Source organism: Callithrix jacchus, chromosome 10, assembly GCF_049354715.1.
Source record: "Callithrix jacchus isolate 240 chromosome 10, calJac240_pri, whole genome shotgun sequence".
Taxonomy (NCBI): Eukaryota; Metazoa; Chordata; class Mammalia; order Primates; family Cebidae; genus Callithrix; species Callithrix jacchus.
The window spans coordinates 115,247,066-115,534,691 of NC_133511.1; the positions used below are offsets into that span (position 1 = coordinate 115,247,066).

Consider the following 287,626-nt stretch of genomic DNA (forward strand, 5'->3'; position numbering starts at 1 on the left):
CCAGCACTTTGGGAGGCCGAGGCGGGTGGATCGGAAGGTCAAGAGATCGAGACCATCCTGGTCAACAAGGTGAAACCCCGTCTCTACTAAAAATACAAAAATTAGCTAGGCATGGTGGCGCGTGCCTGTAGTCCCAGCTACTCGGGAGGCTGAGGCAGGAGAATTGCTTGAACCCAGGAGGCGGAGGTTGCGGTGAGCCGAGATCATGCCATTGCAGTCCAGTCTGGGTAACAACGGCGAAACTCCACCTCAAAAACAAAAACAGAAAACAAGAATAAACTAGAACTGATAATATACGCCATGTATAGGAAGGAACTAGACTAGACTCCAGAAAACTGGCGAATTTAGTTCTCCTTTACCTTGCTGTCTAATGCTAAAGTGCCAGAACCACAGTAATGCAAGCAACATTTGAGACCAAACCCGAGAACAAGGCCCAGGATTTTACAGGTGAAGGGCTTCGGCTTCAGGGAAGTGGCTCCTTAAACACCTTTTTGAGGGGCCTTTATGTAATAGCCAGTTACTTCCCAAAAAAGAAATGGCCTCGAGCTGAATGGGGAGAGAACACGTGGCATTGCTATTGCGTTCACAGCTGTCTTGGGCTAATTAGGGCAAAGTGTAGCACAGTGACCTAAGCATTGTTAGATCGCTGGGGACAGGAGCTATTCTAGAGAACTTTTTGCTTTTAACTTTGTATTCTCGGATTGGGTGAGGTGAGGGATGCGGGCGCCCATCCCAGTTGTGGGAGTGGGAAACTAATGGAATGAAGGGAATCCACTTCCCAGCTCGCACTCCGGAGGTGGAGGGGTCGCCACCGCCTCAAGTCGCGCGTTCCTAAGGCTTCCCTCTCACGGTTAGAGCTACGGCTCTTCTTCGTGTCCCTCCCCGGCACTTGGCACGAGTCTTGCCCCACACTGGCTCTTCAAGTCCAGGCGTCCCCTTCTGTACAGCCCAGACCATTCCATCACCCTGTATTCTGCCGGGACCAGCGACCTCACCGGACTGAACATTTCTCCAGCAAAATTGTTTCAAATAAAGTTTTCGCCATTAAAAAAAAAAAAAAGGGAGGTGGGAAAAGAAGCCTAGTCACCAAACGGTTGGCCAATCCGCGAAGGGGCTGAAGCAGGAAGCGGTGAGATTCGTCGGTAATTGGCTGCGCTGGAAGCCTGTCTGGACTGTACCACCTCATGGCGAGAGGGGTTGCTGAATTCGAGAGCGTACCTGCTTGCTTTTGAGTACTTCCAGTACACACACATAATTCTTTTCTTATTTCCGAGGGTTTTTGCTTGAATCAGAAGGAATACACCAGGACACAGGAGAAGGGAAGACTCGCCTGGCCATTTCCTCATTCCTGACTCCTGCGCAGTAGGCCAATCCTCTTCTCGTCGTCTCCGCAACCCCACGGCCTTACGTGCGCGCTCTGGCCTTCTCGCGTGCGTACCACGCTGTGTCGCTGCAGCCAATCAGACCGCGAGGTCGCCGCGGTCGCCAGGGTTCGCGCGCACGCCCCAGATCGGCATGGGGGTGGGGGCTATGGGTGAATGAGAGAGTGAGCGGGGGTGGGCGCGGCGGCGCGAGCCGCATGAATGAGAGAAACGTGCGCCGCGCGAGACGTCGCGCGAGCACGGACCTGGGAGCCAATGGGAACGCTGGAAGGGTTCGAGACCCGACACTGAGGGCAACGGCCGCGCGCCGGCTCCAAGACGAGCGTCGCCTGACGGGAGCGCGCGGCAGCGGAGCGGGCGTGGAGCGTGCGGGGGCCGCGCGCTGCTTCTCAGAGGCCGGACGGCACTGCCGGGAGGTGGCGGTGACAACGACGGCTGTGGTGACGGGCACCGAGCTCTGGGGTGAGTGCCGAGGACGCCGGTCCCTGTGGAACCGGAAGTGCTGGACCAGTGAGGTGGGAGGGGAGGGTGACCTCTAGGGAAGGGGGACCGACGACGGGGAGGGGGTTAAGGCCCCATTTCTCCTCCGGGCCGAGTCTTTCAACCGCGGCGGGACCCGTTGGCCCCGGAAACGGACGACGAGTAGAGGCCGAGTATCCACGACCGCCAGGGTTCGGAATGGGTTGGAGTGGGCCACTCAGCTCCAGACCAAGGTCCTCGGCGACTGGCGCCCAGCCGCCGCCCCTTCCGCCCCCGGTCCTGCGCCCCCGGGTTCTGCGGTCCCTGCAGCCCGCTCCCTCAACCTCGGTGGGCCTGGCCGCCGTGGATTCCTTCTCGGTTTCAGCGGTCGTCAGCCCTGCCCCAACGGGTGATCTCCTTGCCTCTGCCCGGTGGTAGGGACCGGTGCTGTTTCCCTTTTACCGCTCTGCGGTTCGAGTCCCTCGCTCCACTCTGCCTATACTTATTTTGGCTCAAGCTTCATCCTGTTACCTGTTCTCTCCCACCCGTCCGCTTCCTCCTCCTACCGCCACCAGCCGAGTGCTCCATGCTTTTAGCACTTTGTACTTTTTATAAGTGGAGCTCGAATGCGTTTGCCAGTATTTTACCTGTATAAATTTCTTTTTGGGGCAGGGAGGTGGAAAGTGTTTTGCCCACTTGGCCAAATGAAACACTGAAATAAAGAAGAAAGTTGCTAAAAGTTAATGCAGGCAGTTGTAGGATCACAAATGTGTTATACTCTAGACTATTTTTCTGCCTTGGATTCTTCACTTCCTGGTTAATGCCATCTTGACCAAGTTGATCTCACATTTGCCTATCATCTTTTTATTTCAGTATCCCTCTGTCCTGGATTCAGTATCTGCAGAATGCTCATTATCACCCATTCTATGAACTTAAATAATGTTTACTAAATTCTATTGCCATGTATTCTGCTACCTCGGTATATAATGATAACACCCACGTTAAACTTCTTGGCTCTTTCTCCCATACCTTGACATGTGGATTATTCCATTACTGTGTATTTAGATTTACTCTACTGTACTATTACACCACTTCCTTCAACAAAAAACAGTTGTGTTTTCCTTGGTACTGCTGGTGTCCACCTATTTAAGAAGATAGCTGTATTAAACCTTATTAATGTCTTCAAAAACACATATCCTGTATTGTTTGTTTTACATATACATATTTCCATTTCATGGTTTACTCTTTGCCTCACTATGGCATACATATTCTTTATTTTTATTTATTTTATTTTTATTTTTGAGAAAGAGTCTGGCTCTGTTGCCCAGACTGCAGCAATCTTGGTTCACTGCAACCTCTGCCTCCCGGGTTCAAGCGAGTCTCATGCCTCACCTCCTGAGTAGCTGGAATTATAGGCGAGTGCCACTGCGTCCTGCTCATTTGTTTGTATTTTTAGTAGAGACAGGGTTTTGCCTTGTTGGCCAGGCTGGTCTCAAACTCCTGACCTCAAATGATCCGCCTGCCTCGACCTCCCAAAGTTGGGGGATTACAGGCATGAACCACCACGCCTGGCTGGCATACATATTCTTGTATACTTTTGTGACACTAGTATAGATTCAGACTGTTGACTCTGATGAACCACACTTGTCCTTGTGGTTTCATCCTACTATATGTGGCATATCCTTCTGGTTAGAAATTCTTAGGTCTTATGTTGTCCCTCTGTTGTGTAGCCCCCAAGCATCTCAGATGCTGATCTCTTGTGTATTCTCAGTATTATACTCCCAAAATTGCATAGCCTTTCATGATTCTGCATTACTATGGCATATTAGTCCATGTGACATTTTTTTCTGTGGAAAATAGGATCTGAAATAATATATGGTATCTAAATGATATCTACTCTAGATAAAATTAAGTAGCATAATTTTCCATCTTCTATAGTCTTTGGGATTTTGAGGGAAAAGTTTGGTTTAATAGTACATCTTGGCTAGGAGCGGTGGCTCACACCCATAATCACAGCACTTTGGGAGGGCAAGGTGGGAAGATCACCAGGAAGTCAGGAGTTAGAGACTAGTCTGGTCAACATGGTGAAACCCCATCTCTACTAAAAATACAAAATTAGCTGGATGTGGTGGTGCACTCCTGTAATCTCAGCTGCTCGGGAGGCTGAGGCAGGAGAATTGCTTGAATCTGGGAGGTGTAGGTTGCAGTGAGCTGAGATCACACCATGCACTTTAGCCTGGGTGACAGAAGGAAACAATTTCCACACACAAAAAAGTACATATTGTCTACAAACCAAGAATTTGCTTTTTTTTTTTTTTTGAGACGGAGTTTTGCTCTTGTTGCCCATGCTGGAGTGCAGTGGCGCGATCTCAGCTCACCGCAACCTCCGCCTCCTGGGTTCAAGCAATTCTCCTTTCTCAGCCTCCCGAGTAGCTGGGACTACAGGCACGCGCCACCATGCCCAGCTAATTTTTGCATTTTTAGTAGAGACGGGGTTTCACCTTGTTGACCAGGATGGTCTCGATCTCTTGAGCTCGTGATTCACCCACCTCGGCCTCCCAAAGTGCTGGGATTATAGGTGTGAGCCACCTTGCCCGGCCTAAGAATTTGCTTTTGTTAACAAAGTTACTGAGGCCTAAATTCCAAATGTTAGGCTTTGATTCCTGTAGGAAACGGACACTTAAATAATCATTAAATCAAAGACTAGAGAGGATTTATGGTTTCAAAGACTGTAACAATTTCTTAGACTCTCTGGGCGATCACTTTATTCTAATACTGCTGTTTGGCGTTCTGAAACCCTAATTTTATTTATTTAGTTTTTGATTTTTCCTTTTTAGAGACAGAGTCTCACTTTGTTTCCCAGGCTGGAGTTCAATGATGTGATCTCAGCTCACCACAATCTCCCCGTCCCGGGTTCAAGTGATTCTTCTGACTTGGTCTCCTGAGTAGCTGGGCCTACAGGTGCGCACCATCATACCTGGCTAATTTTTGTATTTTTAGTAGAGACAGGGTTTCACTATGTTGACTAGGCCATTCTCAAACTCCTGACCTTGTGATCCTCCTGTCTCAGCCTCCCAAAGTGCTGGGATTACAGGCATGAGCCAACATGCCCGGTCTGAAACCCTAATTTTAAGAAGAGAAATGAATCATAATGGAAGGCATCTTTGCCTTCCATGCCACAGGTAAGAGAGAAAGTGGTAAATTTTAGGGCTTGTTTGTATTTTGTTATCTGAATTTTCTGATTTTTTTTCCCTCCCTCCTCTGCCATTCTGATTTTTTTTGAGACGGAGTCTTGCTCCTGTCGCCTAGGCTGGAGTGCAGTGGTGCAGTCTTGACTCACTGCAACCTCTACCTCCTGGGTTCAAGCGATTCTCCTGCCTCAGCCTCCCGAGTAGCAGAGACTACAGGTGCCCGCCACCATACCTGGCTAATTTTTGTATTTATAGTAGAGGAGGGAATAAAACTACTTTCTTTTAAAATTCTAACTTAAGTAGAATTTTTGGCTTGCAGATTCCAAGTTATCTTTGGGCAGGTAGTGGATGAAAAGGTAGAAAGGGTTCGGGTCAGCTGGGTGTGGTGGCTCACACCCGTAATCCCAGTACTTTGGGAGACTGAGGTGGGTGGATCACAAGGTCAGAAGATTGAGACCATCCTGGCTAACACAGTGAAACCCTGTCTCTACTAAGAATGCAGAAAATTGTCCTGGTGTGGTGACATCTTAAAAAAGAAAAAGGGTTTGTGTCACCAAAGGGTCATGTGAACTCTTGGGTTCTGAACCTCAAGTGATTCAGTAGAATGTCCTCGGGCTTTCTGTAGCCTTCAATTTTAAAGAGTGGGATAAGGGACTGTGTCACCAGATAATGTGAGTAAAGTGCTTTGAGATCACCAGATGAAAAGCATCCTATAAAACCTGAAGGTGTTGGTGTTAGTTTGCTGCTGTCATCAACAGAAATAATTGTTACTCTTAGTCATATTGGAGCAGGTGGGGCTCAGTTACCTTAGGCCAATATAGGAATAATAAACTGTTGAATTGGGAAGAAAGGACCAACCCCGTGCTAGACTCAGTTTCTCATAGAAGGCATCATGCGTTTCTGTGCAAGAACATTTCTTACCCAGTGTTCTAATGGGTGATTCCAGAAGACCAAAAATTCAGCTTCTGCCTCTTGTAACTAAAAAGCATAGAGGATCAAGAGAGAGAAACACACAGAGAAAGAAAATGAGACTTGCTGTCCTAATTTTGAGGTTAATTTTTTTCTTTTTTCATTGTAGCAATAAACATTCTCTTTGTCCAAAGAGTAATCTTTGTTCTAGGATTGCCCTTCACTGCTGTGCCCTTGTTTGTGATTTTGATATTCTTGGTATTTGTTACTAACATCTGTGTCAGGTGAGATGGGCCCCTTACAAGAGCTAGTCCTTTGATAACCTTAAGCTGGGTAAAGCCATGTTCTCCTTCCAAGCTGAACAGGGTGAAGGATTTTGAATCAGTTTTCCTCCCAATTCAGTCCTTTCCTGTCCACATACATGTAAGTGAAAGGGAAAACAGTCTTTCTTTCAGATAGTACTTTTTAACAGCAGCCTGTAGAATTTTAGCCTTGGTGTCTAAGAAGTACCCTGAAATAATTCTCTGATAAAGATACTTGTTTTTCTCCAGGTGAGGCACCATAACCCGGTTGAACTCTGCATCTGGAAAGCCGAAGATTGAAGAAAGATAAGAGACATTGACTAGTCTGGAAACAGGGACATCTTTGGAAACTTTGCGTCATCCACAGTAAAGTTTTAAAGTGTCATCAAGTGGAATTGATTTCTTCATCTTATTCTGCTTTATTGGGAAGAACATGGCTTCAAGGATTTTAAGTTTTCCTTTAGTTTTACATGAACTCTGTAGGAAACAGAACCCTTGAAGGGCTTGGGAATAACAAGAAGAGATTGAAGACAGACAAGCTTGCCCTCTTTTCTCTGTTTTCCTGCCCCTTCAAAGAAAAGGATTTACAACTCAAACTTACAACAGCTGTTGTCCAGCTTTAACCATCAAGAGAGAAATAAATTAAACCACCATTGCCAGACTACATTCCCTGGTGAAGTCAGGGTGTGGGAGTGGTGGCATTGAGAAGACTGCCGAACAGAGACAAAGACTGCAGTAAACACAGCTTCTCTTTAAAGTTGGAAGGGGCCTTAGTTTCCTTCTGGGATTAAATTAGAAACACAAGGCACACCTCTTTTAGGTGTAGCTCACATTTTGTGGAAGTGTAGTTGTGGAGATACTATAGTATCTCCTCAGAAGAATTTTTTTTGCCCAAAGTTTGCTGCCATACCCTGATAGTCTCCCCTTCTTTTGAAGACCTGCCTCCATCCATGAGCTGTATCTTGATCTGTATGACTGTCCATGTTTTCCGCCTGCAATCATTTGCATGCGTACAGCCTCCTGTTGGTCTCCAGTTTTTAAACTGTACAAGTTGTGTTTCTTAATCTCCCCTTCTGCCTTGTTCTGGGGAGGTGGTTATTCATCGTTTGGAGTCACCTTTCCCCCTCCCATGTGCTTTTCTTCATTTGAGATCTTTTGACCTTTGGCTTTGTTTTGGGAGGGGGAAGGGTGATAAGTTTTCTGTTTTCCTGGTTTCCTTCTGTACTTCTCTCTGTTGCTTCCCTCCTCCCATTTTCTTGTCTGTTCTGCCGCTGTGTGGGCCTAGGCTATGCGGCAGGGCAGATTTCCCATCAGAGCTGCAACATGCCCGCAGAGTCTGGAAAGAGATTCAAACCCAGCAAGTATGTCCCGGTCTCTGCAGCCGCCATCTTCCTAGTGGGAGCTACGACACTCTTCTTTGCCTTTACGTGAGTTTTCTCCTAGCTGGGGTGTTTGGATGGGTGGATACTCCATGGGAACTGAGGAGGTATGCTTTCTCTTGAGTTTTGCAAAGCCAAGTGACTGAGGGCTCGGTGTCTGGTATAGGTAAATCCAAATTCCAGAGATATTTAAGAAAAGTGAGAAAAAACCTATCCTTTCAGCCTTGTTGTGAATTTTACTTCACTGAATCTTCTACCTTCCCTTTCCTCTTTTATTTTGGAATCATAGGTGTCTTCATATTTTTCTACCCAGCTCCATTATTAGATGATCCTAAACTAGGAAGGAAGTGGGAGGAAACCACCAGAGAGGCTTGAAGCAGTTTAAGCAGTCAGTTCTATGAGAGAAAGAGAACTAGAGTAGACTAAAGGCATTTTTACTTTTATTTATTTATATTATTTTTTGAGATGGAGTCTCCCTGTCACTCAGGCTGGAATGCAATGGCACAGTCCCGGCTCACTGCAACCTCTGCCTCCCAAGTTCAAGCGATTCTCTTGCCTCGGCCTCCCAAGTAGCTGGGATTACAAGCGCCCACCACCATGCCTGGCTAAATTTTGTATTTTCAGTAGAGACGGGGTTTCACCATATTGGCTAGGTAGGTCTCAAACTCCTGACCTCAAGTGATTCCCCTGCCTCAGCCTTCCAAAGTGCTGGGATTACAGGCATAAGCCTCCGTGCCCACCAACTAAAGGCTTTTTAAATGCTAATGTCTTTTTCCCAGGATGTGTGAAGCTTAGGTTTGAGATTGTACAAAGTGAGAGTACTGGAAAATTTCTGATTTATAAGATACACCAATGAGACAGTTTGGGCTTATTGTTACCCAGATGGTTTTCTTTGTACTCTTAAGAGCAGAAGCCTGGAGAAATGAAGGCCACTGAGAAAGGAAAGGGTAAGTTGTATTTGGGAAGAGAGTCCAGAAAGGTCCTTTTATGATAGTTTCTGCTGAGGGAATGACAGTAATTCTCCCATTACTTGGTTCCGTTGAGAAAAGCAGTTGGTCTGAAAAAATTTCCCACTTAGAATCTAGGATAATCATTATTCTCACTTTGATCTTCAGACTTTGTTCATTTACTTGTTATTGAAGGAGACTGAGTGATTTACCCTTCCCTTTTTCCTCAGTTTTTTTTTTAAGCTCTTGACCATCTGAAAAGCATCCTTGCTGTTACCTGTTTATAAATTAACATGTACCAGGCTTCTGAGTCATTGATTTAGCACTCTAGTTGCAGCTCTTGGAATCATCAGAGCATGCTGGATCTTCTGGGAAGTTACTTTGTCATGGTTCAGGCTGAAACCTAATTGTGAAGTGCTATTCAGAACAACATGAGGTTGCTGGAAAGAGGAAGAAAGTGAATTGAAGTGGTTGAGAATAAAAGCACTTGGGCTCATTGAAGTAGAGATCGTTGGGGTTGAGGCAGTTACACACAGAAGTTAAATCTGAGGTAGGAGGGAAGGAAAAAACCCCATATTGAGGTTTAGAAGCCAAAAAAAATTCTGAAAAATGTGGGTCACATTGTCTAAAGAGTCAGCAAAGTAATACTGATGTATTTCTCTCTAGTTTTTAAACAAGGAGGTAAAGAATCAGTATCTCAGTCATGAACACCGTCTTACTTCTCACCTCCTTCTCTGAAGTGGAGAAGTCAGATTTTTTGGTTCCCAGCTCTGAGTCTGAGCATACCTGCTGGAGTCCCTCAAGGGTCTAGAGACAGTCCTGCTCTTCTCTGATTTAATCTTTTCTTCATAGTCTTTTTCTCTTGCTTAAACTCAACATGTTTGTTTTGCCCTTTATGCATTTACTACCAGAAAGGGGTGAGTTTTTGCTGTCAGAACTTGTTTTGGTTTTTGCTAATATGGCTGGTGAGTAGATTCAAAATTTTAACCAAGGGACATTTATGTCTTAGTATCCTTGTAGCAGTTTTGGTTCTGGGTCAAGAGGGGTATGTACAAGACCAGTTTGACACCCTTAGTTCTGCTCAATTAGGAAGGGTCTGTTTTCCTTTAAGAGGCAAAGCCTTTGGAGCAGGAAACGGGGGGCTAAGTGATTTCTGTCTTTCAGGCTACCTGTTCTTGAGATAGGAGAAGCAGAATCCTTGTTTTTAATTTGCTAATCTGGAACCATTGAAGTGTTTGGCTGGTTATACCAGTTTGCCTACAAAGAGTTGTCCTGACATAGGCATTTTCTCAACTGATAGTTGAAGCTGTTTAACCTACTTTGTCATTCCCTGGTGCAGGGAAAGTAGGATCCCTCCTTATTCCATGGTCTCTTAGTCCTAGGAGAAACAATTTTGGCAGACAATATTGACCCTATTTGGAATTATTGCCTCTCATCCAAAGTTAGAAGAGCTCTGAATCATAGCTGGAGTTCCTCCCCCCGGTATTAGTTTCCACAGGATCAATTTCTGGGCTCCCTCTTTTCCTCAGTGTCTCCCCTGTTCACCTTGTGGGGGCATAAACACCTTGTTTATCTTACTCTAGCACCTAACTCTGGTAATTCTGAAATTCTCATCTCCTCTTCTCCATTTGACTAGGGTATTTCCTCTGTAAGCATATAGCTGGGCTGAGGCACCAGTGTTCTTAAAAACTGCCCTCTCATGTATTCTGCCTCTTTTGAGGTTCAGTACCTTGGAGAATCCCCTGTTTAAAACATATACACCCTAAAAAAGAGTTTATGGTTTCAAATGGAGAGGCAAGAGGAAAGCTCTCTGAACTAGCACCTATGTGGGGCTGTAAATCTATAACTCCTCTGTCATCCTCCTATTCTGTTCACTAGACTACAACTAGGTACATTACTAGAAGCCCCAGGTGAGAATTACTTTGGGATCTAGAGGACTGTGAGTAGGAGGGAGAGTCCCTTTCAGGTAACAGACATAATTAGTGAAGGCATGTAGGCTTCAACTAATTAGGAACGATTTACGTTCCATGTTTCTTTGTTAAGTAGGGAAAGCTATGAGCAGAAATTACCAGTTGGGTTTGCATCAAAGAAATAGTGATGTTCTGCCCCAGAGAATCTTCAACAGAACAATTGAGGCCTTCCTCCCAGAACCCTAATCCCTCTCATTCCCTGAATTTGTTCAGCACCGAAACTAAGCAGAAATTATGGGGATCCTATCTTAATTCTTTTTCCTTTTCACTATTTGGGAGGGAGACTGCCTGTTGCTGTAATCCTCCACCTTCCAGTTAGGTACTAGACTTCATTTAGGATAACTGCCTGGATGCTTATCTATCTTAATCTCATTTTTTGACTGACAGAGGGGCAGTGCTAGGTAAGTGGGATAAGCACTGTTTTGGGGAGGTCAGGAGATTGATTTTGCTGAAGTCTCTTAACCTTTGTGGACCTAAGTTCTTCCTCGCTATAATTAGAAAGTTGACCCAGAGCAGTTTGCTTAAGCAACATGACCCTTTTTCAAATGAAATCTTACATACAAAAAAACATAAAAAGTAGGGCTGCTCTGGTTCAAATGAGGCTGGCATTTAGAGGCCCAGCCCCTTGGTATCGCCTCTTTACCTGTTAGGGTCCCCTGAGACCTAGTGCTCCTGGTAACACCATTTGGAATCACTTTGAATTGTATCTTGCTTAAAGTCTCATCAAACTGTGAATTAGTCTAGTTCAGGTCTTATTTTGTCCAGTTTCTAAAGCTGTGGGAAGGGGGCAGGGGCAAGATCTCTGCTTCACGTGACTTTTTTTTTTTTTTTGAGATGGAGTCTTACTCTGTTGCCCAGGCTGGAGTGCAGTGGCATGATCTCGGCTCACTGCAACCTCAGCCTCCCAAGTTCAAGTGATTCTCCTGCCCCAGCCTCCCAAGTAGCTGGAATTACAGGTGCCTGCCACTACACCCAGCTAGTTTTTTTGTTTTAAGTAGAGACAAGGTTTCACCATAATGACCAGGCTGGTCTCAAACTCCTGACATCAGGTGATCCGCCCACCTCAGCTTCCCAAAGTTCTGGGATTACAAGCGCGAGCCACTGCACCCAGCCACTTCACATAGTCTTCTAAGGGAAGAATGAAAGTCAGAGTTGCCAGGAAATCCTTGATGGTCTTTTCATTTCAGGCTCCCATCCATAATATAGCTTGCTGCTTTTTAGTTTCTGCCTCTATCCTCTCCCAGCGCTTTTATCCACAGGAAGTTGGGCAAACTCCATGGACTTCTCTATGGTCTTTTTCCCCCCATAACTGCAAAGGTACTAGCACCTGATTTGTGTGGGAACAGCCTGGTGATTTAGCACATTAATGTAGCAGTGGTTGTTCCTTTTCCTTCCCACATTGTTTTCTTATCCAGGAATAAGACCTGTTTTCTTACCCAGGTCCTACATCTAACATTCAGCTGGTTGAAAGTCTGGGTTACGGAGATACCACAAATCAGGTGTTTTCAGAGAAACTGGGTTACCTACCTGTAAAGAGAGAAATTGTTTTCTCATGGAGTCTTGAGGAAAGCATTTCTAAATGAGAATCCCCAGGGGCAGGAAGTGGAACATTCATTTCAGCCTCCTCTCATCAACAAGGAACACTAGTCATATGCTCACACAATATGCTAAGCATGGGTGGAATGCATAGATCTGTTCTTTAGGAGCTTAGTGTTTCTGTTGTAAATGTGTCCTTGAATCCCTAGTATTTCAGATAGGGGAAGGTAGAGCTGGAATAATTGATGAGATGATGATGGTGATAGTTAATAATGTTTCCTTTTGTCTTCTGTCCAGTGAATGCTAAGTATCAATTCAGCTAGTTTAAAAAGAATTCTAAGGCTGGGCACTGTGGCTTACGCCTATAATCCCAGCACTTTGGGAGGCTGAGGCAGGCGGATCACCTGAGGTAGGGAGTTTCAGACCAGCCTGACCAACATGGAGAAACCCCGTCTCTACTAAAAAATACAAAATTAGCTGGGTGTGGTGGTGCATGTCTGTAATTCCAGCTACTCAGGAGGCTGAGGCAGGCAATCGCTTGAACCCAGGAGGTGGAGGTTAAGGTGAGCTGAGATCGCGCCGTTGCACTCCAGCCTGGGCAACAAGAGCAAAACTCTGTCTCAAAAAAGAATTCTAGAGGCTAGGAGCAGTGGCTCACGCCTGTAATCCCAGTACTTTGGGAGGGTAAGGTGGGAGTATCGCTGAGCACAGGAGTTCAAGACCAGCCTGGCCAACATAGTGAGACGTGTCTCTACAAAAAATAAACAGAATTAGCTGGTCATGGTGGTGTGCACCTGTAGTCCCAGCTACTTAGGAGGCTGAGGCAGGAGGGTTACTTGAGTCTGGGAGGCGATTTCAGTGAGGCAAGGTCACACCATTGGACTCCAGTATGAGTAACAGAGGGAGATCCTATGTCAAAAAAAGAAAAATTCTAAGGTATTTTGAATGAGGATCTTTCTCCTTCATTCTCATATTTGTATTACGTAGCTGAAGTAACAAGGTTGGAGAGTTTCATGTGGATTACCTAAGGCCTTGCATAGCAAAGTATTTATTGAGGCAGGATTAAAATCCAAAGATTCTTTTTTTTTTGAGATGGAGTCTTGCTCTGTTGCCAAGGCTGAAGTGCAGTGGTGTGATCTTAGCTCACTGCAACTCCCACGTCCTGGGTTCATGTGATTCTCCTGCCTCAACCTCCCCAGTAGCTGATATTACAGGTGTGTGCCACTACACCCAGCTAATTTTTTTAGTAGAGATGGGGTTTCACGATGTTAGCCAGGATGATCTCGACGTCCTGACCTTGTGATCCACCCTCCTCAGCCTCCTGAAGTGCTGGAATTACAGGTGTGAGCCACCATGCCCAGCCTAATCCAAGGATCCTTTACGCCTACTTTGTGCTTCTTTCTGAGAACTTAACCATTTTTTGTAATAGGAAGAGTTAGGGAGTACTAGGAAACAGGGTTTCAGGAGTGTTGATATTGGAATCCATTCTCCCAATTTTATTTTATTTTTTATCTTATTTCTTTTTTTTTTTTTAAGATGGGGTTTCTCCATGATGGCCAGGCTGGTCTTGAACTCCTGACCTCAGGTGATCCACCCACTTCGGGCTCCCAAAGTGCTAGGATTACAGGTGTGAGCCACCACGCCCGGCTCATTTTTTTTTTTTTTTTTTTTTTTTCTGAGACGAAGTTTCATTCTTACCACCCAGGCTAGAGTGAGGTGGCTCAATCTAGGCTCACTGCAACCTCTGCCCCCTGGGTTCAAATTATTCTCCTGCCTCAGCCTCCCACGTAGCTGGATTACAGACTTCCACCACCTCGCTCTGCTAATTTTTGTATTTTTAGTAGCGATGGGGTTTTTCCATGTTGGCCAGGCTGGTCTTGAACTCCTGACCTCGGTCGATACACTCACCTTGGCCTCCCATAGTGCTAGGATTATAGGCTTGAGCCACTGCGCCTGGCCCCATTCTCCCAATTTTGTTTGGTCTTGAAAACAGGAGTGCTCAATGGGTGGGCAGAAGAACCTGTTCTACCTGGGATGGGTTAGGTCTGGTAGTCCCGTCAGTGAGTCAGCCAGCCATCTGGGCTGTGGCCACTCCGTAAGCTTCTGGAGCTTTATGATTATTGCCATAGTCTGAGGACGAGCCCTGACAACTCCTGTTCTAAGCTCTGGCCTCATCTGCAGTCAAAGGCAACAGATTCAGACAGGCCACTTGGGGTGGTCACCTAGGAATCTGGCAAAGCACCATAGCAACGGAAAGCCTCTCCTTAAATCAAGCAGAATTTGGGATATGGCAAGAACAGGCTCTGTTCACACATGCCTCTCCTTTCTGGGGTGTTCCCTTACAGTGCTAAGATTGGAAGCAATGGTTCTCTGAATCTAGGAGCAAATATTGCCCATAAAGTTGAGTTATTTGCATCATTTCTAGATTGTGGCACTGTGGGGGCAGACTTTATTTTGGCAACAAATACTGGAATTCCATTCCAGGATTACCCACCTTATCTGGAACAGGTTGATATCCAGAAGGTTATAGGGGTAAAGTTCATTATCCAGGGGTAGGTTGGCAGGATCCCCAAGAAACTGAGTTGAGTTGTGTTGCTTGAAAATGAAACTGACTGGGCATGGTGGCTCATGCCTGTAATCTCAGCATTTTGGGAGGCCAAGGTGGGCAAGTCGCTTTGAGCTCAGGAGTTGAGACCAGCCTGGGCAACATGGTGAAGCCCCATCTCTACAAAAAATTAGTTGCGCATGGTGGTGTGCGTTTGTAGTCCCAGCTACTCAGGAGGGTGGGGTGGGAGGATCACTTGAGCTCAGGAGTTCGAGGTTGCAGTGAGCTGTGATCTCACTACTGCACTCCAGCCTGGGCAAGAGAGCGAGACCCTGTCTCAAAAAACAAAACTGAAGAAAGAGTAGAGTCAGAAAGATTGACATGGGCCTGCAAGAGGTTTCATATCTTGTTCTTATTCTCATTATAATGTTTCCCTCAGGGATGGAAACTAAGGAATATTTCTTTCAGAAGCTCAAGAGGCCACAGTGGCCAATTGTAGGAATGAGACTTTTAAATCATGGATACCTCAGTGTTCTAAAGATTTAATTTCTTTTTCCCTTCTAATTATCTTCCCAGGCTGTAGGAGTCAAGTTGAGTCACCCTTTCTCTTCTTCCCCAGGCGGAAATTGAAGTGACAGCTTAGCACTAGGGAGCGGCTCTGACCTGGATGACTGGTTTTCGGTTTCTCTTCCTCCCTCTTAAGGAATATAGGAGGTCAGGTTTTGGGGTGAGGCGGTGCAGGAACTCTCCTTTTTGCTTATATTCCTCTCCAAACTCTGCCAAGGTATGGGGACATCTTTTCTGAACCAAAGAACTCAGAGGAAGAAGTTTCCATGGGGGCTTTCTTTGAGGATAGTACAGAACTGTGACTAAAGGTCTGTTTTGTCCCTAAAATTGATGCCCTCACTCCAACGTCATTATTTTATCTTCCAATTATGTACTGACCTATCAAAAGAAGCAAACAGCTAATTGATATTTACTATCTAAAAAGTTTGGCATATAATATTAAAAGCTTTTTTAAATGAATGGCTGAATGGAATTTGAATAAATACATGGTATTGGTAAAGATCTGTGAGATGCTGGCCGGGCAAGATGGCTCATGCCTGTAATCCTAGCACGTTGAGAGGCTGAGGCCAGTGGATCGCCTGAGGTCACGAGTTTGAGACCAGCCTGGCCAACATGGTGAAACCCTGTCTCTACCAAAAATACCAAAAATTGAAACCCCATCTCTACCAAATAAGAGAAACCCCAAAATACCAAAAAAGAGAAACCCTGTCTCTATCAAAAATTAGCTGGGCACTGTTGCACATGCCTGTAATCCCCACTGTTTGGGAGGCTGAGGCAGGAGAATCATATGAGGTGGAGGTTGCAGTTAGTGGAGATCACGCCATTTGACTCTAGCCTGGGCATCAAGAGTGAAACTGTCTCAAAAAAAATTATGAGATGCTTTGTGACTGTTTTGTCTCTTATCTTTGGTTTACTTATATCTAGTTAAGGAGCTCAGTTTCTCCAGACTGCTCTGAGTTATTTTCAGGGCTGTGCTTTTTGTTTTGGTGGGTGCAGGTATCTTTTCTTCAGAGAATCCAGGACTGCTGTGGATTAATTTTTCAGAATCATATGCTGTCTTGTTCTACTGTCCTCTTCTTCCTTTCCTCCAGTGAGTTCTTCCTTTCCTTTGACTGGTCCAGATAAAGGGGACAAGGACAGATGCTGTCCTCATTCTGGAGATTAAGTTTTCAGCCACAAAGTAGATTAGAGTATTTAGTCACTGTCTTGGTAGTGGGAAGTTCTCCCTGAGCTGCGATGAGAGAGTGTGTTTGATACTACTGACAAAGCAAGCAGCACATCGTGTTCTTCCAAAACTTCCAGCTCCCAGGAAATCAGCAGAGAAAGGAAGAGCTCTTGAAGCATTCCTACATAGATTCATATCCTGAAAGAAACTGAGTTTAATCCTGGACTAGATAATTGTTTTTTGTTCAAGAGATGTTACCTTAAAGCATGTTTCTTGAGTTGAATGCTGTGGAATACTGGGTATGTTTGGCTAGTTTCTTTTTCCTACAAAATCGAGGACTTCTTTGATCTGATATTCTCTTTCCTCCCCCATTCCTGCTTCTTTTTTAAACATCAAAGGGTTTAGTTCTGTGTCTTGATATCCATTCTCATCTGTGTGTTTGTAAAGAATTTCCAACTTGAGAACTGGCTTCTAGTTGTATAAACTCTCAGGTGTATCCAATGCAATGAGGAAACTTTAGGCACTTGAGTGGTTCAAAGTCAGCTGGCAAAGGGGAGGTGGGGCGAGAGAGGTAGGTGGTATCCCATGCTTTGGGCCAATGCGCAGGTCAGTGGGACATGGCTGGGATTCAGAAACCTCAGGCTGCTCCAGAGAAGGGAATGTAGCTGGTATCAGTTACATGGTACCTAGTTCTCATGTCTGGTTAGAACACAGACCTTAGTGCAAGGGGTTAAAATGGGAGAGATTCTGAGTCTTGTACTTTTATCTAAAGTGAGCAGTTCCCATAGGAAACTAGACATGTGGTGGAAAAGATAAAGCTAATTATTAAGGATGGCACAAGTAAACCACACAAGATATATCTGTAGGCAGGGGGGCTAAGTCTTCATAGATTTTTGTATGTATGGTTTATGTCCAAAATGTTAGAGGCAACCCCTCATTTTGTTTATTGTCTATTCAGGTGTCCAGGACTAAGCCTGTATGTGTCACCTGCAGTGCCCATCTACAATGCAATTATGTTTCTCTTTGTGTTGGCCAACTTTAGCATGGCCACCTTCATGGACCCAGGGATTTTCCCTCGAGGTAAGATCTGCTTCTCTCTTAGAAGCACCTTACACTGTCTTTGAAGAATAATGATTTGGGCATACGCAGTTGATCTTGGGCCTTAAAGAGTCCTGGGATTTTGGGATACTTCTATCATTTTCTGATGATGAAAATCAGGTCAGGGTCTTCAGGAATATATGTCATAACTTCTAGTCTTATGATTCACTTTGGGTCAAATCTTTGAGTTTTGGTTATTCATACAGCAGAAATTTATTTAAAGCATATGGGTTGGATGCTATTTCTAGGTACAGTAATACCCACAGTGAATTAAGACAGTTATAACAGTGTGATGCAGACTGTAATGGAGGCATGAGCAAGCAAGGTTCTGTGAGAATACAAAAAATTGAAAACAAATATGAGAACATATTTTGCCCAAATAAATTGGGGGAAGTGCTATAATAAATAGGTGGGAAGGACTTTACCAAGTAAAGTATAGGAGGGAAGGGCATTTTTAGGCAGAGGAAGCAGCACATGCAGAAGCTTGTAGCCATGAAATGGCAAACCTAGTGGGGCTACAGGATGTTATGCATGGTGTGACCAGAGGGATGGGAGGTAAACCCAGAGCCAAATTGTGAAGGACTTTGTATGCTAAGTTAAATAGATCAAACTTTTTCCTTTGGATAGGAAGAGGTCTTTAATTGGAGGACTCAACATCAGAATTCCTTTTAGAAAAATAATTCTTTTTTTTTTTTTTTGAGACGGAGTTTCGCTCTTGTTACCCAGGCTGGAGTGCAATGGCGCAATCTCGGCTCACCGCAACCTCCGCCTCCTGGGTTCAGGCAATTCTCCTGCCTCAGCCTCTTGAGTAGCTGGGATTACAGGCACGCGCCACCATGCCCAGCTAATTTTTTGTATTTTTAGTTGAGACGGGGTTTCACCATGTTGACCAGGATGGTCTTGATCTCTTGACCTCGTGATCCACCCGCTCGGCCTCCCAAAGTGCTGGGATTACAGGCTTGAGCCACCGCGCCCGACCCAGAAAAATAATTCTTATAAGAATTACAGCTACCTTTTGGGAGGCTGTGACAATAAAACAAACCAGATGAGAACTTGAATTCAAGGCTGGATTTACAGATTTTTTTAATAGTAGACTCAACAATTTTTTTTTTTTTTTTTGAGATGGAATCTTACTTTGTCACCAGGCTGGAGTGCAGTGGTACAATCTCAGTTCACTGCAACCTCTGACTCCCTGGTTCAAGTGATTATCCTGCCTCAGCCTCCCGAGTAGCTGGGAATACAGGCATGCACCACCATCCCCAGCTGAGTTTTATATTTTTAGTAGAGATGGGGTTTCATGATGTTGGCCAAGATGGTCTCGATCTCTTGACCTCGTGATCCATCTGCCTTGGTCTCCCAAAGTGCTGGAATTACAGGTGTGAGCCACTGCATTCAGCCGAGTCAACAATTTTTCATGATTTTATTTGGCGAGAGAGAGATTGGAGGAATTGTCTAGAGTAATTTCAAGGTTCATAACTGGGAGATAAGTTAGATACTGATTTTTATAAGCCAAAATATGAGATACAAGAATGTCAAACAGGTCTGGAGGGAAGACAGAGAATAAATACTCTTTAACACGTTAAACCCGATATACTCGAATTAGTCAGGTAGAATCACACTGTGGGCAATTGAATAGTCAGTATTGAATATCTTGCTTTAATAACCTTCATCCATGTGATATTTGAAGCAACAGGAGTAAGATTGTCCAGAGAAAATACTGTGAGATTATGAAAGAACCGAGGTTAGACCTGATCAGCACTGACATTTTTATAACGATCAGAGGAGAAAGAGCCATAAAAGAGAGATTGAGTAAGGTTAGTAGGAAGAGAAATGGGACAAAGTGGGAACTAAGGAAAGTTCATCAAGTAGCTGATGGTTAGAAATTAGAGAGCTCCGATAGTATGGAAACTCAAATTTCCCATTTTTTTTGGTAACTAAGAAATAATTGATTTTTTTTTTCTTTTAAGTCTCTCTCTGTTGCCTAAGCTGGAATGCAGTGGCGCAATCACGGCTCACTGCAGCCTTGACCCCCTGGGCTCAGGTGATCCTCCCACCTTTGCCTCTGGAATTGCTGTGACTACAGGTGCAAGCCACCAAACCAGGCTGATTTTTCGATACATATTTTTGGTAGAGATGGGGTTTCGCCATGTTGCGCAGGCTGGTCTCAAACTCCCAGCCTCAAACATCCATTCGAATCAGCCTCCCAAATGCTAGGATTACAGGCATGAGCAACCATGCCCGGCATGAAATAAATTATTATAACAAACATAGTTTTATGTGTATATGAGGAAGAGATACTGCTAAATAACTAAACTGTAAGGGTTTGGAAGGCAGGGAATGAGAAATGAGGAAACAGGCAATGAGTATCAAAATTACTCTTTTAAGAAGGAAGCCATGGGCCGGGTGCGGTGGCTCAGGCCTATAATCCCAGCACTTTGGGAGGCCGAGGCGGGTGGATCATGAGGTCAAGAGATCGAGACCATCCTGGTCAACAAGGTGAAACCCCGTCTCTACTGAAAATACAAAAATTAGCTGGGCATGGTGGTGCACGCCTGTAGTCCCAGCTACTCGGGAGGCTGAGGCAGGAGAATTGTTTGAACCCAGAAGGTGGAGGTTGTGGTGAGCCGAGATCGTGCCATTGCACTCCAGTCTGGGCACAACAGCGAAACTCCGTCTCAAAAAAATAAAATAAATTAAGAAAAAAAAAAAAAAGAAGTAAGCCATGAAGGCAGAAGTTGGAGTAGTATCTTATGGGAGAAGGAGAGAGTTTTTTAGAATTTAGCTTGTTGGTAGCATGAAGAGATGGAACCAGAGGGGAGAGAAGCTGAGGTTGAAGAAAGGTGATAATTGAAATTGGACTTTTAGAGGAAGGAGATGCTTTCCAGTGCCTATCTGAAGGTTATGCTTGTAGAAGTAGTAGGCTCTTTCTGGAATAGGAGGGGAGAGAACCATCATGAGTAGAATAAAAGGTGGAAAGAAGGTAAGTTGATGAAGTTTGTTACTGATGACATGTAGTTTTCCTCTCAGATGTGAAGTTATTTTGCAAGAGTCAGGCAGGTAGTTTCGGGCTAGCAACTCTGGTGAGATGAAGTTTTTCTGAAATTCACTGTAGGCCAGGTGCAGTGGCTCACGCCCGTAATCCCAGCACTTTGGGAGGGTAAGGCATGTGGATCACCTGAGGTCAGGATTTCCAGACCAGCCTGACCAACATGGTGAAACCTTGTCTACTAAAAAATACAAAAATTAGCTGGCCATGGTGGCGGGCACCTGTGATCCCAGCTACTCGAGAGGCTGAGGCAGGAGAATTGCTTGAATTTGGGAGGTGGAAGTTGCAGTAAGCCGAGATTACACCATTGCACTCCAGCCTGGGCGACAGAGGAAGACTCCATCTCAAAAAAAAAAAAAAAAAAAATTCATTGTGATCCCAGAGCCTACATCATTGTTCTTCATTTGTGACTTCTCTTACAAAGATTAAGTAAGGGAAAGGAACTTTGTGTCCCTAAAGCCAAAGAAGGCTATTTTAATGAGCCTTTAATGTTCATTCATCAAATATTTATTGCTGAAATATGGAAGGCACTACAATGGTTTTTTGGGGTGATGCTTTTATAAAGGTCATTGCTGGCTGGGTGTGGGGTTTATGCCTGTAATCCCAGCACTTTGGGAGGCCGGAGCAGATCACTCGAGGTCAGGAGTTCAAGACCAGCCTAGCCAACATGGTGAAACCCCCCCCCATCTCTACTAAAAATACAAAAATTAGCCAGGCATGGTGGTGCACGTGCCTGTAATCCCAGTTACTCGTGAGGCTGAGGCAGGAGAATTGCTTGAACCCAGGAGGTGGAGGTTGCAGTGAGCCAAGATCGTGCCTTTGCATTCCAGCCTGGGTGACAGGAGTGAAACTCCGTCTTAAAAAATAAATTAAAAGACCATTCCTTTCAAATAGCTCAGTCTAGAAAGGAAGGTAGGGAAGACATCTTTATAAATAAATACACTGTAATAAGTTGTAAAAGTAATCAAAGTGATTACTTCTGGTAGATATGATGATGTGGAAGGATCAGAAATTTCAAAATAAGGAACATTACAACTGGGCACACTGGCGCCCAGCTGCAATTCTAGCTACTTGGAAGGCTGAGGTTGGAGAATCAATTGAGCCCTGGAGTTTAAGGCTGCAGTGAGCGGTGGTTGCAGTACTGCACTCCAGCCTGGGTGATAGAGCAAGACCCTCTTAAAAAAAAAAAAACAGCATTTGAATTTTTTCTTCTTTTTAAAAGAAAAATATATTTTTGGAGATGGATTCTCACTCTGTTGCCTGGGCTGGAGTTTAAAAGGGTGTAGTGACAGGGTCTCACCATGTTGGCCAAGCTGTTCTGTAGCTCCTTAACCTCAAGTGATCCACCTGCCTCAGCCTCTCAAAGAGCTGGGATTACAGGCATGAGATCCTGCGTCCAGCCAAAAGAAAAAATCTTTCATTTAAAAATTTTAATAAGTAGGCCAGGCGCGGTGGCTCAAGCCTGTAATCCCAGCACTTTGGGAGGCCAAGGCGGGTGGATCACGAGGTCAAGAGATTGAGACCATCCTGGTCAACATGGTGAAACCTCGTCTCAACTAAAAATACAAAAAATTAGCTGGGCATGGTGGCGCGTGCTTGTAATCCCAGCTATTCAGGAGGCTGAGGCAGGAGAATTGCCTGAACCCAGGAGGCGGAGGTTGCGGTGAGCCGAGATTGCGCCATTGCACTCCAGCCTGGGTAACGAGCAAAACTCTGTCTCAAAAAAAAGAAAAAAAAATTTAAAAAGTAATGCACATTCATTATATACAAAATATAAAAAAGACAAAACATTACCTGTAATTTCACAGATGAGAGCTAACTACTGTTATATTGTGGTATATATCCTTGCAATACTTCGAAGACTTAAAAAAATGTATATATTTATGTATACCATGTATCTGCAGTATATATTTGTGTGTGTGTGTGATTTTGTTTGTTTTGTTTTTTGAAATGGGGTCTCACTCTGTCACCCAGGCTGGAGTGCAGTGGCATAAACCTCGGCTCACTGCAACCTCCGCCTCCTGGGTTCAAGCTGTTTTCCAGTTTCAGCCTCCCAAGTAGCTGGAATTACAGGCGTCTGCCACCACCCCTGGTTAATTTTTGTATTTTTTGTAGAGACAGGGTTTAGCCATTTTGGGCAGGCTGGTCTTGAACTCCTGGCCTCAAGTGATCCGTCCTTCTTGGTCTTCCAAAAGTGCTGGGATTACAGGCATGAGCCACTGCACCCAGCTGTATAGTTTTTTACCTAACATTTCTTTCAATGTAAATATGAAAAAATGCTAGGTAAAGAAATCAGTAAAATTTGAAAATTTAATTTTTATTATCATTATTTGAGATAGAGTTTTGCTCTCGTTGCCCAGGCTGGAGTGCAGTAATGTGATCTCGACTCACGCAACCTCCACCTCCCAGTTTCAAGCGATTCTCCTGCTTCCGCCTCCTGAGTAGCTGGGATTAGAGGTGCCTGCCACCTCGCCCAGCTAATTTTTTTTGTATTTTTAGTATTTTTAGTTTCACCACGTTGGCCAGACTGGTCTTGAACTCCTGACCTCAGGTGATCTACCCTCCTCGGCCTCCCAAAGTGCTGAGATTACAGGCATGAGCCATCGTGCCTGGCCTGAAAATTTTTAATCCCACACTATCATTTATTTTAATTTTTCCTTCCCACATGTATTTTTTTTTCTAGGTTAATAAAAAATAAAAATTGCACCAGGTGTGGTGGCTCATGCCTGTATTCCTAGCACTTTGAGGCCAAGGCAGGTGGATTGCCTGAGCTCAAGAGTTCAAGACCAGCCTGAGTAATATGGTAAAATCCCATGTCTACTAAAAATATAAAAAATCAGCCGGGTGTGGTGGTGCATGCCTGTAGTCCTGGCTATTCAGGAGGCTGAGACAGGAGAATTGCTTGAACCTGGGAGGCGGAGGTTTCAGGGAGCCAAGATTACGCCGTTGCACTCCGGCCTGGGCGACAGAGTGAGACTCCATCTCGAAAAAAAAAAAATTGCTAACTGTAGATGAGAAGGCAAATAATGTCTTTATCAGTGGGTTTCTGATAGCTGAAAGTTGAGAGAAAAGGCATTTATGCTTGTGTAACAAATAATACTAAAATTGATTTAAAAATCAAATAATACTAAAATATGTATATATATAGAAAACTGATTTTTCTATATATATACATATTTTAGTATTATTTGTTGCACAAGCATAAATGTCCTTTTATGCTTGTGTAGCAAGAGAAGACATTTTAGAGAAAAGATTTTTTTTTAATTTTTTAAGATGAAGTCTCACTCTGTTGCAGTGGCATGATTTCAGAGTGCAGTGGCGTGATCTCAGCTCACTGCAACCTCTGCCTCCTGGTTTCGTGCAATTCTCTTGCCTCAGCCTCCTGAGTAGCTGGGACTGTAGGCACGTGCCACCACGGCTGGCCAATTTTTGTATTTTTAGTAGAGATGAGGTTTTACCATGTTGTCGGCTGGTTTTGAGCTCCTGAGCTAAGGCAATCTGCCCTCCTTGGCCTCCCAAAGTGCTGGGATTATAGGCATGAGCCACCACGCCTGGCTGGGCAAAGGGTTTGTGCCTGGAAAAAAAGGTTGATGTTAGTTTCTCTCTTGGATTGCTATAGTTGACTCATATAAATGTAGATACTGAACTCTTAGGCAAACTCATTATGTATGTGCTTTGATATATAAACTATTTCTTTAAAATTTATTCATAATATTTAAACCAGATACACCAACACATGCATGAGGGCTACCTCCTGAGTCATTTTATCTTGAACCTCACTTCCCAATGCAGAATAAATTGCTTCCTCATCCGTGTTCCCATAGTGTTGTATAAAGACCTGACCTCACAGTCTTACAGTTCCTAGTTCCTAGTGTCTCACTCATTAGACTGTGAATTCCTCAAAGGCGGAAGCTATCTTTGAAACATCACTGCATCTCTAGCACTTACTACCGTTTTGGCTTGGTTGTTTTTAATTGACCTTTCCTCTCTACAGCTGAGGAGGATGAGGACAAGGAAGATGATTTCCGAGCTCCTCTTTACAAAACAGTGGAGATCAAGGGCATCCAGGTGCGCATGAAATGGTGTGCCACCTGCCGCTTCTACCGTCCCCCTCGATGTTCCCACTGCAGTGTCTGTGACAACTGTGTGGAGGTAAGCACCCTGGGTGGGATAAGACTTCATCTTTAACCTTTGTTGTCTTCATCCTAACTATATAATAGATTCTTAGCTTTGGATGTAGCATAATCTTATCTAACTATGTTGTCCACATGGTCCAGTTCTGTCAAATGGTGTTAGTAATGACATGAGAGGCAGAGCATAAGTATTATTGCAGGAGAGAAGCTTTAATTCCATGTGGGCATAGGCTTTCTTTTTTACTTATTTTTACTTTTTGTAGTGATGAGGTCTCACTGTGTTGCTTGGGGTGGTCTCAAACTCCTGGCTTACAGTCATCCTCATGCCCTGGCCTGCCAGAGTACTAGGATTACAGACATGAGCTATTGCACCGGCAGGGCATAGGCTCTCTTGACACCAAGATTTTTTATAGTTCTAGCCTTCTGTCCATTGGCTCATTTTTGGTTGTTTGTCCTGGCTTTGTGTTTTCTCTTCCACAAAATCATGGCATTGTGTCTGTTGTAATTCTCTTCCTGCCTGTCCTTCTGCATCCCTTGACCTTTTTCCATGCCATTTTTCACTTAGCCGTAAGCAGTTACCTGCCAAATCTTCCTTCCAGTGCTCTTTTCTCATCAATCTTGATGTTTTTGCAAACGCTCTGACATTTGTCACTTTTAGAATTCCTTGGTCACATAGGATATACTTTGAGAGCCGGCCTTGGCCTTTTCATTTTTTTTTTTTTTAAGAGACAGAGTTTCACCATGTTGGCCAGTCTGGTCTTGAACTCCTGACCTCGTGATCCGCCCACCTCGGTCTCCCAAAGTGCTAGGATTACAGGCGTGAACCACCACGCCTGGCTGACCTTTTCATTTTTTTAGAGATGGGTCTTGCTGTGTTGCCCAGTGCAGTGGCTATTAACAGGCACAGTCATCATAGTTCACTTGAGCCTTGAACTCCTGGGCTGAAGCCTCAGCCTCCCAAGTAGCTGGGACTACAAGTGTGTACCACTGTGCCTGGTTTGGCCTTGGCCTTGGCCTTTGACCAACCTCTGGAAGGTCTCCCTTGCAGATTTATAGAGCAAAATAAACTAGATTTAGTTTTTAACTAATTGTTGAGCATGATCATAAATTACTAAAAGCAAAACTTAGCTGCCCTTTGCTTTTCTTCTTGACCAAAGTAATCTAATGCTATAGTCCAGGGATGGCTCTCATCTGTCTCTTTTTGTCCCTAGGAATTTGATCATCACTGCCCGTGGGTGAACAACTGTATTGGTCGTCGGAACTACCGTTATTTCTTCCTCTTCCTCCTTTCCCTGACAGCCCACATTATGGGTGTGTTTGGCTTTGGCCTCCTTTATGTCCTCTACCACACAGAGGAACTCTCAGGGGTCCGCACGGCTGTCACGTATCCTTCAAGGCATTTTAAGTTGTGGGATTGGAAGGGGGAGGAATGAGGGCCAAAGGGAAAATGGCTTCAATAGGGGCTGGGGAAAGTGAGATCATGTCGCACTGTTCTCCTTGATTGTTTGGCATCAGAATGGCAGTAATGTGTGTGGCTGGCTTATTCTTCATCCCTGTAGCTGGCCTCACGGGATTTCACGTGGTGCTGGTGGCCAGGGGACGCACAACCAATGAACAGGTATGGGGAGAAGTGACGAGAGACCCCTGAAGAGCAGGGCATATCTCTTAAGCGTTTTGATTAGTGTACAGTGTAGTGCTTCCACAAATAGAAGCTTAATGAATACTTCTCATGATTATGTAGAGATTAATGGTAGGGAGTGAGGCAGCCTTAGTTGCTCATGTAAGCATTGAGGCTGTTTTTTAGTTAATAGGCATTTGCTGTATGCCCACTGTATACTGGAGAATTTAGGCTCTGAGTTTATAGAAACAACAGAAGACTCAGGCTAGCCCTCAAGAAACTTAAGAGTGCTGCTTACAGGAAAGCAGTGATTTCTGTGCGTGTAATAGTGGCTAACCTTAACTGCTTTTTTTTTTTCTTTTTTGAGACAGAGTATTGCTCTGTTACCCAGACTGAAGCACAGTGGCACAATCTCAGCTCACTGCAATCTCCACCTCCTGGCTTCAAGCAATTCTCTTGCCTTAGCCACCCAAGTAGCTGGGATCGCAGGTGCCTGCCAACCACACCCGGCTAATTTTTATGTATTTTTTTCCTAGTAGAGATGGGGTTTTGCCATGTTGGCCAGGTTGGTCTTGAACTCCTGACCTCAGGTGATCCACCTGCCTCAGCCTCCCAAAGAGCTAGGAGTACAGGTGTGAGCCACCACGCCTGGCCCTTAATTGCTTATTCTTAGGTATATTATCTTAGTTTTCAATATTTAGAAAGCTGTTCATTCCATTTTCCATGAGGAAACTGAGGTTTTGGGTCAGCAGCCATGAGGTAGACCTAGGATTTGAACTAAGGACCCTGCTCTTAATCACGACATATATAAGCTGCTTGTGTTTTACTAATTTCTGTATGCCTCCAGTAGTGAGTGCACAATAATTGGTAATAGATTTGTATTTTGGCCTTTGGAAGTCAAAGTCTTATCTTCTGACCTGGTATTTTCTTCCTCCCTCTAGGTTACGGGTAAATTCCGGGGAGGTGTGAACCCCTTCACCAATGGCTGCTGTAACAATGTCAGCCGTGTTCTCTGCAGTTCTCCAGCACCCAGGTACACCATCTCTTTGGTCTAGTGTTTACCATTGGTCAGAACTTTGATCTTCTTTGGGCTTGTTCTGGTAAAGGAGGGGCCTGGTGGGAGACAGCCTTTAGGAAGGGATCTCTATCTTAGAATGGTAAGTACCTTCAAGGGAGAAACATGCCCATTCTTTAGTGCAGTGGTCCCCAACCTTTTTGGCAGCAGGGACCAGTTTCATGGTAGACAGTTTTTCCACCGATGGAGGATGGGGTGGGTGGTTTCAGGATGAAACTTGTTGCATCTCAGATCATCAGCCATTACATCTTCATGGCTGGGTGCAGTGGCTCATGCCTGTAATCCCAGCTCTTTGGGAGGCCGAGGTAGGTGGATCACTTGAAGTCAGAAGTCCAGCCTGGCCAACATAGAGATGGTGAAACCCCATCACTACTAAAAATAGAAAAATTAGCCAGACATGTAATTACACTGTTTTGTAAAGGGGAGCTCGGAAATCATCTTCCTTATACTCATTCTCCTCAGCTGTAGAGAGGAAAAGTCAGTTAAAAACAACTATGCCAAAACAGTAGTAAGTGCTAGAGATGCAGTGATGTTTAAAAGATAGCTTCTGCCTTTGAGGAATTCACAGTCTAACGAGTGAGAGCCTAGGAACTAGGAACTGTAACACTGTGAGGTCAGGTCTTTATACAACACTATGGGAACACGGATGAGGAAGCAATTTATTCTACATTGGGAAGTGAGGTTCAAATTAACCTGTAATCCCAGCTATTTTGAAGGCTGAGGCAGGAGAATTGCCTGAACTCAGGAGGCAGAGGTTGCAGTGAGCTGAGTTTGCACATACAACCTAGATCTCTTGCATGTGTAGTTTACAACAGGGTTGTGGGTTTGCGCTTCTAAGAGAATCTAATGCCTCTGCTGATCGGACAGGAAGCGGAGCTTAGATGCCTCTGCTGATCTGACAGGAGGCGGAGTTTAAGTGGTAATGCTTGCTGGCCCGCTGCTCACCTCCTGCTGTGTGGCCCAGTTCCTAACTACCAGCTGCAACTGGTCTGCAGCCTGTGGATTGGGAATCCCTGGTTTAGTAGACACTGAAATCCATTGATATTCGTCAGGTATTAAGGTTAATCTCCTTTGAAAATTGAGGATGAATAAGATATACTCTAAAGTATGTTCCTTGAGCTAAGTACCTGCTCACAAAGGCCTGGTCTTGCTGCAGTCCTTCACAGACTCAAACCTATTTACTGCTAACCTTTACAGTGGCCAGGTAGGACTGTTTTCTTGTGTTTGTATTAGGTTGGTGCAGTTATCTTTGCACCAACCTAATAAAAATGTTTTACAGAAACAGTAGATACTTTGAATGAATGAAAGCTCTCTCTCTCGACACTTAGGTATTTGGGGAGACCAAAGAAAGAGAAGACAATTGTAATCAGACCTCCCTTCCTTCGACCAGAAGTTTCAGATGGGCAGATAACTGTGAAGATCATGGATAATGGCATCCAGGGAGAGCTGAGGAGAACAAAGGTGAGGAATTCAGGGAAATCAAGCTAGGTAACAGGAAGTCTCACCCAAGGTAAAGAAATGGAAGCTTTGGCGGGGCGCGGTGGCTCACGCCTATAATCCCAGCACTTTGGGAGGCCGGTGGATCATGAGGTCAAGAGATCGAGACCATCCTGGTGGTCAACGAGGTGAAACCCCATCTCTACTAAAAATATAAGAAATGGAAGCTTGCTTTCATTTACATGTTTCTTTTCTTTTCTTTTTTTTTTTTTTTTTTTGAGACAGAGTCTTGCTCTGTTGCCCAGGCTGGAGTGCAGTGGGGCAATCTTGGCTTACCAGAACTTTCGCCTCCTGGGTTCAAGCAATTCTCCTGCCTCAGCCTCCGGAGTAGCTGGGATTACAGGTGCCTGCCACCTTGCCTGGCTAATTTTTAGTAGAGATGGGGTTTTGCCATGTTGGCTTGGCTGATCTCAAACTCCTGACTGCAGGTGATCCTGCCCACCTTGGCATCCTGAAGTGCTGGGATTACAGGCATGAGCCACCATGCCTGGCCCATTTCTTATAGTGCTTATTGCTTGCTGCTTTGTGTTAAAACTACTTAAATACAAATTGTGTTTTCTACATTCTATTTTTTTTGAGATGGAGTCTTGCTTTGTTGCCCAGGCTGGATGGCTGTGGTGCAGTCTCAGCTCACTACATGCAATCTCTGCCTCCCAGGTTCAAGCAATTCTTGTGCTTCAGCCACCTGAGTAGCTGAGACTACAGGCATGTGCCACCACGTCCGGCTAATTTTTGTATTTTTAGTACAGGCAGGGTTTTCCCATGTTGGCTAGGCTGGTTTCAAACTCCTGACCTCACGTGATTCACCCTCCTCAGCCTTCCAGAGTGTTGGGATTACAGGCATGAGGCACTGCACCTGGCTCTACATTAGATTTTAAGTTTAGATATAATTAGATTTTAACAATACAAAATGAATCCATTCATTTCCATGTCTTCACAGGACTTAACATAGCAGCTTATAGATAGATGGGAGGAGCTCAACAAGTAGTTGTTGGTTGAAATGGGCAAATAAGTGACAGAATTAAAGCTTTTTAAAAATCTCCTGCCGGGTATGGTAGCTCATGGCTATAATCCCAGCACTTTGCAAGGCTGAGGTGGGAAGATTGCTTGAGTCCAGGAGTTCAAGACCAGCCTGGACAACACAGTGAGACTCCATCTCTAAAAAAGACTAAAATTTAAAAATAGAAAACTTTTTTGGCTGAGTGCAGTGGCTCACTCCTATCATCCCAGCACTTTGGGAGGCCAGGTGGGTGGATCACTTGAGGTCAGGAGTTTGAGACCAGCCTGGCCAACATGGTGTGAAACCCCATCTCTACTAAAAATACAAAAAAAAAATTAGCCAAACCCGGTGACACGCCCCTGTAATCTGAACTGCTTGGGAGGCTAAGGCACAGGAATCGCTTGAACCTGGGAGGCAGAGGTTGCAATGAGCCGAGATCATACCACTGTGCTGCAGCCTGGGTGTCAGAGCTAGACTCCATTTAAAAAAAAAAAAACAAAAACTTTTTTTTATCTAATGCTGTACCCAAACTGACTCTTGTGTCTTGTCTTCCAGTCTCATTTAGAAATATAGGCAGTGACTCATGTCTATAATCCCACACTTTGGATGGCCAAGGAGAGGGGATTGTTTGAGGCCAGCTTGGACAATATGGCAAGACCCCCCCTTCACTACAAAATAAAATAAATTAACTGGGTGTGGTGACATGTGCTTGTAATCCTAACTATTTCTGAGGTTGAGGTGGGAGGAGCACTTGAGCTTAGAAGTCACAGGCTGTAGTGAGCCATGATCGTGTGTGCCACTGTACTCCAGCCTGGGCAACAGCTTGAGACCTTGTCTCAAAAAAAAAAAAAAGAAAAATACCTGAGAATTGGCTCCCAAATACCTCTCTCTTATACCAGTTTAATACTTTGAGTTGTCATAATGCTAAATTTCCAAATCTGATTTTTCTTACCCTCATCAATCCAGTCTAAGGGAAGCCTGGAGATAACAGAGAGCCAGTCTGCAGATGCTGAACCTCCACCTCCTCCTAAGCCAGACCTGAGCCGTTACACGGGGCTGCGAACACATCTCGGCCTGGCCACTAATGAGGGTAAGGGTTGCCTTGATTTGCAAGATACTAGAACTAGAGGCAGGATTGAGGTTACTTTTTAGCTGTAGAGGACATGTCAGGGCTGGGAGATAACACTCGTGTTGTGGTTTTAAACACCCATCAGTTGGTACTTGTGCCACTCTGCAGCTGGAAAAGAAGAGATGCCACTTAGCTTTTGGCAGTGAATGGCACTTTTGCTGGGGAAATGGTTAGCCTCTAGGCAGAGCAGAGAACATCACAGGACTCTTTTGGTGCATTTATCCACCCCGAGTTCTGGGCTGGTGTGAGTCTTTAGTCTTGATTTCAGCAAAGGGTCTATCTGTGCCTTCCTTGTCTTCTCCCTGTACTTAAGGAACCCTAGGCAATAAAGTGAACAACTCATAGGCTAGATGCAGTGGCTCACACCTGTGATCTCAGCACTTTGGGAGGCCGATGCAGGAGGATCACTTGAGCCCAGGAGTTCAAGACCACCCCAGGCAACGTAGCAAGACCCTGTCTTTACAAAAAAAAAAAAAAAAAAAAAAAAAGCTGGGCATGGTGGCAGATGCCTGTAGTCCCAGCTACTTAGGAGGCTTAGGTAGGCTCCCAGGAGTTCAAGGCTCCATTGAGCTATAGTCATGCCACTGCACTCCAGCATTGGCAGTAGAGTGAGACCCTGTCTCTTAAACCAAAAAACCTCTTGTAAAGTAGTGCCCCCTTGTCCTTTTTTCTTCCAGATAGCAGCTTATTGGGCAAGGACAGCCCCCCGACACCTACCATGTACAAGTATCGGCCGGGTTACAGTAGCAGCAGTACATCAGCTGCCATGCCGCATTCCTCCAGCGCCAAGGTAATGAGTAGTCTTAAAGAGGTGGGTAATAACATGACAAGTGGCCGGCGCGATGGCTCATGCCTGTAATCCCAGTACTTTGGGAGGCTGAGGCGGGCGATTGAGGTCAAGAGATTGAGACCGTCCTGGCCAACAAGGTGAAACCCCATCTCTACTAAAAATATAAAAATTAGCTGGGCATGGTAGCGGGTACCTGTAGTCCCAGCTACTCAGGAAGCTGAGGCAGGAGAATTGCATGTACCTGGGAGGCAGAGGTTGCAGTGATCACGCCACTGCCTTCCAGCCTGACAACAGAGCAAGACTCCGTCTCAGAAAAAAAAAAACATATGCCAACTGTTCTGGGGAAAAACAAGATTGGGGGGAGGAAAAGGCAGAAGGGAAGAGAAGAAGACAAAGGACATTTGACTGATTGTTGGCATTCGTGGAACTGAATCGCCTTGATAGTGTGTCCTTTATCTGACTGGGGTATATAGCATAATAGAGTCGTGTTTGATCTGAGTTTACAACTCAGTTTGGCCCACGAGCAAGATATTCAGCCTTTCTAAGCCTTGTTCTCTGCATCTGAAAATGAGATGGTATTTATTTGAACTCAGTTTTATTTGGGGATTAACCTAGATAATGCATGTAATAGCTCTAAGCACATATTGGCACATAATAAATACCGTTTTTGACCAACTCCTTGGACTCTGGGGTCTAGCTTCTGTCACAAGAGGAGCACTAAGAGCCTACTTTACTTTCTTCCTCAGTTGAGTCGTGGGGACAGCTTGAAGGAGCCAACCTCAATTGCAGAGAGCAGCCGTCATCCCAGCTACCGCTCAGAGCCCAGCTTGGAACCAGAGAGCTTCCGTTCTCCTACCTTTGGCAAAAGTTTTCACTTCGATCCACTATCCAGTGGTTCACGCTCCTCCAGCCTCAAGTCAGCACAAGGCACAGGCTTTGAGCTGGGCCAGCTGCAATCCATTCGTTCAGAGGGCACCACCTCCACTTCCTATAAGAGCCTGGCCAACCAGACACGCAATGGAAGCTTATCTTATGACAGCTTGCTCACACCTTCAGACAGCCCTGATTTTGAGTCAGTGCAGGCAGGGCCTGAGCCAGACCCACCTTTAGGCTATACCTCTCCCTTCCTGTCAGCCAGGCTGGCCCAGCAACGGGAAGCCGAGAGGCACCCACGTTTGGTGCCTACTGGCCCAGTACACCGAGAGCCCTCACCAGTTCGTTACGACAATCTGTCGCGCCATATCGTGGCCTCCCTCCAGGAACGAGAGAAGTTGCTGCGCCAGTCACCCCCACTCCCAGGCCGTGAGGAAGAACCAGGCCTGGGGGACTCAGGCATTCAGTCAACACCAGGCTCAGGCCATGCCCCTCGTACAAGTTCCTCCTCAGATGATTCAAAGAGATCACCTTTGGGCAAGACTCCACTGGGACGCCCAGCTGCCCCCCGTTTTGGCAAGCCAGATGGGCTAAGGGGCCGGGGAGTAGGGTCCCCTGAACCAGGCCCAACGGCTCCATACCTGGGCCGATCGATGTCTTACAGCAGCCAAAAAGCCCATCCTGGTGTCTCTGAGACAGAAGAAGTGGCCTTGCAGCCATTACTGACACCCAAGTAAGTATTAGTATCCTCCTGACCCTTAGCCAATTTAGAATTAGCATAGTGCTCTGCAAAAGGTATCAGGGCTTCTGTTGTGCATCCTAATGTAGTGGGGACCTGCATTTTCACTTTGACTCCAACTGCCTTCATGGCCAACTCCTGTTAAGAGACTGAAGATTAATACTTTTTCCATAATTCTATCTTCCTAAAAGTATTTGCCTGGGAATAAGTATATGCAATAGCTGTTACTAGAGAGTAGTAGTAAATAGGAGAGTTTGGGAATCAGGTTTATTTGAAGCAGGGCAATAAAGGGGAACGTCTGGGTAAGAAAGTATGGATATAGAAAACATTTTCTCTGAACCCATCTCCCTTTGCTATGTTTTGTATCCCATTTCCTGACACCTGTCTTATCTCTTCTTTACAGAGATGAAGTACAGCTGAAGACAGCCTACAGCAAATCCAATGGGCAGCCCAAGAGCTTAGGCTCAGCCTCCCCTGGCCCAGGCCAGCCACCTCTCAGTAGCCCCACAAGGGGAGGAGTCAAGAAGGTGTCAGGGGTTGGTGGTACCACCTATGAGATTTCGGTGTGAGCCTTCGGCGCCTCCCCTCCCCATCGCCTCTGCGCCTACACCAAAGGGCCCCAGGTGGCCACCTTCCTTCCCTCAAGGGGCTCCCCTCCCCTGCATGGACATTTTTTAAACCACCGATTCCAAGAGGATGAGGAGTATTTTCTTAAATGCAGTGGGCTTGGGGAGTTGGAGAGTTGGGGCCCTGAGACTGGGGTAGCAACCCCCCTTTTATCTTTTAAGACCTTCCCTTCCTTGATCCCTGGACCAGACTCAGTGGACATTTGTGCAATTGCTCGCCCTGGAGGGAACCAGATCATTTTTAAACCAGAAATAATTTTTTTTATTATTGTTACGGATTCTATTTTTTTCCTCTTCTGCGTTACCAGGTGTGTGTGTACATATAATATATATATATATATATTATAAATATCAAAGAAATTATATATCTATCCTGGGATGGGAAAATGAGGGAGGGATACATATATGGAGGGGGATCATCATCTTCCCATTCCTCAGACCAGCAGGAAAAGAGGGGAGACATCAGTCTTTTACCTGTGGTTCCCTCTCATTTGTCCCAGTTACTAAGGAAATAGCATCCTCTGTTGGTGCTAAGTGTGATTAGGAAGAAGCCTGGGGAGAGGTGAGTCTGGGATTTTGGCCACAAGAGGGAAGGACTTGGAGAGGAGAGTTAGTTTTCTAGGCTCACTGGCATTTAGTTTCCCTACGAAAGGGGTCAAAACTTCAAGACACTGGTGGTGGTTGGGGAAGATCAGGAAAATAACTTGGCCTAGCTTAAACAATATTGGATAATCCCCTCCTTGAGAGAGGGATTAGAGTGGGCTCCTACTAGCCCCTTGGAGCCTCTCCTAGCTTACACAGTTAACTTGATTTTAAAATCCAAGGCCAGGAGAGAAGAATCCAAAAAGCAATATTTTTCATCACATGCCAAAAACAGGATAGAGAGGAGGAGTGGCACAGGCCTAGGCTTCTCCAATTGCCCCTTGGGGGTTACCCCTCAGCCCACCTCACTATGGTGCTGGGTAGAGGGGATATCTGGGTTCTAACCTCTAAATAGGGGAGATCCCAGCCTCCACAAAGAGGCCCTTTTAGTTTTTATTCTGATTAGCCATTTTAAACCAACAAGGAATAAAAAGAAATCCTGATCTAACCAGCGCCCCTGGAGTTGTGTTATTTTGTCTGGTTGAGACAGGGTGAACGATCTCTGGTAGAAAGTTAAAACAGTGACAACCTCATAAACTTCTCTGGTCCCAGCCCATCTCTGTGCAAGAGTATAATGAAAATAGCCACTTAAAACAACTAAAAAAATAAAAGCAAAAAGAGACCTGGTGTGGTGGCTCACACCTGGGACTACACCTGTGGTGGTCCCAGCACTGGGGGAGGCTGAGGCAGGAGAATCACTTTGCCCAGCAGTTCCAGACCAGCCTGGGCAACACAGAGACTCCATCTCTAAAAGCAAACAGGTCCTGTTTTTATTTGGGTGATTTAATTCAAAAATTCCTGAAAAAAGTCTCTTGAAACCACCAAAGCTGCTTGTTATTTGAAAGCTTAGAGAACTCTTAAAGTTGTTTCTTCTTTTTTTGTTAAGAGAGGGCCTCACTCTGGCTGCCCTGGCTGGAGGGCAGTGGCACAATCAGCTCACTATACCCTCAAACTCCTGAGCTCAAGGGATCGTCCCACCTTGGCCTTTTGAGAAGCTAGGGCTACAGCTGCATGCCACCATGCCTAGCTAAATTTTTTTTTGTAGAGATAGGCTCTCTACCAATTTTACCTAGGCTGGTCTTGAACTCCTGGCCTGGAGCAATTCTCCTGCCTTGGCCTCCCAAAGCATTGGGATTACAGGCATGAGCCACTGTACCCAGCAACAAATGTTTCGTTTTTTTTTTTTTTTTTAAAGGGTTTCACCATGTTGGTCAGGCTGGTCTCGAACTCCTGACCTCAGGTGATCCAACCGCCTTGGCCTCCAAAGTGCTTGGATTACAGGCGTGAGCCACCACGCCCGGCCTAACAATTGTTTCTTAATATAGAATTTAGTCTCTGGAAAGTAAAGCCAATTTTGGAATCAGCCAAAGGTGAGAGAGTAACAGGTGTGAAAGCCTGTTGATAGGTTAACTATGGATGTCAGTTCAGTTAGACATACTGCCTTCTATTGAACAAAAGCTGTGTTCTAATTTTAAATAGGTACCCTTAGACACTAAATTTCAAGCAGTTAACCAGAACTCTTTAATTACTCAAAATTTAATACATACTCTTATTTGGGTGCAGTGGCTCATGCCTGTAATCCCATTACCTTGGGAGGCTGGGTGGGCAGATCACCTGAGGACATGAGTTCGCCAGTGGCCAAATGGTGAAACCCCATCTGTACTAAAAATACAAAAGTTAGCTGGACATTTGTCATGGGTGCCTGTCATCCCAGCTATTTGTGAGGCTGAGGCAGGAGAATCACTTGAACCCAGGAGGCGGAGGTTGCAGTGAGCTGAGATTGGACTACTGCACTCCTGTGTGGGTGACAGAATGAGACACCATCTCCAAAATAAAGTTAGCTGGGTGTGGTGGCACAGACTTGTCCCAGCTACTTGGGAGGCTGAGGCACGAGAATCACTTGAACCCAGGAGACAGAGGTTGCAATGAGCCGAGATCACACCATTGCACTCCTGGGTGACAGTGAGATTCCATCTTAAAAAAACAAAAAACAAATTTACTCTGAAATCCTGTATTAGAACTAATGGAATGAGTGGTTTTCCACCCAGTGATTCAGGAACAACGTTGGCTTTCAAGGCAACAGATTTTAACCTGTGTTAAATTTAAAGTCAGATTATATTAATTCAGGTTTTCTCATGGATGCTTACAGTTACCTAACCAGCTGCAAAACCTAAAGTCTTTTTTGTTGTTGTTTTGTTTACATTTTGATAGTTTAGGCTACCTTTTGTTACTGTTTTAGAAATGTTTTCAAATCAGCTAAGTAACTTTAGTGTCTTTTTTTTCTCTCTCTCTTTGATCCTTAACTTCAGTGTCTTAACTAAGGAATGAAGCAGGTCAAAAGTTCTTGTAAAGAGAAGAGAAGCATTTACCTTTGCTTGCCAGAAGTTCATTTCAAAATATCACAGGCTTCTGATCTAGGAACCAATCTTGTTGAAATACACTGGTGACTGTCCATGTGTTTTTGGTTGGCTTTTCTGTTTCAACACAAAATTGACCTAGAACACACTGTTGAGCCCTACCTGGATCAGCTCTTCAGATAGAGCCTGTGATCACCTAGGTGCTTAGTTCTCAACATAACGGGCGGAGTGTTATGTGTCTGCTGTGGAGTATTAGTAAGCTTGGCTCACTTTTCATTTTGATTGTTTCCCTGCCTGTTAGTGAGATAATGTAATGACATGACCCAGATCCCCTCAAGACTTAGCAAAGCCTTTTCTTAAATCCTGACTCAGACAGCCACATACCTCTTAGGCAGTCACACTTCAGCCAGTTTGATAAATGTAATTTTTTTTTTTTAAGAAAAAACGCACAAGTCCTAAATCAGACAAATTGCACAAAAGAGAGAGAAGAAAATCGTAAGCTTCCTGGAAGAGGAAGAGATATCCATGAGAAAGCCAACAGGGATGAGCCTACAAAAGCATGTCCCTCTCTCTCTCATAATTACTTAATCTCAACTGAGCCCAACAGAGCTGGCCTCTGTCCCAGCTGCAGGATGCTCCCAAGGCAGTGTCCAAAGAGGCTGGAAGGCAGCTTTTGTCAGCGGGTTCAATATAGCAGGAAAGGCCATCCTGGCAAAGAGTCCAGTGGTCCTGTTAGCGTAGGCTGCTGCTGCTGCTGGCCTGGGAACTACCCATACCGGGGTGGTCTGGACTATGTCGGTTCTGGGGGAGAAAGGAGGAGAGGTAAGAACAACTAGGAACTAGCCTTGGCTTTGATCAGGCTGTACAGGAGAAACCTGCAACCTGCCCTGGGTTTTCAATCTTGGATCCATCTGGAGGCAAAGAACTCTATTTAGGACAGAGGTGAGATATGGGGAAACTCACTGAGTTGTGGCAATAGGCCTCTACTCTACCTTCTTTTTCTTCTTCTCTTTCTTCTTCCTTTTCCTTTCAGGATCCTCTTCTTTTTTCTTTTTCTTCTTCTTGTGATCCGAATCAGATGGTGTTTCTGTAGGAGACATTAGGTACCTATCACCTGTAGAGCTCAAAATCCTCTCCTGTTGGGAAGACTGCAGACAGGAAAATCCCAAGTCAGGGGCAAGTGCTTTTGTCCAAATGGTCAGAAAGGATACAGAAGTGCTGCTAGAGTCCCTGTGATAAGTCCCAAGAGACCCCAGTACACTGGTTTCTTCTTCAGGGGAATTTAGGAGTCCAGAGCTCCGTATGAACTTAACTGGGTTTACCTATGGAAGGTCAAACCAGATTCAGAAGGTCAGGGTTTTTTTTTTAGCTTTGAGTAGAACTGCTTCTTACCTGGGGGTACAGGATCCTGGGTACGGCTCTGTTTGTGCTTGTGCTTATTCTTCTTCTTGGGAGGCTGAATATGCATCAGACGACACTGCTCTGGCAACTGAAGGAACCAAAGGAAGGTCCAGGTGAGAAGAGGAAGGAAATCCCCTGTTCCCATCATCTGTTCTGCTCCATCATGAAGGAACAGACTGGGACAGAAAAACCATCTCCATGTTTAGGCCTCCCCATTCGCCTTCCTCCTTCCAAGGGGACTTACCGGGCCAGTGTGGAGGCGGAAGCCGGCCAGCATGGTCCCTGTGATAGGATTAAAAGAGCTGCTGAGAATAGGGGGCTTCTCAATGAGGGAGCGGAGGCTGCTGTTATCATGGGAACCAGGCAGATCAATCATCCCTGGCAGGTCAGGCAGGAAGTTACTAAGCTTCTCCTTCACCTTCTTCCCACAGAATTTATTATAGGCTTGTTCCAAGTTGTAATGTGTGATCAGATTCGTGCTGCCTGTGAGCTCTGTGCTACCTAGACAACACAGAATAAAAATAAAAAAAATCAGTCCCCAAAGTAGGCCCAGAGAGCGAAGGACTATATATTAACCTAAAGAATATTTTAGGTGAACATTTTAAAATTTAGAGAAACAGCAGAAGTAAATAAATCATAAATATGAAAAAATACAACACAGTGGTAGGGTCCAATGGAAAGGGGGAAAAATAGGCAAAAATCCAATAGGGCAGAGACAGAAACTGCTCACCCAATGAAGGAGACATTCCACTCTCCTTAGATTAGAGTTGACTTACATGATGCTTACTTCACGGTAAATGCTGTTCTGAGTGCTTCTCACAAAATGTACTAGTGACAAATTATATAGCATAGCCAGGAAAACACTACCTCACAGCTCAGCTACAACCATGCTAACGGGGCCAAATATGACCCAGTGACTTAAGGGTCTTGTCAAGAACCAGGAGATTTTTCTAGCTACCACTGCCTAATTTTTGTTACCAACATCTTTATTCTTCCTCATGATACTGAGTATGATACCTTGCCTAAAAGGAAGGAATTTTTTTTGTTATTGTGATAGAGTTTGCTCTGTCACCAGGCTGGAGTACAGAGGTGCGATCTTGGCTCACTGCAACCTCCGCCTCCCAGGTTTAAGCATTTCTCCCACCTCAGCCTTCCAAGTAGCTGGGATCACATGCATGCGCCAACATGCCTGGCTAATTTTTTTTTTAGTAGAAACAGGGTTTCACCATGTTGGCCAGGCTGGTCTCGAACTCCTGACCTCAAGTGGTCTGCCCGCCTCAGCTTCCCCAAGTGCTGGTATTATAGGCATGAACCACTGTGTGCAGCCAGGAAGAAATGTTTGATTAGAAGTCAGTCTTGGGAGGCCGAGGCAGGTGGATCATGAGGTGAAGAGATCAAGACCAGCTTGGCCAACAGGGTGAAACCCCGCCTCTACTAAAAATACAAAAATTAGCCAGGTGTGGTAGTGCATGCCTGTAATACCAGCTACTCAGGAGGATGAAGCAGGAGAATCACTCAAACCAAGGAGGCAGAGGTTGTAGTGAGCCAAGATCCTGCCACTGCACTCCAGCCTATGTGATAGAGCAAAGTTCCATATCAAAAAAAAAAAAGCAGTCAACTAATGGCTGGATGCAGTGGCTCACGCCTATACTAAAAATACAAAAATTAGCTGGACAGCAGTGGTACACACCTGTAATCCCAGCTACTCGGAAGGCTGAGGCAGGAGAATCCCTTGAGCCTGTGAGGCAGAGGTTGTAGTGAGCCGAGCTCAGGCTGCTGCACTCTAGTCTGGGTGAGAGTGTGAGACCCTATCTCAAAAAAAAAAAAAAAGGCAACTAGAATTATTCTGGCTGTCTTTCATGCCTCAGTTTCCTCTCATCTGTGGAATCGAAAAATAGCTATCTTACATACACATCATTTTTTCCCAAGGTTCAAATGAATATATACTGAAAAGTATAAAGTATCAGGCTTGGCACGTGGTTCATGCCTGTAATCCCAGCACTTTGGGAGGTCAAGGCAGGCAGATCACCTGAGGTCAGGAGTTGGAGACCAGCTTGGCCAACATGGTGAAACCCCATCTCTACTAAAAATACAAAAATTAGCCAGGTGTGGTGGCATGCGCCTGTAGTCCCAGCTACTCAGGAGTCAGAACTGCTTGAACCCGGGAGGTGGAAGTTCCAGTGAGCTGAGATTGCACCACTGTACTCCAGCCTGGGTGAGAAAGCAAGATTCCATCTAAAAAAAAAAAAGTATTATATATATGCAAGGCATTATCCATATAAATATTGCATGGCTATTTTTTCAAGGAATATACATTTATTAGTAACTTAAGGACCCAGTGGCAAAGGTAGAAATGGCTAACTATAACTTCATTTGTAATTATGATAGACACAGAGGGTACAAATGACAAAAATGGCTTGTTTATAATCAGTCACTTGGGAAAACTCAGGTACTGAACTGTAAGATCCTTGGAGGCACAGACAATGTCTTATTCATTCATGTATCGCTAGTGCCCAGCACAGTACACATAATAGGTTCTCAATAAATATTTATTAAATCAACAAGGTACTTTCCCGCTCTATCTCTAGGCCTTACTCCATCCTTTTCCTCCCTTTACTACCAAACAACTCAGAAGACTGAGCAACGGTAACAGCAGAAGATCCAATGTCACAGTATCTCTCCTCATAACTCTGGGCACTGCCTCTTGCCACTATAATAGAATTTCCTCCTCTCCTCCAGCTCTCCTTAAGGATAACCAACCTGTCCAGATGGTTATCCTTAAGGCTCAGGTGAGAAGGCAGTCTGTGCTTTTTCTAAACTCTAACTTGAGAGTTCAAATTCTTGTTTTGACTATTAGTTCTACAAAGATTATTTTTTATTTTTACTTATTTTTTGAGACAGTCTCGCTCTGTCACTCAGGCTGGAGTGCAACGGCACGATCTTGGCTCACTGCAATATCTGCATCCTGGGCTCAAACTATTTTCCTGCCTCAGCCTCCCAGGTAGGTGGGACTACCTGCATACACTGCCATGCCTGGCTAATTTTTGCATTTTTTGTAGAGACGGGTATGTTGCCCAGGCTAGCCTTGAACTCCTGGACTCCAGCCATCTGCCTGCCTCAGCCTCCCTACATGCTAGGATTGCAGGCATGAGCCACTGCACCCAGCAAGATTTAAAAAAACAAAACAAAACAGTTTTTTTGTTTTAAAATTCAAAGTCTTGGCTGGGCACGGTGGCTCAAGCCTGTAATCGCAGCACTTCCGTGAGGAAGAGGTGGGTGGATCACGAGGTCAGGAGTTTGAGACCAGCCTAGCCAATATGGTGAAACGCCGTCTCTACTAAAAATACAAAAAAACTAGTCAGGTGTGGCACACCAGGAGGCTGAAGCAGAAGAACTGCTTGAATCTAGGAGGCGGACATTGCAGTGAGCTGAGATTGCACCACTGCACTCCAGCCTGAGCAACAGAGGGAGACTCCATCTTAACAACAAAAAAAATTCCAAATCTTGCCCACATGACTCATGGCTTCTCTATTTCAATCTATGGCACCACATGTTCCAGATATTTTTGGAAAGCAGTACTCCTCAGGTCACAAATCTTAATGGTTTCCTTTCGTCCTCAGGAGAAAGCTCAAATTCCTCTGACTGGCACTCAAGGCTAATTACATCTACTCCAACTTAGCTTTGGGGGGCCTCATCAATCACTATTCCTCTATGCAAAATTTCTGATCCATCCAAATGGATCTCCCTATCTCTTCAAAATAACACCCTTCACATTATTTCCTTTTAGGAAAATTCTTCCTAATTTTTCTTCACCAACATGAATTATTCAAGGTCTAGGTCAAGTGACATCTTATTCTTGCTGTCATTTTGGATAACAATACACTGAAAAACATGAGGTAGTTCTTAATATGGATGGCTAAGATATTGTTAATTGCTGTTGTGAGGCATGAGCACAGAATAATGAGATGGAGTTGATAAGAAATATAGTCACTATCCTTAAACCACAAATCTTACATTCCGAACTAAACTTGAAAAGCAATGACCAGCATTACTAATCTCTTCCTCCTTCTCACCCTTCTCATACACCCAGCATTTGCCCAGAACAGATATTCAGTATCTGTTGACTGACTATAGCTATTATATAAATAGTTACAATCAGAATAGGGAAGGCAAAAGAAAGATTAAAAGAAACTGCTGGTGGCCATCAACCACTGACTAATCAAAGGGATGGCAACTTCTCTATTTGTTTTTCCAATTATAAAATATAGATAATAATGCCTACTTCAAAGGGGTATTCTAACTATTAAATACTACTACATATAAGGGTGTTGTGAACTTCAGAGTACCATACCAATATTTGTTATTATTTCCCTCAAGTCATGATGTGGAAATAAGACTTGAGATAATGAAAGGCATCTTGGAGACCTAACATGTCCAGAAAACTTGATTTCCACCTCTTCAAACTTGTTCCTTCCTCATCTTCCAAGTCTCCATACCCATACACCTAATTATTCAAGGTGAAAACTTAAGAAGACATCATTCCTTCACTTTACTCTCTCCTTCACTTCTTCCCCTATTATCCAGGCTGGAGTGCAGTGGTGCAGTCACGGCTCACTGCAGCCTCAACTTCCTGGGCTCAAGTAATTCTATCACCTCAGCCGCCTAAGTAGCTGAGACTACAGGCACACATCACTATGCCTAGCTAAATTATATTTATTTTTTGTAGAGATGTGTCTCATTATGTTTCCCAGGCTTGTCTCAAACTTTCGGGCTCAAGATATTCTCCCACCTCGGCCTCCCAAAGTGTTGGGATTACTGGCATGAGCCACAGCGCCTGGCCCTATATTCAACTTTTCATCCCCATCAGCTCTACCTCTAACATCCTGTATCCATTTACTTCTCTATGCCCTGCTATGCCCTGGTTTGAACCATCATCTTTCCTGGACTATGAGTGGTAACCTCTGACTTCCCCACTTTCTATTTGTCATGTGGCTGCTTGAATGATTATAAATAAGTAAATCTGACCAAGTTCCTGTGTTAAAATGGCTTTCCTTGGCTGGGCACAGTGGCTCACGTCTATAATCCCAGCACTTTGGAAGGGCAAGGCAGGAGGACTGCTGTTGGCCAGGAGTTCAAGACCAGCTTGGACAATACAGTAAGACCCTATCTCTACAGAAAAATTTTAAGTTAGCCAACCATGGTGGCACATGCCTGTCGCCCTAGCTACCTGGGAGGCTGAGCTGGGAGGACAGCATGAGCCCAGGAATTCGAGGTCACAGTGAGCTATGATTATGCCACTGCAGTCCAGCCTGGGTGACACAGTGAGACTTTGCCTCTATAAATTTTTTTTTAAACGGCTTCCTTTGGTATTTGCCATCTAAATGCCTTTATTACTTTATAAAGGCCTCTGCCTAACTCTCCCACCTTTCCTTTTGTCTCTCTCTCCTAAGACTCTTTCCTTTCGTTCACTTCACTGGAGTCCAACTGATTTTCTGTCCCTCAGATATTCTAAGCGTTTTCTCACATCAGGGTTTCTGACCTCATTACTTGTATCTAGTATTATCTCTCCCTCCTATCCATCCATAGCTGGCCCTTTGTCTATGCTTATATTTTAGTTCAAATGTTAGCTACATGGAAAGAGCATCTCTGGTCACTCTAACTAAAGTAGTTCTGCCCTCAACATTTTTTTCTTTTGAGAGATGGTCTCATCTGTTGCCCAGGCTGGAGTGCAGTGGCACTATCTTGGTTCACTGCAGCCGAAACCTCCTGAGTTCAAGAGAATCTCCTCCCTTAGCCTCCCCAATAGCTGGGGCTATAGGCACGGACTGCCGTGCCTGGCTATTCTTGTATGTTTTGTAGAGACTGGGTCTCGACATGTTGCCCAGGCTGGTCTCAAACTCCTGGACTCAAAGGATCCTCCTGCCTGGGCCTCCCAAAGCGCTGGGATTACAGGTGTGAGCAACACGCCTGGCCCCTTTCAATTCTTTATCATGTTTTCTCCTCCTAGAATTAATCACTCTCTGATATAATCTTGTTTACAATGCCTCCTCCACTGACATGTACATTCCAAAAAAAAGCAAGCATCTTGTCAGTCTTGTTCATAACTGTATCTCAAGCATTTACAAAAGTGCTTGGTACATAGGAACTCAACAAAATTAATTTTTGAATGAAAAGAGTTTGGTTTGATTCTTATCCCTTCTTAGAACAGACCAGGAAACGCCGGAACCTTAGAAGGAATAATGGCAACTTGCCCCAAACCAACAGCAAAATTAAAACTTTGGGTCCCCAAAGATATTAAATCAGGCCTCTCAAGTTCCTAACTGAAACCCTGGATCTCCTGGATCTTTTGTTTTTGAGAGGGAGTCTCGTTCTGTCGCCCAGGCTGGAGTGCAGTGGAGCAATCTAGGCTCACCGCAACCTCCGCCTCCCGGGTTCAAAGCGATTCTCCCGCCTGAGCCACCTGAGTAGCTGGGATTAAACGTATACGCAACCATGCCCGGCTAATTTTTGTATTTTTAGTAGAGAGGGGGGGTTTCATCATGTTGACTAGGCTGGTCTCGAACTCCTGACCTTAGGTGATTCGCCCGCCTCCGCCTCCCAGAGTGCTGGGATTACAGGCATCAGTCACCGCGCCCAGTCCTGGATCATTTTTTTAGGGAGACATAAACCAGTGTCACGGAGATTCACCGTCCCTCTCCCCCGCCGTTTGGTTGAATTCAAGTCATCCCTCTGCTTGTGAATCCTAACAGCGCTTCCGACTTATGGCTCCACAGTCCGAGTCTGTCTTTCTTAGGTTACCTGGCACCTCCGCTAGCCGGCTGAGAACCACGCCCATCACCTCCTCTCTAAGATTTGATTGGCTGGCTTTGGCAAGGCCGTGTACTCACCTGGCAGTTCCCTCATTAGGTAGAAAGGGCCACAGCCAGCTCCTGACTTGTCCGCGCCGGGAGGGGCCGTGGCTGCGGTGGGAGGCGGGGCCGTGCCGGGACCCCCGCCTGGAGGAGGTGGTGGCGGGGGTGGAGGCTTTCCTGGTCCGAAGCCGAGTGCGGTTGGGGGCGGTGGTGGGTCAGCCTGAGCCCCGAACAGTGCCGTGAAATTCTCCATCGTCCCCTCCGCCTCGGCGCTGCCTAGATGTCTGGCGTTGGTAATTTTCATTGGACAATGCTTTTAAGGGTACCGCCCTCTTTCTCAAGGAGCCTCTTGTCATTGGATGCCTCAGGCACCGCTTACCTTGTTTCAGCAACTACTTCCGTCGCCTTATGAGAACGTTTAGAAAGTGCTATTTAACCTTATTAGATTCTTCTGCTAGCTTCGTTTGCTACAGTCCAATAAAATGACTTAGGTGGATAAAGCGACAACTAGACTAACCAATAATATGTTAAATTCTTATTTGGGTTCTGACCTACCACAGCGTCCAGAGAGCTACATCCGGATTTAGAGGCGGTACATTTGAGATACGGCCCAATAGCAGTCTCTATGGTGAGGGAGGCGGGGCCAGACCTACAACGCCAATGAGCCCCGGCCCTAACGGCCAAAAAGATGGCGATCCTGGCACCTCTAATTGCTCTGGTGTATTCTGTGCCGCGACTTTCACGATGGCTGGCCCAACCTTACTACCTTCTGTCGGCCCTGCTCTCTGCTGCCTTCCTACTCGTGAGGAAACTGCCGCCGCTCTGCAACGGTCTGCCTACCCAACGCGAAGACGGCAACCCGTGTGACTTTGACTGGGTGAGCGTCCCGCGTCTTAGTACCCCGCGACCTTGACTGGGAACCCTGGGCTTTCCCTTTCTGAGGACACTTGAGGTTCCGAGCCTGTAGCGGACTTACAAACTATTAAGTACAGGGTCCGGACCATCATCAAGTCAGCGAGCGGCCCAACAGCTTCTGACTGCGGAGTCCAGGTTTCTTTCCATTTCACCATTCACACTAATCAACAGCCCTATGAAAACTCTACATAGACGTGTACAGCGTTTTACAGTGCCGCTCATTAAGTAAAGCCTCCTGAGGAGCCAGTAGGTAGACAAGGGAAGTAGTAATGTTCTTGTTTCATTGGTGAAGAAATGGATCTCGGTATATTTAGGCGACTTGCCCCAGATCACACAACTAATGAGTGCCTGGGACTTGAAACTGCTCTTCTGGCCACACTAGCTGCACACACTGTCAGCCGTTTCTTAATTCAGTAAACATTTCTAGAGTGTACACTCTAGGCACTCTGCTGGATCGTGAGGATGTGAAAGTGGATAAAATTTTGGGGCGATTGTAAAGGAATTGTAAAAAAAAAATACGTCGTAAAAAATCCGTCCCAAGCTCCTTGCTGTGTTTCCTCGGTAGGGGTGGAGGGACCGCTCAGAACATTAACTTAAAGCGCTTCGCCCTCTGCCATATAGCACGTGGGGGGCAAGGAGAAACTTCCCCTTGCTCTCTGAGGGTTTGTTCAAAAAATCAACCGACAAAGGGCACTTCAAAAGATATTTTATTTTAACGTGCATAGCATGAGGGAATTGTAGGAGAATGACCCAATGGGGTACAGATGGTTATATGCCCTTCTTCTTAGGAATATGGGAGATGGGGAAATGTGGGTGATTTTAAGGTGGATGGTAAATGATTTTTAGGGTGATTCAGTGGGCTGGGACAACTACTGTTGAGCCTGCAGAGCAGACGATGGTTTCTAACAAAAGTCTGTCCAGGTGTGTTAACAGGTTTCAATCTTTCTTCCGGTACTATGAGTTAAATTAATGAAAACGTAGAAGTAATTGTTGTCTTCTTTGACAGGTCTGGACTTTAGGCAGATAAGGTAGTTATCAGAGTAAAGCTGTTTCCAGTATCTGCTGGTATCCAAGGGCCTTTAATTTAAAATAATTAACATATAGGATGCTATATTTTAAGGTGTGAGTCCCTGGTCTTCTTTATTTGAAACTTCCTTAGAAGTTTCACTATAAGCTGAGTTGGTGTCTTTGGAGAGAGAAATCAGGCTAGTAATTGATTGGCAAGAGATCCCATTAAACCAGTCTCTCATTTGGCCAGTCCAGTTAAATTGTTGTGTCTCATTTCAGGAGATGGCATTGTAGATGAGTTCTCAAAGCTAGGCCTCTGTATATGATGTAGGCAAACAGATCTTTAATGAGACATTTTTATGGAACAAGATAAATGAAGCTTAATGTCTGGTGTACTCTATAAACTAGTTTCTTTAGAGGCTGGAGGGCAGTCAGTTGGCAAGATTAATAACAATCTATTTTCCTGGATTGTAGGTTGTGTGTAAAGTTTGTCCAAATATAGGTTGTTGTGGTGATTTTTTGTTTTTTTCAAAGCCAGGTTGACTAGCTTTAGCTGGTAAGGCCTTAGGAAAAAGGCAGGGTTTTTTGTTTGTGTTTTTGTGTTTTTTTGTTGAGACAAGGTCTTGCTCTGTCACCCAGGCTGGAGTGCAGTGGTGTGATCATGTCTCATTGTAGCCTTAACCTCCTGGGCAAAGCTATCCTGCCACCTCATCCTCCCAAGTAGCTGGGATCAAAGGCATGTACCACACACCTGGCTAATTTGTTTTGTTTTTTTTCTGAGATGGGGTCTCTTTATGTTGCTAAGGCTGGTCTTGAACCCCTGAGTTCAAGGAATCCTCCTGAGTTGACTTCCTAAGGAGCTGGGATTTACAGGCATGAGCCACTGTGCCAAGCCAAAAAAGGCCATTTTAATTTTTAGTGATTCCAAGTCAGAAGAGTGGGTGAAAAATGGAAAACATTAGTCTGGAGGTTAGTAATTTTATGAGACCAGTTTTATTTTCATTAGATGGAAATGTTTACCTAGTCCAATGATACAGTTTCAGAGTTATCAGAAACCTATATTTGTCAGAATTTTTCCCATCCTTTCCATGAGCCTCCTTGAAAATACAACACTTGGGCCGGGTGCGGTGGCTCATGCCTATAATCCCAGCACTTTGGGAGGCCGAGGTGGGTGGATCACGAGGTTGAGAGATCGAGACCATCCTGGTCAACAAGGTGAAACCCCGTCTCTACTAAAAATACAAAAATTAGCTGGGCATGGTGGTGCGCGCCTATAGTCCCAGCTACTCGGGAGGCTGAGGCAGGAGAATTGCTTGAACCCAGAAGGCGGAGGTTGCAGTGAGCCGAGATTGTGCCATTGTACTCCAGTCCGGGTAACAACAGCGAAACTCTGTCTCAAAAAAAAAAAAAGAAAATACAACACTTGGCTGGACATGGTGGCTCACATTTGTAATCTCAGCACTTTTGGAGGCCAAGGCGGGTGGATTTCTTGAGCTCAGGAGTTTGAGACCAGCCTGGCCAACATGATGTAACCCTGTCTCTATTAAAAATACAAAAAATTAGCTGGGCATGGTGGTGGGCACCGGTAATCCCAGCTACTCCAGAGGCTGAGGCGGGAGAATCACTTGAACCTGGGAGGTAGAGGTTGCAGTGAGCCAGCATCACGTCATTGCACTCCAGCTTGCAAAACTCTGTCTCAAAAAATATATATATATATTATATTTTATGTAATATAGATAATATATATTTTATGTAATATATAATATGCAATATGCTTTATTATACATTATGTAATAGTTCTCTATCTTATATATAACATATAATATATATTGTATTCTACATTCTACATTATAATGGATATAAAACTGGGGTTGACCATGGCTGATAGTACAGGGCTCCTGGCAACGGCAGCAGCATCTGCAAAGCCTCTTTCCCCAACTTTTTATATCCATTGTACATTATAATATACATTATATGTTAAATATTTTATAATATGTATTTTATATGTCATATATATAAATACGCTTTTAATACTAAAGCTTATTTTAATATACTTTGCAAACAAATCTGTCTAGTCTTGGTCAGCTATGACTACACAAGATAAACTGTCCATAAACCTTTTAAAACCTCTTAGAATTTGTTTCCATTCTTTCTTTTCCCAATTTTTTTTATTGTTGTTATTTAGTTTTTATTTCATAGTCATAAACTTAACTCTGCAATCCAGCTAGGCATGGAAGGGAACAAGGAAATCATGGAACCCAAAGGGAACTGCAGCGAGAGCACAAAGATGATAGGCCACGGCGAGCAAGTGGGGTGGAGGGCGCTCTCCTGAGCTACAGAAGGAATGGTTTGGTGGTTAAGATAAAACACAAGTCAAACTTACTAGAGTTGTCCACAGTCAGCAATGGTGACCTTCTTGCTGGTCTCGCCATTCTTGGACCCAAAGCGCTTCATGGTCTCCACAATACTCATGCCTCTTTCACCTTGCCAAAGACCACATGCTTGCCATCCAACCACTCAGTCTTGGCAATGCAGATGGAAACCTGGGAACCATTTGTATTGGGTCCAGCACTTGCCATGGACAAGATGCCAGGACCTGTATGCTTTAGCATGAAGTTCTCATTAAATTTCTCCCCGTGGATGGACTTGCCACCAGTGCCATTATGGCATGTGAAGTCACCACCCTGACACATAAACCCTGGAATAATTCTATGAAAGCAGGAACACTTATAACCAAATCCTTTCTCTCTAGTGCTCATAGCATGAAAGTTTTCTGCTGTCTTTGGAAACTTGTCTGCAAACCGTTCGAAGGAGATGCAGCCCAAGGGCTCGTCGAAGAACACAGTGGGGTTGGCCATGGCTGATAGTACAGGGCTTCTGGCAGTGGCAGCAGTGTCTGAAAAGCCTTTTTCCCCAACTTTTTATATCCATTTGGTTTGATCTGTATCATTGTATTTCTCCATTCAATTATTCTGAAACAACCCCCTTTTAAAAAAAAAACCACCAGGCATAGTGGTGAGCGCTGGTAATCCCAGCTACTTGGGAGGCTGAGGTCGGAGAATTGCTTGAACCGGGGAGGGAGAGGTTGCAGTGAGCTGAGATCTTGCCACCGCACTCCAGCATGGGCGACAGAGCGAGACTCCATCTCCATAAAAAATAAAATAAAAAAATAAAAATAAGTCTTGTAACTTTGCTTTTTGGTTTTATTGCCAGTTTTGTTTATTTTTTTAACTTAAAACAATAATTTTAAGAAGTAATGAATGCCTGTTCGAATCCATTCCTACATGGCCTAAAACAATTAATTGGCTGTAAGTCTTTTGACTCTTAAGGCCCTTAGCCATAGGGAGTACTGCCAAGGAAAAAATAACACTGTAGAATTATCTGACTTCTGTGACAAAACCTTTTCTCTCCCAAATATCAGTATATGGTGCAATACAAAAGTGTTAGGAAACATAGGTTTGTCTACTGTTATCAAGTCTGTAACAATTTAAACAGCAAGGACCAGGTGTTTCTCACACTTAATATATACCCTCCTCAGGATGCCATACCTATGGAGATAAATTGGCCGGAAGAGAGATTAAATGTATTACATTCTAATTTAATGTTGGTCCCACAATTTTCAAATAAGATTTATCACAGCGTTCAAATAACCCTTAATAAGGAGGGTAAACACATTGTAAGTTTAATCAAAGAATATGATGATGCACGTGGGGTTTTTCCTTGCTGATTGAGTTGTTTACTGCCCTCAGATTTTACCTATAACCTTGAACTCCCAAATATTCACTCTCTTTATGATATTACTATATTAACATTAGGCATTTCTTATAATGTTATGCCAGATAAAGCAAAGGGGAAAGGCACAATTAAAGACCTGTATCATAATAGCTCAGGAAATCTCTTAAAATCCACATTCTATAGAGAATACTCTCTCGCCTTTGTTCAGGATGGTTTTTAGACTTAGCCTGACTCCATTTCACCTCTAAAACAATTGGCTATTATATCAGGTCAGACCATGTCCTCCTCATTATCCAAATTGCTAATATATGAAACTATTACCATCAAATTAAAGGACTCTAGAAACAAGCGTTCTCAGCACTGTGGGACCCTGCCAGATGGCCAAATCAGACAACTCTAGGAATGAGGTTTTCTAGCATCTTGGGATCTGTTGGTGTTTGTTGACCTACATGTATATTCTGTGGAATGCTTTTTGTCCAAGATGGGGCACTGAGGACTAAGCTCTGATTTTTTTTTTTTTTTTTTATGTTGCTCAAATTTCTTTCTAAGGGGTCTGAGGAGTCATGCCCTACAAACCATAAATTCTCATCAGATGGGTTTTATTTGACCCTGTATATTGATTGTGATTTACTTTCCAATCTGACTCTGGCATAACAAGGACGAAAATAAAAATGTTTTACCCCAGAGTCTCTTTCCTTCCCATACCTTGAAATTGTCCTGCAAAGTCTCTTGTGGGAAAAAAAATCCACATTCTATAGAGAATACCCTCTCCCCTTTGTTCTCCTTCCTTCTTTCCTTCCAAAGCCAGGAGATAATCAACTAAGAGCTAGGCACCCTTTTAAGTCCAGTTAGAAACAATTTTCAACCTACTCTCTCTGAAATCTTCTGAGAGCTTCCTCTGCACAATAAAACTTGGTCTCCACAATCCTTTATCATAACCTGAACATTCCTTTCTATGAATCCCAGGTCTTTAGACAAACTCAACCAATTGTCTGCCAGAAAATGTTGAAATTTACCTATAGCCCAGAAGCCCTCTGTTCTGAGTTGTCACGCCTTTCTGAACGAATCCAGTTTATTTCTTAAATGTATTTGATTGCTGGCCCAGGCCTCCCTAAAATATAAAAAAACAAGCTGTATCCCAATCACCTTGGGCACATGTTCCCAGGACCTCCTGAGGGCTGTGTCAGAGGTCATGGCCACTCATATTTGGCTCAGAATAAATCTCTTAAAATATTTTACAGAGTTTGACTCTTTTTGGCAACAACAATATGGTGCCCAATGTGTGTCTCAGAGAAGACTCAGGACCCCTAAGGAGTTGTCTGAAACCAGAGCTAAGGTACAAGCAGGGGCCCACTGAAGCCCCACTGAGTTTGAGCTGCTCCTCTGGTGAAACTGGTAAGTTCTCCTGAGCCCCAGACCTCCCTTTGGTTGATGGTCCTTGATTTATTCTGAGCTGGTTTTCTCCTAGGAAGTTGTTGTTTAAATATCCTAATTGTAGTTGGAGATGCATTCTGAAGGGAATTCTCTATTGCTTTTTCTCTGAAAATTTATCTTGATTTGGTTTGTTTGTGTGCATTTGTGTAAGGAACTGAATTGTTGTTTTCATAGATATGAGAGACTGAGGTTTTCAGCTTTGAAGGGAATGGGCATTTGCTCCTCTCAGCCAAAATATGCCCCTGGGTGACTGAGGGCCTTGTGGGAGTGTCTAGGGAGTTGACCCTCCGAAATATACAGTGGCCCTACAGGGAAATCCTCAACAAAAATTAATTTCAAAAAATGGCTCATTCAGGAAGTGCATATAAGGGCTGATCACCCAGCGTTTTGAGCCCTCTCAGATATCATAGACTTCTGCAGAGAAAAACTAAGAAACATAAGAGGGCAGAAACGACTTAGTGGTGACACACTGTCGAGTTGTGCCCACAAGCAGCATGCATCGATCCACCACACAAGAACCCTAGGCTATAGCTCAGTTCCTCTTAAAAAAAAAAAAAAAAAAGCAGGAAACAAATCTAAGACTAAGGAGAAAATGAGGAGACTGTCTCCTTTTCAGGCAGTCTGTAGGTTTTATGGCACATCTACTTGCCAGAGTTGATATAAAATGGAAACCAGCCTGACCAACGTAGTAAAACCTTGTCTTTATCAAAAAAATACAAAAATTTGGCTGGGTGTGGTGGCTGAAGCCTGTAATCCCAGCACTTTGGGAGGCTGAGGCGGGTGGGTCACGAGATCAAGAGATTGAGATCATCCTGGCCAACATGGTGAAACCCTGTTTCTACTAAAAATACAAAAACTAGCTGGGCGTGGTGGCGTGCACCTGTAGTCCCAGCTACTTGGTGGGCTGAGGCAGGAGAATTGCCTGAACCTGGGAGGCAGCGGTTGCAGTGAGCCGAGATTGTGCCACTGCACTTCAGCCTGGTGCCTGGCGACACAGTGAGACGGTCTCAAAAATATATATATACAAAAATTAGCCAGGTGTGGTGGTGCATGCCTGTAATCCCAGCTACTTGGGAGGCTGAGGCAGGAGAATTGCTTGAACCTGGGAGGCAGAGGTTGTAGTGAGCCGAGATCGCACCATTGCACTATAGTCTGGGCAATAAGAGCAAAACTCTGTCTCAAAAAAAAAAAAAAAAAAAAAAGATTGTGGGCTGGGTGCAGTGGCTTATGCCTGTAATCCCAGCACTTTGGGAGGCTGAGGTAGGTGGATCACCTGGGGTCAAGAGATGGAGACCATCCTGGCTAACATGGTGAGACTCCGTCTCTACTAAAATACAAAAAATTAACCAGGTGTGGTGGTGTGTGCTTGTAGTCCCAGCTACTCAGGAGGTTGAGGCAGGGGAATCGCTTGAACCTGGGAGGCGGAGGTTGTGGTGAGCTGAGATTGCGCTACTGCACTGCAGTCTGGCAACAGAGCAAGACTCTGTCTCAAAAAATAAGAATAATTAAGTAAAATTCATCTTTCCACAACTTTTATTCCCAATTCTAACCCACCTAGTTTCAGTCATGAAAATCCTTCCTAATTTTTGCCTCAGGTATATTTACAAAAGTCTGTCATACTCCCTTCACCCCCATGTTACATGTTGTTTTTGAGATGGAGTTTTGCTCTTTTGTTGCCCAGGCTGGAGTGCGGTGGTGTGATCTCAGCTACTGCAACCTCCACCTCCCAGGTTCAAGCAGTTCTCCTGTCTCAGCCTCCTAAGTAGCTGGGATTATAGACATCTACCACCATGCCTGGCTAATTTTTATCTTTTTAGTAGAGACAGGGTTTTATCACAGTTGCTTTGTCTGACATGAATTGGCTCCCAGTATTGTAAACAGAAGAGTATGGAAGGCCTTGGACTGTCTAATCAGTAGTCTTCCCCCACCCTATGCTTTCTCTCAAATGGTCTGTGTGATTCTTCACTGCAGTCATTAGTTTTTGAAATTATCTTGTTTATGTTGTCAACTGAAGAATGGTAAAGCTCATACATTTGGAAAGGAGAGCTTTATTTTTCATAAAAGGTTGCAGCCTGCAGGGCATCCTGGTAGGCAGGGAAGCATAGCCTCCACTCAGAAGCCAGAAGGCAAAAAACAGACTCTTGGAGTGAGGGATAAAGGAAACAGGGACTTACGCTAAGCAGGGTGTCCAAATACACATATTTAATAAGCGATACACAGAGTCACGAATATTTATGAGAGCATGTTATGCTCAGTTGAGCTTCATGTCCATCCATAAGACCCGTGTTCAAAAGTGGTGCTGTTAGCGTGATCTGAGGGTAGAGTTTTCAGCCCTCTCCTGTCAAAAGGTGAAGCAGAGGACACAAAAACCCTCTCTGTATTCTCCTTAGCCTGGCTAGGTCTGCTGCATGGTCACTGGTCTCTTATCAGGAAGCAATGCTGGTTGGTTGGTTTGTCCTAACTGCAAAAGGGGAGGCAGTCTCAGGCCGTTGGTTGATGTCAGGTGGAGCAAGTCTTTTCAAAGGGCTAGTTTCTGTCTAGCCCTTCAGGAAGAAAGCCTGATGGTGGTAAGTGAAGGTGGGGGTATAAAGAGGTGTGTCTGACCTCGCACCCTGTCATGGCTGAGAACTCAGTTTTCAAGGGTTCTCTGGGGTCCCCTTGGCCAAGAGGGAGTCTGTTGGGTCACTTGAGTGCTTAGAATTTAATTACTTCTCAATGTCTTTGTCATGTTTATTGTGTCTCATTTCTTACTTGGTACTTACATTCTAGAGGAGTGGTGTCCAATCTTTTAAGATTGTCTTAGGGCACACATAAAATACACTAACCCCTAACAATAGCTGATAAGCTAAAAAAAGAAATCAAAAATATCTCATAATGTTTTAAGAAAGTTTATGAATTTGTGTTAGACCCCATTCAAAGCCATCCTGGGCTGCATGTGGGCCACAGGCTGGACAAGAAGGTTGTTCTAGAAGGTGAGAAAACTATAAGAGAAGAGTACTGAAAAGGGCTTTTGAGAGCTATGAAAGCCCCTTTCAGTTCTCAAATTATATCAAAAGTACATGGGATTATCATGATGAATATTGGGTAGGGAGGAATGATGAAGTAAAATTAAACACATTGGGCACTGTGGCTGACGCCTGTAATCCCAGCACTTTAGGAGGCTGAGGCGGGCGGATCATCTGAGCTCAGGAGTTCCATACCAGCCTGGTATGGAACACAGGGAGACCCCATCTCTACAAAAAATATAAAAATTAGCCAGGTGCAGTATGTAAGGTTTGAATGAGGCAACTGAGGCCAGTTATTGAAATAAAGAAATTTAATCTGCTCCTGGGCGAGGTTCTATGGTCCAAGGTAAGGGGGTGCCAGAGAAGTCTTGCTGACTTCCTGGGGCATGGAGTTCTTATGGCTATGAGGAATGAGCAACAGCTGGGTGCTCTGATTGGCTCCAGGGGAGCAGGATAGGGATGGGGTGGGCCACTGTTGGTTGGCGGGTTGTGGGGCGGGTTTTCTGGTGCAAGAGCTGGCCAAGGTTGCATCAGCCGGAGCCTTCCAGGGGAGGCATGCGGCAGAGCTAGGTGCCGAGGGCAGAGCATGGTGCTGGGTGCGGAGTCAGGTGCTGAGTGCAGAGGTGGGTGTGCCCGGCCTCCGGGCAAGGCAACCGGCCTTACACAATAGTGTGCACCTGTAGTCCCTGCTACTTGGGAGGCTGAGTCAGGAGAATTTGCTTGAGCCCAGGTGGTGGAGGTTGCAGTGAGCAGAGATCGCACCATGGCACTCTACCCTGGGTGACAGAGCAAGACCCTGTCTCAAAAATAAAAAATTAAACACATGGGATAGCCAGATATTATATTAATGGGCTATTAAGAAAACTTACTGGAAAAGTTTTATTCTACACTAAGTTGATTATAATAATCTTATGATTTTATACCATATCATGCCTTATTCAACTTTTTTTTTAAGACAGGGTTTCACCATGTTGGTCAGGCTGGTCTTGAACTCCCGACCTCAGGTGATCCGCCCACCTTGGCCTCCCAAGTGCTTGGATTACAGGAGTGAGCCACTATGCCCGGCCTAACTCTTTTTAATCTATTATTTAATCCTCACAGTAGCATTTTGAAATGGATACTGTTCACTTGAGGAAACCAAAGCTGAGGGATTAAGTGCTTTGTTGAAAACCACCAGCAGGCTAGGTGTGGTGGCTCATGCCTTTAATCTCAGCACGTTTGGAGGCCAAGGCGGGTGGATCACCTGAGGTTAGGCGTCCGAGACCAGCCTGGCCAAAATGGTGAAACCCCCTCTCTACTAAATATACAAAAAAATTAGCTAGGCATGGTAGCAGATGCCTGTAATCCCAGCTTCTCAGGAGGCTGAGGCAGGAGAATCACTTGAACCCGGGAGGCGGAGGTTGCAGTGAGCTGAGATTGCGCCACTGCACTCCAGCCTGGGCAACAAGAGCGAAACTCTGTTAAAAAAAAAAAAGCATCAGCAAGTCAGCAAGTTTGTGGCGGGGGTAGAACCTGAATCCAGGTCTTCTGACTGATGTTTATCCCAGTACAACTTACCTAACTACAGTTCTTTCTTTATTGTTACCATTCCCAGTTTGGATTGCCATTGGTTTTTTATTACATATTTAGTTCCTTTTCCCACCTAAATTCACTCTATTCACTGCATTCCTTTTATAACATTTGATTCTGTTCCAGAGAGAAGTGGAGATCCTGATGTTCCTCAGTGCCATTGTGATGATGAAGAACCGCAGATCCAGTAAGTTAAGCCCAATTCTCAGTCTCAAGGTTAGACCTAATGCCCTCCGGAGGTGCTTTCCTTCATGTTAAGAGAGTGGCAATCATTTGGTAAATGTGTCCTACATTTAATTCCAAGGCTGAATTTGAACTTTATCTCCTCCCTGTTTCCCATTTCAAAGTGCCCCAAGAAGAGGGACAAAAAATGGGATATAGGAGTGCACAGCCCAGCCTGACCTGTGGCATCTCTGTGTTTCAGTCACCGTGGAGCAACATATAGGCAACATTTTCATGTTTAGTAAAGTGGCCAACGCAATTCTTTTCTTCCGCTTGGATATTCGCATGGGCCTGCTTTACATCACACTTTGCATAGGTGAGGAGACTGCCTTTCTTTGGGTTTTTTGTAAGACTGTGTTGCTAGACTTGATTGTGGAAACCACAGTCCCAACAGTTGCAATCCCAAACATGTTTCTCCATACCCTCCTTCCATATCTTGTATCTAATTAATTATATATGTAGCTCAGATGATAGCAGTTTATAGACTGTATTTTTAGACGCAGAGGATGTGTTGGTGGTCTACATACGTCCACAAGTGTGTATTTGGGGGCTGAATTCCTTGAGTTGGTTTGGAAGTAAATTCCCTGTGTAAGGCCTTTTATGTTTCCTCTGACATCTTCTTTCTGTGTTTAGTGTTCCTGATGACATGCAAACCCCCTCTATATATGGGCCCTGAGAATATCAAGTACTTCAATGATAAAACCATTGATGTGAGTGCTCTTCCTCCTTTCTGTTTCTTGGGTCCCTTGTGGGTGATTTTGTAGTTGTGCTCCTCTCTACTCGGTAGGCGGAACAACAGTGCTTCAAAGTGGATGTCGGCCATGTGGTTCATTATGAGAGCCAGAGGAGAGGGAATGGCAGGATGAGGAATCAGATGCTAAGCTCTGAACCTTCCCAGGAGGCTATGTGATCCAGCTCACTTTTCTTCCCTGTATTTGGCAGGAGGAACTAGAACGGGACAAGAGGGTCACTTGGATTGTGGAGTTCTTTGCCAATTGGTCTAATGACTGCCAATCATTTGCTCCTATCTACGCTGACCTCTCCCTCAAGTGAGTAGTGCAAAGGGAGGGATGATGGAAATTGAGATGCTGTGTCTTCCCTCTCACTGTTTTTGGCTTTAATTTTTTTCTTTTTTTCCATTTGGCCTTGATTTTTACACATGGCAACCAACAGCATCTCCTCCTTACCTCCCAAATACCTATACTTCTATTTTCCTTGATCCGTTCTTTTTTTTTTTTTTTTTCAATATATTAAATAATATCTTCTTCTCAGGTACAACTGTACAGGGCTAAACTTTGGGAAGGTGGATGTTGGACGCTATGCTGATGTTAGTACACGGTATGAAAAGACCTGGGCAGAGGGTCTGGGCGGGGAATCACTTTGAATGATATATACAGGGGCATTTAAAGAACTTTCTGGGCCCTGCAGGTACAAAGTGAGCACATCACCCCTCACCAAACAACTCCCTACGCTGATCCTGTTCCAAGGTGGCAAGGAGGTAATGCGGCGCCCACAGATTGACAAGAAAGGACGAGCTGTCTCATGGACCTTCTCAGAGGTACCTGAAAAGAAGGGCAGGTGCATGAAGGGTACAGAGTAGTAGATAGGCTTTCGAGCCCTACTCGGGTTTGATTCACAGCTCTGCCACTTACCCATTAGCTTTGAGGGTGTGGACTAGTTACTAGACCTCACGTATTAATTCACTTAGCAAATATATATTATGTGCCAGACCTGATAGTACTGAGGAACAATTCTTAGGTAAGATTCGGTCTCGAAGGCCCCTGCACATATTATCTGTAGGTGTTAGGTTCCCTGTCAGTTAATTGGAGATAATAACCCCTGGCTTACAGATTGTTTTGCAGATTACATTAAATAATTTAGGTATAATTCTTGTTACAGTGATTGGCATATAAGGGGTACTTAACTGTTAGTTTACTTTTCTGGATACCTGAAAAAGAGGAAGGTTAGGGCAGATTTTTGTCCTTTGCTTACTCCTTTCTTTCCCAGACTATGTGTAAAATACCTTTAACTTCCCAGCTCTTTACTCTCCCTAACCCCAGATCCTGATGTCGTGCATCTCTTCTGTGCAGGAGAATGTGATCCGAGAATTTAATTTAAATGAGCTATACCAGCGGGCCAAGAAGCTATCAAAGGCTGGAGACAATATCCCTGAGGAGCAGCCTGTGGCCCCAAGCCCCACCAGTGTGTCAGATGCGGAAAGCAAGAAGGACAAATAAGATCCTCACCTTGGCAGTGCTTCCTGTCAATTCCAGGCTCCTTCCGTAACCACAAGCCTGAGGCTACAGCCTTTTATTTATGTTTTCCGTTTGGCTGTGACTGGGTGGGGCAGGGTACTGCTTCTGATTTTTAAAGAGGCATCTAGGGAATTGTCAGGCACCCAGAAGAAAGCCTGCCATGCTGTGGGCCAACTGTATCACTGGAGGAAGAAAGAGATCTCATATGGTGGAGGAGGAAATGGTTTCCCTCCAAGCTTGGGCCAGTGTGTTAACTGCTTATCAACAATTCAGACATCTCCATGGTTTCTCCATGAAACTGGTTTCATTATTCCATCTTAGCCGACCTGCACAGCTTAATTAGACCTAGATTTAACCCTAAGGTAAGATGCTGGGGTATAGAACACTAAGAATTTTCCCTGGCTTGTTTATGGCCTTCATTAAAAGTATAAGCCTAACTTTGTCAGTAGTCCTAAGGAGAAACCTTTAACCACAAGTTTTTAATCATTGAAGACAATATTGAACAACCCCCTATTTTGTGGGGATTGAGAAAGGGTGAATAGAGGCTTGAGACGTTCCTTTGTGGGGTAGGACTTGGAGGAGAAATCCACTGGACTTTAACCACTTTGACCAACTCCCCACACCCAGTTGATGGTTTTCCATAATAAAAAGATTGGGATTTCCTTTTGATTGTGCCTTTGTGTGTTTCTGTATTAGAAAAGCCTGGCAACTTCTGAGGAAGTCCGCCCATAAAAGGCCATCCTATTTGGTTTCACCAAATGCGCATCACTGATCCCCAGGATTGGCAAGACTTGGAGATCGCTGGTTTCCATAAGCCTTGAATAGGGGCCACACGTTGTTAGGTGGGGGTTTAGTTTGGGATTGGTCCACGGATGCCAGGGAGGAGAGTTTGGCCGTGGATCATGGCACACACCATTTAGCAGAACGCAAAGGTAGAGAAAAGATTGCGTGAAGCAAGGCTTGCAGTCGGACCTACCTTGTCTCCGACCTTTCCTGCTGTGTTCACCATTCCAGCATCCCTTGTCCCCTCGACCCGAAGTGATGGGTGGTTCCGTCGGGCGCTTCCAGTACCTCCCCGTTCCCTGGGTGTAAAGTGGTTGTGCCCTAAGGTCCACCTCCAGGCCACGTGGGCGCTGCGGGCCACGCTTTCCGCTCCTAGGGGAGTTTCCGCTGTAGGAGCGGAGCTTCCGGGCTGCGCCGCAGAGCGGGGTTCTTCACTGCCTGGTTCCCGCTCAGTGGTCGCGTCTCCGCCCCCTATCCACCAGGTCCGCTGCGTTCTCAGCCGGGCCCTAGGCGCCATGGCTCCCCGCGGGAGGAAGCGGAAGGCTGAGGCCGCGATGGTCGCCACGACCGAGAAGCGAGAGAAGCTGGCGAACGGCGGGGAGGGAGTGGAGGAGGCGACCATTGTTATTGAGCATTGGTGAGGGGCCTGGAGAGTAACGGGGGAGAGGGGACGGTAGCGCCGCGGGCCAGGGGCGGTTTCTAACCTCCCAGTCTCTCCCTAGCACTAGCTGACGCGTCTATGGGCGCAACGCCGCGGCCCTGAGCCAGGCGCTGCGCCTGGAGGCCCCAGAACTTCCAGTAAAGGTGAACCCAGCCAAGCCCCGGAGGGGCAGCTTCGAGGTGACGCTGCTGCGCCCGGACGGCAGCAGTGAGTGGGGACCCGGGTGTGGGGGGAGAGGGGCGTGGGTTCCGAAGAGAGGAAGCGCTGTTCTCTGAAACCGCGGCAATCTCTTGACTTCAGAGACGTGCGCGTGGGTTCGGTAGTAGTAGGATTTCGCTTCATGCTTTCCTTTCGCAGGTGCGGAGCTCTGGACTGGGATTAAGAAGGGGCCCCCGCGCAAACTCAAATTCCCTGAGCCTCAAGAGGTGGTGGAAGAGTTGAAGAAGTACCTGTCATAGTGAGATTTGGGTAGAAGTCCTCACGCTGAGGTTTGAAATGGGAAGCGGGGGGCGGGGCGGCCGTTGTTGAGGAAGAGAAGGGATTGATCTTGGTGTGGCTACAAGTACTCACCTGGCGTGGGTAGCTCTCCCCTGCAATCCCAGCACTCTGGGAGGTCGATGTGGAAGTGGATGACCAACATAGGGAGACCCTGTCTATTTGAAAAAATATATATATATATATATATATATTTTTTTTGAGATGGAGTAGTCTCATTCTGTCGCCCACGCTGGAGTGCAGTGGTGTGATCTTGGCTCACCACAAAGTCTGCCTCCCGTGTTCAAGCGATTCTCCTGCCTCGGCCTCCTGAGTAGCTGAGGAGATTACAGGCGCTCATCACCACACCTGGCGAAGTTTTGTACTATAGTAGAGATGGGGTCACGTTGGTCAGGCTGGTCTCGAACTCCTGACCTCGTGATCTGTCCACCTCGGTCCCCCAAAGTGCTGGGATTACAGGCGCGAGCCACTGTGACCGGCACATACTGTTTTATAGCTAGTGTGCCCTAAGTGCAATGTTATGTCCTTTGGAAGATGTAGTTGACTGTTGCCCAGGGGGGTATGGACAAGTTTTCCATTTGGAATTTTATTCATGTTACTTCATTTATGCTTATCCCTCCACTCTGTTTCCTGCTAGGGTGTTCTGTTACTGCCCCATGTGTTAACACTGCACTACAATTCCATCACACTAGGTTACAAATATTTTGACCTTGTCTTTGTTCTAGCGCTTCATAACAGTGCTTTGGCATGTTGTTCTGCACTTGTTGAGTGAGATTGGGAGGAAGGATGCAGTCCTTGAGCTCCAGGTTTGTGAGTTCAAGGGTTAGGGAACATAAGATTCCCTGGATCCTTTCTCTAACCTTATTTCCCTTCTTGTTTCTGCAGCTTTGTGTCCCTGGTGATATTGGAACATTAATGATGGAACATGGCCAAACTTCAGTCATGTGCCTGAAGCCATGGTTTCTTCCCTGCCAGAAATGAAGGTTCAGTTGTGAGACAACCCTCTAGTAAGGCATTGCTAAAGTCACTGGATTTGGTTTAATAAAAGTTGAAATAAAGTATTTGAGTAATAGCGTAAAATTTAATCTTATGGTAAGGGATGGACAAAGCCAGCCTTGTGGCGTTGGTAGTCCTCGTGTTTTTCACAGCCCAGAATAGCCATGTGGCTGGGAACTTTAAAAAAAAAAAAATTCTTTAACAGCCAGAGTCTCACTTTGGCACCCAGGCTGGAGGGTAATGGTGCACTCTTGGCTCACTGTAACCTCTGCCTCCCACATTTAAGCCATACTCCTGCCTCAGTCTTCTGAGTAGCTGGGATTATAGGTGCATACCACCACACCTGGCTAATATTTTTTTGTATTTTTAGTAGAGGTGGAGTTTCACCATGTTGGCCAGACTGGTCTAAACTGACCTCAAGTGATACACTTGCCTTGACCTCCCAAAGTGCTGGGGTTACAGGCATGAGCCACTGCACCTGGCCTGACCTGGAACTTTTAGGGTCTCTAGTAAAACATGAGAAATACTTGTAAAAATTATGGAAGCAATTTATTTTTTTAAAAAGCAACTATATTTTTTTCAACTTACTTTTTGGAAGTAATGATGAAGTACATCTTCTTGGCCCCTGCAGAGGTTTTAGCTAGACTTCTCAATACTGGCAGTGAATAAACCCCATGTTAGGTGCTGGACAGTATCCATCACTTCCACCCACTTAGTATTCCACCCAACACTGCTTCACACCTTCCTCTGGAACATTTTCTTACACAGTACCCCACCACAGAGGGTGTTCTTTCTCAGCTTTTCCTAAATTGACTAGATGCCTTATGACCTGAGAGACCTGGCCTTGGCTCTTACCTATGACCTACTGGAATTGGGGAGCATGCAGTTTCAGTTGTCACTAACTGGAAAACAGATTACAAAGAAGAAGGTTCAAATTCATAGTTTTCTATCTACTGTACCCTTGGCTTCTCCCTGGCTCACCAGGCTTAGGGAGGGGAGGAAGGGACCTACAAAGAGCCAGGGGTACATCTGCCTCTTATGCCAAGAGGACAAGGTATGTGCCAGCTTCTCTGCCAGTAAGTGTTTTGCTAGCTAACCCTTCCCACCCTCCCAGTGCCCCTAACCTGCCCCCTCCCCCCTCCACTATGTTAGTATATCTACCTCTGTTTCTGACTCTGAGGAAGGGTCAGGCCATACAGAGGGAACACTAGTGGGTACCAGCTTCCCCTCTGCTGTCCAGTCCACCACATCAATCTCTTCCTCTTCAGAGCTGGCAGGAAGTGAGCCTAGTAGTTTATAGTGACTGGATACCTCTTTGCCTGCCTTGGGAGAAGGGTACAATAACTCATCTGTAGTCAGGGAGACTTCCAGTCCAGTCTCCACCCAGTTTGAGCAGGGAGGTGAGAGGTCCCCATTAGACCTCTGGGGAGGGTCAAGGGAGCTGACATGGTTAAGTTTGTCTTCCTGACCATCCAGTGGTGGGGAGCTAGTAATTTCAAGGTCTGGTGTCCAAGGGCTTCCTACCGAAAGCACCTCTCCACTCACCTCAGAGGGCATGACAAGGGAGCTAAGGAGCTCTGTTGGCTCTTTGTTCTCACCAGTAGGTTCCTTTTCCAATTCTGTGAGCTCCCTGGACCAGAGATCCATGTCTGGTAAACACCATTCTTCCCCTTCAATCCAGTTCTTTCCTGTTTCTGTCAGATGGTAGGTAGGGGTTCTGCAGCCCTCAGCCCTGGGACTCTCCAGAGACCCTCCAGGTGGTTCAATGTTTGAGCCACAGAGCATGAAGTCCAGGATGTCCTCCAGCTCACTGGTGGCAGCAGCACTTGTGATTCGGTACTCCTCAGCCTCACAGGGCTGCTCCAGCAGGCCTGTGTCAAATGCATAGGGCTCTCTGCAGTCAATAGCCAACATAGGGTCCTTCTTTACCAGTTCTGGACTGGACCCAAACTCTGACTTCACCACTGGATGGTCTGGGGACTCACTAGCAGAGACCAGAATGTCTTGTATCTTAGAGCATACGGGGGAGTCCTGACACAGTTCTGTTCTAGTAGATGACATTTCCTGCTCATTACCAGAGGATTGCTGAGTTCCTGAAGGCTCTTTGAAGACTCCTCCGGGATCTGGGATCTGGGGACTATCTTGAGAGTTTTTGAGGGGAGGCTCTTGCACCACTTCCCAGCAAGTCCCATTGACAATCTTCCTAAGTTTAACTCTCCCAACCTGCCCTTCCTCTGCAGACTCTGAATTAGGTGCCCTGACATCAGGGCTACGCTTCTTGCTCCCACCTGTCTTTCCAAGACTGGATGGGCTTGGGATGCTCTTTAGAGGACTAGCTCTCCCTGCTTTTGGCTTGTTCTCTGGTGCTTCTTTACTTACACTCCTCTGCCGCCAAAGACGCCGGCCAGGGGTTGCAGGCACTGCGCTAGATCCACTTAAAATGCTGGAAGGCTTTGATGTACAGATATCAGGCAATGGCTTTGAGCGACTTAGCCTGATCTTTCTGGGCAACAGGTGTCTGTCCACAGAGGGGTACAAGCTGGGTGGGGAGAGCACTGTAGGATTAAGGGCAGTGTCATTTTTGCTCTCTCTAGGCCCTTGACTGTGGCTTGATGGCGAAGAGCTTGCTTCTTGCGGAGCTGGGCAGGCTTTGGCCTTCCTCTTGAAAATAGTGCCAGACAAATTGTCTGAATTCTGTCGGTTGTTCTCCTGGGGCTCCTCTTCTTTCCCCAAAGACTTCAATCTTACTGCCCCAAGAGGACAAAGAGTCTGAGTAGCAGGCAGTGCCGTCTGAGAATGGTGGCTGGGTGTCACCACTCTAGCTGAGATTGGTGCAACACTTGTTGGTTGTAAGCACTCTCGGTTGAGTCTTCGGCCCTGTGGGGCCTTAACTAACTTTCCACCCTCTAGCTGAAGGGATTCCAGCTCAGACACACGGAGCTGACGGGCAGCAGATAGCACATCCTGGGCTTCTTCTTGAGATACTTCCATTTTTGAGGTATACAGGAAGTCCACCAGCTTCCTAAGTGTCCTGATCTTCAGGCCACCCAGCTCCAGCACCACCTTCTGATTCTGAGTGGGCCTCTCCCGCTTCAGGCGCTCTGTGAAGAAGGGGCTACAAGCCGACAGGATGCAGCAGTGAGCTGGAACTGCCTCACCTGAAGGGAAACCCAAATACTTTTGTTATCTAATGTAGACTGGCATGTTCATGGGCTAAGCATAGACATTACTAAAATGTACTGTCCCTTCTCTTATTTTCCTTCCATGGGACTTCAAGCAAAATAAAAAATTTTTTCTTCTGCCTGTCTGGAACCTTCTGCCATTACCTTTTGCCTAGCTAACTTGTTTCCTTTGGAAAGCCTTCCCCTGGGGCTGAGTGCAGTGCCATGTGCTTGTAATCCCAGCTACTAGGGAGGCTGAGGCAGGAGGATTGCTTGAGTCCAGTACTTTATGTGAGACTAGCCTGGGTAACACAGTGAGACCCCGTCTCAAAAAAAAAAAGGCCTTCCTCCACCCCACCACAAGTCTGAGTTAGGCACTCCTGGGCAGAGGTACTCTGTAGCTATCATGGCTCTTACCTATCTGTATTGGAATTATCCCTCTCCTTCACTAGGCTGTAACTGTGAGGACAGCGGCCATGTCTGTCTTTCTCACTGAGATATATTCAGTGCCTGACACAGTATCATAAGCGCTTTGGAGGTAGACAATCAGGGTTCAATTCTCTGCTGAGCTGGTAAGCAGTGGTCTGGGTTCTGAGCTAGAACTTCTACCAGGGTTAAGAGCCAGTGCCCATTAAATACCTCATTTTATGGGCACTTCCCAGGCGATCTCAATTCATTTCTCCCATGCCTTTAATTACACAAGGCTTGCTGATGATTCCCAGATCCATACCTCTGCCTAGATCTCTTTCTTGAGGGAGTAAATATACCACAGCTGGCATGTCTACATATATGCCTCCCAAGCACCTTCAATGGAACTTTTCCAGAAAATGAACTTATCATTTCCCCACCCCAAAAAACCTCTCCCATTTTCTACTTCAAAGTAAGGCATCATATTCACCCAGTTTTCACCATAAGTCATTTTTAATTTTCCATCCCTTAACCATCACATCTAATTAAATATCAGGGTTTTTTTTTTTTTTTGAAAGGGTATCACTGTCAGTCAGGCTGGAGCATAGTGACAAAATCACAGCTCACTACAATCTCAGCCTCCTAGGTGATTATCCTACCTCAGCCTCCTGAGTAGCTGCAACTACAGGCATATACCACCACAGGTGGCTGTTTATATTTTCAGTAGAGACAGGGTTTTGCCATATCGCCCAGGCTGGTCTCAAACTCCTAAGCTAAAAACAATCTACCTGCCTTGGCCCTCCGCCAAAGTGCTGGGATTGCAACTGCACCTGGGTATTTTTATTTTTTAGAGACAAGGTCTCACTACATTGCCTAGGCTGGTCTTCAACTTGCCTTAAGTGATCCCCCTGCCTTGGTTTCCCAAAGTGCTGAGATTATATGCATGAGCAACTGTGCCCAGCTTCCAATTAAATATCAGGTATTTTTTTAAAGCTAATATTTGTTGAGTCCTTATTATGTGTCATCAGGCATCGTTCTAATTGTTTTACCAATATTTATTTAATCTTCACTGTAACCCTGTAAAGTAGCTACTGTTGTTATAATTGAGTCAACTGCAGCACAGTTAAGAAACATGCCTACAATTTCAAAGCAGCAGGGACAAAATTTGAATTCAAGGCCGGGTGCAATGGCTCATACCCGTAATCCTAGCACTTTGGGAGGCTGAGGCAGGAGGATCACTTGAGCGCAGGAGTTCAAGACTAACATGGGAAACGTACTGAGACCTTGTCTCTTAAAAAGAAAAAACAAAAGAATTTGAGCCAGAGAGTCTGGCTACAGAGTCTATGCCCTTAACCACTTCACCAACTTTTGTAAATTCTCTTTGATAGCTCATATTTTTCTCTTCTCAGTGCCTCAGTTCAGGCCACCATCCCCTCTCCTGGATTATGAAATACTTGCCTACCTAGGTGCAGGAAACAATAATGGCTGAATGTTGTTTCTAAAGGAGGTATCAGATCATAACCTCCTGCAGAAAACTGTTCAATACGTTTCCCAGTGTCCTGAAAAAAATACCTACTTCCTTTGCATGACACATCAGACCTAACGTGTTTGCTAATTTCTCTATTCTTCTCTGTTCAACACACCTCTTATAGTCTGTGCTCTAGTAATAATGAACAAACCGGTGGTCACATCTCTGAACCTGTGTACATGCTGCTCTCTGCCAGGAAAAATATTTCCCTGCTTCCTCCCACTTGTTTGTCCTTCAGATCTCACCTAAGGGTTATTCCAAGAAAACTTCCCTAACCCTTGTCCTCCAGTCTTCTCAAGTCTGTGAAGGATGTTCCTCTTTTTGACTCCTAAGTCTGCCTATACTTACCCAATTATATATTTTTTATTTATTTTTTGACTCCCGCGCAATTATATTTTAAATATATCACACAGTTACTTGAATGCAATGGATATTTGAATGTGTGTCTCCCCCTTATAAGATTTCCTTAAGAAGAGGAACTTTCATATGACCACCCTAGCACAGTGTTTAGCATACAACAGGCATTTGATACTTTTTAAAATTTATTTGGAATTAAATAGTCAATCTCAGCTCTGCACTTAATAAGAGAAGCAACAGGCAAGTCACTTAACTAGTCCTCAACTCACTTATCTGTAGAACTGGAACCATATAGCTATGACTTTTCTTTTCTTTTTTGCCCACCTGCAACTATCTTGATTGAGTTAATAGCTATGACTTTTCTTACAAGGCTGTTAGAATCAAATGAGACACTATATTGTATGTATTCCACAAGCTGTAGAGTGCTATACAATACTGGTGATCACAATCCTTTTTTATAAATGAAGAAATTGAGCCCCAGAGAGAGGAAGTTACCTGCCCATTTGACAGTTACTAACTGTCTCTGAGTCTTGGGCCTTGTACATTATATATCAGGATCTACTTAGTAAACTGTGACTCCTAATCTAGGGCCTTGAACATTATATATTAGGGTCTACTTCATGCTGAATTAACATTTCCAGTGTGAAGTAAAGGGGTGGAAATAAGCTATACATTTTTGGTTCCAGGATCAAACAATAAAAATCATCAGTCTGAAGATTTAAAAAATTAATACCTTGACAAGAAAATGGGAAAATGAGGCCAGATGTGGTAGCTCACGCTTGTAATCCCAGCACTTTGGGAAGCTGAAATGGGTGGATCACTTGAGGCCAGGAGTTTGAGACCAGCCTGACCATCATGGTAAAACCTCATCTCTACTAAAAATACAAAAATTAGCTGGGCATAGTGGTGCACGCCTGTAATCTAGCTACTCAGAAGGCTGAGGCATGAGAATCACTTGAACCTGGGAGACAGAGGTTGCAGGAAACTGTGATTGTGTCCCGCACTCCTGCCTGGGCAAGACAGTAAGACTCTCAGAAAAAAAAGGAAAAAAGAAAACAGAATAGTATCATCTAACACATATTGTGGTAAGTGTATTAAAACTTACCACAATATGTAAGTTATGTATTAAAAGTAGTGTTCTAAGTACTTAACATGTTAATCTTCACAACCATCCCATTAGAATATGCTCCATGTTATATAGATCTTATCTGCTTATAAAACTTTACAATTAGATTCATTATTTAAGAGAAGTACAGTCACAATTTCACGCTTGAAAACCGTAGTAATTGTCCTAGAAACAAACAGCCCTTTACCAAATAGTTTACAGTGGTCAAAGGCAGTAACGTTTTGCTGATTCTGTCCTTTACCCTCTGGCCCTGAACTCATTTTATCTTAGTCTATGGTGAGTTTTCAGATGAATTCCCACCAGTCTCTTACCTTCTGCCTGCAGAAGGACATCACAGAACACACCACTCTGCTGCTGGTTATGAAGCTGCAGAAAAGCTAACCTGAGGAACCGAGGGTTCCTGTATAGGATTTTGGGACTGGCAGGAGAGTACATGTTGGCAGACTCTTAACCTTCTAGGTTTTCACAAGTCAGACTCCTGTAGGTGAGATAAGACATTTCAGAGGCACGGTTATATGTAATTTGTTTTTTGTCTTTTAAATGGCAGGGGAAATTTGAAAGTAAGAGAAAATGGTATCTATTATAATATAGTTGAGGAAACCAGCCCAGAAATTGTGCCAAGGATATCTCAAGAAAGAACATTATCAGAGTGGTTACATGTGGGAGCTCAGAGATAAACCTAGGCTTGGGTCTTGGCTCTATTTATTAGCCTGGCTGTATAATCTCACACAGGTGACCTAATTTCTCTTGAGTCTCACTTTCCTATCCATGAAATGGGAATAATAGTACTTACCTTGTAGGGTTGTTAAACAATAAATGAGTCAATGAAGGTAAAATTGCTTAGCACAGTAAGTGCCTGGCACAAAATAACTACCATGTCCTAAATGGTACAGCTATTATTATCCTTCAGGCTTCCTCATTTCCATTACCACTGAGACTCAACTGCTACAATGCTGACTACTCGTATTCTTCCTGAGCACCACATCCCAGCTCCATGGGTATCATCTTCAATTTAACACTTTTAAGGAAACAATAGTGGGTATAAAATCATGTCTAATAAGTTGTATGCACCTTCTTCTTTTCTCTGAGCTCACTCTATCACACCAGCAGAGGGTGCACAATAAAGAAGGGAAGCCTCTGACTCTGCCAGAAGGTCTCTCACAGAACCACGGCTGGGTGTACTTGACCAAAGCGAGCCTGACTGACCCTCGCAGTAGGCAAAGAATTTGGCCTTTAGGTTTGTATAGTTAATTACCAGGCTACCAATGGAGCAAGGAGAGTTAAGCATTTTCCCCCTTCCAAAACAAACTGAGTATTCTGACTTAAGGCTTATGTCCAGCTTTTTTTTTGAGACGGAGTTTCGCTCCTTACCCAGGCTGGAGTGCAATGGTGCAATCTCAGCTCACCGCAACCTCCACCTCCTGGGTTCAGGCAATTCTCCTGCCTCAGCCTCCTGAGTAGCTGGGATTACAGGCACGCGCCACCATGCCCAGCTAATTTTTTGTATTCTTAGTAGAAACGGTTTCACCATGTTGACCAGGATGGTCTCGATCTCTTGACGTCATGATCCACCCGCCTCGGCCTCCCAAAGTGCTGAGATTACAGGCTTGAGCCACCGCGCCCGGCCCATGTCCAGCTTTTTAGCACCGAAACCCCCACACTCACTGCACAGCTGTGTTCCTTTCCTGGAATGCCGTTTTCTATCAGGTGGCACTGAGGGTCCGAACAATTCACGTCAAAACTATCAGGAAAGAAGAGTGAAAAGGTAAATTAAGACAAGACAGCCTCCGGCTTGGCGCGGTGGCTCATGCCTGTAATCCCAGCACTTTGAGAGGCCGAGGCGGACGGATAACCTGAGGTTAGGAGTTTGAGACCAGCCTGGCCAACGTGGTGAAACCCCATCTCTACAAAAACGCAAAAATCAGCCCGACATGGTGGCACGCGCCTGTAATCGCAGCTATTCAGGCGGCTGAGGCAGGAGAATCGCTTGAACCTGGAAGGCGGAGGTTGCAGTGAGCCGAGATAGAACCATTGCACTCCAGCCTGAGACTCTCACTCTCACACACACTCCCTCTCGCTCGCTCTTTCACACACACACACACACACACACACACACACACACACACACTGTATACAGGCTCAATTCCAGAAGACAGATGTGGATGAAAAAGAGAAGGCAGGCTCAATCAATCCCCATCCCAGTAAGAGAGATGGGGATGGAGGATGGCAGCTCTTGCAAGGGCCCTGGGGAAGCTTCCCATCCACGAGCGCCCGGCCTTGCCCCGAGACCCAACCTGGAATAGCTTTGCAGTCCTTTGCTCCTGTTGTCCGCCCTGTGCTTGTCCTCTGTCCAGTCTGCTTTGCTTCCTCAGTGTCCAAGCTTGAGTCCAAAGGCTGAGCAAAGAAGCACAGGTGGGCCAGTAGCTGAGTGCTTCACCTCCCTGTCCAGAAGCAAGGGAATCGGTGTTGGCGGAGAAAACAGGACTTCAGGCAGAGCCCTGCACAGCGGGGTGCCCCGCACGCTTGGACGCCCTGGCCCAACTCCTTTGAAGAAAGACTTCTAGGCGCGAGGGATTCTGGGAATGCAGTGTGGGGATCCCGGAGGCCCAAATTCAGGACTTCCCGTTACGGCCACCTCCGACAGCACCGGCTTTGCAGGCGGCCCTTGGCGCTCTTGTATCTCTGCGGGCTCCGCACCCACATGCACCGAGTGGTGGTGATAGCGAGGGTTGTGGGGCCAAGCGGCCAGCGGCACACACCTCGTGCCACCACCCTCGCTCCCGGCGCGTCGCTGAGCCCGACGCCCCTCCTCCTCCCGAGCCCTCGGGCCTACGTCCCCCGGAATACGTCATCCCCATTGGCCGAAGGCTTCGGGGAGAACCAATCAGAGCAGAAGGAGCGCTTTGGGCGGGAGTCTAACTCTCGAGGGACTTGAGGGCTGAGGGAAGATGGCTGGGCTGCAAGAGGCGGGGGGAAAGGCCCGCCGGGGAGGAATTCTTGTGGAAGCCGTCGTCTCCCTCAGCACTCGATGAAGACACACCGAAAAAGAGGGTAGGGATGCTGTAGCAAAGCAGGCACCAATGCGGTTACAGGGCATGTCTGTCTTCCCCTTGAAGAGGCAGCAGATGGCCTTGGCCCTGCTGGGAACCCTCCAGGCTTCGTGGAGGAAGTCTCTGGATGGCTTTGCTAACACCGGATCTCCCACTTCGCTAACCTAGCTATCTCCTATAACTGGAGATGTTCTGGAATAAGGTCCTTGGGCAGTATCTGAATTCAGTTTCTTCACCCCCAAATCTTGGAGAACTAGTGACCCAGGGGTTTTGCAGAAATTCCCCCCGGAATGATCTGCATTATCCTTACAGAGACGATTTTTTAAAAAATAATCTCCATTATCATTACAGAGACGATTAAAAAAATGCATTAGGCTGGCGTGGTGGCTGACGCCTGTAATCCCAACATTTTGAGAGGCGGAGGCGGGTGGATCGCCAGGTCAGGAGTTAAAGACCAGCCTGGCCAACATAGTGAAACCCCATCTCTACTAAAAATACAAAAAATTAGCCAGGCCTGGTGGCTTGCGCCTGTAAGCCAAGCTACTTGGGAGGCTGAGGCAGGAGAATCGTTTGAACCTGGGAGGCGGAGGTTGCAGTGAGCTGAGATCGCACCACTGCACTCCAGCCTGGGCAACAGAGCGAGACTCAGTCTCAGGAAAAAACAACAACAACAGTTAATTAATATTGCCCAGGCTGTGGTGCGATCTCAGCTCACTGCAGCCTCGACCTCTGGAGCTCCAGCAATCCTTCCATCTCAGCCTTCTGAATAGCTGGGACTACAAGTGAGTGCCACCACGTCTGGCTGATTTTCTTTCTTTCTTTATTCTTTCCTTTTAATTTTTTGATGGAGTTTGGCTCTTGTCACCCAGGCTGGAGTGTAGTGGTACCATCTCTGCTCGCTGCAACTTCCACCTCCGTGTTCGAGTGATCCTCCTGCTTCAGCCTCTCAAGTAACTGGTATTACAGGCGCCTGCCACCATACCCAGCTAATTTTTGTATTTTTAGTAGAGATGGGGTTTCACCATGTTGGCCAGGCTGGTCACAAACTCCTGACCTCAGGTGATCAACCCACCTTGGCCTCCCAAAGTGCTGGGATTAGAGGCGTGAGCCACCGTGCTCAGACTGATATTCTTTTTATTCTTCTTTTTTCCTCCCCTCCCTCCTTCCCTTCTCCTTCCTTCCTTCCTTCTTCCCTTCCTCACCCCCTCCTTTCTCTTATTCTCTTTTTTCTTTCCTTCCTTCCCTCCTTCCTTCCTTCCTCTTTTTCTTCTTTCTCTCTGCCTCTTTTCTTTCCTTTTTTCTTCTTTCCTTTTTCTTTCTCTCCTTTCTCTCTCTCTTTTTCTTTCTCTCCCCTTCTTTCTCTTTCTCTCTTTCTTTCTCATTCTCTCTTTCTGTTTCTTCTTTTCTTTTTTAAAATAGAGATAGGGTATCCCTATGTTGCCCAGGCTGGCCTCAAACTCCTGGGCTCAATTGATCCTCCCACCTCATTCTCCCAAAGTACTGGGATTACAGGCATGAGCTACTGAGCCTGGCCCAATTTATTTAGCCCAGTTTCTGACTGGAGTTAGCTGTTTTCAGGGATATTAAAAATTAAATTAGCTCAAGTTTTTTTTTTTTTTTTTTTTTTTTTTGAGACAGAGCCTTGCTCTGTTGCCCAGGCTGGTGTGCAGTGGCATGACCTTGACTCACTGTAACCTCTGGCTCCTGGGTTTAAGCAATTCTCAAGCCTCAGCCTCCCAAGAAGCTGGGATTACAGGCACTTGCCACCACGCCTGGCTAATTTTTGTATATATTTTTTAATTTTTATATTTTTAGTAGAGACACGGTTTCACCATGTTGGTCAGGCTGGTCTCAAACTCCTGACCTCAGGTGATCTGCCTGCCTCAGCTTCCCAAAGTGCTGGGATTACAGATGTGAGCCACTATGCCTGGCCTAATTATCTCAAGATTAAATGTTTACAGAGAATGCCAACCCATGGTATAATTATGGACAGCAGTTTTTTCTTTCCCCTGTGTGTGTTAGGACCTGGGCCCTGGCTTCAGTTATTGCCCTCATTAGATGCTCTGTGATGTCCAGTTCTGGACAAGAATAGCTGAATCTAAAGCCACTGGTGACAAAGTACAGTGAATTGAAATGGACCAGCTCCTGCCGAGGCCAACTGGAGGTAGAAAGGAAGAAAGATGCTAAGAGAAGGGCAATGTGCAAAGGGACAAAACGTTGAGGTCACACCAAATGTCCTTATTGATATCTAACACCCTTTCAAAAAGGATTTGAGGTTGTTGACTGAAATTGTGGTGTGGGGAATGCATTTCCAAGTCAGGTACTATTTCCCCTAGACTGAGGCTGCTGGTGTTGAGGTGGAGAAAGAAACAAGGAACAGAAAACATTTTTGGTTGATGTTGTCTGACTTTGAAGAAGAAGCAGTTTGTGAAAGGACATAAAAATTAGCAGAAGGAGGAAAGATTTTAGATGTTGGCAGCAGCAGCAACAATAGCACAACAAACACACACAAGTAAACAAGCAAAGAAAACAAAAGAGAAGGCAGAACAACCCTTGTTTATGGCATCTGTTACCATAGAATCAGGACTTGATTGGGCAGGTAGAGTAGCAGTATAGATGATTCTGTGGAGATGTAAGGTAATTATAAATGTATATATTCTCATTAATATATTGCCATCAGGATTAAATTAATTTTCAAGAAGTGGAGAGGACTTCTTATTTTTTCAATCTAACATCATTTTAGTTAAATCTTGTGTTGGTAGAATTTTTTAAGATTGGACAGGTCATGGTGGCTCATGCCTATAATCCCAGCCCTTAGGGAGGCTCAGGCAGGCAGATCACTTGAGCCCAGGAGCTCTAGACCAGCCTGGCCAACATGGCAAAACCCCGTCTCTACTAACAATAAAAAAATTAGCCAGGCATGGTGGTGAATGCCTATAATCTCAGCTACCTGGGAGAATGAGGCAGGAGAATTGCGTGAGCTCAGTAGGCAGAGGTTGCAGTGAGCTGACATCATAACACTACACTCCAGTCTGAGTGACAGAGCAAGACTCTGTCTCAAAAAAAAAAAAGAAAAAAAAAGAACTTCTAAAGGGATTGGTAAATGGCTATCATATACAGGGCTTCAAAAATGACAAACTTCGGATTGTAATATGTAACCACCAGAGGGTAGAAAGGAGTAAAAATATTTTGTTTTTCTTTTTATGGATAAGCAGTGGGTTTTTTTTCTTTTTCTTTTTATGTAACATTTGGATAGCAAGCAGAAGGGTTTTTGAAGTTGAATTTTTAAAATTTCTTCTCCTTGGCATTTATAGTTTTAGTCTATTTTATTTTACTTTATTATTTATTTATTTGTTTGTTTATTTATTTATTTTTGAGACAGAGTCTCATTCTGCCGCCCAGGCTGGAGTGCAGGCTTGATCTTGGCTTACTGCAACCTCCGCCTCCTGGGTTCAAGGAATTCTCCTATCTTATCTTCCCGAGTAGCTGGGACTACAGGTGCATGCCACCAAACCTGGCTAATTTTTGTATTTTTAGTAGAGACAGGGTTTCACCATATTGGTCAGGCTGGTATGGAACTCCTGACCTCAGTTGATCCACCTGCCTTAGCCTCCCAAAGTGCTGGGATTATAGGCATGAGCCACCTCCCCCAGGCTTATTTTATTTTTGAGACAAGATGTCACTTTGTCACCTAGGCTGGAGTGCAGTGGCACAAACACAGCTAACTGCAGCCTTGAACTCCTGGGCTTAAGCAATCCTCCTACCTCAGCCCCCCAAATTAGCTGGGACCACAGGTATGCACCACCATTCCCAGCTAATTTTTTTTTTAAGTTTTTTTTGTAGAGATGAGGGTCTTGCAGTGTTTCTTGAACTTGGCTTGTCTTGAACTCCTGGCTTTAAATGATCCTCCTGCCTTGGCCTCCAAAATGCTGGGATTACAGGCATCAGTCACTGTACCTGGCTGTTTTAGTTTATTTTAGAACTAGAATAATCATGGCACAGAACTCTGCCCTATATAATAATTTTAATATTTTAAACACACTTTTTTTCCCTGCCTTTCTTGGCTTTTTCCTAATCTTTCACCATTTTATGGTATTGTTTTTCTTTGTTTGTATGTGGTAATGTAGATGGGGACGTTAAACTTTGAGGGCTGTAAATCTGAGCATGGAGTGTAATATTCCATGTATCAAAACAAAACAAAAAAAAGAAAAAGAAAAAATACATAAAACAATCCTGTATGTGTAAAACGTATCTTCTTATCTACTGATAGAAGTCCATCTATTGATGGGTTCATGCCTGTAATTGCAGCACTTTGCGAGGCCAAGGCAATCGGATCACTTGAGGTCAGGAGTTTGAGACTAGCCTAGCCAACATGGCGAAACCCAGTCTCTCTCTACTGAATATACAAAAATTAGCCAGGTGTGGTGGTGCATGCCTGTAATTCCAGCTACTGGGGAGACACTTAAGCCCAGGAAGAGGAGGTTACAATCAACTGAGATGGTAAAAAAATAAACTGGCTGGGCGAGTTGGCTCATGCCTGTAATCCTAGCACTTCGGGAGGCTGAGGTAGGCAGATCACAAGATCAGGAGTTTAAAACCAACATGGCCAATGTAGTGAAACCCCATCTTTACTAAAAATACAAAAATTAGCTGGGCATGGTGGCATGCACCTGTAGTCCCAGCTACTTGGGAGGCTGACTGAGGCAGGAGAATTGCCTGAACCCAGGAGGTGGAGGTTGTGGTGAGCTGAGATCGCACCACTGCACTCCAGCCTGCGCAACAAAGCGAGACTCTGTCTCAAAAAAAAAAAATTAATTAACTAACTAAATAAATAAATAAACTTGTTTTGCTTTCACTCTTACCCCTCTTTAATCTATTTTTGCATAAATCTCAGACCATTTCTTTCTCTTTTTTATTTGAGATATGGTTGTGCTCTGTTATCATGGCTGCAGCCTGGAACTCCTGGGCTCAAGTAATCCTCCCGCCTTAGCCTTCTGAGTAGCTAGAACCACAGGCTCATGCCACCACACCCAGCTAATTATTTTTATTTTATTTTATAGAGATGAGGTCTTGTTGTGTTGTCCAGGCTAGGTCTTAAACTCCTGAGCTCAAGCCATCCTCCTGCCTCAGCCTCACAAGGTACTTGGATTATTGGCATAAGCTACTGCACCCAGCCAGATCTTTTAAAAATGTGATTATGTCATTCTGTTTAAAAGCCCCATAGGGCTTCTTCTACCTAAGAATAAAAATACAAACTTCATTCTCTGACCTATAGAAACCTTCATAGTCTGATTCTCACCTATTCCTCCATCCTCCTCATTTCCAGTGCTCTCTGCTGGGTCTAGTATGTTTCAGCTCCATACCTCAGGGCTTAATATATTCTTACTTACTTGGTTGCTCCTTATCATTTAGATTTCAACATTTTATTTCTTTTTTCCTTTTTCTTTTTTTCTTTCTGGAAACAAGGTCTCCCTCTGTTGCCCAGGCTGGAGTGCAGTGGTGCAATCATGGCTCACTGCAGCCTTAACTTCCCAAGGTCAATTGATCCTTCCACTTCAGCCTCCTGAGTAGCTAGGACTACAGGCACATGCCACTACATGTGTCTAAAGATTTCAATTTAAATGTCACCTCTCCAGAGAGTTTGCACCTGACATGCAGTCTGGAGCAAGCCACAAGTCATTCCCATCAATCTGTTTCAAATCTATGTAGTGGTCCATCTGACTTTTATTAATCCTCTGATTCTTTCCTATTCTCTGTGAGAACAGGAAACTTGTCTAACCTTGTTACCCTTGACATCTGGTGGAGTACCTGGCTAACAGTAGGTGCTCAAAATAATCCAAGTGGAACTAGTCTTTTTATTTTCCATTAATTGAGTGTGAACAGTTTTTCCCTGAGTCAGTGTGTATTAATGCTTGTTATACTTTATTTGGAAATAGCCATTTTAGTTTATTGATTTGTTGAGGAGACAGGGTCTTGCTGTGTCACCCAGGCTGGAATGCAATGGCATGATCACAGCCCACCACAGCCTCAATCTCTCAGGCTCAAGTGATCCTCCCACCTCAGCCTCCCAAGTAGCTGGAACCACACAGGCTTGCGCCACCACACCTGGCTAATTTTTAATTTTTTGCAGAGGTGAGTTTCCTGTTTCAGATAAATTTAAATTTTAACATCTTTTCACCAGTAAGTTATCTTTTTGATTTGTATATAATTCTTTCTTTTCTTTTCTTTTTTTTTTTTGAGATGGAGTCTCGCTCTGTTGCTCTGGCTGGAGTGCAATGGTGCAATCTCAGCTCACTGCAACCTCTGCCTCCCGGATTCAAGCGATTCTTCTGCCTCAGCCTTCTAAGTAGCTGGGATTACAGGCACGTGCCACCATGTCCAGCTAATTTTTGTATTTTTAGTAGAGACAGGGTTTCACCATGCTGGTTAGGCTGGTCTTTAACTCCTGACCTTGTGAGCTACCCACCTCAGCCTCCCAAAGTGCTGGGATTACAGGTCTGAGCCACTGTGCCCAGCCTGATTTCTATGTAATTCTATTCTATTTTATTTTATTTTATTTTTTGAGATGGAGTCTTGCTCTGTTGCCCAGATGGGAGTGAGTGGCACAATCTTGACTCACTGTAACCTCTGCCTCCTGGGTTCAAGTGATTCTCCTGCCTCAGCCTCCCAAGTAGCTGGGATTACAGGTATGTGCCACCATGCTTAACTAATTTTTTATTTTTTTGAGATGGAGTTTTGCTCTTGTTGCCTAGGCTGGAGTGCAATGGTGCAATCTCAGCTCACTGCAACCTCTGCCTCCCGGATTCAAGCGATTCTTCTGCCTCAGCCTTCTAAGTAGCTGGGATTACAGGCATGCACCACCATGCCTTGCTAATTTTGTATTTTTAGTAGAGATGGTGTTTCTCCATATTAGTCAGGCTGGTCTCAAATGCCTGACCTCAGTTGATCCTCCCCCTTGGCCTCCCAAAGTGCTAGGATTACAGGCATGAGCCGCTGTGCCCAGCACCTTCATTTTTGTATTTGTCATAGAGGTGGGGTTTCACCATGGTGGCCAGGCTGGTCTGGAACTCCTGGCCTCAAGTGATCCACCTGCCTCTGCCTCCCAAAATGCTGGGATTACAGGCGTGAGCCACCACACCTGGCTTATTTTAAATGTTCACTGATTTTAAATAGCTTGACCAGGATTATACAACTAGTAAGCCAAGAGACTTCATTCACTGATTTAGCTGTTGCTAAATATGAGATACGAGGTTGAGTTCTGGGGATAGATCATGAACAAGAAAGACACTATTCATGGAGCTTATTATTATTATTACTTTTTTGAGATAGCCTCTTGTTCTGTCACCCAGGCTGGAGTGCAATGGCGTGATCTGGGCTCACTGCAATCTCTGCTGCCTGGGTTCAAGCGATTCTCTTGCCTCAGTCTCCCGAGTAGGTGGGAACACAGGCACAGGCCACCACGTCTGGCTAATTTTTTGTATCTTTAGTAGAGAGGGAGTTTCAACATGTTGGCCAGGCTGGTTTCTAACTCCTGACCTTGTGATTTGCCCGCCTTGGCCTTCCACAGTGCTGGAATTACAGGTGGGAGCTACCGCTCCCAGCCCTTGGAGCTTATCTTCTGATGGGGGAGATAGAAATACATATACACAACTGGGGGCAGTGGCTCAGGCCTGTAATCCCAGCACTTTGGGAGGCCGAGACGAGCAGATCACATGAGGTCAGGAGTTTGAGACCAGCTGGGCCAACCTGTGGAAACTCCATCTCTACTAAAAATACAAAAAATAGCTGGGTGTGGTGGCGCATGCCTGTAATCCCAGCTACTTGGGAGGCTGAGGCAGGAGAATTGCTTGAACCTGCAGAGCAGGGGGGTGGAGACGGGGCGAAGGCTGCAGTGAGCTGAGATCATGCCACTTCACTCCAGCCTTGGAGACAGAGCAAAGACTCTGTCTCAAAAACAAAAAACAAAAAAGCCAGGCACGGTGGCTCACACCTGTAATCCCAGCACTTTGGGAGGCCGAGGTGGGTGGATCACGAGGTCAAGAGATCGAGACCATCCTGGTCAACATGGTGAAACCCAGTCTCTACTGAAATTACAAAAAATTAGCTGGGCACAGTGGCGCGTGCCTGTAATCCCAGCTACTCAGGAGGCTAAGGCAGGAGAATTGCCTGAACCCAGGAGGTGGAGGTTGGAGGTTGCGGTGAGCCGAGATCACGCCATTGCAGTCCAGCCTAGGTAACAAGAGTGAAACTCTGTATCAAAAAAAAAGAAAGAAAGAAATACATACACAAAACAAAAGAAAAAGGAAGACAAAATATTTTCAAGTTGTGAGCAGTGATGTGAAGGAAACAAGACCAATCTGTCTGTAGAAAATCATATAACATTCTATTATGTGGCTCTGATATAGGAACCAATGAATCAACAAACATTTTTATGCTGGTTGTTTTCCTTTGGAAATTATCTTTGGCTTTGAACTTGCTATGGATAACTAAAAATTATTGGAGAATAGAGGTAGAAGATGTGGTAAAATAAAAGCAGAAGATTCTTGGGTAATGGGGCTTAAAGGCTGTTCATATCTTTGTTATAATGTATTTATTTCCAGCTGTAGTTTGTTTAAAGCCCATCAAAAAAGTGCTGTAATGCCTTTTTGGTTTTCCAACCCATCTGAGGAAGTACTTTTTGGCCACTATAGACCAAATATGAGGGTGTATGAGACGAGAGACCTTATATAAAGGAGTGGATAATGACTACATCAGCACGATTAAAAAGAGCACAGTCATGCTGAGGAGTTGAATTCCAGTTTAGATAAATAAAGAAAGGTCAAATTATGGTTAATAATGTGTTACTTTAACATACTGAATGAGTAAGTGTGGTGCCTTGAAAGCAGATGAGGAGTTTGACCTCTATCTTGACCACAGTGTAAGGTAATAGAAAGAGCATGGGCTGTGAAGTCAGATTGGTGAGGGGTTAGCCTAGCCAGATGAGATCAGGCAAATTTCTTCACTTTGCTGGTCCTTGATTTCCTCATCTGTAGAATGGTAGTGGTACTATTTCTGTGGTAATGTTTTAGAAGTTTGAGGTAGTGAGCTCAAACTGCCTCTCGCATGGTAGACACTTCAGCATTGGTTGCTATTGGGGCAGGGTAGTTACTGAATAATGAAAATTATGACAATGCATTCTTAGTGAGTTTATACTATATGCCATACATTAATAACTTTTTTTTTGTTTTGAGCTGGAGTCTCGCTCTGTTGCCCAGGCTGTAGTGCAGTGACATGAGCTCAGCTCTCTGCAGCCTCTGCCTCCTGGGTTCAAGTGATTTTCCCACCTCAGCCACTTGAGTAGTTGGGACTACAGGTACGTGCCATGACGCCTGGCTAATTTTGTATTTTTAGTAGAGACGGGATTTTGCCCTGTTGGCTACGCTGGTCTGGAACTCCTGAGCTCACGTGATATGCTCACCTCAGCCTCCCAAAATGCTGGGATTACAGGGGTGAGCTATGGCGCCTGGCCCAAAGAACTTTATGTGTATTTTAATTCTTACAACAGTCTTGTGTGAGAGAGAGATGGTTATCACCATTTTACAGTTAAGAAAACTGAGACTCAGATTATTTAATTTGGGTAAGGTCACATAATAGTACCTATATTTGAGTAAGTGTGCTTACTTACATAGGTAGAGTTTGAAGCTAGGCAGTTTGTGAAAATCTATGCTCTTAAGGTTTCATATTTCTTTTTCTTTTTTTTTTCCTCCAACAGTCCTCTAAGTCTTAATTCATCATATTTCTTTTTCTTTTTTTTGAGATGGAGTCTCGCTCTGTTGCCCAGGCTGGAGTGCAATGGGGCAATCTCAGCTCACTGCAATGTCTGCCTCCTGGGTTCAAGCAATTCTTGTGCCTCAGCCTCCCAAGTAGTTGGAATTAGAGGCCCCCACCACCATGCCCAGCTAATTTTTGTATTTTTAGTAGAGATGGGGTTTTGCCATGTTGGTCAGGCTGTTTTCAAACTCCTGACCTCAGGTGATCTCTGCTTTCATAAGTGCTGGGATCACAGGCATGAGCCATGGTGTCCGGCCAAAGTTTCATATTTCTATTCTAGATTATGAAAACTTTATGAAGGCTCATTTGGCAGCAGTCTATAGGATAAATTTTAGATTTTTTTTTTTTTTGAGACAGAGTCTTGCTCTGTCACCTAGGCTGGAGTTCAGTGGCGTGATATGGGCTCACTGCAACTTCTGCCTCCTGGGTTCAAGCGATTCTCCTGCCTCAGCCTCCCGAATAGCTGGGACTACAGGCACCCACCACCACAGCCAGCTAATTTTTGTATTTTTAGTAGAGATGGGGTTTCACCATATTGGCCAGGCTGGTATCAAACTCCTGACCTTGTGATCCATCCGCCTCGGCCTCCCAAAGTGCTGGGATTACAGGCATGAGCCACTGCGCCCGGCCAAGTTTTAGATTTTTAGTAAGGAAGAACGAAATTTTTTTTTTTTAATTAAAAAAAGACAAGGTTTCACCATGTTGGTCAGGCTGGTCTTGAACTCCTGACCTCAGGTGATCTGCCCGCCTTGTGCTTGGATTACAGGCATGAGCCACCACGCCTGGCAGAAGGAAATTTTTGATTCATCATTGTCTTTTAGTAATCAGGGAATAAGCATAAATTGCTAAACTTTGTCAAGCATGTAAAAAAAAAATCTAGCCTCTGTCCATCATGGTCTTAGAGTTTAAGGACATATCAAAAATATGTCCTAATGGCCAAGTGCAGTTCACACCTGTAATCTTAGCACTTTGGGAAGCAGAGGTGGGTGGATCACCTGAGATCAGGAGTTTGAGACCAGCCTGATCAACATGGAGAAACCCCATCTCTACTAAAAATACAAAACAATTAGCTGGGCATGGTGGTGTGTGCCTGTAATCCCAGCTACTTGGGAGACTGAGGCAGGAGAATCACTTGAAGCTGGGAGGCAGAGATTGTGGTGAGCCGAGATCGAGCCATTGCACTCCAGCCTGGGTGACAAGAGCGAAACTCCATCCCCCCCCCCCAAAAAAAAAGTCTTAACTCAGAAAAATAATACCTCAATAATTCTTTATTTAGGTCAAATGTAAAAAGAGAATGTATGAACTAGATCATCTTAAGCTTGAAGTTTACAAACAAATAAAATGTTCTTGACAGGAGATTTACTTTCTTTACCTATGCTGTTATTCCCTCTAAATATATTGCTTGTTTATTGGATTTTATTTCCTCTTCCCAACAAACCCACATAATTTTGATTTGGGGACAAATTAGGAAGACAGTTACCTTCTTTAACAGCCCAGTGGATTCTGCTTCCTTCTAATTCAGAGTGTAGAGTCTAAAAACTGTTAACAAGTTTAGGCATTAAAAAAAAAATTAGCTCTAATTCATTGAATCCAAAACACTGAAACTGTGTTTACCTCAGATATCCCCTACCATCCCAGTCAACATAGAGTAGTCCTGTTTCTAGTATTTCTCTCTCCTTCCTTTCCCGTCTTCCTTTAGGGAAATGCTTTGGGGTAGAAAGCAACAAACCAAACAGCAGCAGTCAAGTAAAAGCAGCTCTTTTCTGTTTCCCCACCGGGACAGTACGGAAGAGGGAGCAAGAACCCACGATCAAAGAGAACTGAGACTTAGGCGTGCCATTCTAAAAAGCCCTTGTTCCTTGCCTCCCTTGCTTCCCCCGCCCCCCTCAGCTCTACAGTAATTCCTCAGAGATTGTACAGGCTCTCCACTTTAAATATAAATATATAAATATAAATATATGTATAAACTTCCCCGTGTCTTTCTCTCCTCCTCTTTTTTTTTTTTTTAATTTTCTATAATAAAGTTTCCTATTGGATAAGGTCAACTCCCTGATTTATGCATGGCTCCTATTGGAAGCTCACAGGGGCTGACATCACTTAGGAAAGCGAAGGGGGTAGGGTTGCCAGATCAGTTTGTCACCACCCAGGCTCCTTTGCCTTTGGCTGGGTGCAACTTCCATTTTAGGTGTTGGATCTGAGGGAGAAAAAAAAAAAGAGAGAGAGAGAGGGACAGAGAGAGAAAGAAGAGCAGGAAAGATCCTGAAAGGAGGAAGAGGTGGCGAAAAAGCAACTGCCTTGCTGGATTTGTCTTTCTCAGCACATTGGCGAAGCCTTGGGTTTCTTTCTTAAAGGACTGGTTTTTAGAACTCCACATTTGAGGTGTGTGGCTTTTAAAGAAAATGTATGTACTGATGGGAAAAGGAAGATAAGCAAGTCGAATTTTTGTCTTACGGTAACCAGAGGGAATTAAAAAACGGGAAAGAGTCTGTTATGCTGATGAGTAACTTTTAAGCAATTACTATTTTTCTTTCTACTTTCAATACTTTGGGGGGATATTTTGGTATTATATTAATTTTTTTTATTATATACAAGACCTAGAAACAAACTTGTCTAATACAGGAAGCTGAATAGATCCAGATGGGTAAGAGCACGTTTGAAAATTTTTATTTTGGTGTGTTCTTTGATTTTATGGTTTTTTTTTTTGTTTGTTTGTTTTTTCTGGATTATGCTAACGTATTTCTGTTTTCAGAGCCCAAATTAAAAGTTGTTTTTTTGGCATGTTGCATGTGGGTTGGGAAAGGAATTTGTCCGTGTCAGAACCTAGTTATACAGATGATTCTTAACATGTTTCAAACTTTTTTTTTCTTTTATCATTGTATTTGTGGAAGTGGAAAGTTGCAGGGAGGTTTGCAGCATAAATGGTATTGTTTTTCCCCCATAGAGTTTGAACGGCCCATATCGGTTTCAGCCCTTCTGTTCCTGGGTGGATCCCTCTTACTTTTCCAGGTGCGGTGGGTGGGAGCCTCATTCTCCAGTTAGATGTAGTCTCCCTGCTTTGCCTTATAAAAGAAAACAAATGGAGCAATGTTAACTGAATTGCCATCTCTTTCTTCCTCCTAAAACTACCTTTGAAAGCAAAGATTTGTGGAGGTGTTTTTGTTAAATCTGCAAATACAATAATGTTGGATTTATTTGCTTAAAGCAATAAGGAAATTCTAATCGTGCTTTTTATTTCACCTGAGTAAAGTGGCAACACACCTGAAAATATTTACAGCTTTTTGCACCCTGAAAGGGCCATGGGTGGAATAAGATTTGGTTTAGAAAAACCATTTATACAAACTTTAGTGTTTAAAATACATTTCAGAAAACAAAAGGGAAGTTTTTATTTTTAAATCAACCTGAAAGTTGTTTTTTGGAGTTGAGTTTATTGTTTAGTTAATTTACCATGAAATCTGAAATCTCTTAGAGCTGAAGGCCCATGACTGTGCTTTCATATCTTATATTTAATCTTAAGATTTGGTTTGTTTTTGCAAATATATTCTTGCAAAAGTACTGATTCTAGTTAATTATATAGCCAACTCATCAGTAGCTGAAAACTAGGGTATTCTCTTTTTGAAAATGTGAATCAGCCTGAAAATTATATTATAGCTAGAGTAGATTACTGTCCTAATTGTAACAAGATGGGCTTTAATGTGTAAGCTGCTCATTAGCTTTAAATTGGTATGTCTTTAATAATCCTATTTTGCACGCCCCCCCCACCCCCTGCCCCGCCAATTTTTTTTTAAGACTAGAATTTCTTTTCTAGAATGAGAGTATTTCTTGAAAGATGATTTCATCTTTGTGAAGTTGTGGCTTCAGGAGGAAACCGAACTTTGTTCCTCCTTTAAATATAATCTAGGCAAAGTCTGCAGGAAATTTTTGATGTCTGGATCTCTTAATTATAACAAGTACAGTTAAAAAGAAGGAAAAAAAATACAATGTGTATACTCTGTTGGGCTGTAGTTCTTGTTTAATATTTTTCAAATTTTCTTTCAAATGTTCTCTCTGCTTTGATTTCAGCCTGGGGAGGTTTCTTAGATCTTGAGAGTGTTGGTCATGTTGCTGCCAGAGTGTCTGTTTCCCACTCAACCTTTAGGGGGAGGGATGAGGGAATCTAAAGGAGGAGTACAAAGGCAGTTTGAAAATAGGTTCTGGATGACTGACTGGTGGTGATTTGGGTCCAGCTTTAAATAGTGGGCTTTGTGTAGCTGAAGTGAGCATCATAGTTAACCTAGTGTCCAGGACGATTTCCACAACTAAGGTGTTGTTTTGACGGGTGTGTAGTACAGAGCCTTTGGGGTGGTAAGATGGAAGATTTGTCTTTTACCTCACCTCCACTGGTTCTTTCAGGAATTATAATAAGGAATACAGATAAGTAAATGTTTTATTTTTAATTTTTTTTTGTTTTGCTCTTCGTTTTGGGGTAAAAAATAATGGCAGGTAAGTTTGAGCTGTTCAGATTCTTCTTTCCTTGTTTGCCTCCTATATATGGTTGGTTTCTTTGTTATGTGAGTAAGGTAGTGGTCTGTGTTCCAGATTGGGGGGTGGGGGGACGGTTCTCTTCTAGGTGGTTGGAGTACTAGTGTTCTAGTATGGACAGTCAGAGAAGCTCCAACATGTTGTCTCAGCTAGGGTAAAATTGAGACTATTGGAGGTATTAACAAAAAGAAAAGCACCAAGTAATTACAGTCCAGCCTTAGGTTATGAAGTAGTTGCTCTTCTGGGATGGATGAGATAGGATGGATGCAAATAAATTAAGCATAGATCGCTATCAGTTGGAATAACAAAATGATTACCTTTGTATTATTTATCGCCTTCTATTTTGGTACCTCTTGGTACCCTGTGAGTAACTGACAAGGCCCTCATTGCCCGCTACCTCTCTCGCATCTTGTTTTTTTTTAATTTTAGTGTATACTGAGCATTTTGCATAAGCTAATTAATTTCCCAGACCGTTTTTTTGTTTTGTTTTGTTTTGGTTTGGTTTGGTTTTTAAGGAATTTGAGCCTCAGAGAAGCTGAGGTTTGCTGAAAATCTCACTGCCTATAAATGGTTGAGGCCAGAATTAACCCTGGTCTGACAAACTACAAAGTCCATGGACTTAACCACTAATATACTGCCATTCTCCACAGAGAATGGAAACAACAGCTCGAACTAAAATGAACCCTTGCTGGAGGCAGGAGTGGTGCTTCATCTTGGCACGGGGGCAGTACTCACTTAAATTTCTAACCCCCTCCAGCTCCCCACCACCCCTGTAGGGATAATGTATATAAAAGATCTATTTTCCTTAGAGCCCATGGGGAGGTGGATGTGCTAGAATGGATATTATTTTAATCTTTAGAACGGGAATCTTTCTGTATGCCCACCAGTGCTGTCCTAATTTATTAAACTTCCTGGAATTGTGTCACACATTGTTTGATTATCAGCAAGATTTCTTCTTCCAGAGAATTTTTAGATAATGTGGTTTGGAATGATATCAACTTGCAGGGACAGGCTTGTAGGAGGTAGTTCAGATATTCTTGTTTTTCCCTCTAGACTATGAGCAGCAGCTTGAGTATAGGTACTGTCTTATCTCTATCTTTTTAGCACCTGTCTTAGTGTCTGGTACATACAGAGGTGTCAGTAGCCTTGGTTAAGTAAGGTACTTGATGAGAATCAGTAAGGGACTGATTTGTGGGGAAGGCTTGAAAGGAAGCAAAACAACATAGATTAATCAAATTGCAGCGTACTATTGCAACTTTTACTGTAGTCTATAGTTCCAACCTTTTACACATCTCCTCCCTTAAATTATTTTTCTTTTTTGAGACAGGGTCTTGCTTTGTCACCCAGGCTAGAATGCAGTGGTGAAATCATGGCTCACTTGCAGCCTCAAACTTCTGGGCTCAAGTGATGCTCCCATCTCAGTCTTTGAGTAGCTAGGACTACCGGTGTCCACCACTATGTCTGGCTAAATTTTGTATATTTTTGTGGCAGTGGGGTCTCTCTATATAGACTAGGCTGGTCTCAAGCTCCTGGGCTCAAGCCATCCTCCTACCTTGGCCTCCCAAAATGCTGGGATTATAGGTGTGCCCACCATGCCTGGCCCTCCTTCACATTTTTCAGCAAAGTTTCTGGAGATAATGGAGGATTTAAAATTTTAGCTTTTATTTAATCCTGTTCCTTTCTTGGCAAGCTGTACAAAGAATAGTATAAAAAGTAAGGATCTTGGCCGGGCGCGGTGGCTCAAGCTTGTAATCCCAGCACTTTGGGAGGCCGAGACGGGTGGATCACGAGGTCAAGAGATGGAGACCATCCTGGTCAACATGAGGAAACCCCTTCTCTACTAAAAATACAAAAAATTATCTGGCATGCTGGTGCGTGCCTATAATCCCAGCTACTCAGGAGGCTGAGGCAGGAGAATTGCCTGAACCCAGGAGGCGGAAGTTGCGGTGAGCCGAGATCGCGCCATTGCACTCCAGCGTGGGTAACAAGAGCGAAACTCCTTCTCAAAAAAAAAAAAAAAAAAGGTAAGGATCGGGCCTGGTGCGGTGGCTCATGCCTGTAATCCCAGTGTTTTGGGAGGTCCAGGTGGGCAGATCACTGGGCAACATGGTGAAGCCTCGTCTTACAAAAAAGTACAAAAATTAGCCAGGCGTAGTGGCTTGTGCCTGTAGTCCCAGCTACTGGGGAGGCTGAGATGGGAGGACAGCTTGAGCCTGGGAGACAGAGGTTACAGCTAGCGGAGATCACGCCGCGGCCTGACAGACTGGGCTGCAGAGCCAGATCCTGTCCCTTTTTTTTTTTGAGTTGGGTTTCTCCAGGTTGGTCAGGCTCCTCTTGAATTCCTGACCTCAGGTGATCAGCCTTCCAAAGTGCTGGGATTACAGGTGTGAGCCACCGCACCTGGCCTGATCCTGTCTCAAAAAAAAAAAAAAAAAAAATCATACGCATTCTAGTCAATTCATTTCATTATGAATTTCAACCACTGAACACCTAAAATGTAGCCATTTTTTAGGGGACACAGTGTATTAAGCCATCAGCAGGAAAGTACTGCTTTCAGCCCTAGTTGGAGGTGAGTGGTTTCTATGCTTGTTAATAAAAGTTGGGTTGGGCATGGTGGCTCACACCTGTAATCCCAGCACTTTGGGAGGCCGAGACAGGTGGATCACAAGGTCAGGAGCCCGAGACCAGCCTGGCCAACATAGTGAAACCCCATCTTTACGAAAAATATAAAAATTGTCCAGGCATGGTGGTGGCCGCCTGTAGTCCCAGCTACTCTGGAGACTGAGGCAAGAGAATCGTGTGAACCCGGGAGGCAGAGGTTGTGGTGAGCCAAGATCGCGTCATTGTACTCCAGCCTGGGCAACAAGAGGGAAACTCTGTCTCAAAATAAAAATAAAAATGAAAACATTAAGAGCTTGGGATGATAATTTTGAATATCAGTGTTTCAAAGAAAGTATGTTTGGAATCAGTGTTTTGAAGTCACTGCTTCAGCCACAGAACTTTAGATTTTGTTCATGTATTGGGAAGCTTATGAGTTCAAGAACAGAAATCCGTTTTCTTGGGGAATTCGTTTTTTGAGATACAGTTTTGCTCTCATTGCCCAGGCTGAAGTACAATGCCGTGATCTTGGCTCACCGCAACCTCTGCCTCCTGGGTTCAAGCAATTCTCCTGCCTCAGCCTCCCGAGTAGCCAGGATTACAGGCATGTGCCATTATGCCTGGCTAATTTTGTATTTTTAGTAGAGATGGGGTTCTTCATGTTGGTAAGGCTGGTCTCAAACTCTCGACCTCAGGTGATTTGCTGGCCTCAAACTCTCGAGGCCAGGTGATTTCTGGCCTGGGCCTCCGGAAGTGTTGAGATTATAGGTGTGAGCCACTGCACCCAGGCTTCTTGGGCAATTTAAAAGATATTAACAAGGTACTTGCCTGAAGGAGTGAACTATAGGTAATAAGGATGAATAGGGATTGTTCTGCCTAAACTATGCAGCTGCCTCCAAGGTTTCCAGTAGAGCATTGATGTAGCCTGACAGGGAGGTTGTAAGAAGGTGAGAAAAAACTGTTCTCATTAGAACTAATAAGGGGAAATTGAGGTATGGATTGACTTGTATTTAATTGTTTAATGTATTTTTCGGAAGAAATTTTTTTCCCTAATTCTACTTGGAATTGCATGTTATTGATTATTAAATATTAAGCACTGAGAATGGGGCCTGAATTTATCATTCTATTCAGGGATAGTGTTCCCTGTTTTTAGGGTCACTTTGTCTCCAGCGGGCCCTTCGGTTTGATTGGTGTAACAAACTTAGATCAGGCATATATTGGGGGCATTATAAGGAGTCAGAGAATTTTCTTCTTTGCTGGTCAGCAATAGGTAATTTGGTCATGACTTTCAGAAAACCTGTCCCATGATGTGACGGCAAAAGCACTTTTCAACTTTTTATTTCGAACTTGCGGGAAAGTTGCTATAGCACTCCAGTATCCCTTCATTTGCCTAGATATCATTTGTTAACATGTTGCCACAAATGCTTTAGTCTATGTTTTTTGGTCAATATACTAACTAAAAAGGGATTTCCAATCTGAGACTTCCACAGTATGGTGACGGGGCAAGGCAGCATAACATAATGATTAAGAGCATGGATGGTGGAGCCAGACTGCCACGCAGGAACCACGTAACCTAGGACAAATTGCTTAATCTCTCTCTGTCTTGGCCTCCTTGTCTGTAAAATGGGGATAATATTAACCATCTTTATAGGATTGTCGTGATGCTTGAAGTTATTTAATATAGAGTAATGCACACCTCATAGTAATACCTTGTGTTTGCTATTAGGATGGATGCTTTAAAGAATTCAGATTTTATTTGTCTGTTGAACTAAATGCCCTTGAAGGTCTCTCTCTCTTTTTTTTTTTTTTTTTTTTTTTTTTTTGGAGACTGTCTCGCTCTGTTGCCAGGCTGGAGTGCAGTGGCATGATCTCGGCTCACTGCAACCTCCACCTCCTAAGTTCAAGTGATTCTCCTGTCTCAGTCTCTTGAGTAGCTGGGACTACACGTGCATGCCACCATGCACAGCTAATTTTTGTATTTTTAGTAGAGACAGGGTTTCACCATGCCTGGCCAGGATGGTCTTGATCTCTTGACCTAATGATTTGCCTTGGTACTGGGATTACAGGTATAAGCCACTGTGCTGGCCTTTGAGGGTCTATTAAAACCTGAGAATCTGTGGTAGATGTAGATGCTTGCATTACAGAATATATGAGCTTCCTGAGTGGGTATGGGTAAAACTAACTTAAAAAAAATTTTTTTTTCTCGAGATGGAGTCTTGCTCTTGTCGCCTAGGCTGGAGTGCAATGGCATGATCTTGGCTCACTGCAACCTCCACCCTCTGGGTTCAAGCAATTCTTCTGCCTCAGCCTTCTGAGTAGCTGGGATTACAAGCATGAGCCACCGAGCCTGGCCAAATTTTTTAAATGGGGGAAAAATTATTTTTAGTCGACAATATTGGAGAGTTGTGTGAGTGGAGTTCAAAACAACAGTAGTATGAGAATGGATAACTTTAGTAAAGTGAAGTGTTAGTAGGAGGAAGATAAATAGAATGATTTGTGGACATCATTCTGTATTTGCAACCCTATTTATGGACATTTGCAAAACTGTGATGTGAGTTCATGAATGTTTCCTGTGAGAAGTATGCTTCTAAGAAAGGAGTCAGCATTTTTTTTTTTTTTTAGGCAGAGTTTTACTCTGTCACCCAGGCTGGGGTGCAATGGTGTGATCTCGGCTCACTACAACCTCCACCTCCCGGCTTAAAGTGATTTTCCTGCCTCAGCCTCCAAGTAGCTGGGATTACAGGCGCTTGCCACCACACCCGGCTAATTTTTGTATTTTTAGTAGACACGGGGTTTCACCATGTTGGTCAGGCTGGTCTCGAACTCCTGACCTTATGATCTGCCCACCTCAGCCTCCCAAAATGTTGGGATTACAGGCGCGAGCCACCGCGCCTGGCCCCCAGGAGTCAGCTTTTTTTTTTCAATTGAGCCTGGTATGCCGTGAGCTGAGACTATGCCCCAGGAGTCAGCTTTTATATGTGGAAAAGCCAAGCTGTGGTCTGTGAGAAATACATATGTGTTAGATGTAACCTTGTCTAGAAAGTTACAGGTTTCTTCCAGCCTAGGATTTTTCCTTCTTTTTTTTCTCCCTTTTCTTCATACTGAAGAACCCATGAAACTAGTGTTCTAAATCGTACTTAAGCCAATTTATTTCAATAATTTTTTTTTTTACATTTTTCTTTTAAAAATGAGACAGGGTCTTGGTATGTTGCCCTGTCTCCAACTCCTGGGCTGAGGTGATCCTCCCACCTCAGCTCTGGAGTAGCTGGAACTATAGGCACACACCACCTTGCCTAACTATTGAAGCTAATTTCTGTTAGGACTCTGTAGCCTCCTACCATAAATACCTCACTCAGTTCACCACATTTTTTTTTACCTGCAATTTCCACCAATTCTCCTGCATTTTCTCCTTTTGTTTTGCTTTCTTGTTCTCTGTGGAGTCTTCCGTTGCCTCTCTCTGCCTCCTCTTGCCTCTCCTATCTTTTTTTTTTTTTCTTTTAGACTGGGTTTCCCTTTTTTCCCCTTAGGTTTTCCCTTAGGTCCTCATGGGCATTGCTTTGCCTCACAGTTAATATAAAGAAGTGTTTCTGGTTCTTACTCTAGAGTAAATTACCCATGTGCTAAAGGTACAACTATTAGGATACCACTTCCTGTTTATTTTAGTTAGATCTAGTTTAGGAATACAATTGTAATCCAAGAAAACTGACCTCTTGTAGTGATTCAGATTGTTTTTGTTTTTGTTTTTGTTTTTTTGAGACGGAGTTTTGCTCTTGTTGCCCAGGCTGGAGTACAGTGGCACAATCTCGCTCACCACAACCTTCACCTCAGGGGTTCAAGCGATTCTCCTGCCTCAGCCTGCCGGGCACCATGCCCAGCTAACTTTGTAGTTTTAGTAGAGACTGGGTTTCTCCATGTGGTCCGGCTGGTCTTGAACTCCTGACCTCAAGTGATCCTCCTGCCTCGGCATCCCAAAGTGCTGGGACTACAGGCGTGTGCCACCACGCCCAGTTATTTTTGTATTTTTAGAAGAGATGGGGTTTCACTGTGTTGGCCAGGATGGTCTCAATCTGTTGACCTCATGATCCACCCACCTTAGCCTCCCAAAGTGCTGGGATTACAGGCATGAGCCACCACGCCCAGCCTCAGATTTTTTTTTTTTTTTTGATTTTCAGATTTCATCCACATTTCTTAATTACTCATTTTGGTTCAGTTGACAGTAGAGCAAAAGAAATGTACTTTCTTCAGAGTAAATTATTAGTTTTATATCTGCTTTCCATGTTGTTCTATTTTGCAGTGCAGTAGCACATTAGGAGGTATCTTTTGTGGAGTGAAAATATTTTGTTTTAGGAAGTTCATATTTTAAGAAACTAAAATATATTCTAATGGTTGAGGACATAAGACATTGTTATAGAAACTAGGTCAACTTCTCAATACCTTTATCAAAGCACCTGCAGTTCCCATTTCATTGCAAGTGAAGTAAATCTCATTGAAATAAAGTAGCTGGTATATATTCAGTACACTTTTAAAATAGTCTGTTTTAAAAGAAAAATTGGTGCCAATCTGATTTCTTTCCTGCTTCTTTGTTGGAGTGGGGGAAGTTCTATAACCTCTTTGCTGCTCTGCTGTCCATTGACTACTTTGTTAACTGGGGCACAGTTGGTCTTTTGGATGTCTACCGTGCTGAAGGTCAGCCAAATAGTCAGGTAAGGCTACCTAGGCCTCTTTGTTAGGCCTAAGATCACAGTTGGAAAAAAAATATATAGAAAAGGAAAACAAAGTTGATTTATTTTTTTCTAAAATTTAACTTTTTGTATTCATTGAAGAATGAAGTAAAATACCTCCATTTAAAAGAAATTTGAGAGTCTGCTGTATGCCATACACTGAAGTACAACAATAAACAAAATAGATCTACTGTTTTTTTTTTTTGTTTGTTTGTTTTTAATTTTTTATTTTTAGAGATGGGTTTTCACCGTGTTGGTCAGGCTGGTCTTGAACTCCTGACCTCAGGTGATCCACCTGACTCAGCCTCCCAAAGTGCTGGGATTACAGGCGTGAGCTACTGCGCCCGGCCAACTGTTCTCAAAGAGCTTACATTCTAGTTGTGACAGACAAATGATAAGCAAGTAAATATGTAGTGTGTCAGAATGTGATAATGTTATTGAGAAAATAAATAAAGCAGGATAAGTAGTATGGAGGATAAGAAGTCCCAGCGTGAGATTATTTTATATAGAGTGGTCAGGGAGGGTCTCATGTGTAAGGTATGTTTGACAGAGACCAAAAGAAATGAAGGATGTAGTCATGTAGATATTAGGAGCAGGAAGTGGAAAGGCCCTGAGGCTGATTATTGCCAGTGAACAAGAGAGATTGAGGGGAGGGAAGGAAAAGTAAGAGACCTGTCCAGAGAGGTCCAATAGGAATGTGTTTTGTAATGTAGGGTCTTGTTGTGTACTACATTTTACAAAGAAAAATTGTCTCCTTTTCACTTCAAGCCCCAGAGACAACAGCTATTACCAGATTTTTGTGTCTTCCTTGTAACTTGAGGTAGCACCTGACCCAGACTCCATATTTCTCCCATTATAGAATCTCCATGAAAGTATAGTTAGCAGATAATTTGCACAGTAGCAGATTTTGCATAGGTTGATTACCCTAGTCTTAGAGAATGTTAATAAGGCAGCTACTTAGAATAAGCTTATGTGTTTTTGGGACGTGAGATCAAAATTTTTTTTTCCCTTTTTTTTTTTTTTTGATACAAGGTCTGTCTCTATGCAGTGTGACAATCTCAGCTCAGTGCAGCCTCTGCCTCCCTCCCATGCTCAAGCCATCCTCCCACCTCAGCCTCCCAAGTAGCTAGGACTACAGGCATGCGCAACCAAACCCAGCTAATTTTTATATTTTTCTGTAGAGACACGGTTTCAAACTTGTGAGCTCAAGCAGTCTGCCTGCTTCAGCCTCCCAAAATGCTGGGATTGCAGACATGAGCCATCACGCCCGGCCCCCGGATTTTTCTTTTCCAGAGAAATACTGTATATTTCTCCATTTTCTTACCTACCTAGTCAGTTTTCTATGAGCAGAAGTGACAGCCTAGACCTGTATAGTTTCCTTTTGAGGACAACATTTATTGGTTTGGTTTATGTGCTTTTGACTAAATAGGCTTGCTCCGCATGTCTGCTGCTTCTCCTTTTGCTCATTTAACCAAAAAGATCCTGCTTCCCCAAGTCCTGATTGTTGATTTCATGGCTTTGAGGACCCCTTATAGGTCACCATATCCATGCTTTCTGTCTTGAACATTGAGAGAGATGATTACCCTGTTAATAACTGATGTCTCCATTTTCCCTTTCCATGTTTGTTTAGGCATTAGAGGTTATTAAAGCACATTCTGAGCCACTTTACATAGTTGGCTTTGATGGAGTTGAGGAAGAAGCACCAACTATTTAGTGATTTGATGTTCTGTGGCAACCCCATATAGGAAAGTAAAAGGATATTTGATTGAGTACCTGTGTCTTGAATCACCCACTCTTACTTTCCCTTTTAAGATTTCTGGTTTAGGTGGTCTGCCCCTCAGTGAAAGTCAGCCTTTGTCTGTCTCTGTCTGTCTCTCTCTCCCTCCCCCACCTCCCCTTCTCTCCTCTCTCCCCTCCCGCCTCTTTCTCTCCCCGTAGTCTTCTCTCTGGAGTTTTTAGCCCTGGCTCTTGACCTGGTTACCATTTGTTGTTCCCTTTAATTATGCTTACCTCGTTGTCATCCTGTTACTTAATATCCTTAGGAGATGACCTCAACCAAGAAACTTTTTCTTCCCATCTCCTACTCCTTTGGTCAGGTAACTGTATCATCTTGCATGGGAAATAATCCAGGCAATCAAGAGATTACCCAAAATTTTGAAATTGTTTAAACAACTGGTTGATATGTATTACTTCATCATATGTAGATGGCGTGAGATGTTTGTGATTGTCTTGAGAGTTTTTTGAGGTAGAGCCTTGCTTTGTCATCCAGGCTGGAGTGCAGTGGCATGATCATGGCTTACTATAGCCTCGACCTTCCAGGCCTAAGTGATCCTCCCACCTCAGCCTCCTGAGTCGCTGGGACCACAGGCATGGCCCACCACACCTGGCTAATTTTTGTATTTTTTGTAGAGACATGGTCTCTATATGTTGCTCAGGCTGGTCTTGAACTCCTGGGCTCAAGTGATACTCTTTCCTTGGCCTCCCAAAATGCTGTAATTACAGGTGTGAGTCACTGTGGCCAACGTGAGAGTATGTTTTTTTTTTTTTTTTTAGTTAAAAAATTTTTTTGGCTGGGTGCAGTGGCTCACACCTGTAATCCCAGCACTTTGGGATGCCAAGGTGGGCAGATCACTTGGGATCAGGAGTTAGAGACCAGCCTGGCCAACATAGCAAAACCTCATCTCTACTAAAAGATTTATAAAAATTAGCTGAGTGTGGTGGTGGGTACCTGTAGTTCCATCTACTTGGGAGGCTGAGGCAGGAGAATGGCTTGAACCTGGGAGGCGGAGGTTGGATTGAAATTGCATCACTGCACTCCAGCCTGGGTGACAGCGCAATTCTGTCTCAAAAAAGAAAAAAAAAAGGTTACGTTTTTGTTTTAAATGTACCTTTATTGTTTGACTCCGGGATCTGGGAGACATTATGTTTTTTTTGTTTTGTTTTGTTTTTTTGAGATGGAGTTTCGCTCTTGTTAGCCAGGCTGGAGTGCAATACCGCAACCTCCGCCTCCTGGGTTCAAGCAATTCTCCAGCCTCAGCCTCCTGAGTAGCTGGGATTACAGGCACGCACCACCATGCCCAGCTAATTTTTTGTATTTTTAGTAGAGACGGGTTTCACCATGTTGACCACGATGGTCTCGATCTCTTGACCTCGTGATCCCACCCGCCTTGGCCTCCCAAAGTGCTGGGATTACAGGCTTGAGCCACCGCCCCATTCTTCTTTCCTAAGTCTTCAGTGACACATGTTTACTTGTGGGAATGTTTTACTTTTTAGTTCTTTTAAAGGCCTTTTGCTACTTGCTTGTTCTTACTCAAACCAGAAGTTAAAGTGGCTTACATTAGTGTCAGAGGTAACCACTTGAATCCAGAGTTTCTGGTTCTTTCTCTTTTGCCAAGTGGTTTAGAATTATCTAAGGTCTTAAATAGTAGATTTAAGACTTCGGACTTCTTTTGGGATAGAATATGGAAGCAGTCTTTGAAAATTTGGTGTAGCTCTTTGTTTCTTGAAGAAAAAATTAAGATGTTTTGTGTATTTTTTAAAAGTGATATTCAAACAAAGAAATGTTTATTTGATGCTGATACAGTATTTTTTAATTTGAAATGAGACAAATCCTTTTGTGCCTTTTGAAGTTTCCTTTTAAGCCACATGTTTATACTATCTATTTAAAGAATAACTTTTTAAAAATAAAAAGAATAATTTGAGAACTGTACACATAGGGACAAGCCATGTGTATACCAACTGGATCCTAGATCGTCTTTCCCCAAGGGCAGCCCGTTCTTGGTTCTTAAAACTAAGATGTTTCAAACATAATTGAGTTGTTGGATATGCAGTGTGCAGAAGGATATCTTACAGTGTAGCAACTCAGGATTCCAGAGAAGATGGTGCTGGCAAGTGAGATAGTTCTTCCTTCTAGGTTCTGAGTCTGGAGTACAGGAGTTAGGACTGTGCCATTCCAGCCATCCTTATGTTTAGATTCATGCTTTCAATGAGCCTCTAGACTGATTAATGATCTGAGTTTCTTGTGAGCCCAAATAATGTATTTGATAATTAGTGCCCTTTTAGCAAGAAGATCAATGGGTTGTTAGGGATAGGCCAGTACAGTGGGTCACAACAGGCCATAAGAGTCTATGAGGGTTTTTTTTGTTTTGTTTTGAGATGGGAGTCTCACTCGGTTGCCCAGGCTGGAGTCCAGTGGTGCAATCTTGGCTCACTGCAAACTCCTCCTCCCAGGTTCAAGTGATTCTTGTGTCTCAGCCTCCTGAGTAGCTAGAATTACAGGCATGTGCCACCATACCTGGCTAATATTTGTATTTTTAGTAGAGACAGGGTTGGCCAGGCTGGTCTCAAACTCCTGACCTCAGATTATCTGCCTCCCTCAGCCTCCCAATGTGTTGGGATTACAGGTGTGAGCCACTGCACCCAGCCTATGAGGGTTTTTTTTTTTTAAACATGAAAGTTTAAAAAAAGAAAAAAAAAAAAGTCTGCACCCAGACTTCCCTGTAGAAACTGATGCAGAGGGGGAATTTAATTTTTTCAAAAAGCTCCTCAAGAGATTCTCTGATCATTCATGTTTAAGGATCACAAAACCTGAATATTTGAATTCAGCTACATGTATATGTTATTTCTTAGGTGGGATCTGGGAGACATTGTGTTTTTTTTTTTTTTTTGAGACGGTGGATGTTTATTTAATTAGGATAAGTAGAGTCAGGGATGGTGGCCTGTGCCTTTGGTCCCAGCTACTTAGGATGCTAAGGAGGGAGGATCACTTGAGCCCAGCAGTTTCACACCAGCCTGGGCAATATAGGCAGACTCCATCTCAAAAAATAAAAATAAGAGAGAGAATTAAAGAAGTTGAGTTTTGCCCGGCGCGGTGGCTGAAGCCTGTAATCCCAGCACTTTGGGAGGCCGAGGCGGGTGGATCACGAACAGATCGAGACCATCCTGGTCAACATGGTGAAACCCCGTCTCTACTAAAAAATACAAAAAATTAGCTGGGAATGGTGGCGCGTGCCTGTAATCCCAGCTACTCAGGAGGCTGAGGCAGGAGAATTGCCTGAACCCAGGAGGCGGAGGTTGCGGTGAGCGGAGATCGCGCCATTGCACTCCAGCCTGGGTAACAAGAGCGAAACTTCGTCTCAAAAAAAAAAAAAAAAAAAAGGAAGTTGAGTTTACTGTAGTAGACATGATGAGAAGGCCTTTAATTTGAGGTGAAGTTATTTACCTTTGTGCCCTGTATTCTTTTGGAATTACAGATGTTACCTCCCGATTTGGGGGTTAGGCTAACACTTAGCATGGTATGGAGGACTCGCCTGTTGGGAGGGAGGGAAATCTTTAGATTATATCTGCAGTTTTAAATTGTGGAACAAATTCAGGAGAGGATGTTAGTATTGAAACTGAACTGGACAATTTGTTTAAAACTGGACAGGAAGGGCCAATGTTACTTCCTGTCTGAAAAGGAAGTGCTGGCTTCCTTCCCTTCCTCCTTGGTTAACTCTGGCCAACTTGGAATATGGGTGGGGGAGGGGCTGGTCATGTTAGTACTCTTAACTGGCTACCCATGTTTTAGGAAATCGTATTACCACCAATGTTTGTGTATAGCTGCTTAAGGTTCACTCTTTTCCTTACTTGAAGCACGCGGATGGGTGCTTTGTGTGCTCCTGTCTCTTTGCTCTTATATGGGAGCCCTGTACTAGGTTTGTATGTTGCAGTCTGGGAAGCCTAATCTCTCAGATATTCCTTTCACATTCAACCTATGTACGCCTCCCCTGTATATTCCGACATTTGAAAATAGAACAAGAAGTTGGAGGGAAGAAACTGAAACTCATTTGACATGGAGGAGTAAGTTGTGGAAAGGAGAACATAATTGGGCAGAGGGGAGTAGATGACAGAGGTTTCTTATTTTTGAATTGAGCCAAGAAAGCATTCCAAATGGGGCCAGTTGGCACTCTTCCTGCTATTTTAGTCCAGGCTTCTCCTTCCTACTGACCAGTCAATTGTATTAAGTGTTTGATGTGAGTTTTAACTGAGGTCTCGGGAGGGGAGGGAGGGAGGGAGGGAGGGAGGGTGGTGGTGGTGGAAACAGCTGGTGCCTTCATCAAGCTATCTCAATTACTCTTCTTTTCAGAGTGTTTGAGGGTGGGGGTTGGTGGCACAGGAATTGGATGTGTGTTAGCAGAGACTCAGCAACTCTTATGTAGTGGGTTTGAATTCTCAGGCACTCTTAATGCTATGTGGGATGTTGGCTAGTTGGAATGTAGCTAAACCTTTCCCAGTCACATTCTTTCTTCTGCTTCCCCTCCCTATAATTCTTTCAGCTTTGGGCCTGCTTTGGAGAGAGAGGGGGTGGGAAGTTAGACAGCAAAACAGATTCGTCCTTCCTACCCATTGAGGTTTCAGCTTAAGTCTTGGGCCCTCCAGAGGCTTTCTTCATATCCATTCATTATTCCCTTAGTTGGGCTTTCTAAATATGTCTGCAAAGAGCGTGAGATACAATTAGAACTGGGACCTCTAGTGAAGTTAAGTTGAATTGTGATCAGTTGGCTATATTTGTCTTCTTCCTTCCCTCACACCCCAGGATTACTATATTTCTGAGTCAGCACTCCCTTTCTGTCTTACCTGCTCAATTTGATGCAGAGAACTTGCCAAGCATCCTTTTGGATTTAACAGCATTGATGTGGGTGTGTTCAGTTCTCCGCCTGGGGTGTGTCTTTAACAACTTTTTTTTTTTTTGGTATCTCAGAAAACTCTCCCCTACTAGAAGCTACTATTTTTATCTGCTTTAGTATATCTACCTCACCTTGTGGTACTTAATCTCTGATTTATTTGGCCTGGGCTATGCATGAAGAATTGGATAAGAATACGGTATTTTTTTTTTTTTTTTTTTTGAGATTACTCTTGCTCTGTCACCCAGGCTGGGGTGCAGTGGTGAGATCTTGACTCACTGCAAACTCCGCCTGCTGGGTTCAAGCGATTGTCCTGCCTCAGCCTCCCAAATAGCTGGGACTACAGGCACTTGCCACCATGCCCAACTAATTTTTTGTATTTTTCGTAGAGACTAGGTTTCACCATGTTAGCCAGGATGGTCTCTATCTCCTGACCTTGTGATCTGCCCGCCTCAGCCTCCCAAAGTGCTGGGATTACAGGCATGAGCCACCTTGCCCAAGTATTTTTGAGAGATAGAGAGTTAGTCTGATTCCATGCCAGATAAGAGATTGTTAACTTTTTTGCAGATGCTTCAGTGATAGTTTGCAATGGCTGGGCTCTGCTGCTGAAGTTCTATAGTGTTGCTAAATATTCTTTTCTGTTCAGTGCTAGAATGGCTATTGTGTATATTATTGCCCTATCCTTTCCACCTGGTTGTACCAGATCCAGATAAAGACTAAATCCGTCTTCTTTTTTTTTTGTTATCCAGGCTGGAGTGTAGTGGTGTGATCTCAGCTCACTGCAACCTCTGCCTCCCAGGTTCAAGTGATTTTCCTGCCTTAGCCTCCTGGAGTAGCTTAGAGGTGTGTACCACCATGCCTGGCTAATTTTTGTATTTTTAGTAGAGATGGGGTTTCACCATGTTGGCCAGGCTGGTCTCGAACTCCTGACTTCCAGTGGTTTGCCTGCCTCAATGTCCCAAAGTGCTAGGATTACAGGCATGAGCCACCACACCTGGCCAAGGACTAAGTACTTTTAAGTTGTCTGTTTTAGATTTAGTTCCTTTTGTCTCATGTGCTACTTTAGACCAGGGTTCAACAGATCTAAGAAGATGAAAGGAATCTAGGAACATAAAGGGAGAAAAAAGATGAGCAGTGATAGCATATTACTAGTTAGTTGTTGGTATGCCCCTCTGGTTAGAGGACTCTGCTGAGCATCATGCTATGTTTTATGCAAAGGGATTGAGCCCTTGGGCAAAGGATGTTGCTGCTTTAGATTTCAAGAATCTCTAGTTAATAGAGCTTAACCTCTATCTGCCTCTTTGCTTCTGGGATTTAGGGCTACTTTCCAATGGGTTGTATAAGATAATAGAAAAATGTATCATTTATCTCATTATCTTTTGTGACTAGGTTACAAATTTACAGCCCCTTACCCACTTCAGGGGGTTGTGAGCAGGAAAAGCTGAAGTTGCTATCTTGACCTCTGCTGTGCATTTGGCTTCTGTGCAATTCCTAGTGGTTGTCTTCTCTTACTCTAGGGAACTTTGCTCCCAGCACCTGATTAAACTGCCTCTTTGTAGGGTGGAGTCTGTTGCCTTTGTTTGTTCTCTGTGGATCCTGTCTTAGTAATCAACTCTATGCTTGTAGGGAAAACGTTTGAAAGACTGGAAACAGAGGTGGATGATAGGGAAGGTGAAGTTCCTAAAGTAGTTCTCCAAATGGTAATGTTCCATTGGCTGAATCCAGGTTCGGAATCAAATGGCCATAATGAAGCTTTTTTGGGGATGTGTCACATGTAGCTGATCTGAATGTAACAGCAGCAGTAGCTTTAAAATCCCTAATGCAGTGCCTCCAAAGAGAAGAAACTTGCCAAGTAGGAATCTTAAAAATTCCCTCAACCCCTCCAAACTTAGATCCACACACAATATCTTTCTGCTGATTCTTAAAGGCCTGAGCTTTGTCCTACCTAGTGTTGGCTTGGGGGCAGAGAGGAGGGTTGTTTTCCCTGAACATGATAAGGAGCTGAGCAGGGCAAAGTGGGGGCTCTGGCCCGTGATTGGTAGACAGGATGCCCTGGAATGCGGTTGGCCTGCCGCCCAGAATCCAGCACTTTGTATTTGTTTGTTTCTGGGAGACTGTGGTCTGGTGCTACTGTGACAGGAAGTGAGAAAGCTGGGAGTGGGGGAACAGAGAGGGGCGATGTCTTTGTGGTTCTCCTGTGAAATCTCTTTGTCCCTGGAGAGCAGCTCTGCTGCAGAGCTTTCCTGAGAAGAGAGCAGCCTTTGTGTGTCTAATGGGTCTCGGAGCATCTAGCTACTCTGAAGGATTAGGGAGTGTGAATTCTGACTGTGGCCTTTTGCGTTTAGCACTTGAGTTATATAAATGGCCCTGATCTCTTTAGCATTGGGAAGCTTACTGAGTTTTGTGTGTGCTGTATTATTTATGGATCTCTAGGATTTAATTAAGAAAGGAATTCCAGAAGTAACTAGATGTTAAAAAATGTTAGTTTGCTGTATATATTGCAGGTACCTTGTTGGGTTTAAAAGGGACAGGAAGAAACAGGTAATGCTGCGGTCCTTTACATTTTAGGTCTCATCCTTCCAATTGGTACCTTACTACATACAGATCAGGAGAAACTTACCCACTTAGTATGAAGAGTTACTGGTAGTTCTCTAATATTTGAACATAACTAGGGAATGCTTGGTAGTTTACTGGGATTTTTCTTCCCTAGCTCTAGACTGAAATAGCACCTGCAATACCCTCTCTCTTCCTTCCCTCTTTTCTCTCTTGTTTTGTGTTTTCTCTGCCTTCCATTCCAGCTTTGAAATAGACATCTCTTCTCACTTTGTGGATTGGGTGACTGAGCCCTCAACTTCAAGCAAGCTGGCTGGTTCATGAGCACACACACAAACTCGCCTTTGATGGTCCAGGAGGACAGCTGCCCTAGAGGCAGATTGCTAACATACCGCTAGAACAATCCTTCTTCTCTGTTCTTATGCTGGCTAGCACAATCTTTACTGCCTCTAGTTCCTTTTGTTTCCCACCCCAGCTCTGATCTTCGATTTTGGCTTAGTGAGATGTCACGTTAAAAATGAGAGTAGGGATATTTGTGATTGGATTTTTTTTTTTTCTTGTGGTAGGGTTGAGGGGGTGATCAGAGAATGTGGCATGGAGCCAGCTTTCTAGAGCAGGCTTGCCAGTGAAAGGATAGGTGATTTTTACAGAGTAGTGCCTCTTTTTCCTTAGCACCTTTCTTCCCAAGTACTAGGTCCTTATAAAAGGGGAGATAGGCCAGGCACGGTGGGTCACGCCTGTAATCCTAGCACTTTGGGAGGCTGAGGTGGGCAGATCACCTGATGTCCAGAGTTTGAGACCAGCCTGACCAACAGGGAGAAACCCTATCTCTACTAAAAATACAAAATGAGTCGGGTGTGGTGGTGCATGCCTGTAATCCCAGCTACTACGGAGGCTGAGGCAGGAGAATCGCTTGAACCTGGGAGGCAGAGGTTGTGGTGAGCCGAGGTCGCATCATTGCACTCTAGCCTGGGCAACAAAAGTGAAACTCCGTCTCAAAAAAAAAAAAAAAAAAAAAGGCAGGGGGAGCTAAATCTGGGGTAGACGGTAAGCTCTTCTTCCCAAATTGAGTAAGGTTTTGTTCTTTAAAGTGAAGGTAAGACCCAAAGATCTAGCTGGCTCCATTCCACCTTCTTTTGCCTCCTTCCCCTCTCTGCAAAAAAAAAAAAAAAATGTTAACTTTGGGTTAACGTTTCATTGGAACTAGAATGGCTTTTTTTTTTTTTTTTTTTTTTTTTTGAGACAGGGTCTCAACTCTGTCACCCAGGCCTGGAGTACAGTGGCACATTCTCAGCTAACGGCAGCCTGGAACTCCCAGGTTCAAATGATCCTCCCACCTCAGCATCCTGAGTAACTGGAGCTACAGGCATATGTCACCACACCCAGCTAATTTTTTTGTACTTTTTGTAGAGATGACGTCTTGCCATTTTGCCCAGGCTGGTCTCGAGCTCCTGAGCTCAAGCAGTCTGCCTACCTCAGCCTCCCAATGTGCTGGGATTACAGGCTTGAGCCACCTTGCCTGGCCCTAAGAATGACTTTTAACCACAGCCTAAAGAATTCATACTCCTTCACTTTATCAAGAACGAACATGGACTTGAAGTAAAATATGAGTTTCTACTACTACTACTAGTCGATGAGCTTGGGCAAGGTACTAAATACTTCTGATATATAGGTATTATACTTTTTTTTTTTTTTTGAGACAAAGTTTTGCTCTTGTTGCCCAGGCTAGTCTCAGCTCACCACATCCTCAGCCTCCTGAGTTCAAGTGATTCTCCTTCCTCTGCCTCCCGAGTAGCTGGGATTACAGGCATGTGCCACCACATCCGGCTAATTTTGTATTTTTTAGTAGAGATGGGGTTTCTCCATGTTGGTTAGGCTGGTCTTGAACTCCTGGCCTCAGCTTTCCAAAGTGCTGGAATTACAGGTGTGAGTCACTGTGCCCAGCCAGTAGTATACTTATTTATAAAAAGAGGCCATTACCTCTGCAAGTGTTGAAAGGATTATATGATAACTTCTAAGGGAAGAGCAATAATACACAACTTTTCTTCCCCTTCAAGGTAGGATTTTCTTCTTTCAGATAGGGAGAAACATTTCCTCCTGCTATCTGTCTATAGCTGAAAAAGGACCTAACACTTCTGATTGATTTCTTCATAGATTGACATGTTCTGTCTCCCTGTTTCTTGTCTCAAAAAGAAGACATACTCCAAACTTGATGAAAAGAATGCCTTGTTGGTCTTTTCAGGGTTTTGAGGAATTGGGACTGTGTAAATATGGCTCAATTACATCCTTCCACCTTTTCCAAGTTATTTTCAAACGATGGGCAAAGAGTTGAGGGAATGCCATAGATTGAAAGTCAGGAAGTTTGGTGAGAAGCTGCTATTTTAAAAAAGAAATATGAGCTCAAACAGTTGGGTGACCTCTAGTAAACTCTAAGGTTAAGCTCTTCCATGAATGTATTTTATTTTCCCTAGCCTAGGGTATGGGAGGGTATAAGGTGTCCTAGTTAATTTTAGGATTTCTCTTTTATGACATGAGACTTAATACCTTTCCATTTCAATTAGACTTTTTCTTATTTTTCATAGTGCACCTGACCTCTCTCCTCTTGGAGGAAGGAGAAAGGCATTTGGCCTTTCCCCTTCCTTTAGTCTGACACCTCCCTTTTTTTTTTCTTTGCCCCTCCCTCTTATCTTTGTTTCTTTATCGGCCTCTCCCTAAAGCTCTGCTTTCTCCTTTTAAGGCTAGGTGAGGTGCCTTTGGCAAGGTTGCACAGGGAATCCAGGTAAGTAACTCTGTGTGTCTCAGTCTCTTCTCAGGGTAATAGAAAACTTAAGTGTTATCTCTCCCAGTGGAGGGCCTTGGAGAGGCATGTGGATAATGGGGGAGGAGAAGGAGGCGGCCTGGCCTGAGAGATCAGGACTTGTTAGACCAGTCCCGTGTGTGCGTCATGCATACTCCACAGAGAAGCAGGTTTTGTTTCTTTCTGTACCCTTTCAGTCTTAGGCCCCCTCACTAGCTGAGAGCCACACCCTTCCTTTGCTTCAAAGCCAGCCTAGCACTTAGCCATTTTAGTATGTTATGGTTTGGGGGGGGTTCCCAGAATACTTGGGAAGGGAAAAGAGAGAAAGAAGAATGTTTTATTTGGTCTCAGAATTTAGGAGGTCATGGTGGTGGAGGTGAATTTTTTTTGAGTTACAGTAAAAACTTTACATTTTGACAGGTAGCTTTGGGTAAGGATTATAAGACTAAAGAGAGTTTATGGTGCCCTATTGAGGTATACAGCTTGCCAGCTCAACTTCCTTTTAACAAGGAGTATTAAAGAGTTTCTATATTTGTTTTTTTAAAAAATTCTTTTCTCTGACATTCCAGTCAGAGAGAATGCATCACTCTTTCCTAAGGGGAGGGTGGTTTGCCCAGAGCCTTCCTTAATTCATCAGAAAAATTCATGGTGTACACAGTGAGACCTAGTTTTTCCTCATCAAAATAAGACAAGGCCATATCTAGAATAATACAGGCTTCGTGACTTGAGTAGTGCTCAGTTGAGATTCTGGAGTGAACAGAGTCCTTTTAATCTTAATGCAAATCAGCTTCAGGGACTTGGAGTTAACTGAAGGTGAGTCTTCCCAGTGAAGTGTGAAATGCTAGAATTGTTCTGACTGAGCTTCAGAAGGTGGAACATGGTTGGGTGCAGTGGCTCACACCTGTAATATCAGCACTTTGGGAAGCCAAGGCGGGTGGATCGCTTGAGATCAGGAGTTCAAGAACAGCCTGGCTGATGTTGTGAAACTCCATGTCTACTAAAAATATAAAAATTAGCCAGGTATAGTGGCACATACTTACAGCCCCAGCTACTTGGGAGGCTGAGGCAAGAGAATTGCTTAAACCTGGGAGGTGGAGATTGCAGTGAGCTGAGATTGCACCATTGCACCTGGGCAACAGAGTGAGACTCCATCTCAAAAAAAAAGAAAAGGAAAAAAAAACATAGAACATTAAGTGGAGGTAGGGTGGGGTACTTAGACTTTGGACTCTGGTACAAGCAATGATAAGCCATAGAAAATCTTGGTAAATATATTTCTTTGATTTAGAAACAAAATGGCAGTTTTCTTTGTTTGTGGTTGAACCAGAATAATTTAAGATTGGGGTCAAGTACCAGTTAAGGCAAGTAACTGTCTTTTAGGTATCTGGAGGGCCCGCTTTTCTGGCTAGAATGTTTTATAATACAGTTCTGTAGTATTACAGGTACTATATTTTGTTGATTAGTATTTCTGCAGTATGAGGCTTAGTATGCTATTTATTTGTTTTTGAAACAAGGTCTTACTCTGTCACCCAGGTGGCAATGTAATGGTGTGATCGTGGCTCACTGCAGCCTGGACCTCCTGGACTCAAGCAATTCTCCCACCTCAGCCTCCTAATTAGCTGGGACTACAGTGTGCACCACGACACCCAGCTAATTTTTGCATTTTTTTTGTAGAGGCGGGGTTTCGCCATGTTGCCCAGGCTGGTCTTGAACTCCTAGGCTCAAGCAGTCTGCCCACCTCAGCCTCCCAAAGTTCTGGGATTACAGGTCTAAGCCACCGCACCCAGCTTGCAAATGGCTTTTTTCAAAATCGCAGCACTTTGGGAGGCTGAGGTGAGTGGATCACAAGGTCAGGAGACTATCTTGGCCAACATAGTGAAACCCCATCACTACTAAAAATGCAAAAATTAGCTGGGTGTGGTGATGGAACGCCTGTAATCCCAGCTATTCAGGAGGCTGAGGCAGGAGAACCTGGGAGGTGGAGGTTGCAGGGAGGTGGAGGTTGCAGTGAGCCGAGATTGTACTACTGCACTCCAGCTAGACTCCGTCTCAAAAAAAAAAAGGAAAGAAAAAAAGCCATTTGCAACCCCTACGATGACTGGGCACAGTGGCTCATGCTGGTAATCCCAGCACTTTGGCACAGTGGGAGGCCAAGGTGGGAGGATCACTTAAACCCAGGAGGTCCAGACTGCAGTGAGCTGTGATTGCGCCACTGTACTCTAGCCAGGGTGACAAGAGACCCTGTCTTTAAAAAAAAAAAAACCTCTAGAATGACATGAAAGTGGAGTTTTGCCTGTCATCATTTTTAGAGGGAGAGCATAAATTTGTGACACTGTTTTTTGTTGTTGTTGTTTTTTGAGACAGTCTCGCTCTGTCACCCAGGCTGGAGTGCAGTGGCATGATCTCAGCTCACTCTCTGCCTCCCAGGTTCAAGCAATCCTCCTGCCTCAGCCATCCAAGTAGCCGGGATTACAGGTGTGTGCAACATGCCTGGCTAATTTTTTTATTTTTATTTTTAGTAGGGATGGGATTTCCCCTTGTTGGCCAGTCTGGTTTTGAACTCCAGACCTCAAGTGATCCTCCCACCTTGGCCTCCTAAAGTGCTGTGATTAATAAGCACGAGCCACCATTGCGGGCTGTGACATTGGTTTTGATTTTATAATGAATAGATAGGAAAAAAGGAGGAGAGTTACCTTTGGGACTGGCTGCTGAAGACAAAATTTCTTCCCCAAAAGCGCAAAGATTGGTGAACTTTAGAGTTCACCCAGCCTATGGTTTTATATATATTAGTTCATTAAAACTAAACCCTGAAGAGTAATAGAAATGGAAGCTTACAGGGGTTATAACTAGGTTTCCTAGCTAGTTTTTGGCAGAGCCAGGAATTGGACAGTGGACTTTTGACCCCTAATCTGAGTTTTATTTTGTTTTCCCTCTACAAGTGAAGAATTCTTGTAGTTTTCAGGTCTGCTGCAAATGAAAGAGGGGAGCATGGGGAGGCTGGTTTATTCAGAAACTCTACCAACCACACCCCAAGCTCTAGTCTCTATAATAGTAACAATATTACTGGCTTTCGGTGTGTCAAGACATTTTTCTAAGCACTTTACATGAAATGCTTTATTTAATCTCCACAACCACCCTATGTATTTTTATTCCTCCATTTTACAGAAAAGAAAGCTGCAGTTTCGAGTGGTTGATACTTTGCCCAAAGTCATGTAGCTAATAAGTGATAGATCTGATACTTAAATCCAGGCAGGTAACAAAGCCTATACACTTAACCTTTAAGAATCATAATTCCAAATTGTATTTCTTTAGCCAATTTACAGTAGAAGAAATCATTCTAGGGACTATGCTATTGGTCAGTGATTTTTTTTTTTTTTTTTTTGAGATGGAGGCTTGTTCTGTCACCCAGGCTGGAGTGCAGTGGCGCAATCTTGGCTCACTGCAACCTCCACCTCCCCAGTTCAAGCACTTCTTTTGCCTCAGCCTCCTGAGTAGCTAGGATTACAGGTGCCTGCCACCATGCCTGGTTAATTTTTGTATTTTTAGTAGAGACGGGGTTTCACCATGTTGGTCAGGCTGGTCTCGAACTCCTGACCCTCGTGGTCTGCCTGCCTCGGCCTCTTCGAGTGCTGGGATTACAGGCATGAGCCATCATGTCCGACTGTTAAGTGATTTTTTTTTTTTTTCCTTCCTATCTGGTTGGCATTGTCTGGTTGTTTGAACCTTCCGGGTATTTGATTGAATTTAACTTCTTTTGGTATGGCGTTCTTAGAGAAGAGACTGAGGTTTTTTTTTGTTTTTTTTTTTTTGAGACGGAGTTTCGCTCTTGTTACCCAGGCTGGAGTGCAATGGCGCGATCTCGGCTCACCGCAACCTCCGCCTCCTGGGTTCAGGCAATTCTCCTGCCTCAGCCTCCTGAGTAGCTGGGATTACAGGCACACGCCACCATGCCCACCTAATTTTTTGCATTTTTAGTAGAGCTGGGGTTTCACCATGTTGACCAGGATGGTCTCGATTTCTTGACCTCGTGATCCACCCGCCTCGGCCTCCCAAAGTGCTGGGATTACAGGCTTGAGCCACCGCGCCCGGCCGAGACTGAGTTTTTATCATCATTGCTTGGATGAGGGATCTTTATTATGGACTATGGACTCTGGGTAATAGCAGGAAGATCTTTCTAGTGTGGGTGGAATTTAGGAATGTAGGACCTATGGCTTCTTAAGAGTAAAGCTAAGCATTCTCAGAAAATCTAGTCTTAAGGGGGAATAACAAGTTTCACTTTGTCTCCTCAGCACCCTTACTTCAGGAATTGTTTGATGGTCTTTTTTTTTTTTTTTTTTTTTTTTTGGTGAGAGCAAGTGTCATTGAAAACGCAAGTGGCAAACCCGGTATGGGCTGAACTTGTAAGACTCTTCTGGCTCTGTCTGCCAAAGTCAGCTGATGGTTTGTAGTGTAATCTTTTTGATGTATATGGCATGGAGAAGGATCTTTTTTCCCTGAGTCTCCAAGTTATGAGACCATTTATTGTAGCTTGCCCCACTCATGCTTTCTTTTTCCTTCCATTTTTTTTTCTATTTTCTCACTTATATGCAGATATTATCAATAACTCTCGAGCCTAAAAAAACAAAAACAAAGTTGAACCCTTTTCTTTCCCTGTTTTCCTGTGACAGTTGAGAAGAAAGCTCTCAAAGGTTGTAGAGGAGAGGATCTGGACCATCCATCTTGTACTGACTGCACTTCTATTTGGACCTGACAGCATGGCATAGAAAAACACAGGCTTTGGAATGGCACAGACCTGGATTTAAATTCAAAATTTGCTATTAACTGTGAGACGTTGGGTAGTTTCTTCACCCATGAATCTCATTTGCAGTAAAACTTCTTTAGGGTTGTTGTAAGCATTGCCAAGGTAATAAATGTAAAACATTCAGTAATCATTAGTTTGTTTCACATTCCGTCTCTCCAAGGTAATAAATAGTTAAGGCCTCAAATACGGAATCAAGAACTTATGACGGATGTGTAATGCTATGATGACCTTCCAAGCACAAGAGAAGTGCCCTTTGTACCAGAAACACTGGTATATATAGGTGGGACCTCCTAGTAAATAGATTTGGAGTAGGAAAACCAGCCCATTCACTCCTTAGAACCTAGTTATGTTTTTGATCCAGTTGATTTCATCTACTAGTTCACAAAATAGTTTGAGGCTGAGACATTACTGTGAAGTAATGTAATTGGAAGAGTTAAACTAACTCTTGAAACACTTAATACCTGGCATTTTTATATAACATACATTGTCTTACCTGATCCTTACAACAACTTTGAGTTAGATGGGGCTAACTTCCTAACTCCTGGGAAGCAGCAATCTTTTTTTCTTTTTCCCCAGTTTGGTTCCTGGAAACAGGATAAATGGATTTGGCATCTTACAAGTGAACATGACAGAGCTTACTGCCATTGTTGGGTAGTGGTAGAACCAGAACTGGGACCAGTCTTCTGCGTTGTATTCTATCCCATATAGCCTCTGCTTCTGACCTCTTTCAGGTAGAATATCTCCCCATGCTTTTAGACCTAGGAATCTGATCTTTTTGCTTAATTGTGCTGTCTTCTTTTCCAAATTAGAAACAGGTGGTCAGCTTTAAAGCCATGAAGATGGTGGAAGCTAATGTGTCTCCAGTTACTGCTTTCTGATCTAGAGCCCTGAGTATTTTTTCTGTCTTCCTTCCTAATTCTTCATTTAATTTAAGTTGCAGGACCATTTATGGTCATTTATACACTTTCTCTTTGTAGCAGGGAATGTCACTGTATCCCCCATGGTAGCAGTAATTTCGGCTTTTATTAGCAAAGAAGATTATAGGGTGGAGGGTGCTATAGTGGTAATTGCACTTCAGACCCCGTTGAAACTCAGTAACTGGAAGAATCTCTTTTGAGCTCGGAGTCCTCTTGGTGTGGAAGGTTCATAGGTCATTGTACATAGTGGATAAGGGCAAGTACTTAAAAATAAGAAATGGACATGAAAGGGGAGCAACTTTTTTTTTTGTTTAAATAAAGGTGCTTATTGAAGAAAGGCCTTTGAGTGGCCTGTTGGAATGTAGGGTGGGAATATGAGAAAGTGGCAGTGGGTTTTGGACTGAAAGGACGAAGAGTTGATAAGTGGTTGTGGGAACTCTGAGCAGGGGTAGGAGGAATTTAGGGAAGAGCTACCACATTCTTTAAATTTAGGGACTGGATTGATTCAGGCGTTTATTGGGCACTTATTTATCATTTTTTGGGGGGGGTACTCTTGTTTGTTGAATTCCATATACACAAACAGGCCCAAGCATTTGTGCTTGGTGGGGCTCTGGGGAGCGTGGGAAAGGGAACTGAAGCAAAAGGCTCAGCCTAGGCCAGTCCCCACATGTCTTCCCCATAGAACTTTTGCATTGGTTTCTCAATGTCTTTGTGGGCATGCTGGGACTGGGCTTTGAGGTTTCTGCCTTAGGGGTGGGAAGGGAGGGGGAAGGACATTCCAACAGCAGTTTTTTTCTTTTTCCCCAATTTGGTTGCTGGAGACAGGGTAAATGGATTTTTGTACATATTATAACCTGTTCCTGGTTATATATGGGAATACAGGTAGAGGAACTCTCACATGACAGTAGAATCCAGGTTTTAATGAAAACAACATCCAAGCAAAGTCCAAATGGCACTTGTCACGTTAAACAATTCCAAGTCATATTTTAAATTACTTTCTTTCATTCCGATTATTGCCCCTTGCTCTTCTTGTTTTTATGTATTGGGTATATTTTATTTTTCTCTCATTCCCATTTTTCCTTCAAATATTTCTGCAGCTCTCTCCTTCCTGCTTCCTCCTTGCTGTGGTGGCTGGGATGCTTCTTCCATGATTATTTGAATCTAGACTGGGCAGTTCTCTGTGTTAAACCAATCAATTTCGACCTTCTCTTAACAGGTGTGTATGGAAATATGTTTATTAAAATCTTTTTAAGAAATATAAATTTTTATTCCTATCATGTCATAGCAGAAAAAAATCTTCTTAAATACCTTTTTTCTTTAGGGGTTGGCAAGAGGGTGGGAATAGGGGAGAAGATTTATTTCAAAACCTGTCTTTCAACACTGTGTATTTTGGACTGGCATAAAGTCTCTCATAGCTATAAGAGAGAAAAAACCCATTGAGTCTAACAAGGTATGACTAATGCCTCTTAAACCTCCTGTTTATATGATGGTATAGAGAACTCTTCATTTCTATATAACTATCTTTTATTGTATAGATAGCACGCAAAACCCTCTAGATACTTGGATATTTATTCTGAGTTGGAACAAGTAAGGGGGTAAAAAGATAGTCTATTTAGAGCAAGGGCATCCAATATTTTGGTTTCCCTGAGCTACACTGGAAGATGAATTTTAGGGCCATACATAAAATACACTAAGATTAGCCAATAAGCTAAAAAAAAAAAATTGCAAAAAAATCTCATAATGTTTTTAGAAGTTTATGGTGGGCTGCATTCAAAGCTGTCCTGGGCTGCATGCATCCCATGGACCATGGTTTGGAAAAGCTCGAGTTAGAGCTTTCTGCAGGATTATAGAGATGTAGGAACTTCCTGCCATTGATGTGTGGAGGTTAGGATATGACTACTGTGAGGTGCACTTTCAGAGACTGAGGCTAATACTCCTCTTCCTACTTCCCAAAGAGGTAGTTTCTTGAAGATAGTGTTTTTTTTACATGTAGAGTTTTTTGTGGTTCTCTTACTCTGTTGTCCATTAGTCAAGGAATGTATTTTAGCATCAGTTTTATATTTAGCAAACTATAGTAGTGTAGTTTTGGAAGTAGAAAGGCCATTTTATGAATGTTTTATTATTTTTTTGGAGGCAGAGTCTTGCTCTGTTGCCCAGCCTGGAGTGCAGTGGCACTATCTCTGCTCACTGCAACCTCCACCTCCTGGGTTCACACAATTCTCATGCCTCAGCTAGGATTACAGGTGGCTGCTACCATGTCTGGCTAATTTTTGTATTTTTAGTAGAGTCAGGATTTCTCCATGTTGGCCAGGCTGCTCTTGAACTCCTGACCTCAAGTGACCGCCCACCTTGGCGTCTTAAAATGCTGAGATTACAGGTGTGAGCTACTGTGCCCAGTCTACTTTCATTTCTTAATTGGCATTTTAATCTAGCATAGTAATTTTTTAAAAATTTTATTGCTACTAAAGTAGTTTTAGTGGTTAGTTTTGGGAGAGGTTAAGTAAGATCTGTATTGCCCTATTATCTCTAAAAGTGGCTTGTCCCTGCAGGATAGCGAATGCTTGTCTGTACCATAGAGTTACACATTTCATTGAGTTGATACCAACAGATTTTTTTCAGGGAAAAATAATTCAGTCTCATAACTACAGCACCTGGCCACATTCTCCCACTCCGAACAGTATATAGACTTAGATTTAATTGCACCTTTCTTTAAATAGTAATTTCTGGTGGGATGTTGAAGAAAGCGTAGTGGGCAAAGGATTCCACTTGAACAAACACTGGTGATGGGCTCCCAGGCTTGGCGGTGGCTTGCTTTTTGCATTGCGGTAAAAGCACGAGAGGGCATCTTTGGCTCTGGGATTAATAATTCATCTGTCTTCTCTGACCTGTGACCTTTTTTCTCCTTTCTCTTACCCTTTCCCGGTAGTGTGAAGTGAGGGGGTCTCTCTCCCTCCTTCTCCTCCCTCTGTGATTCACCTTCCTTTTTACCCTGCCCTGCGGCGGCTCCTCCCCTTACCTTCATGGACGACTCAGAGGTGGAGTCGACCGCCAGCATCTTGGCCTCTGTGAAGGAACAAGAGGCCCAGTTTGAGAAGCTGACCCGGGCGCTGGAGGAGGAACGGCGCCACGTCTCGGCGCAGCTGGAGCGCGTCCGGGTCTCACCACAAGATGCCAACCCACTCGTGGCCAACGGCACACTCACCCGCCGGCATCAGGTAACCCCTCTCTCCATCAGACCTGCAGGTAGGACTTTGGCATGGTCACAGAGAGGCTATGATCCTTTTTGGGAAGCTTTTCTCCTTTTGGTGATGAGCTATCCAGTGCCCGTTCTTCCAGGGATTTTTTTTTTTCCAGGGCTGATAAATGCTGTTGAGAGACAAGGAATATTGCTGCTGGACTGAGTTGGATGGGCTTACTTTCTCTAGAAGCATCCATCTGATTTCCTATTTTGCTGGAGTAGGTTTTCTGGGGTGGGATACAATTCTAGTAATGGTAGATAGTGTATTGCAGCTATACTCAAGTTACTTTTGTTTACTGATTTTTTTTTCTTCGTATCAAAAATTCAGGAAAGTAAATGCCCACTTAGTGGTTGGGCATCCTGTGCGCTCAGCTCTAGTTCAGTCTCCCTGAGGGAACAGTCTGTACTCAGGTGTGGCAGTGTCCATAAATTGTGTACTCCTGCTCCATATTGCCCTTGTGGGCTCTTTTTGTTGGCTGTGTAAATCATGTGTTGGAGGAAGGGGTCATTGTTAATTCTGTTGGTTAGAGTTGGAGAGGGAGCATCATGCTGCTGTTTAACCCAAATAACCACAGGAGCCAGTGGTCTCTGAGTTGGTTGACTCTGTGATGTGACTCTGGAGATTGGTGTTAGAAATGAGAAGTATCTTGTGTTTCCTCTGGTTTTTCTAGTCTGACTTTGCTGTGATGTAATCTGTCTGAGGTTTTTTTTTTTGTTTTGTGTGTGTGTATGTGTGTGTGTGTGTGTGTGCACGCGCGTGCGCGCGCATCTGTGTACACCATTGCCTGATAGACTGTATTTTATGAGAGATCTTTGGGTGGGAACCAGAACAGTGCTCTTGCCCTGATAGTCCTTTTCATTCTTTTTATTGAGTAATTTATTTTTTAACATAGAGAAAGTCCCTCATACTGAGGAACCTTGTAGTTGAGTGAGATAACAGAATTCCAACTGGGGGATAAAGGAATTTGAGGGAGGCAGCATGCTTCCAATGTTCCTAGGATTTTTACAGGAACTATAGTAGAAAGTTAGGGATAAGATTATATTGAAAGGAGAAAGCACGATTGCTCAGGCTTAGAGGTGCTGGGGAATTCCAGGATTCAGTATGTGGTTTCTCTCTTTATTTTTAACTTCTGCTTAGCAGTAAAACCACACCCTTCCTTCTTCCTGAAAGTAATGTTTAACTTCCTCTCTCTGCAGCATTACACTCTCTATGTAATGGGAGTGGGGTGGAGGAAGAGAGTCTCCCAAGGTGGTTGGATCTCACTGTTCTACTGGGAGAGGAGCAGGCAAATGTATTTTTATGTGGTATAATGTCATTAGATTATTTCCTGCTGCTTAAGTCAGAGCAACTTCTGGATGACATTTTGGAATGTATTCTGTGGCTCTAATAATTGTTGGTAAAGATGTTGAGCCTTCTGTTTTCTTGAGGGGAGTTGGGGTACTTGTTTTTGTACTTGGAAAGGGAGACTCATCTCTTTCTTTTTAATTTCTGTATTTTTTTACATTAGGACATGATAGCCATCTTGCTTCTTTCTTTAAAAAGCTGCTGGGAATGGGAGTATCCAGTGGTAGTACTGCATGAAGATTCATGAGACTATAAAGAAGCTCTTTGGAAACTCCCCCAGTTACCCTTTCCAACTTTCCTTACATTCTTATGGATTTCCAAAAAGGCTGCATATAGGGGAACTTATCTTGGTCTCTGCTATTTATTCAGCAAATAGTTTTTGAGCACCTGTTATGTGCCAGGCACTGCTAAAGGCACTAGGGAATACATCACTAAACTAAACTTATCCCAGAAAACCCTCTGCCATCATGGAGGTTACATTCTTATGTTCCAGAGACCCTGTCTGCCAGAGTTCCAGGCCTGCGTTTCCAATTTTGAGGAAAGTGCTAAACTAATGAGTGATATGGTTCTTTTATGAGTACCGACACAAGGATTCCAGGCCACACCTATCTTGAAAGCCCTTTTCCTATTTGGAAAAAAGATCATTTGTGTTTGATAGAACAAAAGGACACAAAATGAATTGTCTTCTTGTGGGCTGTGTTTCAGAACGGCCGGTTTGTGGGCGATGCTGACCTTGAGAGACAGAAATTTTCAGATTTGAAACTCAACGGACCCCAGGTAATTCTTTGGCTCAAGACCCGAGTTGCTTCATTCATATTTTCTTATTTCCCCAGCCCGTGAGAGCATATTGGTGTCTTGTAAAGTGCCTGGCACATTGTACACACCCATTAATTAGTTTTTTTCATTTCCAAAAACAAAGAAATGGAGCTTCAAAGTATATATGTAGTTTTGTTTTGAAATGAATTTTAATGACCACTGATCTTTATGACTATTTTTCTTCCCCACTGCCACCCCATTTGATCCCTAAGCACTATGTTTCTTTTCTAGAGACAGAAGGCTTCTACTTTGCAGCAGAAAACCCTACCTAAAATCTGGCTGGTCTTGAGCCTTTTAGATAGATAGTATCTGAAGAGTGACATAGAGCCAGTCAAAAGATGGCTCTTACTGGGATTTTTCAGGTTTATCTTAAAAGTTTTTTATTTCAGGCCGGGTGTGGTGGCTCACACCTGTAATCCCAGCACTTTGGGAGGCTGAGGTGGGCAGATCACCTGAGGTCAGGAGTTCGAGAGCAGCCTGACCAACATGGAGAAATCCCATCTCTATTAAAAATACAAAATTAGCAGGGCGTGATGGTGCATGCCTGTAATCCCAGCTACTCAGGAGGCTGAGGCAGGAGAATGGCTTGAACCCAGGAGGTGGAGGTTGTGGTGAGCGAGATCACGCCATTGCATTCCAGCCTGGGCCACAAGAGCAAAACTATCTCAAAAAAAAAAAAAAAGTTTTTTATTTTGGCCAGGTGTGGTTTGCTCATTCCTGTAATCTCAGCACTTTGGAAGGCTGAGGCTGGAGGATTTCTTGAGCCCAGCAGTTCAAGACCAGCCTGGGCAGCACAGTAAGACCCTGTCTCTACAAAAAAATAAAATTAGCCAGGCGTGGTGGTGTGAGCCTGTAGTTTCAGCTACTCAGGAGGCTGAAGTGGGAAGATTGCTTGAGCCTGGGAGGTTGGGGCTGCAGTGAGCTATGATCATGACACCATACTCTAGCTTGTATGACAGAGTGAGACCCTATCTCAAGTAAATAAATTAAAAGTTCTTTTTTTATTGGGTGAGCTGCTCTTCTGAGGGGTGACTCAGATATAGATGAAACTGCAGTTAACACAGTTCATATTAACTTAGATGACTACAGCTGGGAAGTTAAATCTACTGTCTCTGTCACTTGGATGTTGATGTGGCTATAGTTAACTCAGTTCATGTTTGTTAAATGACTACAACTGGGAGATTATGTCTACTGTCCTTTTGTACAAGTTTAAAAGATGGCAGCCACCCATCTAAAAATCCTGAGGCCTATAGAAGATGTATGAGGAGTCCCTATCTCCAGGGTCACAGAGCTTAACAGTAGTTTCTTCTCTCTTTTCTTTTCCATATAGGATCACAGTCACCTTCTATATAGCACTATCCCCAGGATGCAGGAACCGGGGCAGATTGTGGAGACCTACACCCAGGAGGATCCTGAGGGAGCTATGTCTGTAGTCTCTGTGGAGACCTCAGATGATGGGACCACTCGGCGCACAGAGACCACGGTAAACTAAGATGTGTATAAGATCTGGAAATGATAGAAGAGGTCTTTTTGTTTCTGTTAGGGGGAGGGGATTAAGCACTTAAGATGGAGGATTGATATGCCATCATTGATCTGACCACATAAAGAAAGTGATCTCTGGCCAGATAGGAAAGATGAAGAGATACGGAAAAGCTTATGGAACAGGGAAGAGAGAAGGTATATCAAGGTCTGTAGCAGCTCCCCTTATAGGCATAATTACTGTCAGGGCAGTTTTCCTGCTTGGGGACTTCCTGTAGGATTGCAAGAAAGATAGATGCTAGACCTTAAAGCATTTCTAGGTAAAAGGACCTAGGGATCTAAGGGTTTGTTTCTTTTAGAGTGGTTTAGAATTTAATTGCTCACTTCCTTCATTAGTTTTTCTTTTTCTTGTTGCTTACTTGCAGGTCAAGAAAGTAGTGAAGACTGTGACCACACGGACAGTACAGCCAGTTCCTATGGGACCAGATGGGTTGCCTGTGGATGCCTCATCAGTTTCTAACAACTATATCCAGACTTTGGGTCGTGACTTCCGCAAGAATGGCAATGGGGGACCTGGTCCCTATGTGGGGCAAGCAGGCACTGCTACCCTTCCCAGGAACTTCCACTACCCTCCTGATGGATATAGCCGCCACTATGAAGATGGTTATCCAGGTGGCAATGATAACTATGGCAGTCTGTCCCGGGTTACCCGAATTGAGGAGCGGTATAGGCCTAGCATGGAAGGCTACCGGGCACCAAGTAGACAGGATGTGTATGGGCCCCAACCCCAGGTTCGGGTAGGTGGGAGCAGCGTGGATCTGCATCGCTTTCATCCAGAGCCTTATGGGCTAGAGGATGACCAGCGTAGTATGGGCTATGAGGACCTGGATTATGGTATGATGTCTGATTATGGCACTGCCCGTCGGACTGGGACACCCTCTGACCCTCGTCGGCGCCTCAGGTAGGCAAGAATGGGGGAAGGTGAAAGGGCCTTTTCCAAGACCAGGAACAAGGGGTAGCTTTTCCTTCAGCTTCTAAGAGCTTTTCGGTATCAGAGATTCTTGTGGCCTCCTCCCCTCTGCTTTGTTTGGGGAGAAAGGCTACCCTGTTTTCCCCCTTTTCTTACTTGGCTTAGTATTGATTTGATATATATATATCTGACACATATATACATATATATATCTGACATATATACATATATATATGTAAACATATATATATTTAAATGAAAATCATATATTCTAATTTTTTTTTTTTTTTGAGATAGTTGTCTTGCTTTCTCACCCAGGCTGGAGTGCGGTGGTGCCATCTTGGCTCACTGTAACCTCTGCCTCCTGGGTTCAAGCGATTCTCGTGCCTCAGCTTCCCTAGTAGCTGGGACTACAGGCAAGCACCATCATGCTTGGCTAATTTTTGTGTTTTTAGTAGAGATGGAGTTTTACCATGTTGGCCAGCCTGGTCTCAAACTCCTGACCTTAGAGCTGATCCGCCTGCCTTGGCCTCCAAAAGTGTTGGGATTACAGGTGTGAGCCACCATGCCTGGCCCATATGTTTTAATTATAGAAAACAACTTGTGATTGTTATTAGTGTATGTCCTGAAGAATGAATTTTGCTTCTGTGCTGAAGTTTCTGCTGTTTCTGGCTAAGCTGTGACCCCTTTCAGTGTTAGGCAGAGGATTCTGATGTCCGGGGCTGTGAAATTCTTGCTCACTTGTTCCTGGGAATTTCTTCAGCTTCTGGTTTGGTATTAAAAACAGAGTTGAGGATTTTAGGGATCCAGAGCCAAAAGAGACGGTTAAAGACACACACACACACCCACCCACACCCGCCCCCCCAACTTTCTTGTGGTGTTTTTAATCCCAAAGCAAACTTTGACCTCACAAGAGCCTTGATACTCTATGCTTAGGGTCTTACATTTGATTGTAAAGTGAAATAATTGTGGTGACATCCTTAGGTGGAGGTCTGGCGGTATAGTAGCAACCCTCTGAAAGGTCACTAAGCAGCTGCCTGCTCTGACTTTACTACTTGTCCCTGGGGATTCTTTGGTGATGTGAAAAAGGGACTGATTGATGTTTGGACTGGTATATGGTTTGCCTTGTTGCCTTGAGAGAATGCTATAGAATGGGGTCTGCAGACCCCTAAAAAGGACCACGTAGAACTATTTTAGGCTTTGCGGGCCATGTATTATCTTTGTCCTTTGTTCTTTTTTTCAAACAATCCTTTAAAAATGTAAAAAGCATTCTGGGGGGGGGGTGTGTACAAAAACAGATTTGTCCCATGGGCTGCCAATGCTTGCTTTAGAATAAATTAGAGACAGTGTTTCCAGGCAAAGAGCAATGATAAGAAACAAGGGAGATTTATGGTTGTCTTGATGGTAAGGATACCCCAGCAGCTGTTGCCGAATTGCTCTGTCTAGGGTCATAACCTTTTAATGCAAATGCCTTGGTGCTCATTTTCCTCATATTAGGTAGCTTTGGTTAACAGTGAACAGGGCTGGGCCCAGGGGTAGAGGCCCCATTATCTAAGACTGAGTTACTCACCTTTCAGGTGTCTTGGATAGCTAAACCAACTCACATGTGACTCATTTTTATTCCTATAGGAGCACCAGACCTCAGCTGATGCAACCTAGAGCTGTTGTAGATAACAGCCATCACTGAAGCAGTCTATCCAGGGTGTTGGCTCTACTGCAAGTCTGCTTTTTCTGACTTCCTTATTAGTAAAGAGTGATTGGACCCAGATGGGTGTGGGTGGCCAGGTCATTCTCTGCGGTCCCTAGTTGTGGTAGTTCATATAGAGTTTTGTGCCTGGTTCTTGGGTCTGTTCCAGGGTAGCACTGGACTTGGAAACCTGCTTAACTAGCAAGAACCTTTGCTGCTTCCTGTTCCGGGCTTGGAGAGTAATACAAGGTCAAACTTAAACAGTGAGACAGTGATTAGTGGAAAAAGAACTGAACCCTGAGACCTTGGTTCTAGTTGTGCCTTTGCCACTAGCTAAGTAGCCTCAAGCAAGTCATTTGATCTTTCTGGGCACAGCTTTGTTACTTGTAAAACAGAGGAAAGAATGTCCAATCCACTGCCTCTATGTAGAAGAGGATATAAGATAGAGTTCTCTGGAAATTTTGGTTATGGTAATTGTTTTTATAATTCTTTATATTAATAATAGAGGTTAAACATGCTCAATACAGAGCTTGAAAAACCCGGAAAAGCATACCATTTATTGATAAAGAACCACTGTTAACATTTTGATGCATATCCTTTGAGTTTTTTTCTTATGCATGTAACTATATCCTATTTTCTTTCTACTAAAATGGAATCTTATGTTAATAACCTTTTAAAACTTAGCTATCTAAGCTATTCATTTTGTTTCTGTGGTTTTTTTTTTTTCCAGGTGGAGTCTCCCTCTGTCGCCCAGGCTGGAGTGCAGTGGTGCGATCTTGGCTCACTGTAACCTCCGCCTCCTGGGTTCAAGCAATTCTCCTGCCTCAGCCTTCCAAGTAGCTGGGATTACAGTTCCACGCCCTGCTAATTTTTGTAGTTTTAGTAGAGATGGGGTTTTGCCATGTTGGCCAGGCTGGTTTCGAACTCCTGACCTCAGGTGACCCGCCCGCCTCGGCCTCCCAAAGTGTTGGGATTACAGGCATGAGCCACCATGCCTGTCTCTGTTTCCGCATTATTTTAAGATCATCTTGGTCATGTTTTACTAAATGCTTTGTCCATCTAAATCACTGTTGGGTGGTTGATGTTGATACCTGTGAGGAAGGCCTTCTGCTCAGGGCAACCTTGAGTATTTGGTGACAGTGGGAGTGGTTTTGTAGAACAAACAACAGCTTATTTGGAGAGTTCCACACAGTAGATTCCCCTCTCCTGTGGGAGCCAGAAAGATGAGCTCACAGATAATGGGTTTCTTCCTTCCTGGTAGTTATGAATAAATAATAGTGTGTCAGACTCACCCTCTAGTGGTTGTTGGTAGTACTGAAACAGGAAGAATTACCTCCTGGTTTGATTTTTCTTACCTTCTATTGCTTTGTCTGTTTCTAGTGGCTGGGCTTCCCAAATGTGATGTTGGTGAATAGGCTCCATTTTGAAAGAACTGGAGGTATTATCTTTAGAAATTGGAGGATGGAATCATATCTCTAACACATTTGTTGAGTAGCAGACATGACCTTGGGATGACTGAAAATTACTGTTGAAGTTTATAGCTCATCAGTACCAAAGCCAGGTCCTCCTGTGATGTAGCAAGAAGTCCTTTATTATTGTTTCTCTATCAATTGATCTTTTATAATTTCCAAACTAGGATAAGGAGAAGCTTAAACATGAAATGTATTTAAAGGTCTTATCTCACCAGTTGTTTCCTATGTGTAAATGCCTCATTTCCTGTTTGGTTAAGAAACTGTTCTCAGACTTCTGTGCCATTGAGTCAGTTGCTTTGTTTAACTCTGTTGTCTCAGGGTTTATCCTAATCTCAGCCTAGAAAAGTTAATAGCTGTCAGATATCACCCAAATAAATGATAAGTAATAAGGATTTGGATCTTTCTTTTTGATTAACCTCTCCTGAATGCTTGTTACTTTCTAAGCCTACAGACTTCAAAGAAAAAAATGTTGTTTTAATTAAATTGCAGGTGCCTTTAAAATTATTACCTTTTATTTTTCCTAACCCGTTGAGGAAAATTGATCAGTATATTATTCATGCAAAGGAGAGCTAAGATCAGCACTCTGAAATTCGGGTTAATCCTGCTTTGCAGATGAGGGAATGTCTAGGAAGCTAGACATTATGGCTTGATGTATTCTCTTGGTTCTTCCAAAACTTCTCAGGAGCTATGAAGACATGATTGGTGAGGAGGTGCCATCAGATCAGTACTATTGGGCTCCTTTGGCCCAGCATGAGCGAGGAAGTTTAGCAAGCTTGGATAGCCTGCGCAAAGGAGGGCCCCCACCTCCTAATTGGAGACAGCCTGAGCTGCCAGAGGTGATCGCCATGCTTGGATTTCGCTTAGATGCTGTCAAGTCCAATGCAGCTGCATACCTGCAACACTTATGCTACCGCAATGACAAGGTGAAGACCGACGTGCGGAAGCTCAAGGGCATCCCAATACTGGTGGGATTGTTAGACCACCCCAAAAAGGAAGTGCACCTTGGAGCCTGTGGAGCTCTCAAGAATATCTCTTTTGGACGTGACCAGGATAACAAGATTGCCATAAAAAACTGTGATGGTGTGCCTGCCCTTGTGCGATTGCTCCGAAAGGCTCGTGATATGGACCTTACCGAAGTCATTACTGGTGAGTTCTAGGCCTGAGGAAAATTGCTAAGTCACTGTTACTCTCTAGAGATACTGAGAACTAGAGGGATTTCCAGACCTTTTACTTTTGACGAAAGAAAGATTGTGAACTGGTGGCCTTTGGGTCAAATCCATCTCACAGATTTGTTTGGATTATACAGCATTTTGAAATTTTAAAGAAATGGTTGCTGATGTTTAAAATTCAGATGATTTTGGCTGGGCACGGTGGCTCACGCCTGTAATCCCAGCACTTTGGGAGGCCAAGGCAGGTGGATCACAAGTTCAGGAGATCAAGACCATCCTGGCCAATGTGGTGAAACCTCGTCTCTACTAAAATACAAAAAGCTAGCTGGGCATGGTGGCTCACGCCTATACTCACAAGTACTGGGGAGGCTGAGGCAGGGGAATCACTTGAACCGGGAGGCGGAGGTTGCAGTGAGCCGAGATTGCACCACTGTACTCCAGCCTGGTGACAGAGGAAGACTCTTGTCTCAAAAAAAAAAAAAAAAAAAAGAAAAAAAGAAAGAAATTCAGAAGATTTTACTTAAAATTCCAGATTCTTATCTTCTATTAAAAATGTGTAAGCGTTGTTAACCATGCATCTCTTTTCTTCCCTGGTAGTATTTGGTCTGAACTGATTGAACCATGTGCTTTCTAATTTACACTAATCTCCAACACATTCTATTATCTGACCAACTATAGCCATTTAGGAAGTTGTTTCCCAAACATGGAGTTGAGTGTCAGCTGCCATTTTTTCACATTCTTGTAATTTCTTTTAAATATCTGCCTCTCTTGACTCACCTTGTTGGCCCATATAGACATATGAGCTTGTGGTGGTTCCTCATATGTGCTTTATTTAGAGTTTTTCAGATTGTGGGTTGTGATCTATTAGTGTAATCCATGAGTGAAAAATTTTGTGGAGCATAATCAGCATTCCAAGGGAAAGCAATAAAGAAAAAAAAGTAGTTTAGACCATTGCTTCTTAGTTATGGGCCATTTTGTCTGCCCTGCCCTGAGGACTTTTGGACATTTTCAGGGTTGGATTTATTTTTGGTTATTACAACTTGGAGTGGGGAGAGGGAGTGCTACTGGCATCTAGTGAGTAAAGGCCATGGATGCTGGTAAACATTCAACAATAGATGAGACAGCTCCCCATAACAAAGAATTACCTGGCCCAAAATGTCAGTGATGGTGAAGTTAAAAAACTCTGGTATAGGCAGATCGGAGAGCATTGCTTATAGTTAAGTATAGTTTTATAAAACTTTATTTCATGATCTGTATGTTTATACTGAACTATAATGTAGAATGTATTTCTTGCTGAGGATTGCAAACAAAGCTTGAATATCACTACGAGGTATTTGGTCACTGGGGAAGACTGAGAAATGATATAATAGGGAATTATCTTTGGCGTTCTTCAAACGTATTGCTTGAGTGCCCAAGAGCCATCTGATGAGTTGTCTCTCCCAGGAACCCTGTGGAATCTCTCATCCCATGACTCAATCAAAATGGAGATTGTGGACCACGCACTGCACGCCTTGACAGATGAAGTGATCATTCCTCATTCTGGCTGGGAGCGGGAACCTAATGAAGACTGTAAGCCACGTCATATTGAGTGGGAATCAGTGCTCACCAACACAGCTGGCTGCCTTAGGTAACAATTGGGGTTTTGAGAATATGAAGATGAATTTTTGAGGACTGACTTAAATTTCCTTAAAACTAAAATTATTTAGCCTGTTCTTTAGCCTCCATTCCTATCTGTATTGCATACTATAACTCCAGCCTGTCTTTCTGCCTTTGTTGCTATTCCCTCATGTATACCACATGTACCTGTATCAGTTTGCTTGTTGTTCCCCGCACATACTCTTCACTTTTATGCCTCTTTGACTTTGTTCATCTACTTTGGTAAGCTTTTGTTCAGCATCTACCATGTGTAAGGTGGTCTAGTCCTGTGTCTATGCCCTTGTCTTAGTTACCTATATTTCAAGTCAGGCTGTGATAAATGCAGCAAAAGGGGTACAGAGTACCAGGAGGCTAGGTTATGGGCGAGGAAGGTCTTTTCTTTCTGTGAATGCCTTTCTCTTCTTCTTTATCTTTTTTGTGGCTAAACTCAAGTGCCTTTATTAAAGTTTTCCTGAATTCTTCTTTTTATATCCTATAAATGCTGCCATATAATCTGTCTCTCTTTGGAATACACCTCTGTGTGCTCTGTTTCATTCTACATGTGTATTATACTTTTATACAAGAAGAATCTATTCCATCTTATTATTGTATCTGGTTATTGTATCTGGTACATATCATTAACCCCCAGCCCACAGCTTTATAAACATTCAGAAGGCAGGGACTATTAATCAACTTTCTCTCAATTGCAGTACCTTGCTTATAATAGGTATTCATCATTATAGTAAGTAGAAAAAATTATTGAGGAAGCTTGTAGGTGTTGAGGGATATTTATTTAAGGGAGGATTTCTGGATTTGAGTCAACTTGAAGCTCTGGTTTCCCCTCAGGAATGTAAGCTCAGAGAGGAGTGAAGCTCGCCGGAAGCTTCGGGAATGTGATGGTTTAGTCGATGCCCTCATTTTCATTGTTCAGGCTGAGATTGGGCAGAAGGATTCAGACAGTAAGGTAAGGGCTGGCTTACCTTTAATGGCTGAGTGAATTCCATTCACCACAACTATGGCGTATCTAGTGCAGAGACCTATCATCTCAGGCTTTCATGTAATGTTAAATATTTGTACTGGCCTCTACCCCTTATTTTTGAGACAGAATCTCTATTGCACAGCCTGGGGTGCAGTGACATGATCTCAGCTCACTGCAACCTCCTCTTCCCAGTTTCAAGTGATTCTTGTGCCCCAGCTTCTTGAATAGGACTTATAGGCATGTGCCACCACATCCAGCTAATTTTTGTATTTTTAGTAGAGATGGGGTTTCACCATGTTGGCCAGGCTGGTCTCAAACTCTCGACCTCACATGATTCACCTGCCTTGGTCTCCCAAAATATTGGGATTATAGGTGTTAGCCACCATGCGTAGCTGAGCCCATACTCCTTAAAAGTGGGTAGTCAACTTAAAAGAAAACATGTTTTTTGGTTTTTTTTTTTTTTTTGAGACGGAGTCTGACCGTGTCTCCCAGGGTGGAGTGCAGTGGTGTGATCTCAGTTCACTGTAACCTCTGTCTCCTGGGTTCAAGGGTTTCTCCTGCCTCAGCCCCTGAGTAGCTGGTATTACAGTTGCCTGCCACCATGCCCGGCTAATTTTTATATTTTAGTAGAGACAGGATTTCACTATGCTGGCCAGGCTGGTCTTGAACTCCCAACCTCAGGTGGTCTGCCTGCCTCGGCCTCTCAAAGTGCTGGGATTTACAGGCATGAGCCACCATGCCTGGCCTTTTAAAAAAAAATCTTGGCCAGGCGCCGTGGCTCAAACCTGTAATCCCAGCACTTTGGGAAGCCGAGGTGGGTGGATCACGAGGTCAAGAGATTGAGACCATCCCGGTCAACATGGTGAAACCCTGTCTCTACTAAAAATACAAAAAATTAGCTGGGTGTGGTGGCGCGTGCCTGTAATCCTGGCTACTCGGGAGGCTGAGGCAGGAGAATTGTCTGAACCCAGGAGGCAGAGGTTGCAGTGAGCCGAGATTGTGCCATTGCACTCTAGCCTGGGTAACAAGAGCAAAACTCAGTCTCAAAAAAAAAAAAAAATTTTTTTTCATTTATATATTTTAAAGCTGATTAGCTGTCTTCCAAAACTGTACATTGTCTAAGTAGAAAGAATGATGATCCAAGTTTTGGTTACACACCAAATAGTAGCAGAAGCCAATAAGTCCATAGGTCGGCCTTCCATTAGCTTGAGGCCACAGAGATTTCAAGAAGCCTGGAGCACTTAAAGAGGCATCCTGAGCCAGGCGGTGGCTCACACTTAAAGTCCCAGCACTTTGGGAGGCCGAGGCGGGTGGATCACGAGGTCAAGAGATTGAGACCATCCTGGTCAACATGGTGAAACCCCATCTCTACTAAAAATACAAAAAATTAGCTGGACATAGTGGCATGTGCCTGTAATCCCAGCTACTCAGGCTGAGGCAGGAGAATTGCCTGAATCCAGGAGGCGGAGGTTGCGGTGAGCCGAGATCGCGCCATTGCACTCCAGCCTGGGTAACAAGAGCGAAACTCCATCTCGGGGGGGAAAAAAAAGAGGCATCCTGAGTAACTCAGGTTTTTGTGCTGACAGTAAAAAAAAAAAAAAAGGCATCCTGAGAAATTATGGATTGGGTTATGCATTTGAAGATCAGCATTTTAATACCTGAGTCATGGAAAGCTGTACTTGTGGAGAAATCACAATAGACATTCTTTTTTCTCATTGACCCCTTTTATCGTATGTCCCTAAGCTTGTAGAGAACTGTGTGTGCCTCCTTCGGAACTTATCATATCAAGTTCACCGGGAGATCCCACAGGCAGAGCGTTACCAAGAGGCACCCCCCAATGTTGCCAACAATACTGGGCCACATGCTGCGAGTTGCTTTGGGGCCAAGAAGGGCAAAGGTGAGTCTTGGTTCCTGTTTCTTACTCTATAATGTAGGGCAGGGAAAGGAAGGAACACTTTTAGCTTAAGGCACAAAATACTTGCCAAGCAGTATGGGAGTCTGCCTGGTTACAGATGTCTTTTTGCTTTGCTGCTTATCCTGTGTTGTGTGCTTCATTCAAGGTGGTGGTAGGGTGGTGGTGGTGGTGGCATCAATGACTGGGGCAGTGGAGGATGAGAACTCAATTAATCTGGGACCTTTTTCCCCATACGTCCTTTGTGTTTTCTGTGTTTTTCTTTTCTTCTCTGTGCTTTCCTGCTTATTTGCCCATGATCCTGCTGACATCTTTCTTCTGCATTGTTCTTATTTCATTTCTCTTCTTTGCTTTCTACCTTGGGTGATACACTGGAAGATGAGTGGTTCTCCAGAGGTGAGTGGAGTCTTTTAAGGTGCTTATCTACTTCTAATTTGCATGTTTTGGTTTTAGCGTCCCTAGTATATCCTTGCCTAACCTTTCCCTGTCTATGCATGTAGGAAAATTCAGTTGAGGAAGACATTGAAACAGGAGCTAATGGCTCATGGCATGCTGTTTCTTGGCAGCAGTCCCCATTATCAGAACTCAGGACAATAGCATCGATAGTGGTCATCCTCATCTTACCTATCTGCTGCCTGCTTTCTATCCTTGTTTCTGTATAGTCCCCTTCTGGAACAAGTTGTCCCCACCCACCCTTTGCCCCTCATGGTACATCTGTGATCAAAAGATTCTGACTGAAGAATGAAAAATGTGCCAGGTGAAATCTTTTATTTTTTAAACTGGCTTACCTTTCCCACCCTCCAACCCTTTTTCATTTTTATAGGGAAAAAACCTATAGAGGATCCAGCAAATGATACAGTGGATTTCCCTAAAAGAACAAGTCCTGCTCGAGGTAAGTTATCTTCTCAGTCTCCAAAGGTCTCATAAACATAGTACAAAGATATTTGGTAACCTAACAGCAGACTTTATGTAATATGTTTATTTTCCTGTCTTTTCCAACTTATGGATTTGAAATGATTGTGAAAGTATTGGGAAGCCGTATAGTATTACAGCAGTTACTTACAAAGTACTGCTTGTTAAGGTGTTTATTCAGGTTACTTGAGGATAGAATAAGGTCCTGATGATAGTCTAGAGCAGAAATTTAGGAACCATAAATGGCCATACAGGGCCTGAGACTTAAACTTCACTATTAAACAAAGCTCCTTTACCAAGAAAGATACATTTTAGGCTGGGCGCAGTGGCTCATGCCTGTAATCCCAGCACTTTGGGAGGCCAAGACAGGCAGATCACCTGAGATCAGTAGTTTGAGACCAGCCTGGCCAATATGGTGAAACCCCATCTCTACTAAAAATACAAAAATTAGCTGGGTGTGGTGGCACGTACCTGTAATCCCTGCTGCTCTGGAGGCTGAGGCAGAAGAATCTCTTGAATCTGGGAGGCAGAGGTTGCAGTGAGCCAAGATTGCACCACTGCATTCCAGCCTGAGCAACAGAGCTAGACTCTGTCTCAAAAAAAAAAAAGAAAAAGATACTTTTTATTTTTTATAGTTTAAGAAGTTTGGATCTTTGTATTCATCAATACAGGGAGTCCAAAGTTCACAGCTCTCCATGGATATAAAAATTGTAAATGTTAAATCTGTGATGAACCCTTTTACTTAGTAATTGCAAAGGTGGGAAGAATGGCTGGGTTGAGTTAGAAACAGTTGATTTGAGATGAGGAATTTTTTTTTTTTTTTGAGACGGAGTTTTGCTGTTGTTACCCAGACTAGAGTGCAATGGCACGATCTTGGCTCACCGCAACCTCCGCCTTCGGGGTTCAAGCAATTCTTCTGCCTCAGCCTCCCGAGTAGCTGAGCACACCACCATGCCCAGCTAATTTTTATATTTTTAGTAGAGATGGGGTTTCACCTCGTTGACCAGGATGGTCTTGATCTCTTGACTTCATGATCCACCCGCCTTGGCCTCCCAAAGTGCTGGGATTATAGGCCTGAACCACCGCACCCAGCCCAAGATGAGGAATTTTTAACCTTGAGTGCTGTCAGTGAGCCAAACGAAGCCTCTGAGTTCTCATGGTAGAACCAAAGGCAAAGCTATGGGAGAAGGGACAAGAAGGAAGGAAAGAGAGGAGTTGAATGTAATGAGTTGATATTTGCTCTGCTCTTACCATGGATTCGTTATTCTAAAGACATGGAACTTGGCCTCTAAGTTTGCTGTTGAGGGTGTGTGAGAGTTTAAGGAACCTGTTAGTATAGGAGCATAAATCCATCAACCCGGAGTACTAAGTCTGGACTCCAGCCAGCTAGAGCCTGGTTTGTTGGTACTGATCAGCACCCTCTGCTGCCTTTTTCTCTTTTGTGCAGGCTATGAGCTCTTATTTCAGCCAGAGGTGGTTCGGATATACATTTCACTTCTCAAGGAGAGCAAGACTCCTGCCATCCTAGAAGCCTCAGCTGGAGCTATCCAGAACTTGTGTGCTGGGCGCTGGACGGTAAAGTGCCTTTTAGAAAATGGATTTGAAGGCCAGGCGTGGTGGCTCACGCCTGTAATCCCAGCACTTTGGAAGGCCAAGATGGGTGGATCTGAGGTCAGGAGTTTGAGACCAGCCTGGCTAACCATGGCCAACACGGTGAAACCCCATCTTCATATATTCATAAAAATATATGAAAATCACCTGGATGTGGTGCTACACACCGGTAATCCCAGCTACTTGGGAGGCTGAGTCACGAGAATTGCTTGAACCCAGGAGGCGAAGGTTTCAGTAAGCTGAGATCGTGCTACTGCACTCCAGCCTGGGCAATAAAGTGAAATTCTATCTCAAAAAAAAAAAAAAAAACACTGAAAGAAAAAAAGAAAATGGATTTGGAGATGGGAAAACTTAGATAAGTAGTTTGCTGCCATTTATAATTTGTTCCACCCCTTTCAATGTGATACTCTAGTATGGTCGATACATCCGCTCTGCTCTGCGTCAAGAGAAGGCTCTTTCTGCCATAGCTGACCTCCTGACTAATGAACATGAACGGGTGGTGAAAGCTGCATCTGGAGCACTGAGAAATCTGGCTGTAGATGCTCGCAACAAGGAATTAATTGGTAAGGAGTTGAATGCTAGCTCTTACCTCAAAATTTAGTACAGTATCTGTAGTCTTGCAGGTGCCTAATAATTTATTGAATTTATTGAAATGACTGAAGGGAAAGACCCTCCCCTACTTTGTAGTTTATGAGTGCAAGAGTTGGTGAGGGTTTTAGTTTAATGGGTTCTTAGAATAATAATTGCTAGTATTTATTGAGCACTTGCTTTGTTACTAGGCATTCTTAAACACTTTTATGTTTATTTAATCCTCACCACTATATGAAAGTCCAGTTTTTTAATAGGATAAGGAAATTACTTAACTCATGGAAGTTAAGTAGTTTGCCCAGAGTTAGTATAGCTAGTTAGTAGCACAGCCCAGGTTATTTACATTTTAAATTCATTTGAACTCTTCTATTAAATTATTATAATATTCAAGATATTTTCATTAGAGTATATCTGAAAGGACTGTGTAGCTTATTTAATATACAGTATTTACAATTTCAATGTGGTTGAAATAGAAAAGAAATAAAGGAATAGGTAGGAGAGTAAATCCATGACATTTCAGGTCCTTAGCCCTTTTGATATGATAATTCTATAGGATAATGAAGTTGATTCATATGGATAGTAGCTACACTTGATATGATTAATGCGATTAAGTATATTGTAAGGCTCTTCATGACCTGACTTGGTCTTTTCTCCCTGCATGTGTTCTTTCTGTCTTACTAGGTAAACATGCTATTCCTAACTTGGTAAAGAATCTGCCAGGAGGACAGCAGAACTCCTCTTGGAATTTCTCTGAGGACACTGTGGTCTCTATTTTGAACACCATCAATGAGGTTATCGCTGAGAACTTGGAGGCTGCCAAAAAGCTTCGAGAGACACAGGGTATTGAGAAGCTGGTGTTGATCAACAAATCAGGGTGAGCTTACCACCTAAAATTAAAGTCAGAAGAATTTGAGTGAGTGGAGAGTTATTTTCTTCTTTTGTTTACTAAGAAAAAGAGGAAATTTTTCTTTATTTACATGTAAAGTGTGAAGAGCTATCGCTCTATTATCTATCTTAATGTTGATCCATAAATTGATAATAGAACATTTTTTTGTGTCACCGTTTGGAATAGAATACAGGATTTAGTAAAAACTTGATTTAACCTATTTTGGTATTTATAGTCTTATGCTATTAGAGGATATAGGTTCCAAGCTTCTTTCTTGGTCTTCTATCCAAATTCCTTATGGTGTTACTTTCCTCCAAAGGAACCGCTCAGAAAAAGAAGTTCGAGCAGCAGCACTTGTATTACAGACAATCTGGGGATATAAGGAACTGCGGAAGCCACTGGAAAAAGAAGGATGGAAGAAATCAGACTTTCAGGTATAGGAAATCTTGAGACCAAGACTTTTACCTTTTTTTTCCCTTGGCCCCAGGATAATGAATGCTTCTGTTGTCTTTGGTTTCTTCCATTTCACCATCATGTTAAATCTTTTTTTTTTTTTTTTTTTTCTCTTTTGGAGACAGAGTCTTGCTTTGTTGTCCAGGCTGGAGTGAAGTGGTGCAATCTTGGCTCACTGCAGCCTCCACCTCCCAGATTCAAGTGGTTCTCATGCCTCAGCCTCCCTAGTAGCTGCGACATGCCACCACGCCCAGCTAATGTTTTGTATTTTTAGTAGAGACAAGGTTTCACCATGTTGGCCAGGCTGGTCTTAAACTCCTGAGCTTAGGCAATCCACCTGCCTTGGCCTCCCAAAGTGCTAGGATTACAGGTGTGAGCTACTGTGCCTGGCCTCAAGTTAAATCTATTTTTAACCCATATTTCCTAATTAGAATTATTTGGCCAGGTTTGGCTCACATGTAATCTCAACACTTCGGAAGGCTGAGAAAGGTGGATTGCTTGAGTCTAGGAGTGTGAGATCAGCTTGGGCAAAATGTTGAAACCCATCTCTATCAAAAATAAAAATAAATGAAGTAGCCAGGTGTAGTGTTGTTTGCCAGTAGTCCCAGCAACTGAGGAGGCTGAGGTGGGAGGCTCTCTTGACCCCAGGAGATGGAGGTTGCAGTAAGCTGAGATCACACTGCTGCACTCCAGCCTGGGCACAGAGCTAGACCCTGTCTCAAAAAAAAAAAAAAAAAAAAATTGGCTTACTCCTCAAAAGGATGATGTGTCTGTAATTCATTTGTTGCCAACACAGCAGCTCAGGTCTCCCACTATGTCTTAACATACTTTAGGTGCAGGTGATAATCAAGGATAATGGCCTTTTTGACTTTTGCCTTTTGAGGGAGTTTTAACCGTTTTCTGAAATTGTATTTTCTTCTGATAGTATCAATGTTTGGATCCTTTGTAATCTCCTGTTCTGGAACACAGATAGAAGCCATAATATCCTAGTTTGTTTCACTGTGTAGGGTATTTATTCAACACTTATGAATTGCTTTTTCATAATTCTATTTGGGAATAGGAACCTAGAGGTTTATGCCCATTAGAGCATAAGATATGAGTGAATTCAGTATTCTGTGACATAATTGCATTTTGTGTGTGCCTCTAGGTGAATCTAAATAATGCTTCCCGAAGCCAGAGCAGTCATTCATATGATGATAGTACTCTTCCTCTCATTGACCGGAACCAAAAATCAGGTGCAGTATCCAGAAGGCACACCCTCTTTTTTTAGCCACTCCTGCTGCTCTTTAGGCAGCTTACTAACTAAGAAGTAGGATATATATTTATTTCTGAATTAGCTGGTCTTTTGGAGAAGGGGACTAATTCTTCACTCCGGGATTGTAACGCAGAAATAGGTAGGTCTAAGCATTAGAAATCAAAACAAAACAGGTAATTAGACTGGGCGTGAACTCTACTCTATTTTCTTTATTTTTACTCCTTTTAAATTTCCATTTAATACCTAATATTGTAATAGATGGTTACTATTTTAAAATTACAAAATATAAACAACCAGAAAAATAACAAAAAAATCAGATCACTTGTTTCTATTATCTGGAGAAAACCATTAGTATCTTTTTAAACATTTTTACCATGTGAGCAAACACATTTTTCCCAGATGAATTATATATTTTGTTTTATAAATTTTTTCTTTTTCACATAAAGTGTATATTGTGATCATTATTATCTTAATTACACTTGGCTTTTTCCTTGATTATTGGTTTTTAAAGTGTGGTCTGAGAGTCCCAAAACTGTTACCATTTGTACTGATGGCACAGAAAGCAGTAATGCTTCCTGCTGGTGGCTTAGCACAAACCAGGGCAGTGACACAAAGCTGAATGAGTCATTGTACTTTTCATTGCCATGCAGGTAGGTAAAAGCAGAGAGCCATTTTCACTTAAGTGGAGAAGAAAAGAAATAATTTTATTATTTTTCTACCCTTGAGTATATATCTTTTCAGTATTCTGTGCTTAAGACAACCAAAGCATGATGGTTGTCTTAAGGAAACATACTTGTGTTACTGTTTCAGTTATTAGTTTGACTAGCCACTTTTTAATTGTTTATTTATTTATTTATTTTGAGATGGGGTTTCCCTGTATTAGCCAGGCTGGTCTTTGAACTCCTGGGCTTAAGCGATCCTCCTGCCTTGGCCAAGTGTTAGGATTACATGGCGCATCCAGCCACACTAACCACTTTTTTAATGGAAAACCATTTTAACTTGAAAAAAGAGTCTGGTAAACAAAGGGATTATTCAGACGTGTGTATTTGGCAGACATTTTCTCAAAAATGAATGCGATAAGCTTGTCATTTTGAGGAAGATAACACAATATTTGCTGCCTGAGATTTCAATTAGAAATTATGGTTTTGAAAAACTTTTATTTGCCACTGTAAGTCTGGTAACTTCCCAATACTGAAAAGACTTTTCTAGGCTGAGTGCAGTGGCTAATGCTTATAATCTCATTACTTTGGGAGGCTGAGGCAGGAGGATCATTTGAGCCCAGGAGTTTGAGACCAGTCTGAGCAACATAATGAGGCTGTGTCTCTACAAAAAAATTAGCCAGGCATGGTGGCACATGCCTGTAGTCCCAAATACTTGAAAGCTGAGTCAGGAGGAGCACTTGAGCCCAGGTGGTCAAAGCTGCAGTGAGCCGTGATTGTGCCACCGTATTCCAGCCTGGGCAACAGAGCGAAACCCTGTCTTAAAAAAATACATGAATATGCTCACACCTGTAATTCCAGCATTTTGGGAGGCCATGGTGGGCAGATCAGGAGATCGAGACCATGCTGGCTAACATGGTGAAACTCTGTCTCTACTAAATTACAATAACACACACACACAAAAAAATGTGCTGGGCATGGTGACATGTAGTTATAGTCCTAGCTACTTGAGCAGTTGAGGCAGGATAATTGCTTGAACCTGAGAGGTGGAGGTTGCAGTGGGCTGAGATTGTGCCACTGCACTCTAGCCTGGGCAACAGAGTGAGATACTGTCTAAAAATAAATAAATAAGTAAGACTTTTCTAATGAAATAATCCTTGATACTAATGAATGTGATTTCAAAATCGTGTATAATGCTGTGTGTTAACATTTTGAACATCTGGATAATGTGATGTAGCAATATTTTGTAAGTGACCAATGCATGATGTGTCAAAATCGCACATACATAATCGATCCATTAAAAGTGCAAGATGGGGCCGGTCGCGGTGGCTCACACCTGTAATCCCAGCAGTTTGGGAGGCTGAGGCGGGTGGATCACAAGGTCAAGAGATTGAGACCATGCTGGTCAACATGGTGAAACCCCGTCTCTACTAAAAATATTTTTAAAAATTAGCTGTGCATAGTGGCACGTGCCTGTAATCCCAGCTACTCAGGAGGCTGAGGCAGGAGAATTGCCTGAACCCAGGAGGTGGAGGTTGCGGTGAGCCGAGATCGCGCCATTGCACTCCAGCCTGGGTAACAAGAGCGAAACTCCGTCTCAAAAAATAAATAAATAAAAGTGCAAGATGGACCAATGGATTTTAATTAAACAGAATATGAAGAGATTGTTAGTTTTAGATTCCACATCACTGCTAACCTTTAAGAAACTACTACTAATTATTATACTATTAAAGAAGAATAAACACAGTTATCTGAAGAGACTATTAAAGTCATCCTCTCTTTTCCAACTTTTTATCTGTGTGAGGCTCAATTTTTTTGATATATGTTATCTACAGTAACATCACAATAGATTGAATGCAGAAACAGATTTGAGAATCTAAGCCAAACTTCAAAAAGATGTACAAAAATGAACAGCATTTTATTAAAGATCATTTGTGATAACGTGTAATAGGTTTGCTGTTAAGTGAAATAGATACTTTAGACTTCTTGGTATGGCAACAGTTAATACATATAACCCACACCAATGAAGGTTCTTTAGATCCTCATAATTCTTAAGACTGTAAAAGGGCCTTGAGACCAACTAATTTGAAAACTACTAGTTTAGATGGAATTGTTTTTTGATTTAAGAGTCTGTAGGGGGCTGGGCACAGTGGCTGATGCCCGTAATCCCAGCACTGTGGGAGGCTGAGGTAGGCGGATCACAAGGTCAGGAGATAAAGGCCATCCTGACTAACTCTGTGAAACCCCATCTTTACTAAAAATACAAAAAGGTAGCTGGGTGTGGTGACATGTACCTGTAGTCCAAGCTACTTGGGAGGTGGAGGCTGAGGCAGGAGAATCATTTGAACTGGGGAGATGGAGTTTGCAGTGAGCTGAGACTATGCCGTTAACACTCCAGCCTGGGTGACAGGGCAGGACTCTGTCTCAACAACAACAACAAAAGGAGTCTGTAGGGGCCAGGTGTGTTGGTTCACACCTATAATCCCAATACTTTGGGAGACTGAGGTGGGAGAATCGTTTGAGCCCAGGAGTTTGAGACCAGCCTGAGCAACATAGTGAGACCTAATCTCTACAAAAAACTTAAAAATTAGCCAGGCATTGTGGTGCACATAGTTGGTGCTAAGTAGAAGTGTGAATGAAGGGAAGGAAGGAGGACCAGAGAGCAATTTTCATGATGTGTACAGATTACGAAGAGTTATTTTTGACATGGATAACTTTCTGACTTCATACAGATAAGAAACCTGATCGTGAAGAAATTCAGATGAGCAATATGGGATCAAACACAAAATTGCTAGGTAGGTGATTAATAGTTGCCTAAAGATGTGGAGTAATATTTCACTGGGCTAAGGAGAGCTGTCTTTATAGTTTCTTTCCTGACACCGTCACCATTTACCATCCTGGGAGAACATTGGCTGATCATTTCCATTTTGAAGGATGTAAGGAAATTTAATAAAATCTGATCTATCTACTTTTTCCACATTCCTACATGCTCAAAGGTCTTCAGAAATCTTTCTATACCTCTCCCCTTACTGCACATTCAAGTTCATGTCCCTAAAATTATAGCCCATTATATTCCTACCCCAGTCTCCTTCTCAGGAGCGAATGGATACCTTCTGTTTCTGCCCGACTGTTCTGCTTGCTATTCTGTCTTTTTACTCTGCAGTTTTTTGATTCTGTTCATATAATACCTCTTACTGTTATGTCCTTCCCTTTTGCTGTTCTAAATTCTCTATCTCCAAAAACTTAAGTCCTATTCTCTCTTGTCAGGTCCTTCCTAACAACTGCAGCTTATTTCAGTCTCTCTTTTAATTCCAATACCCTTTTCAGACAGACAGCTTGTTTAGCTTTATTATCATGTCATATTCTGGGTATTTTATACACATTGTCTTCTTAGATTCAAGATTGAAATTATTTTATTTTTTTTTTAGACAGTCTCGCTCTGTTACGCAGGCTGGAATGCAGTGGGTGATTCTCATACCTCAGCCTCCCGAGTAGCTGGGACTACAGGTGTACACCATCACACCCAGCTAATTTTTATATTTTTAGTAGAGACAGGGTTTCACCATGTTGGCTAAGCTGATCTTGAACTCCTGGCCTCAAGTGATCCACCCACCTCAACCTCCCAGAGTGCTGGGATTACAGGTGTGAATCACAGTGCCTGGCCAGATTCAAGTTCTTTAAGTTGGGGACCATCAGACTTTAATGCCTTTCTGGAGCATTTGGCAAGCTTAGTTCCCAAAAATGGTGCCTAATTACACCTATCTGCTTGATATCTATTGTACACTAGAGGGGAATGTCATATTTCTGTGTGTGTGTGTTTTTTTAACCAGATAACAACTATTCCACACCAAATGAGAGAGGAGATCACAATAGAACACTGGATCGATCGGGGGATCTAGGCGACATGGAGCCATTGAAGGGAACACCCTTGATGGTAAATTCTCTTTATATACTGCTGTCTGTCTAAGGCTAGTTCTATTTTGAAGCCTATGTGTTTTGTGAAATATGAAAAAAAGTACAGAGAGAAAGATGGCATCCTTTTCTGGTAGGGGTTTTAGTAAAAAGTAGGAGTTTTGACTCATGTTGGGATTTCCTGGGCGATTAAGTGGTCACATGGAAGAAGCATGTCTGTAAAAGTGTTACTGATATGACTAACACAAACTGACCTGTTTTCGAACATCACCTTCTTCCTCTCCCTGCCTGTTTATGAATGTTTTGCCCTTCTCTTACTATTTTATCTTGTTTTGTTTGAGTTTACAAATTTTCAGAGTTTCCCTCGGTCTGGCACACGCTCATGAGGTTCCTGTCTCTACTCATACTAACAAATTGCATGTGTTCACAGCAGGACGAGGGGCAGGAATCTCTGGAGGAAGAGTTGGATGTGTTGGTTTTGGATGATGAGGGGGGCCAGGTGTCTTACTCCTCCATGGTATGTCCTTCAGTCACCCCCAAGATTGTCCTTGAGGAAGGAGGTCCCTGTGTGCCAGCAATTTGCCAATCACGCTGATCTGATCATGCCAGAGACACTAGTCTCAGCCACATGGGGCTCGAGGGGTTCTGCTTTTGTGATTATTACCTCTTAAGAGTCTGGGACATGCAGCTGGTGATCTGATTTTCCATTATGTACTGCTTTCCTTTCTCCAGATTTGCTCAACTTTTTTAAGGGGGGGTCTCCTTAATCCTAACTCCATTAACATCTTTCTCTTTCTCTTTTTTCTCCACAGCAGAAGATTTAGCACCACTATCTCCGTTCCATCTGGGCTTATATGTACTTTTATTTTTTGGTGGTGAAATGGACAAAATGATGATTTTCCTTTTTCTTCGCTGGACTATTGTGCCAACTGCCAGGCTGCCTCCTGCCCTTACAGCCCAAGTGACTGCCTTCTTTCCATCAGCTCCCAACTTCTTCCGGTGAAGTTTAATTGCCCCAGTGCCTCCCCCTTCCCCATTCCCTCCGTTTTCTCCCAAGAAGCCTGATTCAGTTGTTTGCATATCTTGAGAAACTGCTGCAGATTAGTTCTTTTTTTGCCAGTTCTCCTTGGAACTCCTGGCATTTTGTGGAGGGAGGGAGGGAGAGAATGGGAATCTTCACTGGAAGCCATGGAAAGAATTGGAAGTTACATGCTGTGTATGCAATGTCCAGCAGTCTGGTAAACTGATGACTCTTAATCAAGATTTTTTTCCTGGTGGGGAAGGGACTTTTCTTTTAGAGAGGGGAAAGTGTGAGCTCTTCCCTTACTCCTAATGGCTATTTTTGAAGCAAAGAAGGCTGGCAACATTGGCACATTCCACCTGGCAAAAGACCCTTGAGTAAGTGAAGGTCTCCTAGAACTGGGATTAAGAAACCTTGCTCTCCTCATCTCCAAGGCAGGGACCATCAAGAACCTACAGACTCCATCTCTTCTGCAAGTCTCATGCCAACCCTGGGCTACTGCTGCTGCCCCTTAACAGAGGCTGTCCTTAACCCACCTCTCCTGCCCTGCGTTATGTCTGCTGAGTTGGCCTGGCCATTTCCAAGAGGCTGTAGAAAGGGGAGAATGGCAAGGAAGACTTTTGGTTTAGAAGGAGCAGAAAGATGTGTTTTGGGGATGAAGAAGACCTCTAGGAAGAGCTCATAGGAATGTACATGAAGCAATTAGTCTGAAACTGGCAGGAAGCTTCAAAGCTGGCTTCCCCCCGCCCCCGTTTCTCCTTTTCCTATCCTTATAGGCCTGTCCCTTGCCTCTGCCCTGGATTGGTTGGCAAACTAAAGGACTTGATGTACATAACTCTTGTCCCTTTTACCCTTAAAAGGTGGGGATTGCCCCTGGCTTTGCCTCTTCTTTGTGCCTTTGGCCTGGGGTGCATCTCCTCCCACCCTTCCATGTGCCTTTCTTTGCCTCTGCAGTCTCATTTCTCATAATTTTGCAAATTATATTTTGTTGCTTTCTTACCTACTGTTGGCCCCAAATAGCAGAAAGAAGAGAAGTGACCTAGAGAACCTCAAATTCTCCAGTGGGGATTGGTATAGCCATGATTTCAGTCATAGCAAGCTTTTGCTCAACAGCATATGGGTAGGATTTTGCAAAAATCCTATTCTGATGAATCTCAAAGTAAGGTTGGTGAGAAGTGAGTGGTGTGACTCTTAACTCCTTAGGTGCCCAGAATTTACCATTATTGCTGAAGGAGAACTGATCTCTCCCCAATTCTCCCCTCTCTCCAGTATTGCCCCCTCCCACTTTAGCATATATTAATTAGCAGGTTGGGCTAGAGAAATCAGCTGCTATGCGGGTTGATTATTATTATTTTTTAAATCCTTTTCCTTATTTGCCTTCTCCCCTTAATCTAATCTAAAAGCTCTGTTCCATGCAACTGGAGTTCTTTATTCCTCTCTTCCCCTTCCCTTATGTATTGAGGCTATGGGGTAGGAGAAAAGTGCACAACCCACCACTCCCTTTACTTGTGCATTAAAATTCCTTATTTACCTTTTTCCCACTTCCCATTTCCTCCCACTTTCATCTACCTTTTCTGGCAAAAAGGAGCCTTTTGCTCTCTGTGACCCTAAGAGCACACTGCTCAGGGGAAATTGACTCATCCAGACCTGGCTCCGCTCTTGATTTCTCTTGTCTTCTGCTCTTTTTCTGGTGCTCTTTTTTCTCGGTGGGGTGTGGGTAATAGAACAGCCATGGGCTTTTGGGGACCTTTAACTTTTTTTTTTCCTCTTTTGTTTATAAAAACACTAAACATTCAATTCCAGAGAACCAAAAATCCCACCTTCCCACCGAACACTACTAAGGGGCTTGTGTTCTGCTCCATACCTTTTCTCTTTTCTTTCTCTCTTGTTAATGCTTTTAAAAACAAATGAGTTTTTTATATAAATAAAGTTTTTAAAGTGTGTATGTGGGGGGTCTGTGTCATTTCTTCACTTCAAGCTGTTATTTCTTCCCTGCTTTTCATCTTTGTTACTTCCTTATGTATCAGTGTCCTTCTTTCCAGAGCAACCAGAAGGAGGTTATACCAGGATTTATTTTGAGCTCAGCCCCAAGTCTTGTGAAGCAAGGTTCTTGTTAACTATATGTGTAACATTTTTTTCTCTTGAAGATTCTTAAAAATTAAATGTGGCTGAAGTTAAGCATGGGAGCTTATTGCTAACTTAGAGATAGGAAACAAGCATAAAGAATTAATGACTTACTTTAATTACTGAAATTCTTTTGCAACATTTGACAAAACTAACATTGAATAAAGCCCACTGTAATATGTAGCCCTCTTACACTTAGGACTAGAAGGTTAGAAACTACCAATCCCAACTACCTAATAGAAAAATGTAGGATCAAATGGCCCATGTATATAAGTACTGATCACTGGGCCATAGTGTTGCTTCTCAGGCTATATGCAGTCCTTTAGTCAGAAGTCAATAGGCAGGCCTATTTATTAATATTTTAGAGACCATATTACCTGGATTACCAGGGACTATCTTTGCTGCAGAGACCAAGGATTAAGATTATGGGAAGATACTTATTTTTCTGAGGCCCTTATGTCCTGTCATATAATTAAAGACTCAAGATTTTATGTGAAATGCTTTCTGTATGCCCAAATCTTTAGATTAAAATTATATAGCTCCTCCTGATGATGGTCCTGTCTTGTTTTATTGAACTAGGACTTGGGTATGAAAACTTTTTTGGGCTAGTGAGACCCGGAAATCTAGCTGTTAACTTTTTAAAGCTTGATTTGTGTCTAACAATTGTAGTGTTAGACTAGAAAGATGAAGTGCAAAGCCAAAAAGCTATTAAGAGTTTACTTTCCAAAGAGGTTTGATAGCCCAGCTTGAGATGATTTTTATCTATGTAGAAAAACCTGGCTATTTGGTCAGCAACACTATTTCCCTGCTACATTCTTATTCACTGACATTGAGCTAGATATAAACCCTACTCTTCCCTCTTCCTCCTGGATTGGTCCATTTGTTTTACCTCATTCAATAAATATTTGCTAAGTACCTCCTATATGCTAAGCATTGTGTTAAGGTTAGGTTTAGAGTAGAGAGTGAAACAGATGGGTCTTTTCTCATATATTGCAATCCATGAGAATCCTTTATAGCTAAGATCTATGATCAGACAAGATTGGATGCGTTCAGGGTAATATAGCCGTAGACAACAAGATCTCTGATCTTAAAAACACCTCTCTCTGCCTTATCTAAGTGCAATGAAGTGTTACACAGAATGATCCGTAAAGGTCCCATCTCACAAGTTTCTTGACACTGATGCACTTCGCGGCAGAGTTCAAAGCTGGGGCCTCACTTGGCCACTTATTATTTTTTTTTTTTTTAAAAGACCGCGTCTTGCTCTGTTGCCCGGGCTGAAGTGCAGTGGCACAGTCTCGGCTCACTACAACCTCTGCCTCCTGGGTTCAAGCGATTTTCCTGCCTCAGCCTCCCGAGTAGCTGGGATTACAGGCACATGCCACCACACCTGGCTAATTTTTGTATTTTTAGTAGAGATGGGATTTCACCGTGTTGGCCAGGCTGGTCTCAACCTCCTGACCTCAAGTGATCCACCAGTCTTGGTTTCCCAAAGTGCTGGGATTACAGGGGTGAGCCACTGCGCATGGTCGGCAACTTGATTTTTTCGCTGAACTAATATTCTTTGCTACAAACTGGAAACACCTCACTCATGAAGAACTAAGGACCAGTCTTTCCATAGCACTTTTTTCCTCATTTTGTCTAGTTTTATATCTGAAGGAAAGGTTCTTAATATTTTCATAGATCCAATAGAATGACTGGACCTAGCCCTATGGATATGAGCAAGTACATAAGAATTCTTACTTGCTTGTTGAAAATGCAGAGTCCGTGTTCCGTTTCCAAAAATCGATTCAGTAGGTGGGATTCAGGAATCTAAAATCATGGTAAGTCATCCAGGTTTTTATTTTTTTTTGAGATGGAATTTGACCTTAACCAAGCTGGATTGCAATGGTGCGATCTCAGCTCAGTGCAACCTCCGCCTCCTGGATTAAAGCGATTCTTCTTCCTCAGCCTCTCGACTAGCAGGCAGCTGCCACCGCACCCAGCTAATTCTTGTATTTTTAGTGGAGACGGTATCACCATGTTGGCCAGCCTGGTCTTGAACTTCCGACCTCAGGTGATCCACCCGCCTCAGCCTCACAAAGTGTTGGGGTTACAGGTGTGAGCCACCATGCCCGGCCCATCCAGGTTATTTTGATGTACCTGGTCAGTTAACTGACTTAGGCACTGATCTAGTGACTTGCTTAAGGTTATAGCCTCAAAGTGGAACCCAGGATGACTGGCTTCAACTCCACTGGTAGTAATACTAGTTTCATGGAGAGGAAACAATGTTTATCTCAAAGGAATGCGTTGCTTTCAGTAGAGTTTGAGATAATGGTAAGTGATAGGTTGGTGTGTGCTATCTGGATAGGAGAAGCTTCTTATCCTGGAAATCATACGTAGATAATGCTCAGGAGATCACATCTGGAAACTTTAAATCACTCCAGAGAGAAGCTACCTCCGGAAAGCTCAAAAAAATAAACAAGATATTGCTAGGAACATTTTCTTTTCCACACAGCTTTAGGACTGACTTTTACGTTGCCTGACTCTGTCACTTAAAGCATTAGTTCATCAACTGATTTGTCTAGGATTTAGAGACAGACATGGATGAAGAGAAAGCTGGAGGACGTAAGAGAGAAAGCATAAAAACAATCATTTTGATTTGTCTACATCATTTTAACCTGACATATATTTCTCCTTTTATGCAGTGTAAAATGACCAGGGACAGCTATTCATGAATGGATTAAGAGCTTTACACTGTTATAATTGTAGGAGCTATAAGCATGTGGCAACTAGCTATTTTAAAAAAAATTTTATCTGAGAAAAAGTGCTATACTTATCTCCATATACTTCTCTATTGTTGAAAAGGGACATATTATTCCACTTTTATTTAGGACACAAAGGTATTACTACCTTGCTGTCTTTCCCCCCCTCTATCTCAAGTGGTAATGGACAGTGTCATAAAACATTTGTGCCTGAGGAGAAAGAAATATGGGATGTTTGTGGTGATGTGTCAGTCAGTTAACCACTTTTTGTCTTCACCTCAATTTTTTCCTTTGACCTTGAAGGCAGGCTTAGCGTTGGTCTTACAGTTCATTCTTGGCAGAATCGGGGCAGGGGGAGTGTGTTGGTGTCCATATTTGGAACGAATTCAGGGTTCTGTTTTTGGCAGTGTGCTGGATTAGATATTCTGAAAAGTCCTTTCAGCAGAAGCAACCGAGATTCTGGGTGAATATATTTATAAAAAAATACTTTTAAACATATTGCTGAGAAGGCACAAAAGTAAGGACCCTACAGTTCTTCAAAATGAAGCAAAATCTGGGATCCGCAGAAGTAACTGCCAAAGCCAGCTTCTCCTCAGAATTTTTGCCAAATTCAGCAGACCATAACCTATTTTAGTGATTACACAAAGTAAGGACAACAGGAAATGAGAAATCTAGTAGGTTCCCTCATAAAGCTGACACCCTCAGTGTAAAAGTGAACAAAAATAAACACTCCGTAGAAGGGGGCAGCAAGGAACTCCTTTGTCTCTACCATAGTGCCGCGTGGAAGGTGTAGAGTATCCTACCTGACAATTCATAACCACAAATGGCCTTCTGTGGGCTTTCCGTCCATGCTTTGCTTATGCTTCCAGATGATTTCCAGAAGCAAATGCAATTCCTCTTAGGCCTCAGAACCATTCCCGTAGATACTTTCAAGGCAAATGAGTGGTCTTGCTAAAAAATGAGAAACTGAACAAAGAAATAAGGCACAATGAGTGAAAATGGAGATGCAGAAGCTGATTTTTAAAAAATACTTCAGACATTGGCATTGTTGCACAGACTATAATGAAATAACGATTAATGAACCCCTTGAATTAGTAGTGGAAAAACCTTTTTGAATTAGAAGTGAAAAATACATATATGAGGTAAAAAGTCAATGGATGGATTAAGTAGATTAGACAAATTGAAGGAGGATTTGTGAACTGGAAGATAAGAAATTACATAGAATGCATTCCAGATAAAGAGAGAATAGAAAATAGGCAAGAGGTTGAGACGACAATTGAGTAAGATCTAATATACATTACTTGGAACATTGGGAGATGGTGGAGGCAATATTCAAAGAGAAATTTTTTAGGATTGGATGAAAGGCATCAAACCGCAGACTTAGGGAGCCCAGTGAATCTCAAGCAAGACAAACCACCTTATCTAATACATCAGGCTGAGGTACAGAAAACCAAAGAAAATTTCTCTAGAGAGAAAATACAGACTACCTGTAGAAAACCAGCCAGATGGGTGACTTCGGTGTCAACAGTGAAAGCCAGAAAACTGAAATTTATCTTCATGATTTTAAGAAAAAAAGGAACTTACCATGAAAGCTTACCCCCATTGACACTTTTAAAAGAAGGAGCTAATAAAAACATTTTCAGACAAAAGTAGTTTCCACTCACAAAAGGTTGTCCTTGAGGTGGAAGGAAAATGGTCTCAGATGGAGAATAAGATGCAAGAAGGAACACTGAACAGAGATTGGTAAAGCCTTCACTGTAAGAAGAATGCTTAATTTATGGGAGAGAAACAGACTAGAATAAAAATGCTGGACAACAATAGCATGTGAAGTTGAGGGAGAGATTACAACACTAATTTTCAGGTTCTTTATTCAGGAGGAAAGTAAAGATACTGATAAGACTTGAAAAACTAAATAGGTTGGTACAGAGGTAATTGCATCGAAATGGCAGAAACTGCAATTATTTTTGCACCAACCTAATATATATTAGCTGGAATAACCACTAAAGAATGAACATAAGACATATAACTTCCAAACAAGTAGAGAGGGAAGAAAGCAAAAGGAGAGTGGGCAAAGTTAGGACTGGTGCTGCATCTGATGGAACAAGCTGAGCCCACGGGGCAGTAGTGGTAGGTGGTGGTGAAGAACCCACCTTTATATCACAGCACTGGGGTATATAGCATGTGGCAAGTGAAGTAGATGTGTGCAGCAAAGAGCAGAGTGAAGAACAAGAATAGGGACAAAGGGAATAGCTCCAAGACAATTTCCATAAAAGCAAAGTTAAATAAAAATTTTCTGGCTGGTATATGAGTTGGTCAGCCTGGCTGAAAGAGTCAGTACAAATGCTTTCATATCTTGCTGATGAAATTGCAAGTCTTACTTGTCTGAGTAGCCTCTCTATATCCTAACCGACCCAGCGTGGGGCTGGACTAGAGCTGGAGGCTACCCTTTGACATGAAGATGTTTCATATTTAGGAACCACTGGCTTTGGAGTGAGAGACGTCAAGGGGAGGCATTGGGCTATTTAAGCTCATCTCTGGGTCATCATTTCCTGGGCACCGAGAAGGGCTTACTCAGGGACATTGATCCAAATTTTGAATTGGTGCTACATTACAATGTCAAACATTTGCAACAGACATTTCTCTGTCCCTTATGGTGCACTTACAGCATGTCTATACTAGTGATACAAGCTTAGATTATATATGGGATCAAGATGTGCTATCTACTGTCTTATTCAAATGCCTCTTACTTTAATTTTTTATTTCTTTTTATTGAGGTGACTCTGAAATCTAGCTCAGATTTTTGGGATCATTCAGAATGACCATCTGTGTTAAACTACTCAGCCCTAAATTCAGGCTGTGGAACCTTGCTGTGCTCCTTAGCTGTATGACCGTGAACAGATTTCTAAAGTGTTTGGTATCCTTCATCATGGGAAGAATACTATCAACATATTGTGAAGATTTCAAGAGATAAGGAATGTAATTTCACTTAAAGGAGTACCTGGCACATAGCGTATTATTACTACTGTATTTATCACCAGGTACTTCTACGTTACTATTATATAATTAGCTATGTGATTGCTCAGTTATTATGTCCAACTACTTCAGGGATGATTTCAAGGGCACTCAAAATAACAAGCAAGTGGTATATGGGTCCACACCCTAGATTAGGGAAAGATAGCCTTAGTCATTCGGTGGGTGCTTAGACCTCTTTTGTCCAGGCTCTGTTTTAGGAACTTAAGCGTTAGGACCTTTAGGAATGACTCTTGCAAGAGTGAATGTTAAGGGCTTAGAGATGACTATGTAGCATGCCCGTGTGGAAGCATCGTTTAGTCCGGTAGTGCTTGTGACAACACATAGACTTTTCTGAACCAGGATGGGAAAAGACTCCCTCATAAGATACCAAGGTTTTTTTTTGTGTGCCTGAAATCTGAAGAGATAACGAAAGGAGTAATCTTAGGGCAGAGCTCAGGAGAAATATGAAGAGATTTAATTGAATGAAAGAATGGGCCGGGCGCGGTGGCTCACGCCTGTAATCCCAGCACTTTGGGAGGCAGAGGCGGGTGGATCACGAGGTCAGCAGATCGAGACCATCCTGGTCAACATGGTGAAACCCCGTCTCTACTAAAAATTACAAAAAATTAGCAGGGCACGGTGGCGCGTGCCTGTAATCCCAGCTATTCAGGAGGCTGAGCCAGGAGAATTGCCTGAACCCAGGGGGCGGAGGTTGCGGTGAGCCGAGATCGCGCCATTGCATCCAGCCTGGGTAACAAGAGCGAAACTCCGTCTCAAAAAAAAAAAAAAGAATGAATAAAAAGCTACATGTGTTTATTAAGTACTTTGTTGTATGCTAGGCCCTATACTGGTAATAGACATATTGTGAGCACAGGCCGTTGTCCTCAAGGAATGTTTGGCAAATTACCCTGAGGGCAAAGGATTTTAAGCGGTGAAGTCATTAGATCACTAGCTATAGAGAAGAGTATGGAGAGGAAGAGACTGGTTGATCCGGAACTGCAAGATTCTAGGCAAGGGATAATGGTGGCTTAGTCTAGGTAATAGTATAGAAAAGAACATTTGCGGCTTATTCAGTAATGTTAACAGCTAATATTTAGTGATGTGTAAAGCTTTCTAAGTACTTTGAATATATTGACATTTAATCACATGAACCCCATACATAGGGGAATGACATGAAATATATATATAATAGCAAATATTTTGGGGCTAACCTTTGTGCTAGGCTTCATATATATTATTATTATTGTTATTTTTATTGTTATTATTATTTTGAGATGGAGTCTTGCTCTGTCCCCCAGGCTGGAGTGTAGTGACTGCGATCTCAGCTCACTGCAACTTCCACCTCCTGGATTCAAGCAATTCTCCTGCCTCAGCCTCCTGAGAGGCTGGGATTACAGGCGTGCACCACCGTACCGGGTTAATTTCTGTATTTTTAGTAGAGATAAGGTTTCACTATGTTGTCCAGGGTGGCCTCGAACTCCTGACTTTAGGTGATCTGCCCGCCTCGGCCTCCCAAAGTGCTGGGATTACAGGCGTGAGTCACCACGCACAGCCACATGCATTATTCTTGTTTAATATTTACCACAACTCTGTGATTCTCCCCATCTTACAGCAGTTAAGTAGCTTGCCTCAGGTTACACTCAGTGACAAAGATTAAAACTGTATTTGTTTTTATCACATTTGTTTGATTAGAAATGCTGTGGTTTTTTTGTTTTAAAATTACTAACCTAGACTGCTTTAAAAGGTAGAACTGGTAGAACATAGGGTGAGGAGAAGAGCTGAGAATGAGTTCCTTCAGCCTGGGCAACATGGTGAAACCCTGTCTCTACTAAAAATATAAAAAATTAGCTAGGTTCATACCTCTGGTCCCAGCTACTTGGAAGGCTGAGGTGAGAGGATCACTTAAGACTGGGAGGCAGAGGTTACGGTGAGCCAAGATCATGCCACTACCCTCCAGCCTGGGTGACAGAGTGAGACCCCATCTCAAAAAAATAAAACATAAAAAAAGAACAATTCCTTGATATCTGGGTGATATCAACCACTGCTTAAGATAGAAAACAGTGACAAGTAGAAGGATATGTTGGAAAAGAAAAGTTTAGTTACAAGTAGAGGTGAGGTGACTGGGGAACACTGAAGTGGAGGGAGGTATCCAATAGGCAGTTGCATATGTGGCACTAGGACTCAAAAGAGGCCTGGATTTTGGATACAGATTTGACCAACTAAGCAATGTACTTTAAGCTATGAGAATATGTGAGATGGCTCAGGGAGTGTAAATATGAGAAGACTGGTGAGTTTAGATTTGTACCCTGTTGGTACATAAATATTTAAGAAGGGAAAGGAGATTCTGAAAAACTAGGGAACTAGTCTGACTTAGGAGAATATTTTTGTTTGTTTTTAAATTTTAATTGTTATTTTTTGAGATGAAAGTCTTGCTTTGTTGCCCAGGCTGGAGTACAATGGTGCAATCTCAACTCATTGCAACTTCTGCCTCCTGGGTTTGAACAATTCTCTTGCTGCAGCCTCCCAAGTAGCTGGGATTACAGGTGCCTGCCACCGCGCCTGGCTAATTTTTATATTTTTGGTAGAGACGGGTTTTCGCCATGTTGGCCAGGCTTGTCTTGAACTCCTGGCCTCAGGTGATCTGCCCTCCTCAACCTCCCAAAGTGCTGGTATTACAGGCTTGAACCACTGCACCCAGCCTGGTTGTTTTTTTTTAAGAAGCCAGTGTGGCTTCCCATTGCAAAGTAGCAGAAAAGGTAGGGTTTGCTTTGATGTGTTTCATCGTTGGAAGATATTTAATTTTTCTTCCAGTCTTCCTAGAATATTTGGATCTTTGGGGTCTGGAACCCTAGAGAGCATGCGTTCAATCTTCCGTTTAATTCTCCTTCTCTCTGGCATAAAACTGGGGTTCAGAATCCAGAAGATCACCTTCCTGATTGAACAAAATGGGCACTAGTTCCGGTTCTTCCCACCATCAGCCTGTGTGTCTGTCTTTCCTCATCCTCTTCTCCCTACTTGTCTCTTTCTTGGCCCTTGATTCCTTTCTTTCTGTGCTTTCCTCTTCCTTTCTTTCCACTAGTTCTCTAGTTGTTACCACTCTAGACCTCTAGTACCAGGCAGCCTATCAAGAATCACAAATCTGGTTTTATTTCTCCTGCCCAAAAGTTTGTCCCTCAAAGAGTGGTTAGCATAGCCAATAGCACACAGCCACATTCTACCATGTGATTTATAGAAGAAAGCCACTTCATGTGAGGTGGTCCCCTTCAGCGAGTCCTCCCTGCAGAGCAGAGACTGCCAGCTTAGTTAGGATAGTACTGAGTCCTGGAGGACTGGCAGGGCTGACCAAGAACCCATGTATCCCTTTACTCTGTCCACTTTTGTCTCTTACCCTAATTCCAACAGACTTATTGCCACATCAACCCAGGCTTTCAGGAATCAGATGGGACCACTGCAGGCTGGGGACTTGTCCTTATTGAGCAGCTCTTTACCTATAAGGCCAGTAAAATATCAAGAACGGAACACATTAGGTGCTGAACATAGGCGTACACAGTAACCACCAGTGATCAATGAGATAATGAATGGGTGGGTGTCCTCTGCTGGCAAAGCCCATCACCAGCCAGGAGTCTCCACCTCCAGCAACAGTGGAGTGGACCTTCAGCACACACCCCAACCCCACCTTGCCTTACCTTGACCCCATTCTGCCTCATAGATTGATTATTTGTAATATATTGGTTTAAATTAAAAGAGCCCATATGACTTTTTAAAATAACAAGATTTAATACAGCAGATTATGAAATTTATATTTTTGTCTCTCTTTTATGTCATGCCCCAGGAGTAACTACTCTTAACCATTTGTAATATATCCTTCCAGATATTTTTCTCCATGTGCTTATGCAACAAATCTCTTTCTTTCTTCTCCTTCCCTCCTTCCTTCCTTCTTCTTTCTTTCTTTTTTTTTGAGATGGAGTCTCCCTCTGTCACCCAGATGGGAGTGCAGTGGCACAATCTCCACTCACTGCCCTCCACCTCCCAGGTTCAAGAGATTTTCCTGCCTCAGCCTCCCAAGTAGTTGAGATTACAGGCACAGACCACCACACCCAGCTAATGTTTGTGTTTTTAGTAGAGACAGGGTTTCTCCATGTTGGCCAGGCTGGTCTCAAAGCCCTGACCTCAAGTGATCTGCCTACCTCAGCCTCCCAAAGTGTTGGGATTAAAGGTGTGAGCCACTGCACCCGGCCACAAAGATTTCTTTCTTTTCTTCTCTTCTCTCCTCTTTCTTTCTTCTCTCTCTCTCTTTCCTTCCTTCCTTCCTTCCTTGCTTTCTTTCTTTTAGATCGAGTCTTACTCCGTTGCTAGGCTGGAGTGCAGTGGCATGATTTCAGCTCACTGCAACCTTGGCCTCCCAGGTTCAAGTGGCTGTCCCACCTCAGCCTCCCGAGTAGCTGGGACTACAGGTGTGTGCCAACACGCCCAGCTAATTTTTGTATTTTTAGTAGAGGCAGGATTTCACCATGTTGGTCAGACTGGTCTTGAACTTCTGACCTCAGGTGATCCACCTGCCTTGGCCTTCCGAAGTGCTGGGATTACAGCAGGCATGAGCCACTGTGCCTGGCCAAAAATTGTGGGGTTTTTTTTTTTTTTTTTGAGATGGAGTCTCACTCTGTGTCTCAGGCTGGAGTGCAGTGGCCCTGATCTTGGTTCACTGCAACCTCTGCCTTGGGATTACAGGTGAGTGCCACCACACCCGGCTAATCACAAAGATTTATTTCTAATGGAATGTATGATATACATATTCGGCAATTTATTTTCCCATAAAACATGTCATGAACATCTTTCTACCATATTGCATATTAGCATATTAGTCTTCCTTATTTTCCTCATGATTACTTATTTTACCATTGTAAGTCTGTGCCATTTTAGACCTGGTATCTTCTTGCTTCTGGGCCACCTTTCTGTGGCCAAAATGGAAGTCTATAGTCCTCTTAGGAGACCTTTTTCCCAATATGGAACCTTAGTCCAGAGTCCACGATCCTATGGTTAGGATGAACAGATAGTAAGGCCGCTTTGCCCCCTCTCTAGACAATTCAGCTTCATCAACCTCCACCTCACTTCCCCAGAGGATTTGAAAATATGCTTCCTACTGCTCTGTGATCCTGGGCAGAGATGCTAAGGATCCTGTCCTGACTTCCTTCGAAATATAACACAGAGAATTTTTGGCTTTTAAAAATAATTATTTATTTTTATTTTTGGTTTATTTATTTATTTATTTATTTTTGAGACGGAGTTTCACTCTTGTTACCCAGGCTGGAGTGCAATGGTGCAATCTTGGGTCACAGCAACCTCCACCTCCTGGGTTCAGGCAATTCTCCTGCCTCAGCCTCCTGAGTAGCTGGGATTACAGACACGTGTCACCATGCCCAGCTAATTTTTTGTATTTTGAGTAGAGACGGGGTTTCACCAAGTTGACCAGGAGGGTCTCAATCTCTTGATCTCGTAATCCACCCGCCTCGGCCTCCCAAAGTGCTGGGATTACAGGCGTGAGCCACCGCGCCCGTCCTATTTTTGGGTTTTTAAACCTACATTTTATCTGAAGATAGGGATTGCTCTGTCTGCATTCCCCAAACCTACAGTCCTGACACTGTGTGAAATGAATGTAGAAGAAGGAAGTGGAATGCAGTTGGCTTTGGGTCCTAGCCAGCCATTTGAAGGCTACAGCCTGCTTCTAACTTGTTTCTGATGTAATTCCCAGGAAGGACCCTGGCTCAATCTGATTCTCACCATGTCTTCTCTGAACTTTTGAGAAATCAGGTCCCCAACTCTCCTTTCTGGGTCTCACTAGTATCTCACTGTGGACATTTGGTACCTCAGCTCTGTACACTTTACTTCCTGTAGAGTGTCTTGAATTCTGGTAACTCATATTCTAGTGATGGTACCTCATTGCCAGTTGCTTTGTAACCTGCATTCCATAGTGTCGCTTGCACGAAAATGACTTTTAAAAAGTGAAACCCCGATCCCATCACCACTATCACTCATTACTTAGTGGCAAGAATATGTTCTAAGAAATGCATTGTTAGGTGATTTCATTGTTATGGGAATAACATAGAATGTCCTTATGCAAATCTAGATGGTATCATTTACCACACACCTGGGCTATGTGGTATATAGCTCATTACTCCTAGGCTACGAACCTGTATAGCATGTGTGTACCATTATTATACTAATAATGAATACTGTAGGCAATTGTAATATGGTAAGTAATTTGCATGTCTAAGCATAAAAATATGGTATAAAAGATGAAACAACTGGTATATCTGCATAGGGTATTTACATGAAGGAAGCTTGAGGACTGAAAGTTGCTCTGGGTGAGCCAGTGAGTGAGTGGTGAGTGCATGTGAAGGCCTGGTCTCGGACTCCGGACCTCAGGTGATCCGCCGCCTTGGCTTCCAAAGTGCTGGCATGAGCCACCGTGTCTGGCCGGTAAGGATTATTATAATGATTTCTTTTTAACATTTAGAAGAGGGTTGACTTCTGCCAGGAAGGAGGGCAAGGCGTCACTGAGGTGACATTTTGGTTGGCTTGAAAGGGTAATTAGGATTCCACCAGTTGGAGAAAGTGTGAAGTCATTCAAGTCAGATAGAATAATGTGCAAAAAGTACTGAGTATAAAAAGAATGTGGTTCATTAGGTGTCCGTGTAGGCAAGAGGAAGTGTCTCTTTATAGAAACATTTCATCTCATAATTGAAGGTGTGATTGATATAGAATATCATTTTACAATCCCTAATAAATGGATCTTAGGCATTGAGCATCAACAGCTGCTAACATCACAAAAAGAGATCGATACTGCCTGTAAAGTAGTTTGAAAAAATATCAAGCCTGAGTCTGATCAAACTTGTAGATCCAAATACTATTTTATAGGAAGCACAGAGGATGGGGGCAGTGTTAAACTACACCATGAGGCTGTAATTAGCAAAATGGGAGGAATTACAAATGATCCAATTTCTTTAATAAATGAATTGCAAGAAGAAAAACAATGGAGGAAGACCTAGAAAAGAAAAAAATGTCAGTCTCAATGCATGGGTGTTATTTCGATCCTGATACAAAGAGGACATTTTATGAGACAGTTGGAAATTTGAACACTGGGTATTTGATGTTACCCAGGGATTATTATTTTTAGATGTGACAATGGTATCATGTGTTATGATTAATTCATTGTAAATTTGAGCAATGTACTGAAATTTTAATGGAAAAAATGTTATGACAAGGAAATTTGTGCTTCTAAGTAGAATGGGGAATAGTAAGTAGATGGGGCTATAATTGACACAATTGGCCATGGGTAATTCAAGCTGGGCTCTGGGTACACCAAGGTTCATGATAGTGTTCCATTTGATCTTTCTGTATATTATTTAAAAAATAAAATTAAAATTCCCTGTGATAAGTTTTTTAAAAATGGTATATTTGGGATCTAGTAGCTCTATGTGGCTGAGGCACAGGGACAGATGGGGCAGCAGGATATGGGGCTATGAAGGGAGTGGCAGTGGCAGGGGTGGTGCTTGGGTTTTAAAGTTCTTCTCATGCAGGCAAATGAGTGTCACATCACCCCGAAGACCTAGTGTTCTGAGGTGGGGCCTCTGGAGCAAGGATGGGGGACAGGAGCTGAACAGAGGGGATACCAGGACCTTTGAACAAGAACAGCTTTGCTCCTAACTTTCATTATATTGGGCTTCCAGGTAATATTTTATGTAAAAACAGGACTCTGAGGCTTCAAAAAATTTCTCTGTAGCCATTGTGAGAACAGTTGAATATTTTAAACACTGTCACTTGAGCCATAGTGCAGAAAATTGGAGGTAGGGAAATGAGCTGGGAGGCTATTTTAATGTGGCAAATGAATAAGGCATTTTATTTATTATTTCTTTATTTATATTTTATTTTTTCGAGACGGAATCTCACTCTGTCACCAAGGCTGGAGTGCAGTGGTGCCATCGGCTCACTGCAACCTCCGCCTCCTGGATTCAAGCAATTCTCCTGCCTCAGCCCCCTGAGTAGTTGGAATTACAGGTGTGCGCCACCAGGCTTGGCTAATTTCTGTATTTTTAGTAGAGATGAGGTTTCACCATGTTGGTATGGCTGGCTTTGAACTCCTGACCTCAGGATCTGCCCGCCTTGGCCTCCTAAAGTGTTGGGATTACAGGCGTGAGCCACCGCGCCTGGCCCAAGGCATTTGTTTTGAGAGGAATTTAGCCAATGAAAGTTTGGTCCCAGGAGGAAAACCTTTAAGACGATATTTGTAATCATTGTTTCCCAGGCCATACTCCTAGGGAAGACAACAAAGAGGGTGTGGAAATATGCTCACTCCTTTTAACAACAAAGGCAGCCCTTCCTAGTATCTGCTGGGAGTAGGCTGGAACCCTGTTCCTTTCTTTTCTCTCTGGCGCCTGGCAGAGCACAAGGAGAACTCATGTCTCCCTTGCAACTGTTGCAGCATCTTTGATTAGAGTCTGTCCTCCTGTGCACTATAACTGATAATTTGGTGAGGTAGGGAGTGATGCCAGCTGTTTGGGCTCACAGTGACCACTTCTACTGTTGTTGCCCCTGTCTCAACAACAGCTGCTTTCAGTATGCACCACCACATCTACTTGATGGTACTCTACGTTCTTATAGCAGCTTACATTCCAAACTGTAAGATCCCAACAGTTAGCCATCTCTTCTTCCCTTTTTTGGGAAATCTTAGAGTCTGTCTGACTAGGCAAATCCACTGACTTTCCCTCCTCGTAATGCCCCCAGAGGTAATGTCTCACCGAGCCCCATATCCTTAAAACACATGGACACATACTCATGTATCAAGTTGCTTATGGCTAATAAAAACGAGCTATTAACATTCCAGATTCTGCTGGGCACGATGGCTCATTCCTGTAATCTTAACACTTTGGGAAGCTGAGGTGGGAGGATCGCTTGAGCCCAGGAGTTTGAGACCAGCCTAGGCAACATGGTGAGACCCTATCTCTACAAAAAGCACAAAAATTAGCCGGATGTGGTGGCACATGCCTGTAGTCCCAGCTACTCAGGAGGCTGAGGGAGGAGTATCATTTGAACCTGGGAGGTTGAGGCTGTAGTGAGCTATGATCATGTCACTGCACTCCAGCCTGGGTGGCAGAGTGAGACCTTGTCTAAAAATAAAAATAAAAACATTTAGATCTTGTCTAAAAATAAAAAACATCCCAGACTTGGTAAAACCATTTAGGTGCATCTTCATGTGTCTCTATTCCTCTGGCTTTCACTCTAAAATATCCTGGTGGGCGGGATGCATGTTTCTTGCCTTTGCGCCTCTGACTTGATGCTTGAGTGAAGCCTCCTTAGTTCTTACATTTTCTGCTCATTTAGACTTTAGCCTTCTTGAATTATGGAACTCTGAGAATTTGATGATTGCTGTGGACCTGCTCCAGAAAAATGCACACACATAATATTTTGCCCACAATTTGAGAGTCTCCAGAATTTTAAAGCCATTGCAATTTAAATGCAACAGGAAGACTTGGTGGCAGCGTTTCTTGATAAAAATGCAGTATTCCTTTACTGCTTCTTGTTTGGTTGGTTTAAAGAAAAATGCAGTATTTCTTGTCCTACCCTAGAATTTCTGGTGCCAGTATCACCAAGTGACAAACAATCTCCCTGGTAATTCTAAGGTTCACTAAAATTTTAGAAGTTCTGCTCTAAAGACTCAGCTTATCCTCATAGTCTGTCTCATCTTCCGCTCTCAGACACTGAACTCCTGTTACAGGGGTTCAAACTCTGGAGTCCTGGTCCTTATCTAAAAAGAACACTACCTTCCTCTAGGGCTACAGTGAAGCCCCTTCATGGAGAAGCACAAGTCTGACAATAGGCTCACGTCTCCTTCATTTCCAGGTATAGTTCTGAATTCAGAAAGCCAGGTCATGCCCCAGAGAGCCACACTTCCCTCCTTCTTCCTGTCCATCTCTCAGCAATTATTTCTGTACTCATCTTCCCCCAATTCAGACTGGAACTTTCCCTGTTCTGGAGGTGTGGCTTTCCACCATGCAAGATGTCTTGTGCTTCTGTGTATATGCATCCCAGGTGTATTATTCCTGTGTGGTAGCCAGCGGTCCAGAGTCAGAGTGCCTTGTAAGTGCCTCTAAGTAGGATACAGTAAAAAGGTTTGCAGAGTTAAGCTTACATCCCACTAGATCCAGCTACTTCTTTGGGGTTCAAAACTAATGACAGGGCCAGGCGCGGTGGCTCACGTCTATAATTCCAGCACTCTGGGAGGCGGAGGTGGGCAGATTACCTGAGGTTAGGAATTCGTGACCAGCCAGGCCAGCATGGTGAAATGAAACCCCGTGGCTACTAAAAATACAAAAATTAGCTGAGTGTGATGGTGCATGCCTGTATTCCCAGCTACTCGGGAGGCTGAGGCAGAAGAATGGCTTGAACCTAGGAGGCAGGGATTTCAATGAGCCAAGCTCGTGCCACTGCACTCCAACCTGGGTGACAGAGTGAGTGAAATTCTGTCTCAAAAAAAGCAAAAGCAAAAGCAAACAAACTGATGGCAGAGCAGAGAAGGTCATATTGAATAACTTTTAGTTTATTATTTTTACTAGCCATAGACAATTTAACAAATGTAATAATTAAAAATAATTTAGAAAGTTCAGAAAGGGCCAGGCACAGTGGCTCATGTCTGTTATCTCAGCACTTTGTGGGGCTGAGGTGGGAGCATTACTCAAGCCTAGCGAGTTCAAGACCAGCATAGGCAGCATAGTAAAACCTCTGTCTCTACAAAAAAATTAAAAAAATGAGTTGGGTGTGCTGGCATGTACCTGTACTCCCAGCTACTTGGCAGGCTGAGGCAGGAGGACCCCTTGAACCTAGGAGGTTGAACTTGCAGTGAGCCATCATCACACCACTGCACAGCCAGGGTGACAGAGTGAGACCCCATCCTTAAATAAACAAGAAAGTACAGCAAGTTTTTTTTCTTTTAAGTAGAGGATAAGTCAGTTATAATCCTAGTTCTTGCCCTCCAGGGGCAACCATTATTAACATTCTAGCATCCCTCCATCTAGTGTTTTCCTATTTTTAAAAATAATATATACAACATAGTTACTTGCTTTTTTTGTCTGACATTGTTTTATAATATTTCCCAATTAATTCTTCCAAATCATATTTTTTTCATGGCTGCATGATATTTAACTAAATGAATATACCATTATTTAACTTTTGCTCACTTGTTGGTTACTTAAGTGTAATACCTATGTATAGTATTATACATATGCTGTAATAAACATCTTTGTACTTAAATCTTTTTCTTCTGAATTTTTACCTTAGAAGTGGAATTGCTGAATTAGAAATTATGAACATTTTAAAGACTCTTGATATACAGTACTAAATTATTTTCCAGAAAGGTTAGTGTATGTAGCCTTTTCAGATTGGGTTCTTTTACTTAGCAATAACATTTAAGGCTCTTTCCTGTCATGTTTGATAGCGCATTTCTTCTTATTGCTCAATAATACTCCATTGTATGGCTGTACCACAGTTTATCCACTTACCTGGATAAACAAAACCAAAACCATCATGGGTGCTTCCAAATTTTAGCTATTATGAATAAAACTGCTGCAAACATTCATGTGCAGGTTTTTGTGAGAATATAGGTTTTCAATTAATTTAAGTAAATACCAAAGAGCATGATATGGTAAGGATTTCTGTCCCCACCCAAATCTCTTGTGGAATTGTAATCCCCAGTGTTGGAGGAGGGGCTTGGTAGGAGCTGATTAGATCATGGGGGTAGATTTCCTCCTTGCTGTTCTCATGAAGATGAGTGAGTTCTCATGAGATCTGGTTGTTTAAAAGTGTGTAGCACCTCCTCCTTCACTGTCTTCCTCTGCTCCAGTCATGTAAGATGTGCCAGCTTCCCCTTTGCCTTCCACCATGATTGTAAGTTGCCTGAGGCCTCCAGAAGCAGAAGCCTATACAACCTGCAGAGCCATGAGACAATTAAACCTCTTTTCTTTATAAATTACTCATTTTCAGGTATTTCTTTGTAGCAGTGTGACTAGTACAGAGCACAGTTGCTGAGTCATGTGGTAAGTCTGTGCTTAGCTTTGTAAACTGAAATTGCCTTTTCCTCCAGCAGTGAGTGAGAGTTCCTGCTGTTCCCCATCCTCTGCCGCACTTAATGTAAGTGTTAGTGTTTTGGATTTTAGTAGTTCTAATAGGTGTGTAGTGGAATCTCATGTTCTCTCGATTATCATTGCTTTGACTTGCAGTTTCCTAATTATGTATGGTGCTGAGCATCTTTTCATCTGCATATCTGTCATCTTTATATTTTCTTTGAAGTTTTCAGATCTTTGCCCATTTAAAAATTTTTAAAACAATTATTAAGTTTTAAGAGTTCTTCACATACTTTGAATACCAATCCTTTATCAGATAAGTAGATTTTTTTTTGAAAAAGAGTCTCGCTCTGTTGCCCAGGCCAGAGTACAGTGGTGTGATCTTGGCTCACTGCAATCTCTGCCTTCTGGGTTCAAGCAATTCTGCTGCCTCAGACTCCTGAGTAGCTGGGATTTCAGGCATGTGCCACCACGACCAGCTAACTTTTGTATTTGTAGTAGAGACGTAGTTTCACTGTGTCGGCCTGGCTGGGATTACAGGCGTGAGCTACTACAGACAGGTGTTTTCCAGACAGGGTCTCTGTCACCTAGTCTGGAGTGCAGCCTTGACCTTGTGGGCTTAAAGGATTGTCTCACCTTAGCCTGCTGAGTAGCTGGGACTATAGTCTCATTATGTTGCCTGGGCTAGTCTTGCCTTCCTGAGCCTGAGCGATCATCCTGCCTCAGCCTCTTAAAATGTGAGGATTATGGACATGAGCCACAGCAACTGGCCTATAAGATAAGTGTTTTGCACATATTTTCTTTCAGTCTGTGGCTTGTACTTTCAGTTTTATAACTTACAAACTTCTAAATGATTGAGTAAATCAAGAAGGGAAAGATAGAATACACAGGCATTTAAAAGTTACCTACATAAACAAAATAAAATGAGATATTAAAAAATGGCAAAATATTTTCAGCATATATGATAAATTATTAGATGTGTTCATTATATGCAAAGCTGATATATACATATACATATGTCATACATATACACATATATATAGCCAAAAGACTTGAACAGATAATTAATAAAAGCAGTTATAGAACAAATAAATATATGGAAAATTGTTTACTCTTCCTTCCTTCCTTCCCTCCCTTCCTTCCCTCCCTTCCTTCCCTCCCTTCCTTCCCTTCCTTTTCTCTTTCCTTCCCTTTCTTCCTCCCTCCCTCCCTCCTTTCTTGCCTTCCTCCCTTCTTTAAGTAAATAATGATGATGATTCTGTGTGTATTGTTCTGCAATCTCAACAGTATGATTTGAACATCTGCCTATATCAGTCCCTATGGATAGTATTCTGTTATATGACCCCACTAAATTTATTTGATAGTTCTTCTATTGATGGACATTTTTGTTTCAGATTTTTGCTTCATCAAATAATGTTTCATTGAAAATCATTTTGCCTATATTTTGCATATATGTGGGAGAAGCACAGTTGTATATTTTTAAAATTATGATGAGTTATATGGGATAATGCTTCCATTTTTATTCTCTGTTGCTACCTAGGATTATTAGCATGTACTGAAGTATGCAGAGCTCACTTAGGGGGTCTAGACTCTTGTCTTTGAGCAGGATTATGCCATGCACATTGGTAAGTCTCAGATATTTGCTGTATTATTATTTACTTGACACTGTTGTGGCTGCTGAGCCAACCCCTAACACGAGTTGAACTGTATGTCTATGCCTCTGGTAGCTGACAGTGTGCTGAGAAGACAGGTAAGAAACCCACAGAAAAGTTTTAGAGATAATAGTAGCAGACATGTAAAATTCTAGAGACTTTAAAATCATGGCCAAGCACAGTGGTTCATGTCTGTAATCCCAGCACTCTGGGAGGCCGAGGCAGACAGATCATTTGAGGTTAGGTATTCTAGACTACCCTGGCCAACATGGTGAAACCCTGTCTCTACTAAAAAAATACAAAAAATTAGCTGGGCACGGTGGTGCACACCTGTAGTCCTAGCTACTTGGGAGGCTGAGACAAGAGAACTGCTTGAACCCGGGAGATGAGGTTGCAGTGAGCTGAGATTGTGCCACTGCACTTCAGCCTGGGCATCATAGTGGGACTCCATCTCAAAAAAAAAAAAAGAAAACCCACAGGGAAAAGTCTTGTGAGAGATGGACTCAGGATGGGGATTTGGAATGAAATGAAAAGGAATGTAATACATTATGTAATGCCCTAGAAGTATACTAGTAATACATGTGATACTCAAGTAACACATTTGACAATTTTACATTTTTAATTCCATGGTTTATGGACTTAGAAACTCTATATGACATAGAGTGTTCAAAAAATTGTTTTGTGGGGTTTCACTTCTGGAACATTAGTGTGAGGAGTGTTAAATGGAGCAGGACACTAGAGGCAGTAGGGACAGATGAAAGAGACTTCACTGTAGTACTGAGCTCAATTCAGAATACAACAAGGACAAATGGGGACTTAGAGTCAAGCAGCAGTGTGAGGGGAGGTCAGAGGATGGAACAATTACTTTGCCAAAAGCAGAGCTGTTACCCAGAGAGAAGCACACCATTCATTTCTATCCACACCCCTCAGCTCTGGAGCTGTGGCTCTGGTATTTTTCCTAGGGGGAGAGGCAGGCTCTAAACAAAGAAATCCAAAGTCTTTCCATAAGGAACAAAGTTTGATACAGGATGTAGGGAAGTTCAAGTCTAAGGGTTCTCTCAAACAATGGCAGTTTCATTAGAAAGCAAGTAAGAGGCAGTGGGTGGCTTTATGATAGATACAAGCTAACCCATTGACCAACTAGTTTACTAGAGAGAATCAGGGAAAAGGATAGCTAACAAGAGCCCTCCTGGGGACAGAACAAACCTTAAACATGCATCTCAAAAATGAACCCTGCAAAGAAGTCCTAATTTAATTGTATTAGCTGTGGAGCAATTTATGTCCTAGGACATCGTCATAAACAATAGAGCAATCAGCTGACAATTAGTGAAGCCTTAGAGTTGGGAGTGGTCAAAGGAAGAAGCATCAGAAGAGAGTCCTGCTAAAATAACATTACTGACATCCTAGGTCAGCTGTGCATATGCCCAGTGTTGCACCCTCAGAGAAACAACATCAGAGGCTTTACAGTGTGAAGGAAACAGACTTCACTAAAATAGTCCAGCCAGACAATGTACAAACAGGCGTACAGTAATAACAAGTTTGGTGGCAGAAGGAGGGGACTGATAGCCAGAACTTCTACAATATATTATCGGAAGCATTTCTTTTCAACAGTAACAACAAGGAAACAGGAAAGTGTGATCTATATGCAGGATAAAAATCAGTCAACAGAAACTACTTGTGAGAGGGACAGATGTCAGACTTAACAAAGACTTCTAAGTAGCCATTATCGAAGTAAGGAAACCATGCTTACGGAAGTGAAAGAAGATAGGATTACAATATTTCACGATGCAGAGACTATTGATAAAGAGGTAGAAACTATAAAAAAGAATCAAGTAGACTTTGTGACATTAAAAAATTCAGTAACCGAAATAAAAAAAAAAATTACCAAAGAGGCTTACCAGTAGATTTGAACTGGCAGAAGGGAAAATAGAGCTTGAAGACAGGTCAGCAGAGATTATGAAATCCAAAGACAGAAGAATGAAGAAAAATGAGCAGAGTCTCAGAAGTATCTGAGGTGGCCATAATAATGTCAGATAAAATAAATTTTAAAATAAAAATGTTACTAGAGATAAAGAAGGACATTTTGTAATAATGAGAGGGTCAATCTATCAGGAAGACATAACAATTATAAATATACATGCAGCTATTAATAGCATGCCAAAATACATGAAACAAAACTGACAGAAATAAAAGAAGAGATGATAATTTGCTAATAGTCCTTGGAGACTTCAGTATATATCAGCAATAGATAGAACAAGTAGGCAGAAGATCAGTAGGAAACAGAAGATTTGACCACTATAAACCAACTAATTCTAACAGAATAGTGGCTACTCTAGCAGTAGCAGAATATAAATTCTTCTCAAGTACATATGAAACATTCTTCAGGATAGACCATATGCTAGACTATAAAAACAAACCTCAATACATTTAAAAGGATTGAAATGCTTCAAAGTATGTTCTTCAACTACCTGGAATGAAATGAGAAATCAACAACTGAATATAAGAAATACACAAACACATGGAAGTTAACACACTAAAAACCAGTGGGTTAAAGAAGAGTATCAGGAGAAGCTGAGTGCAGTACGTGCCTGTAGTCCCCGCTCCTTGGGAGGCTGAATTGGGAGAATCACTGGAGCTGAGGAGTTTGAGGTCAGTCTGGGCAACATAGTGAAACTCTGTCTCAAAAATAAGCAAACAAAAAACAAAACACACACACACAAAAACATTGAGATGAATAAAAACTAAGACAAAATACCCAGGCATGGTGGCTCATGCCTGTAATCCCGGCACTTTGGGAAGCCAAGGTGGGAGGATTGCTTGAGGTCAGGAGTTTAAGAACAGCCTAGGCAACTTAGCAAGACCTTGTTTCTACCAAAAACAAAAAAGTTTAGCTGGGCAATGGTGGGGCATGCCTGTAGTCCCAGCTACTCACGAGGCTGAGGTGGGAGGATTGCTTGAGCCCAAGAGATGAGGTTGCAGTGAGCTCTGATTGTACTACTGCATTCCAGCCTGGGAAACAGAATAAGAACCTGTCTAAAAAAAAAAAATTAAGAAAAAATATAGAGACGATCCAAGATGGTCGATCGCTAACATCCCGGGATTGCAGCTCTCAGTGAAGGCGCAGAGAACTAGAGGACGCCACACTTTCAGACAAATTCTGGTCGCTCACGGAGCAGAAAATCCCCAGTGGAGGAAACACACCTGTCGACTCTCCTGGCTCGCGCAGCGGTTCCGCCGGCACCTCGGCGCGCAGCTCTAGGAGCAGAGTAAACAGGTTTGGAGGACCGGCATGGGCCTCCAGCACAACACCAGAGCCCGGTGCATCGGCTGTGATGGCACCTTGGCATGGCAACGCTCAGCGCAGAGTAAATGAGACTGGTTCCCCTTCTGACCGAGGTTTGGAGCCCTGGGAAGGCAGAGTCGCCTACTACGACACAAGAAGGAAGCCAGACAGGAGAATCCTGGGCAGAAAAGCACCATCAGTTTTAACGCCGCTGCTCTGGCCCTGGGAACTAACAACCTGGACGCCCACTCAAGAGACCTAATCTGAAAGTTGGTAAATTCAAAGACGACAGGAGGATAAATTTACAATGATGGGAAGAAACCAGTGTAAAAAAGCTGAGAATACTCAAAGTCAGAACGCCTCTCCCTCTAAAGATGATCACAGTTCCACATCAACAATGGAACAAGGCTTGATGGAGAACGAGCGCATCCCAATGACATAATCACTTTTCAAGGAATGGATAATAACAAACTTTGGTGAGTTAAAAGAACATGTTGTAGCCCAACGTAAAGAAACTAGGAACTTTGAAAAAAGGTTTGATGAAATCCTATTGAGAATAGACAACTTAGAGAGGAGTATGAGTGAATTAATGGAACTGAAGAATACAATACAGGAACTCCGAGAAGTATGCACAGGTTTAAACACTCGAATTGTTCAAGCAGAAGAAGGGATATCAGAGGTCAAAGTCCAACTTAATGAAATAAAATGTGAAGAAAAGATTAGAGAAAAAAGGATAAAAAGGAATGAGCAAAGTCTCCAAGAAATGTGGGGACTATGTGAAAAGACCAAATTTACGTTTGATAGGTGTACCTGAATGCGACAGAGAGAATGAATCCAAGCTGGAAAATACCCTTCAGGATATTATTCAGGAAAATTTTCCTAAACTAGCAAAGCAGGTCAATATTCAACCCCAGGTAATACAGAGAACACCACAAAGATATTCCTCAAGAAGAGCAACCCCAAGGCACATAATCGTTAGATTCACCAGGGTTGAAATGAAGGAGAAAATACTAAGGGCAGCCAGAGAGAAAGGTCAGGTTACCCACAAAGGCAAGCCTATCAGACTTACAGCAGATCTCTCAGCAGAAACTCCAAGCCAGAAGAGAGTGGGGGCCAATATTCAACATCCTCAAAGAACAGAACCTTCAGCCCAGAATTTCATATCCAGCCAAACTAAACTTCACAACTGAAGGAAAAATAAAATCTTTTACGAACAAGCAAGAACTCAGAGATTTTATTACCACCAGGCCTGCTTTACAAGAGCTTCTGAAAGAAGCATTACACACAGAAAGAAACAACCAGTATTAGCCTTTCTAAAAATATACCAAAAAGTAAAGAGCACCAACATAAAGAAGAATTTACACCAATGAATGGATAAAACAGCCAGTTAACATCAAATGGCAGTAACCCTAAATTTAAATCGACTAAATCCCCCAATCAAAAGACACAGCCAAAACCCAACGGCATGTTACATCCAGACCTGTTTCACATGCAAGGATACACAAAGACTCAAAAACAGGATGGAGAAAGATTTACCAACCAAATGGAGAGCAAAAATAAATAAATAAATAAAAAGCAGGAGTTGCAAATCTCGTATCGGATAAAATAGATTTTAAAGCAACAAAGATACAGTGGTAAAAGGATCAATGCAACAACAAGAGCTAACAATCCTAACACCCAGATACATAAAGACTTAGACTCAATGAGACAGAAAATTAATAAGGATATCAAGGACTCAAACTCAGATCCGGAACAAGTAAACTTAATAAATATTTATAGAGCTCCCCACTTCAAATACACAAAATATACATTCTTGTCAATACCACATCACACCTACTCATAAGTTTAAATGAAACATTGATTGGTCATTATTAATACCCAATTTTTTTCAGAATAAAGCAATATTTCCGTTTACTCTCCCTCTTTTTCTTCCTCTTTCTTCCTCTCCTTTACTTATTTTTTTTTCTTTCCTTCTCTCAAAAAAAGAAATCAACTTGTAAACCTCTAGATCCAGGTTGGCAATGTCTCTCTCATTGCTTGATTTCCTTCCTTCCCTTCCCTCCCTCCCTCCCTCCCTCCCCCCTTCTTCCCTTCCTCTTCCTTCCTTCATCCCTTCCTTCCTCCCTACCGTCCTCCTTCCCTCCCTTCCAAAAAAAAAAGAAAAAATATAACTAAACTTACAGAATACAACTAAAGGTATAAAGGAAAATTTTTAGCTATAAATATTTCTTTTTTTTTTTTTTGAGGCAGAGTTTCACTCTTGTTACCCAGGCTGGAGTGCAATGGCGCAATTGCAACCTCCACCTCCTTGGTTCAGACAATTCTCCTGCCTCAGCCTCCTGAGTAGCTGGGTTAACAGGCACACGCCACCATGCCCAGCTAATTTTTTGTATTTTTAGTAGAGATGGGGTTTCACCATGTTAACCAGGATGATCTCGATCTCTTGATCTCATGATCCACCCGCCTCGGCCTCCCAAAGTGCTGGGATTACAGGCTTGAGCCACCACGCCCGGCCAGCTATAAATATTTCTATTATAAAAGAAGAATGATCTCAAAGCAATAAACTAAACTTCTACCTTAAGACACTAAAGAAAGAGAAGAGCAAACCAAACCTAAGGCAAGCAGGATAAAGGAAATAATAAAGATTGGAGTGGAAATTAATGAAATAGATAATAAAAAATATAGAGAAAAAAAATCAACAAACCCAAAAGCCAATTCCTTGAAAAGATCAACAAAATTAACAAACGTTTTAGCTAGACTGACCAAGAGAAAATGAGAAGACTCAAATTGCTAAAATCAGAAATGAAAAATGGACATCACTACTGACCTAATAGAAATAAAAAGGATTATAACATAATCCTATGAACAGTAATATGCCAATAAATTAGGTAATTTAGATAAAATGAATAAATCTTTGGAAAGAGGCAAATTATCAAAGGTAACTGATGAAGAAACAGAAAGTTTGAATAGATCTGTATCAAGTAAAAATATTGAACACGTAATATAAAGCTGCCAACAACAGTAACAAAAATTCAGGCCTAGATTTCTTCTCTGTTAAATTGTAGCAAACATTTAAAGAAGAATTAATAGAAATATTTACAAACTTTTCCAAAAAAAAAAGAAGGATGATGAACACTTTTCAGTTTATTCTATGAGGTCAGTATTATCCTGATACCAAAACGAGACAAAGACATAAACATAAAACTTCAGATCAGTATCCTCAAGAATATAAACCCTGGCTGGGTAGAATGGCTCACACCTATAATCCCGGCCCTTTAAGAAGCTGACGTGAGAGAACGGCTTTGAGCCTAGGAGTTCAAGGCCAGCCTGGACAACATAGTGAGACCCCCCACCTCTACCAAAAAGAAAAATTAGCTGGGTGTGGTGGTGCGTGCCTGTAGTCCCAGCTACTTGGAAGGCTGAAGTGGGAGAATCATTTGAGCTTGGGAAGTAGGGGCTGCAGGGAGCCATGATTTCACCACTGCACTCCAGCCTGGGTGACAGAGCAAGACCCTGTCTCAAGACCCTCCCCCAAACAAACAACCCAAACGAGAAGACAGACTCCCAAATCTTCAACAAAATACTAGTAAACAGTGTATATCAATATATAAAAATGCTTGTACACCATGAGCACGTTAGATGTATCCCAGTGATTTATTTATTTATTTATTTGGAGACAAAGCCTTGCTCTATCCTGGAGGCTGGAGTGCAGTGGCAAAATCTTGGCCTTTTACAAGTTCCACCATCTGAGTTCAAGCGATTCTCATGCCTCAGCCTCCTGAGTAACTGGGATTACAGGTGCCTGCCACTATGCCCGGCTAAATTTTGTATTTTTAGTAGCGACGGGGTTTTACCATGTTGGCTAGGCTGGTCTCAAACTTCTGACCTCAGGTGATCCTCCTACCTCGGCCTCCCAAAGTGCTGGAATTACAGGCGTGAGCCACCGCACTCGGCCATAGTGATTTATTATAAGGTTGGTTTAACATCTCAAAATCAACCAATAGAACCAAAAATAATAGGTATGTTCTCATAGATGCAGGAAAAAAATTTGCTGAAATTTAACATGCTCTCATGGTAAAAGCACTAAACAAACTAGGAATAGAAGAGAATTTTCTTAACATGATAAAGAACATCTAGAAAAATATTCACAGCTAACAGCATATTTCACAGTAAAAGACTAAATTCTTTTCCCCTAAAATCAGAAGAGAATGTCTGCTCTCACCACCTCTATCGTACTGGAGTTTTATCCAGGGCAATTTGGCCAAAACAGATAAACAAACACTCAGAATCCAAGTTGAAAAGGGAAAAGTAAAACCATCTCTGTTCACAAGCAGCATAATCTTGTATATGGAAAATCCTAAGGAACTGTTAGAACTGATAAATGAGCTTGGCAAGTTTGCAGGATGTAGAATATACAGGAATCAGTTGTATTTCTTCCATTCAATTGTTTGCTTTAACTGTATGGATTGTATGAATTATTTTTCTTTTATTATTTATTTATTTATTTTTGAGACCAGGTCTCACTCTGTTGACCAGGCTGGAGTGTAGTGGCATGATCACGGCTCACTGCAGCATCTGACTCCTGGTCTCAAGTGATCCTTCCATCTCAGCCTCCCAAGTAGCTGTGACTACAGGTGCGTGCCACCATGTCCAGCTATTTTTTTGGATTTTTTGTGGAGATGGGTTTCGCCATGTTTCCCGGGTTGGTTTCAAACTCCTAGGCTCAAGTAATCCACTCGCCTTGGCTTCCCAAAGTGTTGAGATTACAGGCATGAGTCATAGCACCTAGCCACTATTTTTTCTTTTGAAACAGAGTCCTGCTCCGTTGCCCGGGCTAGAGTCTCTGGAGTGCACGATCATGGCTTACTGCAATCTCAACCTTCTTGGGTTCAAGCGATCCTCTCTACTCAGCTTTCCAAGTAACTGGGACTATAGGCATGCACCACCTGCCTGTACTTTCGCTTTTTTTTTTAGAGAGATGGGGCTTTGCCATGTTGCCCAGGCTGATCTAGAAATCCTGGGCTCAAGGGATCCTCCTGCCTTGGCTTCCAAAGTGTTGGGATTACAGGTGTGAGCCACCATGCTTGGCTCATATTTTTTTCTTTTAAAGTTAAAAACATATTTAAAAAATAGAGACAGAGTCTTGCTTATTGCCCAGGATGATCATGAACTCCAGGCTGCAAGTGATCCTTCTGCCTTGGCCTCCCAAAGTGCTGGGATTATAGTTGTGAAACACTGTGCCTGGACTAGTATATGAATTATCTCAATAAAATTGTTAGAACTCAGCTGCATTTCTATACACTTACAATGACCATTTGGAAAATAAAGTTAAGAAAACAATTCAATTTATGATAGCCGCAAAAACACTTAAGAACAAATTTAACAAAAGTAAAGCAAAGTTTAATTTCTGAGAATCACAGAGCATTGTTGAAATAAATAAAAGACAATCTAAATAAATTAAAGACATCTCATGTTCATGAGTAGAAAGGTTTAATTTTTTTTTTTTTAGAATAGTCTTGCTCTCACCCAGGCTGCAGTGCAGTAGCACAATCTTGGCTCATTGCAACCTCCATTTCCCAGGTTCAAGCAATTCTACTGCCTCAGCCTACTGAGTAGCTGGGATTACAGGCACATGCCACCATGCGGCCATGCCCGGCTAATTTTTTGTGTTTTAGTAGAGAAGGGATTTCACTGTGTTGCCCAGGCTGGTCTCAAACTCCTAAGCTCAGGCAATCCACTCAGGCTGGAGTGCAATGGTGTGATCTTGGCTCCCTGCAACCTCTGCCTCCTGAGTTCAAGTGATTCTCCTGTCTCAGCCTCCAGAGTAGCTGGAATTACAGGTGCCTGCCACCACACCTGGCTAATTTTTTTTTTTTTTTTTTTTTTTTTAGTAGAGACGGGGTGTCACCATGTTGGCCAGGCTAGTTTTGAACTCCTGACCTCAGGTATTCCTCCCACCTCTGCCTCCCAAAGTGCTTGGATTACAGGCATGAGCCACTGCTCATGCTTAATATTTTTAAGATGGCAATACTCCCCAAATTGATCTTCAAATTCAACACAGTCCCTGTCAAAATTCAACCTGGCTTCTTAGCAAAAATGGAGAAGCTGATCCTAAAATCCTATGGGAATTCGAAGGATCTAGAATAGCCGCAACATTCTTGAAAAAGAAAAACAAAGTGGGAGGATTCATGCTTCCAAATTTCATTTTATTTCATTTAAAATTTTCATTACTATAAATCTACAGTAATTAAGACAGTATGGAAGTGGCTTAAGAATAGACATATAGCTCAATGGAATACAGTAAGCCCATATATTTATAGCCATCTATCTATGTATTTATTTAGAGATGGCGTCTTACTCTGTCTCCCAGGCTGGAGTGTAGTGGCGTGACCTCAGCTTACTGCAATCTCCACCTCCCAAGTTCAAGTGATTCTCCTGCCTCAGCCTTCCAAGTAGTTGGGATTACAGGTACGTGACACCACACCTGGCTAATTTTTGTATTTTTAATAGAGACAGGGTTTCACCATGTTGGTCAGGTTGGTCTCAAACTCCTGACCTCAAGTGATTCACCTGCCTCAGCCTCCCAAAGTTCTGGGACTACAGGTATGAGCCTCTGCATCCGGCCCCAAATGATTTTTGATGTGAAGAGAGAACAGACTTCCACAAATGGTGTGGAGACAACTGGATATCCAAATGTAAAATAATAAAATTTGATTTCTGCCTCACACTATATAAAAACATTCACTCCAAATGGATCAAAGACCTAAATGTAAGACCTAAAACCATACATCTGTTAGCAAAAAATATCGGGGGGTAAATCTTTATGATCTTAGATTTGGCAACAGATTTTTGGTTATGACATCCAAAGCATTAGAAACAAAGGAAAAAACAGATATCTTAGTGTGAGCTGCTATGACAAAGTGTCATTGTCTGAGTGGCTTAAATAACAGAAATCTACTGGCTTCTAGTTCTGGAGGCTAGAAATCTGAGATCAGGGGCCAGCATGGTTGCGTTCTCATGAAGGCTTTCTTCCTAACTTGCAGACCTTCTCACTGTGTCCTCACATAGTGAAGAGAGACAACGAGCAAGTTCTCTGGCGTCTCTTCTTATAAAGGCACTAATCCCATCCTGAGGGCATAACCATCATTACCTATTCTAAATCTAATCATCTCCCAAAGGCCCCATCTTCAAATAACATTACACTGGGGATTAGGACTTCAACAGATGAATTTTCCAGGTGGAGGGCACAATTCAGTCCATAGCAATAGATAAATTGCTATGATTTTTATAGACAAAAATCAAAGAACATTAACAAAAGAATGAAAAGAAAATCTATTTAATTGGAGAAATATTTGAAAATCATATATTTGTTAGAGGATTTTTATCTAGATTGTATAAGAACTCTTACAAGTCAATTAAAAAAAGACAAATAACCCAACTAATAATGAACACAGGATCTGAATAGACAGTTATTTCCAAAGAAGATATAGAAATGGCCTATAAGCACATGAAAAGGTGCTGAAGATTTTCATTATCAGGAATTTGCACATAAAAACCACAATGAGCTACCAGTTTGTATCAAGTAGGGTGGCTGTAATAATAAAAGACCAACAATAACAAGTGTTGGTGAGGATGTAGGGAAATTGAAGCCCTCATACCCTGTTGATGGAAATATAAAATGATGCAGCTGCTTTGGAAGACAGACTGACAATTTCTCAAAAGGTTAAACGTAGAGTTTCCCTATGGCCCAGCAATACCTCCCCTAGATAAATAACCAAGAGAACTGAAAATATATGTTTGTGCAAAAATTTGTACACAAATGTTAATAGCAGTATTGTTAACAATAGTTGAAAGGTAGAAACAATTTAAATATCTATTAACTGATAAATAAATGAATACAATGCAGTATATCTATATATCCGTACAATGGATTATTATTCAGCCATAAGAAGGAATGAAGTACTGATATGAGATACTTCATAGGTAAACTTAAAAAATTTTGTTAAGTGAAAGAAACCCATCTCTAACCCATATTTTGTGATTCCATTTATGTAAAATGTCAAAATAGGCAAATTATTATGGCAGGAAGTAGACTAGTGACTGTGAAGAACTGCAGGGTATAGAGGGATTGGTGGCAGATGGTGGCTAAAGAGCACAGGGTTTCTTTTTGGGATAATGAAAATTTTATTTTTTGATTCCCTATAAAGCTTAAGGTGGGTTTTTCCAATTCTGTGAAGAAAGTCATTGGTAGCCTGATGGGGATAGCATTTAATCTGTAAATTACTTTGGGCAGTATAGTCATTTTCACTATATTGATTCTTCCTAACCATGAGCATGGAATGTTTTTCTATCTGTTTGTGTCCTCTCTTATTTCCTTGAGCAGTGGTTTGTAGTTCTCCTTGAAGAGGTCCTTCACATCTCTTGTTAGTTGTATTCCTAGGTATTTTATTCTCTTTGTAGCAATTGTGAATGGGAATTCATTCATGATTTGGCTCTCTGTTTGTCTATTATTGGTGTATAGGAATGCTTGCAATTTTTGCACATTGATTTTGTATCCTGAGACTTTGCTGAAGTTGCTTATCAGCTTAAGGAGATTTTGGGCTAAGACAATGGGGTTTTCTAAATATACAATAATGTCACCTGCAAACAGGGGCAATTTGATGTCCTCTCTTCCTATTTGAATACCCTTTATTTCTTTTTCTTGCCTGATGGCCCTAGCCAGAACTTCCAATACTATGTTGAATAGAAGTGGTGAGAGAAGGCATCCTTGTGCCAGTTTTCAAAGGGAATGCTTCCAGTTTTTGCCCTTTCAGTATGATATTGGCTGTGGGTTTGTTGTAAATAGCTCATATTATTTTGAGATACGATCCATCAATATCTAGTTTATTGAGAGTTTAAAGAGCCTGCATAGCCAAGACAATCCTAAGCAAAAAACAAGAACAAAGACAACAATAACAACAAAAAGCTGGAGGCATCATGCTACGTGATTTCAAACTATATTACAAGGCTACTATAATCAAAACAGCATGGTACTTGTACCAAAACAGAGATATAGAGCAATGGAACAGAACAGAGGCCTCAGAAGGAATGTCACCCAACAACAGCCATCTGATCTTTGACAAACTTGACAAAAGCAAGCAATGGGGAAAGGATTCCCTATTTAATAAATGGTGTTGGGAAAACTGACTAGCCATATTCAGAAATCTGAAACTGGATCCCTTCCTTACACCTTATACAAAAATTAATTCTAGATGGATTAAAGATTTAAACATGAGGCCTAACAGCATAAGAACTCTAGAAGAAAACCTAGGCAATACCATTCAGGACATAGGCATAGGCAAGAACTTCATGACTAAAACCCCAAAAGCAATGGCAACAAAAGCCAAAATAGACAAATGGGATGTAATTAAGAGCTTCTGCACAGCAAAACAACAACAACAACAACAACAAAACTATCAATAGCATGAACTGGCAACCAACAGAATGGGAAAAAATTTTTGCAATCTACTCATCAGACAAAGGGCTAATATCCAGACTCTATGGAGAACTTAAACAAATTTACAAGAAAAAGCAAACAACCCTATCAAAAAGTGGGCAAAGGATATGAACAGACACTTTTCAAAAAGCACATTTACGCAGCCAACAAACATATGAAATAAAGCTCATCATCACAGGTCATTAGAGAAATGCAAATCAAAACCACATTGAGATACCACCTCATGCCAGTTAGAATGGAGATCATTAAAAAATCAGGAGACAACAGATGCTGGAGAGGATGTAGAGAAATAGGAATGCTTTTACACCATTTGGGGGAGTGTAAGTTAATTCAACCATTGTGGAAGACAGTGTGGCAATTCCTCAAGGATCTAGAAATAGAAATTCCATTTGACCCAGCTATCCCATTACTGGGTATATACCCAAAGGATTATAAATCATTCTCTTATAAAGACCCATGCACACTTATGATTATTGCGGCATTATTCACAATAGCAAAGACTTGGAACCAACTTAAATGACCATCAGTGATAGACTGGATAAAGAAAATGTGGCACATATACACTATGGGTTACTACGCAGCCATAAAAACCAATGAGTTTATGTACTTTGCCGGGACATGGATGAATCTGGAAACCATCATTCTCAGCAAACTGACACAAGAACAGAAAACCAAGCACTGAATATTGTCACTCATAAGTGGGTGTTGAACAATGAGAACACATGGACACAGGGAGGGGAATATCACACACTGGGGCTTGGGGGATGGGGGCTAGGGGAGGAATAGCAGGGGTTTGGGGGATTGGGGAGGGATAGCATTAGGAGAAATACCTAATGTAGATGACTGGTGGAGGATGCAGCAAACCGTTACTATGGCACATGTATACCTGTGTGACAAACCTGCATGATCTGCACATGTACCCCAGAACTTAAAGTATAATAAATTAAAGAAAAAATAAAATTTTCTAAAATCGATTGCGGTGATGGTTGCACAACTCTGTAAGTACACTAAAAATAATTAAACGGTATACTATATATATATATATTTTTTTTTTTTTTTTCCAAGCTAGCTGAGATTTTATTTTGGACCAAAAAAAAAAAAAAAAAAGCAATTGTTTTGCAGCTGGAGGCATGGGCAAGGGGGGTCCCCAGGCAGTAAACTCCCCACCAGTGGGCTGAGGGCTAGGGCTGAGCATCAGGTGGGTCTCCCATTCCCTGAGCTCCCCTGCACAGCAACCTCCCTCCTGGGCTCTGGGGCAGCCTCAGGAGGGGCAGGCTGGGAGGGGCTGTTGCAGCTGTTCACTTGGGCAGGACGTCAGAGGACTCGGACACCAGCTTCCCATCGCGGGTCTCAATCTTCTTCACAACCACAGCCTTGGTGGAACTGGTGCGGCTGATGGAGCTGGAGCCCATGACAGAGCCAAAGCTGGAGCCCAGGCCGTAGCTGAGGCCGGGGCTTGTGAGGCCCCCATAGGCAGAGCTCAGACCACCTGCATAGCCGCTGGTGGTCTTCGTGTGAATACTCATGTTCTGCATCCCGGACTCCAGCCGGCTCTCCTCGCCCTCCAGTAGCTTGCGGTAGGTGGCGATCTCGATGTCCAGGGCCAGTTTGACATTCATCAGCTCCTGGTACTCACACAACTGCTTCGCCATGTCCTGCTTGGCCCGCTGCAGGGCGGCCTCCAGCTCCTGCTGCTTGGTATGAGCATCCTTGAGTGCCTGATCCCCGCGCTGCTGAGCATCTACAATTGTGGCGTCCAGGGAAGCCCTCTGGCCTTTGAGGCCCTCGATCTCAGCCTGGAGCCGGCTGATGTTCTGGTTCATCTCGGAGATCTCAGTCTTCGTACGCCGCAGGTCATCCCCGTGCTTCCCAGCCAGCATCTGCAACTCCTCATACTTGATCTGGTATATGCTCTCCGCCTCAACCCGGCTGCGGTTGGCGATCTCCTCGTACTGCGCCTTGACCTCGGCAATGATGCCGTCCATGTCCAGAGAGCGGCTGTTGTCCACGGACAGCACCACAGACGTGTCAGAGATCTGGGACTGCAGCTCCCGGATCTCCTCTTCATACAGCTGCCTGAGGAATTTGATCTCGTCAGTCAGTCCTTCCAGGCGAGACTCCAGCTCTACCTTGTTCATGTAAGCTTCATCCACATCCTTCTTGATGAGGACAAATCCATTCTCCATCTCTGTACGCTTATTGATCTCTTCCTCATACTTGTTCTTGAAGTCCTCCACCAGCCCCTGCATGTTGCCAAGCTCCGCCTCCAGCTTCAGCTTCTCCTGGCCCAGAGTCTCCAGCTGCCCTTCAGGTTGTTGATGTAGTTCTCAAACATGTTGTCCATGTTGCTCCAAGCCGTTTTCTGCTGCTGCAGGAGGCTCCACTTGGTCTCCAGCATCTTGTTCTGCTGCTCCAGAACCGCACCTTGTTGATGAAGGAAGCAAACTTGTTGTTGAGGGTCTTGATCTGCTCCTTCTCCTGGGTACGCACGGCCTGGATGTTGGGGTTTACATCCACCTTAATGGGGTTCAGCAGGCTCTGGTTGATGGTGACGGCGGTGATGCCTCCCATGCCTATGCCGCTGGCCCCAAAATAGCCTGCACCCAGGCCACCCCGGAAGCCACTACTGCTCACTCGGGAGAAGCTCAAGCGGGCACTGGGCCCACTCGTTAAGGAGCGGCTGCTGAAGGCCCCGGGGCCAGAGGTGGACACCTTGTAGGACTTCTGGGTCACCCTGGTGGACATGGTGGAGGCAGGAGTGGAGGCAGGCGGGCTGAACTAGGGAGAGATTCCAGAAGGAGCGGAGAAGCTGCTTCTATTTTTATATATTTTTTGAGACAGAGTTTTGCTCTTGTGCCCAGGCTGGAGTGCAGTGGTGCTATCTCAGCTCACTGTAACCTCTGCCTCCCGGGCTCAAGTGATTATCATGCCTCAGCGTCCCGAGTAGCTGGGATTACAGGTGCCCACCACCACGTCCAGCTAATTTTTGTATTTTAAGTAGAGATAGTGTTTCACCATGTTGGCCAGGCTGGTCTCAAACTCCTGAACTCAGGTGATCCACCGGCCTTAGCCTCTCAATTATATACTTTACATGAGTGAATTTTATGGTATGTGAATTGTATCTAAATAAAGCTGTTATAAGTAAATGTTTTTATAATTGTTTATATTTATGAGATATGGAGATAGGTGAAGATGAACAAAAATTAATCAATCAAAATGCAGATAGTCATTAGCTTTTATGTGACTGTCTTTTCCATATATTATACATAAACACTTTTAAACTTCTTTTCTATACTGAATTTTGACTTTCTTATTTTAGAAGACAAATAACTATTTCAAGTTACATTATGTTACTGCCGTCTGCCAGCCAATAGTTTCATTTTAGCAGTGTTGCCTTCTGAATGTGGCAATGTCTATACAGTAACTTGAACATTTCGTTGCATATTTGCCCTTGTTTATAAAAGTGTAGTGGAAAATGGAAAAATAAAATGCTGACGTTAATGATTTTTCAATTGCATCAAAGGAAGTTATCATTGAGCATGCTGGAAACAGTAAATTGTGATGCTTATTGAATTTAAGCAGATCTGACAACCATGTTCAATTTTAAAAGAAAAAAATCAAACTTAAAACACATGTACAAAATGTTATAAATACATTGGCAAAGCTTGTGGCTAAAAATAAGGTTCAGTGATGGAACAAATGTGTGGATCTTTACAATTAGGTGTAGCAGAATATTATTTTGATATATCAGTTTTTTTTCCAGATAATATATATTTTTTTAACCCGGGGGTCCTTCCCAGTTCAAACTTGACCTCTTGGCAGCCACGCCTCAGGATAGGGTTGTTGCAGCATAGTGCAGGTACCAAAGAAGGCAATCCTTGGCTTTTGGGGTTTAAAATATGTTTTGGAAACTCAAGGCAGAGATAAAACCTTTGTGATTAAAAAGCGTTTGAACTTCAAACGCTAGAACCATCCTGAGAATAAATTTGGAAAATAACCCAGAGAATAAACCCAGGCATCAGCCACAGACATATAAGAATCCGTGATCAGTCAGAGCCAGTTTTTTCAGTGCCTGCTTTTCTCTTTAAGACTAGAAAAAAATTCCTTAGACTTGTAAAGTGAAGACAGTCAGTGGAGAAGTGAGCTTTGAGTCTGTTGAATTTTGAGGGAGGAATCCAGTGGCCCACCTGCTAGAGCTTCTGTACCTTTTGAAGTGTAGGCATTGAGAGAAATGTTTGTGTGGCAGGCCCAGGCAGAGAGGGTCTGAGACAATATTCCTGTGGACCCAGAGCGGCATGGGAGAGTGGATGGATGTGTCCACTGGCCCCTGAGAGGGAAAAAGGAGTAGCTGAGAGCTTGGAGAGGCTTTCCTTTTGGGACATGGAGTCATAAACATGATCTTCATGGTTTGGCAATTGGAAACCAAATGGGAATAAAGATGTTACCGTAAATGCCAATATGCAGGTATCTCTCTCTGTCCCGGCCTCTTATTCCTTGGTACTTTATGAATGCTGAGAGAAGGAATTTTTGTCCATTCAGTTGTAGCATGACCATTAGAAACAGATAAATTCAGCCAGGTGTGGTGGCTCACACCTATAATTCCTGCAGTTTGGGATGTCAAGGTGGGTGGATCACCTGAGGTCAGGGTTCAAAACCAGCCTGGCCAACATCGTGAAACCCCGTCTCTACTAAAAAAATATGAAAATTAGCCGGGCATGGTGGTAGGCACCTGTAGTCCTAGCTACTCTGGAGGCTGAGACAGGAGAATTGCTTGAACCCAGGAGGTGGAAGTTGCAGGCAGCCAAGATTGCACCATTGCACTCCAGCCTGGGTGACAAGAGTGAAACTCCATCTCAAAAAAAAAAAGAGAAATGGGTAAATTCACTGGAGTCAGTTCATTTACTGTCTTGGGGCAAAGACTCAGATAGTGGGCCTTATTCCTTTGCTACTGAGAAGAAAGATGGAGCCTGGGTCTCAAGCCCACTTTGCTGTACCTTTGTCACATGGTACTGTATGCTTGTCAGCCAGAAGGAGGTTGAGGGACTTTTAAAAATATATATTTTTTTCATACTTTAATTTCTGGGGTACATGTGCAGATGTTTCAGGATTGTTACATAGGTATACACACGCCATGGTGGTTTGCTGCCTCCGTCGCCCCGTTACCTACAGTAGGTATTTCTCCCATTGTTATTCCTCCCCAATCTCCCCACCCGCTGCTATCCCTCCCCAGCCCCTTTGCAGTCTGAGAATGAGTGTCTGTGAGTGAGTCAGTACCCACATTCTTAACTCCAAGTCATTGAAGTTTCTTTTTCCCAGAAGACAAAGGTTAAATGTTGCACTTCACAAAACTAACTGAAGCTCTGTTTACTGATACAGACCAACAGATGTAAAAAAGAAAGAAAAAAAAGATAGCGGGCCTTATTATAACATTATGGTGAAAATAGCCCTGAATTTTTAGTCTAAATATCTGGGGTTGGTTTCAGTTCTTTGTCATCTTTGTGGTCTTCATGTTTGTTTCTGTCTTTATATATATTTTAAAATAAAACATTATTAAAACCATATATTTCAAAAATATTTTTTCTTTTCTTTTTTAAACATTTTATAATAGAGATGGGGTTTCACCATGTTGCCCAGGCTGGTCTTGAACTCCTGGGCTCAAGCAGTCTATTTGCCTTGGACTTCCAAAGCGTTGGGATTACAGCCACCGTGCCTGGTCCCCAAATATTATTAGATTATAAAATATATGATACATGCAAAAGCGTATTAAAACCTGTAGCATTTAAAGAATATTGCTAAAATAAACACCCATTTTTGTACCATCCACCTTAGAAATATAAGTTTACAAATGTCTTTTTTTTTTTTTTTTGAGAGAGAATCTCACTCAGTTGCCCAGGCTGGAGTGCAGAATCAAGCGATCCTCCTTCCTCAGCCTTCCAGTAGCTGAGATTACAGGTGCATGCTACCATGCCTGGCTAATTCTTTGTATTTTTAGTAGAGAAGGGGTTTCACCATGTTGGCCAGCCTGGTCTTGAACTCCTGACCTCAAGTAATCCACCTGCCTCGGCCTCCCAAAGTCCTGGGATTAGAGGTGTGAGCCACGTGAGCCACCGTGTCCAGCCACAAATATCTTTAATATCTTATGAGTCATCTGGGGATCATTTAAAAGTGTGGATTCTAATCCAGTAGGTGTGTGGAAGAGCCTGGTAGTCTGTGTTTCTAACAGGCTCCCAGGTGACACAGAACCAGTGGGCCAAGGATCCCGTGTGGAGTAGCATGATCTGAGACGGCTCCTGTGTGCATCTCCTAATTCTGCCCCTTTTCTCTCCATAAGAGGTAGACACTAGCCTAATTTTGTGTCAATTATTCCTTGTTTTATTTTAAATAGTTATCTGTAAATACTGTTTTAAACATAACTGTTTAGTTTTGCCTATTTTAAAATTTTATATAAATGAACTTATACATGTGCATTCTCTGTGACTTGTTTATTTTATTCAACCTTGTGTTTTAGAGCCACATTCATGTTGATGCAGAAACCTATAGTTTATTTGTTTTTGCCAATCTTTAGTTTCTGTTGTATGACTAGGCGCTATTTTTTTTTTTTTTTTTTTTTTGAGATGGAGTTTCGTGCTGTTGCCCAGGCTAGAGTGTAGTGGTGGGATCTTGGCTCACTGCAACCTCTGCCTCCTGGGTTCGAGCAATTCTGCCTCAGCACCCGCCTAGTAGCTGAGTTTATAGCTGCCTGCCACCACACCCAGCTACTTTTTGTATTTTTAGAAGAGATGGGGTTTTGCTAGGCTGACCAGGATGGTCTCAAACTTCCAACCTTAGGTGATCGACCAGCCTGGGCCTCCCAAAGTGCTGGGGCATAAGCCACAGTGCCTGGCCATGAACAGGCCTTATTTTATGCACGAATTTCTATTGTTGATGAACATTTGTGTTGCTTTCACTTTTTTGCTAGGACAAATTTCTGGTACATGTTTTACAGTGCAAATGTGCCAGAATTTCTTTAGATTATATGCCTACTAATAGAACTGCAGGATCATAGTGTATATATATCTTCCACTTTTATTTTGATGCTAAATTGTTGTTGAAAGTGGTCAATCCAATTCACACTCGCCCCCCATTCCAAGTCTACTAACACTGGGATGGTCAGATGTTTTTGCAGATTAGGTGGGTATAAAAGTACATCTGGGCATGGAGTCAACCTGGGTATTCTACAACAGGTGAATGGATAAAGAAAATTAGTATATGTACATAATGGAATACTACTCAGCCATAAAAAAGAATGAAATCCTGTTATTCCTGGCAACATGGATGGAACTGGAGGACTTTATGTTAAGTGAAATAAGCCAGGCACAGATAATTACACACCATATGTTCTCACTCATATGTGGAAGCTAAAAAAAGTAGACCTCATAGGAGTAAAAAGTAGAACAGAAGACACTAGAGGCTTGGACAGGTCGGGGGAAGGGAGGGATAGGGAGAGATTCATTAAAGGCTACAAAGTTACAGCTAGGTAGGAGAAATACATACTAGTGTTCTTTACCACTGTAGGATGACTATAGTTAACAATAGTATGTAGTTTCAAATAGCTAAAAGGAGGATATTGAATGTTCTCAACACAAAGAAATGATAAATGAGATGATGGATAAGCTAATTACCCTGATCTGATCACTATATATTATGTGTATCAAAACATCACCACGTGCCCCCATTAATATGTACAATTGTTATTCGTCAAAAAATTAAACAAAAACAAACCACATGCTTACCAACGAACAAGAAAGTGTATCTTGAGATTTTCAATTATTTTCGAAAAATGAGAGTTTTCATATTTATTAGCCAGCCAGGTCCTCACACCTTTACTAGCCGTGAGAACTCATATGAACTGCTGAACTCCTTCGCCACTATCAAAATTACTCAGTTTACTTTTAGATATCACTTTGGCCAGTTTTGCTGGGGATAGTCACTATCCACATAGTGACCTATTCCTTTCTATCATCCCACTTCCCACATCAGGTAACATGATGACTGTGTTAATGCTGATTCTCATCCTAATGCTCATCTTAATGTAGATCACATGCAATGGTGAAAGAGGATCAGGGAAGAGGACACATTGTTATTTTCTCACTTCTTGGTCTTTGCTATGCTTTTCCTTCTGCTAAGAACACTTCCCTTGCCTGAACTGTGAGCTCTGGGAGGAGAATGTGTACTTTGTTTACTCTTGAATTTGGGGCTGGATTGAATCATATGGTTCACAGCTTCTCATTTCACATGCATGTGAATCATATGGGGATCATGTTAAAATGCAGGTTCTTTTTTTTTTTTTTTTTTTTTTTAGACAGAGTCTCACTCTGTTGCCTATGCTGGAGTGCAGTGGTTGAAATCTTGGCTCACTGCAACCTTTGCTTCCCATGGTCAAGTGATTCTCCTGCCTCAGACTCCCGAGTAGCTGAGATTACAGGTGCCTGCCAGCATGCCTGGATAATTTGTTCTTTTTTTGTATTTTTAGTAGAGACAGGCTTTCATCATGTTGGACAGGCTGGTCTTGAACTCTTGAACTCTGATGATCTGCCCACCTTGGCATCCCAAAGTGCTGGGATAATAGGCACGAGCCGCTGGACCCAGCTAAAATGCAAATTTTTATTCAGCAGGTCAGGAGTGGGGCTCCATATTCTACATTTGAAAGTTCCCAGGTGATGACAGTGCTGCTAGTCCAAGGAAAACAAGCATGTGGATACCCACTCACTCATTTATTGAACAGATGTTTGTTGAGTGCCTGCCATGTGCTAGGCATTGTTCTAGACATAGAATTTACAACAGTGGATGGGGCAGGATAATAATTGACCACTCTCAGATTGAAAGTCTGTAAGTATTTATTTAATATTGATATAGTTGGGGCGGATAGCAACTGATAGTCTATTAGTTAAAATTGTAGAGTTGAGGCACATAATATGCAAATTCAACTTTTATATTTTTTTAAATTGCATTTTAGGTTTTGGGGTACATGTGAAGAACATGGAAGATAGTTGCATAGGTACACATGTGGCAGTGTGATTTAACTTTTGTGTTTTTATATGATTTTCATGTTTTCCAATGCGTTTTTGTTTTGTAGTGACTTCTTTCTTTATGAGAGTATGTGTTTGTGTGTGTACCACTTCTTGGGTGATAGATTATGGCGTTAAACTTAGCCAGTGATGTTTTAGTACTTCTTACAGATGATGGTCTAATCAAATGTCCAGCTGGCCAGTAACACACGAATCTATTTGTTTACCAAATCTCATTTCATTTTCCTCTCTCTGGGTGAAAAAAGGACTACATTTCCCAGCCTGCTTTGCCGTCTATCACAGCCATAAGACTGGTTTCAGGCCAGTGGTGCATGAGTCAAAGTGATGTGAGCCAACCTCAGGCCACGTCCTTAAAAATGCTGTATGACCTTGACCATTTCCCCCACCATTAAGGTCTTGGAGGGCAAAGGGTGAGACGGCAGGATTGCAAGGAGAGAGGGGCTCAGATATGGAGTCACTGGATGGATACATTTTCTTGAGAGTCACTTGACGTGTCTCAAATTTAGCATAGGTGAAAATCTGCGTGGTATGAAGTCACTGACATTTGGGGTTTGTTTGTAACTATGGCATAGCAAACTGCCTAATAGATTTCTGACTGTCCAGCTAGGGCCTACCACATAGTGTGTAGTTGCCATGTAAATATTTTCCCAGATGGATGAATTAACTTTTACTAAATCTCTTTACCATAAGGTTCTAGTCCTGGCTTCAACCGAATGTACTAAACATTTAGTTTATAAGTTAAAAGTAGGTGGAGCATAGGAGGAATTTAGTAAAGATTTGCTGAATGAAAGAAGACAAAAGTGAAAAATTTTCACACTCAGCTTCCTGGAAAGGATTTTTAAATTGTTCATTTTTAGAATGTTAGAGTAGGTAGTTAGGGAGACATGTTCAGGGAAGGACAGGCTTCCTACCTCCAGGAATGTCAGGGAACCATCAAGTAATGGTCAGGTGGTTGTCATACTGTCTCTCTAAAGTAGTAACCGGTCGCAGTCAGTGCCAGGGACAGTCTTCCAATAGATAGAAAACACCAGGGCTGGGCGCAGTGGTTCACGCCTGTAGTCCCAACAATTTGGGAGGCTGAGATGAATGGATCACTTGAGGTCAGGAGTCTGAGACCAGCCTAACCAACATAGCAAAAGACCAACTCTACTAAAAATACAAAAATTAGCTGGATGTGGTGGCATGCACTTATAATCCCAGCTACTCAGGAGGCTGAGGCAAGAGAATCGCTTGAACCCAGGAGGTGGAGGTTGCAGTGAGTCAAGATCATGCCACTGCACTCTGGCCTGGGTGACAGAGTGAGACTCCATCTCAAAAACCAAACAAACACACAAACAAACACCACCTGCAGCAGCTTCTCAATAAGATCTCAGGAGTTGGGTGAGTGTGCTCAAGCATGCACGCTAAAAGGCAAAATGGTAAAGTTTAACTGGTGTATAGTCTTCTAGGAAACCTCAATGGGTAAGGGAAAAATGCCTCAAGTTAGTATGCCTACAATTTTAGTAAACACACTGTGCATGGGGCCCCTCCCAAGCGCTGGCAGGCCACTGCGCATGTGCACAACCCACCCCATGGGAAGAATCAAGGGAGGTGAAAAGAAGACCCAGAACCATGGCAATGTATAACACCCCAAGTCAAGAGTTGATCAAGGCACCTGGATCTCACAAGTTGCTCACTTGACCCTCTTTGAAGTTTACTTCCTTTCATTCCTGCTCTAAAACTTGTCTCAATCTCTCCCTCTTCCTTAAACCTCAGCTGAATTCTTTCCTCCAAGGAGGCAAGGATTGAATTTGCTGTATGGATTCATCACTAGTAACAAGAATAAAGTATCAAAATTAAACATACTCATTAGGTTGGGTGCAGTGGCTCACTCCTGTAATCCTAGCACTTTGGGAGGCTGAGGCAAGCATATCACCTGAGGTCAGGAGTTCAAGACCAGCCTGGCCAACATGGTGAAACCCTGTCTTTACTAAAAATACAAAATTAGCCAGATGTGGTGGCCTGCACCTGTAATGCTAGCTACTAAAGAGGCTGAGGCAGGAGAATCACTTGAACCCAGGAGGCAAAGGTTGCAGTGAGCTGAGATAGCACCCTTGCATTCCAGCCTGGGCAAAAAGAGTGAAACTGTCACAGCTTCTCAAAAAAAAAAAGAAAAAGCTCATTAAGAAAGTTTTGGAAAATTTTCGAGAAAAATAGTAAAACCTTTTTCCTCCTCTAAAACTATAATTTACATTTTTGTGTGTTTTTAGGCCTCTTGTTTCTGTTAGATGATTGTGATTACACTCTGATGTTCTGGCCTGCTATTTTCTGTTATTACATAGTCTTCACAAGCATAATTTGTAATGGTTGGTGTCATAATTCATCTAGGAAATAAGTTATTTAATCCTTTTTCTCTTTTGAGATTTTAGGTGGTTTCCAATTTTTCATTTTCACGTATGATGCTGTGATAGACCTATTCATATAGTAAGATTTTCTGTATTTACAATAATTGTCTTAAGGTATATCTGAATAAAGAGCTTTTTAATAATCCAAAAATCTCAGGCTGAAACCAACTCCATTCAGATAGGACTTTGCATTGGTTTAAGAGTATGCTTTCTAGTCTAGTGCTCAACCCTGAATTAGGTCTTTAAGTTCAGCTTCATCGTTCGTGTGATTCTATAAAACACATATACTCACCATATGACATGTACACTTAAAGATAGTCAGGTCAAACATAAACATTAAAAAAATCAGTTTCCCAAAGCACGGTATCTAATGTAATGATGTAACTGCCTAATCATCATACACGTTCCCCTGCTGCCAAACCCTTGAGAACTAGGAGACACACATACACACATCTGGCTAAGATATGGACGTACAAGGAAGGGTCTCTCTGGATCCTGAGGTTATAACAGAACAGTTCAGCAAAATGTGGTTGCCATAAGAAATAAGGACATCTCTATCCTGGTCATCTCTCTTTTTAAAACAGGAAAAGAGAACCAAGTCACTTGTTGCCCACTCCCAGTTCCCTAAATCAGGGGCAAAACAGAGATGACGGTGTTGCACCTTGTCTGATGTTTCCTGGAAGTTACAATAAGCCACCAATAAAGACTCAACCTATGGCCGTGGTGTAATTGAACTATCTGTGGTTGTGATGTGGAGTCCCCAATTTTAGATACTCACCCTCTCACTAATGGCATGACTGTAGGTAATTCATTAATTTTTTTCTGAGCCATGCATGAATCTTTCATTTGTAAAATGGGATGATTTTAATAAAGGCTACCTCACAATATGGTGGTAAGAATTTAATATGATAATGGGTAAGAAGATGCTTTATAAACTAATACTCTGTAGAAGACATATTGGCTGTTTCTCCTTTACTTTTGCTCTCTTCTTCAAAAGAATTAACCTAACCAAGAGTAGGGCTGCTCTTGGTTAGGTTAATTCATAGTGTGATTTGGAAGATGCTATACCTTTCTCATTCCAACAAACCACCTTGCAGGGCTCAGCCAGGAAAGATGTTGACCTGAAGCTTCCTCTGCAGGGCGCCCTTCACCTCCTTGTTGCGGAGGCTATAGATGAAGGGATTGAGCATGGGAATTATGATGGTGTAGAAGACAGACACTACTTGGCCATTGGTATTGCTGGTAGATCCATGGGGCTGGACATAGGTGAAAACCACGGTACCATAGAAAATAGCAATGGCTAGAAAGTGGGAGGCACAAGTGGAGAGGGCCTTCTCTCTTCCCGCTACTGAGCGCATCCTCCCAATGGCCACCAAGACCAAGCAGTAGGAGGTGAGAATGACTGCAGCAGGCAGAAGGGTGACTAAAGCAGAAAAGACATAGAGGACCACTCTTGCTATGTCTGTGTTGGCACAAGCCAGGTGGAGAAGGGGTGGTATGTCACAGTAGTAGTGTGTTAGCTGGTTGGGCCCACAGAAAGGCAGAGCAAAGACATTTCCAGTCTGGATAGCAGAATTGGCTCCACCAAATGCATAGGAAGCAGCTACTAGCTGGAGACAGGTCCCCCTGGTCATGATAGAACCATAATGGAGGGGTTGGCAGATGGCCATGAAGCGGCCATAGGCCATAGAGGCCAGCAGGAAGCTTTCAGCTGTCACATGTACTACAAAGAAGGCGAGCTGTACCACACAGCCCTCAAAAGAGATGGACTTGTCAGAGACCAGGAAGTTGATCAAGAGCTTGGGTGTGACCACGGAAGAGTAACAAATATCAAGAAAAAAGAGGACACTGAGGAAGAAATACATTGGGCTTTGGAGATTGGAGTCTGTGAAGATGAGTGCCATCATTCCCAAGTTGCCCACCACTGTTATGGCATAGATGAGCAGGATGGCTCCGAAGAGAAGCTCCTGGAGGTCTGGATAATTTGAGAATCCCTGCAAGATGAATTTGGTGACGGGGGTGTGATTGCCACTGGCAAGGGCTAGTTCTGTAGGTGTCATCTGCAGAGGTGACAATTGACAATCACTCAAACAGTATTGCTTGAGCATGTCCACTTCTGTGCAAGGTACAATGAGAAAGAACACAGTTTTAGTCTGTTTTGTGTTGCTATTAAGGAATACCTGAAACTGGGTAATTTATAAAGAAAAATTTATTCAGCTCCTGATTCTGCAGGTTGTGCAAACACAGTACCAGCATCTATTCTGGTTAGGAACTCAGGAGGGTTTTACTCATGGTGAAAGGTGAAGGGGAGGCAGCCATGTCACATGGTGAGAAAGGGAGCAAAAGAGAGGACAGGAGATGCCAGCCTCCTTTAAACAACCAGCTCTTGCATGGACTAACAGAGCAAGAACTCACTCCTTACCATGGAGGGGGCACTAAGCCATTCACGAGGGATCTTCCTCCATGACCCAAACACCCCTCCAGGCCCCACCTCCAACATTGGGGAGATTTGGAGGGGACAAACATCTAAACTATAGCATTCTTCCTCTGGACCCCCAAATCTCATGTTCTTCTCCTGTTGCAAAATACAATCATGCCTTCCCAATAGTCCTCCAAAGTCTTAACTTATACCTGCATTAGCTGAAAAGTCCAAAGTCTGAAGTCTCATCTGAGATTCAAGGCAAGTTCCTTCCACCTATGGGCCTGTAAAATTAAAAAAATGTTACTTACTTCCAAGATACATTAGTGCTATGGGCATTGGGTAAACATTTCATTCCAAAAGGGAGAAATTGGTCAAAAGAACGGGGTAACAGGTCTCACACAAGTCCAAAACCCAGCAAGGCAGACATAAACTTAAAGCCCCACAATAATCCTTGACTCTCTGTCCTGCATCCTAGACACACTGGTGAAAGGGGTGGGCTCCCAGGGCCTTCTGAAGCTGCTGGGTGTGGCCCACATGGCTGTTCTCATGGGTTAGAGCGGCTTTTTCATGCTGGGGTTGCAAGCTGATAGTGGCTTATCCTGGAATCTGGAGGGCAGTGGCTCTGTTCCTGCAGCTCCACTGGGCTGGGCCCTGGTAGGGACTTTGTGTGGGGGTCCCAAGACCATTTTCCCCCTCAGCACTGCCCTACTAGAGCCTTTCTTCAGTTTGCTGTAATCCACATTCACTGAGTAGGATTTGTATTGGTCACTGGGACTCAGTTTGTTCCAGGGTTCTGGATCTGGCCCAACGAACATCTGGACTGAAAAATGCCAGACACAAGACGTGACATGCTGCTCCAGTACTCCCAGCTCCAATAAACATGAAGCAGGAATTCAAACTCGGATGCTTCTTGGCTTGACTGAGGGTCTGATGGGGCATGTCTTCAGCAGAAGCCTCTGATTTGAAAGGAGAGAACAAGCCTAGCTACTAGGCTCTGGACTAAGCAGTATTTCTATTTACTTTTTCAATACTTAGTTATCATATTATATTTTGGTGTGGTATTCTGGAAGTTTGCATATGCTGATGAAATGCCTTCCCATGGGATTCAGCATGGGGCTGGGCACGGTGGCTCATGCCTGTAATCCCAGCACTTTGAGAGACTGAGGCGGGCAGATCACAAGGTCAGGAGATCAAAACCAACCTGGCCAACATGGTGAAACTCCACCTCTACTAAAAATACAAAAATTAGCTGGGCTGGTGGCATGTGCCTATAATTCCAGCTACTTGGTAGGCTGAGGCAGGATAATTGCTTGAACCAGGGAGTTGGAGGTTGGAGTGAGCCAAGATTGCACCACTGCACTCCAGCCTGGTGACAGAGTGAGACTCCGTCTCACAAAAAAAAAAAAAAGATTCAGTGTGGGTTAGAAGCATGCATTTTTTGGCCAGGTGTGGTGGCTCATGCCTGTAATCCAGGAATTTGAGAGGCCAAGGCAGGTGGGTGACTTGAGGTCATGAGTTGGAGACAAGCCTGGCCAACACAGTGAAACCCTGTATCTACTAAAAGTACAAAAATTAGCTGGGCATGGTGGTACGTGCTTATAATCCTAGCTACTCAGGAGGCTGAGGCAGGAGAATCACTTGAACGCAGGAGGTAAAGGTTGCAGTGAACTGAGATCAAGCCACCGCTTTCCAGCCTGGGTGACAGAACAAGACTCCATCTCAAAAAAAAAAGCAAAAAAAAGCATTCATTTCTTTTCAAAAGTGGGAGAAGGGTAACCATGAAGGGGGAGATGAGAGAGAAGTCCAGCATTCTCATCACAGAAGCATTCTCAAGCACATCAGTTTTAGGAAAACGTAGACATGGATGCTGAGTTTTGAAAACTGGTGCCCTGGAAATGGTTTTCCCTATGAACCCTTTGAAGAATCTTCACTTGCCCTCAGGGCTACCAACCTCGTTTGAAGACTATGACTTTAGAAGAACTAGCCAGCTACTGAAACCTCCAGGACCCTGCCTCTGACATTGCTGCCTCTCCTCCCTCCCTTCCAGAGATGGACGTGTGATGATCTGACTGTAGGAGAATTCTCGAAACATTCCATGCACTCCACAGAATGACCTTCTATTTACTGGAAAGGTCAGAATATACATTCTTGAAAGTCAGGATCCTGGTGGTGTGGCAGAATCCTACCACATGATTCAGCCTTGACGTTCAACCTAGCACAGTCAGCCTCTTGGCCTGTACTCCAGTTTCTCCACCCAGATGCCCCGTGTATCCGTTATGCTTATTCTTTTCTATCTTTCTTAGGGGTTTCCTTCTGTTCAAATCTAAATGTCCACAAGTCTCTGATCTACAATGAATATTATTGCTTTTCATTTTTCTCTGGTAGGATGACAGCTCAGTCCCTTAGGCATACACATTCACAAAGTCATACTCAGCATTATTATTATTAAAAAATATTTTTTTGAAACAGAGTCTCACTCTGACTCTTGCTGGTTGCCTAGCTTGGAGTGCAATGGCACCATCTTGGTTCACTGCAACCTCTGCCTCCTGGATTCAAGAGATTCTCCTGCTTCAGCATCCTGAGTAGCTGGGACTACAGGTGCCTACCACCACACCTGGCTAATTTTTGTGTTTTTAGTAGACAAGGAGTTTCACTATGTTGGTCAGGCTAGGCTCAAACTCCTGACCTCAGGGGATCCATCTGTCCACCTCAGCGTCCGAAAGTGGTGGGATTACAGGTGTGAACCACCACACCCAGCCATATTTCTAGGCTGAGCTCCTGGAATCCAGCAAATAATGTTTCTTGTTTACCCTCCCATTCCCTCTCTTCTGCTATCTTCCCATGGCCCAGGACTGCATTCCCTCTTAATCCTCCACTGCTCCTATCCCAACTCCAAGATGGCCATTTGATTCCTTCAGGGCACACCTATTAATAATTCTCAATTGTTGTGACCTTGGCAACAGCTTTCCAGGTGTACTCTGAGGTTCTCAAGTGCAGAGTACCTCCAGGTTTCCTCTATTATCCTCATCCCTCAGTCCCTCTAGTCAGCCTTTCCTTTCCCCACTGCATCCTCATTTTGTGTGCCGTTATTGTTACCCGACAGTTGCTTTTCACTCACACAGATGTATTTCAAATTGTGTAACAGGGTCTATCAATGTTCCTAAGTCTTTCTTCCTTTCTGCATGGAGTTTTGCTTCCCTATCACATTGTAACTTCTGAGAGCAGAGGCTGTTTTAAGCTATATAACAAGCCATCAGTTAGTATCTGAACCACTATTATAATCCGAAACTGTTTGAACAATTGCAGTTGTTCAAAAGTGTTTAAACAATTTTGGTTGTTCAAAGTATTTAAACAACAGCATAAGACACGGCTGTGGCCATTTAAGATCTTAAAATTTTTTTTAGAGACACACTTGTTCCCATGAAAACGAGTGAAGTTGGGTGGAGCCCACTCTGCAGCAGGAACCCATTGAGGGAAGGGTGATTGCAGCTTGGGGTGGTCTGGGAAGGCTTCAGGACCAGGAGGCACGGGGCTGAGCCTCGAGGAATGAAACAGGTGTTGCTAGGTGGAGGAGATGGGAAGTGAGATGCCCTGGAAATGGGAACTAACCTCAGTAAACTTTTCTCGGGCAAAAGGTGCCCTGGAAGGGGTCAGGAAACTTGGCAGAGTTACTTAACCTCTCTGAGCCTCAGTTTCTGTGAGGGTTGAAAGACAATGTGTGTCAATGTTGTACTTCGCACACTTCTGGAAACAGGGTAGGTACTTGATATATGTTCACTTCCAAGTTAGATTCTGCAAACCTGATGAATGGGGTGCTGGAAAACATTGCTCAAGACCCTTGAATACTCCGGGATCTCAGGAAATGCTTAAAGGCTGACAGAGTAAGGAATGGGGTGGGTGTGGATTTTGGGTGAAGGGAAGGGGAAGAGAACAGGCAACCTCAGCCTTCTGAATCAGCTCTGGTGGAACTCAGTAAAATTCTCAATAAAAAATACCAACCTTAGCATATGGAGCTCCCCAGCCTGATATACCTCAAGGGAGGGACTCAAGATCCTCTCAGTCTGGCCACCTGGGTAGTTCTGGGTCTCCCTTCCACTCCAGGCTGTATCTTCAGTTTCCCCTCTCTAAAGCAGTCCCTGGGGTAGCCACACATTGACTTGTTAAGACACACAGCTCAGGCAAACGAAATGTGGCACTCAGGACTGAAGCTACGGATGCATCTCGGTCCTGTTCAGAGCTTATATGGCTGGCATCTTCCCGTCTTGATCCCTTGTGGCTTTGGAGGCTTAGCGCTCTGGGAGGTCCTTGAAACACAACACCTCTCTACCTGGAAGGTTCAGGCTTCAGGAAAGAAGAGATTTTCCCCTCCCTGTAGATTTTGGGCATTTGTTTTGATCTTGAGGCACAAGGGTGTTAGGATCTCCTTGAGGAGATGAAACTTGTCATTCTATACTTGCCTTTTTGTGTGTGTGTGTGTGTGTGTGTGTGTGTGTGTGTGTGTGTGTGACAGGCTTTCCCTATGTTGTTCAGGCTGGTCTCGAACTCCTGGGCTCAAGCTATTTCCCTGTTTCATTCTCCCAAAGTGCTGGGATTACAGGCTTGAGTCATGATGTCTCGCCATGGTCATTCCATTCTTGGCGGTAGAAAGGCTTAGCATGAGCAGGTATGAGACTTCCTGTGTCCTCCTTGGATTCCAAAGTCTGAATGAGAAAAGTCATCTTGTCCCATGGGAGCTTACAGGAACCTGGGGGACAGTTTAAAATGTTTTTGATTAAATGACCCAAGGGGCCTTCTTTGCTGAACACTGAGGGTCTGTTGTGGGCCTCAATACTGATCAAATTGGGGACACTGAGTTCAGAGGTTGGTGAGGAGCTGAGTGTGGTCTAGGGTTAAGGGTTAGAGGTGAGTCACTTTTGTGTCAAAATCTTTCGTCACTGTTGCCCAAGGCTGGGTCCCAGCAGTGGCGGAGCACTGAGGGGAGCTGGGAGCTCACTAGGGCAGGGACTCTGGGGCTTGGCCCTTCCAGGAAGCTCTTTAGGCTTCACCCCCTGGGGACTCATCGGAGGAGGCACTGGGGGCCTTATTAACAAAATACGTAGTATATTTATATTAGCAATTAAAAACTATGATATTAAAAAAAAGCAATCCAAGGAAAAAATAGACAAAAATAAAAAAAAACCAAAAATATAATTTCAGAAATGAAGCTAACTTCTAAGCAAAGGAAATGCTAATGGGGATAATGAGAAGCCAAGGAATTCATTAGTAGGAGTGCACACACACACTGATCGCCTCCCAGTTGTGGCTTCTTCCCTCCTTTTCTCCCCCTCTGACTGTGCTTTGCAGTGGGAAGATGGGTTCCTCCCTATCCCTGTGTCAGCTGACTCTGCTGTCCTGAGACTGTGTCATGCGGACCTCAGCTGAGGCTCTTGGAGTGAGGGTGGTTACGGTTCTGTGAATTATGGATTGTTCAATTCTCTAAAGAGAATTACAGAGCATCAAGTCCAGCGGGCTCTCAGCTGAGGTGTGACGGTACAGCAGTGCCTGCGGCAGGACTGGAGTCCTGAACACGGGAAGACCAAGAGCACGGTTGGGGCGCTAGCAAAGTAGAGGCATCAAAAAAAGAAAAAAAAAAAAGACTTACTTGGACATTTTTTAAAAAGCACCAGGAAATGTTAGGATGTTGGGATTTGCTTTAAAATAATCTGGCTGGGAAAAGTGGAAAGATAACGCAAGAAATGGCTATACCTTGATAAATGTTGAGGGTGAGTGATGGGTACATGGAAGTTAGTTTATTATATTGTCTGCTTTGGCATATAATTGAACCTTTTAATGGTAATTTTTAAAAACATGGAAGCATCACACAGAAATCAAAACTTTGTTGCAATTCCTTATGCTTAAGTTTTTTCAGTTTGGAACTGGGTTTAAGAAAATTCATAAGTGAGGCTGGGCATGGTGGCTCACACCTGTACTCCCAGCACTTTGGGAGGCCAAGGCGGGCAGATCACTGGAGGCCAGGAGTTCGAGGCCAGCCTGGCCAACATGGCAAAACACTATCTCTACTAAAAATACAAAAAAATTAACCGTGTGTGGTGGTGCGTGCCTGTAGACCCAGCTACATGGTAGGCTGAGGTGAGAGAATTGAACCCAGGAGGTGCAGGTTGCAGTGAGCTGAGCTTGTGGCACTCCACTCCAGTCTGGGTGACAGAGGGACACCCTGACTAAGAAAAAAAAAGAAAATTCATAAGTGGAATGGTATGCATATAATTTTTCAGTGCTGCTGGGATTACAGGCTTGAGCCACCACGCCCGGCCCAGTATTTATCTTAACAGGAAATAAAGCTGATGTTCAAAGAGAAGTGGCTTACCCAGGGTCATCAAACAAGTTCTAGACTCAAAATTGTAACCCATGATTCCTGGATTCCGGTCTACAAATCTTTACATAGTTCCATCATCCTCTTGAACAGTGTGTGGTCAATAATTTGGCAAAAATGAATGCACAGAGCTTTCTGTATTACCCTGACAAGAGACTTCAGTACTTTGCTACTTTGATTTTTTTGGGGATATTTTTTTAAAAAATTAAAAACACAAAGATTTAAATATGTCTACCACTCTGACTTAATACATGTGAATATTTTATGTTATGTGTGTTTCAAATATATTTCTCTCTCTCTCTCTCTATATATATATATATATATTTGAGACAGAGTTTTGTTTCATCACCAGGCACCAGGCTGGAGTGCAGTGGCACGATCTCGGCTCACTGCAACCTCCACCTCCTGGGTTCAAGCAATTCTGCCTCAGCCTCCCGAGTAGCTGGGATTACAGGCACGCACCACCAGCCCAGCTAATTTTTGTATTTTTAGTACAGACAGGGTTTCACCATGTTGGCCAGGATGGTCTTGATCTCTTGACCTCGTGATCCACCCACCTCGGCCTCCCAAAGTGCTGGGATTATAGGTGTGAGCCACTGCGGCCAGCCTCAAATATATTTATTTTTTATTTGTATTAAAAAATTTTTTAGAGATGGGTCTTGCTATGCTGCCCAGACTGGCCTCAAACTCCTGGGCTCAAGCAATCCTCTTGCCTCCTCAGCCTCTTGAATAGTTGGGACTTCAGGCACATGCCACCATGCCTGGCCTACATACATACATACATATTTATTTATTTATTTATTTGAGATAGAGTCTTTCTTTATTACCCAAGCTGGAGTGCAGTGGTGTGATCTTGGCCCACCGTGAGCCCCACTTCCCAGGTTTAAGCAATTCTCCTGCCTCAGCCTTCTGAGTAGCTGGAATTACAGGTGCTCGCTACCATGCTCAGCTAATATTTGTATTTTTAGTAGAGATGGAGTTTCACTATATTGGCCAGTCTGGTCTCGAACTCCTAACCTCAGGTGATCTGCCCATCTTGGCCTTCCAAAGTCCTGGAATTACAGGTGTGAACCACTGTATCCAGTTCACTGTTTACAAGGTTTATTTTTAAAACAGAGTCTCACTCTGTTGCCCAGGCTGGAGTGCAGTGGTCACACTCCACTGGCTCACTGCAATCTCTACTTCCTGGGTTTAAGTGATTCTCATGCCTCAACCTCCCAAGCATCTGGGATTATAGGCATGTACCACTATGCCCAGCTAATGTTTGTATTTTTAGTAGAAACAGGGTTTTACTGTGTTGTCTAGGCTGGTCTCAAACTCCTGACCTCAAGTGATCCTCTCGCCTCTGCCTCCCAAAGTGCTGGGATTACAGGTGTGAGCCACCGCGCCTGGCCCTACATACATATTTAATCAGATAAGTAACAGATTACTTGAAATTGAAACCCCCATCTATTCTACCCAAGTCCTATGCCTTTCCCTTGCTAGAGACAACCATTATCATAAATTTGGCTTGTATCCCTTAGTCTAAGAAAACATAATTTTCAAAAAAATTAAAACAGTAAGATGTTTGATTGGATATTCAAGTGGTTTTTGTCATTATGACAATAAACTGTCAACTTTGGGGCTATCTTTTCTATAAGACAGAAATTATTTTCATCTCTACTAAACAAAAATCTCTGAGTTAACATGTAACTTCACTAAATTTGAGACTTTTAATCAATAGGAAGCAGTGAGTCAAATCAAGTATATTCTCCTGAATATAATCCTTGGTGGACCTACTAAATAATGCCCCCATATGATATTGAAAGGACATCCCACTCACCTTTCCCATTATTTCCACATTTAGAATAACTTTTCTTAGCAAGTCTATCTTTCTATATTTTACTACAGATGTAAATCTCTAAGTAATGATAATAATAAGCATTTATTTGTGCCAAGCACTTTTTTAAGTCCTTTACACATATTAAGTCTTATTTAGTCCCTTGAAGCCAATGTTAGGTCCAATTATTATTCTTACTTTACAGATGGAAAACATGAGACACAGAGAAGTAAATTCCACAGTTGTATACAGCCAGAAAGTGGAAGAACTATGATTTCATCCCCGAGTTTACATATTAGTTTGCCATTTCATGGTTTGCTCTCAACATAATATTTTGAAGATCTCTTCAGGATGTTAATATAGTTATTAAAAAATGGAGATGGGGTCTCTCTTTGTTGCCCAGGATGGTCTTAAACTCCTGGCCTCAAGCAACCCTCCGACCTTGGCCTCCCAAAGTGCTGGGATTACTGGCATGAGCCACCATGCCCAGCCAATGCTAACATAGTTATAGTTCATCATTCATTTTACCTATAATTTTACTGTATAATGTTCCATTGTGTATGTATCTGATTACATACAACATGGGTGAACCGTCAACTGTATGCTAAGTGAAATAAACCAGACTCAAAAGAACAACTGTCGCGAGATCTTGCTTATGCAATGATATGGTTTGGATTTGTGTCCCACCCAAATCTCAAGTCCAGTTGTGATCCCCAGTGTTGGAGGAGGGGCCTTGTGGGAGGTGATTGGATCCCAGAGGTCGACTTCCCCCTTGGTGTTCTTTTGATAGTGAGTGAGTTCTCATGAGATCTGGTTGTTTTAAAGTGTGTGGCACCTGGGTGGGTACAGTGACTTATATCTGTAATCCCAGAAGTTTGGGAGGCTGAGGCAGGTTGATCACTTGAGGTCAGGAGTTCAAGACCAGCATGGCCAACAGGTGAAACCCCATCTCTACTAAAAATACAAAAATTAGCTGGGCATGGTTGTGCCTGCCTGTAATCTCAGCTACTTGGGAGGCTGAGGCTTGAGAATCACTTGCACCTGGGAGGCAGAGGTTGCAGCGAGCCGAGATTGCGCCACTGTGCTCCAGCCTGGATGACAGACTGAGACTCTGTCTCAGAAAAAAAAAGTCTCTTCCTCCTGCTCCAGCTATGTAAGACATGCCTGCTTCCCCTTCACCTCCTACCACGATTGAAAGTTTCCTGAGACCTTCTCAGCCATGCTACCTGTACAGCCTTCAGAACTGTAAGCAAATTAAACCTCTTTTCTTTGAAAATTACCCAGTGTCATGTATTTCTTCACAGCAGTGCAAGAACAGACAAATACACATATGAGATATCTAGAATTGGCAAATTCATAGATACAGAAAGTAGACTAGGGGCTGGGGGAAGAAGGGAGGAATGGGAAGTTGTGCAATAGGTACAGAGTTTCTGTTTGAGATGCTAAAAGATTCTGAAAAGGGACAGTGTTGATGCTTGCACAATATTGTGAATGCGTATAAATTGTTGTGTATAATTTGTATACAATATACTTAAATTGTAAGTTGTACATTTGAAATGGTTAAAATGATAAGCTTTAGATTAAAAAAGAGACGGGATGTAATGATTCCTGACTTCCAGGCTTGCTGTAAGAGTTAAATTTTAAGACTACTTATGACAGAACCTTCAGGAACACACTTCTGATAGTTGGAAAATTGTAGCTGCTGCTTCCTCTTCTCTCCTTTCTCTTCTTCTTCCTCATTTCCTTCATCGTCATCTTCTTTTGACCTGTATTAATTTCTGAGTTCAGGGTCTGAGCATATGATTATGTGGCTAACTTCCCACCATCCACATGGGAACTGCTACTCCACCTACTGTTGTTTCTTTCTTTCTTTTTTCTTTTTTTTTTTGAGATAGAGTCTTGCTCTGTTGCCCAGGCTGGAGTGCAGTGGCATGATCTTGGCTCACTGCAACCTCCGCCTCCTGGATTCAAGTGATTCTTCTGGCTCAGCCTCCCGAGTAGCTGGGATTATAGGCATGTGCCACCAAGCCTGGCTAATTTTTGTATTTTTAGTAGAGATGGGGTTTCACCGTGTTGGCCAGGCTGGTCTTGAGCTCCCGACCTCGGGTGATCCTCCCACCTCTGTCTCCCAAAGTGCTGGGATTACAGGCGTGAGCCACCGTGCCCGGCCCCCACCTGCTGTCATTTCTAATGCTACCAGGTGGCTGCCTTTCTCAGGTGGGGCTTTTTTACTTTGTCATCATTGGGTATTTAGAAAGCTCCAATTTTCCTTATTGTTAGCCCCCACAAGCACTTAGAAGGAAAATCTGCTATCAAAACAAATTACCTTGTGGGTTTCTGAGACTAAGTTATGTTTGGAATGTCTGTACAGCTGCCGTCTTCACATGGATGCTGATAACCAGGTGCTGACTGTGAAGGACAAATACAGACATAGAAATGGAGGTGACTATGTGGATTTTGTTGGTTGTTTAAACAGCATAAGCCCTAAGAAGCCAATTTGTATGGAAGTGGGAGTAGGTGGGAGAGAGCCCAAGGAAGTCGAAAGAGCATGGCTTTTGCAACTAAACAGGTAAAGACAATCTGGCTTCATCACTGTTACAAATTGTAAGACCTCAGTTACAATTAGCCTAAGTTTTCCCTTTGCAAAATGAGCATAGAATACCACAAAGTGTCCTTGAGAGTCACCTGAGAAGTGTGTCAGCTTGTAAAGCATGGGTTAACTCTAATTGCCTTCCCCCTCTATTTTGGAATAGAATTAATTAATTAAGCAGATGTTTTCTTATGGTCCCACAAAATGTAAAATAGAGGAGAGGGAGGACCAATATTTCACAAGAGATAAAGAGAAAAAAAGAACAGAGTATGTGGGAGGATGGCAAACTTTGTGTAAGGTGAGAAGAGACTAGGGCTTAGTTTTTAGTAGGAGCTTAAGATGAAAACTTGCTAAATTAATGGAATTATTTGTTAGATGGGTGTATTACATTTGCCCAGCTACAAATGACAGAAAACTCAAGCAAAGTACCTTAAGCTGTAAGAATATTCTTAATTTACAAGAAGTTTTGCGATGGGCTTTAGTCAGAAAATATCTTCCACCGAAGCCAAGAACCAGCTGGCTGATTTCTCCTAAAGCTCATTGGCCAGATGTAGATCATATGATCACTTCTAGCCACAAAGGGCCTGGGAAAGAGCAAGTGGCTTATCAAGCCTCTATAATTTGATGCAGCCAAGAGAAAAAGGGTAGACATTAATGTTGAGTCTGTAACAGTGGGCTTAGATTGGTAAGAAAGGCAAGCATGGTTACTTAATCCAACTGATATCAGGTGAGGGCCAAAAAAATGTGCCCTGGATGAATTTGGTGTCTATATTTACACTGCTGTCACTATGAAGGAAAAATAAAAACTTTCCCTTATCTGGCTGGGTGCAGTGGCTCATAACTGTAACCCAGCACTTTGGGAGGCCGAGGTGGGTGGATAACTTGAGCCAGGAGTTTGAGACCAATCTGGCCAATGAGGAGAAACCCTGTCTCTACTAAAAATACAAAAATTAGCCAGAGGTGGTAGTGCATGCCTGTAATCCCAGCTACTCGGGAGGCTGAACCATGAGAATTGCTTGAACCCAGCAGGTGGAAGCTGCAGTGAGCTGAGATCGAATGACTGCACTCCACAATCTAGCCTGGGCAACAGAGTGAGACTGCCTCAATAAATAAATAAACTTTCTCTTATCTTACCTTGAATATCCTCTCTTAGCACATGTTCCAGTCCTACCTACATATGCCTACTGTTTGCTTATTCATGCTTATGTGCAGGTATTTTATTCATTAATTAATGTGATAGATATTAATTAAATGCCTACCATGTACAAGGAGTTGCCCTAGGTCCCTTGTCTATCATGTGGCTTTTATTATCAAGGAGGTTGCAGTCTGGTAGAAGAGGTATTACATGTACTTCAATGCTTATGTATAATGAACAGCAGAAACATTTAAGTGCCCTAGAAGAGGTGCTTAGAGTGCTATGAAAGGTCAGAGAATGGAGAAATTGTTTCTGGCTGGTATAGTCAGAAAATGTTTTTTGGGGGGTGGTGTAGGGAGGTAGGGTTTTCCATTGATGAAGGTCAAAGAGAGGTGGAGAGGAAAGGTGGTCACCCCCAGATGAAACAGTAAGAAGAGGCTGAGAGGGGGCAGTTCTGGGTTTGGGAAGCAATTCTGATCTCTGGTTCCTCCATTTGGTGACTTCCTGTTTTGCTTTTTGGTGGGGCACATTTATGTCAATGACTACATACTTTTCATCTATGCGTGTGTGTATCCTATATCCTTTTCCCTCCTGACCAGACCATAGTCTCCACAGAGCTACACATAACAGGTTCTCAATAAATATCTGATGAGTTCATTGTTAATATTAATTATTATTGTTTAAGATTTACATAGTGACAATTTCCAAGAAGACTTGATGTCTTTTGCATATAAAAGCATGTAGTCAATGTGTGGTGGGATGCCTGTCTGTCCACAGCCTCTTTCTCTGGGAAGCGCTCTTAATTCAGTTTGAGGTATAGTTTAGGCTGCCACTTAGATATAGTCTAGGGTACCATGTGAGGGCTCCCTCTCTGGTTATGGCTTATTGGATCAGAAATGGACATCCCCAAGCTGGTCTTTCCCAGGAATCTGGGGAACAAATATGCTTGTGGTGGCTAAACTCAGAAGCCCATTCGAATCAGACTGGGGGCTGGCACCATGGCAACCAGAACCATATGTAAGCTGCATTAGTGGGGAGCAAAAACCATGGGTAGGCAGAGGAGGCCACACTGCAGTGAAGAGATAGGGAAAGGCACAGAAGAAGCAGCAGAGAGAAAACATCATTCATCTCCAATAAGAGGGAAATGCATGGAGGCTCCATCCCTGACAGCCTCCCAGATACAAGCCAGATCCAGGTTCCAGAAAGCCTGATGTGCTTAGCATCTGAAAGGTTGTGCTGTCTTTGCAGTACAATTCTTCTTTATTTGAGCTTAACTTGAATAGTTTTCTGTTTCTTACTTACAAAAAATGCATGGCTAGAGCAAAGTGCAGCACAAAATGAGACATTAACAGATTACAAACCTGGAATCATTTATAAAAGTGACTCTCTGCCTTTCACCTCAAAGCAGTATATTCTGTAAACTCCATATACTGAAATATTGGAGTCACCTCTGAAAACACACTTATTAATGTAATGCAGCTCTCATTTTTGTTGTTGTTGTTGAGACAGGGTCTCACTTTGTTGTCCAGGCTGTAATGCAGTGATGGAAGCAATCACAACTCACTAGAGCCTCTAACGCCTGGCTTCAAGTGATCTTCCCACCTCAGCCTCTCAAGTAGCTGAGACTACAGGCATGGATCACCATGCCCAGCTAACTTTAAAACTTTTTTTTGTAGAGATGAGTTTTCACCATGTTGCTCAGGCTGGTCTCAAACTCTTGGACTTAAGTGATTCTCCTGTCTTGGCTTCCCAAAGTTCTGGGATTACAGGCATGAGTCCCCGTACCTGAGCACCTCTCATTTTTATAAATTAAAGACTAACTACCAACCAGGCATTGAATAAAAATTAAAAAATTAGAATTACTATGTAGAGTTTATGCTATTCCAACTATAAACAGCAACACTTGATGTTTTAATTAGCCTGTGTTGCTTAACTGAAGTGTTAACTCTCATCAGTTTTTGGAAATATTAATAGTAGATCTAAGATACCTCTCTTATGATCTTTATGGATCTCTAGGAGTTCAAAATTCCAGGTTTGGAGACATCGATATAGAGGAAGCAGGAATAGGCACTTGGTAGGAACTGATTACAAGGGACTCTAGGAACTCACCAAGTTAACCTTGAAGATGTGTCAGAAATAAAACTGGCAATTTTGCTGAGCTATGAATTTGAACCACCTGCACTGCCCCGCTGGTGTTTGGAATGAGTCACTTTCCTGGTGAGAACATCTAGCTGAGCCCTAACATTTGCATATCAGTGTGCCTTTGTTGACTACACATTTTATAGAGAAATTATATGCTGTAGTGGCATTTGCAAGATTGGGGATTGGCTAAATTCTCAGAAATATCACTCAATAATGTGCAAAGTCTAGTCTAGTGCAGTGTTTTCCAAAAGTCAGTCATAATTTTTGTCAAATTTTCATGCTAGTTGTAATATTTACTTGATATTTTAAAAATCCAACTCATTTAAAAACAAACTAAGACATGCGAGTTTCACTAAAGTCCATGGATTTAATGCAACAGTTGTGTCTTTAATACATACTAAAATAAATGTAAAGCTGATATGGTTTGGCTGTGTCCTCACCCAAAATCTCATCTGGAATTGTAATCTCCATAAATCCCCAAGGGAGAGACGAGGTAGAGGTAATTGAATCATGGGAGTGGCTTCCCCTGTGCTGTTCTCATGACAGTGAGTGAGTGAGTGAATTCTCATGAGACCTAATGGTTTTTTCTTTTTTTGTGATCTACAAATAGTTTATTCCTTTTTAAAAATTTATTATACTTTGGGCTCTAGGGCACATGTGCACTGCCTGCATCCTGCAGGATTGATACATGCCATGGTGGTTTGCTGTCTCCATCTCCCCTCACCCTGCCCATCTTGCTCTGTTGTCCAGGCTGGAGTGCAGTATGGCATGATTTCAGCTCACTACAACCCGGGTTCAAGGGATTCTTCTGTCTCAGCTTCCCAAGTAGCTGGGACTACTGACACACACCAGCCTGGCTAATCTTTGTGGTTGTAGTAGAGAGAGGGTTTCACCACACTGACTATGCTGGTCTTGAACTCCTGACCTGAAGTGATCCACCAGTCTCTGCCTCTCAAAGTACTGGAGTTACAGGAATAAGCCACTGTCCCTGGCCAAGATCCAATAATTTTATAAGTGTTTGGTAGTTTCTCCTGTGTTTGTTCTCCTTCCTGCTGCCTTGTGAAGAAGGGGCCTTGCTTCCCCTTTGCCTTCTGCCATGATTGTAAGTTTCCTGAGGCCTCCCCAGGCATGCCGAACTCTGAGTCAGTTAAACCTCTTTCCTTCATAAATCACCCAGTCTTCGGCAGTTTTTGGTAACAGTGTGAGAACAGACTAATACAATAACTGTTGAAATAAATTTGTTAACTTGTGTTTCACCTAAAACCCTGTCGTCCATACATACATGGCCTTGGAAAATCACTTAAACTAGGTGTAAATCCTGGTTCTGATATTTATTGTTGGTATAGTGTTGGATAAATTACATAATATCTGTGGTTGCCAGGTTCCTAATCTGCAAAGAGGAGCTGAAAATCCCTACCTCACAAGGAATGTTGTGAGAACCAAACAAGAAGTAGCATGCACAGTATGCAGATCAGCATAGTGCCTAGTACCTAGTAAGCTCCCAGTGAACGATAGCTTATATTGATTATGGGTTGCAATTTAGATTCATTAAAATTGCCAAATGTAATTGTCTTTGTTTTCTGGAAGGAAACAAGGACAAAAAAATCAACCTACTTGATTGTATCTTAGTAGAATAGATTTTCCTTGGCTTGCTAAATGCAGGCATCTCCAAGGAGATGACAGTAATTCATTCAGGCAGCCTGCTGAGGATGGTCAAGGGCTGTGGAGATGGCCATTGGAAAGAATAGGGAAAAGGTGAATCAGAAGTAGAATTGGAAGAAGATGCTACATAAGAGTGGCCAAACAGGAAAAGTGCTGTCCAGTCTCAAGGGTGCTGAAATAGCACAGTGCTGCAGACAGAAACTTGCAAGTAATTTTATCTCAACATGTCTGTGCTTCCTAACGATTATATCTCAGGTACACCTCCTCTTCTCCACCCTTCTCACAGTCTGTCACCTCAACCTTCCACCCACATCTACCCTCTCACTCAAGCCTCCCTACCCCACCCCATCTTCCCTTCCAGCTGGCTGATTGCTGACCTTCCTGCAAATGAAGCTTGCTGCTTCCAACACATGCTTCATTCCTAGGAAGGTTCTGCATGTAGGATGTAGCTGGAATGAGCCTTTTGGGGCTGATGACTTCACATTTCCTCCTTCAGTCGTAAATAGCCCCTAGTGTTAATGTTGTTGGATCACAGCCTCCAGGACTGTAATGCTGATGACAGCTTTTGGAAACATGGTTATAGCTGCCTCTTACTCTGTATAAAAAATGTCAGTCTTATCTCCCATATCTGTCACTGTGGACTTCCCCTGTGCTCCATCTACTCAGCCCCTTGCATGTAACACACTGCTCTAATTCCTGTATTCTTGTTCCTCCCACTCAAGATTTATCTCTCTCACATTTAAATGTCTAATTTAAACTTTCTTTTCTTCAGACCACCCTAACTGAAAGCAGTATTTCTTTCTTTTGAAATCCTACAGAATGTCACACTGAATATGCCGCTTAGTTCTTGGTAATAAACTGCCTTAAGCTCATTTTGAAAACTACTAAACATGTGGCAGTTTTGCCTCTATGGAGGGCAGGGACTGAAGTGTTGGCATGCTCTTTCATTCTTCTTCTTATTTTTTGAGACAGGGTCTCACCCCATTATCCAGGCTGGAGTGCAGTAGCATGATCTTGGATCATTGCATCCTCCTGGGTTCAAGTGATTCTCCTGCCTCAGCCACCCAAGTAGCTGGGATTACAGGTGTGCAGCACCACACCTGGCTAATTTTTGTATTTTTAGTAGAGACAGGGTTTTTCCGTGTTGGTCAGGTTGGTCTTGAACTTCTGACCTCAAGTGATCTGCCTGCCTTGGCCTCCCAAAGTGCTAAGATTACAGGTGTGAGCCACTGTGCCCAGCCTGTTTGCATGTTCAGTATTCTAGACAGCTCCAAATACAGCAGGATACACAGTGGTGCTCAATAAACTTTTATTGGTTGAATAAATATGTGGCTGAAATAATAACCAATAAATAATTGGTTGAAGGAAATGACTTTGGGAGAAATGAAAGAAACTAAAAAGTGAATTGAAACTTGACTGATGGTGTCTCAGGAAGGGTACAGGATAAGAGAATCTGATAGGCTGTTATTTTTTCCCAGATTAGGCTCCAAAGGAAAGATTGGGGATTGGAGATGGGAGGCATAACCAAAACTTGGTTGGAGCTGGTGCAAGAGCAGGCTACAAGAGGACTTAGAAATGTAGACTCAGGGCTGGGCGTGGTGGCGCACACCTGTAATCCCAACACTTTGGGAGGCCAAGGCGAGTAGATCACCTGAGGTCAGGAGTTCAAGACCAGCCTGACTAACATGGTGAAACCCCGTCTCTACTACAAATGCAAAATTAGCCAGATGTGGTGGCATGTGCCTGTAATCCCAGCTACTTGGGAAGCTGAGGCAGGAGAATCACTTGAACCTGGGAGGTGGGGGTTGCAGTGAGCAGAGATCATGCCATTGCAGTCTAGCCTGGGCAACAAAAGCAAAACTCCATCAAAAAAAAAAAAAAAAAGAAAATGTAAACTTAGGGGCAGTAGGCCTAAGACTTGAGAATTTGAGGGGATTCAATCTAATCTAAGTAAACTTTCATAGAAATGTAGTATCACAGGGCTTCAAGTGACACTGGGGACCACTCTAAAAGGCGTTGACTAATGCATGATTCACCTTTTTCAACATCCTTGATAAGTGGGCACCAACACTTTAATACTAGAGAATTTACTAGCTACAAAGACAATAAATTATATGAAATTCACTCAGTCCAACAATTAAACACATTTTATAACCTAATATGTACCTAGCGTTGTGTTAGGTGCACCTGCCAAGAACACATATATAACCTATGGGTCTGTATCTCTGTGGATCCTAAAAAATCGTAGTGAGTTTCTTATAACTTTCTGCCAGGCACAGCCCTAGCCCTATCTTTTCTTCTTTTTTGAGACACAGTCTTGCTCAGTTGCCCAGGCTGGAGTGCAGTGGCATGATCTTGGCTCACTGCAACCTCCACCTCCTGGGTTTAAGCAATTCTCCTGCCTCAGCCTCCTGAGTAGTTGGGATTACAGGCATGTGCTACCATGCCTGGCTATTTTTTTTTTTAATTTTTAGTAGAGACGGGTTTCACTGTGTTGACCAGGATGGTCTTAAACTCCTGACCTCAAGTGATCTGCCTGCCTTGGCCTCCCAAAGTGCTGGGATTACAGGCATGAGTCACTGTGCCTAGCCATCCCCATCTTTTCTAGTCTCTCCTATTCTGTCCTGTATGGTTAATTCTTTCCCATAACATTCTTTTCCTGTTCTCTTCTTCCCACCTCCTCCCCCCACACCCATATCTTTACCATGATTAGGCTTTCTAGGAGTGTTCAAAATCTGGGGCTGATTTCTTGAAAATACTGATGGCAGAGGAAATTATTACTCTCTAAGAACCTATAGTAATAGCTGAAAGAAAACTTAAAGACTACGTATCCAACTGTCATGTCAGAGGAGGTATGAAGGGCCAGAGTGGGGAAACATTTCACCCATGGTCAAATAGATAGTGAGGGTGTATAAGGTTAGCAGTCAATAACTTCTCACAGTAGACTCCAGGAGAAGATTCCCAATGTCCCACATCCAAGTATGTAAAATAAAAAAGGCCCTAAAAATTTGAGCTGGCATGGATTCACATTTGCATCTCATTTACATACACCCCCAGCAACCCCCAGCAATGTCTTCTCAGTTTCTTCTCAAGTGAGAATGTATTATTGCTCCCCTTGTTTGTCATTTTTAGTTTTTCATTTCTCTCTTCCTCTTCACCACTCACAGTCTTTGGCCCAGATTCCCTGCAGCATGAAAGGGAAAAAAAGTATTCACAGAACATTAAAATTAAACTTCAGGCAACTGTGTTTCTCTCACCACCTGGTTCCTGTTAAAACAGCCACTCCTCAAAGGCAGGGGCTCTTGGCCTTGGTGTGCCATCCAGTGCCCAGAAAATGGAAATGCTTGGCAAGTAAGGCCTAGGTTGCAGAGGCTGATGGACGTAGGCAGAGGCGCCAGAGATGTTTTTTGAATGCCAACCTGAAACACATGGTCCAATTGGATTTTAATGCAAGACTAGACATTACCTGAGGTCAGGGATTTCCTTAATTATCACACTATCTCCAGTGCTTAGTCCAGCAGACATAGTGGACCCTCCATACATGTAAGTTGAAAGCATGAATGTATGAAGTTGTATGAAACCTTTTATACCTTTACATAAGAGTACAAAAGTCAAATATCTACTGGGAAAGCACTTCATGATGTCTAACAAGCTCTACCAATGGAATATGTTATTTATTGACATAATTAATGAATGAGCTCATTTTTACAACAAACATTACCACCTCTAGGTTAGATTCCAGAGAATGTGGAGTATCTTCCAGAGCCTGTTAGAGAAGAGTGACACATAAATAAGTTCTTAAATTTTTTTTTAGCTGGGCACAGTGGCTCACACCTGTAATCCTGGCACTTTTGGAGACAGAGGTGGGCAGATTGCTTGAGACCAGGAGTTTGGGACCAGCCTGGGCAACAAGGTGAAACCTTGTCTTTACAAACAAATACACAAACAAAAACAAAAACAAAATTTAGGTGGGTGTGGGGCTGTGAACCTGTAGTCCCAGCTACTTGGGAGGCTGAGATGGGAGGGTCACCTGAGCCGAGGAAGCAGAGATTGTAATGAGCCATGATTGTGCCACTGCACTCTAGCCTGGGTGATAAAGTGAGACCCTGTCTCAATTAAAAAAATTGAAACATAATAATTGCACATATTTATGGTGTACAATGCAATGCTTTGATACATGTATACATTGCATAATTATCAAATCAGGGTAATTAGGACATACATCACCTCAAACATTTATTATTTCTTTGTGGTGAGAACATTCAAACTCTTCTAGCTATTTTGAAATATATAATACATTATTGCTAACTGTAATTACTCTATATGCAACAGAACACTCTTATCAAATTGTGACTGTTGACCAACCTCTCCCTATTCCTCCCTCCCTCTTACCCTTTCCAGTCTCTGGTAACTGTTCTACTCTCTACTTCTATGAGAACAACTTTTCAAAATTCTCAATATGCCATATTTGCCTTTCTGTGTCAGGTTTATTTCACTTAACATTATATCCTCTCAGTGTCATTACAAATAACAGGACTTAATTCTTTCTAATAGCTGAATAGTATTCCATTGTGTATATATATATATATATATATATATATATATATATATATATATCACGTTCATCCATTCATGTGTTATATTATCCATTTATCTGTTGTCAGACACTTAGGTTGACTTCATATCTTGGCTAATGTGAATAGCGCTGCAATAAACATGGGAGTGCAGATATCTCTTAGACATACTGATTTCATTTCCGTTGGATATAACCCAGTAGTGGAATTGCTGGATTGTATGGTAGTTCTATTTTTAGTTCTTTGAGAAACCTCCAAACTGTTTTCCATAATGGTTGTACTAATTAACATTCCCTCCAACAGTGTGTAATTGTTCCCTTTTCTCCACATTCTTGTCAACACTTGTTATCTTTTGTCTTTTTGATAATAGCTGCCTTCTGACTGGAGTGGGATGATATCTCATTGTGATTTCAATCTGTATTTCCTAATGATTAGTGATGTTGAGCATTTTTTTCAAATACTTGTCAGCCATTTGTATGTTTTCTTTTGATAAATGTCTACCAAGGTCTTTTACCCATTTTAAAATTGTGTATATGTATATATTTGCTATTGAGTGGTTTGAGTTCCTTATATATTCTGGATATTAACTTTCTGTCAGATGGGTAGTTTGTAAATATTTTCTCATTCTACAGGTTGTCTCTTCACTCTGTTGACTGTTTCCTTTGTGATGTAGAAGTGTTTTAGGTTGATCTAATCCCATTTGGCTATATTTTGCTATTGTTGCCTGTGCTTTTGAGGTCTTATTAAAAAAGAGGTCTTATTAAAATGATGCTTGCCCAGTTTAATGTCATAATGTGTTTCCCCTATGTTTTCTTCTAGTTGTTTCATGGTCTTGGGTCTTATACTTAAGTCTTTAATTAATTTTGAGTTGATTTTTCTATATGGTGAGAGAAAGTAGTCTAATTTCCTTTTTCTGCATATGGATATCCAGTTTTTCCAGCACCATTTATTCAAGAGACTGTCCTTTCCCAATGCGTGTTCTTGAAACCTTTGTCAAACATAGTTGGCTGTTAAGTGTGTGGACTTATTTCTGGGTTCTATTCTGTTCCTTTGGTCTGTGTGTCTGTTTTTATGTCAACACCATGGTGTTTTGGTTACTATAGCTTTGTAGTATGTTTGTAAGTGAGGTAGTACATTTTTAAGTTGATGCTTCCAGCTTTGTCTATTTGTCATCTTTTGTAATTCCAGACACATTTGGGGATTTTTTTTTCTATTTTGGGAAGAAGGTTATTGGTATTTCAAAAAGAATTGTATTGAATTGAGCCAGGCATGGTGGCTCACACCTGTAATTCCAGCAGTTTGAGAATTCAAGGTGGGCACATCACCTGAGGTCAGGGGTTCAAGACCAGTCTAGCCAACATGCCAAAACCCCCTCTCTACTAAAAGTACAAAAATTAGCTGGGCATGGTGGCACATGCCTGCAATCCCATTTACTTGGGACGCTAAGGCATGAGAATCACTTGAACCTGGGAGGTGAAGGTTGCAGTGAGCCCAGATTGTGTCACCATATTCCAGTACTTCAGTCTGGGCAACAGAGTGAGTCTCTGTTCTCCCCATCCCCACCACTGCCCACCCCTGCCCCACCAAAACAAAAAAATTGCATTGAATTTGTAAATTGTTTTGGGTAGTATGAACGTTTTAACAATATTAATTCTTACAGTTCGTTTGCAGGATACCTTTCCATTTATTTGTGTCTTCTTCAATTTCTTTCACCAATGTCTTATAATTTTCAGTGTAGAGGGGAGCGGGGAAAGATGGCGCTATAGAAGCAACTCAGGATTGCAGCTTTCAGTGAAGACACAGAGGGTGACTTCACGCCGCATTTCCAGACGGATCTTTGTTGCCCACAGAACGGGGAAATTCCCAGGTGTAGGAGAGACATGGGATGCCAGCGCAGCTGTCTCGGCTGGTGTGGCCATTTTGGCTGGCGCTGCAGTGCAGTGGCACACTGCACAAGATGCACTGGTCTGGGTGCCCTGTTAAACCGGCAATTTGAGATTTGGGAGGGCAGATTAGCATATTCATCTGATTAAACGGGACTTGGACAGTGAGCCAGGCCAGGAGATTTCTGGGAAGCTAACTGTGAGCCGGCACAGTGGGTTGCTGCACGGGAAATCACACAAATCCCAGTGCCCTTTCAGCAGGCGACTGAAACACCTGAGATAGAGTCAACCATTCAACTTAAAAAAAACAAAAGTGCTCTGAGGCAAGGAGCCAGGTGATCAGGCTCAATGCGTCCCACCCCGACAGGGACAAACAAAACAGCGATTTGAAACACTTGGGGTTGAGAGTTTCACAGCAGGGCACAGCTGAACCCAGGATGGTGCAGCTCGGTGGGGGAGGGGCGTCCGCCATTACCGAGACATTCCGCCCCTACTGAGGTACACTCCCATTGCTGACGCAGCCTGCCATTGACGAGGCAACCTGCCATAACAGAGAGACTCTGCCAACAGGGCGGAGCCCACGGCAGCAGGACAGAGCCTCGGCAGGCAAATAGTGACTAAACTGCCTCCTAGCTGGGCAGGACAGTGCAACGGATACTCATAAATAAAACCCTAACTCCCTGAGACAGAGGATCTGAGGGAAAAAAAGGGGTTTTATGAGTTCTGCTGCAGCAGACTTAAACGTACTTGCCTAGCAGCCCTGAATGAACAATGGAGCTTACAGCTCAGCACTTGAGCTCCTATAAAGTACAGACCACCTCCTCAAGCAGCTCCCTGACCCCCGTATACCCAAAGAGTCACCTCAAAAAGGACTGATCAGACTGACATTTGGCAGGCATCATTCTGGGACAAAGATAGCAGAAGAAGAAACTGGTAGCATCCCTCACTGTTCTGCAGCTGCTACAGGTGTACCCCAGACAAGCATGGCCTGGAGTGGACCTCAGCAGTCTTACAGCAGAGGGGCTAGACTGTTAGAAGGAAAACTAAGAAACAGAAATACTTCATCATCAACAATCTGGGCATCCACTCAGAGACCCAATCGAAAAGTCAGCAACTACTCAGATGACAGTTGGATAAATCTACAAAGATGGGAAGAAACCAGCGCAAAAAGGAGGAAAACACCCAAAACCAGAACACCTCGCCTCCTACAAAGGACCAAAACTCCTCACGAGTAAGGGAACAAAGCTGGATGGAGAATGAGTGTGATGAAATGATGGAATCAGACTTCAGAAGGTGGGTAATGAGAAACTTCTGTGAGCTAAAAGAACATGTTCTAAATCAATGCAAAGAAACTAAGAACCTTTGAAAAAGATTTGAAAAAAGATTTGAGGAAATGATAACATGAATGGACAACTTAGAGAGGAATATGAATGAATCGGAGCTGAAAAACACAACACGAGAACTTCGCAAGCATGCACAAGATTCAACAGCTGAATTGACCAAGCAGAATAAAGGATATCAGAAGTCGAAGGCCAACTCAATGAAATAAAATGAGAAGCCAAGATTAGAGAAAAAAGTGCAAAAAGGAATGAACAAAGTCTCCAAGAAATGTGGGACTACATGAAGAGACCTAATCTATGTTTGATAGGTGTACCAGAATGTAACAAAGAGAATGAATCCAAGCTGGAAAATACTCTTCAGGATATTATCCAGGAAAATTTCCCCAACCTAGTAAGGCAGGTCAATATCCAAGTCCAGGAAATACAGAGAACACCACAAAGATACTCCAGAAGAAGAGCAACCCCAAGGCACATAATTGTCAGATTCACCAGGGTTGAAATGAAGGAGAAAATGCTAAGGGAAGCCAGAGAGAAAGGTCTGGTTACCCACGAAGGGAAACCCATCAGACTCACAGCAGATCTCTTGGCAGAAACCCTACAAGCCAGAAGAGAGTGGGGGCCAATATTCAACATCCTTAAAGAAAAGAACTTTCAACCCAGAATTTCATATCCAGCCAAACTAAGCTTCAAAAGTGAAGGAAAAATAAAATCCTTTGCAAACAAGCAAGTACTCAGAGATTTTGTCACCACCAGGCCTGCTTTACAAGAGCTCCTAAAAGAGTCACTACACATAGAAAGGAACAACAAGTACCAGCCACTCCAAAAACATACCAAATACTGAAGAGCATCAACAAAATGAAGAATCTGTATCAACTAATGGGCAAAACAGCCAGCTAGCATCAAAATGGCAGTATCAAATTCACACATAACAATATTAACCCTAAATGTAAATGGGCTAAATGCACCAATCAAAAGACACAGACTGGCAAATTGGATAAAAAGCCAAAACTCATCAGTGTGCTGTATCCAGGAAACCCATCTCACATGCAAGGATACACAAAGGCTCAAAATAAAGGGATGGAGGAACATTTACCAAGCAAGTGGAGAGCCAAAAAAAGCAGGAGTTGCAATTCTCATCTCCAATAAAATAGACTGTAAAGCAACAAAGATCAAAAGAGACAAAGAAGGACATTACATAATGGTAAAAGGATTGATACAACAAGAACAGCTAATGATCCTAAATATATATGGACCCAATACAGGAGCACCCAGATACATAAGGCAAGTTCTTAATGACTTACAAAGAGACTTAGAATCCCACACAATAATAGTGGGAGACTTTAACACTCCACTGTCAATATTAAACAGATCAACCAGACAGAAAATCAACAAGGATACCCAGGGCTTGAACTCAGACCTGGAACAAGCAAAACTGATAGACATTTACAGAATTCTCCACCCCAAATACACAGAATATACATTCTTCTCAGCACCACATCACACCTACTCTAAAATTGACCACATAATTGGAAGTAAAGCACTCCTCAGCAAATGCAAAACAACTGAAATCATAACAAACAGCCTCTCAGACCATAGTGCAATCAAGTTAGAACTCAGAATCCAGAAACTAACGCAGAACCGCACAGCTTCATGGAGACTGAACAACTGGCTCTTGAATATTGATTGAATAAACAAAGAAATGGAGGCAGAAATAAAGAAGTTCTTCTAAACCAACGAGAACGAAGACACAACATACCAGAATCCCTGGGACACATTTAAAGCAGTCTCCAGAGGAAAATATATAGCAATAAGGGCCCATATGAGAAGAGTGGAGAGATCCAAAATTGACACCCTATCATCAAACAAGATACAACAAGAACAGCTAATGATCCTAAATATATATGGACCCAATAGAGGAGCACCCAGATATATAAGGCAAGTTCTTAATGACTTACAAAGAGACTTAGAATCCCACACAATAATAATGGGAGACTTTAACTCTATCATCAAAATTGAAAGAGCTAGAGGAGCAAGATCAAAAAAACTCAAAACCTAGCAGAAGACAAGAAATAACTAAGATCAGAGCTGAACTGAAGGAGATAGAGACATGAAAAACCCTTCAAAAAATCAATGAATCCAAGAGCTGGTTTTTTGAAAAGATCAACAAAATAGACAGACCACTAGCCAGATTGATTAAAAAGAAAAGAGAGAACAACCAAATAGATGCAATAAAAAATGATAAAGAGGAAATCACCACAGATTCCACAGAAATTCAAACCATCATCAGAGAATATTACAAACAACTCTATGCACATAAACTAGTAAACCTGGAAGAAATGGATAAATTCCTGGACACCTGTATCCTCCCAAGCCTAAACCAGGGGGAAGCTGAAACTATGAATAGACCAATAACAAGGTCTGAAGTCGAGGAAGCAATTAAGAGCCTACCACACCAAAAAAGCCCAGGTCCAGACGGGTTTACAGCTGAATTCTACCAGACACACAAAGAGGAGTTGGTACCATTTATTCTGAAACTATTCCAAATAATTCAAAAAGAGGGAATCCTTCCCAATTCATTTTATGAGACCAACATCATCCTGATACCAAAACCCGGCAGAGACTCAACAAGAAAAGAAAACTTCAGGCCAATATCCATGATGAACATTGATGCAAATATCTTCAATGAAATATTGGCAAGCCGTTTGCAACAGCACATCAAAAAGTTTATCCATCATGATCAAGTAGGATTCATCCAGGGGATCCAAGGCTGGTTCAACATACGCAAGTCTATAAACGTAATTCACCACATAAAACAGAACCAAAAACAAAAACCACATGATTATCTCAATTGATGCAGAGAAGGCCTTTGACAAAATTGAACAGCCCTTTATGCTAAAAACCCTCAATAAACTCGGTATTGATGGAACGTATCTCAAAGTAATAAAAGCTATTTATGACAAACCAACAGCCAATATCATACTGAATGGGCAAAAACTGGAAGCATTCCCTTTGAAATCCGGCACTAGACAAGGATGCCCTCTCTCAGCACTTCTATTCAATATAGTACTGGAAGTTCTAGCTAGAGCGATCAGGCAAGAAAAAGAAATAAAGCATATTCAAATAGGAAAGGAGGAAGCCAAATTGTCTCTATTTGCAGACGACATGATAGTATATCTGTAAGATTCCATCGTCTCAGCCCAAAAACTCCTGAAACTGATAAGCAACTTCAGCAAAGTCTCAGGATATAAAATCAATGTGCAAAAATCACAAGCATTCCTATACACCAATAACAGACTTAAAGAGAGCCAAATCAAGAATGAACTGACATTCACAATTGCTACAAAGAGAATAAAATACCTAGGAATACAACTTACAAGGAATGTAAGGGACTTCTTCAAGGAAAACTACAAACCAGTGCTCAACGAAATAAGAGAGGACACAAACAGATGGAGAAATATTCCATGTTCATGGTTAGGAAGAATCAATATCATGAAAATGGCCATACTGCCCAAAGTAATTTACAGAATCAATACTATCCCCATCAAGCTACCATTGACTTTCTTCACAGAACTGGAAAAAAAAACCTCGAACTTCATATGGAACCAAAAGAGAGCCCGCATAGCCAAGTCAATCCTAAGCAAAAAGAACACAGCGGGGGGCAACACACTACCGGGCTTCAAACTATACTACAAGGCTACAGTAATCAAAACAGTATGGTACTGGTACCAAAACAGAGATATAGACCAATGGAACAAAACAGAGGCATCAGAGGCAACACAGCATATCTACAACCATACAATCTTTGATAAACCTGACAAAAACAAGAAATAGGGAAAGGACTCCCTGTTTAATAAATGGTTTTGGGAAAAGTGGCTAGCCATGTGCAGAAAGCAGAAACTGGACCCCTTTCTGACACCTTACACTAAAATTAACTCCAGATGGATTAGAGACCTCAACATAAGACCTGGCACCATAAAAACCCTAGAAGAAAATCTAGGCAAAACCATGCAGGACATAGGAGTAGGCAAGGAGTTCATGACCCAAACACCAAAAGCATTGGCAACAAAAGCCAAGATAGACAAATGGGACCTAATCAAACTCCACAGCTTCTGCATGTCAAAAGAAACAGTCCCTAGAGTGAATTGGCAAGCAACAGAATGGGAAAAATGTTTGCAGTTTACCCATCTTACAAAGGGCTGATATCCAGAATTTACAAAGAACTCAAACAGATTTACAAGAAAAAAACAAGCCCGTTCAAAAGTGGGCAAAGGATATGAACAGACACTTTACAAAAGAATACATATATGAGGCCAACAAACATATGAAAAAATGCTCATCATCACTGGTCATTAGAGAGATGCAAATCAAAACCACATTGAGATACCATCTCACACCAGTTAGAATGGTGATCATTAAAAAATCTGGAGACAACAGATGCTGGAGAGGATGTGGAGAAATAGGAACCCTTTTACACTGTTGGTGGGAGTGTAAATTCGTTCAACCATTGTGGAAGACAGTGTGGCAATTCCTCAAGGCCTTAGAAATAGAAATTCCATTTGACCCAGCAATCTTATTACTGGGTATATATCCAAAGGACTATAAATCATTCTACTATAAGGACACATGCACACGAATGTTCATTGCAGCACTGTTTACAATAGCAAAGACCTGGAACCAACCCAAATGCCCATCGATGATAGACTGGTCTCGGAAAATGTGGCACATATACACCATGGGATATTATGCAGCAATCAAAAATGATGAGTTCGTGTCCTTTGTAGGGACATGGATGAATCTGGAGAACATCCATCTCAGCAAACTGATACAAGAACAGAAAATGAAACACCACATGTTCTCACTCATAGGCGGGTGATGAAAAATAAGAACACATAAACACAGGGAAGGGAGTACTACATACTGGGGTCTCTTGGGTGGAATAGGGGAGGGACAGTGGGAGGGGGAGCTGGGGAGGGATAGCATGGGGAGAAATGCCAAATGTGGGTGAAGGGGCAGAAGGCAGCAAAACACACTGCCATGTATGTACCTATGCAACTATATTACATGTTCTGCACATGTACCCCAAAACCTAAAACGCAATAAAAAATAAAAAATTAAAAAAAATTTTCAGTGTAGAGATCTCTTACCTCTTTGGTTAAATTTATTTCTAGTCACCTTATTATTATCTGTAAAGTGTGATTTTTTTAAATAAATATGATTGTTTTCTTGGTTTCTTTTTGGACATTTTACTATCAGCATAAGAAACACTACTGGTTGGGGGGAGGACTCAAGATGGCGCTGTGAGAACAACCCAGGATTGGAGCTCTCGTTGAATCCGCAAACAGGTGAGTCGGAGCTGCATTTCCAGACTGATCTTTGTTGCCCACAGAATGGGGAAACTCCCAAGTATAAAAAAGACACGGGACGCCAGGCAGTAGGTCTGCCTGGCGAAGCCGGCAGCTGGGGTGGCGGTGGCCGGCCCTACCCAGCAATCCCCACAGAGCACGCTTGTCCGGGTGCCCTGTTGAACCAGCAACCTGAGACTTGAGAGGGCTGGACTTGAGACTGAACGAGACTTGGACAGTAGGCCAGACCAGGGGATTGCAGGGACAGATCGTTTGGGATACCCAGTGGGATGAACAAAACCGCGATTTCAAACTATCCTGAGCAGACGGTCCGAGATGCTCTGTGGGGGAGGGGCGTCCACCACTACCGAGGTAACCCACCCCAACTGAGATACATGCCCACTGCTGATGCAGCCAGCCGTTGCCGAGGCAACCCGTCCCTACTGAGATACACGCCCACTGCTGACGCAGCCTGCCGTTGCCGAGGCAACACGCTACAACGAAGAGACTCCGCCCTAGGGTGTGGCGGAGACCACAGCAGAGCCTGCAGGAACAGGGCGAATCACACAACAGCAGGGCAGAGCCTCGGCAGCCAAACAGTGGCTAGTCTGCCTTCTAGCTGGGCAGGACACCTCATCGGACATCGAAAAATAAAGCCCGAACCCCCCAACACAGAGCATTTGAGAAAAAAAGGTTTTTTTTTTTAATGAGCTCTGTTGCAGCAGAATCAAACATAGCAGCCTAACAGCCCTGAATGAACAACAGAGCTCACAGCTCAGCAATTGAGCTCTTACAAAGTACAGACTGTCTCCTCAAGCAGCTCCCTGACCCCTCTATATCCAAAAGACTGACATTTGGCAGGCATCATCCTGGGGCAAAGATAGCAGAAAAAGAAACGGGTAGCATCCCTCACTGTGCCACAGCTGCTAGAGGTGCACCCCAGACAAGCAGGGCCTGGAGTGGACCTCAGCAGTCGTACAGCGAAGGGGCTAGGCTGGTAGAAGGAAAACCAAGTAACAGAAATACTTCATCATCAACAATCTGGGTGTCCACTCAGAGAACCAATCGAAAAGTCAGCAACTACGCAGACGACAAGCGGATAAACCCACAAAGATGGGAAGAAACCAGCGGAAAAAGGAGGAAAACACCCGAAACCAGAACACCTCACCTCCTAGAAAGGACCAAAACTCCTCACCAGCAAGGGAGCAAAGCTGGACGGAGAATGACTGTGAGGAAATGATGGAATTAGACTTCAGAAGGTGGATAATGAGAAACTTTTTTGAGCTAAAAGAACATGTATTAAATCAATGCAAAGAAACTAAGGAACTTAAAAAAAGATATGAGGAAATGATAACAAGAATGGATAACTTAGAGAGGAATATGAATGAATTAAAGGAGTTGAAAAACACAATACGAGAACTTCGCGAAGCATGCACAAGTTTCAATAGCCGAATTGACCAAGCAGAAGAAAGAATATCTGACACGAATGTTCATTGCAGCACTGTTTACAATAGCAAAGACCTGGAATCAACCAAAATGCCCATTGATAATAGACTGGATTGGAAAAATGTGGCACATATACACCATGGAATATTATGCAGCAATCAGAAATGATGAATTTGTGTCGTTTGTAGGGACATGGATGAATCTGGAGAACGTCATCCTCAGCAAACTGACACAAGAACAGAAAATGAAACACCGCATATTCTCACTCATAGGTGGGTGATAAAAAATGAGAACACATGGACACAGAAAGGGGAGTACTAAACACTGGGGTCTATTGGGGGGAAAAGGGGAGGGCCAGTGGGAGGGGGAGGTGGGGAGGGATACCCTGGGGAGAAATGCCAAATGTGGGTGAAGGGGAGAAGGAAAAAAAAGCACACTGCCATGTGTGTTCCTACGCAACTGTCTTACATGCTCTGCTCATGTACCCCAAACCAAAAATCCAATAAAAAATTAAAAAAAAAAAAGAATATCTGAAGTCAAAGACCAACTCAATGAAATAAAACGAGAAACCAAGATTAGAGAAAAAAGCGCAAAAAGGAATGAACAAAGTCTCCAAGAAATGTGGGACTATGTGAAAAGACCTAACCTACGTTGGATAGGTGTACCAGAAGGGGATGAAGAGAATGAATCCAAGCTGGAAAATACTCTTCAGGACATCATCCAGGAAAACTTCCCCCACCTAGCAAGACAGGCCAACACTCAAATGCAGGAAATACAGAGAACACCACAAAGATATTCCGCAAGAAGTTCTTCGAAACCAATGAGAACGAAGACACAACATGCCAGAACCTCTGGGACACATTTAAAGCAGTCTCTAGAGGAAAGTATATAGCAATAAGTGCCCATATGAGGAGAATGGAGAGATCCAAAATGGACACCCTATCGTCAAAATTGAAAGAGCTAGAGGAGCAAGATCAAAAAAACTCAAAACCCAGCAGAAGACAAGAAATAACTAAGATCAGAGCTGAACTGAAGGAGATTGAGACACAAAAAACCCTTCAAAAAATCAATAAATCCAAGAGGTGGTTTTTTGAAAAGATCAACAAAATAGACCACTAGCCAGATTGATTAAAAAGAAAAGAGAGAACAACCAAATAGATGCAATAAAAAATGATAAAGGGGAAATCAACACAGATTCCACAGAAATTCAAACCATCATCAGAGAATATTACAAACAACTCTATGCACATAAACTAGTAAACCTGGAAGAAATGGATAAATTCCTGGACTCCTGTGTCCTCCCAAGCCTAAACCAGGAGGAAGCTGAAACTATGAATAGACCAATAACAAGGTCAGAAGTCGAGGCAGCAATTAAGAGCCTACCACACACAAAAAGCCCAGGTCCAGATGGGTTCACAGCCGAATTCTACCAGACGCACAAAGAGGAGCTGGTACCATTCCTTCTAAAACTATTTCAAACAATCCAAAAAGAGGGAATACTTCCCAAATCATTTGACGAGACCAACATCATCCTGATACCAAAACCCGGCAGAGACCCAACAAGAAAAGAAAACTTCAGGCCAATATCCATGATGAACATAGATGCAAAAATCTTCAATAAAATATTAGCAAGCCGAATGCAACAGCAAATCAAAAAACTTATTCACCATGATCAAGTAGGATTCATCCTGGGGATGCAAGGCTGGTTCAACATACGCAAGTCTATAAACGTAATTCACCACATAAACAGAACCAAAAACAAAAACCACATGATTATCTCAATTGACGCAGAGAAGGCATTTGACAAAATTCAACAGCCCTTTATGCTACAAACCCTCAATAAACTCGGTAGCGATGGAACGTATCTCAAAGTAATAAAAGCTATTTATGACAAACCAACAGCCAATATCATACTGAATGGGCAAAAACTGGAAGCATTCCCTTTGAAATCTGGCACTAGACAAGGATGCCCTCTCTCACCACTCCTATTCAATATAGTACTGGAAGTTCTAGCCAGAGCAATCAGGCAAGAAAAAGAAATAAAGTGTATTCAAATAGGAAAGGTGGAAGCCAAATTGTCTCTATTTGCAGACGACATGATAGTATACCTAGAAGACCCCATCGCCTCAGCCCAAAAACTCCTGAAACTGATAAGCAACTTCAGCAAAGTCTCAGGATATAAAATCAATGTGCAAAAATAACAAGCATTCGTCTACACCAATAACAGACTTAAAGAAAGCCAAATCAAGAACGAACTGCCATTCACAATTGCTACAAAAAGAATAAAATACCTTGGAATACAACTCACAAGGAACGTAAGGGACCTCTTCAAGGAGAACTACAAACCACTGCTCAACGAAATCAGAGAGGACACAAACAGATGGAGAAACATTACATGTTCATGGTTAGGAAGAATTAATATTGTGAAAATGGCTATACTGCCCAAAGTAATTTACAGAATCAACGCTATCCCCATCACGCTACCATCGACTTTCTTCACAGAACTGGAAAAAAACCACCATGAACTTCATATGGAACCAAAAGAGAGCCCACATAGCCAAGTCAATTCTAAGCAAAAAGAACACAGCGGGGGGCATCACACTACCGGATTTCAAACTATACTACAAGGCTACAGTAATCAAAACAGCATGGTACTGGTACCAAAACAGAGCTATAGACCAATGGAACAAAACAGAGGCACCGGAGGCAACACAACATATCTACAACTATACAATCTTTGATAAACCTGACAAAAACAAGCAAGGGGGAAAGGATTCCCTGTTTAATAAATGGTTTTGGGAAAACTGGCTAGCCATGTGCAGAAAGCAGAAACTGGACCCCTTCCTGACACCTTACACTAAAATTAACTCCAGATGGATTAAAGACTTAAACATAAGACCTGGCATCATAAAGGTTCTAGAAGGAAATCTAGGCAAAACTATCCAGGACATAGGAGTAGGCAAGGACTTTATGAACAAAACACCAAAAGCATTGGCAACAAAAGCCAAAATAGACAAATGGGACCTAATGAAACTCCACAGCTTCTGCACGGCAAAAGAAACAGTCACTAGAGTGGATAAGCAACCAACAGAATGGGAAAAAATGTTTGCAGTCTACCCATCTGACAAAGGGCTGATATCCAGAATTTACAAAGAACTCAAACGGATTTACAGGAAAAAAACAAACAAGCCCATTCAAAAGTGGGCAAAGGATATGAACAGACACTTTACGAAAGAAGACATATATGAGGCCAACAATCATATGAAAAAATGCTCATCGTCACTGGTCATCAGAGAGATGCAAATCAAAACCACATTGAGATACCATCTCACGCCAGTTAGAATGGCGATCATTAAAAAATCTGGAGACAACAGATGCTGGAGAGGATGTGGAGAAAAAGGAACACTTTTACACTGTTGGTGGGAGTGTAAATTAGTTCTACCATTGTGGAAGACAGTGTGGCGATTCCTCAAAGCCTTAGAAATAGAAATTCCATTTGACCCAGCAATCCCATTACTGGGTATATATCCAAAAGACTATAAACCGTTCTACTGTAAGGACACATGTACACGAATGTTCATTGCAGCACTGTTTACAATAGCAAAGACCTGGAATCAACCCAAATGCCCGTTGATAATAGACTGGATTGGAAAAATGTGGCACATATACACCATGGAATATTATGCAGCAATCAGAAATGATGAGTTTGTGTCGTTTGTAGGGACATGGATGAATCTGGAGAACGTCATCCTCAGCAAACTGACACAAGAACAAAAAATGAAACACCGCATATTCTCACTCATAGGTGGGTGATGAAAAATGAGAACACATGGACACAGAAAGGGGAGTACTAAACACTGGGGTCTATTGGGGGGAAAAGGGGAGGGCCAGTGGGAGGGGGAGGTGGGGAGGGATAGCCTGAGGAGAAATGCCAAATGTGGGTGAAGGGGAGAAGGAAAGAAAAGCACACTGCCATGTGTGTTCCTACGCAACTGTCTTACATGCTCTGCTCATGTACCCCAAAACCTAAAATCCAATAAAAAATAAAAAAATAAAAAAAGAAACACTACTGGTTTTTATATGTTTATATCCTGCAACTATACCGAATTCATTTGTTAGTTCTAACAGTTATTTGGTAAAGTCTTAAGAGTTTTATATACACATAAGAGCATGTCATCTGCAAACAGGGGCAATTTGACTTTCTCCTTTCGAGTTTGGATGCCTTTGATTTCTTTGTTTTGTCCAATTGCTCTGGCTAGGAGTTCTAGTACTAGGTTGAGTATAAGTGGTATTCTTGTTTAGCTCCAGATTTTAGAGAAAAAGCTTTCAACTTTTCCTCATTCCATTTGATGCCATCTGTGGGTTTGTCATATATGGCCTTTATTGTTTTGAGGATGCCTAATTTTGTCTTATCCTTTTTCTGCATCTATTGAAATGATCATATAGTTTTTCTTCTTCTTTCTGCTAATGTGATATATCACATTTATGATTTGCATATATTGAACTACCTTTGCATCCCTGGTACCAATCTCACATAATCATAGTGAATGACCTTTTAAATGTGCTGTTAAATTCAGTTCACTAGTATTATGTTGAAGATTTTTGCATCTGTGTTAATCAGGAATAGTGGCCTATAGATTTCTTTTTTTTGTTTTGTCCTTGTTTGGTTTCGCTATCAGGGCAATGCTGGCTCTGTAGAATAAGTTTGAAAATATTCATTTCTTTTCAATTTTCTGGAATAGTTTGAGAACAATTGGTATTAGTTCTCTATATGTTTGGTAGATTTTATTTTTTATTATACTTTACGTTCTGGGGTACCTGTGCAGATCATGCAGGTTTGTTACCTAGGTGTACACATGCCATGGTGGTGTGCTGCATCCATCACCTTGTCATCTACATTAGGTATTTCTTCTAATGTTATCCCTCCCCAGTCCCCCTACCCCCTGCTATCCTTCCCCTAGCTCCTCCACCCCACAACAGGCCCTGGTATGTGATGTTCCCCTCCCTGTGTCCATGTGTTGTCATTGTTCAACACCCACTTATGAGTGAGAACATGTGGTGTTTGATTTTCTGTTCTTGTGTCAGTTTGCTGAGAATGAGGGTTTCTAGCTTCATCCATGTCTCATGGCTACATAGTATTCCATGGTGTATATGTGCCACATTTTCTTTATCCAGTCTATCATTGATGGGCATTTGGGTTGGTTCCAAGTATTTGCTATCATAAACAGTGCCATAGTAAATATATGTGTGCATGTGTCTTTATAATTGAATGTTTTATAATCCTTTGGGTATATACCCAGTAATGGCATTGCTAGGTCAAATGATATTTCTAGTTCTAGATCCTTGAGGAATCGCCACACTGTCTTCCACATTGGTTGAACCAATTTATACTCCCACCAACAGTGTAAAAGCATTCCTATTTCTCCACATCATCTCCAGTATCTGTTGTCTCCTGATTTTTTAATGATTGCCATTCTAACTGGTGTGAGAGATAATCAGCTTTTTAAAAAAATATTTGTTGGCTGCATAAATGTCTTCTTTTGAAAAGTGTCTGTTCATATTCTTCACCCACTTTTTGATGGGGTTGTTTGTTTTTTTCTTGTCAATTTGTTTTAGTTCTTTGTAGATTCTGGTTGTTAGCCCTTTGTCAGATGGGTAGATTGCAAAAATTTTTTCCATTCTGCTGGTTGCCAGTTGACTCTAATGTTAGTTTCTTTTGCTGTGCAGAAGCTCTTAAGTTTAATTAGATCCCATTTGTCAATTTTGGCTTTTGTTGCAATTGCTTTTGGTGTTTTAGTCATGAAGTCCTTGCCTATGCCTATATCCTGAATGGTATTGCCTAGGTTTTCTTCTAGGGTTTTTTATGGTGTTAGGTCTTATGTTTAAATCTTTAATCCATCTGGAGTTAATTTTTATATAAGGTGTAAGGAAGGGATCCAGTTTCAGCTTTCCACGAATGGCTACCCAGTTTTCCCAACACCATTTATTAAATAGGGACTCCTTTCTCCATTGCTTGTTTTTGTCAGGGTTGTCAAAGATCAGATGGTTGTAGATGTGTGGCATTACTTCCAAGGCCTCTGTTCTGTTAGTTTGGTCTATATCTCTGTTTTGGTGCCAGTACCATGCTGTTTTGATTACTGTAGCCTTGTAATATAGTTTGAAGTCAGGTAGCGTGATGTCTCCAGCTTTTTTTTTTTTTTTTTTTTTTTTTGCTTAGGATTATCTTGGCTATGCAGGCTCTCTTTTGGTTCCATATGAAGTTTAAGGTGTTTTTTTCCAATTCTGTGAAGAAAGTCACAGAATTGAAAAGTGGTAGCTTGATGGGGATAACATTAAATTTATAAATTACTTTGGGCAGTATGGCCGTTTTCACGATATTGATTCTTCCTAACCATAAGCATGGAATGTTTTTCCATCTGTTTGTGTCCTCTTTTTTTTTTCCTTGAGTTGTGGTTTGTGGTTTTCCTTGAAGAGGTCCTTCACATCCCTTGTTAGTTGTATTCCTAGGTATTTTATTCTCTTTGTAGCAATTGTGAATACGAGTTCACTCATGATTTGGCTCTCTGTTTGTCTATTATTGGTGTATAGGAATCAGCTGGAAATGTGGAGATCACTCAACTTCTGGATTTCTTTCACACTGTCGACTGGAGCTGTTCCTTTTTGGCCATCTTGGTGGAAGTCCCTATGTTTGGAAGATTTTAGTAGTTCAGCTATTAGGTTCTGGGTTTTTCTTTGATAGGGGACTTTTTTTTACTGATTCAATTTGCTCACTTCTCTGTTCAGATATTCTATTTCTTCATAATTCAATCTTGGTAGGTTGTGTGCATCCACAAATTTATCCACTTTTTATCCAATTTGTTAGCATATAATTGTTCATAATAGTTGATATGGTTTGACTGTGTCCCCGCCCAAATCTCATCTTGCATTCTTACCTGTTGTGGGAGGGACCTGGTGGGAGGTAATCATGAGGCAAGTCCTTCCTATGCTGTTCTCATGATAGTGAATAAGTCTCATGAGATCTGATGGTTTTAAAAAGAGGAGTTCCCATGCACAAGTTCTTTCTCTTTGCCTGCTGCTATCCATGTAATATGTGACTTGCTCCTTCTTGCCTTCCACTGTGATTGTGAGGCTTCCCCAGCAATGTGGAACTGTAAGTCAAATTAAACCTTCATCTTTTGTAAATTGCCTAGTCTTGGATATGTGTTTATCAGCAGCGTGAAAACGAACTAATACAATATTCTCATATGATCCTTTGTATTTCTATGATGTCAGTTGTGATGTTTTCTTTTTCATCTTTGATTTTATTTGAGTCTTCCTTTTTTTTTTTAACTTAGTCTAGCTGAGGGTTTGTGGATTTCATCTATATTTTCAAAAGAACCAATTTTCTGTCTCATGGATCTTTTGTATTATTTCTCTAGTCTCAGTTTTATTTATTTCCCTTATGATCTTTATTACTTCTTTTCTTCTATCAATTTTGAGTTTAGCTAATTCTTTTTTTTCCCTAGTTACTTAAGGTGCAACATCACATTGTTTACTTGAGATCTTTCTTCTTTTTCAATGTAAGCATCTGTTGCTATCAACGTCCTTCTCAGAACTGCTTTTGCTGTATTCCACAGGTTTTGGTATGTTGTTTCCGTTTTCATTTCTCTCAAGAAATTTTAAAACTTCCCTTTTAATTTTTTCATTGACCCATTGATTATTCAAGGCTATGTTGTTTCATTTATATGTATTTGTAAAATGTCTGAAGTTCCTCCTGTAACTTATATATATATTTTTAATAACACTGTGCTCAGAAAGGACACTTGATGTGACCTCTCTCCTTAAATTTTTTTTTTGCTTTGAGGCAAGGTTTCACTTTGTCACCTAGGCTGGAGTGCAGTGGCTTAAACACAGCTCACTGCAGCCTCAACCCCTCAGGCTCAAGCAATCCTCCTGCCTCAGCCTCCCAAGTAGCTGGTGTATTTGTCCGTTTTATACTGCTATAAAGAACTATTTGAGACTGGATAATTTATGAAGACAAGTGGTTTAGTTAACTCATAGTTCTGCAGGCTTCACAGGGAAACTAACAATAGTGGTAGAAAGCAGAGGGAAAGCAAGCATGTTTTATCATGGCACAGCAGGAGAGGGAGAAATGCCCATACTTTTAAACCAGCAGATCTTGTGAGAATACACTCATTATCATGAGAACAGCCTGAGGGAAACTGCCCCCATGATCCAGTCATCTCCCATGAGGTCCCTCCCCTGAAATGTGGTCATTACAATTTGACATGAGGTTTGGGTGGGGACACAGAGCCAAACTATATCATTGAGACTACCGACGTGCACCACCATGCCTGGTTAATTTTTGTATTGTTTGTAGAGATGGGTTCTCGCCATGTTGCCCAGCTAGTTTTGAACTCATGAATTTAAGTGATCCACCTGCCATGGCCTCCCAAAGTGTTGGAATTACAGGTGTGAGCCACCACACCCGGACTAAAATTTCCCAAGACTTGTTTTGTGGTTTAACATATGATCTCTCCTGCAGAATGTTTCATGTGCAGTTGAGAAGGATGTGTATTATGCAGCTGTTCAATGCAACGTTTTGTAAATGTATGTTAGGTCCATTGGTCTAGAATACATTTTAAATCCAGTGTTTCTTTGTTGATTTTCTGACTGGATGATCTTTCCTTTGCTGATAGTAGGGCATTGAAGTCTCCTATCATTACTGTGCTACAGTCTCTTCCTTTGAGTCCAATGGTATTTATTTTATATATTTTGGTGCTCCAGTCTTGGGTGCATATATATTTGTAATTGTTATATCATCTTGCTGAATTGATCCCTTTATCATTATATAACAATGCTTTTGCTCTTTTTAGAATTATTGACTTAAAGTTCATTCTGTCTAATAGAAGTGGAGCTACTCTAGCTTGCTTTTTGGTTTCCATTTGCATAGAATATATTTTTCTGTGCCTTCATTTTTAGTATATAAAAATTTTATTTATTTATTTATTTATTTATTCTTTTTGAGACAGAGTCTAACTCTGTCACCCAGGTCACCCAGCCTGGAATGCAGTGGTGCTATCTCAGCTCGCTGCAACCTGTGCTTCCCAGACTTAAGTGATCCTCCCACTTCAGCCTCCCGAGTTGCTGGGACTACAGGTTCATGCCACCATGCCTGGCTAATTTTTGTATTTTTAGTACAGAGAGGGTTTCATCATGTTGGCCAGACGGATCTCAAACTCCTGACCTGAACTGATCCGCCCACCTCCACTTCTCAAAGTGCTGGGATTACAGAATGAGCCACTATGCCTGGCTATTAGTTTTTTTTCTTTTTTGAGAAGGAGTCTCAGTCTGTCACTGTGGCTGGAGTGCAGTGGTATGCTCTTGGCTCACTGCCACTGCTGATTTTCAGGTTCAAGCAATTCTCCTGCCTCAGCCTCCCAAGTAGATGCAAATACAGGCGCCTGCCATGGTGCCTGGCTAATTTTTGTATTTTTAGGAGAGATGGGGTTTCGTCATCTTGGCCCGATTAGTCTTGAACTCCTGACCTCAGGTGATCTGCCTGTCTCAGGCTCCCAAAGTGCTGGGGTTACAGGCATGAGCCACCATGCCTGGCTCTGATAAATACTTAATGAGGACTTTCCAAAGACTTGGAACCAACCCAAATGCCCATCAATGATAGACTGGATAAAGAAAATGTGTCACATATACACCATGGAATACTATGCAGCCACAAAAAAAGAATGAATTCATGTCTTTGCAGGGACATGGATGAAGCTGAAAACCATCATTCTCAGCGAACTGACACAAGAACAGAAAACCAAACACCGAATGTTCTCATTCATAAGTGTGTGTTCAACAATGAGGACACATGGACACAGGGAGGGAAACATCACACACTGGGGCCTGTTGCAGGGTGGAGGAGCTAGGGGAAGGATAGCAGGGGGTGGGGGAACAGGGGAGGGATAACATTAGGAGAAACTCCTAATGTAGATGACAAGGTGATGAATGCAGCACACCACCATGGCATGTGTACACCTGTGTAACAAACCTGCATGATCTGCACATGTACCCTAGAACTTAAGTATAATAAAAAAGAAAACACAAAACCAAAATAAACCAAACCAAACCAAAACAAAACAAAGGAAGAAACAAGATTTTTCAATGAAGAACTAGAGCATCCAATTGGAGTCAGCTAAAACAAAAGAGAAGAATTTATCATAAGGTTTCAAATGTATCTTATGGACTTGGTGATTGTTTTAAAATATGTCCACAAATTCTCTGAAAGAGATGGAGTATAATTCCCCGCCCCTTGAGCATGGACTGAACTTAGTGGCTCACTTGTAACCAATAGAACATGGAAGTAGTGATGATGTATGACTCCTGAGACTTGGTTATTTATTAGTTTGCTAGGGCTGCTGTAACAAGGTACCATAGACTGGGTGGCTTAAACAACAGAAATTTATTGACTGAGTTCCTGAGGTTGGAAATCTAAGACCAAGGTGCTGGCAAGCTTGGTTCGTTCTGAAGCCTGGGAGGGAGAATCTATTCTGCTCCTCTTTCCTAGCTTCTCGTGGTTTGCCAGCAATTTTTGGGTGTTTCTTGCCTTGTAAAAGCATCACCTGGATCTCTGCCTTCATCTTGACACGACCTTGTTCCTGTATGCATGTTCATGTCTGTCTTTGTGTTCAAACTTCTTTTTATAAGGACACCAGTAATATTGGATTAGGGCCTACCACAATGACCTAATTTTAACTTGATTACCTCTTTCAAGTCCTTTTCTCCAAATCAGGTCACCTTCTGAGGTACTGGGGGTTAGAACTTCAAAATGCAGATTTTTGAGAATGCACAATCCAACCCATTATGGTCATAAATTCCCTTTTGACTTCTTCCTTCCTCTCTCTCTCTTAGATCATCTTCTCTGGGGAAACCCAGCTGCCATGTTGTGAGAACGCTCAAGCTGACCTGTAGCAAAATCTACTTGGCAGGGAACTGATGGATCCTGCTAACAACCTTGTGAATGAGCTACATCGAAGGTTGCTCCTCCCGCTCCTGGGGAGCCTTAGACTGATTGCAGGACTGCAGTTGTGGTTGATATCTTGTCTGCAACCTCTTGAGAGACCCTGAGCAGAACCACTCAGCTCAGCTGCTCCCAGATTCCTGACTTGCAGATTACTGTGAGGTAATGAGTGTTTATTGTTATAAGCCACACTAAGTTTTGGGATAATTTATTGTTTAGCAATAGATAACTAAAACAGACCCCTTGGGAAGAAGGAAGGCAGGAACCAGAGTCTGGGAAGTAGACAGAACTCCCTGCTTCTGGCTCTTCTGCCTCCCAGCTTTCTCTAGTACTTCACCCACAGGCAGAAACAGGGTCACCTTGTGGCTCTAAAGTTGACATGTTACAGTTCTAGCTGCACAGAAACTCCAGTTTCAGAGTGGAATCTAAATTTCAGTATGAAAGAATATGGGCTCCAACTTGGGTCAGCTGTAACAAGGGGACAGGATCAGAGACAAATGCAATTTTTGTGGGGCTTGAATGTTATAAATGTTATACCATTTGGAAATCCTTTTTTAAGAATACAAGATTCCCCACAAAAGATCACTTCTTGGAATGAATGAGAAGATAAGTCACACCAAATTAACAATATTCTAAAGCTGAAAAATATCAAAGACATCACAACATTTTAAAAAGCATATAACTTTTATATTAGTTAACTCTGATAGTTGGAGGAGGTCCACAGACGATCCTCAAACTGCACTGCAGACCTCGTCTTTTTTGCACCACCAATATGCACGTAGGTGCTACAAGCAACATGAGTACACTGATCTGAACTCTGGCTTTGTACTTCCAGCCAGATGCCGGGTACAGTGGGTGATACTAGTGCCATTCTACACTGAGGTGACTACTAATAATTTAACTAAATAGGAAAGAGTCCACAAACCATATAAATACAAAAAAGTGTTTATCTACACCTTTTCCTTTTGTGAAGGAGTCTCACTCTGTTGCCTAGTCTGGAATGCAGTGGTGAGATCTTGGATCACTGCTACTGCTGCCTTCTGGGTTCGAGCAATTCTCCTGCCTCAGCCTCCCAAGTAGGTGGGATTATAGATGCCCGCCACCATGGCTGGCTAATCTTTGTATTTTTAGGAGAGATGGGGTTTTGCCACGTTGGCCAGTTTGATCTCAAACTCCTGACCTAAAGTGATCTGCCCAAATGTAGTGTATCTACACCTCAGCTCCCCCATTAGCTGGACCTCCTATTGCCTCCAGCCACTCTAAAGCTTCAGGAGGGGAAATCAAGGTAGAAAGATTACAATGGTTTATTTTAACCAATTGTGGTTAAGACAGCTTCTTTTAAAAAATTTTACAAAAGAAAGTAACCATGTAAACACATACCTATAGCCTTCCTTGGGCCTGAAGTCTAGGCGGGTGAGGAGCCTTGAAGCCTTTGGTTTGTCAGTTTCATGGAAAATTTCCCTCTGGGTAGAGTATTGTAGAACAAAATAGTTGCTAGAGACTTTACCTGGTGTATAAGATGGGTGTTTCCTGAGAAAACAAACAAAAAATCTATAGTGGAAGACAATTATAATACTGTATACTGTGTGATATGGTTTGGCTCCATGTCCCCAACCCAAATCTCATCTTGAATTGGGAGGTGATTGGAACATGGGGGTGGATTTTCCCCACGCTGTTCTCATGATAGTGAGTTAGTGCTCACAAGATCTTATGGCTTAAAAGCATGGTGTTTCCCCTTCACTCTCTCACTCTCCTGCCACCTTGTGAAGAAGGTGCCCACTTTCCCTTCACTTTCTGCCATGATTGTAAGTTTCCTGAGGCCTCCCCAGCCATGTGGAACTGTGAGTCAATTAAATCTCTTTTGTTTATTAATTACCCAGTCTCAGGATCTTTATAGCAGTGTGAAAACAAAGTAATACACTGTAGGACAAGATTTGGGCAGACTAAGAGAACACAAAAGTGGAAGCAGGGGATTAATTTAGGCTTGCAGGGAGATGTCAGGGATGCTGGTTGTAGAGAATGACATCTCCAGTAAATTATAAAGGTTGAGTAGAAGGGAGAAGGAAGAAAGTTCCAGGAAGATAGGCAGTATATTTAAATGCCACGAGGTGTGAGACATCATGGCTAATTTGGGGGCACAGAAAATATTTTAGTAATATTGGAGTAAAGGTTGTGAGGATGGGATTGCCCAAGAAACAACTCAGGAAATCAATCTGGGGCAGACCCTGAAGGACTTTGCATGTTAGGTTTTGCTCTGGGATCTCTATCCTGAAGGAAATGGGGAATCATCAAAGGGTATTTAGATGATCATATTTACATTGATACATCAGCTTGGCACTTTCAGTTAGTATGGGAGACTTAGCAGAAACAGAAACTCCTTCCCCATTTCAAACACAGAAATATAGAAAAATAATAACAAAAATAATTCAAAAGACAGACTGATCTCAAAACTTAGGAAAGTCCCCAATATCCAGAACTGAAGAGGCTCCTAAAAGTCAGAGAAGTAAGTGAAACTTGAAGCAGTGGTCTCAAGGGGAAGGGGCCTGGATACAAGTTTTTACAGCTGGGTCTTGTGGCTTTGATAGCCACAAAGGGAGGGGATTCTGGACTATAAGGCTGGTGCTGGCAGAATGCTGGAACTGACTTCACTCATAAATCTGGCTGTTCATCCACACTTCTGTGGATAAAGGGTTAGGACATTGGAAAATTGTGCAGATAAACAGTCATTCCTTCCTGAGCTTCAAACATGGAGCTCTCTCAGAGACGTCCCTGCCAACCCAGGGTATGAGCTGTATTTGCCATCTGCAGCAAATTCATACACATACTTATTGAGATCCTGCTGTAGGCCCAGAATTGTGTACTAGGGGTATCAAGATTTTTTTTTAAAGCTGCATAATGATTATCTGGAAACATAACAAGTGGAAAAATTTGGAAGGTTTTGGAATGTCTTCTCTTTAGGCAGGGTGAGTTGATTTCAAGAGGTGCATCCTAGCAGAACAGGAAAAGAAGGTGGGCCAGGCATGGTGGCTCACACCTGTAATCCCAGCTTTTGGGAGGCTGAGATGGGTGGATCACTTGAGCTCAGGAGTTTGAGACCAGCTTGGGCAATGTAGCAAAACTCCATTTCTACACAAAATACAAAAAAGTTAGCCAGGCGTGGTAGTGTGCACCTGTAGTCCCAGCTACTTAAAGGCTTAGGTAGAAGGGTCGTCTGAGCCCAGGAGGTTGAGGCTGCAGTGAGCCATGATTGTGGCAGTGCCCTTCATCCTGGGAAACCAAATAAGACCCTGTCAAAAAAAAATGAAGAAGAACAGGAGGTGACTGACAAAAAAGTAACTTGGAAAGGGAAAAATCCCACCCATAACCAGAGACTATAAATCTCCATCAAGAGTCTCAATCCAGATCTGGTACCTTAACTAAGGAATTTGTCAGTAAGGCTTAGGGATTTATCAATTTATGAGAGGTGCTTGGCTCAGTCAAGGACTTTATCTGTCTACTAGGAAGTAGTTTGAGTAAATGGTTAGGGAATTGTGAAGGCATACAGGGCACGGTCCACAGCATGAGGTAAGTGATGAGCAAACTCAGCTCCAGGGGAAATACTGGGTGTGCACAGGCTTGTTGGAGGTACCTGACTGCTAGGCAACAGTCTGTGTATAGGGTGGAGTTAGGCTAATTTACAACCTAGGGGTTTATAACTTTCTTCCTGCAAGAGGTGTGGAGTGAACAACGGTTGAGGTCCAAGTCTCTGAAAAGGACCAGAGAGACAACCTGCAGGCTGCTTTATTTGCCCAGAAGAAGACACGGTGTTTGAGGAAGGGAGAACTTGAAATGGGTATCTTGTTCTCTGAGTTACAAATACTGTATCAACTTGGAGACCACATTGCTCCATTGTATAGCTAAGGTCTTGGCCTTTGGAAGCCCCTTGGTGCTAAGAGAAGGATGGGGGTGATCTTCACCTTTTGTAAGAAAACCTCAGTCCTGTGCTGTCCAATATGGTAGCCACTAGCTGCATGTGGCTTTTGAGCACTAGGAAAGTGGCTGGTCCATACTGAGATAATTTGTAAATGGAAGATGCGCTTTGGATGTTGAAGACTTAGTATGGAAAAAAGAATGTAAACACTTTATTACTGACTTTAAAATATTGATTACATGTTGACAATATTTGGGACATATTGAGTTAATTATATTATCAAAAATAATTTCACTTGTTTCTTTTTTTGAATGCAGCTACTGAAAAATTTAAAATGAACACATGTGGACCATATTTGTGGCCTGCATGATGTTTCTGTTGGACAGTGCTGCCTCAGTCCATGTGGACTTTCAGTTTCCATAAGATGGGGACTCCTGTCTCCCTTCCTGGCTCTTCCTTCCCTCTCTAAGTTCTGGAAACTTTTTACTTCTCCATGATCATTACTTACTTATCACCTGCTGCCCTGGAAGAAGTAGCAGAAAAGCCCTTTTGTGATAAGGGTTTGACAGAGCATCTTCAGGGATTTCTCAGAAGAGGCAGCTATAGGAGAGGAGACAAGGCTGAGACCGCACCGCACATTCTGAATAAGGAAGGAAAGAAGAATGAGCCAGCTGATTTCTCCCAATCTCCAGGGGACATTTGGCAAAGCCTGGAGATGTCTTTGGTTGCCACAGCTGATGGGAGGGTGCTCTTGATATCTTGGGTAGAGGCCATGTATGCTGCTAAGCATTCTACACTGCATGGGACAAGGCCCTACACAAAAGATGATCTAGCCCCATATGTCAGTAGAATCAAGGTAGAGAGACCCTGACCAAGGTTTAGAAAGGGCCTTGGGCCTTCGATTGCCTCTGAACAGAGGTCAGCAGGGAGGCTGGAGATGCTGACATAGCAGAGGAGACCTGCTCTGCCCTGCCCCATTCCCCCATTCTTTCATGATTGTCAGTGACTCATGGGCTTTCCCCTGCACTCCTGAGCCTGCCTAAACTCATGCTGCTGGACAGAGAAGGAACATTTCTTCCCAGGTGTGAATCATATGCCCCACACCCCTGGAGACAGGCTCTCTGGAGATTTGCCCAGAGGGGACGGGCTTACTTCCCTATTCTCTTACCTTGCCCATCTATTTTTCTTCTTGCTCCCTCCTTCCTCTGTAGCTGTCCTGGAGCTCACCAGAAGCTCCTGACCAGAACCCACTCTACCAGAATTGTTGAGCAGATGTTGAGCACCTGTGAGAGGAAGCTGGTGGGAGCTGCTAGGGTTTTCTCAAAGGAAATAAAAACTGTAAACTTGCCTCTGAATTTCTTGCAGAAACTCAGGTCTCTGGGGAGCAGCACTGTTGGTATTTAGACAGGTCGATTGTATAATTTCTTGACCAGATTTCATTGAGTCCTAATTATAAACCCCAGCTCTATAAGGCACACTCTCTGCCCTCATAGCATTTAAAGTCTAGCTTGGGTTGCAAAACCTACACCCTTACAACAAATAAAAATGGGCTTTAAAGAGGACTCAGTGGCAGTGAGGCTTTAAAGGACTAGATAGCTAGGGCTCAGAGTCATGAGTGGAGTTGCTCAGAGCTGGAGAAAGAGCCTTGATCCCACCAGCTCTGGCTGCATCCTGATGTTACCATTTCCTAACTGTGCAACCTCCTCTGGGAAACAAAGGCAACAGTTAAATCTAGGATTAGATGAGACCGTAAACTGCTGCCTGCTCCCACTGCCCGTACACAGTTAAGTACAGCTTGTCCCAGGGAGATTTGCTGGGTGTGAGGCAGTGGGTACTCCCAGATTGCTGTCTCTATGGGAAAAAGGCTACAAGTGTAGCTTGCTGATTAGGAGAAGAGGGGTATCAGTTCCTTACTGGAAAGATGCAGTCCTGACACACTGTGTAGCAGTTATATCAGTTATATTGGGCTATATCAAGAGGCATCTGTCCCTGTTCTTGGGAGAAAGATTCCTGCTCACTATTCAGCTTATGTGTCCCTAGGATGAGAGCTGTAATTTACTAGCAGCTCTAACGTGTTAGACACATTATGCTAGACATTTTGCTGCATTATCTCATTTTAGGTAAACAACAATTAAGACATCAATCAATATATATGACGTATACATTGGTTGGGTCCAGAAAGACAGGACAACTTGAAGTGGGGGTAGGGGAGGTGAGAGTTGGGGGCTTACAGGTCATAGGTGGATTTAAATATTTTTTGATTGGCAATTGGTTGAAAGAGTTATTATCTAAAGACCTGGAATTAACAGAGGGGAGTATCTGGGTTAAGATAAGGGGTTGTGGGGACCAAGGTTCTTATTATCCACAGAAAGTCTCATAGGTGGCTATCCTTAGTGAAAATTGATGGCAATGTTTCCTATTTAGACCTTTAAAAGGTGCTAGACTCTCAGATAATCTCTTCAGGATGGGAAGGGTCTGGGAGGGAATACCTAGTTATGTTAACAGAACTCCTTACAGATGTAAAATTTCCCCCCACAAAAGATAGCTGTGTAGGGCCATTTCTCAAAATATGCTAAACATATTCCGGGGTAAAATATTGTGATTTTCTTCTTTGTCTGTCATGTGATATTATACTAGAGTCAGGTTGGAATTTGGTATTTTATTGCCATAAAGAATCTGTTTTGTCAGTCTGAGGAGCACTGTTTTAATGTTAATGCTGGTCAGTTGTGCCTGAACTCCAAAGGGAGGAGAGGATAAGGCATGTCTAACTCCACTTTCCCATCGTGGCCTGAACTAGCTTCTCAGGTTTCTTTGGGTCCCCAGGCTAAAAAGGGGGCGTCAATTCAGTCAATTGGAGGACTTATAATTTTATTTTGGGTTTACACTTTCTGTTTCCAACAGTGGGCCAGGGGCCGGGTGACTGGGAGACATAAGATTAACAAAGAAATGTTCCAGTCACTCATGTCTACTGGGAGAGAACACAAAACTGGCATTTGTAGTGCAGCCTGGTGACTGCCAGCATGGAGGGAGCATGAGTCATCAACCTGCCTGGTCTCCTAGGCTTCCCTAATGTGGCACAGTGCAGATGGCTAACTGGGTGACTCCACCCTGGTTCAGATATTGCACGTACTCAGCTGGGGCTGCTGAATGCCACAACCCTGGGCCAGCCACCACATGTGTCCACAGAAGATCACCTTTAATAGAGCCAGCTCTACTCCAATAAAAAAACCCAAGTTGGTAGTCAGTCAGTAACATGCAGAGACTTTGGTTTGCTAACATGGAAAGGAGACAATTTATGGTCTTCTAGCTTTAGAAAACTGCCTTGTTTCTCTTCCTGCATCTGTAGATCTGTGACTTTCCTAGACTCTGTGATGAATTAGGTTGCCTGATTGAAAGTTAAAAAAAAAGTTTGTCATTCAACACTCAATCTTTGGTTTCTGATAACTTTTTGCTTTTTCTTTAACAAAGGCAAACCAGAGCACAGATGAATTCTAGCTGTAAGAGATTAAAAAGTTTTCCCAAAAAAGTTTACCTTTAGGCTGGAATTAGAATGATAATAAAGAGATTTGGGCTAGGCACGGTGTCTCACACTTGTAATCCCAGCACTCTGGGAGGCTGAGGTGGGTGGATTGCTCGAGGCCAGGAATTCTACACCAGCCTGGGCAACAGCATGAAACCCTGTCTCTACAAAAAACATAAAAATTAGTTGGGCATGGTAGTGCACACCTGTAGTTTCGGCTACTCAGGAGGTTGGGGTGGTAGGATCGCTTGAGCCTGGGAGGTGGAGGCTTCAGTGAGCTGTGACTACGCCAGTGCACTCCAGCCTGGGCAACAGAGTGAGACCATCTCAGAAAAAAAAAAGAGATTTGTCAGGTTAACAAAGGAAGTGTTACAGGTTAAGGGTCCCTATCCAGACCCCAAAGGAGGGGTCTTGGATCTCATGCCAAGAAAGAATTCAGGGTGAGTCTGCAGTGCAAAGTGAAAGCAAGTTTATTAAGAAAGTAAAGGAATAAAAGAATGGCTTCTCCATAGACAGAGCAGCCCTGAGGGCTGCTAATTGATCATTTTAATGATTATTTTTTGATGATATGTTAAACAAGGGATGGATTATTCATGCCTCCCCTTTTCAGACCATGTAGGGTAACTTTCTGACATTGCCATGGCATTTGTACACTGTCATGGCACTGGTGGGAGTGTAGCAGTGAGGATGACCAGAGGTCACTCTTGCTGCTATTTTGGTTTTGGTGGGTTTTGGCCAGCTCTTTTATTGTAACTTATTTTATCAGTAAGGTTTTTATGACCTATATTTTGTGCTGACCTCCTACCTCATTCTGTGATTTAGAATGCTTAACTGTCTGGAAATGCAGCCCAGTAGGTTTCAGCCTTACTTTATCCAGCTCCTATTTAAGAGGCAGTTGCACTGGTTCATATGCCTCTGACATTTTCCCCCTCCCTTTTATAATCCTAAGGGTTACAGAGGGATGAAGATCCATCTGTAACTTTTTCAGGCTGACTAGGGGTGATAATGATGTTCCTGCCTAACTATCAGGGTCTCTCGAATTCAAGGTAGAGAGTAGTTTAGTCAGAGAGCATCAGTATGGTAAGGTCCATTCATAACTCTTGAGTTTAGACAAAAGGTGATACCTTGAAGGTTAATACATGTTTAACTTAAGAAAACCTTTAGTAAGTTTGTCCTGTATTCATACATAAAGAGTATAACAGCAATATATTCCACAAGAGTAAATGAAAATAAGTAAAGTTATTTCAAGTAAACTAATTAGAAGGCTTTTCATGAACTGGGCAACTGTTGGAACTAAGCTGATATGGAGTTGTTAGCTGATTGTAATGTGGCCAGAATTAGAACACTGATCCAGATTTTTATATTACTCATCTCTCTTGTTTCTTCTAGCAACAGTCAGAGATTACTGGTTGGTTCACAGGAATAAGCAGGGTTAGCCTAAACTGCAGAAACAAACTTAGAAACAAATGATGAGAGTAGAATCTAGTAATAGTTTTTGAAACATCATAATTCTCTCTCCAGTTTCTCATTTTTACTGAAGAAAAATCATGGTAAGAATATTTGCTTTATTATATTTGGCCTAATTATTTGTATAAAGTACAGCAAGAATAATTATTTTTCACATAAGCTCTTATGTAAAATTAGCTTTCATAGAACTCTGTTCCATAGAAGGAATTTCAGATAAGAATTTTTTAAAGCTGAGCCCAGCCATGGGTTTGTATCCTCAAATACCTATGAGTTAGGTAATCTTCTTGCCTTTTGAAGTCCCAGGATAACTCACCACAGGTCAGAAACCCTGTACAGGGACTGCTATAGGCAAGGTATGAGGCCAGTTCATCATGGGGCTTTTATTAGCTTTATAAGTCAAATTTAATTCCCTAAAGGAAAACATATCTTTTCAGTCAAAGCCTTAGAAAAATAACCAGTTCCTCCAATTGTGTCCTGTTACAAAAGAAAACAGATTCTTATTGTATCTATGCAAACAACTGTATTACCATAAGTTAAGAATACTCACAATTAGTTTCCAAATTCTGGAGAAATCAGGTAGAGAGGAACAAATAGGCTCCAAATTTTGTTCAGAGGAGTATACTCAAGTGCTAAAAGCTGTAAATAGCTCAAAAGAAAAGTTTCCTTGACTCTGAAAAACAGAACAAAGGATCCACAGCATTTTAAACAAAGTTGAAAAGATTGGACTTCTTCAGTTTAGTACCTGCAGTTAACTTCTGTTTGATAGTTGTGAACATTTTAGCTCTCCATGAGAGTTCTGAAAGTTTTTTCCTCTACTCTGATGTCACAGTCTCCAAAGTTATCAGAAAACTTGCATTTAAGAATAGCAGTTAGAGTTCTATAATTGATTATATACCCCCTTCTAAAGAGGATTAAAACAAGACATCAATTGTCTGTGCATGATAAAAAGTTTTAGGACAGTCACTATTAAAACCACCATTGATAAGGAAATTTGGTTACTTCTGTGGTGCACAAAATTTTCCACAATAATTAGAATTATTAACATATACTAAGTCATGTTAGATTTATAGGAGTTTCCCATAACTTTGGAGTATATACCAATAATACATGTCTTCAAATATAGTCCAAAGAAAGCAAAAAAACCATTTCACATTTGATAATGCTTCCTGTATGATTTTTATACCAAATAAGCCAAATTTCACCTTTACATTAATGTACTATTAATGTTAAATCCAATTTTTTTTCTTTTTAAATCCAATTTTAATAAAACCTTATAGATATATTTATTCAATTTTAATGTTTAACCATAAGGCATGATTCTTATAAACCTTTTATAACCCTTTACATTTTTTTTTTGTGAAAGAGCAGATTAGTGCTCTAAGAAAAACCTGTTGTAGTTTTATTCCAATGTTTAATTTACAGAAAAACTGAGTAATACCCCTTTAACTTTAGCCAATATGATATGTTCACACACAGAATCTCTTGCAATTAATTTTTATAAACCTTCCACAACTTGTTTAAACCTTTAGCTTTATTCTATCTAACTTAAAACAATTCTTTAACTCTTTAGTCAAAAACATCCACATTCTTATGCCTTCTTATAACTTTTACCAAAAGTACATTCTACTTCCCTTACACACCTTACATGTATAACTATTTCTTTAATAGTCTCAATTATATGTTACAATGTTAACTTTTAGCAACTTACTCTTGGTGAAAACCCTGCTTAGTAAGCAGTTTTAATTGTGTACTAGGTGTGGAGCCTCCCGCAGGACACACCAGGCAGAAGTGCAGATAAGGGCTGACTCTCCAGCATAGCTGGGGGTGTGGCTAACTCCACATGTCCCCACGTCTTACCTCACTTAAGCAGCCAAGTTGCACAGTAAGAGTCAGAGTGGCATTTTATGAAGCATTTAGGAGGTCTAACAACCTTTGAACTGTACAATGTTTCTTGCATAAATTCCCTTTCACAAATCCTTTCATGATTTACACAGACCATCTGAAACATTCTTGGACTTTCTGACTTTCCCTAAACATTCCTCCTTTTAAACAACCAGTTATTTTACTTTAGGACAAGAATTTATCATACAAGATTCTTTCTTATAAAAAATCTCTTTCTTATAGCTAGGGGGCATGACTCATTCCACACGTTCCCAGGTCTTATCTAGAATCAGAAGGCTTTAAGGTAGGTAAATTGAACAATTTTTAAAAGTTCAAGAAGTAGTTTATGACTTTAAAGCATTTAGCAAACTTATCTGACCTGTCTGATGTAGACTAAATGTTTTCATATTATCAATAATTTTAAAGCTGTTTTTGTCTCCCAAAGATTACTAAAAGACATTACAGTTTTTATTTTGCTTTCAAAATATTTGATTTAAGTGTATAGTTATGTTTAAGCCAATTAATTAGAGCTGTTTTATGTAAATATTACACACAACACATTTATAGCTACACAGAAAAACAGAAGAAGATGACTGTAGTAGTTGTAAGATTTTTCATTTGTCAGTTTTTAAGTTTCTTTCTTTTTTTTTTTTTAAGATGGAGTTTCACCATGTTGGTCAGGCTGGTCTTGAACTCCTGACCTCAGGTGATCCGCCCACCTTGGCCTCCAAAGTGCTTGGATTACAAGTGTGAGCCATCACACCTGGCCTAGCTTTTAAGTTTCTTAATAGGACTACTGGGTTTAGGTGGAGCCCTTGGAAGAACAGGGCTGGGAAAAGGGTCTTTGGTACATCCTGGTTTTTTCTCCAAGGAGTCCAGGCTGTTACAGCTTGAATATCTGCTTTTAATTAAACTTATTCTAACCATAGCAATCTTTAATAAAGTTCTTTTAGAATTTCTTAAGCCAAACGGTCGATATTTCTGGCTTTTGAAGTCTACCAAAGGTAACCTCCCAAGTGCTTAGAGAAAGGAACATTTAAGACAGTCCATGGAGGAGAAGAGAATAGACAAAGTCACAGAGATATTAAACCAGAAATGACTTACTTCCTAGGTGGGGAATTGAACCTGGACTGCCACTGTGAAAGTGCCGAAACTTGGCTACTGAGCTATAGCAAAGAGCAGTCACCATTTCCCTTCCCAGAAGGAATCTGGAGTAGTTAATTTTGAGCTTGCAAAGGCTTTAACTATTTGATATGATTTTTAGAGTTAACTATGACATGAACCCTAAAATTACTGTTCCCTGAAGTCAGAGACCAAAAGAAAGTACTGCCATGTGATTAAAAGGTCAAACTCCCAGTGGGGCATAGTGGCTCATGCCTGTAATCCCAGCACTTTGGGAGGCCAAGGCAGGTGGATCACCTGAGGTTGGGAGTTTGAGACCAGCCTGACCAACAGGATGTAACCCTGTCTCTACTAAAAATACAAAATTATCTGGGCATGGTGGCACACACCTGTAATCCTAGCTACTGGGGAGGCTGAGACAGGAGAATTGCTTGAACTTGGGAGGCAGAGGTTGCAGTGAGCCATCATGCCATGCCATTGCACTCCAGGCTGGGAGAGGGAGACTCCTTCTCAAAAAAAAAAAAAAAAAGTCCAGTTCCCAGGGACATAAAACAAGGTGGAGACTTCTTCCAGATTTTGTTTGTTTCAGGGACCTGCAGCCAAGTTTGTGACTAACCAGTTTGCTGGGTCACCTTGAAAAGCACGCTTACAAGTGTTCTAAGCCCATGTTTTATCCTAAAGTACACCTCGACACAGAAAAACAAATTCATAGCAGAGAATACGCCAGCTTAAGACCAGCCTTAGAATTCTTTTTCACATTAATCAAAACTTTACAGAGGAGATAAACACTGATTTTTAAAAACCGTTCATTCAACCTGTTACACAGAGAGAAGAGAAGCCAGAAATCTGACTGGCAAGAGATTCCTTTTGCTGGCATGCCAGACCTCTGGGTTCCCTTTCCCTGAGAGGCTCTAGTGATCCACCTTGTGGCACCATCACCCTGGGGGCTAAGCCGCATCATAAAAAAAAAATTATTTTTTTTGTCCAGGAAGAGCAAAATACTTGTGGTAAACCATAGACATTAGCCACTCTGCTTAGCACCCAATATCAAACTGGCAAGGCTTAAATTTGCACCTCTATGGGCCCCTTCATCTTTAATCTAACCTCTGACTTGGAGTTACAACACATGGTCTCTGGGCAAGATGGTTGCCCTGAGTAGTAGAAAACATAAGAAAGGGAACGGAGAGAGGGAAAAGCATTGCCTGTGGCAGGGGAGGCAAGACAAAATAATCAGGGAGGCCAGAGAAAGACCCAACCATTGCAGCAACACAGAAAAGTTCAGGCAGCTGCTTCTCAGTGGCAAAGGGATCTTTTCCATCAGCTCTCAAGTTTTCCCTTTTAGGGAGGAAAAAGCTCCCCAGGTCTCATCCATCTTGTATATGCCTAACCCTGTCATCCACAGCCAACAGCAAAGAGTGTAAGGCAGATTAATCCACAGAGAAAAGCAGTTAACATCCCATAATGCCAAACCTATTCTTAGCTGAGAGGGTCTTTACTGAGAGTGGCCTCAACCCCCCTAAATCTTAGACGGGACTCTAACCCTCCTAAATTGGGGCTCTAACGCATGTTTGGTCAAGCGCTCTTGCCTTTTATTAAGAGGGTCCTCTAACACATTCTGTCTTAGGAGAGATTCTAACTCACCTAAGTTGGGCCTCTAACCCAATCCCATTCTTTACCTGGGTACCCACCACTTACCCAAAGTTGTGCCATCAGTGCTGCAGTCTATTTCCTTGGGTTGGGGCCTTCTCAGTATTGTCCCTTTTGTGGTTCATGAGAAAGATGTTACCAGACCCCACCACTTACCCAAAGTTAGCCTTTGGGTTGGGGTTTCTGCACTATAGTCCCTTCTGTGGTTACCAGAAATATGTTACAGGAAAGGGGTCTCGATCTAGATCCCAATAGAGGGTTCTTGGATATCGCACAAGAAGAATTTAGGGCAAGTCTGCAGTGCAAAGTGAAAGTAAGTTTATTAAGAAAGTAAAGCAATGAAAGAATAGCTATTCCCTAGACAGAGCAACCCCCAGAGCTGCTGGTTGCCCATTTTTATGCTTATTTTTTGATAATATGTTAAATAAGGGGTAGATTATTCATGCCCCCCTTTTTAGACCATATAGAGTAACTTCTTGACATTGCCAGGGCATTTGTAAACTGTCATGGTGCTGGTGGGAGTGTAACAGTGAGAATGAGCAGAGGTCACTCTCATCACCATTTTGGTCTTGGTGGGTTTTGACCAGCTCCTTTACGGCAACCGGTTTTATCAGCAAAGTCTTTATGATCTGTATTTTGTGCTGACCTCCTATCTCGTCCTGTGATTTAGAATGCCTTAACTGTCTGGAAATGCAGCCCAGTAGGTTTCAGCCTTATTTTATACAGCTCCTATTCAAGATGGAGTTGCTGTGGTTCACACGCCTCTGATGGAAGGGATGGGAGAAGCACATTCCAGGCACTGGGGAAGATGCCAGCAAAAGAAGTATGTTAACTGCATGACCTGCTCAGGCTAGGACAGGTTGTCTACTGTAAGAAAAAAACTTGGTGTGATAAAAAAGGCAACAGACATCTTTAATAATGAGTGGTGGGGAAAACTGGGTTGAGGGAGAACTGGAGAGTGTCTGCCTGTCTAAAATAGTAGCTGCAACTCAGCACCAGATGATTACGGCTGAGAATAAGACTAGTGATTACTTTCATCTTTCCTTCCTAGAGGAACTGGGAATATTAAATTTTAAAATGTGATTTTGCTGAGGTCTAAATGTTAGTGTCCCCCCACCCCCAAATTCCCATGTTAAAATCCTAACTCCATAAGTTGATGTTATTAGGAGGTAGGACATTTGGGAAGTGATTAGGTCATGAGGGTAGAGTCTTCATGAATGGTATTAGTGCCCTCATTTAAAAATATTAGCCGGGCATGGTGGCTTATGCCTATAATCCCAGCCACTTGGGAGCTGAGGCAGGAGAATTGCTTGAACCAGGGAGGTGGAGGTTGCAATGAGCCAAGATTGTGCCACTGCTCCAGCCTGGGTGACAGAGCGAGACACTGTCTCAAAAAAAAAAAAAAAAAAAACCAACAAAAAACCCCCACAAGAAACAAAAAAACAAAAACAAACCCCAGAGTTCCGTTGCCCCTTTTACCATGTGAGCACACAGTGAGTAGGTGTGAACCACTGAAGCTGCCATGCAGCAAGAAAGACCATGCCAAATGCAGGCCCTTTTCCAGAACTCCCAGCTTCCAGAACTGTGAGAAATAAATTTCTGTGGCCAGGCCTGGTGCCTCACACCTGTAGTCCCAGCACTTTGGGAGTCTGAGGCAGGAGAATCACATGAGGTCAGGAGTTTGAGACCAGCCTGGCCAACAGTGTGAAACTCTATCTCTACTAAACCCCATCTCTACTAAAAATACAAAAGTTAGCCAGATGTGGTGGTGGGTGCCTCCATAAAAAAAAAGAAAGAAGAAAGAAAGAAAACCTCATGGCCTAATCACCTTTTTACAGTCCCACCCCTTAATAACATCACAATGACAATTAAATTTCAACATTTTTTTTTTTGTGGTGTGGAGGGTGGACATTCACACCATGGCAGCTACCAAAGGGAACAAGCAGGTGGCATTTTTTTTCTCATTACTCCACCTTTTTTCTTCAAATATTGAAATGATGGCTAGAGCTTCAGCAGCCATATTGGGCCAAGAGGCAGCCTTAAGAATGGAAGCTGCATTAGTCAGCTCAGGCTGCTATGACAAAATGTACCAGACTGGGTGGCTCAAACCACAGGAATCTATTTTCTCACAGTCCTGGAGGCTGGAAGTGGATCCAAGAGCAAAGTGCTGGCAGGGCTGGTTTCTTCTGCATCCTCTCTCCTTGACTTGCAGCTGCCCACCTCCATTGCATCCTCACATGGTCTTTCTTCTGTGCACAACTCTAGCATCTCTTTGGTGTCCAAATTTCCTCTTCTTACAAGAACACCAGTCAGATTGGACTAGGACCTACCCTAAAGGCCTCATTTTAACGTAATCACCCATTTAAAGGCATTGTCTCCAAATACCTTCACATTCTGAGGGATGGTGGTGGGGGTTAGAGTTTTAACATAAATCTGGGGGAGACACAATTCAGTCCATAATAAGAGAAGATCAAGAACTTTCATTTTTTTTCTGAAAGGAAGTTGAGAACTGTGTGCAGAAGGTTCCATCACAATTAGAAGCCCTGGGTTCTCTGTTCTAAGCTATTGTATGGCCTTCCAGTGAGACTTAGAGATAATCAGGTAAACCTCTCAGATTTTTTTTTTATTTGTAAAATGGAAGTAATAATACCTAACTTATTTATCTTACAGCATTTGGTGAAGACCAAATAAAATAATAAACATGAAAATGTTTTGAAAAATATGAATTGGCCGGGCATGCTGGCTCACACCTGTAATCCCAGCACTTTGGGAGGCCAAAGTGGGTGGACCACAAGGTCAGGAGTTTGAGACCAGCCTGGCCAACATGGTGAAACTCCGTCTCTACTAAAAAAAATACAAAAATTAACTAGGTATGGTGGTGGGCACCTGTAATCCCAACTACTTGGGAGGCTGAGGCAGGAGCATTGCTTGAACCTGAGAGGTGGAGGTTGTAGTGAGCCAAGACCGTGACAATGCACTCCAGTCTGGGTGACAGAGAGAAACTCTGTCTCAAAAGAAAAACATGAATTATCTATGTAAATATTCCTAAAGTCATTTGTTTACTTCCTTTGTCCTGTGTATCACATGTATTGTGATTTTTCTAAAACTTAGGGTTTTTTTTTTTTTTTTAGACAGAGTTTTGCTCTTGTTACCCAGGCTGGAGTGCAATGGCGCGATCTCGGCTCACCACAACCTCCGCCTCCGGGGTTCAAGCAATTCTCCTGCCTCAGCCTCCTGAGTAGCTGGGACTACAGGCACAGGCCACCATGCCCAGCTAATTTTTGTATTTTTAGTAGAGACGGGGTTTTACCTCGTCGACCAGGATGTTCTCGATCTCTTGACCTCGTGATCTACCCGCCTTGGCCTCCCAAAGTGCTGGGATTACAGGTGTGAGCCACCGTGCCCAGAAAAACTTAGGTTTTAAACAGTTGTTTATTTAAAACCCTTTTAATTAGAATCATAAATAAAAGCAACATAAAATAAATAGGAAAACAATATAACAATATTAAATACTAGCTCATTACTGTTAAGTGCTAAAACTTTGTCTCTCTGTTAAAAAGGAGACACAATTAGGGAAGATTTAAAGTCAAGCTAGTATCAAACAGAGACTTCAACTTTGAAAATATTAGAAGAGCTAAAAAAAGAAGATTGGAAAAGAAAGAACATTCTCATGGTTCAGTGAAATTTATTTATTTATTCAGAGACAGTGTCTCGCTCTGTTGCCCAGGCTAGAGTTCAGTGATGTGATCTCAGCTCATTGTAATATCCACCTCCTAGGTTCAAGCAATTCTAATGCCTCAGTCTCCTGAGTAGCTGGGATTACACACATGTACCACCAGGCCCAGCTCATTTTTTGTATTTTTAGTAGAGACAAGAATTCTCTATGTTGCCCAGGCTGGTCTCTAACTCCTGACCTCAGGTGATCTGCCCTCCTCAGCCTCCCAAAGTGCTGAGATTACAGACGTGAGCCACCTCATCTAGCCAAAATGTTATTTAAATATCATAGCTATGTGATATGGTTTGACTATGTCCCCACCCAAATCTCATCTTCAGCTGTAGCTCCCATAATCTCCATGTGTCATGGGAGGGACCCAGTGGGAGGTAATTAAATCATGGGGTGGGTTTTCCCATGCTGTTCTCGTGGTAGTGAATAAGTCTCATGAGATCTAATGGTTTTATAAGGGGCAGTTCCCCTGCTCTCTTGCCTGCCATCATGTAAGACGTGCCTTTGCTTCTCCTTCACCTTCTGCCAGGGTTGTAAGGCATCTCTAGCCATGTGGAACAGTGAGTCTATTAAATCTCTTTTTCTTATAAATTACCCAGTCTTGGATATTTCTTCATAGCAGTATGAAACTGGACTAATACACAATGTAAAATGCTCCCCTTAAAAAACATTGATGTATGAGAACATGTGATCCTATGGAGTGGTTTCCCCAGGGAAGTGAGGAAACCAACAGTTTGTGAACAGTTGTTTGTGCCAGACTCTGTGGGAACCCCTATTTCCCCTCATGGAGGCCTAATAATAACCAGTTGAGATGGGTGTTACTGTCTAGTTTTCACTTGGGAAAATGGGGGGTCAGGGTCTAGGTGACTGACTCAACATCACACAGATGCCAAGAGAAGGAGTCACTCAGAGGCAAGGTGAACTGAGGTGTGGGTGCACAGGCTCCAAACCCCATGGTCGCTCCCATCCCACTTTATAATGCCATGATCCAGGTTCTCCTTATGATATCTTTAAGGAATGCTGCCATTGTCCCTTTTTGAGATGTGGTCATCAGAAAAAGTCAGTACAGTGCATTGGTTGAGAATATGGTCTCGGGAACCAGACTGCCTCATATCAGCTGTGTGATTTTGGGCAAGTTACTTAATTTCTCTGTGCCCCAGACTCCTAAGGGATAATAATGGTGCCCATTTCAAACACTTGTTGTGAGGATTAAATGGGTTGATAATATGTCAAGTGTTTAGAGTATCGATGGCACATACTTTGCTCTATCTAAGTGTTAATATTATCCATGCTTTATATTGTGGCTACCATGTTATAGCTTGGGATAGAAGGCTCAATGCTCCATACTTGGTTATGAAGACAGCTTGCAAAGGCATCTCCTCTTCAAAGCATATTTTACATCTTTATTCCTCAGGCTGTAGATCAGAGGGTTCAGCATGGGGATGACCACAGTGTAGAAGACAGAGATGACCTTGTTGTTTTGTTCCATGGACTTGTGAGAGCTTGGCTGAGCATACATGAAGGTGATGGTGCCATAAAAAAGGCAGATGATGCTGAGGTGGGAGGCACAGGTGGAGAGAACTTTGCTCTGGGCCTCCAGTGAGCTCATCCGGCAAATGGTCACCAGGATGTAGGCATAGGAGACTAGGATAATGATGATGGAAAAGAGGATGAGCAAGGCACAAGATGAGAAGATAATGGTCTCGACCTCAGTAGTATCTGCACAGGCAAGATGGAGCACAGCGGGGATGTTACAGAAATAGTGATTAATGACATTGGGGCCACAGTAGGGCAGCTCTATCACCCAGTGAGCAAAGCTGAAATGGCAACAGAAACAGTATAGGAGGTCACCACCAGCAGCACACACAGACGTTGGGACATAGTAGTGTGATAGAGGAGAGGGTGGCAGACGGCAGTGAATCGGTCATAGGCCATGATGGCCAGGAGCAGACACTCAGCAGTACCATGGAGGGTCATGAGGGCCATCTGGACCACACAGCCTGCAAAGGAGATGGATTGGTTTGAGACAAGGAAGCTCTCCAGCAGCCTGGGGGTGTCCACCGTGGAAAAGGAGGAGTCTGTGAAAGAGAGGATGCTCAGGAAGAAGTACATGGGTGTGTGGAGCTGTGGGTCTGCGTGGATCAGGGTGATCATTCTCAGGTTGCCCACGACAGTGACTGAATATATGAACAGAAAGAGCACAAAGAAGATGCCTTTGAGGTCCTCCTGCTCTGTAAGTCCCAGCAGGCAGAACCAGGTGACTTGGGTGTGGTTCTCCACCATGGTGTGCATGTCACTGCAGAGAGACCAAATAAGACATGCATGTACCCTCGAGTTAGGGTCAGTACCCAAAGCTTTTTAAATATCCCCCAGACAGGCAGTGTAATGGGAAGAGGGAGAAAAACTACTAAGAACTGAACAGCTGGTATGAGCCACGTGTTAACTCATTTTTAAAGCAGCTATTGAAACCTCATACATACCTTGTGTTTAAATATTGTGTCCTTTTATATTTAATGAGATGATCAACTTATCTAAGGTCACAAAGCTAGTACATAAGAAAAGTGGAATTAGAACTCAGTCTAACCAGGCATAGTGGCTCACGACTGTAATCCCAGCACGTTGGGAGGCTGAGGTGGGTGGATCATCTGAGGTCAAGATTTCAAGACTAGCCTGGCCAACATGGTGAAACCCTGTCTCTAATAGAAATACAAAAAAAAAATTAGCTGGGTATGGTGGCACACACCTTAGTCCCAGCTACTGAAGAGGCTGAGGCAGGAGAATTGCGTGAACTGGGAGATGGAGGTTGCAGTGAGCCCAGATTGTGCCCCTGCACTATAGCCTGGGTGATAGAGTGAGACTCCATCTGAAAAAAAAAACCAAAAAAACAAAACGAAAACAAAAACTCACCCTGTTCTAGTAATTGTTGTATCCTTACTATGTTGTTAGAATCATTTTCTGTTCCCGAGTTTTCTGTTTTATAGGGAATCAGCATCTGCAGTGGTATCTGAGGCCTGGTCTGTTGCCTCAGAGAAGGAATAATTGAAAGGATCAGTGTGGGTCATACTTGGAAGCAAAGACTCCAATAGTGCTAGTCCCCTAGGCCTAAGATGTAGGAAATCAGATGCCTTGAGTCATTAGGATGTGCAGTGACTCAGCAGAGCAGTAATTTCTATGTGTTGTGTGTTGAATTGTAGCTTCCAAAAAGATATATTGAAATCCTAACCCCTGGTACCAGTGACTGTGAACTTGTTTGGAAGTAGGATCTTTGCAGATTTAATCAAGTTAATGTGAGGTCACACTTGATTAGGGTGAACCCTACTCTAACATGATTGATGTCATTATAAGAAAAGAAAACTGGCCAGGCACAGCGGCTCACTGCTCCGGGCAGAACGGCTCACTGCTCCAGGCCAGTTTTCTTTTCTTATAAATCCAGCACTTTGGGAGGCCAGGGTGGGCCAATCACTTGAAGTCAAGAGTTCAAGACTGGTCTGGCTAACATGGTAAAACCCTGTCTCTACATACAATATAAAAATCAGTCTGGCAGGGTGGCAGGCACTTATAATCCCAGCTACTTGAGAGGCTGAGGCAGGAGAATTGCTTGAACCCAGGAGGTGGAGGTTGCAGTGAGCCAATATTGTGCCATTGCACTCCAACCTGACTGTCTCAAAAAAAAAAATAAAAAAATAAAAAAGGGAAAAGAAAACAGAGATATAGGAGGACAGCATCATGGGAAGAGACAGATGAGGGAAGATGGCCATGTGAAGCTGAAAGCAGGGATAGGAGTTAGGCTGCCATAAGTCAAGGAATGTCTGGGGCTTCCAGAAGCTGTCAGAGGCAAGGAAGGATCTAGAGGATACAGAGGGAGCATGGTCCTGCCACAGCTTGGTTCCAGGCTTCTGGCCTCAAGAACTGCAAGAGAATACATTTCTTTTGTTTTAAGCCACACAGTTTATATTAGTTTGTTATAGCAGCCATAAAAAATTAATACACCCAGTTAAGGATGTTTCTGCCTGGTGAATATGTGGTGCTTTGAGAGAGACCTCTTGGGTAACTGTCAGAAGATGGGACTTTACTGATTACTCTCAGTGTACTGGACTAATAATCCACAGAGAGGAAATGAAAGAAATGAAAACATATGACCGCTTCAAGATGGCTGACTAGAGGCATTTTATGTTTGCCTCCTTCACTAAGAAGAACCAAAACAGAGAGGAGATAATCACACTTTGATTAGATTACCCAGGAGAGAGCACTGGAATTCAACAGAAAAGTGATAGGAAATACCCCAGGCAAAGAAGGAATCCTGAGATCTCTGTTTGGTAAGATTGGCTGGGAGCTGAGAGATGTTCCCAATACAGGAAAAGGGTAAATGAAAGACCCTGGTAGCCCACATTCCAAATGAAGACTCCTGAAATCCTAGCCGTGGGAGAGCCCCTTGACCCTCCCAAGGCCCTGAAATAAACATGGGGAGGTGCTGGTGAGACTGTGTGATGGCATACCTCAGGGAGGGAGCTTGCACCGGGTCCCGCACGTTTTCTGAAACCTAAGCAGCTTCAGCAAGTTGTCATTTTAGAGCACCGCCCCCAGTAGATTGCACACTGTCCTGCAGTCCAGGGGCCTGAGGTGGCCCTTGGGGCTTAGGAGAGAAAGCTACCACACCAGGGGCTGAGGTGCAACCGAAGTGTTGACTACTGCTGTTGGGGCTGAGGAATGAGAAAGGTACCATTTATTTATTTATGAGTTGGAGTCTCGCTCTGTTGCCCAGGCTGGAGTGCCGTGGTATGATCTTGGCTCACTGCACCCTCCGCCTCCTGGGTTCGAGCAATTCTTCTGCCTCAGCTGGGATTACAGGTGCATGCCACGACACCCAGCAAATTTTTTGTATTTTTAGTAGAGACAGGGTTTCACCATGTTAGCCAGGATGATCTCGATCTCCTGACCTCATGATCCACCTGCTTTGGCCTCCCAAAGTGCTGGGATATCAGGCATGAGCCACCACGCCCGGCCGAGCAGGGTACCATTTACTCCAGCTGGGGTTGAGGTGCAAGCAGCACATGTGTTCCCCAGCCATCAGCCTAGGCTGCCCACCACTGAAGGCAGCATGCCCTCTCCAGTGGCAGAGCAGCAGTGCGGCCGCTGCCGCTCCTCACTTGAGCATTCTCCCGGTGGTCTAAAGATTGTCCTGCTCCTACCTACCACAGCTTTGCCTGCATTCAGGCCAGACAGCTTAAGGACAAGTCTGTCTGGCCTGGCTTAACCCCTACCTCTTGTGCCAGACAACATAGTCTGGGGGCCAGTAAATTGCCCAGCCTAGGCTACCAGCATTGGCACCTGAACGCTCCTCTCAGCTGCTATCACCATAGCTGACACATATCACCTGAAGGCCTGGAGACCAGCCTATGCAACCCATTGCAGCCACCACCAACACTGGTACAGACCATTTGGGACCAGAGGGTTGTCTCACCGCTACTATTGTCATTGTACATGTCACGCTGGCTGCCTAGGGGCCCAATAACCCATCCACTTGCCCAGCCCACTGCTGCTGCTACATGGGACCACTGCTGCTAGTACCCCAATAAGTCACCTGGTTGCCCAAAGGTTGCCCCTCCTGGCCCCACTGACACTGGAGCCAGAATACGCTTTCCTGCAGCCCAAACGGCAGACATGCTAAACCCACTGCTGCCACCACTGGGGCCCCAACTGTGACCTATCTTGTGTCCCAGTCATATACTGTCATGGGGCCCAAAGACAGAAATACTCAGGCCACTGCTGCTACCACTGGAACTCAAACTCTTATCTACTTGACTGTCCCACAATCCACCACAGCCTCCACTCATAACTGTACCCTATGCCACCGAGGAAATCACAGATACTACTCATGCTGTTTATAGCCAAAGAAATAATATAGCAACTAAATAAGGATGGTTCAACACATGCAAATCAATCATTGTGATGCATTGTATCAACAGAATGAAGGATGAAAATCATAGGATCATTTTAATTGGTGCTGAAAAAGCATTTGATAAAATCCAACATCCCTTCATAATAAAAACTCTAAAGACATTGGATATAGAAGAAACATACCTCAACATAATAAAAGCCATACAAGAGAGACACGTAGCTAGCATCATATTTAATAGGGAAAAACTGAAAGCCTTTTCCCTGAGATCTGGAATACCACAAGGATGCCCACTTTCACCACTGTTAATCAGCATAGTACTGGAAGTATTAGCTACAGCAATCAGAGAAGAGAAAGAAGTACAGGGCATCCAAATTGGAAAGGAAGAAGTCAAATGATCCCTGTATACAGATGATATGATCTTATATTTGGAAAAATCTAAAGACTCTACCAAAAACCTATTAGAATGGATAAACAAATTCAGTAGAGTTGCAGGATACAAATCAACATGTAAAAATCATTAGTATTTCTATATGCCAACAGCAAACAATCTGAAAAAGAAATCACGAAAGTATTCCAATTTATCGTAGTCACAAATACAATTAAATATCTAGGAATTAATCAAAGAAGTGAAATTTCTCTGCAATGAAAACTGTAAAACATTGGAGAAAGAAATTGAAGAGGACACACACACAAAAATAGAGATTTTGTGTTCATGCATTGGAATAAATAATATTGTTAAAGTGTCCATACTACCCAAATCAATCTAAAGCTTCAGTGCAATCCCTATCAACATATCAATGACATTCTTCACAGAAATAGAAAATACAATCCTAAAATTTATATGGAACCACAAAAGACCCGGAAGAGCCAAAGCTATCCTCAGCAAAAAGAACAAAACTGGAGAAATCACATTACTTAACTTCAAATAATACTATAGACTTACAGTAATCAAAACAGCATAGTGCTGGCATAAAAACAGACACGTAGACCAAATTCATACATCTAGAGTGAACTCATTTTTAACAAAAGTGCCAAGAAGGTACATTGGGGAAAGAATAGTCTCTTCAATAAATGCTGGTAGGAAAACTGAATACTCACATAGAGAAGAATGAAACTAAGGGAGAAGTTTATAATAATGAATGCCTGCATCAATAAAGTAGAAAAATTTCAAATAATCTAATAATACATCTTAAGGAAATAGAAAAGCAAGAAAAAAATCCAAGCCCAAAATTAGCAGAAGGAAATGAATGATAAAGATTAGAGCAGAACTCAACAAAATGAAGACAAAATAAATAAATAAATAAAGCAACAACAACAACAAAAGCTACCCGCAACACATACCTGAAACAAATGATCAATGAAACAAAAAGTTGGTACTTGGAGAAGATAAACAAAATTGATAAGCTGCCAGCTAGGTTAACCAAGAAAAGAAGGAGGACCTACATAAAGAACATCAGAATTGAAAAAGGGAAACATTACAACTGATACCACAGAAATACAAAACATCACCAGAGACTAGAATGAGTCTAACCAAATGGGGAAACCTGGAGAAAATGGATAAATCCCTGGCAACATTCAACCTGTCAATACTGAATCAGGAATAAATATAAAACCTGAACACCAATAATAAGTAATGAGATTGAAACAGTAATAAAAGAATTTCCTGGCCAGGCGCAGTGGCGCATACCTGTAATCCCAGCATTTGGAAGGTTGAGATAGGAGAACCACTTGAGACCAGGAGTTTGAGATGAGCCTGGGAAACATTGCAAAACTTTGTCTCCACAAAAAAAAAATATAAAAAATTAGCCAAGCATGGTGATGGGCACCTGTAGTCCCTGCAACTTGGGAGGCTGAGGTGGGAAGATTGCTTGGGCTCAGGAAGTTGAGGTTACAGTGAGCCATGATGGCACTCCAGCCTGGATGACAGAGGGAGACCCTGTCTCAAAAACAAACAAATTAACAAGCAGACAAACAAGTTTCCCAACAAAGAAGAGCTGAGGCTGGATGAAAGATAATATGCCATTTACAAGTAGGATTTAACCAGGGAAATGATGTGGTTTAACCTATGCAAATCAATAAATGTGATATATCACATGAATGGAACGAAGGACAAAAACATATGATCATCTCAATAGACACAGAAAAAGCATTAATTTTTAAAAATTTTATTATAAAATATTAAAAAAAAATAGAGATGGGGATCTTTCTACATTGCCCAGGCTGGCCTTGAACTCCTGGCCTCAAGCAATCCTCTTGCTTCAGCCTCTCAAAGGCCTGAGATTACAGGTATGAGGCACCATGGCTAACCAAACAAACATTTGATAAAGTTCAATGTCCCTTCAAGATAAAAACTTGCAACAAACTAGGCACAGAGGAAACTAATAAAGGCTATATATGACAGACACACAGCTAACATCATATAGAATGGGGAAAAGTTGAAAGCCATTCCTCTAAGAACTGGAACAGGGAAGGATGCTCACATTCACCACCCTATTCAACATAGTATTAGAAGTCCTATCCAGGTTAAAACCAACCAACAAACAAATCCAAATTGGAAAGGAGGAAGACAAATTGTCCCTCTTTGCAGATGACATTTCTTATATTTAGAAAAAGCAAAATACTCCACCAAAAACTCACAGAGGTGATAAGCAAATTTAGTAAAATTGCAGGATACAAAGTCAACAAACAAAAAATTGTTAGTGTTTCTATATTCCAACAATGAAATAGCTGAAAAGAAAATCAAGAAGGCAGTCCCATTTATAATAGCTACAAAAGATTCAATAAGCCAGATGTGGTGGCATATGACTGTAATCTCAGTACTTTGGGAGGTTGAGGCAGGAGGATTGCTTGAAGTTGGGAGTTCAAGACTGGCCTTGGCAATAGCAAGAGCCTATCTTTACAAAAAATAAAAAAAGTTTTATTTATTATGCTGGGTGTGGTGATGGGCACCTATCATCTCAGCTACTTGGGAGGCTGAGGTGGGAGGATTGCTTGAGCCCAGCGGTCTGAGATTGCAGTGAACTATGTGCCACTGCACTCCAGTTAAAATACCTAGGAATCAGTTTAACCAAGGAAGTAAAGGATCTCTACAAGAAAAACTACAAAATACTGAGGAAAGAAATTTAAGAGGACTGGAAAAATTAATGTGGTTAAAATGAATATATTGACCAAAGCAATATACAAATTCAATGCAGTTTCTATAAAAATACCGATGTAATTTTTCACAGAAATAGAAAATATAATACTAAAACTGATATAGAACCAAAAAGGAGCCAAAACAGCGAAAGCAATTCTTAGCACAAAGTACAAAGCTAGAGGCATCACACTACTTGAATTCAAATTATACATAAAATATTTTTTATCCCTCACCTCCCTCCCACCTATTGCCCTGAATCCCCAAAGTCCATTGTATCATTCTTATGCCTTTGAGTCCTCATAGCTCCTGGTTATGGGTGAGAACTCAAGAGCTGGATCAGCCGATGTTTACTTTTTCATTCCTAAGTTACTTCACTTAGAATAATGGTCTGCAATTCCATCCAGGTTGCTGCAAATGCCTTTGTTTTGTTCCTTTTTATGGCTGTGTAGTATTCCATGGGGTGTGTGTGTGTGTGTGTGTGTGTGTGTGTGTGTGTACGTACTACATTTTCTTTGATGAGCATTTGGGCTGGATTTATATTTTTACAACTGTGAATTGTGCTGCTATAAACATGAGTGTGCAAGTATCTTTTTTGTATAATGACTTCTTTTGCTCTGGGTAAATACCCAGGAGTGAGATTGCTGGATCAAATGGTAGATCTACTTTTAGCTCTTTGAGTAATCGCCACACTGTTTTCCACAGCGGTTGTACTAGTTTCCCACCAACAGTATATAAGTGTTCCCCTTTCACCACATCCATGCCAACATCTATTATTTATAATTTTTGGATTATGGCCATTCTTGCAGGAGTGAGCAAGGTGGTATCACATTGTGTTTCGATTTGCATTTCCATGATGAATAGTGATGTTGATCACGAATTATCATCAGGGAAATGCAAATCAAAACCACAGTGAGATATCATTTTACGCTACTTAGAATGGCTATTACCATTATTATTTTTTGAGAGACAGTCTCATTCTACTGCCCAGGAGTGTAGTTGTGCAATCTCTGCTCACTGTAACCTCCGCCTCCCGGGCTCATGCAATTCTTGTGCCTTTGCCTCTTGAGTAGCTGGGATTACAGGCATGTGCCACTATGCCCCACTAATTTTTGTATTTTTAGTAGAGGTAAGGTTTCGTCATGTTGGCCAGGCTGATCTTGAACTCCTGGCCTCAAGCAATCAGCCCACCTAAGCCTCCCAAAGCGCTAGAATTATAAACATGAGCTATCGCACCCAGTCAGGAATGGCTATTATTAAAAAGACAAAAAATAACAGATGCTGGTGAGTATGTAGAGAAAAGGGAACTCATATGCTATTGGTTGGAATAATGAAGACTTCTCAAAAAACTAAAAATAAAAGTACCATATGATCCAGCAATCCCACTACTTTTTGTGTATCCAAAAAAAAAAAAGGAGAAATCAGAATAATTAAAGGCATACCTCCACTCATATGTTTATTACAGCACTATTCACAATAGCAAAGATATGGAATGAATGTAAGTAACCCTTAATGGATATGGATAAAGAAAACGTGGTGTGTATACAACGGAATGCTTTTATTTAGCCATAAAAGCAAAATCATGTCATTTACAGAAACATGGATGAAACTGGAGGTCATCATGTTAAGTGAAATAATGGAGGCACAGAGAAACAACTACGACATGTTTTTACTCAAATGTGGGAGCTAAGAACTTGAGGTCATGAACATAGAGTATAGACTGATGGTTACCCAAGGCAGGCAAGAATGTGAGGGTGGGAAAGAGAAATGAAGACAGGTTGGTGAATGCATCCATATTTAGAGTTAGATAGAAGAAATAAGTTCTAATGTTTGATAGCAGAGTAATGTGACTGCGGCTAGCAAAAATGTATTGTATATTTCAAAATAGCGAGAACAGAGGACTTGAAATGTTGCCGACACATAGAAATGATAAATACTCAAGGTGATGGGTAACTCACGTACTATAACTTGATCAATACACATTCTATGTCTGTTAAAAATACTCACCTGGACCCCATAAATATTACATATCAATTAAAAAAAAGAAAACAAAGTCTGTGTTATTGTTCATTCATAACAAAAATATCTGACTGTGAGAACAGGTAGCTACAGCAAATACGGAATTCCAGTTTGACAAAACCGTGTCAAAGACCCAAGGGCTTTTGTTTTGGCCGAGAACAACTGAAGGCAGTAGAACACGCCAGACTTGCGGCTTTGGCATCCAGTGAAGGATACAGTTCTTTTTTTTCTCTTGACTTTTATTTGATTTCAGGGAGTACATTGCAGGTTTGTTACATGGGCAAATTGCATGTCACTGTACAAATGATCCCATCACCTGGATAGTGAGCATAGTACCCAACAGATAGTTTTTCAGTTCATGTCCCCCTCCCAACCTCCACCATCAAGTAGTCCCCAGTGTCTGCTGTTCCTATCTTTGTGTCCACGTGTATTCAGTGTTTAGCTCCCCCTCGTGAGAACAGGCAGTATTAGGTTTTCTGTTCCTGTGTTAGTTTGCTTGGGATTATGGCCTCCAGCTGTAACCATGTTGCTGCAAAGACATAATTTTGTTCCTTTTTATGGCTATGTAATATTCCTTGGTGTATATATAACTGCATTTTCTTTATCCAGTCCATCGCTGATGGGCATAGGTTGGTTCTCTATCTTTGCTGTATGATGAACATATGAGTGTATGAAGGACACAGTTCTTATGGCAGAATGGGAGGTGGAGATCACTAGGCAGGGAGCAAAGGTCAAAGGGCCTACCCTCTTCAGCTCCCTAGGAGGGTTCTCATGCCAGTGAATCTTCTCTCCAGTTTTCTCACACTCCCACGAATTTGCCTCTTGGGATCCTCATCATCTAGGTTTTTACATTACCAAGGGTAAGATCCTATAGTGCATAATGGTCAGTGTCTGCTCTGATTGCTTGGTTGTCTGTTCTGATTGTTTGGTGCCCACGGTATTGTTTGGTGCCTACTGGTTGTCAAATGACTGGGAAAAAAGAAGGAATAGGGCAGAACCTCTTTTAGAGCATCCTGGAGTAGCCAGAAATAGGTGGCCTCAAATCAGAGCCTGTAATGTGTTTTTGTGCTAACACCGTCTTATTGACAACTTCAGGTCTTTTGAAATGTAAACAATTTGAGCAGATTTTAGCTGTGGAGGTCACCAGAGGGGATGCTTCTTTACTCATGAGGTTTCCCTTCATATGGAGGGATATCTATTGTACAACATTCTTACCCCCCTCTCTTGGAGGGTAAATGCCTTATGTGACCAGTAGTTTCATATAAGAGATTGGGTTTGTATAGTTCTGCTCTGCCTTCTTTGCTCCTTGGAAGCATAGATTCTGATCTGTTCTGCTCCTCCGTAATGTAGATCTTAAAACTGGTCTTTAAGTTTGTCTAATTCTGCAGTTCAGTTTTAAGACCACTCATCTACAGGCATAAATCATGTTTTGCATTAAAAAGTTTTATTAGTGATGCAGGTAATATTTTGCCCCCTATCTGCCTTGCTTCTGCATCTTATCTCTTAATTCATTCAGAATTTGCATGGGAAAGGGAGATGCTATTTATTATGGTCCTTAAAGACCTTGACAGAGAGAAAACCAGAAGGAAGTTGGCAGGGACGATTTGCCTAGCTTGTCTCTTCAATGAGTCCCTTGGCTGGGCTCACACATATCTAGCAAACTGGTATGGTTAAGGAATGAGTTGGCTGTAACAATGGGGCGTGATGTGTGATGAAGCCTTGGAGAACTCTGGATTCACAGTAATAATTCTTGATTGAAAGAGCAGGAGAATTAGCTTCCTCCAGTTCTCCTGCTGAGACTTTGATGAGGGGCTGCCATGACGATGAGAATCTACTCGGGCTGAAGAAGTTGTTCTCACATGACAGGAGAGAGAAGCTTATCAAGGTCAGAAGAGGGAGGTTTATTTAGGTGGAGGCCATCTAAAGATGGGAGAATGTCTGAGGATTTCTGAAGATCTCCTGTTTGCATGGATCTGTTATAGAACCATGGATGGGTTCGAGTTCTCTCTCTGATAGCTCTGCTCTTTTCTTGAGAACACTAAGGAACTCACTGGTTTGGGCTATAACTTGTATTCCTTGATAGTTGTCTGTAAAGCACAGTGCTTAGTAGTTTGTAGTCTCAGCTGCTTTTGTAAATCATTTTCCTTTTGATAGGAAGAGCTTTAGGGAATGGGAGAGAAACTGATGCTTTTGGACCTCCAGTGTAGTCTGGGCACTATTTATTCCTTCATTTTTTGAAATAAACATTTGTTAACCAGTCCTGGTCATTATTAACCATGAGAAAATATTGTCTAGCCTCTGGAGAACTAGCTTTGAATGCAGAGTCCCATAAGTGGGAAACAGTTAAAAGGTTTTAAGCAGGATGGTGACATGGTCAGACTCAGATGTAAAAATGAATTTGAGAGAAGCCAGGGAGATATATTAGGCAACTGATCATACTGGCCTTAGCTAGGGTAGTGCTATTTTATTTATTCACAAATAGTTAAGTCCTATTACTAGTACTGGAGACACAGTGGTAATTAAGGGAGACAAGATCTTCATTCTCAGAAAGATTAAGAATAGAAAAACTAAGGCAGTATTTAGAAGATGGATTTATTAGTACTTGCCCATTGATTGGATGTGTGGCCCAAAAGAGGGTCAGAGACGACTTCCTGATTCCTGGTTGGGTAAATGGGTGAATAGTGGCGTCATTTACTCATACAGGTTGCAGGGTTGAGGACGGATGTGGTGAGTCTGGGAGAGTCTAATATGCAAGTTCAGGAGGCTGGTGGGTGTGCTGTTCTGAAGCTTAGGAGGGAGTTTCCTATAGGAGATGGGGGTGTGTGAGCATGTATTCAGTCATTCAGAATATGTTTATTGTGCATCGGCTGTGTGCTGGGCACTGGGTAGGAAGTGAAGATACAGTCACAAGGAAACAACATGGTGCCTGCTTTTGCAGAGTTTAGACTTTAGATGGGGAGATAAACATTAATGAAACGATCATATAAATTAGAAAAACTGCAACTGGGATGGTAGCTCTGAAGCAGAGATACCCAATGTTATGATTTGTGATTTGGCTCCAGGAGGTCAAGAAAGGTTTCCCTAAGATGATAATTCTGTAGGAAGGAAGAGTGGGGACAGTGTACACAAAAACCCTGAGGTCTGAGGGTTGCTGGTGAGGAAGAGGAGCTGAATAAAGACCAGTGTAGATAGAGGGCAAAGAGAGAGGCACTGTGGTGTTGTTGAGCCTCGCAAGCAGGCACAGGCAGTGTTTTGTAACATTATTGAGTGTTTATTGTATGTCAGGCATCGTTTCCAAATACCTTTCATTTGATCCTTTTTTTTTTTTTTGAGATGGACTCTTGCTCTGTCACCGAGGATGGAGTACAGTGGTACCATTTGGGCTGATTGCAGCCTCTACCTCCTGGGTTCAAGCAATTCTCCTGCCTCAGCCTCCTGAATAGCTGAGACTACTGGCATGCACCACCATGCCTGGCTAGTTTTTGTATTTTTGGTAGAGATGGGGTTTTGCCATGTTGACCTGGTTGGTCTCAAACTCCTGACCTCAAGTGATCTGCTGCCTTGGTCTCCCAAACTGTTGGGATTATGGGTGTGAGCCACCACACCCAGCCAAGAATCTTCTCAACTTTATTTGTCACTATATCCCTAGCGCCTAGAACACAGCCTGGCACATAGTGAGCCAGAGGCACTATGCCTGGCCATTTAATCCTTTCAACCACCTTATGGGAGGTACTAGTGATATGTCCATGTTGCACAGAGGAAATGAAGGCATAAGGAAGCCAAGTAATGTGCCTACAGTCAGAGCTAATAAGGGGCAGAGCTGGGGATTGAATTAAGGTTCTAGAGCCTAAACTGTTATCCAGTCCCCTAGATCATGTTAAAGGATTTTTTTTTTTTTAATGGGATACCATTAAAGAATTTTCACCAGGAAGATGACATGGTCATATTTGCTTTTTGACAAGATCACTCTGAATGCAGTTGTAGAGAAATGACTGGAGGACGGTCAATGGATGGACAAGATTGTTGAGAGAATACTGGAGCCATCCAGGTGGGAGTTATAGCTTAAACTAGAGTGTGGGTCGTAGACATAGCCAAGGATAAATGAATCTGAGAGATGTTGGGATTTGGTGATGGACTGAAGATGTCATCACCAAAGGTGTGAGGAGGAGAGCAGTACCAGGTTGGACTCCGAGGTCTCTGGTATATACAATAGAACTGGCAATTGAAGCTAAGAGAAATCAGGACGTGCCAGGGAGACTGTGAGCTGTGAAATACAAGAGGCCCCAGGACAGAATCCCAAGGAAATTAATTTTATATTTACTTCATGCTGCTTCTAAGCTCTGATTTTTTTTTTCCCATTTGCCTAGGAATTTTGAGGAACTTTGGCCTGACTAATGAGGAAGGAGGGTAAAGGAGTCTGAGCCCCTTATTGGTGATAGGATTCTACCCCCAGCCCACTTACCTGTGGTTGGACAGAGACTGTCCACCCATGAGCTTTGTGTTGGAGACCTCTCGGCAGGGATGATGGCTGTGGGATGCTTTTCTCCTTTTGTCATCTATTGCTTCTGGCTAGCTTTCTCAAGAGCACTTCTCAGCTAGTTGTAACAAAGCTTTGAAAATACTTGTTGCTGGGAAGACTGCTGTCTTAAGATTCATCTGGCTTTAATCCTGACTCTCAGAGTTGAGGAATGCGCCTGTGGAAATGTGCCAGTGGGAATTTTTGACATGCTCTCCCAGAGGCAGACCCAGAGCTGCAAGTTTTCTCTAAGGAATGCCAGAGAGATCTTGGTGAGGGTGTCTGAGAAGCCCTGAGGAGCAGGGATTCTACACCAAGTGCGAGGCTAGATCTTCTTCACTTATAGTGTCCATCCCTTATGGGCTTCTATTTGCAGCTTAATGAACCTCAAAAGGCTCTGTAGACCAAGAGGTACACAGGGACACATGTCAACATAATCTCCAGGTCTCACAGAAAGTGATTGAAAATGCTAGTGATGTCAATCATCCTCACTTGTGTGGTGTTTGAACACATAGGTGTGGAGTTCTCAAATGTTATTTCCTTCGATCATCTGAATGTCCCTGGGAAACATGCTTGGTAGTATTTTTTTGGAGATATCTGTGTGTGTACACATACACACACACACAAACACACACACGTATATATTATTATACCATAATTGCTTTATTCACTTGAAGATATTGAAAACGCATCTCTCCTTTTACACCACGGAATATTATGCAGCAATCAGAAATGATGAGTTCGTGTTGTTTGTAGGGACATGGATGAATCTGGAGAACATCATTCTCAGCAAACTGACACAACAGAAAATGAAATACTGCATATTCTCACTCATAGGCGGGTGATGAAAAATGAGAACACATGGACACAGGGAGGGGAGTACTAAACACTGGGGTCTATTGGGGGGAAAAGGGGAGGGCCAGCAGGGGGTGGGGGAGCTGGGGAGGGATAGCCTAGGGAGAAATGCCAAATGTGGGTGAAGGGGAGAAAGGAAGCAAAACACACTGCCATGTGTGTACCTATGCAACTGTCTTGCATGTTCTGCACATGTACCCCAAAATCTAAAATGCAATAAAAAATTTAAAAAAAAAAGAAAACGCATCTCTCCATCTCAAAAAATATTATTTCTCATCCTTTCCAAATAGCTCTATTGCCTTTATAAAAGTAACACAGGCTAGTTGTAAAACAAATTTAAAGAAGTTGGAAGAGAACCAAAAAGGAAGTAAAAGGTCACCTGAAATCCCACCACCACAGATAATGGGAATTGATTATTGTTACTTTCGACATAGATCTCTCAGTGTGTTCATGACTAACTTTCCATACACAGATTCATACTATATAAGCTATTCTGCCATTTAACTTTTCATTCAGCAAGATGGCACGGACATTTTCCCATAACAATAAATAGCAGCCTACATCATCATATTTAATGGGTGCATATTATTTTGTTGTTGTTTGTGTGTCATTATTTACTTAACTGTCCCCATCAATTGACAATAAGGTATCTCCAACTTTTCATTGTTATAGGTCACTCTCTGACAGCTGCCTCCTGAGATGAGGTGTGGGGCCTGGAGTGCCAAGTCCAGTGAGAACATGGTACAGAGAGACTGCTTTTCTCAGGTAGGAAGGAAAAGACTATTCTCTCCTTGGGATCCTGGCACCTTGGGTTTTCACAACCCTAGGGAAAATCACCAGGCAAAGCAAAGGGCCTCGTTAGGCAAATGACTTGTTTGTGGAAAAGAAATTCAGTCCCTACACTACTGATCTGGGAGGAAGTCTCAACAGAAGGGGGACTGGATTGCCCATGTTTCCTGCAGGTAAGAGGTATTCACTTGGGAAAGTCAGGCAGAATGTCACCTGGAGAGGTAAAGCAGTGTTGTGTCCTCTGACCTTCCCCACTGCATTCCAACCTGCACAAGTTGTCTGGTTCCTAAAAAATAAAATGCCCCCTTTATTGTGTCAATTGTCTTCTCCTGAACATGCAATAACCTTTCAGCCTTTTTGTGGTAGAGTTCATCATGATGCCTAAGTGTCAATGTTCCTCCCTGTAGCTCTTGCATAAGGGTTATACATTCTCTTTCTTCATGTAAATTAAGCGTGGCCACATGATTGGGTTTGGTTAAGGGAGTATGAATGGAAGTAATTTGTGCCACTTCTGAGTAGGCTTGGGAGCCTTAGGAGCCAACCTCTGGTTTCCCACCTCCTTTCTTTCTCATCTGCTGTGACAGAATATCAAGCTTGAGATTAAAGGAAAGAAATATACTTTTCACATTTCTGGAGGTTGGGAAGTCCAAGGTCCAGGGAACAACATCAGGTGAGGCCTTCCTGCTGGGTCATGACATGTGGTGAGAGAGAGAGCACAAGCGAGAGCAAGAGATCGAATTCATGGCCTCTGACCCTTTCATAACTGGCATTAATTCATTCGCGAGGATGGAATATGAACACCTCCCATTAGTCCCCTCCTCCCAACACTGTTGCATTTCGGATTCAATTTCCAACACAGGCTTTCTTGGGGACACATTCATCACTGATTATTCCTGAACCACTGAGGGCATGGATAGATTCTCTATCTATGGCAGTGGACTCTTCTCCAGCTGAAATTATTTCCCTGTTGCTCACTCTATGGGACAGAGTGGTAGAAATATTTAGGATTATAACCAGGCAGAGTTTCCCTGGTGAAAGGAAGAGAAGTTCATTTCCATAGGCACAGTAGAGTGGTTTTGTTAGAAGTGTAAGGTGAACTTGAGAATTGAGGTCATCTACGTCTGCATACCTTAACTATTGGGACTGAGAAGTGAGACTTACTGTGACAATATAACTTAACTAATTGTTACAGGACATTGAGGCCTGGGAAGATAATGGCTGTAAACCAGTAAATAACTTCACCGTTTGCTTTTATCTGAACAATTTATCCGAACAAACAGTTTACTCCTCCGGGCCAACAGCTCTCCTATCAGGACAATAGATTACTCATCTGGACAAACAATTTGCTCAACAAACAATAGTATTTTACTAATATTTGCTTCCAGGCTGTTCCCTTCCTGTGCCTGCCAATCCTAAACTATAAGGTCACAAACTTAGTTCAATCTTGTTTCCTACCCTGAAAGAGTGACTTTATACCACTTGAGTCAAGACCCCCAGGACCTGTAAATCCAGGGCTTTTGCCTTTTGAGACACTATTGTGATTTCATCAAGGTGATGTTTTTTCTTTCTGCAGCAGGTCTATTCAATGTAGCTTTTGCTGGTCAATAGGTTTTCTGGTGGTGTTTTGAAGAGCTACCAGCTGTCAATCTACTGTTTCCCCAGGGTTACTTGAGGGCATTTTGCTTCCCCATTTTTTTTTTTTCTGAGGGCATTTTGTTTCCTATTTGGGCCATCTTTATTTCTCTAATGGTGATGATTGGGAAGAAAAACAGAGTTAGAGTTGCCTTTATGAATAGAGTTTAGCTCATCAGTAGATAGGTTCATTGATACGGCCAAGGTTTACATAGTATGTCAATGTCAGTCTGAAAGTCATCCTACATAGATCAGCTTTTCTAGCTTCCTCATTTTGCACAAGGAACAATTGAAGTTCTGGGACAATAAATCCCTTTCTAATTTTGGGGACAATGTTCAAGTTGGATACTTTAAGCAACATCATTTCTTCTCCTAGACCCTAATTTATTTTTATTTTTTAAAATTTGTTTGGAGACAGGGTATTGCTCTGTTACCCAGGCTGGAGTGTAGTGGTCTAATCTAGGTTCACTGCAGACTCCATTTCCCCAGGCTCAAGTGATCCTCCCACTTTTTTTTTTTTTTTTTTTTTGAGACAGGGTCTCACATCGTCGCCCTGGCTGCAGTGTAGTGGCACTTAGGGAGGAGACCCTTAATCACCCTTAAGCATCTAAGGCCATCCCCCCTTGACTTCCACACTGCATTTCAATAGAAGAAGTAAAGGCTGGCAGACAGGGCGCCACCCTAACTGCCCTCCTATAGCTCGCAGGCATGGTGTGGAGGAATCTTGCAGGAAGGCATTGTTTTTACTTAAACATGATCAAACCCCCACCTGAGTCACTATACCCCATGCCTACTCCTAAACCCAAGACCCTTTCACGTGTAAATTCTAGAGTTGTAAGACCAAGACCCTTTCACATGCAATTTCTAAAACTGTAGACCCAAGACCCTTTCACATGTGATATCTAGAGTTGTAAGCCTATATAAAGGCAGAAGTTTCCTTTGTTAGATGAGCTTGGCTGTTAGGCAATTATGCCACCTTGCTCCTGGCCGAATAAATCACCCCTTCCTTCCCAGTTCAGTATTCAAGAGGTCTGTTTCTTGAGGCCACTCCTGCTACAGCATGATCTCTACCTCCTGGGTTCAAGAGATTCTCTCACCTCAGCCTCCCAAGTAGCTGGGACTACAGGCACTTGCCACCACACCTGGCTAATTTTTGTATTGTTTGGTAGAGACTGGGTTTCATTATGTTGGGTAGGTTGGTCTCGAACTCCTGATCTCAAGTGATCCCCCTGCCTTGGCCTCTCAAAGTGCTTTGATTACAGGCATGAGCCACCGCACCTGGCACGATCCTTCCACTTGTACCTCCAGAACAGCTGGGGCCACAAGTATGTGCCAGTGTGCCTGGCTATTATTTTTTTGTATTGTTTTGTAGAGATAGGGTTTTGCTATGTTGCTCAGGCTGGTCTCAAACTCTTCACCTCAGGCAATCCGTTTGCCTCTGCCTCCCAAAGTACTAAAATTGTATTCATGAGCCATAGCTCCCAGCCTTAGACCCGAATTTTTAATTCAACCAATAAATCACTGATTGGTCACTTTTGAAACCTTGTCTTAAAGAAGTGGCCGCATTATTCGTTGTGACTCACAAAGAAAACTCCATGCTGGCCTTAAGAATAGGACTCAGGGCTGGGCATGGTGGCTCACGTCTGTAATCCCAGCACTTTGGGAGGCCGAGGTGGGTGGATCACGAGGTCAAGAGATCGAGACCATCCTGGTCAACACGGTGACACCCTGTCTCTACTAAAAATACAAAAAAAAAAAAAAAAATTAGTTGGGCATGGTGGCGTGTACCTGTAATCCCAGCTACTCAGGAGGCTGAGGCAGGAGAATTGCCTGAACGCAGGAGGCGGAGGTTGCGGTGAGCAGAGATCACACCATTGCACTCCAGCCTGGGTAACAAGAGCGAAACTCCACCTCAAAAAAAAAAGAATAGGACTCAGGAAGCAGCTGAGGAAAAGGTAACTGGTTTAGTGAATTGAGGCTCTTAGACGGCCAGAGTGGTAGGGCCCAGGCAGTAGCCTGGGGGCCCTCCTTTCATTTTCTAATTCTTTTGGTTTCTTCTAGCCCATTTGTTTTCCTGTTCCAAGTTGCCCTTCAGGTGCTGTATAGAAAGTGAAAACTGCTGGTGGAGTCAGGACTCTCTGGGATTCAGAGAAAGCTGGGCCCTAGTGGAAAATATGGGAGTGGCACTTTGGATTTTTTGGAAGACAGTAGAAATGTAGACTTGTTATATAACATCCTGCAAAACCTCAAGAGGTTTTGGGCCCTATAGTAAAGCATGGACTTTGAAAGCAGCTGGACCTGCTACCAGTTATGAACTGTATATCATAGTCCAATTAATTTCTTGGACTCTCAAGTTTCTTTTTATGTGAAATAGGCGTCACCTACTCATAGAATTATTGTGAGAGTTAAATGAAATGGTATGTATGGTGTGCTTCACAGAATTCCTGGTATATAACACATGCTCATTAAATATTAGCTATTCATTATAATTATTGAGAAAGCACATTTTTCAGGAAGGAATAGTGTTTGATTGAAGCCCTGAGCCTTATAGAATAAAAGCAACGGCTATCCTTTTTATCATCTGCTGCCTGGAAGCCTAAAATTCAAAAAGGAAGAGGTGATTCACACACACACACACACACACACACACACACACACACACACACACTCTCTCTCTCTCTCTCTCTCTCTCTCTCTCTCTCTCTCTCTCCTTGCCCTCTGATTAAGTATAGTACTCAGCATAGTGTTCGTCTCAGGGGCAGATACAATGAAGGATGAGGTTTGATTCCTGCTACAGGGAGTCTGCAGTTTAACTGGGGAGGTGAGATACACAGCCAGACAACAGTGGTGAGCAGAGTCTTGTAGGAATGTAACTCTGCAGGAATAATTCAGCACTGTCCCAGTGACAAATGGGCTTCTGTCTGTGTGTTGTTCCTGGGAGTGGAAAGCTCATAAAGAAACAGGGACAGGTGAAGGAGCAGGTATCGGAAAACAGATTTCATTTTAGCCTCAGAAGTGCTGTCTTTGGCCACTGCCTCTGTTGATGCACAGGAGAGGTCAGTGTGGGCACCAGGATATGAGAGGAATCTTCAAAAGATGCTTAACTCCAAGTAACCTTTGTGCAAAAGCAGAAGTCTGGACAGATCTGGATATACCTTCTTATCCTCAATCTGGCTCCTCATGACTTCCAGTGGCCTCAAGGAGAAGGAATCCAATATTTGTGCTGCTCCTCAAAGCACTATCTCTTGTCCTGACTTCATGTCTGACCCTGAGTTCACTTGTGATACTGCTTTTCTTATCTTTGACTTGGATTTTTAAGTCTTACCCTCTTCTCCTGAAACTTGGCTCTTGGCTTATCCTTGGTTTCGAGTCACCACTCTGCTCTCTGAAATCTGATCAATTGTCCTGGTTCTGTCCTGCTGCAGGACTAGAGTTTAACCCAAAATCTTGAGATTATGAGAACTTGGCTGAGCATATATGGCATACACGGTGTCATAGAAGAGGGAGATGATGGTAAGACGAAAGGCATAGGTGGAGAAAGCTTTGCTTTTGGCTTTCCAGGAATGCATGCTTCAGATGACCAGGGTGACAGTGATGGCAAAGAAGGTAAGCAGAACAAAGCGGGAGAATGGCCTCAGTCTTGGTAATTTGACCATGGGCTAGGAGGAGCATGGGGAGGAGGAGGTCACAGGAGCAGTGAACCATGATGCTGTGGCCACAGAAGGGCAAAATGAAGATGTCATTCTGTGTGGCCACATTGCTGATACCAGCAACCATTGGTCTTTTAATGGCCTAGGATGAGTAATGCTAGGGGAAGTAAGAAAACTGATATCAAATGATCATCAGCTATGAATCATGCTGTATGCTAGGCTTTTTACAGTACAAGTGTTTAATCTTCACACAACTTTTTTGTTTACAAATTATGCCAGGTTTAGACATCAGTCCAAAACCAGATTTAGATGTCAGTACTGTTTTATTGTATAACCCATGTAATTTCTGTTTCTGTATCTACATTTTTCTGTCCCATCATTTCTGGTTTCATGGTGAAGAGACATAAGAAATGTTGGGAACACGACTGAGTAGCCTGGGTAACTAGTAGTCCCTTTTATCCTTGTTGTCATAAAGTCTGTGGCTTCATTAGACATTCTCCACTCAATAGAAATAATAAGGGAGGTAAAATAATAAAATAACACAGGTTAGAGAAATTATTCAGTGTAAGGATGACTATTAACAACAGCTAATATGTGCTGGGCACTAATGAAAGGCCTGACATTGTTCTCAGCACTTAATAGATGTTAAATCTCATTTAATTCTCACAAACCCCCTTATGAGATAATTAATATTAACATACTAATTTTCTTGGACAAAGAGAAGACGGTCATACAGCTTTATGTAACAGAGCTAGAATCTAGTCCTAGGTCTGGCTATCTCCAAATTCCATGTTTGGAACCTGAAGGATATACTGTCTCCCTAAGGAGGAAAAAAACAGTGAGACTGGACAAGACTGCACAGACACAAACACCAAGCTCCATGGAGCCATCACAGGGACCCTATAAGGCTTTGGGTCTAAATTCAAGATGATTCATTTGGGGTTATTTTAATTGCCTCTTGTTATGTAAAAAAACCACCTTAAAACATAGTGTCTTTTTTATTTAAATAAAGTTATGGGGTGCAGATGTAATTTGTTGCATACATAGATTGTGTAGTGCTCAAGTCAGGACTTTAGGATCTCTATCACCTGAATAACATACATTGCACCCATTAAGTGATTTCATAGTGTCTTAAAACTACAAGAGTTTTTATTTCTCATGATTCTGAGGGTTGGAAATTTAATCAGGGCTTGGGTTAGTGGTTCTTCTGTTCCACATAGTATAGATGGGGGTCACTCACTCAGCCGTGTGTAGCTGGTGGCTGGGCTGTCCTGGAAGGTCAACAAGGTGTTCCTCAATGACTGACCTTAGTGCTTTTCCATGCAGCCTTTCCATGTGGCTAGTTGGGCTTCCTCCCAGTATGGTGGTCTCAGGGTAGGCTTTCATGATGGAAGAAGTGGAAGCTGATGATTGTCTTTAAGGCTAGACTTAGAACTAGCACATTGCCATTTCTGCTATATTCTCTTGGTCAAAGCAAGTCACAAGTGGAGTTGTCAGATAAAATACACAATGTCTAGTTAAATCTCAAGTTCAGATAAACAATTTTTGGCATGCATTTCACATGCAATATTTGAAACATACTTACACCAAAAAGTTATTTACTGATTATCTAAAATTCAAATATAACTGGATCTTCTGTAAATTCATTTACTAAATCTAACCACCCTAGTCATAAGACTAGTCCATGTTCAAGGAGAGGAAAACAGATCCCCCCACTTGATAGGAGGAGCAGCATGTGCATTCAGAGAGGGAAAGACCTAATGATGGCCATCTTTGGAGACTGTACCTTAAGGGTCTATGAAAGACTTTCTGAATTGTGGATACAATATAGTACAGCAGTTAAGCCTGGGTACTCCAGAGTCTGGCTTTCACTCTTGGCTCTGCCACTTGATAATTATGTCATCTCAGGCAAATTATGTCATGCATCTGTGACTTAGTTACTTCATTTTAAAAGTGGGGATATGAATGGTTTGTGCCTCATGGAGATCGTTAGGGGGATTTATGAGAAGGTGAAAGTAAAGTGCTTTCATGTAAGAGGTATTTGTTAAAGGTTAGTTATTATTTAGGCAGGATTTCAAGTGAAGGTCTGGCTAATGTTCCAGTCCTGTCTAGTCAGAGAGCAAAGGACTAAAAGGGCCCCGTGGTTCCAACTCTCAGCATTGCTCAGAGGATCACACCTAAGTCAAGCACCATTTCTTTTTTTTTTTTTTTGAGACAGAGTTTCGCTCTTGTTACCCAGGCTGGAGTGCAATGGCACGATCTCGGCTCATTGCAACCTCCACCTCCTGGGTTCAGGCAATTCTCCTGCCTCAGCCTCCTGAGTAGCTGGGATTACAGGCACGCACCACCACGCCCAGCTAATTTTTTGTTGTTGTTGTATTTTTAGTAGAGACAGGGTTTCACCATGTTGACCACGATGGTCTCGATCTCTTGACCTCGTGATCCACCCGCCTCGGCCTCCCAAAGTGCTGGGATTAGAGGCGTGAGCCACCATGCCTGGCCTCTTTTTTTTAAATTATATTTTAAGTTCTGGGGTACATGTACAGATTGTGCAGAATTGTTACATAGGTATACACGTGCCATGGTGGTTTGCTGCATCCATCCCCCTATCATCTACATTAGGTATTTCTCCGAATGTTATCCCTTCCCAACCCCCCCATACCCGCTATCCCTCCCCTAGCCCTCATCAACTCCCCAACAGGCCCTGGTGTGTAATGTTCCCCTCCCTGTATCCTATGTTCTCACTGTTCAACACCCACTTGTGAGTGAGAACATGTGGTGTTTGTTTTCTGTTCTTGTGTCAGTTTGCTGAGAATGATGGTTTCCAGCTGATGAGCACCATTTCTAATCATATCCTTGTATTGGCAGAGTTGTACCTTGGCACTTTCCTCAGTCTTACTGTGAAAACAAGCTGACACACACATTTTTGACATGTCTAAATTGGAGAATCCACCCAAGTAGCAGAATAGTAACTCAGCTGTATTACTCTCCCAAGGTTTTAATCATGCTGGGACCTGTGATCTGAGATTAAGGTAGCACAGAGGACAGGGCCTCAGGAAGAAACAAAGGAAAAATGCAGAGTTTGCATCAAGCCAATACTAGGTTGAAGAAGCTGAGGCTGAGAAATTTGGGCATTTGGGAAAAGTACTAGCATGATCCTTCTAGCCTGTGCTTGTTGTAAAATGAAGATCTCTTCAGATTCCTTGAAATTTGGGAACAATTTGAACAGAGATTTCTGTTCTGGTGAGAGCACGAAAAAGCAGCTAACTTCATCCCTTTTGCCTTTTTCACATTCCTGAGCAGCTCTCAGCCCCATGGCTAAGAAGTGATCTGTGAGCTGGCGTCTACCAGAGATCACTGATGTCTGGTAAATCGGGAGTGTTTAGCAATGTGTGAATTAGGTTTAACCATGGGATGTGATGATCACACTGAGTAAAAACGTCTGCTTGACAGAAATTGATGTTGGGAGCTTGAGAATGGCTTCTCCTAGGACCTCTTCTGTGAGGACCTTGGCTATGGGGATCCAAGGTGAGGCTGCACATTTAGACAGATGATCTGAGCACAATTCTGGTGAACCGGAGACATCAGAAGAGGAAGAGTCATGAAGGCAGAGATGTCAGAATGGTAACTCCTGAGAAAACGTGGAAGGATCTCCATTTGCCCATAGATCCTAGTCTTTCTCTGGTCTTCCTTCTTGCTTTAGTCTTTCTAGGACACCAGTTGAGAGCCCTCAGCCTTGCTCACAGCATTTTTTTGCTGATACTTTGTGTACAGAGTGATTAATGTCATTTTTTTTTTTACAAAGAATTGTATTTCCAAGCTTAAAAGCACAAGTGAGTAGAATATCAAACTATGCTGTTGGAAACAAAAATAATACTGGGGGGAAGCTGCAGAGCTCAGACCCTGAGGTCGGATCTCAGATGTATCGTTCATCTGGCAGCAGTTCACAGGTCTGCAGACATGGCACTTTCTCATAATAACAGCTCAGGAGGGCTGGCCTTGAAACCTCAGCCTCCTAGAATGACAGCAAACATCATACTCTATAAGCAGCTGGGAGAGAAGAATGGGGCTCTGAGCATGACCAGTGCCCCTTCCCTGGAGCATATCCATCTTTGAGGAGCATATCCACACACTGACTGTGAATTGTGCTTGCTGTCCAACGCTCCCAGTCTCTTGGGGCTGGTGGCCAGTTTCTTTGAGGTTCTGGAGAGGATGGGGATGAAGTGGATTGTGACACTCTGGGGAGGTGGACCAAAGTTCAGTATCCTGACCTGTGGAGGAGGCAGGATGACCACCTTCCTGGCAGTGTCGAGGATCTTCTAGAAGGTGTCATGCCCTTCCTGTGATACTAGTGGCCTCGGACCAGCTTCAACTGGAGATGTGTTCAGGCTGTCTTGAAATGCTTTCTCTAAGGGAAGGCCCCTAGCTCACCTATGTTTGGCTCCTTCCATCCTGTACTGCTTAGTTCCCATATGAGTCAGTGGGGGTTGGCATATGTGTGATTACTCTAGGGACAACACTGGGAGTTGATGACTGGTGGCCCGGAGTTGTCTCTGGAGGTGATGCCTGAAGAGACATCCCACTTGGTGAGTGACAGCTGTCAGCCACTGGAGAGCTTGAGTTCTCCACTAAAGATCCTAATGCCAGGGCTGATCCCTCTCACCCCAAAGTCCCCTAGGATTGGTATAAATGAATTTGAGACCCTTGAGAACAAGATTAATATCCAGGGATCCAAAGTGATGTTTTCCCCTTTTCTGTCTAAATAAAACAAGTAATTGTAGAGACCATGTCTCTATCCCACATAGGGAACACCTGAGATCCAGGATGGTTAACTAAATTTTCTCAGGTGATGGAGCCAGCAGTCATTGTTAACAATAAGCATGCATTTAATACTGACCATTTGACAGCACTGTGGTCTGTTGTAGCCCAGTGCTTTGGTGGTCAGTCCAGGACCACAAACTGGTCTTTTATCTGCAACTAGATCTGCCCCTGCCCGCTCCCTGCAGCCCCATTTTCAACTGATGGAAATTTTCTGATCTTCCATTACTGGGTGGGCTCTAGGTGATCTAAGACATAGTGTTCATACAGATTTAATTCAAATGCTCTTGAGATCAGTAACACTTGACTTAATCTCCCATCTGCTGACTCTTACCAGGTTCTATGGAAGGTGGTTCCAGGTGAAGGGAGACAGGTGGAAAGAACTGGCCCCATTTGGAGATGGGGTGTGTGTGGGGCCAAAGGAGTTGGATGTCTTGTCTGTCTGGGCAAACTTAGCTGCTCCTGCCCGCACTCCTGCCTTGTCTGCCTTCCATTCTTTTTAGGCCACTCACTTGTCTATTTCTGGGAATTCTGTTGACTCCTTAGTCTATGACTGCATTGCCTAGGGCCATGGGGTGGTATGTGCATAGGAATGGCTGAGGTGAAGAAGCAAAGTCTGCATTCACCAGGGTGATGAAGGAGGGGTTTGCACCCTCTTCTTTGTTCCTTGGTCCTTTGTGTCTCTTTGGCCCTAAGGGAATTTATTATTCAAAGGGAAAATCTCTGCTAAGCAAATGGCTTCTTTCCATGACGAGATTGCAATCTGTCAACTCCTGAGTCTGGGACAGACTGTTAGGGTGGTGATGGTGATGACAGGGGACTGCTTGGAGTCCACTATATATTTAGTATGTTAAGAGAAAACTACCTCAAATCTGTAAATAAGGCCAGGAGGTGATTCCAGTTTCATTTTGAAGCATTGATCAACAGATTCAGCCATGGATTACTTAATTTTCTAAGGAAGTGTCGTATTTTGACATCTATGAGCAATGAAGAGGTAAGACTCTGTAGAATTACACATGAAGGCAGAGGTTTTGCCCCATAAAGATGCGATTACATCTTTGTCTTCTCCACGGGACTCAAGCCCAGCTGTGCTGGTTCACCCAACCTGCCAAAACCTCCCTTTTTTCCTCCCCTCTGGACCCTTGATAGTAAAAGTTTTATTATTTCCCACTTCCCCTTTATACCAACCACATTCCTAGCCCCGTGCTTTCTCTTCTTACCAGGTGGTTCATAAGTTAAAGTAATTAAGTGAATTTAGGAACTCGGAGTTAGAGGGAAGGAACCAGGTAAAACACAAGCCATCTACATCCTACCTGCTGCTACTTCAGACTCCAGGCAGGTTGTCAGGGATGCGGGGATTCTGCTACACACACACAATGGAATTCAAGCCCATTTTATTTGAGTCTCAAAAAGATATTGAACCTCAGTTAATATTTTAGTTTCATAATGAATCCTACCTCTTTCCCTTAAAATTAGTAAGACAGATTGCTGTTAGAAGAGGGTTTGTTTAAAGACATAATGGTAATTTGATTTTGATTAAACAGAGGTTTGTGGCATCCTCCTTGCTTCTGGGGTCGTGGCCTTGCTCCTGCTGTGTGGGAAAAGAATCTAGGCCCTTCCACGCGTGTATGGGTGCGGGTGCCCTGAAGTTCTTGTGGTTCTGTGCTAGGTCTCTGGGAGGGGGCATGAACTGGAGCCATGGATGGGACTGCCAGCACCCGCAGGATCACCTTCGAGGCAGATGAGAATGAGAACATCACCGTGGTGAAGGACATCTGGGTTTTGAAAAATGTGATTGATGGAATGAAGAAATCCTCTCCATCTGGCTCGAAGTCTCAGCAGTATTCTGGTGCTTATGGTGCCTCAGTTTCTGATGAAGAATGGAAAAGAAGAGTAGCTGAGGAGCTGGCGTTGGAGCAAGCCAAGAAAGTGTCCGAAGATCAGAAACGACTAAAGCAAGCCAAAGAGCTGGACCAAGAGAGGGCTGCTGCCAATGAGCAGTTAACCAGAGCCATCCTTCGGGAGAGGGTATCAAGCGAGGAGGAACGCACTAAGGCAAAGCACCTGGCTAGGCAGCTGGAAGAGAAAGACCAAGTACTCAAGAAGCAGGATGCGTTCTACAAAGAGCAGCTGGCTAGACTGAGGGAGAGGAGCTCCGAGTTCTACAAAGTCACCACTGAACCTTATCAGAAAGCTGCTGAAGAGGTGGAAGCAAAGTTCAAGCGATATGAGTCTCATCCAGTCTGTGCTGATCTGCAGGCCAAAATTCTTCAGTGTTACTGTGAGAACGCCCACCAGACCCCCAAATGCTCCGCTCTGGCCAGCCAGTATAGGCACTGTGTCAATCATGCCAAGCGAGCATGCTTGGGAAGGAAGGATCAAAACTTGGAACAAGCAAAACACTGTCAACATTAATTCCAGAGATGGAACATTTTTTTTTGTCCTAGTAAGAAAACAGCCCCTTTGAAGAGAAGACCACTAATGAGAAGACCACTAAAGAGAGACACCAGAGAATGGATTCAACAGAATCATACCGCGTTTTGAACAGCAGCACTTTGAAGGGCCAAAGCCTTGACCAGGGATCAGTCATTAAAGAACACCCTTCAGTAGTAGTAAACCCTCTTATGATGATTGAAAGAGAAGGGCAGCCTGCTCCACCTTTTGGTATTTTCTGTTCAACTTCCGCTGACCATAAAATGTTTCTCTTCTGAGCAAGCCCCATCATTTGGTGAAGCTCCACCCTAACAAAGTGGGATGGGGTAGGGGGCTAAATGAATTGGAGTGGGGTGAGGAGAGAGCCAGAAAACATAGCTGTCAGGGCAGCAGTGCGGAATTGTCTAGGCTGCGGGATGTTCGTTTTCTCGCTCTCTCTTTTCTCCTTTGATTATATAAGAGCAATTTCATTTTAACTTATTATGGTGATCATACAGGCAAGAAGCAAAATGGAGAGAAAATGTACCTCTTTTACTGGAATAATGTTTATGATTACAAGTGAGATAAGGTATTTTTATCAATGTGAAGGCAACTTTGGCTGATATAACCTCTATAGTGAATATTAACATCTTTACTTCACTCACTATCCATAATAAATATATTTTCTGACAAAAAAATGAAACAAAACAAAACAAAACAGAGGTTTGCAGCCTTTTAGCTTTTTGTTGTGTACAAATTGGCCATTTATGTAAAAATGATAGTTCATTATTGTTGTAAATAATACTGATGAAAAGCTGCTCCCTGGGGTAGAGTCTGGGGGCTTCATTCTTTCTCACATCAAATGATTACAGTCTCCTTCCTATGCTCAAACACCACACCACATGGACTGTCTCTCCAACGTCCTGTATTCAGAAGGGCAATATTCCCTATAGAACCTTGTGGGGGAGGATACTCCGGTTGAAATCTGTCATTTTCACTGTTCAACATTGAGTGATTATTTTGGTATTTGGTGGCCTCAAGACAGGAGGAAGATAGAATCTAGCCTGCTCTTCTGAGTAGGAGGAGGTCTGATTTCCACCTCGCAGGGCTCTGTAAGCTGGAGGTGTGGTTGTGAATATCAGTGGGTATTCACACCAACTGTGCTGGCAGACGGGTAGGTGCTCCTGACTCGGACTTGAACTTGAGGGAATGACGAAAAGGGTCAGACCAGTTAGGGGTAATGTGTGGTTGGATGCCATACAGGGTGTGGTGGAGGTTAGGGTAGGTAGCTTTGTCCAGTGATGAATGTTCAGAGGCGGCAGTGTGAGCTGTAGCAGTGGAGAACGTCTGAAGCTGATGTTCTCAGTGGTGGCAGCCTATACAGACCACTCTTGTGGTAGGCTCTTGGCTGTGTCTTGCCTTTCAGGGTTCCTGTCCCGTCTAGGTCCGCTAGGCGTCTATTCTATTTTATAAGCTACCAGATACCTTTCTAACACATTCTTTTTCTCCTTAGGTTAAGAACCCTAACTTATATAGCATCCTTGACATCTTTTTTTTTTTATTAAGTCGAGATGGGATCTTACTATGTTGCCCAGGCTGGTCTCAAACTCCTGGGCTCACTGTTCTACATGTGAAGAACATGCAAGATTGTTGCATAGGTACATACATGGCAATTTGGTTTGCTGCCTTCCTCCCCATCACCTATATCTGGCATTTCTCCCCATGTTATCCCTCCCCAACTCCCCATCCCCCACTGTCCCTCCCTTAGTTCTGCCCCACAGACCCCAGTGTGTGATGCTCCCCTCCCTGTGTCCATGTATTCTCACTATTCAACACCCGCCTATGAGTGAGAACATGCGGTGTTTGATTTTCTCTTCTAAGGTTTTTATAATTTTAGGTCTTATGTTTAAGTCTTTAATTCATCTTGAGTTAATTTTTGTATAAGGTGTAAGGAAGGGGTCCAGTTTCAGTTTTCTGCATATAGCTAGCCAGTTTTCCCAGTGCCATTTATTAAATAGGGCATCTTTCCCCATTGATCGTTTTTGCTAGGTTTGTCAAAGATCAGATGGTTGTAGAAGTGTGGTATTTCTGAAGCCTCTGTCCTGTTTCATTGGTCTATATCTCTGTTTTGGTACCAGTACCATGTTCCTTTGTTACTGAATACATATTTGAATACATACATATTTCATATGCATACTACTTAAGGTGTTTGAAACATTTAAGAGGATCTGCTTAATGTGACTTGAAATATTGAGTTATCTTGAGAGTAGAACTTGTAGCTTTATAAGAAGAGGAAGAAAGACCTAAGCTAGGATGATCATCAACCATGTGATGTCCTGCACCACCTAGGGACTCTGCAGTGTGTCTCCACCGGTAGGAATGCCCCTCACCAGATTCAGCCCCTTGACCTTGGACTTCTAAGCCTCGATAACATAGAAGTATTTTTTCTTTGTAAGTACTCAGTTTTAGGTGTTCCATTACAAGCAACAGAAAACAAATGAAGACTCACAGTAACCAGGGAAGTACAATGAAACCCAATACCCTAGCTCTCCTTACCTGAGGTGGATATATTCCAAGACCCCCAGTGGATGACTGAAACTGCAGATGGCACCAAACCCTATGTTTGCTATACGTTTTTTCTATGAATACATAGTTATAATAAACTTTCATTCATAAGTGAGGCACAGGATGAGTTGAACAACAATACTCATAAAGTAGAACAATTATAATAATATGCCAACATGACTACTCTTGCCCTTTGGGGCCATTACTAACTGAGTAAAAGAAGGGTTATTTTAACTCAGGCACTGGGATACTGAGATAGTTGATCTGATAACCAAGACAGCTACTAATTGACCAATGAGCAGGTGGCATATACAGTGTGGATATGCTGTATGAAGGAATGATTCATATCCTGGGCAGGATGGAGTGAAACAGTCGAGATTCTATCACACTATTTAGGATCATGTGCAATTTAAAACTTATGAATTGTTTATTTCTGGAATTTCCACTTAATATTTTCAGATCGTGATTGACCATGGGTAACTGAAACTGCGGATGGGGTGAACTACTGTAATTCAGCCAGCCAAAGTCAGGTGTTTAAACCAGAAATAACTCAGCAGAAGGGAACATGTCCTAAGGGAAATATGAATTCTTACAGGAAGATTTTGTAGGGGAAGTAGTTTTTCTTCCATTTTAAGTTCCTAGTCACAAACACCAGCTCAGCATCCATGTGTGGAAGTCTCCTAGGCTCTTACCACTGACCCCTCCTTTATGAGGCCACCCGACCTATGTGTGCAGAAATTCTTCCAGCTGCAGAGAACTCAGGCTGGGAGATTTTTTCTTCAGTGGCAGGTCTCTTGGATCCCTTGAGAGAAATCAGGAACCCTCAGAGACTCCAGCTTCTGAGCACATGCTCTTTGGTCAGTGCTATTCTAATCCCTGTTTGAAGTAGTAACTCTCCAAGAGTCTCACCAAGAGGGTACTCAAAAATGTGTGTTGAAAGAATCTATTTCGTTGGTATTTTGAGTGTTTAGAAGCACAGGATGAGCAAAAGAATTATGCCTCAATTTTAGCTTTTGCGAGTGGGAAATATGTCTCTATGGCATAAAATTGAGAAGAGACCAGAGTAAAAATAAGTCCTTCTCTCACCTCCCTTTGATTCCTCAGCCACCCAGCTCACTTCCTGGAAGCTACCAGTTTCTCATGCATCTTTCCATTGTTAGTCATTGCTGATACAAGCAATATATATATGTACATATTACTCTCTCTCTTTTAAAAGATTCAGTGGCATTGATATAGAAATGGTAACAAACTATATATGTTGTTCTGCACCTTGCTTTTTTTAAAAAAAATTTAACATGACTTGGAGATCTTTCCATGCATACCAGCGACATTGACATTAGTGGGTGCTTCTTAGAAATGCAAATCTGGTTTAACTGCAGACATACTGAATCAGATCTGTGTTTTAACCAGATCTGCAGCTGATTTCTACCCTCGTTAGCATTGAGACTTGCTGTGAAGTGAAGAGGACAATTCCTGGCTGGACTTTTTGGGATTCAGGAGACTGAGAAGATGGACAGAGGTGCTTTGAAAAGAATGCCCTTGCCTCTGTGTTAGGGCTGGTCATGAAAGCGACCTCATATTTGGTCTGAATATCTGGAAGTGACTTGGAGGGCTGATGAGGGGAGTGTCTTGAAGGCAGTGCAGTTGCTGAAGCGGGGAGCCTCAGAGAACTAGACACTTTCTTCTAGCTTGGGCACAAGACTGTCAGAGAGATTCCTGGCCATGCGAGGGCCTCCTCCCTTACATAGGATGAAAGGCATGTCTTTTTCATACTAATAGAATTTTCGGCCAGGTGCGGTGGCTCATGCCTGTAATCCCAGCACTTTGGGTAGCCATGGTGGGTGTATCACTAGGTCAAGAGATCAAGGCCATCCTCGCCAACATAAGTGAAACACCATCTCTACTAAAAAATACAAAAATTAGCTGGGCATGGTGGTGGGTGCTTGTAATCCCAGCTACTTGGGAGGCTCAGGCAAGAGAATCGCTTGTACCCAGGAGGTGGAGGTTGCAATGAGCTGAGATCACGCTACTGCATTCCAGCCTGGGTGAGAGAACAAGACTCCATGTCAAAAAACAATTTTTTTCTAGTTTATATGTGTGTTCAAAGAATATGTTACATTTTTGAGGTTATTAGTTCTCTTATGAGAGGTTTTTCTCATAAAAGAAATCTGAGATCTAATAAACTTCACCAATTTTCCTCTGATCCCACAGCAAATCATTGGTAATAAGTGATCAGTTGGTCTAACTAGCTATATATATTTTTTGAGATGGAGTGCCGGGCAGGAGTGCAGTGGCGTGATCTCAGCTCACTGCAACCTCCGCCTCCCGGGTTCAAGTGATTCTCCTGCCTCAGCCTCCTGAGTAGTTGGGACAACAGGCAGGTGCCACCACACCCAGCTAAGTTTTGTACCTCACATGTGAGATGGGGTTTAGTCTCACCATGTGAGATACAGAAATTAGCTGAGCTTCCCAAAGTGCTGGGATTACAGGTGTGAGCCACCTCATCTGATCTATTTTTTTAAAAAGACATTTTCATATAAGTGAATAGAAGAGAAATATTAAACTTCATAATGAAGTATGGAGGCAGCCTAAGTGATGGAATGTCTGGAGAAAACTTATTTGTCCAGAGGCCCAGAGCCTAGGAGGACCTGTAGACTCTGAGTGTCTGGTCCTTAAAACCCAGCTACAAAGAAGAATGAAAAACATGGAAATGACCTAGAGCAGTTGGGGGGAAGAGAGGGATTCTGTACCTCATTTTCTGCACCTCCCCCAACCACTGCAAGTGTATTGCCAAATAGTTGAACATTTCATTGAATTTTTAGAAGAGTTTCTTCCCTCTACTGTGGCTCTGGTGGCTTTTCTGGGAAACATTATCCTCTCCCAGTTAAGAGCACGAGCCTTGGCATTAGGCGGTGTGGATTTGAATCTCAGCGCCAGCTCTTTCTAGTTTCCTGACCCTGAGCAGGTTATTTAATCTCGCTCGGTTTTGTCTCCTGCAAAGTGGGAATAATAGTCTCTACTCTTAGTTTGCTGTAATGATTAAATGAGACAGAGCATTTAAAGCATTTGTCCTTGTGTTTGGCAGAGAAGGAGTATTCAGTGCTTGTTATTATTTCTAAGCAGGGGCTTGAGGGTACAGGGTTAGAAGTAAAGCAAAGGAGAAAAGACCTTCTGCAGGTGGGGATCATCTGTGAGTGCACTGACCTTGGAGTCCAACTCTCGGAGACCCCTGCGAGTGACTTTTTCTTTCTGTGGTTTTGGGTGCTTTGGATCAGCTCTAGGGGTGGGTGGTCTCAGACAGTCCTGGAACACCCTTGGATCTCTCCTCTCTGGAAAGGCTTCTGGCTGAGCTCTTCTCTGGCCTTTCCATCTGCCTCTGTGAGAACTGGCTTATTTTGGATTGACTCAGGGCTGAGCAGGAAGCCAGTGGTTGGTGGTCCAGGTTATATGGGGAGTGATGCCTGAAGATAGAGATCCTGTGGGCCCGGAACCCTCTAGGGCTCCTGGTATAGGACTGACTTCCTTCATTTACCAAGTCCTATCCCTGGGGGCCTCTAGAGTTTAATGAATGTGAGACTCCAGAGAGGGAGAATTGTACAGAAAACCATCATTGAGCAAACGCACAATGTCATCTTCCTGGGGGCTTAAGACGATTCATTTCTTTTTTCTCATTAACAGCAGAGAGCTTATTAGTTCCTTATGAGAGGTTTTTCCTCATAAGAGAAATCTGAGATCTAATAAACTTCACCAATTTTCTTCTGATCACACAGCAAATCACTGGTAATCATAATAATAATAAAAGCAACGTGTATATTTGGTAATAGCTTGCATGTTTTACCTGATTTTATCTTCATACAAATGCTGTAAGCTCTCCTGAGCAAACATAATTGTCTCCATACTACGTGCCAGGTATGTGTGTGTGTGGGGGGGGCGGAAGGCTCAGGGAAGTGATGTGACTAGTCCAAGGTCATGTCTGGTAAGTGGCAGAGGCAGGACCAATGCCAGATTCTCTCACTTCTGATCTTTACTTCTTCCCAGAGGTCCCAGCCTCTGTGGGTGTAGTTATCTTGAAATTACTTAATATTAATGGTCTAGTCTAGAGAAATAATTAAAAAATATTTTCAGGTGAGGCATAGGCAGATTCAACACCACACTCTAGGCTGTAGCATCCCCATCCTTGAAGAGATTCTTGCCCTGCACTTTAGCAGCAGATTTTGATAACAGGACATCTACTATTTTCTCTCTAGATTTGTATCACCTGCAGGACTGGGGTTCTGTTTGTCATAGGAACTGGAGTCTGTTGCTGAATCCCCAAAGGATGGCTGAAACCTGGCTCTCAAATGTCACCTTTTCCCTAAGTGATCTCTGCTTGCATGCATTCCTCTTCATTTTTTTTCCATCCTCCTCTGGCTGGATACTGCATTTCACAACGTCAGGGCACCTCATTCACTCTGTAGCTTTGTGGATGTCATCTCCTGGAGCACACCAATGATGCTGACTGCTTGTCGCAAATTAGACCTGTCATTATTGCAGGCTTTGGATGTTTTATCTCTCAGTTGCTGCTCCTGGATCTGTCTCCTGCCATCTGAGGTGTCCTCTCTTTTTCTCCCTGTGAATTGCTGTGGCTTCAGTTCCTGTCACTTTACTTTCTCTGTCTTGTCGATCAGATTCAAAATCCTTCTTACAGAGACTTGTAATAAGTGTTTGTATTATTTAAGAACACTCTTTATAGAAAATAAGAGAAAGAAACACAGAGCCAAAAAGCTTGTGAGAAAGGCAGTAGAGACTATATGTGATGAATATTCATAGGAAGATATGAAAGGACCGAAAAGCATCTCACATTTATGAGGCATATGAGTCACTGTATCTTCATGAAGCACTCAGTATTCATGAGATCTTAGATGGACAGCCTTGGGTGGTCCCCATTTTTTGTTCCATTTGTTTTCTTCCCAAGGCATGCGGGTAAGGCATGGTTGCTTAGCAAACCACTGGTGAGCAACAGCTATTGGCTAGACATACTTGTTTCTGCATCTCTCTGATGGAGCACCCACTGGCACCAGGCACCTTCTTTCTGCTCATGTCCTTTGTTCATTCTCCACTCAATGTTCTCACGACCATATGTCAGGAGGAAAGCTGATGTGGGAAAGCAAGACAGTGAAAGAGCTAGAGAATGAGAAATGGAGGCTTGCACTCACACATGCTGTGTAACACGGAATTCAGGTAGGTGGTTCTTCCACCTTGTTGCACTATTTCTCAAATTTGTCATTTTCCTCTTGCATCTCCGTGGTTTTTGTTACCGATTCAATAAACCATTTGATGTGAGAATCTTAAATTGGTCCACAAGCCTTTCTGCTCAATAGCCTTCCTGCTGGTGCAGTAGGAGGCTACCATTGCCCTGGTGTAATTTCTCAGTGGCAAGTCCACTTCAACTCCATCCTTTGAGCACATGCAGGCTCTGTCCCAGCAGTAATTTAATGTGCAGGATAGAAATGAGGTCGCTTGGCCCCCGAACCACATAAAGGAAACGTCAGGGAGGTGAAAGAGAGGTCAGACGTGAATATTGGGCTTTCTGTACTAGTTCATTTGTGTGATAGTTTCATCTACTTTGAATTCTTTTGCCTACCTCTAGTTTGGTGCTTAGAATCTCAGCTTCTCATCTGCCACTGAATTCTCTGCTCTGAATCTGAGAATCCTGCTTTTTTCTCTGTATCTGGATTCCCTGAGGAAAGGTGTGAGGACTGGAAGAGCCAACAAGAATGGACTGCAGAGGATGCCTCTCCAAGGTGAAGATGGAAGGGATTGGCCCCTCCCATATGCAGCTGGGGATCCTTAATCTCCTGTTGCACTGGGAAATTCTTATGGAAAACAAAGGGTTGTTAGGCAGGTATATTGTATGAAGAAAACTCTGTCTTTAGACTTCTGACTCTAGTGAGATTTGTAGAGGCCTTGGAGGAGGCAGTGGATGTACCTTGGAAAGATCCAGAAGTGCACCCTGAAGGATTGGAGTTTGCTTTGCTCGGTGGATCCTACCATCAGATATCATGCTCCACTTCCTCAAACATCCACTCACCATATCACATTCTACTGAACACCAGCATGCAATAGCTCTCTGAGGTTTTACTGAATAACCCAACAGTGTGACAAACGTGAAATGGCTTTGTTTTTCTTCTAATGACTGCCTTCGACCTATTCTGACAGAGTTGCATAGAGCAGTAATTTGTTCTCTTTCATTTGCTGTGTAACATTCCACTGAATGAATATACTACAATTTAACCATTATGTTGTAGGTGGACATTGATGTTGTTTTCAGTTTTGGATTAATTATGCATGATGCTGTTATGAACAGTCTTGTATGTTTCCTTTGGCATACACACCCTTCTGTTAGGCGTATACCTAGGAAAGGAACTTCTGGGTCATAGGTGATGCACATATTTGGTTTTAGTACATATTAAACAAAACTAACCACTTGTTTTCAAAAGTGGTTTAATCTATTATCTTATTTTTGTAGATTCAGGGGGTACATGTGCAGGTTTTTATGGTTTTGCCTATTTATTTACTTATTTGAGACAGCGTCTCACTCTGTCACTCAGGCTGGAATGCAGTGGCATGATCTCAGCTGCAACCTTTGCCTCTCAGGTTGAAGCAATTCTCTTGCCTCAGCCTCCTGAGTAGGTGGGATTACAGCTGTGAGCCACCTGAGCCTGCTAATTTTTCAATTTTTAGTAGAGATGGGATTTCACTATGTTGGCCAGACTGGTCTCAAACTCCTAGCTTCAAGTGATCCACCTGAGTCAGCCTCCCAAAATGCTGGGATTACAGGTATGAGCCACTGTGCCAGGCGGTTTTAGCTATTTGTACTCGCACTTGCAGCATGTGAGTGATCCAGTTGCTCCATATCCTTGCCAACACTTAGCATTGTCAGTTTTAAAATGAACTTTTGTTTAGCCATTCTATGTATGTGGTGGTATCTCATTGTGGTTTAAATTTGCATTTCTCTAATGACACCTAATGTTGCACACCATTTTCTTTTTTTAAAAAAAGTTTATTTTACGCTTGAGGGTACATGTGCAAATTTGTTATACATGTAAAGTTGTGTAACAGGGGTTTGTTGTACAGATTATTTCATCACCTGGGTATTAAGTCTAACCCCTAATAGTTATTTTTTTCTGCTCTTCTCCCTACCCACCCCCTACTCTCAAGGAGACCCCAGTGTCTGTTGTTCCCTTCTTGGTGTTCATGAGTTCTCATCACTTAGCTCCCATTTATAAATGAGAACACACAGTATTTGGTTTTCTCTTCCTGTATTACTTGCTAAGGATAATGGCCTCCAGTTCCATTCATGTTCCTGCAAAAGACAGGATCTCATTCTTTTTTTATGGCTGCATAGTATTCCATCGTGTGTATGTACCACATTTTCTTTATCCAGTCTGTCATTCATGAGCATTTAGGTTGATTCCACATTTTTGCTATTGCTGTGAATAGTGCTGCAATGAACATTCAGGCGTATATGTCTTTATGGTAGAATGATTTATATTCCTCTGGGTATATAACCAGTAATGGGGTTGCTAAGTTGAATAGTATGTTTCATATACTACTTGACTATTTAAATGTCCTCTTTTGTGAAATCTTTCTTCAAGTGTTTATTCATTATGATATTATTATTATTCCTTTTTTGATGTGGGTCATTTATTTGGGAAGGAAATCCAAGAAACAGGAGGGAAGGACTGGACAAAGTGAAACCAAGAAGAATGGAAAACCAATCAAAATATGTGTTATGGATCTGGTCAATACTGTGCAATCTAGATGAAAGAAAGAAGGATGAATGCTCCCGCTGTCTCACTGATCCAGAATTGCTAGTGGAATATTTGTTTATTGCCTTATACTTCAGGTGTGCCCATGTTGAGCCGGCTCGGGGCTTTGCAGCATGTTTTGTAGGGACTGGATGTGGAAAGCAAATAGAACTCGGTGCAGCTTGAAGGAGCTCTTCCTGGCTACCTTGGGAACATCTGCAGAAAACAGCATGTCCCAAAAGCTGTAAGAAGTAGTTAATACAGAAGTGTTCTTTCCCTTTCAGCCAGTCAAAGGACCCAGTTTCCTTGGGGACCTGTCTGGCATAGTGAAAAACAGAAACTTTCGGTCTCGATCCTGTAATTAGGTCTACAAGCTTCAACTACTTTTGCATGCTGTCTTAGCTGGGCTCCCTTGAGAGCAGAGCCTGCAATAAAATTTTGGATTGAGTTAGTTTCTTTGGGCATCACTATCCCAGAAAGCCAGAGTTCAGGATAAGGGGTTGATAAAAGGAACAAGGAAGAGGGAATTAAAAGATGCAGTAGTATGTATTATTGATTAGGTCACCCAAAGGGTGACTGGGACATTCATTATTTTTTGAAGGGGTCAGTGTGTTTTTTTCTTTATTGGAAATTCTTGATAAATGCTGGATATCATTCCTTCATCAGATACATGTATTATTATGTCTTCTCCTACGTAATGATTTGGTTTTCCACTCTCAATGGTACCTTTTGATGAATAGATGTTTTTTATTTTTTTATTGTGCAGTGGTTCAATCTCGGCTCACTGCAACCTCCACCTCCCAGGTCCCGGTTCAAGCAATTCTCCTACCTCAGTCTCCCACGTAGCTGGGATTACAGGCATGAGCCACCACGCCCAGCTAATTATTGAACTTTTTAATAGAGATGGGTTTTCACCATATTGGCCAGTCTGGTCTTGAACTCCTGACCTTGTGATCCACCTGCCTTGGGCTCCCAAAATGCTGGGATTACAGGCATGAGCCACCACACCCGGCCGATGTTTTTTATTTTAATGAAGTTCATATAAATTTAAAAATCAGCTAGTTTGTTTCTGCAAAATTCTGCTGGGATTTTGATTAGAATTATATTGAACTGATGTATAAACTTTGGGAAAACTGATATCCTTACAATATTGAATATATTAAACATGAGCATAGTGTATTCATCAATATACTTGTTTTCTTTAATTGAAATCTTTTTAAATTAAAAAAATTAGTTTATTATACTTTAAGTTCTGGGGTTCATGTGCGGAATGTGCAGGTTTGTTATGTAGGTATATGTGTGCCTTGGTGGTTTTCTGCATCCATCACCCCATCATCTACATTAGGTATTTCTCCTAATGCTATCCCTCCCC

General features: G+C 42.9%; 8 protein-coding genes and 3 pseudogenes across 62 annotated transcripts; 5 read left to right on the top strand and 6 right to left on the bottom strand.

The window, feature by feature from the left end:
- Window positions 1-1,773: 1,773 nt before the first annotated feature.
- ZDHHC5 (zDHHC palmitoyltransferase 5) lies at window positions 1,774-34,250 on the top strand. 4 transcript variants are annotated; one of them, XM_054240902.2, is made up of 13 exons: window positions 1,774-1,844; window positions 4,679-4,802; window positions 6,493-7,670; window positions 17,311-17,432; window positions 24,491-24,648; window positions 25,841-26,013; window positions 26,145-26,247; window positions 27,189-27,280; window positions 28,651-28,783; window positions 30,786-30,909; window positions 31,626-31,738; window positions 32,485-33,344; window positions 33,754-34,250. In XM_054240902.2, the coding sequence occupies exons 3-13, from the start codon at window positions 7,567-7,569 to the stop codon at window positions 33,917-33,919; spliced, it is 2,148 nt and encodes a 715-aa protein (XP_054096877.2). In that variant the 5' UTR covers window positions 1,774-1,844; window positions 4,679-4,802; window positions 6,493-7,566; the 3' UTR covers window positions 33,920-34,250. The 4 variants fall into 4 exon arrangements, with proteins under 4 accessions (XP_054096877.2, XP_002755338.4, XP_078197225.1 ...); XM_002755292.5 differs by lacking the exon at window positions 4,679-4,802; XM_078341099.1 differs by lacking the exons at window positions 4,679-4,802; window positions 17,311-17,432.
- Window positions 34,251-37,379: 3,129 nt separating this feature from the next.
- On the bottom strand, window positions 37,380-45,513 carry MED19 (mediator complex subunit 19). Its single transcript, XM_002755293.6, has 5 exons — window positions 45,264-45,513; window positions 38,621-38,877; window positions 38,368-38,464; window positions 37,968-38,062; window positions 37,380-37,776 (listed from the first exon to the last, which is right to left on the bottom strand). The coding sequence occupies exons 1-5, from the start codon at window positions 45,478-45,480 to the stop codon at window positions 37,708-37,710; spliced, it is 735 nt and encodes a 244-aa protein (XP_002755339.4). The 5' UTR covers window positions 45,481-45,513; the 3' UTR covers window positions 37,380-37,707.
- Window positions 45,514-45,880: 367 nt separating this feature from the next.
- On the top strand, window positions 45,881-60,037 carry TMX2 (thioredoxin related transmembrane protein 2). 3 transcript variants are annotated; one of them, XM_002755297.7, is made up of 8 exons: window positions 45,881-46,104; window positions 57,020-57,080; window positions 57,318-57,431; window positions 57,749-57,825; window positions 58,058-58,164; window positions 58,388-58,453; window positions 58,544-58,673; window positions 59,206-60,037. In XM_002755297.7, exons 1-8 carry the CDS (start codon window positions 45,916-45,918, stop codon window positions 59,350-59,352), a joined length of 891 nt encoding a protein of 296 aa, XP_002755343.3. In that variant the 5' UTR covers window positions 45,881-45,915; the 3' UTR covers window positions 59,353-60,037. The 3 variants fall into 3 exon arrangements, with proteins under 3 accessions (XP_002755343.3, XP_054096880.1, XP_054096881.1); XM_054240905.2 differs by lacking the exon at window positions 57,318-57,431; XM_054240906.2 differs by lacking the exon at window positions 59,206-60,037 and having other exon boundaries at window positions 58,388-58,442; window positions 58,544-58,671.
- A 271-nt stretch (window positions 60,038-60,308) lies between these two features.
- On the top strand, window positions 60,309-62,742 carry SELENOH (selenoprotein H). The gene is given in 4 exon segments (NM_001199901.1): window positions 60,309-60,790; window positions 60,876-61,021; window positions 61,172-61,282; window positions 62,195-62,742. Coding segments are annotated over 3 exon segments (369 nt in total). The 5' UTR covers window positions 60,309-60,668; the 3' UTR covers window positions 61,273-61,282; window positions 62,195-62,742.
- Window positions 62,448-69,451, bottom strand: BTBD18 (BTB domain containing 18). Its single transcript, XM_017978143.5, has 2 exons — window positions 69,197-69,451; window positions 62,448-65,463 (listed from the first exon to the last, which is right to left on the bottom strand). Exons 1-2 carry the CDS (start codon window positions 69,318-69,320, stop codon window positions 63,449-63,451), a joined length of 2,139 nt encoding a protein of 712 aa, XP_017833632.1. The 5' UTR covers window positions 69,321-69,451; the 3' UTR covers window positions 62,448-63,448.
- Window positions 69,452-71,818: 2,367 nt separating this feature from the next.
- On the top strand, window positions 71,819-141,251 carry CTNND1 (catenin delta 1). 50 transcript variants are annotated; one of them, XM_078341071.1, is made up of 24 exons: window positions 71,819-71,936; window positions 105,535-105,576; window positions 110,259-110,494; window positions 110,969-111,123; window positions 112,407-112,525; window positions 114,236-114,524; window positions 116,598-116,669; window positions 118,039-118,191; window positions 118,613-119,148; window positions 122,999-123,462; window positions 124,929-125,112; window positions 125,967-126,084; window positions 127,843-127,996; window positions 128,390-128,407; window positions 128,835-128,903; window positions 130,371-130,498; window positions 130,947-131,097; window positions 131,804-131,996; window positions 132,328-132,442; window positions 133,609-133,696; window positions 137,108-137,170; window positions 138,206-138,309; window positions 138,718-138,804; window positions 139,100-141,251. In XM_078341071.1, exons 6-24 carry the CDS (start codon window positions 114,330-114,332, stop codon window positions 139,109-139,111), a joined length of 2,904 nt encoding a protein of 967 aa, XP_078197197.1. In that variant the 5' UTR covers window positions 71,819-71,936; window positions 105,535-105,576; window positions 110,259-110,494; window positions 110,969-111,123; window positions 112,407-112,525; window positions 114,236-114,329; the 3' UTR covers window positions 139,112-141,251. The 50 variants fall into 50 exon arrangements, with proteins under 50 accessions (XP_078197197.1, XP_078197198.1, XP_035118627.1 ...); XM_078341069.1 differs by lacking the exon at window positions 71,819-71,936 and adding an exon at window positions 83,901-84,124; XM_078341070.1 differs by lacking the exon at window positions 71,819-71,936 and adding an exon at window positions 83,901-84,124 and having other exon boundaries at window positions 110,259-110,414.
- Window positions 141,252-174,944: 33,693 nt separating this feature from the next.
- Window positions 174,945-176,547, bottom strand: LOC100390420 (keratin, type II cytoskeletal 8 pseudogene; annotated as a pseudogene).
- Window positions 176,548-186,252: 9,705 nt separating this feature from the next.
- On the bottom strand, window positions 186,253-187,241 carry LOC100390659 (olfactory receptor 5AP2-like). Its single transcript, XM_002755299.4, has one exon. The coding sequence runs from the start codon at window positions 187,239-187,241 to the stop codon at window positions 186,282-186,284; it is 960 nt and encodes a 319-aa protein (XP_002755345.4). The 3' UTR covers window positions 186,253-186,281.
- Window positions 187,242-188,154: 913 nt separating this feature from the next.
- LOC144577925 (cytochrome c oxidase subunit NDUFA4) lies at window positions 188,155-188,542 on the bottom strand. Its single transcript, XM_078339143.1, is given in 2 exon segments — window positions 188,155-188,401; window positions 188,403-188,542. Coding segments are annotated over 2 exon segments (387 nt in total).
- A 58,985-nt stretch (window positions 188,543-247,527) lies between these two features.
- Window positions 247,528-248,459, bottom strand: LOC100391025 (olfactory receptor 5P55-like; annotated as a pseudogene).
- A 26,586-nt stretch (window positions 248,460-275,045) lies between these two features.
- On the top strand, window positions 275,046-275,902 carry LOC100391142 (MICOS complex subunit MIC19 pseudogene; annotated as a pseudogene).
- Window positions 275,903-287,626: the final 11,724 nt, after the last annotated feature.

Bases quoted from the DNA above. Each gene is read 5' to 3' on its own strand.
- BTBD18 (XM_017978143.5), bottom strand. From the start codon at position 69,320: ATGTACTCTCCTGCCAGTCCCAAAATCCTATACAGGAACCCTCGGTTC. The intron at 65,464-69,196 runs GTAAGAGACTGG...GTTTCCCTTCAG, and splicing joins TGTCCTTCTGCAGGCAGAAG to GTGAGGCAGTTCCAGCTCAC.
- MED19 (XM_002755293.6), bottom strand. From the start codon at position 45,480: ATGGAGAATTTCACGGCACTGTTCGGGGCTCAGGCTGACCCACCACCG. The intron at 38,878-45,263 runs GTGAGTACACGG...TGTGTTGTCTAG, and splicing joins CCTAATGAGGGAACTGCCAG to GTAGCACAGAGCTCACAGGC. The intron at 38,465-38,620 runs GTAAGTCCCCTT...TGGTTCCTTCAG, and splicing joins TCCGCCTCCACACTGGCCCG to TTGCCAGAGCAGTGTCGTCT.
- CTNND1 (XM_078341071.1), top strand. From the start codon at position 114,330: ATGGACGACTCAGAGGTGGAGTCGACCGCCAGCATCTTGGCCTCTGTG. The intron at 123,463-124,928 runs GTGAGTTCTAGG...TGTCTCTCCCAG, and splicing joins CCTTACCGAAGTCATTACTG to GAACCCTGTGGAATCTCTCA. The intron at 126,085-127,842 runs GTAAGGGCTGGC...TATGTCCCTAAG, and splicing joins AGAAGGATTCAGACAGTAAG to CTTGTAGAGAACTGTGTGTG.
- TMX2 (XM_002755297.7), top strand. From the start codon at position 45,916: ATGGCGATCCTGGCACCTCTAATTGCTCTGGTGTATTCTGTGCCGCGA. The intron at 57,432-57,748 runs GTGAGGAGACTG...TTCTGTGTTTAG, and splicing joins TTACATCACACTTTGCATAG to TGTTCCTGATGACATGCAAA. The intron at 58,165-58,387 runs GTGAGTAGTGCA...TCTTCTTCTCAG, and splicing joins TACGCTGACCTCTCCCTCAA to GTACAACTGTACAGGGCTAA.
- ZDHHC5 (XM_054240902.2), top strand. From the start codon at position 7,567: ATGCCCGCAGAGTCTGGAAAGAGATTCAAACCCAGCAAGTATGTCCCG. The intron at 17,433-24,490 runs GTAAGATCTGCT...TCCTCTCTACAG, and splicing joins CCCAGGGATTTTCCCTCGAG to CTGAGGAGGATGAGGACAAG. The intron at 24,649-25,840 runs GTAAGCACCCTG...TTTTGTCCCTAG, and splicing joins TCTGTGACAACTGTGTGGAG to GAATTTGATCATCACTGCCC.
- LOC100390659 (XM_002755299.4), bottom strand. From the start codon at position 187,241: ATGACACCTACAGAACTAGCCCTTGCCAGTGGCAATCACACCCCCGTC.